This window comes from Oncorhynchus clarkii, chromosome 9 (genome assembly GCF_045791955.1).
Source record: "Oncorhynchus clarkii lewisi isolate Uvic-CL-2024 chromosome 9, UVic_Ocla_1.0, whole genome shotgun sequence".
Lineage (NCBI taxonomy): Eukaryota > Metazoa > Chordata > Actinopteri > Salmoniformes > Salmonidae > Oncorhynchus > Oncorhynchus clarkii.
In genome coordinates this window covers 14,114,872-14,403,229 of record NC_092155.1, presented here as the reverse complement: position 1 = coordinate 14,403,229, position 288,358 = coordinate 14,114,872, and the positions used below count along the sequence as shown (strand labels likewise).

The 288,358-nt window shown below is 43.5% G+C and overlaps 12 protein-coding genes, 1 long non-coding RNA gene and 2 pseudogenes across 23 annotated transcripts in view; 4 read left to right on the top strand and 11 right to left on the bottom strand.

Moving 5' to 3' along the window:
* Positions 1 to 14,963: 14,963 nt before the first annotated feature.
* Positions 14,964 to 21,139, top strand: LOC139415941 (E3 ubiquitin-protein ligase TRIM39-like). 2 transcript variants are annotated; one of them, XM_071164131.1, is made up of 10 exons: positions 14,964 to 14,999; positions 15,039 to 15,199; positions 15,529 to 15,633; positions 15,876 to 16,045; positions 16,243 to 16,341; positions 16,756 to 16,974; positions 17,592 to 17,697; positions 17,982 to 18,008; positions 18,469 to 18,644; positions 19,021 to 21,139. In XM_071164131.1, the coding sequence occupies exons 3-10, from the start codon at positions 15,531 to 15,533 to the stop codon at positions 19,393 to 19,395; spliced, it is 1,275 nt and encodes a 424-aa protein (XP_071020232.1). In that variant the 5' UTR covers positions 14,964 to 14,999; positions 15,039 to 15,199; positions 15,529 to 15,530; the 3' UTR covers positions 19,396 to 21,139. The 2 variants fall into 2 exon arrangements, with proteins under 2 accessions (XP_071020232.1, XP_071020231.1); XM_071164130.1 differs by lacking the exon at positions 14,964 to 14,999 and having other exon boundaries at positions 15,008 to 15,199.
* A 16,043-nt stretch (positions 21,140 to 37,182) lies between these two features.
* On the bottom strand, positions 37,183 to 59,126 carry LOC139415928 (FACT complex subunit SPT16-like). Of its 2 annotated transcripts, XM_071164108.1 has the most exons (25): positions 58,702 to 59,126; positions 57,705 to 57,797; positions 55,873 to 56,043; positions 55,503 to 55,655; positions 55,129 to 55,275; positions 54,734 to 54,885; positions 50,660 to 50,832; positions 50,456 to 50,546; positions 48,852 to 48,925; positions 48,594 to 48,706; positions 48,212 to 48,277; positions 47,886 to 47,984; positions 47,644 to 47,759; positions 47,104 to 47,257; positions 46,860 to 46,987; positions 46,429 to 46,691; positions 43,013 to 43,131; positions 42,623 to 42,676; positions 42,346 to 42,530; positions 41,968 to 42,043; positions 40,062 to 40,231; positions 38,650 to 38,779; positions 38,431 to 38,560; positions 38,261 to 38,335; positions 37,183 to 38,014 (listed from the first exon to the last, which is right to left on the bottom strand). In XM_071164108.1, the coding sequence occupies exons 1-25, from the start codon at positions 58,765 to 58,767 to the stop codon at positions 37,908 to 37,910; spliced, it is 3,105 nt and encodes a 1,034-aa protein (XP_071020209.1). In that variant the 5' UTR covers positions 58,768 to 59,126; the 3' UTR covers positions 37,183 to 37,907. The 2 variants fall into 2 exon arrangements, with proteins under 2 accessions (XP_071020209.1, XP_071020210.1); XM_071164109.1 differs by lacking the exon at positions 58,702 to 59,126 and having other exon boundaries at positions 57,630 to 57,753.
* Positions 59,127 to 59,932: 806 nt separating this feature from the next.
* LOC139415931 (TOX high mobility group box family member 4 b) lies at positions 59,933 to 70,878 on the bottom strand. 4 transcript variants are annotated; one of them, XM_071164114.1, is made up of 9 exons: positions 70,781 to 70,878; positions 68,903 to 68,971; positions 68,289 to 68,585; positions 67,843 to 68,103; positions 65,632 to 65,958; positions 64,049 to 64,129; positions 63,072 to 63,719; positions 62,814 to 62,968; positions 59,933 to 62,638 (listed from the first exon to the last, which is right to left on the bottom strand). In XM_071164114.1, the coding sequence occupies exons 1-9, from the start codon at positions 70,784 to 70,786 to the stop codon at positions 62,581 to 62,583; spliced, it is 1,902 nt and encodes a 633-aa protein (XP_071020215.1). In that variant the 5' UTR covers positions 70,787 to 70,878; the 3' UTR covers positions 59,933 to 62,580. The 4 variants fall into 4 exon arrangements, with proteins under 4 accessions (XP_071020215.1, XP_071020216.1, XP_071020212.1 ...); XM_071164115.1 differs by having other exon boundaries at positions 65,632 to 65,955; XM_071164111.1 differs by lacking the exon at positions 70,781 to 70,878 and adding an exon at positions 69,332 to 69,991.
* Positions 70,879 to 71,106: 228 nt separating this feature from the next.
* LOC139415927 (solute carrier family 12 member 6-like) lies at positions 71,107 to 98,101 on the bottom strand. Of its 4 annotated transcripts, XM_071164105.1 has the most exons (27): positions 97,888 to 98,051; positions 96,230 to 96,272; positions 95,437 to 95,664; positions 88,599 to 88,693; positions 88,361 to 88,489; positions 87,771 to 87,917; positions 87,173 to 87,227; positions 85,482 to 85,612; positions 84,950 to 85,191; positions 84,482 to 84,600; positions 83,994 to 84,173; positions 83,751 to 83,915; positions 83,363 to 83,461; positions 82,931 to 82,988; positions 82,381 to 82,555; positions 82,162 to 82,280; positions 81,950 to 82,048; positions 81,005 to 81,124; positions 80,487 to 80,591; positions 80,220 to 80,388; positions 79,755 to 79,950; positions 79,341 to 79,510; positions 79,110 to 79,241; positions 78,617 to 78,742; positions 74,794 to 75,065; positions 74,470 to 74,603; positions 71,107 to 74,268 (listed from the first exon to the last, which is right to left on the bottom strand). In XM_071164105.1, exons 3-27 carry the CDS (start codon positions 95,654 to 95,656, stop codon positions 74,177 to 74,179), a joined length of 3,549 nt encoding a protein of 1,182 aa, XP_071020206.1. In that variant the 5' UTR covers positions 95,657 to 95,664; positions 96,230 to 96,272; positions 97,888 to 98,051; the 3' UTR covers positions 71,107 to 74,176. The 4 variants fall into 4 exon arrangements, with proteins under 4 accessions (XP_071020206.1, XP_071020207.1, XP_071020205.1 ...); XM_071164106.1 differs by lacking the exon at positions 97,888 to 98,051 and adding an exon at positions 98,059 to 98,101 and having other exon boundaries at positions 78,635 to 78,742; positions 95,437 to 96,272; XM_071164104.1 differs by lacking the exon at positions 96,230 to 96,272 and having other exon boundaries at positions 97,888 to 98,096.
* A 21,010-nt stretch (positions 98,102 to 119,111) lies between these two features.
* LOC139415937 (lysophospholipid acyltransferase LPCAT4-like) lies at positions 119,112 to 132,023 on the bottom strand. The gene is made up of 13 exons (XM_071164124.1): positions 131,527 to 132,023; positions 129,227 to 129,593; positions 126,608 to 126,720; positions 125,941 to 126,001; positions 125,571 to 125,629; positions 124,487 to 124,521; positions 122,469 to 122,523; positions 122,272 to 122,354; positions 121,967 to 122,092; positions 121,414 to 121,567; positions 121,152 to 121,244; positions 120,187 to 120,322; positions 119,112 to 119,938 (listed from the first exon to the last, which is right to left on the bottom strand). The coding sequence occupies exons 1-13, from the start codon at positions 131,614 to 131,616 to the stop codon at positions 119,721 to 119,723; spliced, it is 1,590 nt and encodes a 529-aa protein (XP_071020225.1). The 5' UTR covers positions 131,617 to 132,023; the 3' UTR covers positions 119,112 to 119,720.
* Positions 132,024 to 142,089: 10,066 nt separating this feature from the next.
* Positions 142,090 to 143,420, bottom strand: LOC139415948 (uncharacterized). The gene is made up of 2 exons (XR_011635042.1): positions 142,613 to 143,420; positions 142,090 to 142,483 (listed from the first exon to the last, which is right to left on the bottom strand). It is a non-coding gene; the product is annotated as an uncharacterized lncRNA (long non-coding RNA).
* Positions 143,421 to 145,458: 2,038 nt separating this feature from the next.
* LOC139415930 (cylindromatosis (turban tumor syndrome) 3) lies at positions 145,459 to 161,696 on the bottom strand. Its single transcript, XM_071164110.1, has 16 exons — positions 161,626 to 161,696; positions 160,810 to 161,033; positions 159,958 to 160,233; positions 159,388 to 159,771; positions 159,074 to 159,179; positions 158,341 to 158,801; positions 157,970 to 158,135; positions 154,285 to 154,426; positions 153,829 to 153,951; positions 153,514 to 153,605; positions 153,203 to 153,266; positions 152,887 to 153,094; positions 152,697 to 152,805; positions 146,654 to 146,772; positions 146,316 to 146,523; positions 145,459 to 146,062 (listed from the first exon to the last, which is right to left on the bottom strand). Exons 2-16 carry the CDS (start codon positions 160,975 to 160,977, stop codon positions 145,878 to 145,880), a joined length of 2,811 nt encoding a protein of 936 aa, XP_071020211.1. The 5' UTR covers positions 160,978 to 161,033; positions 161,626 to 161,696; the 3' UTR covers positions 145,459 to 145,877.
* A 1,417-nt stretch (positions 161,697 to 163,113) lies between these two features.
* Positions 163,114 to 180,519, bottom strand: LOC139417459 (adenylate cyclase type 2-like; annotated as a pseudogene).
* A 1,370-nt stretch (positions 180,520 to 181,889) lies between these two features.
* LOC139417458 (C-type mannose receptor 2-like) lies at positions 181,890 to 186,290 on the bottom strand. The gene is made up of 4 exons (XM_071166743.1): positions 185,972 to 186,290; positions 183,531 to 183,872; positions 182,774 to 182,874; positions 181,890 to 182,458 (listed from the first exon to the last, which is right to left on the bottom strand). Exons 1-4 carry the CDS (start codon positions 186,288 to 186,290, stop codon positions 182,354 to 182,356), a joined length of 867 nt encoding a protein of 288 aa, XP_071022844.1. The 3' UTR covers positions 181,890 to 182,353.
* A 24,313-nt stretch (positions 186,291 to 210,603) lies between these two features.
* Positions 210,604 to 216,632, top strand: LOC139417457 (fucolectin-like). Its single transcript, XM_071166742.1, has 8 exons — positions 210,604 to 210,692; positions 210,983 to 211,020; positions 211,434 to 211,472; positions 212,932 to 213,202; positions 215,058 to 215,224; positions 215,693 to 215,784; positions 216,085 to 216,205; positions 216,607 to 216,632. The coding sequence occupies exons 2-8, from the start codon at positions 210,987 to 210,989 to the stop codon at positions 216,630 to 216,632; spliced, it is 750 nt and encodes a 249-aa protein (XP_071022843.1). The 5' UTR covers positions 210,604 to 210,692; positions 210,983 to 210,986.
* Positions 216,633 to 221,145: 4,513 nt separating this feature from the next.
* On the top strand, positions 221,146 to 226,596 carry LOC139417455 (fucolectin-like; annotated as a pseudogene).
* Positions 226,597 to 235,474: 8,878 nt separating this feature from the next.
* Positions 235,475 to 251,906, bottom strand: LOC139415925 (KH and NYN domain containing). Of its 3 annotated transcripts, XM_071164102.1 has the most exons (10): positions 251,652 to 251,873; positions 247,275 to 247,369; positions 246,564 to 246,855; positions 246,167 to 246,301; positions 243,532 to 245,687; positions 242,924 to 243,054; positions 242,586 to 242,682; positions 242,051 to 242,158; positions 241,662 to 241,763; positions 235,475 to 238,747 (listed from the first exon to the last, which is right to left on the bottom strand). In XM_071164102.1, the coding sequence occupies exons 3-10, from the start codon at positions 246,828 to 246,830 to the stop codon at positions 238,378 to 238,380; spliced, it is 3,366 nt and encodes a 1,121-aa protein (XP_071020203.1). In that variant the 5' UTR covers positions 246,831 to 246,855; positions 247,275 to 247,369; positions 251,652 to 251,873; the 3' UTR covers positions 235,475 to 238,377. The 3 variants fall into 3 exon arrangements, 2 of the variants coding, with proteins under 2 accessions (XP_071020203.1, XP_071020202.1); XM_071164101.1 differs by lacking the exon at positions 247,275 to 247,369 and having other exon boundaries at positions 251,652 to 251,906; XR_011635041.1 differs by lacking the exon at positions 247,275 to 247,369 and having other exon boundaries at positions 236,164 to 238,747; positions 242,586 to 242,677; positions 251,652 to 251,906.
* Positions 251,907 to 252,917: 1,011 nt separating this feature from the next.
* Positions 252,918 to 270,007, top strand: LOC139415924 (receptor-interacting serine-threonine kinase 3). The gene is made up of 14 exons (XM_071164098.1): positions 252,918 to 253,084; positions 253,792 to 253,982; positions 254,396 to 254,531; positions 254,645 to 254,833; positions 261,742 to 261,890; positions 264,114 to 264,163; positions 264,273 to 264,428; positions 264,574 to 264,656; positions 264,825 to 264,888; positions 265,032 to 265,093; positions 265,885 to 265,924; positions 266,122 to 266,291; positions 266,755 to 266,797; positions 269,193 to 270,007. The coding sequence occupies exons 2-14, from the start codon at positions 253,825 to 253,827 to the stop codon at positions 269,363 to 269,365; spliced, it is 1,473 nt and encodes a 490-aa protein (XP_071020199.1). The 5' UTR covers positions 252,918 to 253,084; positions 253,792 to 253,824; the 3' UTR covers positions 269,366 to 270,007.
* Positions 270,008 to 272,497: 2,490 nt separating this feature from the next.
* Positions 272,498 to 279,431, bottom strand: LOC139417105 (cerebellin-1-like). The gene is made up of 3 exons (XM_071166350.1): positions 279,114 to 279,431; positions 272,909 to 273,028; positions 272,498 to 272,695 (listed from the first exon to the last, which is right to left on the bottom strand). Exons 1-3 carry the CDS (start codon positions 279,429 to 279,431, stop codon positions 272,498 to 272,500), a joined length of 636 nt encoding a protein of 211 aa, XP_071022451.1.
* A 5,933-nt stretch (positions 279,432 to 285,364) lies between these two features.
* Positions 285,365 to 288,358, bottom strand: part of LOC139417104 (E3 ubiquitin-protein ligase TRIM39-like) — an 8,882-nt gene continuing 5,888 nt past the window's right edge. The window contains exons 5-9 of the mRNA XM_071166349.1: positions 287,369 to 287,602; positions 287,073 to 287,220; positions 286,928 to 286,954; positions 286,576 to 286,760; positions 285,365 to 286,400 (exon numbers count right to left, since the gene is read on the bottom strand). Coding sequence (XP_071022450.1) covers positions 285,933 to 286,400; positions 286,576 to 286,760; positions 286,928 to 286,954; positions 287,073 to 287,220; positions 287,369 to 287,602 — 1,062 coding nt within the window. The 3' untranslated portion in view covers positions 285,365 to 285,932. The remainder of the gene's footprint in view (positions 286,401 to 286,575; positions 286,761 to 286,927; positions 286,955 to 287,072; positions 287,221 to 287,368; positions 287,603 to 288,358) is intronic.

Below are 288,358 nucleotides of genomic sequence, written 5' to 3'. Positions count from 1 at the left end.
AACGAGCATTTCCACTCTAAGACTAGAATGATCGAAGTAGGGGCGGCAAATTCCTCTGGTGGTGTTCTTTAAACAAAGTAATTAGGATTTATATCAGCCTAATCGAGGTGTAGATTACATCACATATGCCAGGGTTCGAACTTGTAACATGGCTGCATGGGATTTCTACTAATGTGTCTTATAATGTAATCTACGGGGGATCTCAAATTTCCAGAGTGGGATCTCGCCTACTTTTAGAGTTATGATCAAATTTGTAAGTATTACCAACAAAGTGAATGTGATAAATGTATTCAAAGTGGTCAAGCATACACTGAGTATACCAAACGTTAAGAACACCTTCAGAAGAGCCTGAATTTCGTTGGGGCATGGACTCTGCAACGTGTCGAAAACATCCATTTGGATGCTGACCCAAGTTGACTCCAATGCTTCCCACAGTTGTGTCAAGTTGGCTGGATGTTCTTTGGGTGGAGGACCATTCTTTGTACATACGGAAAACTGTTGAGCATGACACAAACCGGTGCGCCTGGCACCTACTACCATACCCTGTTCAAAGGCACTTACATGTTTTGTCTTGCCCATTCAATCTCTGGATTGCACACACAAACAATCCATGGTGTGCCTCAAGTCTTGAAAATCCTTATTTAACCTGTCTCCTCCCCTTCATCTACTCTGATTTAAGTGACATCAATAAGGGATCATAGCTTTCACCTGGATTTACCTGGTCAGTCTATGTCATGAAAGAGCAGGTGTTTTATGTACTCAGTGTATGTCAGCAATCCTTTCTCCGAAGGACAATTCTATGGATTCAATTTACACATCATCATCTGCACATCTATCACTCTAGTATTAATGCTAAATTGTAATTATATTTACCTCTAGGGCCTATTTATTGCCTACCTACCTACTCTTCTACATTTGCACACACTGTACATAGATTTTTCTATTTTTATTGTGTTATTGACTGTACGTTTGTTTATGTGTAACTCTGTGTTGTTGTTTTTTGTCGCACTGCTTTGCTTTATCTTGGCCAGGTCGCAGTTGTAAATGAGAACTTGTTCTCACCTGGCCTACCTGGTTAAATAAAGGTGCATTTTTTTCAATTAAATGTCATGACCATCCCCATAATCGTGTTTTTTGTGTTGTCCAGGTTTTGTGAGGAATCAACCCAAAACAGTATCATAATCTTGCTTTCCATGTCTCTTTCTCACTTTATCTTGCGCACACACTTTCTCTCTCTCACTCCATCTCTCTCTATCCTCCAACCCTTCTCTCTGACTCCATCTCTCTCTATCCCCCAACCCTTCTCTCTTTCTCTCTCTGACTCCATCTCTCTTTATCCCCAACCCTTCTCTCTTTCTCTCTCTGACTCCATCTCTCTCTATCCCCCAACCATTCTCTTTCTCTATCTGACTCCATCTCTCTCTATCCTCCAACCCTTCTCTCTGACTCCATCTCTCTCTATCCCCCAACCCTTCTCTCTTTCTCTCTCTCTGGCTCCATCTCCAACCCTTCTCTCTCTCTGACTCATCTCTCTTTATCCCCAACTCTTCTCTCTTTCTCTCTCTCTGGCTCCATCTCCAACCCTTCTGTCTCTCTCTCTCTCTCTCTCTCTCTCTCTCTCTCTGACTCATCTCTCTTTATCCCCAACCCTTCTCTTTCTCTCTCTCTGACTCCATCTCTCTTTGTCCCCAACCCTTCTCTCTTTCTCTCTCTGACTCCATCTCTCTCTATCCCCCAACCCTTCTCTCTTTCTCTCTCTCTGGCTCCATCTCCAACCCTTCTCTCTCTCTCTCTGACTCATCTCTCTTTATCCCCAACCCTTCTCTTTCTCTCTCTCTGACTCCATCTCTCTTTATCCCCCAATCCTACTCTCTCGCTTCGCTTTCTCCCTCGCCCCCCCTCTCTCTTTCCGATGTGCTATCATCTCCTGGATCCCGACAAATGACGGAAGGCCGTCAGTGTAAACAAGAATTGGTTCTTAACTGACTTGTCTAGTTTAAAAAATAAATGTAAAAGAGAGACCCACGCTTTCCAGTGTAGCTAGATGGAGGGTCGCTACATCATTGTGGTCATCCCTGGACAGGGAAAAACTCTCACTCTGTGTGAGGTGGAAGGATTAGGCACTTCTAAGCTTTCACTGGCTTCGACAGAAGGTACTCCATTCAGTTTATTTATTTAGTCATTCATTTATTCATTCATTCATTCATTTGTATTTAATGTTTGTTCTACATTTATGTATTAATTTGTTCATGTATTAATGTATTCATTCATGTATTCATTTAATGTTGTTTGTTCTACATTTATGTATTAATTTGTTAATTTATTAATGTATTTATTCATGTATTAATTTAATGTAGTTTGTTCTCCGCAGGCCCCTGTTCTTCCTCCTCCTGTCTTCTAGAGTACATCCTTCTGACTAACAAAACCAGCTGGACTGAAGCACAGAGCTACTGCAAAGAGAGGTACACTGACCTGTCCGCCATAGACAACATGGAGGATATGGAGAGGGTCATAGAGTTAGGGTCCTTGGTATCTTCCACTATCTGGATAGGACTCTATGATGATGTTAATAGCTGGAGATGGTCTCTGGAAGAGTTCTATAGGTTTCTCCACTCAGTCGCTCCCTCTCTAACAACAACATGTCAACCCAACATTGTGTTTGCATCATCGATGATGGAGAATGGAGAGATGAAGCATGTTCTGATTAAATGTTCTTTGTTTGCTATGACGGTAAGACTTTCCTGTAGCCCTTTATTTATACATTCATAAAGCCTTTATAACAGCTACATAAGACATAACATCAGTCTTAGGCAGTCATTCTATATTTTCCATGGTATTTTCAGGTAAGAATAACAGCCATGTTTTCATTGACAGAAGAGAACTGGTCTGAAGCTCAGAGTTACTGAAGAGAGTACCACACAGACCTGGCCAGTGTGAGGAACCAGACTGAGAACCAGGAGATGGTGTCTGAGATGGTGTCTGAGGGTAGTAAAGTGTGGATCGAACTGTTCAGAGACTCCTGGAAGTGGTTGGATGAGAGTGACTCCTCCTTCAGATACTGGTGGCTTTCACAACCCACTAATGATAACAACGATCACCGCTGTGTTTACATTCAAGAGAGGAAATGGAATGATTGGAGATGCCCAGCCTCACTCAGCTACCTCTACGACAGTAAGTATAAAAGTTTAGCAAGCTCTAGAAGGTGGATTCTCTAACTTGAATTGGCTTATAAAAGTATTGCCCGTGCACTTGCCTGTAAATGAAAGGGCTTGGCAGAACCATGTTTTTTTTATCCAAACATTTTCAGACTAAATGTGTTTTTAGTCATTTAAATTGTATGATGTATAATTATTTCATGTTAAAAACAATGACATTACTTCAAAGACTGTCCATTAAAATACATGTTTTGCCTAAAGTCTGTCCTCATCTTGGTTCATTGTCTCCACAGTCCTACAGTGTGACTCCACCTCCTCATACAGTGAAAATCCCAACAGATGTCAGCCAAGGTAAACTAAATTACAGACTCAATCTTTAATGCAAAAAACATGTCCACAATGTAGCATTGACATGACCAATAATAGTAATTAATTCATTTTTATTCACATTCTATCCACAGTACAAGAGAGTGTGACTTCATCTCCTTCAACTGTGAAAACACAAGTCAGGCTCCACCTTTAATGACAAAAATGAGTCAAGAGTTCATTCACCTATTCCAAATGACCCATTCTAAATTTTAATCCACAATGGTAGCATTGTCATGATCAAATTAGAAAAAATGTGTGTGTGTATATATATATATATATACATACACACACACACAGTGGGGCAAAAAAGTATTTAGTCAGCCACCAATTGTGCAAGTTCTCAATCAATCTCGCAAATGGGCCATTTGTAGCCTTAGCATTTGGCTCATTTGGGGCGGCAGGGTAGCCTAGTGGTTAGAGTGTTGGACTAGCAACCGGAAAGTTGCAAGTTCAAGCTGAGCTGACAAGGTACAAATCTGTCATTCTTCCCCTGTAGAGGCAGTTAACCCACTGTCATTGAAAATAAGAATTTGTTCTTAACTGACTTGCCTACTTAATTAAAGGTAAAAAAAATAAATAATAATAACATCACAATTGGCAGAACATAGACTAACATTTGTTTTTTATGTTAATCCAGGTTTTTCTTGATCAGAGATTTAGAGATCCTCTGTCCAACTTTCATCATTCAAACCCTCCTGTTTGATGTATCCATAGTTATGCACATGCACAAAGGGGATTTATTTACAATTATAAACCTGGTTCAAGCCCTGAATGCTGATTGGCTGAAAGCCGTGGTATATCAGACCATATACCACTGCTATAACAAAACATTAATTTTTACTATTTTAATTACGTCGGTAACCAATTTATAATAGCAATAAAGCACCCCCGGGGTTTGCGGTAATATACCACATCTAACTGCTGTATCCAGGCACTTCGCAATGCGTCATGCTTAACCTGTCTGGGAACGGAGTTCCGCTAGCGGTAGCGTCCCACCTGTCAACAGCCAATGAAATTGCAGGGCGCCAAATACAAATCAACAGAAATCTCATAAATCATTTCTCAAACATACAAGTATTAGGCACCATTTTAAAGATAAAATTCTCGTTAATCCAGCCACAATGTCTGATTTCAAAAATGCTTTACAGCAAAAGCTCCACAAACGATTATGTTAGGTCAGAGCCAAGTCACAGAAAAACCCAGCCATTTTTCCAGCCAAAGAGAGGACTCACAAAAAGCACAAATAGAGATAAAATGAATCACTAACCTTTGATGATATTCATCAGATGACACTCATAGGACTTCATGTTACACAATACATGTATGTTTTGTTCGATAAAGTGCATATTTATATCCAAAAATGTGAAATGCGCGTGACTGAGATCGAGGCTGCTGGCAGACCTCTGACTCAATCCCCTCTCATTCAGCCCCCCTTTACAGTAGAAGCCTCAAACAAGGTTCTAAAGACGGTTGACATCTAGTGGAAGCCTTAGGAAGTGCAACATAACCAATATCCCACTGTGTATTCGATAGGGGCTGAGTTCAAAAACTTCAAACCTCAGATTTCCCACTTCCTGTTTGGATTTTTTATCAGGTTTTTGCCTGCCATATGAGTTCTGTTATACTCACAGACATCATTCAAAAACTTTTGGAAACTTCAGAGTGTTTTCTATCCAATACTACTAATAATATGCATATATTAGCATCTGGGACTGAGTAGGAGGCAGTTTACTTTGGGCATGCTTTTCATCCAAAAGTGAAAATGCTGCCCCCTATCCCAAAGAAGTTTTAAGAACAGCCCTTAGCCGTGGTATATTGGCCACATACCAAGGGCGAATTCTCTTTACTCTTGCCACTGTTGTTGAAAATTGCAAGATTATGTTATAATGCTTGTATTGTGAAGTTTATAACTCTTCTCATTTGGTAAAGCAGAAATAAGCCACCACATCACCTATTCGAATTCCTTTATTATGTCCTGTCATAGCTTGGAATAATTATTATTTTGAGGAAACCCTAATTTTGCTTCTAACGTCATTACAAGTTATTATTATATTTCTTCTTAATTGTTTCGATAACGTTATGGAAAAAGTTGCATTGTATAAATATGGCAACTCCTCTCTTGCTTGAAAAAAAATGGGTTTGTTTTCAGGCCTTTTGGGCAGGTTTTGAGTGGTCATTGGGCTAGAATTTTTTTGCTTGACCTGGCAACCCTGCTACAAACTTACACCTGCAGCCATTGAAGCATAATTTTTGCATATTTCATACACAACATTGTAAGTTATAAACTTTTTGATTAAAATAATTTGATACTGTTTTTGGATTCATAATTGTGTTAAATGCAGCAAATAATCTCTGGTTTGGTTTTGCGTGTATTATTCAACAGATAACGTTTGCTGTGTCTGGAGTGGGCTGGCTAGTAACTATTAGTAATGGGAAACGGGCTTTCGGAAGGCTTTTGCGCTTTCATCATTTTGAGCCAGAAAATGGTTCATTGCCCTGGGCTTCATTCACAATGCCAAGTAGGGACATCTGCTGGTCAGCAATAAATAGCAGACGTTTGTTTTCTTCACTGTTTTCATCTGTACTCTGTGGCACAGCAGTAAATCGTTGCCTTTGTATAATCAGTTGTAATACCAGGTTTGTATCTCACATCATGCTTCCCGTTTTTTCCTTCAAGTTTACTATTTTTCAAAAATGCTTAACACAGAAGCTTATACTATACTAAATAAAACAAATTATTTGAACAACAGTACAGAAAGTGTGCTTTCACATAAAACTAAGTTCCAAATAGTGTCTTCAATGGGATTCGACCTCATACCCTCACCTCCCTTAACGCTCCATAGTACCCTACTCAGTGGCGATTTTAGCATGTAAAATCTTGGTGGGACAAAAAATGTACATTTGTGGGATGCATGCCAGCAATGCTACTATAAAACACTACCCTAAACAATGCATGCATTGCACTATAACGGTGACAAACGGTGCCCACAAACTGTTAGGGCCTACATAAAGCTGTCCCAAAAACAGTCCCAACATCTTACCACTCTACACGTGGCTATCAGCGGAGCCTTTTCTGGCAGCAAAAGAGTTCATTCAGCCTCATTTTCTGCCTTTAAAGAAAACATAGCTGATATGGCTGACTTGCTTAATCAAATGTGGTTTCTAATGACAATTGAGTTGTACAAACTATGGCATAAGGTGGCATGATTTCGATTAAGACATTCATGAGCGAGCTAGGACGGACATAGTCAATATACCTATTTGTTTGTACAGCAACAGAATTCAGAACATGGGCCGTTCTTACAGTGTTCTCCCTGTACACAAAGTCAGAACTGTAGGATAATTAAAGGGGGAATATAAGCAGACAATGAAAACTCTTACAATATTCAATGATTACATTTCTCTAAAATAGGTTATAGGCTACATGTGCCCCACCAAGTCAGAATAGTAGGCGAAATTAAGAGTGGTTAATAGATCAAATTATTAGGGTGAGGCACAACATACTGTCTTGTACTAATGTTAACGTTCCTGGTTTATGTATGAAGTTGTTCCTTTCTACATCCTAGGCTTAGATGAAATATTCATATTTCAAAAGGTATTCAAAAGTAATATCTGTGCTGTTGGAAAGCTGATATGTTGTAGATATTAACAACGTTTTTACAGGGTTGTCCTAGGTTAAATGAGCTTTGTGAGCTTTGTAAATGTTTTCATGCTAATCGAGCTAGTGCGAGCTAGTGCGGCTAAGGCTAGGTAGCATTGAAATTATAGCCAGCCAGCCTGCCTGAAGTTTTAGACCTTCAGTTGTTGTTTTTCGTAAAAAAAACGAAAACATGTTTGACGTCAGTACTCCTCGATAATAAGTCACCTTTATGTAACAAGCAGGGCTATTAAAAATATTATAAGACGGCGCCATACACTGTGGCTATGGCCGGGGTGTGCGGCTAAGGAACGTTATCAAGCGAACTAGTAACTCATTTAGCAATCCAGCTATTTAAATACCAGCATTCATTACAACAATATATATATATATGTATATATTCTACATATACTAGCTAAATATAAAATACTCCCTTGGCCTAATCAGACTTACAATATTAGCGACACATAAGCCTAAGTTACTTGCACTGCTGTCTCAGTGTCTAAGCCTCCAACAAAGCTGCATAGCCATAAACATATCCGTCCTCCGTGTTAGCTAGCTGTTCCTTCTCGCCATCTTTAATTGTGGTGTTGTTGCATCAAACTGACTGTACACAGATTTAATGAAAGGAGGAGCTAGGGAAATTGGCTGGTAAAATTAGCATATTAAAGAATGCGTTATGTTAGCATGTGTAGGTGTATATTTAGCAGCTGTAGGTGTTAATTTGATGTGTGCAGGACCACTTGCAGCCATTTATTTAACACATTTGCACGTGCTTATTTGATGAGTGTGGGCGTTAATTTAGCGCGTGAAGACGTTAATTTATCGCGTGCATGCATTAATTTAGCGCCAGCACGCGTTAATTTAGCACCTGCATCTGCTTACTTTACAAACACAACATTAAAAATATTGCGTTTTGACCAGTGCTTTAAGACCCAAACGGCGTTCCGTACTGCTGTACACTAACCAATCTCTGAGTGTTGTTCCTGTGATTCAGCTGTAGGGGGCAGTGTGTTAATGTTTTAATGTCTGTCATGTTTCATTACCAGGTGACTGTGGAGCAGGAGGAGAGTGAGACTCCCTGGAGGCCTGGACCAAAGCTCTGGACTGGGAATGTGACCCTGGACCAGAGTTATAAAACATTACCGTTACACATTAAAGACAAACTGTTTTCTATGATTAAAATTATTGGGCTATCATTACTTTCAATAATTATTTGCCTTCAAATAGCCCTCAATTAGCCTTCAGTAACCATCAATGGCGATCAATGAAGCTGTCCATGCTGTCATAGAAGCCATTGTTGCAAAGATGTAAAGATGTGCCCTCTATCCAACTTTATGGTATTGTTATAGGCCCTAAATAAGGACATGTGATATGGTGAGGAAAACTACTTTTTTGTTCACATGTTCATGAGGAAAATATAGGATATCAAGTTTATATAATCAAGACCCCAAAATGGTTTTATTGTAGCTAATTACATCCTCATTGTTAATATTTAGTAATATTATTATGACTTGGATTGTTTGTTCTGATTAAATGCTTCTTGATATTTTCCAAAGCATTTAATAAAATATGTAGCCCGTAAACAATAGTTGAATGAATTATGGTCAATGTTCGTTTGAACATTAGAATGTGTTTACAATATTTAAAACATTTTTTATAAACATCACAATTTTCCAAAGTATGAATAGAATAACTGTTGTTGATAGAAAGTGAAGACTTGTTGGCCAATCAAGGAGGATCACAAACAAGTACATCTGCTATTCAGTTGCAACTAGCCTCTACATGTATATTTACATTTTGGTCATTTAGCAGACACTCTTATCCAGAGTGACTTATAGTCAGTGCATTCATCTATGGTAGGTAAGACAACCAGGACATCATCCCCTGTTCCTGAAGACAAACCAACTCAGAACAGAGTCAGTAATGGGTCACAGGCACGGCAGGTAGAAGAAAACATAACTAACTGTCCAAGGGCCTGTGGTGTTGTATTATTGATGAACAAGTAGACATGGCCACTGCTAATACCTTCAAACTCTGACATTTATCTTTGGTGGGATTAAAACAACTGATAATGCTTCTTAGCACAGTTACATAACAGGGGAGGTAATCAGCTGCAAGTGTATCCGTGAGGAGGAGGGACACGAGAAAGGCTGAGACGTTGTCTGTCCCAGCGTTTATGATAGACAGACAGGCTAACCCAACCGAGGGCAGGGAGGCAAAGGCCAACGAGAGGAAGCACTGACATTGAGACCCCACTAAATGACCAAAATGTAAATATATATGTAGAGGCTAGTTGCAACTGAATAGTAGATGTACTTGTTTGTGATCCTCTTTGATTGGCCAACAAGTTTTCACTTTCTATCAACAACAGTTATTCTATTCATACTTTGGTAACAACATTTGTTTAAAATATACTGCTGAATGTGAAATTGAAAGGTTTTTGAAAAGTAATTGATTTTGTCACGTCACCCAGTTTCTTGTGATGGTTGTGCACAAAGAGACTTAAACCACATACCCACAATCACATTCACCAGTTATACTTATTCTCAAGGCTACATACAGTTGAAGCCGGAAGTTTACATACACCTTAGCCAAATACATTTAAACTCAGTTTTTCACAATTCCTGACATTTAATCCTAGTAAAAATTACCTGTTTTAGGTAATTTACAATCACCACTTTATTTTAAGAATGTGAAATGTCAGAATAATAGTAGAAAGAATGATTTATTTCAGCTTTTATTTCTTTCATCACATTCCATTGGGTCAGAAGTTTACATACACTCAATTCCATTTAAAACGGAACCCAAACCGCGTGCGCCATCGTGCATAAATGTATTTTGTCCCCCCAAACCAAACGCGATCACGACACGCAGGTTAAAATATCAAAACAAACTCTGAACCAATTATATTAATTTGGGGACAGGTCAAAAACCATTAAACATTTATAGCAATTTAACTAGTTAGCTTGCACTTGCTAGGTAATTTGTCATATTTAGCTAGCTTGCTGTTGCTAGCTAATTTGTCCTGGGATGTAAACACTAAGTTGTTATTTTACCTGAAATGCACAAGGTCCTCTACTCCGCCAGTTAATCCACACATAAAACGGTCAACCAAATCGTTTCTAGTCATCTCTCCTCCTTCCAGGCTTTTTCATCTTTGAACTTATATGGTGATTGTCATCTAAACTTTCATAGCATTACCACGACAACCGGCAAAACAGTTTGTCTTTTAATCACCCACATGGGTATAACCAATGAGGAGATGGCACATGGGTACCTGCTTCTATAAACCAATGAGGAGATGGAGGCAGGACTTGCAGTGCGATCTGAGTCAGAAATATAATTGATTTATATTTTAGCCCTTGGTAACGCAGACGCTCATTGGCGCGCACGAGCAGCGTGGGTGCGATAATTTAATAACATGGATTTCTACATTTATTTTGCAACACTCGCGCACGTGTGTGGTCAGCCTATTACATTCACCAATGCTCTGGTTAACACGAAAACTGCCTAACCAGGTATGCTAGGGAGAGTAAAATGGTCAGAGTGGTCTCATTTGTGTCTGGAAGTAGCAAGCAAGCTAGCCAATGTTAGCTTGGTTGCTTGACTTGCCTCTGCACCAACGTCCAGTGTGAGCTCCGAGAGCGAAACGGTCTGAATTTACCCAGAGGGTTTTTCGTTTTTCATGGAATAGAAACACCATAAAATTCATCTAATTAATTAAGCAAGTACCAGGCAAATGTTTGTAACACCTACTCATTGCAGGATTTTTCTTTATTTTTACTATTTTCTACATTGTAGAATAATAGTGAAGACATCACAACTATGAAATAACACATATGGAATCAGTTAAGAACTCATTTTTATTTACAAGGACAGTCTACTCCTTCCTCCCCTTTTTGGGATTGAATCCCGGTCTTCCGTGTGTCTGGAATATGGAAGACTATCAAATGCTTCTCAAAGATGCCCTCTGGTGGTAAAACTAGCAAAAACTTGCAGTAACAGAAGAAATGGCTGAGAATTAAATGACGCGCCATATAATGCTGAGGCAGCATGGAAGGTGTGTCGCAGTATGACGCAACTTTTAAAGGAGGAATAACTGTACTCGTCTGTTCCCTATCAGATGACCCGCGGGAGAAGTATACATCCTGCTGCATGCTTTAAACGGTGAGTTTTCTCGTCATTTTTAGGATTTCAAAGTGCTGGAAAATGACATACTGTTGGTTTCCTCTCCTTTCAACTTCAATGTGGATAACGCTCCACTGACCTGCAACTTGAGTTTATCGATCTTCAGTCTGATGCGGTGATTGGAAAACTATTCAAAACAATGTCACTGACTAGGTTCTATGCATTCTATGCATTAGGAGTCATGCTCAGAAGATGTTTGTAGTTTGGGTCAACCTATGTATGTGAACAGAAATGTTAATTGATGAAATATAACAAGTCAAGGCACATATAATCTCTTACTGACTCACCTCTCAGCAATCCTGCGCATATCGATGTCAGAAACTATACCTGACTTCACTGCTCTAGTCAATGCCCATCAGAGACTTCACTCCTCACACTGATTGAGTAGTTTAAATGTCATGTTGAGCTCTCTCTCTTTCTTTAGTTTTTGTGCATACCCGCAAGAGTTCTGACCGTGGTGCTGAATGCACAGTGTACTTTTCCCCCTGTGTAGTTCCTTGCATGTTTAATAATGAAAATACCTACCAAAAGGAGAACATGGATGTGGTTAATTTCTGTGCATGTTAAAACAGTTAAATAAGTAGCATATCTGGACGTGATTTACAGTAGATATCAACACAGTCATACACATGATGTATAATCCTGTAATATGATTCTGGCCCGCAATGGCAAAAATATATTCTAATGTGGCCCTCCATGGAAAATAATTGCCCAGGCCAGTCTTATACACTATATTAGGCCCAGCCTTTGGAACTTTGGTTTTCCTAGATATGGCTATTATATTGTGATCACTACATCCTATGGATCTGGATACTGCTTTAAAGCGCATTTCTGCAGCATTAGTAAAGATGTGATCAATACATGTTGATGATTTCATTCCTGTGCTGTTTGTAACTACCCTGGTAGGTTGACTGACAACTTGATCCAGGTTACAGGCACTGGTTACAGTTTGACGTTTTTTATTGAGTGGGCAGCTTGATGAGAGCCAGTCAATATTTAAATCACCCAGAAAATATACTTTTCTGATATCACATACATTATAAAGCATTTCACATATATTATCCAGATACTAACTGTTAGCACTTGGTTGTCTATAGCAGCTTTCCACCAGAATGGGCTTTAGGTGAGGCAGATTAACCTGTAGCTATATTACTTCAACAGTATTTAACATTATATCATCTCTAAGCCTTACAGGAATGTGGTTCTGAATATAGACCGCAACACCGCCTCCGTTGGCATTTCTGTATTTTCGGGAAATGTTATAACCATGTAATGCTACCACTGTAACATCAAAGGTATTATCTCAGTGAGTTTCAGAGATAGTCAGAATATGAATGTCATCTGTTAATAGCAACTTATTGACTTCATGGACCTTGTTTCTGATGTTTATTATATGTTAATATGAGCTATTTTTAGCACCTTTCTGGTTTGCTTGATTGTTTTTAATGCTTTACTGGGAAGCATATTAAAAGTAGACTCGCTCATGTTATTTACATTGGAGCTGATAGTGCAGGGTGAGCTGCACAAAGTGGTCTTCCTACTAGGGCACACCGCTTCAGTGCTAACAGCGTAACTCTGGTTCATAGGCTCATGATTACTGCATACAATAGCTGTAGGATAAACAGAGGTATTCGGTGCAATTAGAGTCACATAAATTAAGTGACTTACATTGTGTTTGCCAATGCCCCTAGGATCATGTACATTTGATGCAGCATTATGACGATTAATTGTCACAATGGTAGGGATTAACTGAGTTGGTCTTACTACACCACCCTCTAGAGAGCCCTGCGGTTGTAGACGGTGCAGTTCCTGTAGCAGGTGGTGATATAGCCCGGCAGGATAATCTCAATGGTGCATCTGTAAAAGTTTGTGAGCGTCTTAGGGGCAAAGCCACATTTCTTCAGCCTCCTGAGGTTGAAGAGGCGTTGTTGCGACTTCTTCACCACACTGTCTGTGTGGGCGGACCATTTCAGATTGTCAGTTGAAGCTTTTCACCTTCTCCACTGCGGCCCTGTCGATGTGGATGGAGGCGTGCTCCCTCTGCTGTCTCCTGAAGTCCACGGTCAGCTCCTTCATTTTGTTGAAGTTGAGGGAGAGGTCCTGGCACCACTCTACCAGGGCCCTCACCTCCTCCCAGTAGGCTGTCTCGTCATTGTTGGTAATCAGGCCTACCACTGTTGTGTCGTCTGCAAACATGATGGAGTTGGATGGAGGTGTACGTGGCCATGCAGTCATGGGTGAACAGTGAGTTCAGGAGGGAGCTGAGCACGCACCCTTGTGGGGCCCCTGTGTTGAGGATATGCTAGTGGATGTGTTGTTGCCTACCTTCACCACCTGGGGGATGCCCGTCAGGAAGTCCAGGACCCAGTTACACAGGGAGTAACCAGGGCCCAGAGCTTAATGATCAGCTTGGAGGGTACTATGGTGTTGAAGGCTGAGCTGTAGTCAATGAACAGCATTCTGACGCAGGTTTCCCTCTTGTCCAGATGGATAGGGCGGTCTGTAATGCAATGGCGATTGCATCATCCGATCTGTTGGGATGGAACAGACACGCTGTTAGATTTTGGTTGTGGCCGTTTTGTTTGTTTGCTTTGGCACCTTTCAACACCCCTCATTATCACATTTATGCATGCAACCACTCATTTACACTACTGATTACTGACTACACACACCATTGTTAATTGTATTTACGTTACTTCAGTAAATAAATATATTTTTGTTATTCCTTATCGCCACATGGTCTCCCTTTTTGTTACGGATTTCGAGCCGGTTCGTGACAATGATGACAGAAGTGAGTGCTACGGGGAGATAGTCATTTAGTTCAGTTACCTTCGCTTTCTTTGGTACAGGAACAATGCTGGACATTTTGAAGCAAGTGGGGACAGAAGACTGGGATAGAGAGAGATTGAATATGTCTGTAAACACTTCAGCCAGCCAGCCAGCTGAGGACGGGGCTAAGGATGCATTCTGGGCCGGCAGCCTTGCGAGAGCTAACATGCTTAAAGGTCTTACTCAGGTCGGCCACTGAGAACGAGAGTTCACAGTCCTCAGGAGCGGCCCGTGTCGGCGGCACTGTCTTATCCTCAAAGTGGGCAAAGGTGTTCATCTTGTCCTAGAGCAAGACGTCTGTGTCCGCGATGTGGCTGGTTTTCCCTTTACAATCCGAAATTGTCTGGAGTCCCTGCCACATACGTGTCGTGTCTGAGCTGTTGAATTGCGACTCCACTTTGTCTCTGTACTGACCTACTGACCTTTTGCCTGTTGTATTACCTTACAGAGGGAATAACTGGACTGTTTGTATTCAATCATACTGTAATTGGAAAAATTGCTTTTGTTTTTTTTATAATAAAAAAACATATACTTTAGTTGAAAGAGCTATTTTTCCAGTAGAAAAGCAATATTCCAATAATATTAATACAGTAATATAGAGACACACAGAGGATGACATTTGTGCCATCTAATGTGGAGACCTGTCTATTGACCTGCCTACTGAAATGTTCCTGTTGGTAAATTACGTGATAAATGAAGTGCTTAGCGAAGGCTTTGAAGACTTTATTTCAATATCCCCACATTTGAGCCCACACTGTGCCTTTAAGAGAGATTTATATTGCACTGAGGGAGAAATGCATGAAGACTTCTATGTGAAGGTGAAAGTGTCCAGCTCCCCTCCTCTTTCTATGTGAAAGTGAAAGTGTCCAGCTCCCCATTTCTTGTAAACGCCACCGTTACAAATAATTCATCTGAGCAGATGAACAGCCAGACCCGTTGGTATAGTCTGCTTTCCATACACTGGGTGATTACACTTCACTGTTCTCCGCTGTCGACAGCAAAACATTCAAGAATTAAGGTAGGAACAGTCCATGTCAAGACAATTTCTGCACTATTATGTAACAACATATTAATACAATCCTATTGGTAGGGTGATTACAATGTTACTGACTGTAAATAGCTCTGGATCAGAGTGTCTGCTAGCTAATAGACTAAAATGTAAATGTACTACAAAGGAAAAAGGGTTAAAGCAATGTACATTGATGCCTAACATTATTAGCCTATATGATCAAATTGTGTGTGTGTGTGTGTGTGTGTGTGTGTGTGTGTGTGTGTGTGTGTGTGTGTGTGTGTGTGTGTGTGTGTGTGTGTGTGTGTGTGTGTGTGTGTGTGTGCGCGCGTGTGTAGATATGGCGTCTCTGAGCATGACAGAAGACCAGTTGCGCTGTTCCATCTGCCTGGATCTCTTCGTCCGCCCTGTCTCCACTCCGTGTGGACACAACTTCTGCAAATGTACGCCATCTTTTATGGATCTTAACTTTGTATTAAGTTTCAAACTGTAAATTGTATCTATTTTTTGTCTGTCACTGATGTACATAAAAATTGTCTCTAAGTGATTAATAAAGTTCCTGTCTGTCTGTCTGTCTGTCTGTCTGTCTGTCTGGTCTGTCTGTCTGTCTGTCTGTCTGTCTGTCTGTCTGTCTGTCTGTCTGTCTGTCTGTCTGTCTGTCTGTCTGTCTGTCTGTCTGTCAAAGCTTGTATCTCTGACTACTGGGATATCAGGGAAGCCATCTGCCCTCTGTGTAAGGAGACGTTCAAGAAACGTCCTGACCTCCACGTCAACACGTTCATTAACGAGATAATCAACCAGTTCAAATCGGCACAGGAGGACATTTCTCCACACACCATTTTGCCATTGAGAGAGGTACGTGGTGTGGGACAGCTGAGTAAAATTGTAAAGCTAGAAGATTTTTGTTCTTGATCATGTGACCTTACTAGGAAAAACTCCAGGCCCTGTTTAGAACTTATAACCAGGACCCAGAGTTTTACCTGGTATGGTCAATTAAACAATTGTCCATCAACATTGTGATTATGGTTGAAATCAACCCATTCCCCCTATAGCCAGAACAGGGGGATGCTACAGATGGAGGAGTGAACAGGAAGATCCAGGCCAGACTGAAGAAGGTGGAGGAGATCAAAAACTCAGTGAAGATCAGCAGAGTGAGTTCTGGATCGTTTTCATAAAGAGTCTTAGAAGTGCTGATATAGGATCAGTTTTGCTTTTTTACAGCATAATGAATATGATTATTATGGACAGGGGAAACCTGATCCTAGATCAGCACCCTGACTCTGAGATGCTTTATGAATACAGGCCCTGATAGGCATCGGACTGTTGTTCTCATCTATGTAGGGTACAGGTCTTCTGCAGTTGTAGTAATTCAATTTAATTATTTTAATCATCATAGCTGCATTTAAAAAAAAATAAACTGATAAATAGTTCTGGCCCACCCAGTCTGAATGGTCTGATTGTGTGCTTTATTCCCTCATAAAGTAACACCTGTGACCCAGATTCCCAATAGGTAATTTCTTTACAGTACATTTATTGGTCTGAATCTATTTCACTTCATTCCACAGGCTAGTTCACAGAAAGACATAGAGGAAAGTGAGCAGGTCTTCACTGAGCTGTTGCGCTCCATTGAGAGGAGCCAGGCTGACGTCGTCGGTGAGATCCAGGAGAAACAGAGAGCTGTGGAGAAACAAGCTGAATGTCTCATCAAGGAGCTGGAACAGGAAGTAGCAGATTTAGAGAGTGGAAATAATAAACAAGGGGAACTCCGTTCCACCCCACAACAGGTAGGTGTGCTACTGCTTCTCTCTGTGGTCGAGTTGAATGTTGTCGACTACAGGGTTATAGTTAGGATTGAGACGGGATGTGGACATGAAGCTAGGGTTATGGTTAGGGTTGAAGCTATGGTTAGGATTAGGCTTAGCGTTGAGACGGGATGTGCACATGAAGCCAGGGTTAGGATCAGTTCTTAGTAAAACTCAACTCAGCTGACTCTATCCAGTATAGCCAGCCACCCCTTTGAGTCAGGTTTTTCTCTCTTCTGCTCTGTGCTGGGTTACTGTTATGCAGTTTACAATTGGCTCATTCATCCCCCTCCTCTCCCCTGTAACTATTCCCCAGGCCGTTGCTGTAAATGAGAACGTGTTCTCAGTTAACTTACCTGGTAAAATAACGGAGAAATAAAAAATGAATAAAATAAAAACTTTGTGACAATGTTTATGCAAATAATGTATAAAATACATTTAGTTGAAGTCTGTCCTTAGTAAAACTCGATCCCAACTGTCCTCTGCTGTATATCTGCTCTGAGATCAGTCCTTAGTAAAACTCGATCCCAACTGTCCTCTGGTGTAGATCTGTTCTGAGAACAGTCCTTAGTAAAACTCGATCCCGTCCTCTGGTGTAGATCTGTTCTGAGACCAGTGCTAGCGGTGGTGGAAAAACCATCTGGGGAATTGTGTCCCAACTGGAGGATACCTTCAGAGAGGAGATGAAGAAAGTCATGGATAAAGGTTACTATTCTTTATTTATCTATAATGATACATTTGATAAAAGTTTACAAATACTGTAGAATCATGACCCACTGGGCACAGATGTCAATTCAACGTCTATTCCACATTTCTTCAACGTAATTTAGTTGAAATGACGTGGAAACAACGTTGATTCAACCAGTGTTTTACACATTTACAGTAATTTTCTATTTGGACCCATTCGATTTTTCTATAATTAAATTAGATTAAATCTTCATCGTGAACAATGACATTTTCAATTGTGAGTTTTTTACATTTTCTTTCAGGGTTGAAATTGCTGAAGACTAATGCAGGTAAAACATGCTACAATTTGCAATCCACATATTCACATGTTAATCTCTCGTTTCTCAACCTTTTAACCCACCATTGAATTATTTACCACACCATTTAATTCCTTATTTTACATTTTACTGTCATTTATCCGTTCTTGTTTTGATCCTAACTATAGCCTGGTCAGGTGACACCACAGGGTGACCCCTGTGTAGAATCAAGACCCCTGTCCCTAATTACAACTAACAGAATGGATGGATGGATTAAATAATGGATGGATGAAAGGATTAATGTATGATGAATGTTTTGATGAATGGATAGATGGATAAATGAATGTATTAATTAATGGATGGATGGCTGAATTAATGAATTAATGCATGGGTGAATGAATGCATCAATTGATGGATGAATGAATGGATGGATGTATTAATTAATTGATGAATGGATGAATGATATATCTGCTTTATTGTTATTTTCCGATAGTGAACGTGATTCTGGACCCCGACACAGCTCATCCTTTCCTTGTTCTGTCTGAGGATGGGAAACAGGCCAGACATGTCAACGATTGGAGGATCCTGCCTTTCAACCTCAAGAGGTTCAATACCAGTATCAGCGTTCTTGGGAGGACAGGGTTCTCCTCCAGGAGATTCTACTTCGAGGTGAGATACAGTACAATAAAGAAGAGCCAAACGGATGTATCGGTTGACTGACATTATCGGTGGATATTTGACTTTTTGGGCTTTTAGATATTTATTTATACCACCATATTAGACTGGACAAAAAAAATCACACTAATCCTTTCAGATCATTGTTTCCAAGGTAAGAAATCAGCCCTCAGAGTATCATTGTAGGGATGTTTCAGTTTTGCGGGTATATTAGAGGGAAGTTGTACTTACTATGACTGTAAGATGTGGTTCTCGTACCTAGCGATGAACACACTAACTGTAAGTCGCTCTGGATCAGAGCATCTGCTGAATGACAAAAATATAACTATAAATGTTTTTTTGTTTTTTTTACTTGAATTTCAACTTAAAGGTGCAGGTCTCTGGGAAGACTGACTGGGGCCTAGGAGTGGCCAGGGAGTCCATCGACAGGAAGGGGAAGGCACTCCCGACCCCTGCAATTGGCTACTGGACCTTGTGGCTGACCAATAGGTATGAGTACAGGGCTGCAGATGATTCTGGCTCCATCCTCCTCTCCCTGAGAGAGAAGCCCCAGAAGGTGGGGGTGTTTGTGGATCACAAGGAAGGGTTGGTGTCTTTTTACGACTCGGAAGCCAAGGTTCATATCTATTCCTTCACTGGGTGCTCCTTCAATGAGAAACTTTTCCCCTTCCTGAACTCTAGTGTCAATGACAATGATGAAAATTCTGCTCCATTTGTCATCCTGCCTGTCAGTCATAGAGGCTGACAGGCTGATTGGTTAGAAATCAAGATGGGATGGGCCACATGTATTTTGATTGGTTCTGGTGTGCTGAGAACTCTGATTCTTGACATAGCCAAGGGAAGTAGGGCTGCCGCAACCCCTGATAAATTGAAATAATTTTGCCAAAATTATATAATGTCTTCTGTCTGAACACTGACTGAATTTGTGCAGCACGTGCGCCAAATATTGAACAGCATGTTGAGTTGTGGCCATAGAGATATTATCCATAGAAGGATTCTCACCTTGCCAATTTTACGGGTAAACTCATGGATAAGCTTAAAATGGCTGCCAGTCCTGACTTAATGGACACTTTCCTTCTATGGATTCTGCTTCTATGGATTGTATTTCTATGGGTTTTCTTTTTCTCCGTTGCCGTCAGTGAATAGCTAAAGGCCTTTTGCAAATGTCTAAGTACAATTGCGGGAAATATGTTAGGAAAGCAAATGCCTACTGCTGAAAAGAGAAGACTAATCTGTCTGTCGGAGCTACCAACTCAGACGAATAGCACTGTTTTTTAAAGTAGACAAGGCCTATCTTGAAACCATCATCGGTAGATTGACAAAGCTAAACATATTCATGCTACCTTCATCACTGGGTGAGTCAATGCCAGTTGAAAGTTGATTTAGAATCCTGCTATAATACGTTTCCTCCTAATGTTGTACAATCTGTCTCGTTTCTTTTTATTAGCCATGGGCCAGGTCAAGACCAGGTCATTTTTAATTCATCTGTTTGACAGTGTCAGAGTAGCCACTCATTTCGTTAATTTGTGTGGTAATATAAAAAAATTATTCTGATGATGTCTCCTGTCATGTAGGCTTAAATGACATAGAATTGCATTAAATGCGTTTATTAAAGGCCACATTGTTTTAAGACAATGCAAAAAAACATCCCCATCTGTGTCCTTCCTAAAAATGCTTCTGCTGAACTGTTTGCCAGTATACAAATGTAATGATATATGCGATATCATAAATGGTATTTTATGATTCTTGAACTCTGCCCCATTTGTCATTCTGCCTGTCAGTCATAGAGGCTGACAGGCTGATTGGTTAAAAATCAAGGTGGAATGGGCCACATGTAATTTGATTGATTCTGGTCTGTTGAGAACTGTAGTTCTTGATGATAGTACTGATTCAATAATAAATCTGCCTATGTGTTGAACTTGGTGTAAACTGTCTGTGATTTAGATAATATGACTAACATGACGAATAACGTTTCAATAACATGACGAATAACATTTCAATAACATGACTATTAACATTTCAATAACATGACGAATAACATTTCAATTACATGACGAATAACATTTCAATAACATGACGAATAACATTTCAATTACATGACGAATAACATTTCAATAACATGACTATTAACATTTCAATAACATGACGAATAACATTTCAATTACATGACGAATAACATTTCAATAACATGAAGAATAACATTTCAATTACATGACGAATAACATTTCAATAACATGATAATAAGATGGCAATAACATGAAGAATGTTGATTTAGTTGATATAGTATATTTAAAAATGTATTAGATGAGTGATTACAGCTATTACAGTGTATTTTCAATCACAAATAGCATGAATTAATTGGTATTAGTTTGTTATAAGCCTAGTGAAGGACTCAGTATGCATTGTTATCCTTGTTAAGAGTCGGAAAAATCTAACAATAAAGCTTTCTTTCCGTGCCGGATTTCCTCTACATTTTCCATGCAAAAAAATACATGAATCTCTCTTCATTCTCTTCATCCACTCATCTCCTCCATCCTTCTCCTCTCTCCTTCTCCTCCTCCCTCCTTCTTCCATCCACCTCAGTCAGAATCAGTCATTTTTCTGCCATCGAAGGGTGACAGAGTCGGATATCCCTCGCTGTCTCAGTTCATCTTGTAGCTAAGAGACACAAGGATCACCACATGATCTGACTATCTAAATGTATGCACGCATGACTGTAAGTCGTTTGGATAAAATCGTATGCTAAACTGCGTATATCAGGAATCATCAACTAGATTCAGCTGCAGGCTTATTGTTTCTGGAGCGGATGGTCATTTTTTTATTATTTATTTTACCTTTATTGGGGTGGAACATACACTACCATTCCAAAGTTTGGGGTCACTTAGAAATGTCCTTGTTTTTGAAAGAAAAGCACATTTTATGTTCATTAAAATTGATCAGAAATACAGTGTAGACATTGTTAATGTTGTAAATTACTATTGTAGCTGGATAAAGCAGATTTTTTATGGAATATCTAGATAGGTATACAGAAGGCCAGCATCCCGGAGTCGCCTCTTCACTGTTGAGGTTTAGACTGGTGTTTTGTGGGTACTATTTCATGAAGCTGCCACTTGAGGACTTGAGGCGTCTGTTTCTCAAACTAGACACTCTAATGTACTTGTCCTCTTGCTCAGTTGTGAACCGGGGCCTTCCACTTCTCTGTCAATTCTGGTTAGAGCCTGTTTGCGCTGTTCTGTGAAGGGAGTAGGACACAGCGTTGTGCCAGATTTTCAGTTTCTTGGCAATTTCTCGCATGGAATAGCCTTCATCTCTCAGAACAAGAATAGCCTGACGATTTTCAGAAGAAAGTTCTTTGTTTCTGGCCATTTTGAGCCTGTAATCAAACCCACAACGGCTGATGCTCCAGATACTCAACTAGTTTAAAGAAGGCCAGTTATATTGCTTCTTTAATCAGGACAAAAGTTTTCAGCTGTGCTAACATAATTGCAAAAGGGTTTTCTAATGATCAATTAGCCTTTTAAAATAATAAACTTGGATTAGTTAACACAACGTGCCATTGGAACACAAGAGTGATGGTAGCTGATAATGGAACTCTTGTCACGCCCTGGTCGAAGTATTTTGTGTTTATCTTCATTTATTTGGTCAGGCCAGGGTGTGGCATGGGTTTTTGTATGTGGTGTGTTGGTATTGGGATTGTAGCTTAGTGGGGTGTTCTAGTTAAGTCTATGGCTGTCTGAAGTGGTTCTCAATCAGAAGCAGGTGTTTATTGTTGTCTCTGATTGGGAACCATATTTAGGCAGCCATATTATTTGAGTGTTTCGTGGGTGATTGTCCTTAGTGTCCTTGTTTCTGTCGCTGTGTTACTTTGCACCAGTATTAGGCTGTTTCGGTTTTCGTGTTACGTTTATTTGTTTGGGATTCGATGGAGCAGTGCGCTGAAGGTTATCGGAGAATGGAGTTGGCGAAGCAAGCACGGCGGCGCGCAAGGAAGCCCGGGAGTCAGCCCCAAAAATGTATTGGGGATTGGGGGGGGGGGGGGCTAACAGAGAGTATGGCTACACCAGGTAGGAGACCTGCACAAACTCCCTGTGCTCCGTGTTATGCTGTGGTGCGCACGGTGTCTCCAGTGCGGGTGGGCTAGAGTGAGCATCGAGCCAAGTGCCATGAAGCCGGCTCTACGCATCTGGTCCCCAGTGCGTCTCCTTGGGCCGGCTTACATGGCACCAGCCTTGCGCTCGGTGTCTCCGGTTCGCCTGCATAGCCCAGTGCGGGCTATTCCACCTCGCCGCACTGGCAGGGCGACCGAGAGCATTCAAAAAGGTGAGGTTGGGCAGGCTCGGTGCTCAAGAGCTCCAGTGCGCCTGCACGGTCCGCTCTATCCAGTACCACCTCCACGCATCAGCCCTCCGGTGGCAGCTCCCCGCACCAGGCTTCCTGTGCGTGTTCTCGGCCCAGTACCACCAGTGCCAGCCACGCATCAGGCCTACAGTGCGCCTCGCCTGTCCAGCGCTGCCAGAGCCTTCCTCCTCTCCAGCGCTGCCGGAGTCTCCTGCCTATCTAGCGCTGCCAGAGCCTTCCTCCTCTACAGCGCTGCCGGAGTCTCCCGCCTGTTCAGCGCAGTCGGAGCCTTGCTCCTCTCCAGCGCTGTCAGAGTCTCCCCCCTGTTTAGGGCTGCCAGAGCCTTCCGCCTCTACAGCGCTGCCGGAGTCTCCCGCCTGTTCAGAACTGCCAGTCTGCATAGAACTGCCAGTCTGCATAGAACTGCCAGTCTGCAAGGAGCTGCCAGTCTGCAAGGAGCTGCCAGTCTGCAAGGAGCTGCCAGTCTGCAAGGAGCTGCCAGTCTGCAAGGAGCTACCAGTCTGCAAGGAGCTGCCAGTCTGCAAGGAGCCGCCAGTCTGCAAGGAGCCGCCAGAGCTGCCAGTCTGCAAAGAGCCGCCAGAGCTGCCAGTCTGCAAGGAGCCGCCAGAGCTGCCAGTCTGCAAGGAGCCGCCAGAGCTGCCAGTCTGCAAGGAGCCGCCAGAGCTGCCAGTCTGTATGGAGCCGCCAGGGCCGCCAGTCAGCATGGAGCCGCCAGTCAGCATGGAGCAGCCAGAGCCGCCAGTCAGCATGGAGCAGCCAGAGCCGCCAGTCAGCATGGAGCAGCCAGAGCCGCCAGTCAGCATGGAGCAGCCAGAGCCGCCAGTCAGCATGGAGCAGCCAGAGCCGCCAGTCAGCATGGAGCAGCCAGAGTCGCCAGTCAGCATGGAGCAGCCAGAGCAGCCAGTCAGCATGGAGCTGCCAGTCAGCCAGGATCTTCCAGATCTGCCAGTCAGCCAGACTCTTCCAGATCTGCCAGTCAGCCAGACTCTTCCAGATCTGCCAGTCAGCCAGACTCTTCCAGATCTGCCAGTCAGCCAGACTCTTCCAGATCTGCCAGTCAGCCAGACTCTTCCAGATCTGCCAGTCAACCAGACTCTTCCAGATCTGCCAGTCAACCAGACTCTTCCAGAACCACCAGCCAGCCAGGATCTGCCGGATCCAACTATCTGCCTGAGCTTCCTCTCAGTCCCGAGCTACCCCTCAGTCCCGAGCTACCCCTCAGTCCCGAGCTGCCCCTCAGTCCCGAGCTGCCCCTCAGTCCCGAGCTGCTCCTCAGTCCAGTGGGTTTCTGGGTGAGGACTACTAGGCCATGGTCGGCGGCGAGGGTGGACTATCCTAGGACGCGAGGAGGAGGGACTAAGACATTGATAGAGTGGGGTCCACGTCCCGCGCCGGAGCCGCCACCACGGACAGACGCCCACCCGGACCCTCCCTATTGTTTTGATGTGCGTCCGGGAGTCCGCACCTTAGGGGGGGGGGGGGTTTATCTTCATTTATTTGGTCAGGCCAGGGTGTGGCATATGTGGTGTGTTGGTATTGGGATTGTAGCTTAGTGGGGTGTTCTAGTTAAGTCTATGGCTGTCTGAAGTGGTTCTCAATCAGAGGCAGGTGTTTATCGTTGTCTCTGATTGGGAACCATATTTAGGCAGCCATATTCTTTGAGTGTTTCGTGGACTGTTTCGGTTTTCGTGTTACGTTTATTTGTTTTTGTATTTGATCGTGTTTACTTTGTCTCATTAAACATGGATCGCAATAGCCACGCTGCATTTTGGTCCGACTCTACTTCACCTATAGAAAACCGTTACACCTCTGTACACCTATGTAGATTTTCCATTTAAAAAATCTGCCATTTCCAGCTCAAATAGTCATTTACAACATTAACAATGTCTACGCTGTATTTCTGATTAATTTGATGTTATTTTAATGGACAACAAATGTGCTTTTCTTTCAAAAACAAGGATATTTTTAAGTGACCCCAAACTTTTGAACAGTAGTATAGACACAAATCATTTGTAGACTGAAAATTCAATGCAAGAAGACCCAACAGATACCATATTTGACAAAAAGAAAAAATTCAAACCTTGCATCACATACACTGAGTATACAAAACATTAAGAACACCTGCTTTTTTTATAGCTATGATCCCTTATTGGGGATTTGTTCAATTGACTTCATTCATTGTAGATGAATGGGAGGAGACAGGTGTTTTTACAGTATGTTATGTCCAACAATTAATAATAAAAGGTTAAACAAATTGCTCAAACCTTGGGGGGCCGACTATAATCATCCAGTTGGGGAACCCTGTTATATATTATTCATATACATTATATATATTATTACCAGGAATAACTCCTAACTAACTAGGGCCCAGAGTTTTTCCTTCAGGTGAGGTAGAATGACTCCCCTTCTTCAAGACCAGCTCGGTGATGTTAGAATCTGTTAGCGCTGTTGTCGAGGTGAATTTCACCTGCACTCCAACACACACACGCACACTTAGTACATCCTCCGTTTTTCAAATCTTTTCATGCTCTCATTATTACTATAATATTTGGGTACACAAACACACATGTCACTCACCTGTGTAGTAGCAGACAAAAGACTGTGTATGAGTGCAGATAATATCGTTCCAGAGTCCATTGTTAGTGATCCATACTTCAACACAACCCACAGACGTTCCTTGGAAATGATTAGGCTCTCCCTCGACCCAGTATCTGAACAAGGAGTCGCTTTGGTCTGACCACTTCCATGAGTCTCTGAACAGGCCGGTCCACACGCTGCTACCATTGGCCACTGTCTGTACCAATCAATCAAATGTATTTTTTTACATCAGCAGTTGTCACAAAGTAACTTCTTTACTGTAACCCGGCCTACAACCCGAAAGAGAAAGCAAAGCGCAAGCGAGATCACAGTGGCCAGGAAGACTCCCAAGTGGTCCTCTGTTCCTTTGTGGCTCAGTTGGTAGAGCATGGTGCTTGTAATGCCAAGACAGTAAGTTCAAATGTTTGTATGCATGCATGACTGTGTTTCTTTGGATAAAACTGTCTGCTAAATGGCATATATTAGGGACGAAACATAGAAGAAAACAATAAACCTGTATCTCCTGGTTCTCAGTCTGGTTCCTCACACTGGCCAGGTCTGTGTGATGCTCTCTACAGTAGTTCTGCACCTCAGACCAATTTTGGCTTTCATTAATCAAACTGAAATAATTGGAGGAATTGGTCCCTCCTGTTGGGAAAGGATATTGGGAACAAACCTCTCTCTCTGTGTGTGTGTGTGTGTGTGTGTGTGTGTGTGTGTGTGTGTGTGTGTGTGTGTGTGTGTGTGTGTGTGTGTGTGTGGGGGGGGGGGAGGTGCTATAGGAGGACAGGCTCATCGGAATGGAATAGTTGGGAGCGGCATCAAACATATATAAACCACCAACCAAACTTTTTGAGTGGGTGAATATAAATTGTAATCTCATTGATCGACATATCTTCAAATATTACCCAATTGTCCACATTAAAATGACTTGGTGTGCCCAGTGGTGTGTGTATCGTCCAAAATAAAGGCATAATAGGTTGATGTAGTAGGTCATTTTTACCATCGTGGCAGATGAAGATTTCCTTGTTTGCGCAACGATCATCGTTCCACCTTCCATTGTCTCTCATCATTGTGCAGCACTGTCCACTGCATTGGTCATCAGGCTTTCCACTGCATTGGTCATCAGGCTGTCCACTGCCTTGGTCATCAGGCTGTCCACTGCCTTGGTCATCAGGCTGTCCACTGCCTTGGTCATCAGGCTGTCCACTGCCTTGGTCATCAGGCTGTCCACTGCCTTGGTCATCAGGCTGTCCATTGCCTTGGTCACCAGGCTGTCCACTGCCTTGGTCATCAGGCTGTCCACTGCCTTGGTCACCAGGCTGACCACTGTCCCAGTTTTTGAACTCAGCCCCTCCCTCACTGTAGTAGTCACTCTCTTCCAGAGACCACCTCCAGCTGTTAGCATCATCATACATCCCTATCCAGACAGTATTATTGTAGTTATTATTAAGTTCAGCAATCTGTTCATATCCTCCATGTTGTCTATGGTGGCCAGGTCAGTGTACTTATCTCTGCAGTATCTCTGTGCTTCAATCCAGGTCTTGGGTCATTAATAAATAAGAATTGGCCGGTGAGGCATGACGACAGTTGGTAGAAACCTGAAAAAGGACACACACAAAATGAAATCTATGCAAGAATCCAGTGCCTCCATTGGAGTTTGATTTCACATGCACGCCCGCACACTATCTGTATGTGTGTGTGTACAGGCTTACCTGAGAGCAGCAGGAGGAACAGCACACACCTCTTCATATCTAACAGTTGAATTCCCTTCCACCAATTCTCTGTGTCAGAAGAACTATTGGCGAGAGATCCTCTCTACATTAGCTGGATCATTTGAAATGAGTGCAGGAGAAACATTTGGAGATACTTATAATGAAGTAACACTTTTTTTTTGTTGTAGTTCCTGGCTCCCCTTACATATCTTGTATGTCTCTTCCTTGTCTTCTTTTCAGTAAAATAGGTCTAATGGTCACATTCTGGGATAGTTCCTTACATGAACACACACACACACACACACACACTATAGAATGTGCATATGGGTTTCACCCAATGTTCCCTCTAAACTGAGCGCTTGCGCTAGTGCGCAGTAGCCCCTAGACCGCCGCCCCGGACTGCCTGCAGAGCACAGAAGAACTATTAGCCCACGGAGAGAAGCGGGAGATTTCCCCGTTAGTTATCACTATCGTTTCCCATTACTGTGGCAATTGTGATCGAATCAACGCAATAGTAACCACTTTCAATGCAACATACCGAGACAAAACAAACTATGCAAGAGATTTTGCTGTAACCAGAATGCGTCAGAGTAGGATTCTATTGAGCACGACTCAGCCCATTATGGTGCGACATAACCAATCAGAGCTGCAGTAGGCCTATATGTAAATAGACCATTGTCATATATGGACCTATTTAATCTCTGTAATAACGGTATGGAGATAATGCATTTTATTTTGTAAAGTGGTTTCTTGCATCAAACACAAACATTTGTGTCTGCTCTTTGTCCAAAGGACAAGTGGATGAACTTGTCTAGTAAAACAAAGGTTAAATAATGAAAAGGTTAATTTCAAGCCCTGCATGTTTTTTTTTCTAATATCTCATGGAATGTAGGCCTACATTGAACACCACACATTGAATGCTACTGTAGGCTGAATGATAGAACAGCAATTTCCATGTTCAAATATTATGGGATGATTTTTCTTCATTGTTTTTTTTTAATGGTAGGCTACTCTGGTGGGCCTACACTATGATCAAATAGCCACAGTAGCCTACTTGACCAATGTTAAAACTAACTTAGTATCAGGAATAAAGGTAAGACCCAAGTGCAGACTGTGTGAAGTAACAATGTTTATTGTAACAGGGGCAGGCAAATGACAGGTCAAGGCAGGCAGGGGTCGATAATCCAGAGCAGTGGCCAAGATACAGGACGGCAGGCAGGCTCAGGGACGGGCAGAGTGGTCAGGATGGCAGGTACAGGGTCAGGACAGGCAAGGGTTAAAAACCAGGAGGACGAGATAAGAGAGACTGGGGAAAAACAGGAGCTGAGACAAAACACTGGTAGGCTTGAACAAACAAGACAAACTGGCACAGAGACAGAAAACACAGGTATAAATAACCAGGGGATAAGTGGGGAAGATGGGCGACACCTGGTGGAGACAAGCACAAGGACAGGTGAAACTGATCAGGGCGTGACACTTAAAGCGGGTACAGCCTCAGTGTTCACAGTAAACGCGTGCTGGAAGTTGCACAGAATTTTCACAACTTTCAAGTTTGCGCTCAGCAGACCTGACATTTTCTCAGTGCTGAATTTGTTTTTGGAGGGAACATTGGTTGCAGCCGCATGCGTTTGCAACATGAATTTCATGTTTTTGTTTGTAAACCAATAAATATAGTATGCAGTGATGATGATGAGACAGTATCGTCTGATGTTGTGAAACTAAGTATGTGGTTGTCTCCTCTAGTTATCTGAAGTCGAACTGTAAGGTGCTCTGGAGAAGAGCATCTGCTAAATGACTAAAATGTCAAATGTAAATATTTTACATACAGATCTCATATTGAATTATTATTATGTATATATTTTGTAATAAATATTGATGTCACAAATGTATCATTTGTACATTTCTTTATTAAAAATGTATTTATTTGTTACATTTGGGTGTTTAAAACCTAGCCATATTACTTATTTATCTGAGAGCGAGGCGTATGTATAGCATTTTGCAAAAAACATGACTATTTGCATCTGAAATGAAACCATCAAGTGATAGATTTGAACCAAATACATGTCTTTCAGTGAACAAACCGATGCCATGATTTGATAGTTTAAAAAATACACCAGTCCCTTTCATAGTTTATTTAAACAAGAAAAGCTCATTTACAAACATTTCTGAAAATGGATATATAGCGTTTTGGAATAAACTTTGAAGTGTGTGAAAGGAAGGCAACTATCCTCTTCGTCCCATTTGGGCTCTCAGGCCACCATGACTCCACAGACGAGGAGGAAGGGGTTAGAGAGCTGGTTTGGTGTGAATAACTGAAGGTGCTTATTTGCGTATTTTCACGTCATCCTTGACGTTACACGCCATTGGGGATGAGCATTACATTTGACATTTAAGTCACTTAGCTGACGCTCTTATCCAGAGCGACTTACAGTCAGTGCATTGATCTTAAGATAGCTGGGTGAGACAACCACATTCCACAGTCGGTAAGACCATTTTTAGTCAAGGCAGAAAAGTCAGTTGGCAAAGACGAGACGAGACTTAGTGCTAAGTGTTATTTCATTGTTTTGCACTCCGTTGTGTCCACTGGCAACGGGGGAAGAGAGAGAACTGGTTTGGTGAGACTAACTGAGGGTACTAATACAGGGGGTGAGCACTCATTGTAACACATTGTAAAGAGAGAGAAAGAAGGTATAGCCTAATCAGATCAAGCAACCAAAAAAGTTTTGGAATTAATTTTTTTTGCTTCACATAAGTGTTTGGGGTGAAGAAAATAAACATGTTGAAAATACATTTTAAAAAATGACAAAATATTTGTAGTGGCCATTAGGACTCAGTTCATAGTATATAAAACATGTAGTGGCCATTAGGACTCAGTTCATAGTATATAAAACATGTAGTGGCCATTAGGACTCAGTTCATAGTATATAAAACATGTAGTGGCCATTAGGACTCAGTTCATAGTATATAAAACATGTAGTGGCCATTAGGACTCAGTTCATAGTATATAAAACATGTAGAGGCCATTAGGACTCAGTTCATAGTATATAAAACATGTAGTGGTCATTATGACTCAGTTCATAGTATATAAAACATGTAGTGGCCATTGGGACTCAGTTCATAGTGTATAAAACTTGTAGAGGCCATTAGGACTCAGTTCATAGTGTATAAAACATGTAGTGGCCATTAGGACTCAATTCATAGTATACAGTGCCTTGCGAAAGTATTCGGCCCCCTTGAACTTTGCGACCTTTTGCCACATTTCAGGCTTCAAACATAAATATATAAAACTGTATTTTTTTGTGAAGAATCAACAACAAGTGGGACACAATCATGAAGTGGAATGACATTTATTGGATATTTCAAACTTTTTTAACAAATCAAAAACTGAAAAATTGGGCGTGCAAAATTATTCAGCCCCCTTAAGTTAATACTTTGTAGCACCACCTTTTGCTGCGATTACAGCTGTAAGTCGCTTGGGGTATGTCTCTATCAGTTTTGCACATCGAGAGACTGACATTTTTTCCCATTCCTCCTTGCAAAACAGCTCGAGCTCAGTGAGGTTGGATGGAGAGCATTTGTGAACAGCAGTTTTCAGTTCTTTCCACAGATTCTCGATTGGATTCAGGTCTGGACTTTGACTTGGCCATTCTAACACCTGGATATGTTTATTTTTGAACCATTCCATTGTAGATTTTGCTTTATGTTTTGGATCATTGTCTTGTTGGAAGACAAATCTCCGTCCCAGTCTCAGGTCTTTTGCAGACTCCATCAGGTTTTCTTCCAGAATGGTCCTGTATTTGGCTCCATCCATCTTCCCATCAATTTTAACCATCTTCCCTGTCCCTGCTGAAGAAAAGCAGGCCCAAACCATGATGCTGCCACCACCATGTTTGACAGTGGGGATGGTGTGTTCAGGGTGATGAGCTGTGTTGCTTTTACGCCAAACATAACGTTTTGCATTGTTGCCAAAAAGTTCAATTTTGGTTTCATCTGAACAGAGCACCTTCTTCCACATGTTTGGTGTGTCTCCCAGGGCAAACTTTAAACAACAATTTTTATGGATATCTTTAAGAAATGGCTTTCTTCTTGCCACTCTTCCATAAAGGCAAGATTTGTGCAATATACGACTGATTGTTGTCCTATGGACAGAGTCTCCCACCTCAGCTGTAGATCTCTGCAGTTCATCCAGAGTGATCATGGGCCTCTTGGCTGCATCTCTGATCAGTCTTCTCCTTGTATGAGCTGAAAGTTTAGAGGGACGGCCAGGTCTTGGTAGATTTGCAGTGGTCTGATACTCCTTCCATTTCACTATTATCGCTTGCACAGTGCTCCTTGGGATGTTTAAAGCTTGGGAAATCTTTTTGTATCCAAATCCGGCTTTAAACTTCTTCACAACAGTATCTCGGACCTGCCTGGTGTGTTCCTTGTTCTTCATGATGCTCTCTGCGCTTTTAACGGACCTCTGAGACTATCACAGTGCAGGTGCATTTATACGGAGACTTGATTACACACAGGTGGATTGTATTTATCCTTATTAGTCATTTAGGTCAACATTGGATCATTCAGAGATCCTCACTGAACTTCTGGAGAGAGTTTGCTGCACTGAAAGTAAAGGGGCTGAATAATTTTGCACGCCCAATTTTTCAGTTTTTGATTTGTTAAAAATGTTTGAAATATCCAATAAATGTCGTTCCACTTCATGATTGTGTCCCACTTGTTGTTGATTCTTCACAAAAAAATACAGTTTTATATCTTTATGTTTGAAGCCTGAAATGTGGCAAAAGGTCGCAAAGTTCAAGGGGGCCAAATACTTTCGCAAGGCACTGTATAAAACATGTAGAGGCCATTAGGACTTATATAAAGGAAAAATCCATATTTTTGTTTGAAAGAAAATGCAAATTCATGTTTTGGTCATTTTTCATGTCTAATAATGTTTTGAAAATAAATAAGATCATATTTTGCTGTGATTGTTACTTTTTCCAAAAGTGACCCCAAATGGTAACGGATGTACACTTGCCAATAAACTGAAGATCTTGTACAACGCTGTGTACGACTCCCTTCACAGAACAGCGCAAACAGGCTCTAATCAAAATAGAAAGAAGACTGGGAGGCCCCGGGGCACAACTGAGCAAGAGGACAAGTACATTAGAGTGTCTTGAGAAACATACGCCTCACAAGTCTTCAACTGGCAGCTTCATTAAATAGTACCTGCAAAACACCAGTCTCAACGTCAACATTGAAGAGGCGGCTCCGGGATGCTGGCCTTTTTAGCTAACACAACGTGCCATTGGAACACAGGAGTGATGGTTGCTGATATTGGACCTCTGTACGCCTATGTAGATATTCCATTAAAAAAATCTGCAGTTTCCAGCTAATAGTCATTTCCAACATTAACAATGTCTACACTGTATTTCTGATCAATTTGATGTTATTTTAATGGACAAAAAAAGAGCTTTTCTTTCAAAAACAAGGACATTTCTAAGTGACCCCAACCTTTTTAAAGGTAGTGTGTGTAAAAATGTATGTTGTGTATGAAACACGTTTATTTCCTTTATTACATTCAAGAAAATTCTATAGCGACAGGACAAATGCTAATATTAACATTTAGATAAGTGCTGATTTAGTGGATATAGTTTGTTGTAAAAGTATATTTTTTTTACATTTAACTAGGCAAGTCAGTTAAGAACAAATTCTTATTTCCAATGACGGCCTACCGGGGAACAGTGGGTTAACTGCCTTGTTCAGGGGAAGAACGACAGATTTTTACCTTGTCAGCTCGGGGATTCAATCCAGTAACCTTTCAGTTACTGGCCCAATTAAATCTGTAAATACAGAATTTACAACGAACGTTGAATCACAAAGAGCATTAACTAATTGGTATATAGTGAAGTACATTGTTATCCTGTATAAGAGTTAGACAAGAATCAAAGAATAAAGCCATCTTTCTGTAGCACGTTTCCTCTATTTGAAAATAAATATGATTCTCTCTTCATCCACCTTTCTTTTCTTCTCCTTATCAACACTTCTTCTTCCATCCATCAAATCAAATCAAATTGATTTATATAGCCCTTCGTACATCAGCTGATATCTCAAAGTGCTGTACAGAGCCCAGCCTAAAACCCCAAACAGCTAGGAAAAACTCCCTAGAAAGGCCAAAACCTAAGAAGAACCCACGAGAGGAACCAGGCTATGAGGGGTGGCCAGTCCTCTTCTGGCTGTGCCGTGTGGAGATTATAACAGAACATGGCCAAGATGTTCAAATGTTCATAAATGACCAGCATGGTCAAATAATAATAATCACAGGCAGAACAGTTGAAACTGGAGCAGCAGCACGGCCAGGTGGACTGGGGATAGCAAGGAGTCATCATGCCATCATGCTAAGGCATGGTCCTAGGGCTCAGGTCCTCCGAGAGAGAGAAAGAAAGAGAGAAAGAGAGAATTAGAGAGAGCATACTTAAATTCACACAGGACAAGACAGGAGAAGTACTCCAGATATAACAAACTGACCCTAGCCACCCGACACATAAACTACTGCAGCATAAAAACTGGAGGCTGAGTTTGTGTCAGTCTTTTTCTTCCATCTCAGATTGACAGACTCTGATATCCCTCGCCCTCTCAGTTCACCTTGTAGCTAAGAGAGGAAGACAACTAGAACAGTCACCTCATGATCTGACCAGGGACATATCTGGGCCCTAGTTTTAGCACGCACACACACACGCGCACACGCACACACACACAGTACTGTAGTTTTAGTGACTCTCACTTCCTTCAAGTGCAGCTCTCTGATGTCAGCTGTCAGCTGTTTTGTTGAAGTGATTTCACCCACATACACACACACACACACTTATCTGAATAACACTGTATACATTATTTAACCACTGCAGCTGATTAGAACCGCCAGCAGTCCAAACTATCAGGAATGATCATTTTAAATTGTGTAAATAATTATTTAAATGGTGAACACACCTTTACCTGCAGCAGCTGTTTGTCACTGCAGTTGTCATCTGTTCATTTCCCAGAATCCAACATGAACACTGTGGTACACCTCTGATGCCCTCCCGAGTTGACTCCTGAACGCCAGAATCTAAGGGAGGAGGAGGAGGGGGGAAGGGGAGGAAGAGGAGGGGGCAGAGGAGGAAGAGGAGTCTCTTTACATTAGTGTCCTTGTTACAGTGTAATTATTCCTGTTATACATGGTATGTATTTAGAGCAACAACCCCCCTAACCACACGTGCTGGGTAAGTACAGTGTAGCAAGAGCACTGTAATGTAACGTGTTGGTGTTACCTGGAGGAGGAGTCACTCTGAACTGACCACTCCCTGTTTCTGAACAAACCAATCCCCACGCTGCTGATGCACCGGGCTAGGCTCTGTACCTCCATGGTACTGAGCCTGGTTCCTCACACTGGCCAGGTCTGTGTAGTACTCTCTGTATGTGTAGTACTCTCTGTCTGTGTAGTACTCTCTGTCTGTGTTGTACTCTCTGTCTGTGTTGTACTCTCTGTCTGTGTTGTACTTTCTGTCTGTGTAGTACTCTCTGTCTGTGTTGTACTCTCTGTCTGTGTTGTACTCTCTGTCTGTGTTGTACTCTCTGTCTGTGTAGTACTCTCTGTCTGTGTTGTACTCTCTGTCGGTGTAGTACTCTCTGTCGGTGTAGTACTCTCTGTCTGTGTAGTACTCTCTGTCTGTGTTGTACTCTCTGTCTGTGTTGTACTCTCTGTCTGTGTTGTACTCTCTGTCTGTGTAGTACTCTCTGTCTGTGTAGTACTCTCTGTCTGTGTTGTACTCTCTGTCTGTGTTGTACTCTCTGTCTGTGTTGTACTCTCTGTCTGTGTAGTACTCTCTGTCTGTGTAGTACTCTCTGTCTGTGTTGTACTCTCTGTCTGTGTTGTACTCTCTGTCTGTGTAGTACTCTCTGTCTGTGTTGTACTCTCTGTCTGTGTTGTACTCTCTGTCGGTGTAGTACTCTCTGTCGGTGTAGTACTCTCTGTCTGTGTAGTACTCTCTGTCTGTGTAGTTCTCTGTCTGTGTAGTACTCTCTGTCTGTGTAGTACTCTCTGCAGCAACTCTGAGCTTCAGACCAACTCGTCAGCTATCTGATAAGAATGTCCGACTCCCTACTTTCTTTCTGCACAACAAATGAACAAACATAAGGTGTGAATCCTAACTTCCACTTAAGTCACATTTTTCGCGTTAAGTCTCCCATTGACATCAATGTATGGCTAAGTAAAGAATTTACTTAAGTGGAAGTTAGGATAAAAGTGGAGAAACATTTATACCTGGGTTTGCATTTTAACTGTGATAATTCAGTGTTATAGTTATGCATTGCTGTCCATGGGAAAACTAATGTACACAAGTACAGAAGGCTACTCACCATCACAACACACAAAGAAGTTCATTCGGAAAACAGTCAGTATCTTCCCACTTCCCTCCACTCAACAACAGTCCACAGTATTGACTTCCTCCAAAATGATTCAGCTGTTGGTCATCCCAGTTAGTAAACTCTGTCTCTCCTTCTCTGTGGAACCAAAGTTATCAACCCTGTGTTTGATGTATTTGATACCATTCCACTGATTCATCTCCAGTCAGTCCTGAGAGGCGCAGTGATCTAATGCACTGCAGCTCAGTGCTAGAGGCGTCACTACAGACCCTTGTTCAATTCCAGGCTGTATCACAACCGGAAGATCACCATGCGCAATGCCAAGTGTCGGCTGGAGTGGTGTAAAGCTCGCAGCCATTGGACTCAGTGGAAACGCGTTCTCTGGAGTGATGACTCACGCTTCACCATCTAGCAGTCCAACGGACAAATCTGAGTTTGGCGCTTCACCATCTAGCAGTCCAACGGACAAATCTGAGTTTGGCGGATTCCAGGAGAACGCTACCTGCCCCAATGCATAGTACCAACTGTAAAGTTTGATGGAGAAATACGTTTGGGGCTGTTTTTCATGGTTCAGGCTAAGCCTCTTAGTTCCATTAAAGGGACATCTTAACACTACAGCATACAATGACATTCTATACGATTCTGTGCTTTCAACTTTGTGGCAACAGTTTGGGGAAGGCCCTTTCGTTTCAGCATGACAATTACCCCCGTGCGCAAAGCGGGATCCATACAGAAATGGTTTGTCGAGATCGGTGTGAAAGAACTTGACTGGCCTGCACAGAGCCCTGACCTCAACTCCATCGAACACCTTAGAGACGAATTGGAACGCCGATTGCGAGCCAGACCTAATTACCCTGACCTTTCTAATGCTCGTGGCTGAATGGAAGCAAGTCCCCTCAGCAACGGTCCAACATCTAGTGGAACACCTTCCCAGAAGAGTAGAGGCTGTTACAGCAACAAAGGGGGAACCAAGTCCATATTAATGCCCATGATTTTTTTGGAACGAGATGTTCGACTGCCAGGTGTCCACATATTTTTGGTCATGTAGTGTACCTTCAGTTACAGCCAAAGTTATTTAATCCCCTCTGTCTGTGGAGCTCATTGTGGCCCAAAGACTTAAAGAGGGTTAGCTAAGAATGAAGGAATTCCTTTAGTTTAGATTTGACTTCCTGGTCCCATTGTTAGTTTCCCCTCATACCACCTGACAATTGTTGTTACTTACCTGGTTATTGGCAGAGATGGTAGCCAGACAACACTCTCCTTCCTCCGGTCCTGTGTTTATTTGTTAGTACTTTCAGTTCATTATTTTACGATGTGAAGCACTTTGTTACTTTCAAATCACTATATACAAATTTTGTATGAGAATAATTTAACAGAAGACTGGTCATGCTAGACCAACACAGAAGTGAACACTGTAGCACAGAGAATGGTTAATCAATCTCATAGTTATTAATAGGCAGCATTGACAGTGACACTCAAATGAATGAAAAAGACAAAATAACCACTATTTCTGAATTTTATTACAAAAACATCAGGATTTTTAATTAACAATTCAACAGTCTACCTATCCAGGATTAACAGAAAGATGGAGGAAAGTGGTGGGGAAATTAGAGACATTGAGGTTCTTGAGCGTCAGTCAGTCTGTACAAACCCCCATAAAAAAGGAATTGGAAAAACGGAATTGATATCTGCTCTGCCCCCCCCCACCCCCACCCCCCCCCCCCCCCCACACACACCGCTCTCAACAAATAAACTATGTCCAAGAAGGACAGAACGGTAGAAAGGAGGAATGGAAGATTATTTGTTTAGACTAAATCTTGTAAAAATGCTTAGCAGAAGATACTGTATCATCACTGCTTACTATATTGGTTTAGAAACAATTTAACAGAAAAACAATAGTTTGCAATTAAAACCCTTTCAAAACACACACACACACACACACCTGGCCCTTGGAAACAGAGGAATGAGTTGCCAAAGGAATGGAGGGAGGAATGAACCGTCTACCGTCAGGTACGATATGCCCATTTAATCACGACACTCACGGCCTAATACAAACGCATGGGTGTGCTACTACCTCTATATACACATCGTATAGCGTGTGTGTGTGTGTGTGAGAGAAAGACAAAGGGAAATGACAGAGCCAAGATGAATTAGAGGAGAGAGGGATTGAATCAACAATGTTTCTGGCAGTGTGTGCGTAGGTGAGACAGTCTAGTGGTGGTGCCATTCAGTGGCGACGTTTCTTCTTGGCGCTGGGAGGCGGGGCTGACGAGCGACCCTTCCGCTTAGCCGACGAGGTCTCCTCCGCGTCCTCATAGTGAGACTCTTTGTCGGCTAGGAGAGGAAGTGCGAGACAGACACTCAATACCAAGACATTTGAAACTGATTTCACATTACAGGAAGAGTGTCAATATCAAAACACACGGGGACAAAGATGTCATAGGTCAGCGAAGAAGTTCCAATTCACATCGGATAACAAAGTAGGATTATTTTCCAGTGTTCCTCTACCATGGAGCAGCAAGCGATGATACCTCTTGCTTCAGGGATGGTAAGCTAGGGGAGAATGTAGAGTAGACTCACCTTTCCTGGCCTCCTCTTCCAACTCATCCCAGTCTTTACCGCTCTCCTCTTCACTGCCCAGCGACGCACTGTAGTCTGAAATACACACGGCCACACACACTACTAAGTCTCTGTGTGTGTGTGTGTGTGTGTGTGTGTGTGTGTGTGTGCGTCTCAACATGACTTCTTACCATTACCGGAGTCCTCACTCTCCGAGTCATAATCTTCATCACTGTCTTCCTCCTCTACCTCACTCTCGTCTGCCGAGGGGTTAAATGTCTCGTCTTCCCCCGACTCAGAGTCATCCTCTGCTCCTTCCCCCTGAGACAGATGGAGAGAGAAATACATTTGTCCAACATCTTCATTTTAACACGGTTTTGTATCTTGCAATAACACACACACACACACACCTCGCTCTCCGGGTCTAAGAAAGACCAGCCCCCCTGTTCAAAGAAGCCCTCTGGATCGTCCACTATAGTCTTCATGATCTTAGTCCAGTTCAGAGACTGGACCCCCTCGGTGTACTTGATATCACAGGAACTGGACAGAGAATGACAGAGAGAGAGAGAGCGGGGGTGGAGAGAGGAGAGCGGGGGACACAGAGGAGAGCGGGGGACACAGAGGAGAACGAGGGACACAGAGGAGAACGAGGGACACAGAGGAGAACGAGGGACACAGAGGAGAACGAGGGACACAGAGGAGAACGAGACAGGTTTTTAAATTATTCATTTCTTTTGAGGAGCAACACTTGGTAAAACTCTACTAAAACACAAACTATTTCAAATCTAATTCCTTTCCCCCAAAAACAAATTCACAGTTAAAAAGGAAGAGGCTAAATCCATAAAGTGATTGGTTGATGGCTATATGACATTTAGCAGACACTTAATCCAGAGCGTTTAACAGATGTGCTTACATTTTCGTATTGGTTGCAGATCTGAAATCAAACCCACGACTTTAGCGTTGCGAGTGCCACACTACCTACTGATCCAGTCGACTTCAGCCCCTCCTTGATGGGGTCCAGTGAGTTGACAGACCGGCTAATATGTTGATTGGTTAAGGTATTTATTAGTTAATTGATGTACTTCAGCCCCTCCTTGATGGGGTCCAGTGAGTGGACTGACTAATTGGTTAATCCGTGTTTTCCGTAGATTCATGGAGTAGCCAGCCAAACAGAAGAAAAGTAGCCAGCCAGGGGAGGGGGTATGTCCTCTGAATTTGAGGGGCAGAACAAGGTCCATTTGTGGTGGCCCCTGGTACATTCTAATGCCTTGATTCCATCCGAAATGCACAGCTAATTTATTAAATAGTTTAACAACTTTACCTCCCAGATTGGTAAGAGGAGTTGTGGCATTCAGTAGAAAGACTACAATTAAAATGACTGAAAATGTATGCATTCAGTGCGTTACTTGTTTTGGATATCGTCTAGGCCAAGACCTTCATGATCAGGACTATTTTATAAGGAAGAGAACCTTTAACATTAAACCTGTACTCTTGAAATTAAAAGTAATATTTAGTTTTACTGCAAAATATGAATTGCCACAATGCTTGTTCTTTAAAATGATGTATGTTATTGGATCTGCTGCTGTCGACACCTAGGATAAAGAAACCAATGTCATTTTGTAATTTGGGTGAACTACCACTAAGAGTTTGGCCTGTCAATCACTGTGGGTGGAATTTTCAGATGAGGGGGCAGGATGTTTGTGAGTCAGAGTTGGTAGGGTTTCAGACCTGTCAATCAATCACTGTGGGTGGGACTTTGAGGAAAGGCAGTAGATTAGTAATCTAGTCAGAAAAACTAGTCTGGGTTAATTGATGTACTTACTTGAGCCACTCCTTGATGGGGTCCAGTGAGTTGACGGGCACGGCGTTGATCATGGTGACCTTCTTGCTGTAGTCCTTGTAGACGATGACCACGTCAAAGTTCTTCAGGTGGAACTGAACACGCTCAAAATGAACCAGCTCGACCTCATCCAGAGTCACCACGAACGGAGGCTGGGGAAGGAGAGAGGGAGAGGACGGGGAAGAGGACGGGGAAGGAGAGAGGGAAGAGGACGGGGAAGGAGAGAGGGAGAGGACGGGGAAGGAGAGAGGGAGAGGACGGGGAAGGAGAGAGGGAGAGGACGGGGAAGGAGAGAGGGAGAGGACGAGGAAGGAGAGAGGGAGGATGGAATGAAAACAGACTGCTGAGAGCATGTCCCTTTTAACCCCTTGAGGATTTTATTATTAGATCTGTATTCAAATACCTGCCTCAAGGCCTAACTTGGTTTAAAACACATGGGAGTAAGCAAGCAGTGCTGCTGGCTATATCAGGGAAGGTGTTGTACTACTACTACTAAACACCAGCGGCAGGAGCAGTAACAGTACTAGCAGCAGGAGCAGTACTAGCAGCAGGAGCAGTACTAGCAGCAGGAGCAGTACTAGCAGCAGGAGCAGTACTAGCAGCAGGAGCAGTACTAGCAGCAGTAACAGTACTAGCAGCAGTAACAGTACTAGCAGCAGTAACAGTACTAGCAGCAGGAGCAGTACTAGCAGCAGGAACAGTACTAGCAGCAGGAGCAGTACTAGCAGCAGGAGCAGTACTAGCAGCAGGAGCAGTACTAGCAGCAGGAGCAGTACTAGCAGCAGGAGCAGTACTAGCAGCAGGAGCAGTACTAGCAGCAGGAGCAGTACTAGCAGCAGTAACAGTACTAGCAGCAGGAGCAGTACTAGCAGCAGGAGCAGTACTAGCAGCAGGAGCAGTACTAGCAGCAGGAGCAGTACTAGCAGCAGGAGCAGTACTAGCAGCAGTAACAGTACTAGCAGCAGGAGCAGTACTAGCAGCAGGAGCAGTACTAGCAGCAGGAACAGTACTAGCAGCAGGAACAGTACTAGCAGCAGGAGCAGTACTAGCAGCAGGAGCAGTACTAGCAGCAGTAACAGTACTAGCAGCAGTAACAGTACTAGCAGCAGGAACAGTACTAGCAGCAGGAACAGTACTAGCAGCAGGAGCAGTACTAGCAGCAGTAACAGTACTAGCAGCAGGAGCAGTACTAGCAGCAGTAACAGTACTAGCAGCAGTAACAGTACTAGCAGCAGTAACAGTACTAGCAGCAGGAACAGTACTAGCAGCAGGAGCAGTACTAGCAGCAGTAACAGTACTAGCAGCAGGAACAGTACTAGCAGCAGGAGCAGTACTAGCAGCAGGAGCAGTACTAGCAGCAGGAGCAGTACTAGCAGCAGGAGCAGTACTAGCAGCAGGAACAGTACTAGCAGCAGGAGCAGTACTAGCAGCAGTAACAGTACTAGCAGCAGGAGCAGTACTAGCAGCAGGAGCAGTACTAGCAGCAGGAGCAGTACTAGCAGCAGGAGCAGTACTAGCAGTAGTAACAGTACTAGCAGCAGTAACAGTACTAGCAGCAGTAACAGTACTAGCAGCAGGAGCAGTACTAGCAGCAGGAGCAGTACTAGCAGCAGGAGCAGTACTAGCAGCAGGAGCAGTACTAGCAGCAGGAGCAGTACTAGCAGCAGGAACAGTACTAGCAGCAGGAACAGTACTAGCAGCAGGAGCAGTACTAGCAGCAGTAACAGTACTAGCAGCAGGAGCGGTAACAGTACTAGCGGCAGGAGCGGTAACAGTACTAGCGGCAGGCGCGGTAACAGTACTAGCGGCAGGAGCGGTAACAGTACTAGCGGCAGGAGCGGTAACAGTACTAGCAGCAGGAGCAGTAACAGTACTAGCAGGCACTCACCCACTCAGTTGTGTTACACAGGGAACTGGAGGTGGGCTGCAGCAGACAGGTACTCCTGTAGGGGGCGCCCTGGAACCTGAACACACACAGTAACTAACTTCAACAGTTTCATACAGTTCATTACTTGAACACCCAACTCTGTGCTGAAAGAAAAGAGCCACCCATCATATGATGCTAAACTCAGCCATCGCTCAGATACACATTAAAACATGAAATGTCCTTGGGAATCAATAGAACATCACTCAGAGGCACAAAAAGTATACAAAATTCAAAGTGGGTGAATGTTTCCTTTAAATACTCACTTTCCCAAAATCACTTAACCCTGTCAATATCCCTCCAATCACTTTCCTCCACCCCCCCCCCCCCCTCCCCTCATACCCGAGGTCTCGGAAGGGCACTTCGAACTCCAGCTCCTCCTTGGTGAGGGTCTCCACCTTCTCGATGAAGTTCTTGAAGGCAGACTTGAGCTTGTGTCTCATCTCCCTCTCCATTTGCTCGGCGTACAGGTCGTCGCGGTCGTGCATGTGCTGGTGCTTGCCCAGGTCTGTGGTGATCTCACCCACCTAAGAGATAAGGTAGGATGAGACAATATGAAGACAATATAATAAGGTAAGATTAAATAAAGTTGTTCTCCTATGTTTTATCTCATATTTACCTCTGTGTAGAACTGCACGTCTGTGTGACGCTTCTTACCAAACATGATGGCGTTCTGATGGAGGACGAGGGGTGGGATTAGTCAAAATGGACACACAAACACATATCTAAACTAAATCAAGACCACTCCCACGTGCCACGGGGGAAAGCATAGACCCAAATACCCACATCTTGATTACCAATGCATAGAAAGTCAGACATCTTGTAATTAGCCTAAGGTCACACACACCTTGAGGTGGAAGTGCAGTCAGACATCTTGTACTTAGCCTAAGGTCACACACACCTTGAGGTGGAAGTGCAGTCAGACATCTTGTACTTAGCCTAAGGTCACACACACCTTGAGGTGGAAGTGCAGTCAGACATCTTGTACTTAGCCTAAGGTCACACACACCTTGAGGTGGAAGTGCAGTACGATGATCATTTCTCCGTCACATGGCTGGAAGAGGGAGTGTTTAATGTTGTTGTAGAGAATGTCCACTTTGTCCCCACGGACGGACGTGAAACGGAAACCTGGACAGACAGACATGTTATTTACCAGGTTCTGTCCTGGACAGACAGACATGTTATTTACCAGGTTCTGTCCTGGACAGACAGACAGTTATTTACCAGGTTCTGTCCTGGACAGACAGACAGACATGTTATTTACCAGGTTCTGTCCTGGACAGACAGACATGTTATTTACCAGGTTCTGTCCTGGACAGACAGACATGTTATTTACCAGGTTCTGTCCTGGACAGACAGACATGTTATTTACCAGGTTCTGTCCTGGACAGACAGACAGACATGTTATTTACCAGGTTCTGTCCTGGACAGACAGACAGACATGTTATTTACCAGGTTCTGTCCTGGACAGACAGACAGACATGTTATTTACCAGGTTCTGTCCTGGACAGACAGACAGACATGTTATTTACCAGGTTCTGTCCTGGACAGACAGACAGACATGTTATTTACCAGGTTCTGTCCTGGACAGACAGACAGACATGTTATTTACCAGGTTCTGTCCTGGACAGACAGACAGACATGTTATTTACCAGGTTCTGTCCTGGACAGACAGACAGACATGTTATTTACCAGGTTCTGTCCTGGACAGACAGACAGACATGTTATTTACCAGGTTCTGTCCTGGACAGACAGACAGACATGTTATTTACCAGGTTCTGTCCTGGACAGACAGACAGACATGTTATTTACCAGGTTCTGTCCTGGACAGACAGACAGACATGTTATTTACCAGGTTCTGTCCTGGACAGACAGACAGACATGTTATTTACCAGGTTCTGTCCTGGACAGACAGACAGACATGTTATTTACCAGGTTCTGTCCTGGACAGACAGACAGACAGACAGACATGTTATTTACCAGGTTCTGTCCTGGACAGACAGACAGACAGACAGACATGTTATTTACCAGGTTCTGTCCTGGACAGACAGACAGACATGTTATTTACCAGGTTCTGTCCTGACAGACAGACAGACATGTTATTTACCAGGTTCTGTCCTGGACAGACAGACAGACATGTTATTTACCAGGTTCTGTCCTGGACAGACAGACAGACATGTTATTTACCAGGTTCTGTCCTGGACAGACAGACAGACAGACAGACATGTTACCAGGTTCTGTCCTGGACAGACAGACAGTGTTATTTACCAGGTTCTGTCCTGGACAGACAGACAGACAGACAGACATGTTATTTACCAGGTTCTGTCCTGGACAGACAGACAGACAGACAGACATGTTATTTACCAGGTTCTGTCCTGGACAGACAGACAGACAGACAGACATGTTATTTACCAGGTTCTGTCCTGGACAGACAGACAGACAGACAGACATGTTATTTACCAGGTTCTGTCCTGGACAGACAGACAGACAGACAGACAGACAGACAGACATGTCCTGGACAGACAGACAGACAGACAGACATGTTATTTACCAGGTTCTGTCCTGGACAGACAGACAGACAGACAGACATTTACCAGGTTCTGTCCTGGACAGACAGACAGACAGACAGACATGTTATTTACCAGGTTCTGTCCTGGACAGACAGACAGACAGACATGTTATTTACCAGGTTCTGTCCTGGACAGACAGACAGACAGACAGACATGTTATTTACCAGGTTCTGTCCTGGACAGACAGACAGACAGACAGACATGTTATTTACCAGGTTCTGTCCTGGACAGACAGACAGACAGACATGTTATTTACCAGGTTCTGTCCTGGACAGACAGACAGACAGACAGACATGTTATTTACCAGGTTCTGTCCTGGACAGACAGACAGACAGACATGTTATTTACCAGGTTCTGTCCTGGACAGACAGACAGACAGACATGTTATTTACCAGGTTCTGTCCTGGACAGACAGACAGACAGACATGTTATTTACCAGGTTCTGTCCTGGACAGACAGACAGACAGACATGTTATTTACCAGGTTCTGTCCTGGACAGACAGACAGACAGACATGTTATTTACCAGGTTCTGTCCTGGACAGACAGACAGACAGACATGTTATTTACCAGGTTCTGTCCTGGACAGACAGACAGACATACATGTTATTTACCAGGTTCTGTCCTGGACAGACAGACAGACATGTTATTTACCAGGTTCTGTCCTGGACAGACAGACAGACAGACATGTTATTTACCAGGTTCTGTCCTGGACAGACAGACAGACAGACATGTTATTTACCAGGTTCTGTCCTGGACAGACAGACAGACATGTTATTTACCAGGTTCTGTCCTGGACAGACAGACAGACATGTTATTTACCAGGTTCTGTCCTGGACAGACAGACAGACATGTTATTTACCAAGTTCTGTCCTGGACAGACAGACAGACATGTTATTTACCAGGTTCTGTCCTGACAGACAGACAGACATGTTATTTACCAGGGTCTGTCCTGGACAGACAGACAGACATGTTATTTACCAGGTTCTGTCCTGACAGACAGACAGACATGTTATTTACCAGGTTCTGTCCTGGACAGACAGACAAGACATGTTATTTACCAGGGTCTGTCCTGGACAGACAAGACATGTTATTTACCAGGTTCTGTCCTGGACAGACAAGACATGTTATTTACCAGGTTCTGTCCTGGACAGACAAGACATGTTATTTACCAGGTTCTGTCCTGGACAGACAAGACATGTTGTTTACCAGGTTCTGTCCTGGACAGACAGACAGACATACATGTTGTTTACCAGGTTCTGTCCTGGACAGACAGACATGTTATTTACCAGGTTCTGTCCTGGACAGACATGTTATTTACAAGGTTCTGTCCTGGACAGACAGACATGTTATCTACCAGGTTCTGTCCTGGACAGACAGACAGACAGACATGTTATTTACCAGGTTCTGTCCTGGACAGACAAGACATGTTATTTACCAGGTTCTGTCCTGGACAGACATACATGTTGTTTACCAGGTTCTGTCCTGGACAGACAGACATGTTATTTACCAGGTTCTGTCCTGGACAGACAGGCATGTTATTTACCAGGTTCGTTGAGGCTGGAGGGACACACTTTTTCCTACTAGACCCCACTTTTTAGAGAAAAATACGTTTACTACGACTGATATGTAGTTGTCTCACCCAGCCATCTTAAGATGGATGCATTACCTGTAAGTCACTCTGGGTAAGAGAGTCAGCTAAATGACAAATGTTGATTGAGAGCACACAGCACTCTTGGTCTTTACAGCAACGCTGTGATCTGCGAAGAACCTCAACCATTCTCTCTTTCCCCTCTGTTCGTTCCTCCATTCCTCTCCTCCTCTCTCAATTCCTTGTTAATGGAACCTTTTCCTCACCGTTGGTATGGGCCTCCAGCGACCCCTGCATCCTCTTCTGGGCGATGTTGGGTCTGATGTAGAGGTCTTTGAGTTTGGGGTTGGAGCGGTTCAGGTTGATGACCAGAGAGTCCTGCTTGACGATGCCCTCCTTCTCCTTCTCCTCAGCCTCCCGGGTCTTATAGCGCTTCTGTACCTCCTTGATGATGCGGAAGGCGTTCTGGAGGTTAGTGGACGGGACTGTTGGGTCGCCAGGCGCCTTGAGGTTCGACGCCCGGTACGTACTGAGGGTGGGGGGGATATGAGCAACGTCAGACACAGCAGCAGGTGGATAAAGATGGATAAAAACACACACACACACACACACACACGGACTATCAGTCTATCTGCTGGATAGTTGACAACAGTGAAACATGCAGTACATGGGCACTCAGACACACATTTCCTCTCACATTTCTTTGACAAAGGTGGCATCAGGGTTGGGGAAAATGTTGCCCTCGTTGCGTCCCAGAGAGCTGCCGGGAACATAGAAGTTTATCCTCAGGTACGTCCAGTCTCCTTCCACCGACGAACTGATGTTCTACACAGACAGAGGGACACAGAAATGTTTTTTTTTTATCCTCAGATAGGTATAGTCTCAAATTCGGTCAAATTGCGATTCGTGTCTGTCTGTGTGTGTGAGTGTGAGAGGTGTACCTTGATGGTAGCGATATGGAAAGGGGTGGCGATACCGAAGACAGGCATAACAACCGTCTCATATTTCTTGTCGATGAAAATCTTCATGTCTCGAATATCTTTCTCTCGAGGCATCTGAGAGCCGTTCTTGTAGGAGACATTGGACTTTCTGGACCTGGAAAAGAGAAGGAAACACTGCATTTAATCATTTAATTCATTGGTGTCGTCACACATTTTTGGATAGACGATCTACATAAACATAGGGAGTGAAATCATGAATTATTTAATCATGCAAATGTATGTTCTAGTTGTTTTCTACGAAAGATAATTTAGACCAACATAATACTAGAAATATCTCATTCTTCCTATAAATACTATAAATATCTCGTAATTCTCTCGTTCTTCCACCTCTCCCCAATCATGTAGATTCTACCACCTCTCCTCCTCCGTTCCATTCCACTCCTTCAACTGTTACCAGCCTCCTCTCATTCTGGTCTCCCATATCCCTCCAATTATTATATCATCATCCCTTCTCCTCCTCTTTTCCCCTCGTTCACTCACTTCTGGATCTGTTGCTCTCCTTTCTGTTCTGTCAGACGTCTCTTGGCCTCCTCGTTCACCTGATCGGCCAGCTCCTTCTGGTGAGCCCGCCTCTTCTCCTCTGCCGTCATCTCGTTCTGCCCAAATAAATAACAGTTTCTCACATTCTGACCAATCAAAAAGACAGCGTTTCAGCTCATACACACAAACTGAGATGGTGTAAGTATAGTGAATGTCTCTCAAGCACATACACACACACCCACCCTAGTCCTGTCCTGGAGTAAAGCTTGTCCACGCGCTCCCTTCCCCAGTAGTTCCTCTGCATCGTCAGCATCTTCCTCATCATCTTCCTCCTCATCGTTCTGTCAAGAAGAAACAAATCGTATTTTTGCTGGGGCTAAACTGGGTAGTTTGGGTCCTGGATACTGATTGGAAACAGTATTTCAGCCGCGTGTATGTCAGACAATATACCATAGGCCTTGTTGCTTAAATATAAACAGAGGACATAGAGCCCTAACTAAACATTTAAAATAGATATGCACCTTTCAGGGTTTGTGAGGGAGAGAGAGACGGCGGACATCTTTCGTACCTTTAGGAAGATTCCAACGTTCTTTATCTTCTTCTTGACCGGAGTGAGAACTGTCGCTGGATCATCCTTAAAGATATACATTATACGTGTTTCTTTACTGCCATCACTGAGCAAATATCACAACCCAAATGTGATTGATAGATAACTAAATATGTTTGACAGTCACTTTGTTAAAAAAATTTAAAAAAAAGAGTGAAATATATCCTACTTTGTTGACCTGTATATTCTATAAACAGGGCACATTTCTTCCTTTCCCCCTCATCCTTCATCCCCCGCACCCCCTCATCCTTCCACCCCCCGCCCCCCCCCCTCATCCTTCCACCCCCCCGCACCCCCTCATCCTTCATCCCCCGCCCCCCCCCTCATCCTTCCTCTCTCCTACCTCATTGATCTGTACGGAGTCTCCTATGAACAGGGCGTATTTCTTCTGCTCCTCCTTCTTCGCCTCCTTATTGACCAGGTCAGCGAACCCCAGGCTGATGCTCAGTACCATGCCTGTAAAACACACAACACACAGTGATGAGTGTCCGCTCTACACACCCTTTAAAAATGGCCTCTGTATGAGACACTCAAAAAACACCATGTCTACAAAGTATCCTACTTATAGTCAGTAAGACACTACAGTGACTTGAGTGCTCACCTTTCTTCAGTTTGTACTGGTTCTTACTGTTCAGGACCAGGGAACCCTCTCTGAACTCTATCCCCATGGCAAATCTACAGCAGGGAGAGGGGACGCACAAAATCAACACATGATACATACTCTATCCTCAATAGGCTTGGGCAGTATACCGTAATATTGGGGTATTTACCAGCCAAATTGGCAGGTGGTTACACAGAGCATTTGGGAGCAGTTTTTATTTTATTTACTTCCCTATACAATACCAAACCCATGTAAAAAAATAAATAAAAAAATGTGTCAGCTCTGGAAGAGAAAATATCTAACCTAGTGGAGAAAGCAGGTACTGTGTTCTGTGATTAATCTTCACTATCATTTCTTTCAGAATGAAATGTGGCTGGTAAAATAAGGGTATTCACCAGCTACTGCGGCTGGTGGACCAAAAGTACATGTCCCACCCCGTTTGAAAATAGCCACGGGATGGTATTTTCCAATACTGCTGAATCTATTTCTTTGAAGTTTTTTAAAATACGTTTGTATATCTTTAAGTAAATACCTGCAGTCAAATGTAAACAAATTGCTGCACAAAACTAGAGACGAATAAGGTTTTTTTTTATGGAACATTTCTGGGATCTTTTATTTCAGCTCACGAAAAATGGGACCAACACAACATCCTGCGTTTATATTTTTGTTTAGGTGTAGATATGATAACCCGGAAGCCAGCCGGACCAATGTGTCGGAGGAAACACTGTACACCTAGCGATCTGGTCGATTGTGCGCCGCCCCATGGGTCTCCCGGTCGCGGCCGGCTGCGACAGAGCCTGGGCTCGAACCCAGAGTCTCTGCGATGCAGTGCCTTAGACCACTGCGCCACCCGGGAGGCCTTGAGTAGCATTTTTGAGTTACTTGTATAAGTGTATTAGCTGGGATGTCTGTCCTGCAAATACTTTAGATAAGAGTCGCAGACTGTATGTACACAAGCTCACAGTAATGTATTGGGTAAACCACCAACATGTCTGCATCACTGTGCCTTTTTCATTTGTATTATTTAAGTAGGCAAGTCAGTTACGAACAAATTCTTATTTACAGTGACGGCCTACCCCGGACGATGCTGGGCCAATTGTGTGCCGCCTTATGGGACTCCCAATGACGTCCGGATGTGATGCAGCCTGGATTCGAACCAGGTACTGCAGTGACGCCTCTTGGACTGAGATTCAGGGTGATCTTGAAGGCCCCACAGCCTACAGCCGACCACACAGCCTACAGCCGACCACACAGCCTACAGCCGACCACACAGCCTACAGCCGACCACACAGCCTACAGCCGACCACACAGCCTACAGCCGACCACACAGCCTACAGCCGACCACACAGCCTACAGCCGCTCGTTAGCATTAAGTTATCATTCTCTATGTGATTTTACATGTACTTGTTAGCATAGCTAACCTTCAGATTAAAGAGGATCAGTGGGGTTTGAAAATAGTGTCCTTTGTGTTCATCGCTGGTATTACAGAATATCCCGGAATGGCACAAGGTCGGTACGAAGGTATGACAATCTGGATTACCGCCCAAGCCTAATAATCAATACAGGAGGCCATGTGTGTGAGAAGGTAAGAGTATGTGTCCGACCCTAGGTTCTTGGTGAATTTGGCCGCCAGGTCGGGCTTCTCCTTCTTGACGTAGTCCAACACGGCATTGTACACGTCGCAGATCTTTATACCTACAGAAAACAAGGTAAGAGGGAAAGAACTTGAAATAAAGTCAGGTTACGTAAATCATGTGTGCTCTACCCCGTAAAACACAAACACCCTGCATCTCCCTTCCATCCCTCACCGTGTTTGAGCTCTTTGAGTAGTTCCTCTTCCACCTGCAGTAGGAAGCTGTAGTTGTCCTGCATCTCCTGTGGGGGGTCCACCATCAGGGTCCGGACCAGGTTGGAGCAGTACGATTTGTAGCGGATCCCCATGGCACAGGTGATGGCCCCAAAGTGCATGTGGTTCTTATCGCTGAAGAGTTAGAGCAGTGTTATAAAAGGTGTTATAACGTCTTATGAGTCTGCAGTGACAGGTACTGTATGTGTGATACAGAAAGAAGTTGGTCTTTATCATCAAAATGGGTCACATTTTGGATTAACCCGTTAATTAAAAAATTAAATTGTTTTGCATGTTAAGGTTGAGCACTGAAACTAGGTTAAAGAAATAGACATCAGTGGGGACGGTCGTTGAAGACGTCGCCATGGAAGTGACACAACGACTAGGTTGAACAACATTTACTTCACCGTACATCGTTGCCATTACACTCAGGACAGGTCCATCAGACTTCCCGCGCAGGCGCACTAACAACAGAGTGATAGCCCCGTAATAACAGAAATATAGGCATCCTTAAAACATGAACTTAACAATCTCCCACTTTTCTTTAGACAAATAAAACAAAATAATGAAAATGTCCCCAGTATTATTTAAGTTCCCCATTACAAATGGGTTGAGTGACAAGGTTTTTATTTGTATTACTCAAGTTGCCACTTTCCATTACTTTAGGAACACAAGACCGGATGCTCCCTTTTAGTCTGACAGTCAGCAGGCTGTTCCTTTGTGGTCGACCAGGAATCACAGTTGTAGCAAAGGTCTGTGAGCCACCCCAGATGAAGTCATCAACATGACAGGTCACATTGTAGTCTTGATCAAGCCAATAGAAGACTGCAGGATCCACTTGACATGTTTCCACCTGTACTCAGCATTGCCGCCTTCACTTTGTTGTACCAGTTGATAGATGCACCTGCCAGGCCATATACACACTTTTTTTGTTTCCAGTGTTCCTTCGCTCTTAGCTTCAGGCGGAGGTCAGATGTCTGTCCCTTGACAGCTCCGTTCCCTGCAAAAATGCAGATTTGATGTCTATGGAATGAAGTTTCCATTTTTTTCTGGCAGATCACCGTCAGCAGCAATCTGAGTGACTGAGGCACATGTCAGTGAGTCATTTGGGAGTTCTTTAGCAGCCAGCTCCTCTAAACCTCTAGCAACTAGACATGATTTTGGCACTATTCCGGTTAAGGGTAAACACCCACCTTGTTGAGACATTTTTGTCCAATGTCTTTGACTTCCTCAAAACACTCAATTTTTCCTCCAATTACTGATCTCATATAGTTTAGCCGAGTCAAATGACACGTTTTTTTTGTTTCAAGTACATCATTTTGAATGTCATTCTGTCTCAATTTTCTATTGGATGAAATCAGATGATCTACAAGTGACAGGTCAGCTGGCCCTGTTGTACCAGAAAGTGTAGCTGGTTCAGAGTACTGCAAGTTGGACCAGTTCTGGTGTTTTCCTTTGGCTTTTCCTGCTCGTCCAATGACTGTTGCTGTGTGTGGAATACCACCTTCTCTGTCCATGTATTTAACAGTCTGTCCAGTTTTCAGACTGGAACAACCACGTTGTCTTAACACATATGTCGATGAACGTTTTTCCTAATTTGAACACATTTGAACACAACTCCATTTCCTGTTTCAGTGTCCGTATCATTGGGATCCGACATCTGGTAGGTTTGTGTCTGTTAATGCATCCTTTTTGTTATTTGCAGTGGGAGGCTGATTCTCAGCAACAGCCCCTACATCTTGTTGATCATTTACTTTCCGCAATCTTGAGTGATGCAACCTGACAATGGTGCCTCCGTGTCTCACAAATATCACCACACCATCTCGGCCAATGACTACTCCCGGTCTTTTCCACTCTTGACAGTCAACTCATTTGTAGTGTACTTTGTTTCCAGTCTCGTATTTCTCATCTGCGGGACATAGCGGTTTACGCAGAGCCCTGTGAATTCTCTGAACACTCTGCTTCAGTGAACGCTTTTCTCACTGCATGTAGTGCTGAAAGGTGCTGTCCCACCCCCATGCACTCACACTGGTCCCTTCTAGTGCTGAAAGGTGCTGTCCCACCCCCATGCACTCACACTGGTCCCTTCTAGTGCTGGTGGCTTGTCAACCAGTACAGAGGGAAGAGTAGGGTTCTGCCCCAACACTAGTTGCTATGGGCTGTAACTATGAACATTGTGCATTGAGTTTTTTGCCATCAAAGTCCAATCTAGGGCTGTTTTCCAGTCACATCCATTGTCTTGCTTCACTTTCAGCATGATCTCTGAGTGTCTGATTAGGTCTCTCCAGAAGTCCATTGCTCCATGGACTGTATGCAACAGTTGCTTTACTTCCATGTTGAATTTCTTTACCATTTCTCTTATTTCATTATTATTGAATTCTCCTCCATTGTCACTGTACAATTTCTGGGGCGGGCCATGCACACTTATCCAGGAGTGAATGAAGTGCTTGACCATTTCACTGGGTTTCTATGTATCCACAAGGCTTCCAGAACTGAAGCGTGTAAAGTGGTGGGTTATGTGACAGTACCACACACTTGGTCCAGGCTCATGTAGTTCTACGGTCACCAGTGGCAAACCAACAGCTGGTTTGGGCTTAGGTTTGCTGTATTTCTGACATGTCTCACAACTGTTAACTATCTGCAGTAGAATGGAAATAATCTCATCATTATTCCCTGAACTGTGGAGTCATTTCTGAAGACTGTCAGCTGTAGCATGTCCAAACTGTTTGTGAAGTTAACAATACTTCATGTTTCTGTGTCCGTCAGAATCTAATTTTTACATGGACTCTGACGTCTGTCTAAAATGTTTACACAATAGTGGGCCGATGTAGTAAGTTCAAGGGTCACTGGTTGTTTAAACATCACTGCCGTGTCATTTTCTATGTCTAGTACAGCCCCTGCCTTCTTGAGGGAAGCTTTGCTTAATAGTAAGGGGATATCTGTAGGGACCACCTCTGTTTCAATGTCTCTTAGTCTGACCAACGTTTACTGGTATCATAAACTCTTGGTAGAATGGATAATTCTCTCATCTTCAAATGTGAAAGCTCCGTTGCTTGGTGTGCCAATCATATTTTGTACTTCTTTCATATTTCGTTCACTGACATCTCTATCAAGCCATTCTGCGCCACACACTGTCCGTGTCCATGCAGTATCACTCACAGCGGAACCTAAGGATTCAACTATAAAGATCTCAAAAGCAGATTAGTTTGAAAACAGTGTAATGGTACACTGCTCTCTCTCTGTGTTTACATGTTCCTCTGTTAGTTTAACGTGTTCATTTGTATGAGGACAGTCTTTAACCCAATGGTAAGTGCTCTGACAAATAGCATATTTTGATCTCTTTTCATATCTGTCCAGTGGATTTGTGCCGGGCAATGGCGCCCTCGTCTGGTTGTCTTGAGAACGTGACTTGTTGGCACCTTTTCTCTGCTGCTCAGTGTAATATTCCGCGTCCCTCACTTGCATTCCATCCGTCTTTCCATCAAAAATCATTTTTAGTGCCGACTTCAATGACGCAAAGGTCAGCACAGTACAAGCAGTCAAAGCCAACTGTTCCCCCTACCATCCAGACAGGCAGTAGTATCTAGCAACTTGAAAGCTGACGCTGCATCTGGGAGAACCATGTCGTACTTGCGCATCCTATTGTACCTCTGTTCCAAATCAATGATGTAGTCCGTCATCGCAACCCGAAATGTCTCTACACTGTCAACGTTTGAATGTGCCTCGTAGGCACGGTCTCTCTTTACACACAGAATCCAGTGCTCTGATCAAAGTTCCCATACCGTCATCATTGCTGTATCTCTTGCTTTTCCCTCTAACATTGCAGTTATTAGCCATCATCTGCTACCAATGTTAACTCAAAATGACAACGACTAGGCTCCAGTTGAACAACGTTTACTTCACATCCGTCGCCATTACACTCAGGTCCATCAACTGAGACTCCTGTGCAGGAGCACTAATAACAGAGTGATAGCACAGTAATAACAGAAATATAGGGATACTTAAAACATGAACATAACAGGAAGCAGCTGTTTACCTGACGACGCTGAACTTGAGGCTGTAGTTGCCCCCACTCTGAATAATGGGGGGGTAACACATCTCGACCGTGGAGGGGTCTGCTCCCCCCAGATACTTCTTCTCCTCGATTGCCTTCTCCACAGACTCAGCCAGCTTACTGTGGCGCACCTTCTGTTAGGGAACAGAGGAGAGAACACATTCAGGAAACAATGCTTTGTTTCTGTCATCTTGGGGACAAAATGAGATGGTTCAAAACTATTTGGACATAGTCTAGATCTTAAATTTGACTGCACCTGTCTGAATGATAACAGTGGCTTTCCAGGATGGCTATATCATATGAATGTGGTTGCTGGGATGTTGCACCCGTCTACAGGCGATGGAGGAGCGGATAATGAGCGTGACTACAAAGCCTACCTCGTCGGCGTCCACGATCTCCATGACGCGCTCCTTGAAGAACTTGGAGTAGACGTCGCTGGTGACGGCTGCAGCCTTCCTCATCAGAGCCAGTTCCCCATCCTCCTTCACGGCCATGGTGTAGGCCACCACCGCACTGATGTCCACCTGGGGGGAGGTGAGAGAGAGATGGAGGCAGGGAGAGCCCATAAGGATTGTGACCTGTTGCAGACCAATAACTAGCTACATGCGAGTCTCTTTTTAATGCAACACTGCCTCCCGCCACAGACCAGCTACCCACCATTCTGCAAATTGATACCACATGGAAACAATGATATTTTATTATCAACCCATCTCACCCCTTCCTCCCTCCCCACATTCCTCCTTCCGCTCACCTTCTCCAGGCCCTCGGCAGTGATCATGTCGTTCCAGCTCTTCATGTACTCGCCGGGGAACTTGTCCTTGCTGAACACACCCACAGTCTTGCCCTCCCTACTGGCCCTGATCGCCTCCACCATCTTCTCAAAGTTAACCTTGTTGCTCTCGTTCTGAGGGAAGGAGGGGGAGAGGAGTGTTAAAGCGTTATCATTCTGCTCAAACACATTGACATGAGTGCATGCACTCACACACACACACTTTCAAACACACGAACGGTCACACCAACTTCTTGTGCCACACACATTAAAGAACTGTCCTGAAATGGGGGAATACACATTGACAGTGAATCAGGGATAGAACATCCCGAGTCTACCAATCAACGCTTACCTTTTCCCTGATGAGCAGTGTGATTGGTGGAACCCCGTTGGCGTTCTCATTGCCCTTGGTTACAGCCACCTGTTTAAGGAACTCCACCTTCTTTTTGCTGGCCAGGAAGATGATCTTAGACTCACAGAACACCATGATGGTGTCTGTCAGCTCATAACCAAACAGCCATGTCTAGAGAGGAAGGATGAGAGGGTATATGAATTACTCCATGCAATATGCTTATGCTGGAGTGTAAACTACCGAGGTTTCTTCAGAACAGAAGCCATAACACATACAGTGCATTCTGACCACCTTCCCCCATTTCCACTTTGTTACATTACAACCTTATTCTAAAATGGATTTACATTTTTTTTAACCCTCAATCAACACAAAGCAAAAACAGTAAAAAACTGAAATACCTTACTTATGTAAATATTCAGACCCTTTGCTATGACTCGAAATTGAACTCAGGTGCATCCTATTTCTATCAATCATCCTTGAGATGTTTCTACAACTTGATTGGATGTGATTTGGAAAGGGACACACCTGTCTATATAAAAAGGTCCCACAGTTGACAGTGCATGTCAGAGCAAAAACTAAGCCATGAGGTCGAAAGAATCGTCTGTAGAGCCCCGACACAGGATTGTGTTGAATCACAGATCTGGGGAAGGGTCCCAAAAATTGTCTGCAGCATTGAAGGTCCCCAAGAACATGCTGGCCTCCATTCTTAAATGGAAGAAGTTTGGAACCACCAAGACTTCCTCGAGCTGGCCGCCCCAGCCAGACTGCGCAATCGGGGGAGAAGGGCCTTGGTGTGGGCGATGACCAAGAACCCGATGGTCACTCTGACAGAGCTCCAGAGTTCCTCTGTGGCGATGGGAGAACCTTCCAGGAGGACAACCATCTCTGCAGCACTCCACCAATCAGGCCTTTATGGTGTTGGCCAGACGGAAGACACGCATCAGTAAAAGGCACATGACAGCCTGCTTGGAGTTTCCCAAAAGGAACCTAAAGGACTCTCAGAACATGTGAAACAATATTCACTGTTCTTATGAAACTAAGATTGAACTCTTTGGCCTGAATGCCAAGCATCATGTCTGGTGGAAACCTGGCACCCTCCACATGGTTAGGCATGGTGGTGGCAGCATCATGCTGTGGGGATGTTTTTCAGCAGCAGGGACTGGGAGACTAGTCAGGATCAAGGGAAAGATGAAGAGAGAAGAGTACAGAGAGATATTTGATGAAGCCCTGAGTGCTCTGGAGCAGGTTCTCAGAATGGGGTGAAGGTTCACCTTCCAACAGGACAACAACCCTATGCACACAGCCAAGACAGGAGTGGAGTGGCTTTGGGACAAGTTTCCGAATGTCCTTGAGTGGCCCAGCTAGAGCTCGGACTTGAACCCGATCAAGACCGTAAAATAGCTGTGCAGCAACGCTCCCCATCCAACCTGATCGAGCTTGAAGATCTGCAGAGAAGAATGGGAGAAACTACCCAAATACAGGAGTGCCAAGCTTGTAGTGTCATACCCAAGAAGACTTGAGCCTGTAATCGCTGCCAAAGGAACTACAACAAAGTACTGAGAAAAGGGTCTAAATAATTATGTAAATATGTTCGGTTATTACATTTGCAAAAATTTCTACACCGGTTTTTGCTTTGTCATTATGGGATAGTGTGTAGATTGATGGGGGAATTTAAAAAATATATTCTTTAGAATAAGACTAATGTAACAAAATGTAGAAAAAGTCAAGGAGTCTGAATACTTTCTGAATGCACTTACACACTTGCACACAATTTTCCCTGATGAGCTCAGTCAGGAATAACTCCTGGATAGGGTTAAGTCCATGAGTTTTACCTGCAGGGCAGTGGATTTGGCATACACTATCTCTTCGTCCACCCCGACGGAGACCACCATGGCATCCACTTTGCCAAACTCATCTTCTCCTTTCTAATAGAGAAAAATAGATACTTGTTGATTAACATAGAAATGTTTCACATTGTTCAAGCTAAGTCAACTAGTGAGCAAAAAGGTACAGTTAGCCAGTCGTGGTCGACACGTTGCTTGTTCTTTTTGAGTGCAGGTGATAAGTATGAATAAATGGAAAGTTAGCTAACCAGTTAAGAACATGTTAGCTAAAGTTGATAACTATATCTATTGCTTTATCTCAATGAAGATTGAGAGAAAGTTGCTAGTGAACTACTGGTTGGCATTCAAATGCAGATGAGATCAATCGTTGTGCCCTCAAAAGAAAAAAGTGCATGCAACAAATCAGTGCCTGCTTGGCGCGATGTAAAGCTAGTTAGCTACAGTAAGCATGCTAGCTTGAAAATGTCAAACTTTGATGTTAGTTATGTGGACAAGCGGCAACTAGCTAGCAATCTCTGGCAAAACATTCCATGGTACTTTCTGACAACGTATTTTGGTGCAACTTCAGAATGAATTAATATTTTGCTGGACTGGCAACGTGCTAAAGTGGTTGTTCCACAAAGTGCCAGATATGGCTGGTTAAGCTAGTTAACTGTATATTAGCATAGCTAACGTTAACAGCCTGACTTGGTGGATACTATACAATACATAAGTGGCCATGTTGTAACTATCATTTTTAGGATGTGTAATGTCTCCTGAATGTATTCAATCTACAAGTGTTTCATAACTACATGTAAGTCTATATAATCAAATTGATCATTGCGGTTTGCGCTTCTGTAGCTACAAAACCAACCACGGCACTCACTCATGCTGAAAACAAAGTCAAAAAACGCACTTTAAAAACGTGGCTCCCCGCCGTGCCAGCATCCAGATTTTACTAGCTTTTACTAGTTTGATATACAAATATTTATATCGTGCTAATTACCTTCCAATTGCCATATAATCGCTTGATTCGGCGGTAGTACGCTTCCTTGTCCAAGTTTACCGCCATATTTTACACCTTCAAACTCCAGCTCCTGGCTTCTCAGAGCAGCACAGGCCGAATGAGTGTGGTTGCTGTTTTCTCGCACTTTCCACGCCTTGAAACCTATATCAAGAGATGTTTCTTTCCTTCTCGATATATGCACGGTGGTTACGTTCAGTTCTCCTCAAGATGTGCCTCTATGGTTGATATATTACCTTTTTTTTTTGTATATATTTTTTGAAATATATATATACACATTAAAATACACCCGTTTTGTTAAAAATCGATACAAATATAAAACGCATAATTTTTCTTCTGATTAAGAATTATGTAACACCTAGCTGTTTTGTTGCCCACACTGGTGCCAAGCATAAACGACTCGAAATAATGAATACCCTTCCCCCCTTCTCTGTTTTCCCCCTCCCTCCCCGTTGTTAGTCTGTCGGGCATGTTGATGTTTGATAGGTCAATTACCACACTCGCCCCTATAATGGCAACCACATTATTTTGATAAAATAGCGCCATGTGTTTATAAAATGCTGGTGGACTAATTTATATGCCACACGTGGTTTGCTTATGTTTTTCTCTTGACCCATGCCTTGATTTCTATCTTTATTGAACGTACATGTTTATTTTTATATCAGTGCATAAAATCGTTTGATGGGGGGGTTCTATTTGGGATATTTCATGCATATTGTTACCAAAGACAGTACTCGTGTGTTGTTACACATAGTGAGTGTATCATTTATTTGTTTTACATTGCTCGACAGCGCCTCCCAAGGTACATCTGAAAACCCGCCTACGTCGGATCGTGGCTGTGACCATGCGCTTTTTTCCCGCCACTGCATATTTTCCCGCCACCTGCAGAATTCGAAATTGCTGACACGTCACGCTGGAAACAAACGTATATTTAAAAAGTTTTTGACATCACTGCAGAAACCTCTTCTCCTTGCCGCTGAAATGGGATGTGCAGGGATGGCTCTTGAAAAAGTGATTTAAAAAATCATTAACTGGATTAGTTCATTTAATTTTCTGCAACGTTACCCCATTTTTTCCCCTTATTTTTCCCTTTTAGGGATATAAACCAAAACACACACAAATCTTACCTAATGATACATAAAGCATTATTTTTCCATAAAACATTTATGATCATTAGTTAAAATTATCTACAAAAAAATAACCTTTTCATTCATTTCCTTTTTTTATATATATACATTAACATGTTAATGTCATTTTTGTTCCACATGCATAATGTAGTGATGACAACTAGTAAGTGATAATTCACAACCCATAATTTCCCTTTTACTAATGCAATACCAAGTAAATCTATGGATGCACGTGGTAAAACCATATCAATATAATTACTATTGAATAGAATTTATATTAAATGAGAATTCCCTTTATTGTTACACTAGTGAATGGGGATGTCCTTTCTCGTAATTGCATTTCAATGGTTAAAATACTAATTTCTTCATTTGCCGTCTTCATAAAGCATCTGAGTAGAAGTGCTGATCTAGGATTAGTTCAGCCTTTTAGATCCAAATTAACACGATCACATATGGGGGACCTGATCCTAAATCAGCATTCCTACTCCGAGACACTAAAACATTTAAAAAATATATATTCTCCCTTTCCTCTCCAGAAACACACCATATATACCTACAAAAGTATGTGGACACCACTTTACAATTACTGGGTTTGGCTATTTCAGCCACACCCAATGCTGACAGCCATGCAATCTCTATAAACAAACATTGGCAGTAGAATGGCCTTACTGAAGAGCTCAGTGACTTTCAACGTGGCACCGTCATAGGATGCCACCTTTCCAAAAAGTCAGTAAGTCAAATTTCTGCCCTGCTAGAGCTGCCCCGGTCAACTGTAAGTGCTGTTATCGTGAAGTGGAAACGTATAGGAGCAACAACGACTCAGCCGCGAAGTGGTAGGCCACACAAGCTCACAGAACGGGACCCCAGAGTGCTGAAGCATGTAACGTGTAAAAATCGTATGTCCTCGGTTGCAACACTCACTACCAAGTCCCAAACAGCCGCTGGAAGCAACGTCAGCACATTACTGTTTGTCGGGAGCTTCATGAAATGGGTTTCCAAGGCAGAGCAGCCGCACACAAGCCTAAGATCACCAAGCGCAATGCCAAGCGTTGACTGGAGTGGTGGAAAGCTTGCCACCATTGCACTCTGGAGCAGTGGAAACACTCTCTGGAATGATGAATCATGCTTCACCTGGCAGTCCGACAGATGAATCTGGGTTTGGCGGATGCCAGGAGGACACTACCTGGCCGAATGCAGTGGCAACTGTAAAGTTTGGTGGATGAGAAATAATGGTCTGGGGCTGTTTTTCATGATTTGGGCTAGGCCCCTTAGTTCCAGTGAAGGGAAATCTTAACACTACAGCATACAATGACGTTCTAGAAGATTCTGTGCTTCCAACTTTGTGGCAACAGTTTGGGGAAGGCCCTTTCCTGTTTCAGAATGACAAGACCCCCGTGCACAAAGCGAGGTCCATACAGAAATGGTTTGTCGAGATCGGTATGTAAGAACATGACTGGCCTGCACAGAGCCCTGACCTCAACCCCAACGAACATCGTTGGGAGGAATTTGAACGACAACTGCAAGCCAGGCCTAATCGCCGAACATCAGCGCTCGACCTCACTAATGCACTTGTGGCTGAATAGAAGCAAGTCCCCGCAGCCATGTTCCCACATTAGCAGCAAGGGGGGGGGGGGTGGCACCACCTCCATATTAATGCACATGATTTTGGAATGAGATGTTCGACGAGCAGGTGTCCACATGCTTTTGGTCATGTAGTGTCAAAATAAAAGCTGGTTTAGTGTTGTTTTGTGCGTTACTTAAATGACTATGTATTTTCTTTCAAATATATTTTTCCTACAGTTTTATTTCACCAACATGATGGTTTTTCAAAAACAAACTGTAATCCTGAATGTTCGTAATATGCATACGTGAAACCTTCCCATTCAATGGCAATCATGTTCAGTGTGGAACAACCGTTCTGATAGAAATACAACATGTAAACAGACATGCTTCTCTGTCATGTTCTAGAGAAAGGAATCATGTCAATTCTATACATGGCCAGTCTATCAGCAACGTTCAGAATTTTTCACACTCCTGAACGCAGCCCAGAGGTTTGTATGTCACGGTGGGATCTGAAACCAGGTCTGCTTGGGAAACCAACGATCTAAACGATTAGACTGAAGGGAATTTCCCACTAGGGCTGAGGGTGAGACTGATTTTAAGTCGCAGGAAACATTGATAACATGGACAACATTGATACCGTGATCTCCGTTTCAACGGAAGTCGGACGAGAGGACGCACACGTGAAATAAACATGCCTTCTCATTGGCTGATGGATAGGAACAGGAGTTTCTGCTGATCACGTGACCTAGCCAAGAAGAATATGGTCATCGTGGCTAAGTTTTTCCTTGTGTCACGTGATCAGGAAAAATAAACTCCTGATCTTACCCTTTATCCAACTCTAACATCCAAGCTATGAAATGCAAGACATCCCAATAGTACCCTGCAGCGTTATATTACTTTTTACCAACATCTTAAAATGATTAAAAACATTTCATATAAAATACTCTCATTATTTAAACTTCATAATTTAACGTCACAGGAGTATTGGTCTTCCACTTGATTCTTCTTAAGAGGACAAAGTCTGCTGTGAATAAAAGCCAAATCTATTCTCCTTTCTCTCCTTCCTCCACCATGTCCATTGTTCAGTCCACACTCCTCTTCTCTCCTTCCTAGTCCTCCCTCTATCATGTCTATATCATGATAATCTTCTCTCACTCCTTCTGTCCATTCCTTACGTGACGGAGGTGGAGTTCTGCCCTCGGATCGCACACCAGGCCATGAAGACATCCCTATAGAGATCGTCAATAGATCAACACCAATTTTTAAAATCACAATTGGGAGCAGAAATTTTGTTTATCGACATTTTCCATTCTTTGGGAAGAACATGATCTATCTTGACTTCCAAGCGTTTCACGTGGTAATGTCAGTGTGTGTGTGTGTGTGTACGTATACATCCGTCCGTACCTGCAGTGTGTGGCCACACACTCGTTGCTGCAGTACTCCCTGTCCCAGTCCTTGTTCTCGACAGCTGGGTTGGTGCAGCCAGCTCTGACACACAGGTTAGGGCTGGAGGCCTGGGTCACAACTGGCCCTGAAGACACATTCAACTCCACCTGCATCTAAGATGGGGGAGGGTTGAGTGGCAAATATCAGATTTATAGAATTATCAGGTATGTTACCAAGCATATATTATGACATCACCATATCTAGGAAGCATCTTACCCCTTCCTCTCCTTCAGCCCCGTCCTCAGCCTCCGTTGAACAGGCCATTACTATGGCAGAGGACTGTACCACCTTCCCCGAGTTCGGATTGAACCCACCCGACGCAGCTAACCCCCCTGCAGCAGTCACGATAATCGGAGAGTCCAAATCTGACGGATGGACCATTTTTATCTGCAGGGGGGGTGGTGCTGTGGCACCACCGGCACCCCCGCCTCTTGGTTTGGCCTGCAGTGGCGGAGGGGCCTGGGCATGTACCATCTGCTGGAGACGGGGGGGCGGAGGGGTGTTCTGCATCTGTTGGAGTGGCGGTGGTTGACGGGACGACAATACCGTACTACTAGACACCACCGTCACCCCTGAGGGAGACTTCTGTTGCTTGATGATGATTTTGGTGACGGTGGGGGGGCTGGGGGCCGGGGCGGGCGGTTTGTGCGCCCCTGTACGGGAACGGGTGGTGACTTGAGGGAGATCTCCACCTGTTAGGATGATGTTGGAGGTGCAGATGTTGGTAATGGTGTTCTCCTCAGGGGCCAGGTGGGGGGTGGAGGAACGAGTGGAGCGGGGATGGGGCGCGACGGGGGTGGGGAGAAGGGCGGGGGAAGGAGGAGAGGGAGGTGACAGAGCAGTGTCCAGAAGCTCTATGGTTGGCTGGGAGAAAGGAGGAGAAAGGAGTTTGAAGTTAGAGGGGTAGAGGTAAAAGTGGACATTTAGTTTACACATTACATTTGATTAATTTAACAGATGCTTTTATCCAGAGCGACTTAAAGGAGCAATTAGGGTTAAGTGCCTTGCTCAACAGTACATCAACAGTTTTTTCACCTAGATGGCTCAGGATTTGAACCAGCGTTTACTGGCCCAATGCTCTAAACCGCTAGGCTACCTGCACCCCGTTGACAAAGACTGGCCATCGTAATAAACCTAAGCACACACACAGTACAACTGAATATCATTCTCTAGGAACACTAGTCTTGTCTCACCTCAGGAAGTTGATCATCTCTGTAGGCTGCCAGAGCCTTGAGATCCCCTGTCTTAGCTGCCTCAGTCTTCCTCTTGTACACCTGAGAAGAATACATACAGGGATATCATGAGAGAATGTGTGAACCTGATGATATTACACTGAACAAAAATAAATGCAACATGCAACAATTTTTAAGATTTTAACTGAGTTACAGTTCAAAAAGTCAATTGAAATAATATAAATAATACCCCGAATACAACCTTACAGTGAAATGCTTACAAGCCCTTAACAACAATGCAGTTAAGAAAAATAAGTGTTAAGTAAAAATAGATGAGTAAATTCTCTTAAATAATCATAATTAAAGCGCAGCAGTAAAATAACAATACCGAGGCTATATACAGTGTGCGGGGGCACAGGTTAGTCGAGGTAATATGTACATGTAGGTAGAGTTAAAATGACTATGCATAGATAATAAACAAAGTAGCAACAGGATAAAAAGGGGATGGGGGGACAATGAGAATAGTCTGGGTAGCCATTTGATTAGATGTTCAGGAGTCTTATGGCTTGGGGTTAGAAGCTGTTAAGCCTTTTGGACCTAGACTTGGCACTCAGGTACCGCTTGCCGTGCGGTAGAAGAGAGAACAGTCTATAACTAGGGTGGCTGGAGTCTGACAATTTTTAAGGCCTTCACGAGGGTAGGAGGGGTGCTTCATTCTGACACCGCCTGGTATAGAGGTCCTGGGTGGCAGGAAGCTTGGCCCCAGCGATGTACTGGGCCGTACACACTACCCTCTGTAGTGCCTTGCGGTCAGAGGCCGAGCAGTTGCCATACCAGGCAGTGATGCAACCAGTCAGGATGCTCTTGATGGAGCAGCTGTAGAACCTTTTGAGGATCTGAGGACCCATGCCAAATCTTTTCAGTCTCCTGAGGGGGAATAAGCTTTGTCGTGAGGACGACGAGCACGCAGATTAGCTTCCCTGAGTGGGTCTGACAGTTTGTGCAGGTGAAGAAGCTGGATGTGGAGGTCCTGGGCTGGCATGGTTACAAGTTGTGTGCGGTTGTGAGGCCGGTTGGACGTACTGCCAAATTCTCGAAAATCACTTTGGAGTCGGCACATAGTAGAGAAAATAACATTAAATTCTCTTGCAACAGCTCTGGTGGACATTCCTGCAGTCAGCTTGCCAATTGCACGCTCCCTCAAAACTTCAGACATCATTGGCATTGTGTTGTGTGACAAAACTGCACATGTTAGACTGGCCTTTTATTGTCCACAGCACAAGGTGCACCTGTGTAATGATCATGCCGTTTAATCAGCTTCTTGATATGCCACACCTGTCAGGTGTATGGATTATAGCATAGAAATGCTCACTAACATGCGTAAACTAATTTGTGCACAAAACTTTAGAGAAATAAGCTTTTTGTCTGTATGGAACAATTCTGGGATATTTTATTTCAGCTCATGAAACCGACACTTTACATGATGCGTTTATATTTTTGTTCAGTATACATTACTCATATCTACATATGTTCTTGTATAGTGAATGTGAACATGTGCGTTTGAATGTCTGCATGCGTGTGTTCGTTTGCACGTGAATGTGTACCTGTTTCTGCTCCTCCCCCAAACTTTCCCACATGGAGGCCACTATCTTGGACACCTCTCCGAAGGTGGCGTTAGGGTTCTGTCCCTTAATGGCTGCCTGTGTGTCCCTGAAGAACAGAGCGTAGGCCGACACTGGCTTCTGGGGCTCGTTGGGATCTTTCCTCCTCTTCCCTTTCTTCCCTCCTCCTCCTCCGACCGCTCCCCCTCTCCGGACGAGGGTAGGAGGGGTGCTGAAGGACGGAGCGGAGGAAGGTATGGGGGAATCGGAGAGAGAGGGATCGAGGGAGATGACGCCGAGAGAGACAGGGGACTCCACCAACACGCTCTGCTGAATTAGAATAGGCGAGATAGATGGGGAGAGAGAGACGAGAAATACAGAGAGAAAACAGAAAAACAGTTTCCCATACATTGATCAAAGTACTTGAATATAGAGTGCATTCAGAGCCCTCCCCCTTTCCACATTTTGTTACGTTACAGCCATATTCTAAAATGGATTAAATAAATAATGTCCTCAACAATATACACACAGTACCCCATAATGACAAAGCGAAAACAGGTTTTTAGAAATGTTTGCAAATTTATTAGAAATAAAAAAACAGAAATACCTTATTTACATAAGTATTCAGATCCTTTTTCTATGAGACTTGGAATTGAGCTCAGGTGCATCCTGTTTCCCTTGATCATCCTTGAGAGGGTTCTACAACTTGATTGGAGTCCACCTGTCGTAAATTCAATTGATTGGACATGATTTAGAAAAGGCACACACCTGTCTATATAAAAAGGTCCCACAGTTGACAGTGCATGTCAGAGCCAAAACCAAGCCATGAGGTCGAAGGAATTGTCTGTAGAGCTCCAAGACAGGATTGTGACGAGGCACAGAACTTGGCAAGGGTACCAACAACATTTCTGTAGCACTGAAGGTCCCCAAGAACACAGTGGCCTCCATCATTCTTAAATGGAAGAAGTATGGAACCACCAAGACTTATTACAGCTGGCCGCCTGGCTAAACTGAGCCGAGGGAGAAGGGCCTTGGTTAGGGAGGTGACCAAGAACCTGATGGTCACTCTGACAGAGCTCCAGACTTCCTCTGTGGAGATGGGAGAACCTTCCAGAAGGACAACCATCTCTGCAGCACTCAACCAATCAGGCCTTTACGGTAGAGTGGCCAGATAGAAACCACTCCTCAGTAAAAGGCACATGACAGCCCGCTTGGAGTTTGCCAAAAGGCACTTGAAGGACTCTGACCATGAGAAACAAGATTGCCTGGTCTGATGAAACTAAGATTGAACGTTTTAGCCTGAATGCCAAGCATCGCGCCTGGAGGAAACCCGGCACCATCCCTACAGCGAAGCATGGTGGTGCCAGCATCATGTCTGGAGGAAACCCGGCACCATCCCTACAGCGAAGCATGGTGGTGGCAGCATCATGCTGTGAATATGTTTTTCAGCGACAGGGAGACTATTCAGGATCAAGGGAAAGATGAACGGAGAAAAGTACAGAAAGTTCCTTGATGAAAACCTGCTTAGGACCTCAGACTGGGGCGAAGGTTCACATTCCAACAGCACAACGACCCTAAGCACACAGCCAAGACAATGCAGGAGTGGCTTTGGGACAAGTCTCTGAATGTCCTCGAGTGACCCAGCCAGAGCCCGGACATGAACTCGATCAAACATCTCTGGAGAGACCTGAAAATAGCTGTGCAGCGACGATCCCCATCCAACCTGACAGAGCTTGAGAAGATCTGCAGAGAAGAATGGAAGAAACTCCCCAAATACAGGTGTGCCAAGCTTGTAGAGTCATACCCAAGAAGACTTGAGGCTGTCATCGCTGCCAAAGGTGCTTCAACAAAGTACTGAGTACCAACCACTATCGAGTACTAACCACTACCACTATCGGTCTGAATACTTACGTAAATATAATATATTTTTTATTTTGAATACTGTTGCTAAATTTCTAAAAACCTGTTTTTGCTGAAATGTCATTATGGGATAGTGTGTGCAGATTGATGAGGAAAAAAAAATATTTGATACATTTTAGAATAAGGCTGTAATGTAACAATGTGGAAAAAGTCAAGGGGTCTGAATACTTTCTAAATGCACTGTAAACACAACATTGAGAATTGCATTACAACAGAAAGACGAACAAACAAGACCGACAGAGACTAATCCACCAATAGACAGACATGACAGAAAGATTGACCAATAGGACTGACCCGTCTGAAGTCGTCCATGTCGTCATCCTGTAGTGAACCAACGGGTGAAGCAGCGGCCGATAGTGGTTGGTCAGGCGACTGCGAGCACGCCAGGATGGCCCCGCCCCCCAGGCTGAGCCCCAGCTGTGCGCTGAACTCTGATTGGTCCATGGTGGTCAGCTGATTGTGGCCCAACAGGCCGTGGCCCATGTCATTCAGCGGGACGTCTATGGTCATTGGGGAGGAGCTGCTGAACTGGGAACCAATGGGGTGTCCCAGATCCTGGAAAGATGTGGGGTTCATAAACAGACAAGGGCTGAGTATTACGAGCTAAATAAAATATTGTAGTCCTCACAGAATTAAATAAAACACTAGAATGGTGATTGGCATTCCGGGCAACGTGACTACAGGACGGCCATATTGGTCAGATAATATTTATTAATTGAAATGATCTCTATGGTTCTCACCATCCCCAGAGCAGACCCCAGCATGGCCCCTCCTCCACCAGGTTGACTGATGACCCCCAGACTAAGATGGTGTTCCAGCCCCTGTGACCCCGAATGTGTGTTGACAAAGGTCATGGCGAAGGACGGGTCGTCTCCCCCCACCACCGCATTCCCGGGGGTGGACAGGCCACCGCGCTCCCCGTCCGAGAGCTCTCCGAAGTGGGCCACTACATCAGACACAGTGAGGGCCTGGTCCGGATCCAGGGAGATGGGGGGGATCTCAAACTCCTCATCGCCCAGGCTGGGGGTGTGGAATGTCTGTTGAGGGGAGGGATAGAATGGAGAGGAATGAGAAGGGGGAGAAGAGAGGGTAAGGGATGGGGGGAGGTGGTAAGGAAGAAAGGGGTGGAGAGGAGACAGTAGAGAGGAAAGAGGGCGGGGAGAAGTATGCCATTGTAAGTATGAAACGATGTCAAGTATGAGACGTCCTCACCTGCTATACTGTATGTTAGTGGTGTGTGAATAACTGCAGATTGTTTGAGGATTTGTAGACAGAGAAACAGGATAGGGGAGAGGAAAAAGAGAGGGAAAGCATGTTTAGAAAAGAGAGTGAAGTGGAAGGTTTGAGTAGCTACCTCAGAGGAGGAGAGGAACGGATGGCTTGCCCCGCTGATGGTCAGGAAGTTGTCACTGCCTCCAGGGAACTGAAACACAGAGCACACACACATGGGTCAAACCATCATCACCACATAACAATGAGCAGCATCATCATCATGTTTATAAAGTCAATGACATCATGCATAGCATCAACAACACCTCATCAAACCTTACAACAACCACACACACAGCTAGGCATACTTTTCACATAGTAAACATCCCAATGACCACAGCTCACCTCGCCATATCAGCCAATACATTACACGTGTGTTGTAGCTACCACATATTCAACCAAGCCCTAATATGCAGTTATAAGACTTCTGAGTGTTTGTGGGGGTCATAGATGTCGCCATAGAGCTCGCGCACGCGCGCAGACACACACACACACAGCTCTTGTTGTCGGTCACCTTATTGTCAAATCCATTGAAAGACCCCGGGTCCAGGAATTCTGGATCTCCGTGTTGCCCAGTCCCATCCATTAGATCAGAGTAAAAATTCAGGTCCATTTTCTAAGGGCGCTTCGTATGACATTCAATCAATGCAATTGGATGAATTGCGGAACAAATCTATAAACGAAAACTACTGTACCACTCACTGACTGTTTTAGTATCACGAAATGTACAAACAATGAAGAATAAATCAAAAATGGCTACAGCCCAGACTTCAGATTTCTGTCATGAAATATGTAGGATTCATAGCGACTTCAAGGTATAAAACGAAGCGGACGTTTGCTATACATATGGCGAAATAATTCTCTCAGTGCACGCCAGAGCTCGGGTCACTCATACCAAAAATAACCCGTCTAGTTACTAGCTAGCGTGGCTATCCTACTATGCTGACGCAAGGCGGTGGTACCGAATCCTGTGCTAGCTATATTTATACACCTAAATTACTACACTAGAACAAACTCAAACTATCTTCACCTCACAAACAAGCATAAGGCTAATATTATACGATATATGGAATCCCGAAAATGACCGTAGTTTGACTTGTCTTGATGCATTTAAGAATTTAGCTCGTCCGGTTCTTTCTCACCGCTGCTCTGCGTTCGAGCAAGGCTGATCAATGGAACCAGAATTGTGGATTTGGAATTGAATCGCCATATTCTTGGGGGCGGGTGTCAGTGTAGGAGGGTGTCTGGGATATCGGAATTTTGCTTACAAACAGTTTATTTCAAAGCGGTTTGTCATCATGTAACAATCGATGTACTTTTTAAAAATGCACATATGGCTCAATTATGACAAATAAACCAATACATTATTGAATTAAATAAACATCTGATATCCAACATGGACTTTCACTCCCTCCCACTTTTCTCAAATGGTTTATCCCAATGGCCTAGTAAAGACCACGCCAAATTAAAGGCTTTAACCGTTTATTCTCTGGACAAAACCTAAAATAAATGTTACAACAACCACTACTAACTGCCTTTCACATCTTTGGAAAATCCCACTGTCAAGAATAACATAGAAAAACAGCAATTGCCACGCGTTAATTTTAGAGACAACTCGAATAGAGTGGCAGAGGAAATTATTTTCCTGTTGTCACCTTCTTGCTGTTTACTAGCAAGCTTTCTCACAAAGATCATATAAGGTAGTTAGTTAATCTCAATCTTCAGGGACTTTTAGAAAACAGAGGTTAAAGCTCTCTACTCAATGCTGACAAACTAGGAAAGAGTTGGCTAATAGCTAGTTAGCTTGCTAGGTCTGAATGATGTCAGGCTTTCTGAGCGTGTATTCATTGTTGTGTGTTTGAAAACCAAATATTGTTGACACTTGCGATCCAACCTGTACAGGGTTGGATATGCCGACCACACAAGTGATTCCCCACTGAAAACTTTCTACTCTCGTTCTTACCTCCATTCTCACCCCGAAATGTGCTCTGTCCCACTTTTCTGAACTTCGCCCGTGATGATTTTTTAGTTTTTCGTCAAAAATCACAACATGGCACCGGCTTCCGGGATAACATGAGGAAGTGACATAATTTCCACGAAGCGACGTGAGCACGTTGACGTAGCGCGGGGCTCAAGTTTCAAATATGCAAATGAGTCAAGTTAAGTGTGTATAATTTTTTTTTTAACTACAATTGATCAATTATGATATTGAGAATTATATTTGTTATTTGAACATGTTCTACTATATCCATGTCAGAATAGACACAGAACATGACAAGTGGTGATATCTTTATTTCAAAATTGGTTTTATTCACATTTTCTCAAGCAACATTTTTTTTAAATTGTTTTATATTCATGTAATTAAAAAAAAAAACGTGGGATTTCATTAGTTTTTATGTACAAGCAAAAACAAATGGTGGAGGAAAAACAATTGAACACAAATAATCCATCCCTGTACAATAAAGTCAATACATTGAGAAGATCGAAGACAAGCATTGTGGAATAAAATACCACCAGCTTGTCTCCCAAATGGCACCCGAATTCCCTACATAGTGCACTACAAAGGAAGTAGAGTGCCATTTGGGAAATAAATGGGCAGTTAGCACAGCTGACGGAACAGCACAGGCATGTACTAATAGGTAGGTAGTGAGGGGGAGGATAACTCGTAAAATGATTTATTTTTATTTTTTAAATCACCTTTTTCCTTCTCTCACACACACAAGCGCGCACGCAAACTTCCAATCCCTCCCTTTCACTGACAGTGCAACGTAAAAAAAAATTAAAACAGCATGCAGGGTAATGGTCTCTTTACAACAGTGGTCCAGTGTGCAACAATAACACACAATTCACAATACTTCAATCCATTCCTTACATCCTTAAAACCTTCCACACCTCTCTCACTCAAGTTTTCCCCTACCAGGCTGGGCAGGCCTGAAATAATTTGGCTTCAATTGACTACTGTTGTGTTTAAAGTGAACCACCCCCTTGATATTGACTTGGTAGGCTTTGATTTGGCACCTCGCCTTGAGAAAACACATCTAGGGGATGTTTACACCTAAACTAGGAGCCATTGCTGTCAACACATATACCTTTTTGCAGTCCTAGTCCTGAACTACATGTCTTACTCACATCTCTCTCTATTCAAGGACAGCCTGGTCCCAGATCAGTCTATGCTTTAACCAACTCCTATGGCTGTATTGTTAGAGGAGTTGGCTATAGCAAATGAGTCATTCTCACAAAACTGTCCCAAAAAAATAGTGTAATTTTTCACATAATATCCTGTTGAATCACTGAGATTAGGATATGTACTTATCTATTTCATAATTATGTTTTTTGAGCAGATATTATGCATTTTAACAACAGTTTCACAAAATTCTCATTACCATAACAGTTTTAAAAGTAAAAAAAAGTCATAAACAAATCAATATTTAGATATTGTTTAAAAATGTCTTCCCTAATGAAAACACCCGAGTTAAACATAACACTGAAAATAAAATTATACAATTACTATAAAATCTTAGTTTTCCCCCCTATTTGAGCTCTTTAGCCATTTCAGTAATGAGAAGGCCAAGTGGGGTAAAGTGGGTGTTTGAGAATAAGAACCTTATTCTGAAGGCATACAAGCTAATAAATTAACAACTTGTGCTCATATAAGGATTACTCCTCTAGATGATGCATCATGGGTGAATAAAACTTTATTAAAAATGTTTTACAGGAAGTTGAATAAGTATTGAGACGTCCACAGACACTGTTTGTACTTAATAAATATTATACTTTAATGTAAACTCCAACTAGAATACCATTTGTATGATTTATGGACAAACTAAAGCAACATATTTGGTGTTTTATTCAAATAGGTTACATTTTTGTAAAGATTATTTTTTAATAGACCAGAGAATTTAATCCAGACGCATTTCGGTAATGAGAATTTGGATGAAAACGTGAAATTTATTTCAAATAAGACACTTTCCCCAAAACTAGACATCTTATTCCTCAGAATGATAGTTGATTTTTTAAGATGTATCATGGTTTTGTAACTCAATTTGGTACAGACATTTTAAAACCGTTTTAATGATAATGACCCAAATACAGATCAGAGACCGGGTATTATAGGCTGGCAGGCTATTATAACGTATCACAAAACCTGGGTACTATTTCAAATGTTTCTTCTTGAGCGTCTGTCTGCTTTGCCTGGTTGGAGACACCAATACCAAACGTTGGGTTTGCATGTTTTGGCACTCTTCTTTTGGTTCCATCAAGCATAGCTCAAGTATTTCAAATGATTTCAAATAGTATATGAACCTAAGTCCATTCTCTGTCTAGCTCTAGCCTACACAATGTACATACATACTGTACATACATAACATACACATTTTCTCACACTCGTACCACACAATCCACTCATCATCAGGTCTGCGTTCCAATAATCCATACTACGTAGAATGCACGGCTTCACTCTAGCATGCTAGACGTGGATTTTGGAAGAGTGCGCCTGTTGTCGTTTTCTATAACTAAACCCTGAGTCACTCAGTGGAACACTCACTGTTTCAGGGTGTTCTAGATTCTATATCAATATTCTAGATTCTATGTAGATATTCTAGGATGTGCTAGATTCTATCTAGATGTTCTACAATGTTCGAGATTCTATATTGATTTTCTAGATTCTATATAGATGTTCTAGAATGATCTCGATTTTATATCGATGCTCTAGATTCTATATGTTCAAGATTCTATATGGTCTGTCTGTCTACTAGATTATGACTTTCATCCATTGGTCCATACACGCTCATACTACACATTGTCCAAAATCGCACCCTATTCCCTATTTAGTGCAAAAGTAGTGCACTATGGGGAACATGGTGCCATTTGGGACATAAACACTGGTCCCTGATCCAACTGCTGTATATTATTGTGCATTATGTGGGAGGCCAGGAGTTTTTCCTGACCATGTGACCTGATCAGGGGGAATACTCAGGGCCCTAGTTATCAGCTATAACCAGGACCAGTTGTCGTCCTGGTCTAGTCACGTGGGCTGGTCCTTTTTGTATTATATGTTGAGATGAATATCTCTCATACAATTAGACACACACAGACACACATTATGAGAACTTTCGCTCAATGTTCACTTGAGGAATCGTGTTGGCTTTTTGTAGCTTGTCTTTAGTGGAATGGGGAAGCCTAGGAATAATGACTGACAGCGGAGAGATGGGAGGGGTTTATCCAAGCTGCAGCCAATGACAGTCCATCTTTGCACTGTCTGACAGAGGGGCCACACCCCCAGGGCTCCTTAGCCCCACCTCCTTTAGCATTCTCTTCCACGTGATTGGCTGCTCTGACATAGCTGGTTTGTGTGAGCAAATCAGGAGTAGATGGTGATGACTTCACTTCCTCCACCCCTGACCAATAGGACGCGTTCCAATCCCTCAGTTAGAACTTCCAGAAATTCCATATCTGACCATCGGTTAAGGACTGGTCTGGAAACGTTTTCTCAATAACAATAAAAAGCATAATACTGTAACTACTACAACTTGGTTCATTTTCAATTCACTCAATTAAGGAGGTGAAAAATAAATTGATTGAAGTGGAATTGAGCCCAACCCTGGTACACAGGAAGAGAAGCACAGTCAACAGTAAGTAGGAAGTGAAGGATACAGTTTTCGTCTCCGGCTGGGTTCCGTGGTGGTCCCGGCATGTTGAGCAGGACCAGCCGAGCATCATGGGATTTGTTGACGATGACCTCGTTGAGCTTGACGGCCGTGTGCATCCGCCGCACGTTGGAGTGGTCCCTGGGAGAGAGACATCATTAATAACAACAACCATCAACAGTCATCCGTTTGTATGTGTCTCCATTCAAGTGTGTGTGTGTGTCCATGCATGTGTGTGTCCATGCGTTCGTGTGTCTCCATGCGTGCATGTGTGTTGTGTGTACATGCGTGCATGTGTGTGTGTCCATGCATGTGTGTGTGTGTGACTTACGGCCTGATACTGAGCATATCTCTGAAGCCCTCTGGCGTACTACAGCCGGAGTGTGTAGCTCTGTACTGCAGGGCTTTCTCCTTAGTCCAGGTCATGTGGACTCGTCTGTTCTCCGAGGCTGACATCCCTCCGTCCCTATCCCTTACTCCGGCTGCTCCTCCTCCCTTTTCGGCATTTCCTGTGGGGCCTCCACCCCCGTCGGTGTCTTCATCGTCGTCAGAACCAATGCTGGTTAGCCGAAGCATGGAGTTACGATCCTTTACCAACTGTGCCTGGGGGAGAGAATGTGTAACACACGTTTAGAAATCCTCCCTCTCCACCTCCTCCCCCCCTCCCTCCCTCCCTCCCTACCTCCTCCCCCCCTCCCTCCCTCCCTCCCTCCCTCTGAGATACACCTACAAAAGACACTTAGTCACTGAGTACAGTGTAGGGCTGGGCGATATATCCAATTGATTAGAATTTTTTTTTAACGTGATGTTCCAAATGCCTTCATCAAGGTTATTTTGTAATGTTTGAGCATTCTGTCTTTTTGATCTCGTCTCCTTCGCTCCTTCTGTGCTGTGTGCCTTCCCACTCACACAGACACCAAGCCCCTCCTTCTGTGCTGTGTGCCTTCCCACTCACACAGACACCAAGCCCCTCCTCCTTCTGTGCTGTGTGCCTTCCCACTCACACAGACACCAAGCCCCTCCTCCTTCTGTGCTGTGTGCCTTCCCACTCACACAGACACCAAGCCCCTCCTCCTTCTGTGCTGTGTGCCTTCCCACTCACACAGACACCAAGCCCCTCCTCATTCTGTGCTGTGTGCCTTCCCACTCACACAGACACCAAGCCCCTCCTCCTTCTGTGCTGTGTGCCTTCCCACTCACACAGACACCAAGCCCCTCCTCCTTCTGTGCTGTGTGCCTTCCCACTCACACAGACACCAAGGCCCTCCTCCTTCTGTGCTGTGTGCCTTCCCACTCACACAGACACCAAGCCCCTCCTCCTTCTGTGCTGTGTGCCTTCCCACTCACACAGACACCAAGCCCCTCCTCCTTCTGTGCTGTGTGCCTTCCCACTCACACAGACACCAAGCCCCTCCTCCTTCTGTGCTGTGTGCCTTCCCACTCGCATAGACACCAAGCCCCCCCTCCTCCTGTGCTGTGTGCCTTCCCACTCACACAGACACCAAGCCCCTCCTCCTTCTGTGCTGTGTGCCTTCCCACTCGCATAGACACCAAGCCCCCCCTCCTTCTGTGCTGTGTGCCTTCCCACTCACACAGACACCAAGCCCCTCCTCCTTCTGTGATGTGTGCCTTCCCACTCGCACAGACACCAAGCCCCCCCTCCTTCTGTGATGTGTGCCTTCCCACTCAGACACCAAGCCCCTCCTTCTATGCTGTGTGCCTTCCCACTTGCAGACACCAAGCCCCTCCTCCTTCTGTGCTGTGTGCCTTCCCACTTGCAGACACCAAGCCCCTCCTCCTTCTGTGCGCCTTCCCACTTGCAGAGACCAATCCCCTCCTCCTTCTGTGAATCTTCCCACTCACAGACACCAAGCCCCTCCTTCTGTGCACCTTCCCACTTGCATACTTCCCACAACAAAACAATCAAAAAGATTACTTATTCCTCTCTGACAACAAGCAGTTTAAACTTGGTCCAACAGAACCAGTCACATGGACACCTAAACACTTAGAGACATTATTTTACTGTAATAGACTTGAAATTTCCAACGATACCCTTTTTATGTCTCAACTCCCAAAATGTAGAACCGAGCAGACCCTACTAAGACGAGAGTATCAATGAACATGATTGTGGAAAATGAATGGTCAGGTTGTCGCGTGCAGCATTGCAGTACCACTTACCGCTAGCAGGATTTTAACCACAGACTGAACTGTGCTAGCTGTCTAGCCTGAGTTTTTAGAAATGTCCACAGACTGAACTGTGCTAGCTGTCTAGCCTGGGTTTTTAGAAATGTCCACAGACTGAACTGTGCTAGCTGTCTAGCCTGGGTTTTAGAAATGTCCACAGACTGAACTGTGCTAGCTGTCTAGCCTGGGTTTTTAGAAATGTCCACAGACTGAACTGTGCTAGCTGTCTAGCCTGGGTTTTTAGAAATGTCCACAGACTGAACTGTGCTAGATGTCTAGCCTGGGTTTTTAGAAATGTCCACAGACTGAACTGTGCTAGCTGTCTAGCCTGGGTTTTTAGAAATGTCCACAGACTGAACTGTGCTAGCTGTCTAGCCTGGGTTTTTAGAAATGTCCACAGACTGAACTGTGCTAGCTGTCTAGCCTGGGTTTTTAGAAATGTCCACAGACTGAACTGTGCTAGCTGTTTTGTCTGGGTTTTAGAAATGTCCACAGACTGAACTGTGCTAGCTGTCTAGCCTGGGTTTTTAGAAATGTCCACAGACTGAACTGTGCTAGCTGTCTAGCCTGGGTTTTTAGAAATGTCCACAGACTGAACTGTGCTAGCTGTCTAGCCTGGGTTTTTAGAAATGTCCACAGACTGAACTGTGCTAGCTGTTTTGTCTGGGTTTTAGAAATGTCCACAGACTGAACTGTGCTAGCTGTCTAGCCTGGGTTTTTAGAAATGTCCACAGACTGAACTGTGCTAGCTGTCTAGCCTGGGTTTTTAGAAATGTCCACAGACTGAACTGTGCTAGCTGTCTAGCCTGGGTTTTTAGAAATGTCCACAGACTGAACTGTGCTAGCTGTTTTGTCTGGGTTTTAGAAATGTGCAATGACCATAAAAAAACACATGTATATAAGGAACTTGTCCTCATTCTGAAAAATAAGCATCTTATCCAGGGAGGCTACTTGACTGAAATATCTAAAAGTGAACAGGCTGTTGTTCAAACAGTTGGAGACAGACTGAAAGGTGCATTCATAACAGTTAGACTGTTCTACCTTGTTAGCAAGCAAGTAGATCCAAGTTGACGAGACTTTAAATATTAAGATCAGCTGGTTACTCACTAGCAAGTGGTTTTGTGCTTGAGAGATGAGACCGGTGTTCATTTTCTAGAATGCTTGATACCGTTAGTGGACGTGCATTGTGCATGGTTACATTTGTAAGAAAATTGGCATTTTCATATACAGATTTAAAAGCCAGATCAGTAAGTATTGTAAAAAAGCAGGTTAAACTATTTTGATAAAATAATTCAATTATGAATGGGTCTTATAGTTGTGGAAGGCTTATATTTAGCCTAGGTATAATTTTACAAACCCAAAATTCATTAGATTATTCCTGACTGTCTGAAATTATGTGTATTGACCTTTAATTGTGAAACAAAGGCTATTTAGAGAAACTGTAAAAAATATTGAGGTATATATTGTGAATCAGCCAGAAGTTTGAGCAAATTGTAGATATGATTTTTTGAACATATCGCCCAACCCTATTATATGGTCATATTCATTAGGGCACACCGTGCCAAAACATTTTGGAACGGAAAACAAAAACGGGTGTTTCTTATAAGACAAGTTTAGGTCATCCCCTCCCTGTTTCAGTCCGCTTTCTCCCGTTCGGTGCCTAATGAATACGACCCTGATACACACTCTCCAACACAGGACAGCTTACGTCTAGCGACATTAGCAATATGTAGGCTGCAGGATAGAGTAGGGCATTACGTCTGAAGTTGACTACGTAGTCTACGAGACAGTTCGGAGTCAATTACTAACTGAGCAGACAGCAAACTTACTTCATCTATACTCCAGCGAACTCGCTAAGGAAAACAACAATAGGCAGATGAGGTGAAGATGAACGCACACACACACTTTTTCTCTCTCTCATTTTCGCACACACACGCACGTATGGAAACAGAACTATGAAACAAACACACTTGTTGAGGCCTCCGCACCTCTTTCTCCCGGTCAGACTTGGACAGCCTCATCTGTCTGAGCATCTGAGACCTCTGCTCCATCATCAGAGTCCTCTCATAGGTGTAGGCTGAGATGTCACTGTTATGCTAGGAGAGGAGATAGTGAGGGGGGAGTGAGGTGGAGAGAGAGGAGGGGGGGAGGTGGTGGAGAGAGAAGAGGGAGGAGATGGAGATAGCAGAGGAGGGAGAGAATAGGGGGGTACAGAGGAGAGGGGAGAGAGCAGGGGGAGAAAGGAGAAGGGAGGGGAGAATAGGGGGGTAGTGAGGAGAGAGGAGAGAACGACAGTTTCTCATGGGTCAAATGAACAAAGCCTAACACATAGCTATTAGCTAGCGGTCAATATTGAAATCAAAAGATATTTCTTGATCATCAGTACACTACGCCATTTTTACATGAACGTTTGAGTAAAGTGCGTGGGCCTCAAGTTATTATTGGGTCTATGCAGAAACCTACCATCTCCACCACTTCAACATCAGCCTCTATGCGGAGGTGGTAGAGGAACGTAGCCAGGTCCTTCTTCATCTGAATAGAGTTATCCTCCATCTGAGCCACCGTGAAGATACGCATCGCACACTTACGCCACACCTGGGGACGGAAACACGACAACGTCGTCAGTTACATGTGTACACAACCTTTCTCTCTACGAGAAGATGATGACATGATATGACTAAATATTTCTCTGACCTTGTGTTGCCTCAGCAGGAAGGGCAGTAGCATGAGCATGCCCCCGTCGTGGACGATCCACCACACGTCAATGTATCCCTCCGCGCACGGCTCACTGTTGCCGGGGAACAGAGAGATGTTCTTGGGCACAAGTAGGGCCAGGTGGGCCGCTGTCGTCACACGCACCGTGTCTGGAGGAAACACACAGAGAGAGGGGGTGCTGTTTATTCAAACCACAACGTCTCAAAGTTAGATGGCAGGTAGTCAAATTCAAAGGGCCAGTTGCAATGTTTGACAAACAGATGGCAGTAATGTTACCATTCAATGATTCCCTCTTGCTACCCCCCCCCCCCCCCCCCCCCTCTCAAGGCTTTTGCCTTGAAGCCTGATGAGAAAGCGCACATGCACACCTCTCCTCTCCTGTCCTGTACTCACTGATAAAGGTCTTCCAGGACTGTGGATCCTCACTCTGCCTCCAGGCCAGGGGCCAGCCCATAACTACAGTGTTGTGCCTCATCCCTCCTAACCCACTGGACTGGATCATGTGGCTGATGCCTTCCCTGGCCTTGTTAGCCACAATACACTGACAGAACCCTTTCACCTTCTCCTTGTCCATCTGGTGCTTCAGAGTCTACAGGAGGGGGGGGGGGTGAATAAAGAGCGAGAGAGAGATGGGAAATAGGGAGAGAGAGGAGGGATAGTGAGAGGGAATGGAGAGAGAGAGATGTTATAACACAATACACCTACAGATCCATCATGTGAGTCTGAAGGAGAAAGACAAAATTAGACGCCTGAAAGAAGGGAGAGGAAGAGGGGCGAAAATCAGAAGAGGTATTTTTTTTTAAACATTTCTAGAGAAATGCACCAAGAGTAGTAGACAGAGAGAAAAGAGAGACCAACCTGTTCTGCAGCCAGTGCCTCTCCGTAGCTGTGGAGATAGTTTCCAGTGATGACGGTCCCTACAATGGTCAGACCTTTACCTGCCTTCAGCTGAGATGCAAAGGTTAGCAGGCGGGGAGACTTGACATAGGCATCCTCATCTAACTTCAATAGAACTAAGAGCTGGGGTCTGGAGGGGAGAGAGAGAGATTGTAAAGGTGTGAGATTGGGTGTATATACATGGGTGGTTGTGCATGAGTCACTTAACGGTATACTGCTATACTTTACCTCCAGTTCTTGGTGTGTGGTGGTCCCTCTTCCAACCTCAAGAGGGCGTAGCGAGCAGCGCTGAGGGACAGACCCCGAATACCATCTCCCCACTCCTTCTCTGCCCTGGAACACACACATGAAGACAACTTAGAGATTCCTACACACACATGAAGACAACTCAGAGATTCATGCACACACACACACACACACACACACACACACACACACACACACACACACACACACACACACACACACACACACACACACACACACACACACACACACACACACACACACACACACACACACACACACACACACACACACACACACACACACACACACACACACACTTTGTATAAATATATTCATCTTCCTTTTGAATTATGAATGTAACACCTCCACAAAATATATAATTGGATTTCTGTGACCTCCATTCACACAAGCCCACACACACACACACACACACCACAAAATCTGAAACACACACACACACAACTGGTTTGTTCCAGTAGGTCCCCATGGAAACCTACCCGTGGTACTCGATGTATTTGTAGATCATGCCAGCAATCACTATAGCAACAATAGCATAGTACCATGACGATATGAACATCAGCGCCAAGCAGATGATCATACCCAGAAATGACAAGGTCCTAGAGAGAGAGGGAGAGAGAGATAAAATAATCCATCATCACACAGGGCTCAACATTAATGCTTCCCCTCTTGTCCGGGACAAGTCAAAATAACATTATGACAAGTTTTTTTTTAGTTTTTATTGTCGGACAAGAAGAATGGACAAGTAAAAAATAATTTAGTACAATAAATCACAAAATCAAAAATGACTCTGATCAGAATGGGATCAATTGTAATATTTTATAGGCTACCAAGGGTGGTCAACCATCCAGCAGGAGAGTCTTAAAGGGCCAGGGTTGGATTTTGAGACAGGCTAGAATATGCAGAGAAGCCAATGGACAGAGTGTAGCCTACATTTCTATCCGATTGTCTATGGCAAAAAGTAACACATTTTATTTTGTATCAAACGTTGATGTGAAAACACTTGTTACAGACCACATAATTTGTGACTAAAAAAGTGGCTAAAAAAGTTCAGACTTGAGAGAAATGGAAAATAATCAATCACACTTGAAAAGCTCTCCATTTATAAAACGTTGATATGTAAATAGAGTATACGGAATGTGTGTGTGTGTGTGGACGTGTTTAATTATACTTGTGGGGACCAGAAGTCTCCACAAGAAGAGTAAACAAACAAAAATTTGACGAGGTCAAATGCTATCTCTAGGGTGTTTAGGGTTAAGGTTAGAATTAGTGTTAGGCTTAAGAGCTAGGGATAGGTTAAGGTTATGGTACAGGTTAAGGAAAATAGGATTTTGAATGGGACTGAATTGTATGTCCACACAAGGTTAGCTGTGCAAGACTGTGTGTGTGTGTGTGTGTGTGTGTGTGTGTGTGTGTGTGTGTACCAGTGGTAGTAGGAGAAGCGTGGTCTCCAGTTGGGAGTTCTCAGCAGCGTCTGCAGAGCACAGGCCAGGTTCACAAACAGATAGCACATCAAGAAGAACCTACAGAGAGAGGGAGATGTGGGACTCAGGCTGCACTGAATCAGCATCCATACACTCAGACAAACAAACAATCACTCACACACACTTTCTCTCTCCAAGAAACACACACTCACATGGAAAGGATGGGTGCAACCAGGTCCAGAGAAGCAATGAGGATTCCCAGCTCAGCTATCAGAGCTGTCAGGAGCAGAGCCCAGGTAGGTTCTCCATTAGCCTTGCCATGACCAAACACCTGGACAGAGAGAACAGAACAGAGCAAGAGAGAGGAGTGAGAGAAGAATGAGAGAGAAAGAAGAGCTATATATACTACAACACTTGTTTATCTATCTCACCCTGAGGAAGGGGATGATGTTGTCCTTGGCGATGGCCTGGAGGAGGCGGGGAGCGCCAGTCAGTGACTGGAGGCCAGCGCCGCACGTCGAAAAGAAGGAGCCAATCACAATGACCCAGGGGGAGGGCCAAGACAAGGTGCCCACTACCAGGTTTCCCTTTACAGAGTCTCCAAACCTTCCGAACAACAGACAGGTCAGTTAGTGTGACTTCAATGAGTCTCAAAACCTTCAGATAGACAGACAGATCAGTTAGTGTGACTTCACTAAGTCTCCAAACCTACAGACAGACAGGTCAGTTAGTGTGACTTCACAGAGTCTCCAAACCTTCAGAAAGAAAGGTCAGTTAGTGTGACTTCACAGAGTCTCCAAACCTTCAGAAAGACAGGTCAGTTAGTGTGACCACAGAATGTGTCCTAAGAAGGCCAAGACACACCAATTTCAATTTACTTCCTAAATTGACTCAATTTAAATGAACTCCACCCTGAAACACACACACACACACACCCACACACACACACACACACAGAGAGAGAGACAACAATATACTAACTTGTCTCTGAGCACCACTCCTTCGATGCAGGCTCCAAACAGCACCACACTGCTCAGGTCTGGCCAGGCCACTCAGGTAAATAACCCACTAGTCACATCACACCTGAACCACAACACGAGTCTGTCCCAATATCAACCCATTACCACACACTAAGCACCATGCAGGTGTGTGTAACTAGAAGGATTCTAATTCTATGACTAGGACCGAGTTTACATGTGACATTTTCAATTAAAAATACAACAGCTTTGTTGTCCTTGGGTGTCTGAAATTGCCCCCTAAACCCTACACACTGCCCTACTTTTGACAAGAGCCCTAGTCAAATGTAGTGCACTATGTAGGGATTAGGGTGTCAATTCGGACGCAAACAGAGTTAATATGGAAGAGATTCTCAATTAAAAATCCGAAAGCTTTATTGTCTACAGTGAAGGATACAGACGAGGGAGGTAGTGAGGATGGCCATAATGGTTCCTATGGGGATGGAGCGCTGAGCGTCTTTCAGGTCCCCAGACCGGTTAGAACCAGCCATTATACCTGGAGGGGGGAGAAGGGGGAGGAATTGTGAGGAGGGAGAGAGAGAAAGAAAGAGCGAGCAAGCGAGACAGAGTTGGTGTATGAATCTATGACAAATTATTTTACAGCTGGATCAGCCTGTCCCAAATCTCTCCCTACAACTCGTCTCTGTTTCCGCAGAGCTGTAAGCACCATGGTGGGAGCTCCACCACTGCACTGCTTCTACCGATTCAGATCTACCAACATCAAGAGGTTCAAGGGGATCGGGAGGTACTGGGATCAGGAGAGACGAAAAGAGGAGGAAATATACCTGTGACTGAGGGGAAGAAGATTCCCACCAATAGCGTGAAGGAGGTGGTGATGTCAGCGAAGACATAGGGCAGCCGATTGGTGGGTGGGTGGACGGGTCTGGGCGAGGGGAGTGACCCTTTCTCCAGGACGTCCCCTTTACTGAGGTAAACACTCCATATGTTCTCTATGGAGAGAATACTAATTATTAGAGAGAAAGATAGCGAGAGAGAGAGAGAGAGAGTGTGAGAGACAGAGAATGTACCTGTGATAACTCCACTGGACAGGCCTGGTATGCCAGGTATCTCAGAGATGTTGCTGAGGTTAAAGTAGTAGTCACAGGAAGCGTTGAGGTCTGGGCCTTCACAGAACTGCAGCCACAGGGTCGTGGTCGCCTCAGAGGAGGGCAGGGAGAGATCAAAGGTTGACGGCACCGTGCCATTTCCTAGAAGAATTGGTTGATTAGTTGATATTGGGGACGATAATGAACAAGCGAGCAAAGAGGTGGAGAATGAGGAATTCTAACAGTGGTCGAATGGCAGGCAGATCTAACACCTTCAAAGCCTTGATTGGCCTGTTAGGCGTGATTGATTAAGGCTTCAGCAAATGAGCCGCAAGTGGGCATGTCCCATAGTGAGATGTCAAACAGAATGGACCGAGAGAGAACATGAGGGTTAACATAAAAATAAAAACATCTCTTTATAATTGACTATGTCATTTTTCCAAATTGAAAGGTAATATTGACGGTTTTACCAGCGAGTGTGAGGTTGGTATCCACAGGTCGGGGTGGTTCTTTGGGCAGGGTGGTCTTGGCACAGGGACTATCATGGAGGATGTGTCCTGACAGGGTACGGTTACCCAGCATACACACCCTGAGAAGGAGGGAGGAGAAGATTAGAGCACGGGATTAGTCAATCACAGAGATGACAGTGAACGGATGGTCAATTAGGGCATCAGTCAAGTTTGAGTGTTTGGCAGTAAGAGTGGTGTGAAAGTCTTGAGAATGGGTCAATACGGGTACGTCTCAATGAGAGTGGTTACAACGTTCTCAGGTTTCTCACTGGTGTTACCGGCGGTGAAAGTGTAAATCAGGCATGCCAATGGAAACACATCAGATTAGTTTTTTGTTTCTTTGCGACTAAAATGCGACCCATAATCAATTCCGATTACACCATGAATCTATCAATCAAACCGCTCTACGATCACAATGGAGGAACTCACGGGAAAGTGGGCGGGCTGAAGGCGGAGACCAGCGCTCCGGTGTAGATGGACAGGATGGAGATGATGACACAGGCCAGGAAGACGGACGCCAGCTTGTTGACATATTTGACGCCGACAAAGACCAGTAATGCCATGAGGAGGAGGAAGATTGATCCGTAGACCCTCATGTTGTTCAACATGGCTGCTCCCTCACCGTCCGGGCTGCCGGAGACAAAGATGGCCGCCCATGGGGCAATGTACATCTGGGGGTAGGAGGAGAGCGAGAGAGGGTAAGATAACATATTGGATTGGTGAGGGTGAGTTGATGCTTGAGTTTCATATGGTGTATATATATATATATATATATATATATATATATATGAAGGTCCATACTGACAAAACTGTGCATGTCATGTGAACACTTATACAGACAACATGAACATGACAATAACCATAATGAACGTCAGAGTAATTTGTTGGCGGTTATAAATGATGGTTATAATGAGGATGACGGTGAGGAAGAGGAGCGGGCAACGAAGGCTCTCCCACCCACCAGCAGGATCTCGATGGCTCCCAGGATGTACATGGCCCCGGCAAATGTGGTGCCCAGGTAGAAGCACAGCCCCACCGCCCCCCCAAACTCTGGCCCCAGAGAACGACTGATCATGAAGTAGGAACCACCCGCTGGAGAGGAGAGAAGAGGGGGAGAGAGAGGGTAGGGGAGGAGAAGTTTGGGAGAGAGAAGGGGAAGGGGTGGGGGGAAGAGAAGTAAAGAGAAGAATGGGTGTTAGTATCATTATGGGTGTTATGGAAGAGGAAAACAGAGAGAAGGAGAAAGAAAGAAAGTAGAATAGTACAGTATTATGATAATGAGAGACAACACACTAAGATTGTACCAATAAGCATAGGTCCCAAATGGCACCCTATTCCCTATGCAGTGCACTACTTTTGACCAGGCCCATAGATGAGGGAGGAGAACAATGGAGGAAATGTAACTTTGCAGATAGAAGCAAAGGTTTTGTCTTGACATAGAGCCCCTTACTGATTCTAACTACAATGTTATCAGATGGAATAGTTCAAATCAACTGAAATTGATTTGCTTCATATTCAAATATCACAAGAATGTTAGAATTGTTCAACGACAACTTTGACATTTGGGATATTTCCGGCGTGAATGTTGTTTCACTCAGAATTAGAATGATTTTATTATGTGTGTATAATTACTCATTCTATGTCTATAGTTTTACTAGTGGTGAATGGTATTTCTGGGTGAGGACACTATGTCTCAATGTGTACAGTCAGAGGCAAATCAGACGTTAGAATGAACTGACGATATTTGAACCCGGGTCAGGTTTAAATATCATTTGAAATCATTTGAAATATTTTATCTTTATGCTGCCTGGCGCAGTGGAAGCAATACAATAGTTGGGAAACTGCCAGACTCCGCCCACCCGGCAGTTACAGGCAGACTAAACCAAAAGCTACAAGTATTTTTAAATACCCAGGTCTGACACATACAGACATCACTGAGACAGAGTTGCAAAATTCAGATCACTTTTCCAAAATTCCTGAAAACCTGGGAATTCTGGAGAAAGTAACCAGCATTTTTAAACCATAACAAACATTAAACATATACTTGGATGACAACAAGACAGAGGGATGGAGGGAGAGGGATGGATGGAGAGATGGATATAGGGATGGAGAGAAAGAGAGCGAGAGATGGATGGATGGAGAGAGGGATGAAGACATGGATGGATGGAGGTAGGGAGAGATGGATGGATGGAGAGGGATGAAGAGATGGAGAGAGGAATGGAGGTAGGGATGGAGAGGGAAGGAGAGGGATGGAGGGATGAAGAGATGGAGAGGGATGAAGAGATGGAGAGGGATGAAGAGATGGAGAGGGATGGAGGGAGGGATGGAGGTAGGGAGAGATGGATGTATGGAGAGAGGGATGAAGAGATGGAGAGGGATGATAGAGGGATGGAGGTAGGGAGAGATGGATGTATGGAGAGAGGGATGAAGAGATGGAGAGGGATGGAGGGAGGGATGGAGGTAGGGAGAGATGGATGTATGGAGAGAGGGATGAAGAGATGGAGAGGGATGATAGAGGGATGGAGGTAGGGAGAGATGGATGTATGGAGAGAGGGATGAAGAGATGGAGAGGGATGGAGAGATGGAGGGATGGAGAGATGGAGAGGGATGAAGGGAGGGATGGAGGTAGGGAGAGATGGATGGAGGGAATACCTGGTACAACTCCATTGGTGGCGATGGCACTCATTGAGATAGCAGTCAGTAAAGTCTGCAGAATGAGAGAGGAGCAGTAGCTGTATCATGCATATATCGATACACATAAAGATACTCACTAATCACGATCTACAGGGCAATGCTCTTAACAGGCCTGTTCCAATTATCTCCTGTTCTCTTTATCTTAAATACTTTCTGGATTATTGTCTGCTAAATCACCAAAATGTAAAAATGTGTGTATGTGTGTCTGCATCTGTCCGTGTGTGTTGCCTCTACTGTGTGTGTGTGTGTGTGTGTGTGTGTGTGTGTGTGTGTGTGTGTGTGTGTGTGTGTGTGTGTGTGTGTGTGTTTGCCAGGAGTAGACGTGTGCTGCAGCTCTGTACCAAAACATGGCAATCTACTAACATAACTTAAGCCCACCTGTTGTAACGGTCATTGTTAATACAGCAAAGGTCAGAGGAAGGTGCGTCTTGTATCCATAAGTGTCCATATATCCATGACCTAGGAAATGTTTGAATCCTTCTCGACAGTAATGTGATTTGTGGATTCAAAACTCTCTGTGTGTGTGTGTGTGTGTGTGTGTGTGTATTATCCTCACGCAGCAGCAGCATATGAAGACGATGCAGAGAGCTTGCAGCACACCGGCAGTTCCCACCACCCAGGTGAGACGCAGGAACAAGATCACCCCGAAGATGTTCTGCAGGCATGGCAGGTACACCCCCATGAACGTACCCATTTGGGGAGACTGGGATAGACACACAGGAGAATAGTGATCATTAATGCACAACGTAACAAAAACATGTTCTGCAGACAGGGCAGGTACAACCCCATGAACGTACCCATCTGCGGAGACTGGGAGACACAAATGGCATTAGATATGAGGGTCCTGTTCATTAGTGAACACCGTAGCAAAGCATTTTCCAAAAAATAAAAACTCCTGATCATATCCATGACGTGCTAGGTGCGATTATATTAGGTCAGACATCTTACATCCCTGGGTCTATTCTCTTCTACAGTACCTGTATGGTGCTGTAAGTCAGTGCAGTAAGGGTGGAGTCGTCAGTAACAAGGGAGTCAAAAGTACAACCTAAAAGCATCATGGGAATCACAGCGCTTAGATATTACTGCCAGGGATCAAAGTACCATGCCAGGCCATGCCGGGAGCAAAGGGGTCAGAGTGGAGTGTACCTTTTGGGCCTTTCTCTTCTCTCCTATGCTCTCTGCCTCCTCGTGCTCCCTGGCCCCCTGGGTCAGGTTGGTGTAGTTGGCCAGACGGTTGAGGAGAGAAGATACCTTCGGCCTAGTGTCCATCTCCTCCTGCAGGAGGGGGAGCAGAGAGAGAAGATAGGAAGAGATGAAGACATGACGAGACACTCATAAAACAGAGTGCATCAAACACTATTTATTGATTGATTGATGCTCTAACCTCAAAGAGAGCCAAGTTTCGGTCATAGAAGTCATCATCGTCCACCCCATGACTGTTGTTGATGTAGACATTGGACATTTTGGCATTGCCATCTCCTACACAAACAGACAGAGACAAATAGAGGGAGGAAGAGAGGAGACAGAAAAGGAGAGAGTGAGAAAGAGGAAGAGGAAGAGAGGAGACAGAAAAGGAGAGAGTGAGAGAGAGAGGGGAGACAGAAGGGAGAATGTGAGAGAGAGAGGAAGAAGGAGAGAAAGAGGGAGGAAGCAGGAGAGAGAGAGAGAAAGAGGGGAGACAGAAAGGAGACAAGGGAGAGAGAGGAAGAAGGAGAGAACAGTTATACCTCTGTCAGCAGGGCCCTGAATCAGCACTCTCAGTTCCCTCTCCTCTACCACCAGGGAGGACACACAAAAACACACACACACACACACACACGCACGTGACAGTCTCAGACATGCATAGTTAAATACAGACATGTCTACAAACACACTGCGTCTTGAAAACACACACACAGGGATGATCCTTGTGACATCCTTGTCTCATTCATTGCTACACATACACACAAACATCTAAACTCAGCAAAAAATAAAAAACATCCCTTTCTCAGGAACCTGTCTTTCAAAGACAATTTGTAAAAATCCCAAAACGTCATTGTAAAGGGTTTAAACACTGTTTCCCATGCTTGTTCATTGAACCATAAACAATTAATGAACATGCACCTGTGGAATGGTCGTTAAGACACTAACAGTTTACCGACAGTAGTCAATTAAGGTCACAGTTATGAAAACTTAGGACACTAAAGAGGCTTTTCTACCGACTCTGGAAAAACACCAAAAGAAAAATGCCCAGGGTCCCTGCTCATCTACGTGAACGTGCCTTAGGCATGCTGCAAGGAGGCATGAGGACTGCAGATGTCTGTACTGTGAGATGCCTAAGACAGCACTACAGGGAGACAGGACAGACAGCTGCTGAAAGAGGCTGGAGTGGGGGCTTGTAGGCCTGTTGTAAGGCAGGTCCTCACCAGACATCAACGGCAACATCGTTGCCTGCGGGCACAAACCCACCATCACTGGACCAGACAGGACTGGCAAAAATATGCTCTTCACTGACGAATCGCGGTTTTGTCTCACCAGGGGTGATGGTCGGAATCGTGTTTATCGTCGAAGGAATGAGCGTTACACCGAGGCCTGTACTCTGGAGCGGGATCAATTTGGAGGTGGAGGGTCCGTCATAGTCTGGGGCGGTGTGTTACAGCATCATCGGACTGAGCTTGTTGTCATTGCAGGCAATCTCAATGCTGTGTGTTACAGGGAAGACATCATCCTCCCTTATGTGGTACCATTCCTGCAGGCGCATCCTGACATGACCCTCCAGCATGACAGTGCCAACAGCCATACTGCTTGTTCTGTGCGGGATTTCCTGTAAGACCGGAATGTCAGTGTTCTGCAATGGCCAGCGAAGAGCCCGGATCTCAATCCCATTGAGCACATCTGGGACCTGTTGGATCGGCGGGAGTGGGCTAGGGCCATTCCCCCCAGAAATGTCCGGGAACATGCAGGTGCCTTAGTGGAAGAATGGGGTAACATCTCACAGCAAGAACTGGCAAATCTGGTGCATTCCATGAGGAGGAGATGCACTACAGTACTTAATGCAGCTGGTGGCCACACCAGATACTGACTGTTACTTTTGATTTTTACCTCCCCCCTTTGTTCAGGGACAAATTATTCAATTTCTGTTAGTTACATGTCTGTGGAACTTGTTCAGTTTATGTCTCAGTTGTTGAATCTTGTTATGTTCACACAAATATTTACACGGTAAGTTTGCTACAAATAAACGCAGTTGACGTTTATTTTTTTGCTGAGTAAACAAATACATTTTAATCAGTTAGCATACGCTCTTATCCAGAGTGTACAAGACATTAGGAAAACTTTCCTAATTTTGAGTTGTTGCTCTACAAGGTGTCGAAAGCGTTCCACAGGAATGCTGGCCCATGTTGACTCCAATGTTTCCCACAGTTGTGCCAAGTTGGCTGGATGTCCTTTGGGTGGTGGACCATTCTTGATAAACACGGGAAACTATTGAGCATGAAAAACCCAGCAGCGTTGCAGTTCTTGACACAAACCAGTGCGCCTGGAACCTACTACTGTTCAAAGGCACTTAAATATCTTGTCTTGCCCATTCACCTTGAATGGCACATATACACAATCCATGTGTCAAAAGTCTTAAGGATTAGAAATCCTTCTTTAATCTGTCTCCTCCCCTTCATCTACACTGAATGAAGTGGATTTAACAAGTGACATCAATAAGGGATCATGGCTTTCACCAGGATTCACCTGGTCAGTCTGTCATGGAAAGAGCAGGTCTCCTAATGTTTTGTACAGCCTATGCGGCAAACACAACCGTCACAGGAAACACAACCGCCACAGCAAGCACATCCTCCCCAGCAATACACAAAGGTAGCCTTATGTGTGTATGACAGGTGAGATAGTGCTCAACTGAGGTGTAGGGGTCTCTCTCCCTCCCTCCAGATAGTGCTCACCTGAGGTGTGTGCGTGCATGTGCGCGTGCGTATCCCTGCATGTGCGTGTGCGTATCCCTGCATGTGCGTGTGTCTGATGGAGCAGAATGTGATATCAGGAGTTAATGTGTGATGTGAATGGATCCAGTCTGTCAAATTCTATTACTGCTTTGTGGGCAAGACCGACTAAAAATAACCATCTCTGCACGCGCTTGACCTTCCTTGAAATAACACAGCTGCCTCACTCTCTCCACTGCTTTTGTCTGTTATGGCTGCTCAGCCAGTACACTGCATCGTCTCAGCAGTGTGTGTGTGTGTGTCTGCTTCGGTAGATCAGCCTGTGCAAGTCAATTCCTAATCGATTTGTTGCGTTTCGTTTCTCCTTTCTTGATATAAATAACCAAAGCGTCACCCTTGGTCTATAAAGTGTTCATGAAATGCTTTTCGCCTGCACACTACCATGGCTCATAGATACAGGCATTCTCTCTCCCAAACAACAGGCATATACACCATATATACACAAAAGTATGTGGACACCCCTTCAAATTTGTGGATTTGGCTACTTTAGCCACACCCATTACTGACAGGTGTATAAAAGAATAACAAATCGAGCACACAACTCCATGTTAATGTCCATGACCTTGGAAATGAGACATTTGACGAGCGGGTGTCCACATACTTTCGGTCATGTAGTGTATATAGACAGACAGGGCATGAATGAGTATTTGGAATTGATGGCTTCAAGCATGAATCCACAAGGTTTTACACAGTGTTTCTGGACTTTAGAGATGCATTGAGGAAATAACACTGGCTTATGTGGACATTAGATCTGATAAGTACAAAGGCTCTTTTCTCCAAGTTACCTGTGGGAAGCAGCTAAAACGAACCAATCCCACTCAGGGTTAGCATAGAAACAGACTGCTGTCAACTTCATCCTAGCCATCAACCAGTGGCTGAAATGGCTATGCCAGTGTGTGTACCCCAGCCCATGTGTGGTCACTGAACCCAGTACAGGGGAATGGTGATGATGTTCAGATCAAAAACATGCTCTCTTGCACAGACAACTTTTAGAAATGGTCTGGAAGTGAAAGACACTAAATGTGCAGGCTTGATATGATTGACATTTCCCATACGACTGTGGTCATGAAGCTAGCGGCTGTGAAAAAGGTGGCCCTTGCAAAGATTCAATGTACAGTTGAAGTCAGAGGTTTACATACACCTTAGCCAAGTACATTGAAACCCAGTTTCACAATTCCTGGCATTTAATCCTAGTACAAACTCCCTGTCATAGGTCAGTTAGGATCACCACTTTATTTTAAGAATGTGAAATGTCAGAATAATAGTAGAGAGAATGATTTATTACAGCTTTTATTTCTTTCATCACATTCTCAGTGGGCCAGAAATACATTCGATTAGTATTTGGTAGTATTGCCTTTAAATTGTTTAACTTGGGTGAAACATTTCGGGTAGCCTTCCACAAGCTTCCCACAATATTGTGGGTGAATTTTGGCCCATTCCTCCTGACAGAGCTGGTGTAACAGAGTCAGGTTTGTAGGCCTCCTTGCTCTCACATGCTTTTTCAGTTCTGCCCACACATTTTCTATGGGATTGAGGTCAGGGCTTTGTGATGGCCACTCCAATACCTTGACTTTGTTGTCCTTAAGCCATTTTGCCACAACTTTGGAAGTATGCTTGGGGTCATTGTCCATTTGGAAGACCCACTTGCGACTAAGCTTTAATTCCCTGGCTGATGTCTTGAGATGTTGCTTCAATATATCCACATAATTTTCCTCCCTCATGATTCCATCTATTTTGTGAAGTGAACAAGTCCCTTCTGCAGCAAAGCACCCCCACAACATGATGCTGCCACCCCTGTGCATCACGGTTGGGATGGTGTTCTTTGGCTTGCAAATCTCCCCCTTTTTCCTCCAAACAATACGATGGTCATTATGGCCAAACAGTTCTATTTTTGTTTTATTAGACCAGAGGACATTTCTCCAAAAAGTACAATCTTTGTCTCCATGTGCAGTTGCAAACCGTAGTCTGGCTTTTTTTTATGGCGGTTTTGGAACAGTGGCTTCTTCCTTGGTGAGCGGCCTTTCAGTTTATGTCGATATAGGAATTGTTTTACTGTGGATATAGATACTTTTGTACCCGTTTTCTCCAGCATCTTCACAAGGTCCTTTGCGGTTGTTCTGTTCTCGCACCAAAGTACGTTCATCTCTAGGAGACAGAACGCATCTCCTTCCTGAGCGGTATGACGGCTGCGTGGTCCCATGGTGTTTATACTTGCGTACTATTGTTTGTACAGATGAACGTGGTACCTTCAGGCATTTGAAAATTGTTTCCAAGGATGAACCAGACTTGTGGAGGTCTACAATTTTTTTCTGAGGTCTGATTTCTTTTGATTTTCCCATGATGTCAAGCAAAGAGGCACCGAGTTTGAAGGTAGGCCTTGAAATACATCCACAGCTACACCTCCAATTGACTCAAATTATGTCAATTAGCCTATCAGAAGCTTCTAAAGCTTTGACATCATTTTCTGGAATTTTCCAAGCTGTTTAAAGGCACAATCAACTTAGCGTATGTAAACTTCTGACCCACTAGAATTATGATACAGTGAATTATAAGTGACATAATCTGTCTGTAAACAATTGTTGGAAAAATTACTTGTGTCATGCACAAAGTAAATGTCCTACCCGACTTGCCAAAACTAAAGTTTGTTAACAAGAAATTTGTGGAGTGGTTGAAAAACATGTTTCAATGACTCCAAGCTAAGTGTACGTAAACTTTCGACATCAACTGTACCTCTCCCACAGAACATTCTAAGGGAAATGAATAACAAAATGTGTCAACTGTTGATAAAATGGCTATGCTTAAACACAGACACAACACATGACATTATCTTCCTGAGCTAAACGGTCTGGGTGTCCCGAATGTCCAGTGGATTTACACTGCTACCAGACTGACTCACCTGTCGAACATGCTCAACAGTGTCAACGCGACATTTAGCCAGAGCCTTTCTCCTCCTTGACTAGGAAGGTCCCACTGGCCAATGACACTAAGGGACAACTTCCTGAGCTTCATTAGGAAGGCCAATGGAAAACTGGACACTCGTGCTGCAGGCTTTGGAGTCTGGTCAGACCTCAAGGAGCTGTACAACCGGACACAAACTGACACACAGACCACAGGAGGTTGGTGGCACCTTAATTGGAGAGGACGGGCTCAATTAACGGGTTCAACGTGTTTGATGCCATTCTAGCCACTATTATGAGCCGTCCTCCCCTCAGCAGCCTCCACTGACGCAGACTGAGACTGTGACTGCCTGTGATGCAGTTGTGTTGTCGTGGAGGCTTCTGTCACCCATGACAACACTCCTCTGTTTTAGACAGATGCAGCAACGGCACCTCTGGACTGGCCTGAGGCTGCTGGGGAAACTTGCTGCTCTGGACTGGCCTGAGGCTGCTGGGGAAACTTGCTGCTCTGGACTGGCCTGAGGCTGCTGGGGAAACTTGCTGCTCTGGACTGTGCTGACGTTTCTGTCTTCCATTCCATGTACCAGAATACTGCCAGTGACGAGGACATTCTCACACTTACTGTTAACGCGAGGCTGTAAGTTCTACTCTCAAAACACAACCTAACACTCTGGTACCCTGCAAACCATGATCCCTTCTGTGTTTTACACCCAGAGTTAAATGTAATGGAGACTGTTGCACATGTTGTTAATGGTTGCCGTTCATACAAAGACATGTACATTGCAAGACATGACTGCCTTGTCGAGCTGTTACCTACTTAGGTGAGAAAGGTGTTCTCACCACCAGCATTTCAAATGTGTGCGTGCATGTCTGCTTCTTTAGTTCAGCCTGTGCCAGTTAATTTCCTGTTTGACTTGTTGTGTTTCTTTTCTCCTTTCTTGATATAAATAACCAAAGCATCACCAATGAGATAACCCAGCTGAGACTATTTCTGGAGCCAGTAATTGCTTATTAACATTGAGACTATTATTGTAACATAGAAGCTGATTCTGTCCAGAAGAATGATTGAGAGTACCCTGCAACTAGAGGGCGACATCACAAACAGTTGAGCAAATAGGCCAACAGTCCAAAACAGGGTAATGTTCATTAGGACATGCAATGGGACACTTTTTGCAATGGAAAACAAAAATGAGGGCTGCTTATTAGACAAGCCCAGACAGTCCATCGCTGTTTGTCTGTTTTTTTTTATGTTTGGTGCCTAATGAATACAACCCATTAATAACCTAAAGTTGTCAACTTGTTGCACACACACACACACACACACACACACGAAGTGATGTGTCACCTTGATCTGTGTTGGTCCTGTCAGGCGTCTCGTTTTCACCAGTTGTGGTGAGCCCTCCCGACCCCTCGCTTAGCGGTTCACTGCGGTTCACACTCTCCCGCGAGCCAAAACGTACGTGGCCGCGGCCGCTGGACCGGGAACTGATGTCCGGCGAGGTGTCTGACAGCCCCGGGAGGTCCTCGGCCTTGGTGGGCGTCACCGTGAACCGTACCGACGCCATTTTTGGGTCTTGGAGGAATGGGGGTCAAGGGTTAGAGGTCAAGGGTCACCAACTACGCTAGCTCGGCTAACCAATACTAGGCTAACCCACGCTATGCTAACCTATGCTAAGCTAACGTTCAAGTGACTGTGCAGAGACACCTACTAGACTTGAATCTGCACTTCCCCATTGAATTGGACTGGTTTTAATGGCACATATGGGATGAATGTCATGAGATATGTGTGCCTTTTTTTCCATTTGATGAATGTGTAATGGTTTAACATAGAGCCTACACTTTAAAATTGTGTCTCTAAGAATATTTTTTTTAACTTCCCCTTCAGCTTTCAAGTCAGGTTATATTTTTAAAAAGAGGGAAGCAAAGTAGCGTTCCCTTTTCACTTCGATTAATATTATTGCATCTCATTGCTTGTTCAGAAACTGGATTAGTATGGTTAGTTCGTACACGCCCAAATGACCTGACAATGAACTGAATAATACTGGCTATCAATATGTACGCCTAGTCTCAAATCTGCCTCTCCTCTCGTATTCCCAAGTTAACATGGGTTTGTTTTTTTCCTCTGTGGTTATATGCACCTCAGTGATAGCTTAGATTTCCTCTATGGATGACAATGAGTGACTAATGATGGATTGATTGGGGGGAACAGGGAAGGGGTAAGAACCAAGACAAAAGGAGAGAAAAAAGGGAGAAGAGCAAAGGAGGATAGCTGCTATTAGAGTTCAATTATGTATGGTAGGTGACAGTATACAAAAGGCATTTGTTTTGATTAATGAGTGATGACATGTAGGTCACTCAGTAACCTAACCTGACCTGACAAAGAGCAGAACAGAACCATGTGCTTTCACAAACACCGCTCAGGGGAGCAAACTGCAAAGTTAACCAGGTGAGAACACTGACTGATAAACAGTCTCCTTGCTCTGACACAATTATGTGAGGTACAAGTACCTGCCAAAATAAAGGAAACACCAACATAAAGTGTCTTCATAGATATACACATGACCCTAAGCATGATGTGACGTTAATTCCTTAATTAACTCAGGAACCACACCTGTGTGGATGCACCTGCTTTGTTTCCCTCATTTAACTAAATTGTTTCCTTTATTCTGGCAGTTACTTGTAGTTCAGTTGAGTAGTTGCGGTTTATAATTTAATTATTATACAAGAGCAGTTCCAACCGGTTGGGCCAGCAGCAGCTAGAGCCGAGCCACATGCGGAGGCACTCATGGCTTTGTGCAGTACTGTATTGTAGACTGCTTACCCGTATGTAAAGATGGGATGGTAGCTTATCAGTTTCGCAACATTTCGAGTTGTACTACTCGTCTTATACTAGACATTTTTAGCTAGAAGAGGGGGTGGCAAATTGTTTGGGCAATCATGTCAGTTCGCGGGGTACACATGAACTGAAGCTTTAAATTATTTTAGTCTCATAGCTAGTTTGAACCTTGATTGCCATCCCATGAATCTATACAAATGGTAGAGACAAGGACCAGCATCTGTAAAACTGGCCAGTATGCGACTGTTGAATTGAACTGCAGCCGTTTAAATTATAATGAACGCTTAGCAACTAGTTGGAGCATATATATGTAAAGCGAAATAAGATTGTGTTCGCGGAGCAAGACTCATCAAATGTCCAGATGAAACATACTGATAACGTTACACCTACGTGCACTTGCTTGAAATATCGTACGACGAGCTAGCTAGTATCGGTTATGCTAACATTAGCTGGCTGGCTAACTAGTAACTACCCTTAACCGTTAAGCCAATTATAATTTCTAGCTAGTTTGAACCAGTCAGGGAAAATTGTCAAATCAATATATTCCAATCCCGCGGTTGAAATATATTTAGAAAAAAATAGTCTGTTTTTAAACTACAACTAGCATGGGTAGCTAGCTATAGCGTTTTTGTTGGCAAAACGATGCGGCATGTCAACAATGTATTAGCATGTCAATCAATGTATGCAAGCATATGTTCCGTTGTAGTAAACAACATTTTCTTTCTGGAATTACACAACATAAAGTGTACGGTAATTTGTGTCAACTTTCAAGTCATGGTATCGAAATAAACTAGACGAACACACTACTACGTTTGTCTTGCTTATCATGAAAGGATCCCCTCAACTCGTTCAGTACATTAGCTACTTGTCGGTATCAGTCGACTGTCGTCTGTTGAATTTACAGTGGTACAGTAGATAGCTGTTAGCCACGCCGCTAACGTGTGACAGAACTCCACGTACCTTGCTCAACCGCTAGAAATTGGCAGAATTCTGCGGCAACTTCACGGAAATATTTCAAACAATATACATAGCGCGTATATAGTACTCTTGTGTCCCTTGTATCCAGCTGCTTGGCTTGCTAGTGGTCCTCAAAATGAATTGAAACCATAGTAGCTCCATGCATGTACTCGCCTCATCCTTTTGTCGGCACTTTGTCCAACAGTCAGAAACGCGTGCCAGCCCCCGCCTCTCAATACCTCTTTCGCTTTCCGTAATTTCGAACTCACGCACGCGGGGTAGGATGAACCAAAAGAGTTGGGAAAGCAAGTGAAACAGTAGCTAGTAGATCTCAATGTACTTTCCACATTTACTTTATTCTCCATCTCCAAGACATCTTCAGAACATATTGACAATAGTACACCTCAATTTGACAGCTCTGAAACCACATTACAGGAGAATCCCAATGTAGAATGTGACGTCCAAAATTATGTCTTCTGAAATAAAGAAATAAAACAAACTTTTAAAATACATTCTAGCAGATCAAACAACCTATATAGGTGCCAGCCTGAGACTTTCACAAGCAGATATCTCAAGCTAGCCCCAAGCAAACATCCTAAACAGATGTCAACAAACAATAGCCATCGGCACCCCTTTGGCCCATGTCTGTCAAATGGAGGAGCGAGCCTCTCAAATCAATTGATAATGTGTGAATCAAAGCCTGATTCACACATACATGACAAAGCTGAGCTGTACTGGTTACATATCACAGCATGCTGGAAAGGACAATGTGAAGAAAAAAAATATCCAAGCCTACAGTTTGGGTCAGCCATATTGCATTAATCAGCCATAAGTTATTGGGAAAGTGTTGTTCCATGCTTCAATCATAGTATGGGTCTAGGCTGCTGGGTCAGGAGGAGGCCGAAGCGTTTCTTCAGGGTCACCCGGTGCCTGGAGAACTTGTCATCAGGCGAAAAGCGGGCAGGATGGGCAGAGCTGGTGGGCTGGCCCAATAGATCCACCTTCTGTTGAGCCACGCCATGGGAGAACGTGAGGAAAGAGGGGTGAGAAGACAACAGATAGTATGAACAAGTAGCCTTGTATAACTTGTCACATAGCTAGGATGTTAGTGTTGGACAGGCCCATTTTCTACATACAAGTTGTAGGGTCAGAAAAATAAGTTGTTTGGATACGTGTACCAATCCTTAGAGAATATTATGAATTGTGTAATTAGTTGACGTGCCATCTAAGCAGGACATAAAAACACTAACGTTAGCTAACTAGCTATTTAAATCAGGATCTAGTTACAATAACACCATATAACGGTCTACACACAACATTCCGTGAAAAATGCATTAAAATACTGAAAATGTAGCCAATGTGTATAGAGCAGACACGATTCTATTCCACATTGAATACTGCTAAACGTTACAGTACAGTAGTTAAATTAAATAAATAAAAAGTAGCTTGCTAAACATACCTTCAATGTGTAAACTCTCTCCCCATTCTCGTTCAAATAGAATTGCAGGAACATCGTGGTAAATAACTTGTGCTTTTTAAGTTATAAACAAATTTACTGCACCGACCAAAGTGGACTTGTTCACTTTTATTTTACAGAAAATATATCTGTAACGTTGCTGCGCTCCACGTGCAACTTTTTCTCATTTGGTAGAAACTAAAAAGCGGATATCCGTAAGCAAAAGGATAGCTCTTCCGCAAAGCAAATCGGGAAAATGAGTTTTATTTGCAGTCCTCATACTTGAAGGTGTTTTCGTATTATAATAGTTTATAAACACAGTCTGTACAACATTATTATAATGTTCTGTTTAAAAAATAGTTTTTTTTTGTCCCCATAATGTTTGATCATCGTAACTATCTGAGTTAGAATCAGAACTCGAAATGTTTATTTTCGAAACAAAATGAACGAAAAATGCAAAATGATCATTTGCGTGTGCGCACAGATTGCAAAACATCGTCCAAAACAAATGCCATAACAGGTGAGTTTATATATATATATATATATATAGCTTCTCAAGTTTTTCTGATGATTAATCAAATTACCCAGTGGGATATTCATGTATTTTCCCTATTATGCTGGCTTTAAATACATCAGATTCGCCAGTCTCTATCATAAGAGGCCTGTCTGTGATAGTTTATGACACTTACAAAGTTAGCTTTATTACATAGTTTACATAGTTGTTTTCGATGCAGCTAGATCAGTGATGTCCGGGTGGAGGGCGACGACTCAGTCCGGGTCTCGTCCAACCGGGGGGACTGGGACGAGGACGAATCAATTTAATGTTACTAGTTAGAATAATAGAATACACAAGGTGCAATTTCGAAATTTGGTTGCGTATTAGCAGTCACTCAATTAGCCCATGTCAGCATTTTTTTTAGATTGGTCAATTATTCAAGCGGCCAGCTATCTAAACTTGTAACCTAGTAAGCATGGTCGAATTACCGACCAGGGTGGGGCCCATTGATCATCAGTTATCATATTAAAAACTGCAATCATTTGCCTCCACCCTATGGCAAAATGTGTAGAATTGCATGAAATTAATTTATAAAATAGCAATACTTCTCCCCGCCCCATGACATCAAAGAGACCATCCCTGAGCTAGACTAGTTGTAATAGTCCTATTTCAGGGAGAGATTGAGACGCTCACTGACACTCACTAAACAGACACTCCCAAAGTTACAGTAAGTTTAGCATGATATCAAATACTGTGTGTTTTGGCAGGTGCAAAAATTCTAGACAGATCCACTTTTGGAAACAACCCCACAACCCACTTCTTTACCCCAGGAGGAAGGAGAAGGAACATCATCTCCCATGGACCTTGGCGATACACAGACAGCATCCATATCAACTCCTCTTCCTCATACAGACCCGGATGAATCAAAGTCTGTAACGGCACAGGGAGCAAACCCAGACTGTGGGGTGGACTCGGAAAGGCCCATGTCTGAGTCAGAGCCACCACCTCAGATACTATATGAATCACACCCTGCTCAGACGGTGTCTATTTCTCCACTTCCTGACATAGACCCTGAGGAATCAGAGTCAGTTCTGAAGCTGGAGACAGCCCCATGCCCTGAGGTGGACCCTGAAAACACAAACTCTGACTCAGTTCCATGTCAGACACAAGAGGAATTCGACTCGGCACAGAAACCATCAGAGCAGCGAGATCCAGTCCCAGGTTTGAGCCTGCTGACTGATCTCTCCTTTCCAACTGTGTCAGAGACAGCACTGTGTCTAGGACCAGAACTAGACCCATATGACATGAGGGGCTCTGAGGATCCCATATCTGCTTCAGAACCACCTCAGATAGACTTGGAACCAGACCCTGAGTTGGTGTCTATGCCCAGGCCTACTCCTCATCTTCACATAGATTCCAGAGAGCTAGAGGCTACGCCGAAGCTAGGGCCAGACCCAAGCCCTGACACAGACTCAGAAAACCCAAGATCTACAACAGAGACACCGCCTGAGCTCCAAGGGGAGCCCGACCCAGCCGAGATACCTTCAGAGCAGCCGGCCACAGCATTGACCTCTATGTCTGAATCTGAGGTTGACCTGGCCTCTCCAGCTGTATCATGTTCAGTGTCATGTGTTGGACAACCAGACTTGTACAATGGGATGCGATCTGAAAATCCCATGCCTGCCTCAGAGCCACTTCAGATAGAGATAGAAAAATGTCCTGATCTGGTCCAGATACAGGCTAATGATCCTCTCCCTCACCTAGACTCCCAGGAATTTGAGCCGGTGCCACCTCATCAATCCGACCCAGCACAGACAGGCCTACAGCCAGAACAGCCAGCCCCAGTCTCACTGACTGTCAAGACTGAGCCCGGTCTCTCTTCTCTGGCTATATTGTATCCAGCAGCATACATCCGACAAGAACCAGGTGTAGAGACTCTGCAGTCTGACTCACAGGGGAGGGACAGAATCCTTGAAAGTTCCCACCTGCGATGTCTGCAACCACAGTCTCAGTCTCTCCCATACTTTCCACCCATACAATCACTACCATATTCACCCATGCGGCCTCAGCAGTCTCCATCCATATCGAATGGCCCTTGTCCGATGATCTGTCACTCAATCCTTATCCCTAGCTGCCCTCCCCTGGATCTCCCATCAGACTTTCCTTCATATCATCCCCAGATGAACCACAACTGCCCTCAACCAGGCCCTAATCACCCCTCAATGACCCCCCAACCAAGGACTAATTTCCTCTCACTGGCCCCCCAGCTACGCCCAAACCACCTCCAACCACCACCGGACCTCCAGCTCGGCCCAGGCTTACCTGGTCATCTCCCTGGGATGGCTGGTTCCATCCCTGGTTCTATCCCCAGCCAGCCCCCACCTCCCCAGGCCTGGTGTCGCAGCGAGGGCTCCTCCTCCCGGGGGATGTTTGAGAACTACAGGTGGTGGCAGAACCTCCGAGACATAGCCAGCAAAATCTACCCCGACAGTGGGCCTGACGCAGAGGCCCTGGCCTGCTTCTTCATGTGAGTTTTGAGGTTGCGTCTGAAATGGCACCCTTTTCCCTATGTAGTGCACTATTTTTCATAGAGCCCTGGATAAAAATGAGTGCACTCTATAGGGCACTTTCCATCCCCCTTTCCCTTAACTATTCTTGTTTAGCTAGTTTTTATGTAGACTCTTGCTCAGTGACTTGGTGCTGTGTATTGTTTTGGTAATACAGTCTTTATTACCACGTAATAACTTAATATAAATAGAAACCTTGAATCTTATTGACCTTTTATTTAAATTTTTGCACTGTCACTATGCAGACTCACACACTCACACACACAGTGTCACTCCAACACACACAAACACTCACACCATCATCTGCTCACTCACACATAATATGCATTTATACTGACTCTACACACACTCTACACTGCTGCTACTCTGTTAATCTTATATCCTGTTGCCTAGTACCCTTACCCCTATACATATCTACCTCCATCTCTCCAGTATTCCTGCACATTGTAAATATGATATTGGAACCGAGCCTGTATATAGTATGCTTACTTGCTACTTGTGTTCTTCATATTTTTATATATTGTGTTCTTGTTCTACCTTGTTATTAATAGTATTACACTGTTATTGATTACTGCATTGTAGGGTTTTGAGTTAGCAGGAAAGACATTTCACTGTACTTGTGCATGTGACATTAAAACTTGAAAACTAATAGTCTCTGAGTAGAGGACCTGCGAGTGAGAGTTGTAGAGGGTTTTGTTACAGTTTTGGCTACATAGTTATTGACCGTGCTAGCCCTAACCCTGTGTGTGTGTGTGTGTGTGTGTGTGTGTGTCTCTCTTCAGTCCAGTGATTCGTTCCCTCTGTCTCAAGTACCCCTCGCTCCTCTTCACCCAGGGCATCGGTATAGCGGTGGGAGAATGGGGGAAGCTCTCTAACTACGACCGTATGGAGTACTATCACTTGGCCCAGAAGTGAGTCCACAGTGTGTGTGTGTGGTGCGTGTGTGCATGTCAGTCAGTCAGTGTGTCTGTGTGTGTCCTCACAAAACACAAGATGTCATTCAACTTTGGCACAGTTTTTAAGACACACAAACAACTTTTGAAAGAAGTGTTAACACTGACATACCATCCAATTATTACCCTCACAGTTTGTACAGTTTAGTAACTCCCATAGCTCTGCACCTAAAGAGCAATCTGGGATTGGTTCATCCATTTTTATACTGATATTGCCATTGATTCCATCCCCCAGATTGCTCCTTTAAATGTTCTTTTCGCGTTAACGTCAACAGAATGTTCTCATAAAAGATGGAATGTTTGATTAGATTATCAAATAAGTGGGTAACTGCATCATTGTGGAATTACATTGAAGGCTACTAACAAAGATACCCTACTGAAGATATAAAGATATGAATCATGTGGAAAGAGTTTATTTATCCATTTAGATTCCATTTAAATTAGTAGTTTCAAGTCTTAATGTCACGTGCACAAGTGCAGTGAAATGTCTTTCTTGCGAGTTCTAAACCCAACAATGCAGTAATCAATATCAATGTAGTACTGAAAATTACACAAGGTAGAACAAAAACACATGAGAAATAAAAAATAAGAACACGAGAAGTATTTAAGCTATACTGAACAAAAATCTAAACACAACATGCAACAATTTCAAAGATTTTACTGTGTTACAATTCATATGAGGAAATCAGTTAATTTAAATAAATGCATCAGGCCCTAATCTATGGATTTCACATGACTGGACAGGGGCTCTGCCATGGGGGACCCTGGGAGGGATCAGGCCCACCCCCTGGGGAGCCAGGCCTAGCCAATCAAAATTAGTTTTTCCCCACAAAAGCGCTTTATTACAGACAGAAATACTCCTCGGTTTCATCAGCTGTCCGGGTGGCTGGTGTCAGACGTGTAATGATCACGCTGTTTAATCAGCCTCTTGATATGCCACACCTGTCAGGTGGATGGATGATCTTGGGAAAGGAGAAATGCTCACCAACAGCGATATAAAATTGTGTGCACAGAATCTGATAGAAATAAGCTTTTTGTGCGTATAGAACATTTCTGGGATCTTTTATTTCAGCTCATGAAACATGGGGCCAACACTTTGCATTTTTTTATTTTTAATTGAACCTTTATTTAACTAGGCAAGTCAGTTAAGAACAATTAATTATTTACAATGAAGGCCTACACCGGCCAAACCCGGACGACGCTGGGCCAATTGTCCTATGGGACTCCCAATCATGGCCTGATGTGATACAGCCTACATGCTGCATTTAGGTTTTTGTTCAGTATATATATATATATATATATATCAGGGTCTGTTCCAAGACCATATTTACAATGTGCAGGGATACTGGAGTAATAGAGGGAGATATGTATAGGGGTAAGGTGACTAGGCATCTGAATATATGATAAACAGTAACAGCAGTGTATATGATGATTGTATGTGAGTCCGTGTGCGTGTGTGTAGAGTCAGTATAAATGTGTGTGAATGTGGTGTGTGTGAGCAAATTGTGTGCGTGTGTGAGCAAATTAAGTGTGTGTGTGTGTGTGTGTGTGTGTGTGTGTGTGTGTGTGTGTGTGTGTGTGTGTGTGTGTGTGTGTGTGTGTGTGTGTGTGTGTGTGTGTGTGTGTGTGTGTGTGTGTAGAGTCCAGTGAGTGTGCAATGAAAAATGTAAATACAAGGGTCAACTCAGATTGTCCATGTAGTCATTTTGTTAGATATTTAGTAGTCTTATGGCTTGGGGATAGAAGCTGTTCAGGAGCCTGTTGGTGTCAGACTTGATGTACTGCTTGCTGTGCAGATGCAGAGAGAACAGTCTATGACTTGAGTGGCTGGAGTCTTTCTTGGCCTCCCTTTCACACCGCCTGATATAGATGTCTTGGATGGCAGGGAGCTCGGCCCCAGTGATGTACTGGGCTGTTTGCACCAGCCTCTGTAGCGCCATGCAATCGAGGGCGGTGCTGTTGCCATACCAAGCAGTGATGCAGCTAGTCAAGATACTATCAGTGGTGCAGCTGTAAAACTTTGAGGAATTGAGGGCCCATGCTAAACCTTTTCAACCTCCTGAGGGGGTAGAAGCGCTGTCACGCCTTCTTCACGACTGTGCGCGTGTGCATGTGGAACAGTTTAAGTCCTTTGTGATTTGGACACAGAGGAACTTGAAGCTCTCGACCCGCTCCACTGCAGCCCAGTCAATGTGGATGGGGGCGTGTTCTACACCCCCTGTTTCCTGTCGTCTGCGATCAGCTCCTCCCTCGATCAGCTCCTCTTTCTCTAGTATCTCTGAATGTAATTAGATTACAAACACTTGTCACATAACTTGTCAAAACATGCTGTTTGTGGCCCTAAATGCCATGGGTGCATCCTAAATGGCACCCTATATCCTACGAACTACAAAAATCTCTGAAACTGGAAACACTTATCTCCCTCACTAGCTTTAAGCACCAACTGTCAGAGCAGCTCACAGATTACTGCACCTGTACATAGCCCACCTATAATTTAGCCCAAACAACTACCTCTTTCCCTACTGTATTTTATTTATTTATTTATTTTGCTCCTTTGCACCCCCATTATTTTTATTTCTACTTTGCACATTCTCCCATTGCAAATCTACCATTCCAGTGTTTTACTTGCTATATTGTATCTACTTTGCCACCATGGCCTTTTTGCCTTTACCTCCCTTATCTCACCTCATTTGCTCACATCGTATATAGACTTGTTTATACTGTATTATTGACTGTATGTTTGTTTTACTCCATGTGTAACTCTGTGTCGTTGTATCTGTCGAACTGCTTTGCTTTATCTTGGCCAGGTCGCAATTGTAAATAAGAACTTGTTCTCAACTTGCCTACCTGGTTAAATAAAGGTGAAATAAAAAATAAATAAAAATAAAGTGGTAGTATATACTATACACTTCTTTTGACCAGAGCCCTATTGGCCCAGTCAAAATTAGAGCACTATGCATGTGAAACATGAGAATGGGACGACCTGGTAATTGATGCTCAGTTTCTGGTTGTTTCTCATAATATTGTACCAATATAGTAGTGCACATACATTTTGATCACGTTAAAGTATGTTGGGGAATAGGGTGTCATTTGAGGTGTCTTGTGTGTGTGCTTGTGTGTGTGTGTGCGCATGCGTGTGTGTGTGTGCATGCGTGTGTGTGTGTGTGTGCTTGATCAACTCTAGATTTGTGGAGCTTGAGGTGGAGGAGGTGACAGCTAAGGAAAGGTCAAAGGTCATACAAAGGTCACCGTCAGGTCAGAGTGGAGCCCAGGCTGAGTTGAAAGGTCAGGATTCCTGCATGCTAACTACCACTGAGAGGTCACAATAGGTCACCAGCAATTTCACAACATTTTCCGGATTGACTAACCATGTCTTAAAGTAATGATGGACTGTCGTTTCTCTTTGCTTATTTGAGCTGTTCTTGCCATAATATGGACTTGGTTTTTTACCAAATAGGGCTATCTTCTGATGGGCTGAAATGCATTAAGAAGGAAATTCCACAAATTAACTTTTAAGAAAGCACACCTGTCAATTGAAATGCATTCCAGGTGACTATCTCATGAAGCTGGTTGAGAGAATGCCAAGAGTGTCCAAAGCTGTCGTCAAGGCAAAGGGTGGCTATTTGAAGAATCTCAAATATAAAATATATTTAGATATGTTTAACCCTTTTTTGTTTAGCATATGTGTTATTTCATAGTTTTGATGTCTTCACTATTATTCTACAATGTAGAACATAAAAAAAATAAGAAAAACCCTTGAATGAGTAGGTGTTCTAAACCATTTAACCGGTAGTGTATAGTTAATTATATATATAGTTAAAGTGATTAACCAAAAAGTGAATCAATCATTTGTATCAACGAATGAAGCCACATGGTGTGGCAACTTTATGATGGTCTCTCTTTCTCTGCCTCTTTCTCTCTCTCTCCCCTCTCTCTCTCTCTCTCTCTCTTTCTCTCCCTCTTTCTCTCCCCTCTCGGCAGGTTACACGGGGAAGAGCAGTGCCACCACGTCAGCCAAAGAGACAGAAACCAAATGCAACACAAGAGTTAACCAAGCCAAAGACAAAACTCAGAGGGCCACTAAGAGTGGCAGTGGTCCTAGAGTGTCCCGTGGTCGCCGACTAGGGAAAGTGGACATCAAGGTATTGACAAAAGTTACTGGAAGCTACACTTGTAGGATATAGAGACTGTCCCAAAAGGACCCAGTCACTCTTGTCAGATGCTTTAGTTGCAGTTAAACTTTATTCATTTGGCATGGCCGTGTAGAATGTTAAACAAAGGCAACAATTTGTCTTCTTTCCTTAAGGTCCTGGAGGAACGTGCCCTCGGGGAGTACACTGCAGCCATGGAGGCCCTCCTTATTGACCCCACCGGTGTCAGGGAGAGGTTAGAGGTCAGAAATCAAGAGGAAGAGGTGGATGAGAAGAAGAATGATGAGGAAGAGGAGGGAGGAGGAGATGGGGAAGGCTCGTTCACAGAGTACCTGAATGAGCTGTGCAGTCAGAAGGAGTTTGTCACTAAGGTAATGAACAGACAAAGGAATTGATGTGATGTCTATTTTTCTTACAATCATAAGCATTTCCTGGTGGATTCTGTCTTTTCAGTCTTATAAATCGTATAGTGTGATGATGGATTTTTAAGGTAACGAACAACAGTTGAGAAAAAATAAGAAACCTGCACACTGCTCTTGCTGGTATCCCTGCTATTTATTAACCTTTACATATCGGCCTCAAGGCCTTCGTCTGAGCTTGTGTGAGTGTTTGTAATTTGCAACCTTATGTAGACATTGCTCCACCCACATCCGTTCAATGCACCGAATGGGGTTGGAGTCAAGGGAAAATAAGCAAGTGTTACCAAATATAACAATGTGCATTTCATAAGTATTCTAATGAAGTGTGTACATAAAACGTATTAAAAAAGTATTATCTAAGGGCGTCTCTTTTGTACCCACATGTACAGACAAACCATTTGATACGAAAGTAGATCTGTTTAAATTCTTTCGCAAAATTAAACTTAAACATGTGTTTTCCCAAAACACTATTTCTGGCATAGAAACCAAACAAAGAACTGTTACCCATTTTAAGACCAAAAGAAAATGGTGTTTTATGGGTAACAACTCATCGATGAATACCTATTGTAGGTTAGTGGAACAAGAAGCCTTGTCAGTATATACGAGACAAACAAACCATATTCAGAAGAACCTCACCAGTACAGAAGAACATGTTTGGTTATCAAACCTGCAGACAAGGGGGGTGCTGTGGTTGTTTTAGAAAGACAGAGACAACTCAGTAATGAACATTTGTGTTGATCCCACACAGGTGTTCCAAAGGGACATTCGCTCTAATCTGGAGCCCGATTAAACAACCTCATCTCACAACTTGAATATGAATACCTTTGCTACAAATGTGCCATATGTCCATGCCTGTACATTTAGCCTAAATTAGGGATTTATCCAGGCAGACCAGTGGTTGCAGGAATAATCCCAATGTTAGAGCCATTGCTGAACTTTGTTGACTCTTTTATCAAATCTCACGTGCAATCATTGCCATCATATGTGAAAGACTCTACAGACTTCATAAACAAGATTTCACCAATAACGGGTTTATCAGAAGACAGTATTTTGGTCACATTAGATGTTGAGAGTCTGTATACCAGTATTCCCCATGTGGGGGGGCTGGCAGCACTAGCTCACTATTTGAGAGACAGAGATTCTAACAAATACCGACCAACAGACTTCATTCTAGAGCTGAATATGTTTTGTATAACTATTTCAGGTTTGATGATGAAAACTACCTCCAAACGAATGGAACATCGGTGGGTTCTACATTCACTCTGAGATATGCAAACCTTTATTTGGGTCTTTTTGAAGAACGTTTTGTTAATAATGAAAATGAAAATCCATTTTTGAATAAAGTCCTGAAGTGGTATTGATATATTGACGACATCTTTTGCATATGGGAAGGAACGGAAGAAGAGCTGTCAGACTTTATGGCACTACTCAATGACATTGACCCCCATCTCAAATTCACTATTGAATGTGACACTAAACGTGGTCATTACCTTGGTATGTGGATTGAGAAATCAAATGGAACCCTGTTTACCACTCAGTACAGAAACGAAACGTACAGAAATACTCTAATACAGAGAGACAGATTCCACCCGGGGCCATTAAAAAGAGGACTTCTAAGAAGCCAGTTTTTCAGACCTTGCTTTATATTCCACTCCACCGAGGACTGTCTAGAAAAAGCAGCGGAGATGTGTATAAGGTTTCTAAGAAGAAGCTACACTCCACAATGTGTGGATGAAGCTCTTCATTTGGCATTGGGGCAAACACGAGATTAACTGCTACAAAAAAAGACCCGCTAAAGCTAAAGAACACTGGAATGTTCACCACCACATATACTTTGAACTCGCGCAAAGTGGGAGATGCTGTCAAGAAACACTGGCATGTTTTATCATCGGACCCAGTTATTCCAGCTGAATTTAAGAACCCACCACTTATTGTATATAGGAGAGGTAGCAATTTACGCGATAAATTGTTCCATGCCAACAGCCAACCACAAAAGAAAACGAGCCAGGCTCTTTTACGCACTCTTCCAAATGGTAGCTATAAATGCAGAGGATGCGCACAGTGCAACAACATGATGAAGTGTGAATATTTCTGCCACCCACACACAGGAAAACGGTTCCAAATAAATGACATTATTATGTGCTCCACCACCCATTTATCTACATTATTAAATGTCCACATGGGCTGTGTTAAGTAGGTAAAACCTCTCGTTCTCTCAAACAGAGAATTAGTGAACATAAAGGTTCAATCAGGAGAAACGACAGGGATTATCCAGTCGCAGTACATTTCAATGACCTAAAACATGACATTTCTAACTTTAGATTTTGTGGCATAGAGAAAGTTAAGATATCAGACAGGGGAGGTGATATAAATAATACTCTGAGAAAAAGAGAATGTTTTAGGATTTCCACCCTCCAGATGTTAATTCCTAAAGGACTTAATGATGAAATGCCTGTATGTCATGTTATAAATGTGAACATGAATTAATGCCTCCACTTCAGATGACTCTGACGTTGTTCCAGTGCTGTACCCGATGATTTATGAAAACGTACTTGTGGTTTACAGACGTGTTTAATACGTTTTCTGTACACACTTTATTAGAATACTTATGAAACACACATGGTTGGTAACACTTGCTCATTTTCCCTCGACTCCAACCCCATTCGATGCATGGAACGGATGTGGGTGGAGCTATATCTACATAAGGGTGCAAATTATAAACACTCACAAAAGTTCCGCCGAAGGCCTTGAGGCCGATTCAGGGGTTAAATGCGGAAGACACATTTCAGTTCAATGCATTCAGTTGTACAACTGACTAGGTTTCCCCCTTTCCGAAACATAAAGCGTAATAAATAACAGTGATACTAGCAAGAGCAGTGTGCGGGTTCCTTATTTCTTCTCATCTTATTCAACTGTTACCAGGCACCTGCATCAAAGATAGCTCAATGTGCAAGTGCCTTTTGAATTTTGAACGAACAACAGTTAAAATAATTGATGTCACTTTTTTTATTTTCTTACACAGATCAGTAGTGGATTTTGTCTCCTAATAGTCTTTTAAATAGTATAATGTGCTGGTTTTATTTTATTTGACAATTTAAAAAACATGTTACACCTGGCAACAGCTACATTTACCAACAACTGTATAAAGGGTATAAACCAGAGGAGGCTGGTGGGATGAGCTTTAGTTTTCCAGACATTGGAATTGAATTCATGGAACTGAATCAAGCATGTGATTTCCATGTGTGACACCGTTCCTTTCCTGCCATACAATGAGCCCGTCCTCCTATAGCTCCTCCCGCTAGCCTCTGATGTAAACACAATAAAATCAATAGACTTGTTTCCAGTGTGGTCCTCCATCCATCGTGGATGATGTTATTGTTTCTTTTTCACACATGATAAGCTACTATTCAAACAACAGTTGAATTCGGTCTTTCCTGTAGGTTGCAGCGGTTGATATGTGGGGTTTTGATACCACCTCCCCTCTGTGTTTCCTGTAGGTTGCAGTGGTTGATATGTGGGGTTTTGATACCACCACCCCTCTGTGTTTCCTGTAGGTTGCAGTGGTTGATATGTGGGGTTTTGATACCACCTCCCCTCTGTGTTTCCTGTAGGTTGCAGTGGTTGATATGTGGGGTTTTGATACCACCTCCCCCTCTGTGTTTCCTGTAGGTTGCAGTGGTTGATATGTGGGGTTTTGAAACCACCTCCCCTCTGTGTTTCCTGTAGGTTGCAGTGGTTGATATGTGGGGTTTTGATACCACCTCCCCTCTGTGTTTCCTGTAGGTTGCAGTGGTTGATATGTGGGGTTTTGATACCACCTCCCCCTCTGTGTTTCCTGCAGGTTGCAGTGGTTGATATGTGGGGTTTTGATACCACCTCCCCTCTGTGTTTCCTGTAGGTTGCAGTGGTTGATATGTGGGGTTTTGATGCCACCGCCCCTCTGTGTTTCCTGTAGGTTGCAGTGGTTGATATGTGGGGTTTTGATACCACCTCCCCTCTGTGTTTCCTGTAGGTTGCAGTGGTTGATATGTGGGGTTTTGATACCACCTCCCCTCTGTGTTTCCTGTAGGTTGCAGTGGTTGATATGTGGGGTTTTGATGCCACCTCCCCTCTGTGTTTCCTGTAGGTTGCAGTGGTTGATATGTGGGGTTTTGATACCACCTCCCCTCTGTGTTTCCTGTAGGTTGCAGTGGTTGATATGTGGGGTTTTGATACCACCTCCCCTCTGTGTTTCCTGTAGGTTGCAGTGGTTGATATGTGGGGTTTTGATACCACCTCCCCCTCTGTGTTTCCTGTAGGTTGCAGTGGTTGATATGTGGGGTTTTGATACCACCTCCCCTCTGTGTTTTCTGTAGGTTGCAGTGGTTGATATGTGGGGTTTTGATACCACCTCCCCTCTGTGTTTCCTGTAGGTTGCAGTGGTTGATATGTGGGGTTTTGATGCCACCACCCCTCTGTGTTTCCTGTAGGTTGCAGTGGTTGATATGTGGGGTTTTGAAACCACCACCCCTCTGTGTTTCCTGCAGGTTGCAGTGGTTGATATGTGGGGTTTTGATACCACCTCCCCTCTGTGTTTCCTGTAGGTTGCAGTGGTTGATATGTGGGGTTTTGATACCACCTCCCCTCTGTGTTTCCTGTAGGTTGCAGTGGTTGATATGTGGGGTTTTGATACCACCTCCCCTCTGTGTTTCCTGTAGGTTGCAGCGGTTGATATGTGGGGTTTTGATACCACCTCCCCTCTGTGTTTCCTGTAGGTTGCAGTGGTTGATATGTGGGGTTTTGATGCCACCTCCCCTCTGTGTTTCCTGTAGGTTGCAGTGGTTGATATGTGGGGTTTTGATGCCACCGCCCCTCTGTGTTTCCTGTAGGTTGCAGTGGTTGATATGTGGGGTTTTGATACCACCTCCCCTCTGTGTTTCCCTCGCAGGTCGGATCAGTGCTGGATTTGCAGTACCTGTCTTCTCTCCTCACCTCAGACCCCGATACCATCGACCTCCTAGCACAGGAGGAGGCACAGGTGTTACAACGTGCTCTATCTCTCAAATAAAAGTCAAACAAAGAAATGCTTTGATGTAGCCTATTTCATTGGTGTGTCTCCTGTCCCTCTCTCCTCACAGGTGGATCAGGAGATGCCAGACGTGCCTGCCAGTGTTACTTGCAGTGACCCAGAGGACTACGCTACCCACACTGTATCTGAAGGCTGTACTGCACAACAACAGGCCCCGTCACTCACAGAACACAGAGAAGCTCTGAGCCCACCTATGACATCATATGAATTACAATTCGAGAGGCACTGCAGGTCTATGTCCACCAGTATTCATCGTAAGAGCCGTTCAACTTCAAACTACGATAACCACAATGTAACTGACCACGGGCCTCCATTGTTCATACAGACCCAGGACGGTTGTACTGTTAGTTACCTCATCCCTCCTACCCCTTCACCGTCTGGAACTTTCCAACTGGCAACCTCACAGAACGGCATGTTTCAGCTTCAAGGTCCCTGCCCTCCTCCTCAACCTGGGAACAACTACTCCCACAATGCACCATTCCCAATGCCCACACCACACCTCCGAGCCTTCCATCTGCCACCTCTACCTGTTAGTCACAAAAATGACAACTACCACAACGCACCACCACCGCAAGGGTTTTTCGTCCTACCGGAAAGCTATTCCCCACTCCCTACCCCTATGGCAGGCCAGGATGCATTTCAGATGTGTCCTCCACAACGTTCCAGGCACTTTGTGTTCAGTGAGGACAGCCCTGAGGGTGGACCCTTCATGTTTATTCCTATGGGAGATTACGTCCCCCACAATGCACCACTTCCGATGATGATGAACTCCCCCTCCCCATTTCCTTTCTCGGAACATCAAATCCTGAGTTATACTCCTAGTAACCAGACTTCCCAACACACACAGTATCATTATCCAAACAATACTATTGCTGTGACTGATGTCTACTATCCCCCAGGAGCTTTGCCTGTAGAAAATGAAAACAATCAGAATCTTTATATAACAACTGGGCCTAATACAGCCTATGAAGCTATATTGTCACATGGTCATAGCTCGTCAATAGAACTACCCGCCGCCATCTTGCCTGTTGTGGGAAGCAGTGGTCAATATAGAACAGGACATTCAGCCTCAAACTTTGTGGTTCAGGAATCAAAAGACCCGCTCTCAATCACTTCAGTCCTTGACCTCCAGGGCGGTCCTCTGCAAGGGGATCTTCTAGCCTCCGAGCCCACCACATCCTCAACCACGTCTGGGGTACTCAACAACCTGCACCGGATTAAGTCCGATCAACAGAACTACAACCAGTCAGGTCAACAAAACTACAACTCCCGGAACGAGGCAAACTTGTCAAACTTGTCTGTCCCCTTAAATACGAGTAAAGATGGGTTAACCTTCACGATCCTGCCTCTGGAAAGAGAGGAAGATGGAGTGATGGAGGGAATGAGTGAAGAAGATGAGGACTCGGGCGACTCCACCGCGGGGCAAGTGGGAGACGTGCCGAAACAGGAGGATCTGGAGGAAAAGAAAGAAGAGGAGGGATGGAGAGAAGAAGAAGGGGGAGGAAGAGAAGGAGTAGTACTATCACCCATCCAGACATATCCTTTCCCCTCCCCTCCTCCTGTCTCTAGTCTAGGCCCGCCTACTCCGATTGCATCCCCCGGCCCTTTCCCTCTGGCGGCTTATCACGGGGGCAGGAGGATGTTGACGGAAAACCCACCATTCCGCCCCCCTAACCTGAGACTCCTAGCCATGGCGGCACTCATCCACTCTGTCTCTTCAACGCCCCCGGAAGGCCAAGGAGACGACAACAAGGACGAGGGTCAACTGAACTGGAAGCCCCAGGATCCTCGCCCCTTTCAGCTGTCTCACCCTGCCCGGGACAGGGACAGGGTCACCCCCCCTTCAGGCCATGGGGATGGGGATACCCCCTGCACCGTACCCATCCAGTCCTTCATCATGGCTGTCTCCTGCTCCACCCCCAGAGGCGACCCCTTCCTGGATGCTCACCTGACAGGCTGGGTTAGGGACACCCCGAACCCGGCAGGTGAGGGAGATCCAGAGCCTCTACCTCTATGGGCTACTGCCTCTCTCTCAGACCCCACAGAGGAGCCTCAAATTGGGGAAGGGAGTCTGGAACACAGGCCTCAGCTGGAGGAAGGTCCTAGACTGGATGTGACTGGGAGAGGAATGGAGGTGGAGGCAGCTGACAAGGGAGGTGAGGAGGAATGGAGGGTGATAGACACTTCGTCATTCGACGGGCCCAACACTGAAACATCTGATAGTTTCAATGCTAAAACGTTAGACTGTGTGAATAGTTCAGCTTCGGATGGCAACAAAGCTGAAGCTTCAGACATGCACATCAGTCCTCAAGCTTCAGACATGCGTATCAGTCCTCAAGCTTCAGACATGCGTATCAGTCCTCAAGCTTCAGACATGCGTATCAGTCCTCAAGCTTCAGACATGCGTATCAGTCCTCAAGCTTCAGACATGCGTATCAGTCCTCAAGCTTCAGACATGCGTATCAGTCCTCAAGCTTCAGACATGCGTATCAGTCCTCAAGCTTCAGACATGCGTATCAGTCCTCAAGCTTCAGACATGCGTATCAGTCCTCAAGCTTCAGACATGTGTATCAGTCCTCAAGCTTCAGACATGTGTATCAGTCCTCAAGCTTCAGACATGTGTATCAGTCCTCAAGCTTCAGACATGAGTATCAGTCCTCAAGCTTCAGACATGCGTGTCAGTTCTCAAGCTTCAGACATGCGTGTCAGTCCTCAAACTTCAGACATGCGTGTCAGTCCTCAAGCTTCAGACATGCGTGTCAGTCCTCAAGCTTCAGACATGCGTATCAGTTCTCAAGCTTCAGGACTGGACCGTGCCAACGTTAAAGCATTAAATAGAATTGATCTTAAGGTGACAAATGTGTCTGAAACAAATCCTCCAGACAATGTCAACACTCAGGCAACTAACAGTGCAATTGTTCAAGCAACAGACACAACCATCACTGAAGCACCTTGCGTTACTAACTCTGGAAGTTCAGCCACTGTCAACGAAAAGCTAACAGACGTGATCACAGCCACCGAAGCCTCTGGTATCACTGAGTCATGTGGTTCAGCTGGTGGCAACAAACCGTCGCCAGACTCTCCTGCTATTGACTGTGTGAAAGAGTTCGCTGACCCCAGTACAGTTCCTATTATCACTCAGGTGGACTCAGACATAGAGAGCTCACCGCCATCCATAAGCAGCAGAGATCCTGGATCAACCCTACTGTCAGACTGTATAAGTGAGACAGTGGAAGAAGCCTATCCTAGAATGGAGGAAACATGGAACCAGCCTATAGAAGGGGTGAACTTGGATGAGTCTATGTCCGATAGTCAGGCTTCCATACCTGGGCTGCTCCACCCTCACTCTGCCTGGGATGAGTCCACTCCACTCCCCCTGTGTCTGGAGGCTACAGGGGTCAACAACGACCAGCTCCAGTCATACATGCCCAGGGACAGCACGAGGGAGACGGCCAACATCTCTACCGCACACACCCTCCTCACCCTGGGGCAGGTTGAGGTGGAACACTCCCTCACCCCAGCGTCTCGTGGAAGTACAGAGGGAGAGACTGTTTTGGGTGGCACCGAGGGACAGATGAAGAGTGATGGAGAGAGAGAAAACGGGGTGGAGACAGGAGAGGAGGCGGAGATGGAGGTGAAAGAGATAAAGCAGCAGAAGAGAGAGACTGAGTCGGAGGTAGAGACTACCCAAACCGGTCAACGGGCAGATGCAGATAGAGGGAATACAGAAAGGAGAGAAAGAGAAGAAGACGAAGAGAGAATGAAGGAGAGGAACGAGATCGTTGGAAGACTTAAAGAGACGTCAAAGGCGAATCCAAGCAGAAACAGCAAGAGGTCAACTAGACATCAGAAACAGAGAGATAGTAGACGGAGGAAGGACACCATGAAAACAGAAGAGGGGAAGAAAGAAATAGAAAATGAAAAGGAGGTAGTAAAGAAAACTGAGAAAATGGAAATGAGGGAAGTAGCAGTTAGAGAAGAAGAAGAGGGGGAAGTAATAGCAACCGAAAACAAGATGGAAGAGAAAACAGAGAAAAAGAAACAGAGACCGTCAAGGAAAGGACGAGAGAGACAAGCTGTGAATAGAGAACAGGCTGAAGAGAAAGAACAGAGGAGTCACAGGGCGGTGCAGACGGAGTTCAAGGCTGATACTTCTCCTAATATTAACACTGATAAAGTGAAGGTGACACTGAAAGAGCCTCAACAGCGTCAAGGCCAGAAAACGGAGGCAGACAGAGAGACGTTGAAACAACGAGACGAGGCAAAGGATAAGACACAAAAGCCAAGTACCATGACAGGACCTATGATAATAGCAAGGAGGAGTAGCAAAGCTGCAGAGAAGGGGAAAGAGTCGTCGAAAACGAAGAAAGAGACAGAGAAAGAGGATGAGGCAAAAAGGACAGAAAAGCTCTGTTTTTTCCCAAGTCCTATGATAACCACAAGAAGGAAGAGCAGAGCAGCAGAGAAGGAGAAGCCCAAACCAGGAAACACAATGAATAAAGTGCCATCTGTAGAGATGGATGAAGAAGAGGGCGAGGGAAAAGAGCAAAGATCTGAAAGGCCCAGAACTCTAACTCCTGTGACAAGAAAGCAAAGAAAAGATGCAGAAGGGAAAAAAGAAGGGAAGCCAAACACAAAGAAAGAGACAGGTGGCGAGACAGAGAAACAAAGGGATGAGGTAGAGGAGAGGACTGAAAACCCCTGTCCCATCATTAGTACTGCGACAAGCCGTATGATCACAACTAGAGGGAACTGGAGAGCTGAAGAGTGTAAGAAAGAACAGAATCCGCACACAGCTCAAAAAGAGGCCTTGGCTACTACCCCTAACATCTACACTGATAAAGAGAGGGAAGAGGGAGGGAGAGAAGAGAGGGAGGACGTACCAACCTCAGGGAAGGTGACGTGGAGAGAGCTCAGTCCTATGACAAGAAGGAAATGGGGAAAGAACGACGTGGAGAGGAAAGACGAGAAGGAGCCGAGCACAGCAAATATGGAGATAGATGGAGAGATGGGGAAAAAGGAGAGAGAGACGATTGAGAAGCCTAGTCTTAGACGTCCTGTGACTAGAGCAAGAAGGAAGGATGTAGAGGTAAAGAAAGAGGATAAACCAAAACCAGCAGAGAAAGAGACAGGAAAACAAGGGAACGAGACAAAGGAGGATAGGACTGAAAAGTCTTCTCCTATTCCAAGTCCCATGGCAAGAACGAGGCATGCTAAAGCCGTAATGGGCAGGAAGGAGCAGAAGGAAGAGTCCGCAAACACTGCAGAGGAGGAGACGGGGAAACAAGGGGACAAGGTGGAAGAGCAAGTGACAGAAAATCTGAAAAGTAAAACTATCGAGGGGGAAGGGACTATCGAGAATGATGCATTCCTAACCAACAGGGGTCTAAACCGTAAAGGAATGAAAAGGAAGGCGGGAGAGAGTGGGGATATGGGAGGGAAGAAGGAAAGACAAGTAGTGGTTCAATCTGAAGGGAGCCATTTAGGATTAAAAAAGCTTAAAACTAAAAACAGGAGAGGACTAACGGAGGAATCCACCTCCTCCTCCAAAGGAAAGATAGAGAAGGTAGAAACCGATGCTAAGATAACAGGAAACAGAGGGACAACAGAAAACAAAATAGAGCTAAAGACCATTCCAGCATCCAGAACCAAACACAGTGAAGGGAAAAGGGAGATAGAAACAGTTCTGTCCCCTGTAACTGAACGGAGGACAGGAAAAACAGAGGGAGGAAAAAGAAATGGAGAGACCATTCATCCTCCCTTCCCAGCCAAGCTCAATAAAGTGGAGGAGGATGAACCAACACAGGCAGAGGGTCACACATCTGACGAGAAGAGAGAGAAAGTGGAACCCAAGAGAAAGCCAGAGATAGACAGAGCGAGAGAGAGATGGAGCCAGAGAGTGGGTAAAAGACAGAGACTGAGTGAGAAGAGAGAGAAAGTGGAACCCGAGAGAAAGCCAGAGATGGACAGAGCGAGAGAGAGATGGAGCCAGAGAGTGGGTAAAAGACAGAGACTGAGTGAGAAGAGAGGGCGGAAGGATGGGAGAAACAAACTTCAAAGGAAAAGGAAGAAGGCCTCTTTAAAATAAGGCTACAATGAAACAAAAGGAGTCCAATGTTTAACATTCAGTTTAATAGATTAAATGTAAAATACAATACAAAATCCTGAGAATAGTAATTTACATAATCATTTGGTTTGTATATTTTGTTCATTAAATCAATACAAATTCACATACCACATCCCATTTCAAGCCATACAAAATAAGACAGACACTCTTAATTTGATTAAAATCGTATTACATTTATAAATAAACACTACCGTGATACTATTTTCCCAGCATCTTGACAGGCAGATCCAGAGAATTGTGTAACAATCATAGCTAGCTATGTAGCTATGACATTGTAAACAAGTCTTAAAAGACCACATATAACCCATCTGAAAGACATACGCACTAGTTCACTATGAGTCGTTCCCTTTGATTTCTTAGAGAACGGCGTGTTAAATTGGCATTACTGTCGATACCGTTGAGCTGCCTTAGGTTTTTCTTCAATTTCACAAAATGGCGTAAGCCCCATTAGAAATATAATTCCTAGAAGGGGATCCCCATTCAAGTCGATGTATAACCGGCAGCCATTTTTGTAAGTAAGCTCACCCATATAGATTAATCTGTAATAACTGCCCAGTCCGTGCTAGGAATTCTATCAGTATGCTTCAGAGTTCCTTCACTCAGTCGTTTTTCTTACTGGGCAGAGGAGAGTCGTTATCAGCCGTTTTGTAAGGCAAGGCCGTTCTGTTGTCGCTAGGCGATCCTGCATTGTTGTTCCCTGCCTTCCCTTTGGTCAGAGGAGAGGATGGTGGTGAGGACTCCACCCCCTCAGGTGTGAAGTACTCGCTGATCAGTTTCTGATAGGTGGGGTGGGTGGTCAGCACACTGAACAGGTCTTCTGTAGAGATACAACCACATAGCATTGCAGTTCCAAGGGACAGTGGGACGAACAACAGGACATGGCTTTCACAATTCATCTTTCCTCGATTCCTTGCATCTGCTCTCCTTGCCTCCTTCTCATTGGAGAAAAAGGTCCTTGGAACTTCTCGAATGCTGTTGAGAAGGAGGCGAGGAGATGGGTTGCGAGGGATCGCAGAAAGACGAATTGAGAAACAGCATTGTTAGTGGATGGGTGCCTGGGCTTACGTTCGGTGGGCGCTCCTCTCAAGGACAGTTCAGTGTACAGTTCCTCTGTGTGGTACTGAGGACTCCCCACTAGCGCCCCCATCAGGTCAGACACGTCCACTGCAGTCAGACTGCCACTACACTCTCTGTCATACAGCTGCAGACAGTTTACACTGGGTTCAAATATATACATTTATGTAAATATATACCATTTATATACTGTCTATGTAAAATATATTAATGTAGTTTATATAAAATATATTAATTTAGTATATAGGTTAAAGCTTCCTCTTTATACCGTAGTAACCGGACATACCGCCTGGGTGCCAGTCTATTTCTCCTCCCTTGCCAACTCCTTATTGAATTGTCATTGCAAACATGTTGGAGTTGACAAGAGCACTAACCGATCTGGGATCCAGGCTACGTATAGTACATACAGTTAGTTATAGGTTCAAACGTATAACTGCATATCGTACATACCAAGTTTAACATGTATACTCTCCACAAACACTGGGGTTCTAAATCTACTCTCCACAAACACTAGGGTTCTAAATCTACTCTCCACAAACACTGGGGTTCTAAATCTACTCTCCACAAACACTGGGGTTCTAAATCTACTCTCCACAAACACTGGGGTTCTAAATCTACTCTCCACAAACACTGGGGTTCTAAATCTACTCTCCACAAACACTGGGGTTCTAAATCTTCTCTCCACAAACACTGGGGTTCTAAATATACTCTCCACAAACTCCAGGGTTCTAAATCTACTAAACACAAACACCAGGGTTCTAAATCTGGGGTTCTAAATCTACTAAACACAAACACCAGGGTTCTAAATCTACTAAACACAAACACTGGGTTCTAAATCTACTCTACACAAACACTGGGGTTCAAAATCTACTCTACAAACACTGGGGTTCTACATCTACTCTACACAAACACTGGGGTTCTAAATCTACTCTACACACACTTAGAGCAGAACTTACAGTGAATGCAGTGTGAAGGAGGGACTTAAATCCCAGAAGCCCAGAGACTGATGTCACACTTAAATAGATCTGCCTGAGGTCCACCTTGTCATCCTGGAACACACACACGTACTGTTAACACATACACAGAGTATGCAAAGTACACAACACCAAGGAATACTTATGGAAATCTACTACTTCAGTACTCGACACAGAAGCACACACACACACACCACACTTGACGCCGGTTGGTGGTGGCCAGTTTAACCTTGGAGTAGTTTACCTTGGAGTAGAGTCCACAGATCTTAGCAGCAGTCTGTCTGTCTGTCAGTCCCAGGAGTGGTGCCAGCTCATCCACACCAGCCCTCCAACCCTGTTCTGACTGACACCTGTCAATTATCTTACTCAGTGCTGCCTCCACCTCGAACTCTCTGAGACTGAGGATGGAGAGAGAGAGAAAGATGACAGGGGCAAGAGAGAGCGAGAGAGAGAGTGATAGATGAGAGGGGCGAGAGAGAGAGAGTGATAGATGAGAGGGGCGAGAGAGAGAGAGAGTGATAGATGAGAGGGGCGAGAGAGAGAGAGAGATGAAAGGGGCGAGAGAGAGAGATGAGGGGCAAGAGAGACAGATGAGAGGAGCGAGAGAGAGAGAGATGAAAGGGGCGAGAGAGAGAGATGAGAGGGGCGAGAAAGAGAGATGAGAGGGGCCCAGCAGCAAAGGGGGGACCAGCTCCATATTAATGCCCATGATATTGGAATGATGAGATGTTTGACAAGCAGGTGTCCACATACTTTTGATCATGTAGTGTACAGACACACACACACATGTCTCTTACCCGTCTTTATGCAGCAGAGAGAGAGTTTCTCTGGCAGGTGGTTCTAGGGGGAGGGAGAGCCCTCCCAGTTTTCTGGTAGGAACACGCCCTTCCATAACATGGTCTGTCGCCGGGATGCCCAGGGTCCTGATAGACACAAGAGGTTACAGATGTTAGAATCATCTACACACATTCAGAAAATACATGCATCCAAAGCAAACAGATAGCCAAGTATACATTATGCAAATACAGAGGCAAAATTGACCACAACATGCCAAACAGTGGGAAACGTCCACAAACTACACACACACGCTGTGTAGACTCACTTGGCCATGAGTTTCTGGACATTGTCTGCATACAGATTAGGGTCATCCTTCTCCTCCTGGGAGGGGGTGTATACTGGCAGGTACTGTAGCCAATAAGAGAACATACATTTTTTACTGACAGGTATTACAGCCAATGAGAAAACAGGAAATTCTTCTTCGGTGAGTGGTCATTCTGATTATGGACAATATGGCCTTACCTCAACAGTAACGTTAGTGTAGAGCTGAGAGCAAGTGTGCCACAATGCCTCAACCCTGGAGGGAAAAACACCCCCACCAATCAGTGAAATATCATATATTGAACACTTGTTTCCAATAATATGTATGTTAAATTGAGATTTGATAATGAAGTTGATAATGAGCTCTGGCGCTCAACGGATGTGGCAGGGCTTGAAAACTATTACGGACGACAAAGGGAAACCCGGACGCGAGCTGCCCCAAATGCCTTTTATGCTCGCTTCGAGGCAAGCAACACTGAAGCATGCACGAGAGCACCAGCTGTTCTGGATGACTGTGTGATAACGCTCTCGGTAGCCGATATGAGCAAGACCCTTAAACAGGTCAACATTCACAAAGCTGCTGGGCCAGACGGATTACCAGGACGTGTACTCAAAGCATGCGCGGACCAACTGACAAGTGTCTTCATTGACATTTTCAACATCTCCCTGACCAAGTCTGTAATACCAACATGTTTCAAGCAGACCACCATAGTCCCTGTGCCCAAGAATGCGAAGGTAACTTGGCTAAATGACTACCGACCCATAGCACTCAAATCTATAGCCATGAATTGATTTGAAAGGCATGGCTCACATCAACACCATTATTCAAGAAACCCTAGACCCACTCCAATTCACATACAGCCCCAACAGATCCACAGATGATGCAATCTCTATTGCACTCCACACTGCCCTTTCCCACCTGGACAAAAGGAACACCTATGTGAGAATGCTATTCATTGACTACAGCTCAGCGTTCAACACCATAGTGCCCACGAAGCTCATCACTAAGCTAATGACCCTGGGACTAAACACACCCCTCTGCACTGGACTTTCTGACGGGCCGCCCTCAGGTGGTAAGGGTAGGCAACAACACGTCTGCCACGCTGATCCTCAACACTGGGACCCCTCAGGAGTGCGTACTTAGTCCCCTCCTGTACTCCATGTTCACCCATGACTGGGTGGCCAAACACGACTCCAACACCATCAGTAAGTTTGCTGACAACACAACAGTGGTAGGGCTGATCACCGACAACGATGATACAGCCTATAGGGAGGTCAGAACTGGCAGTATGGCGCCAGGACAACAACTTCTTCCTCAAAGTGAGCAAGAAAAAGAAGCTGATCGTTGACTACAGGAAAAGATGGGCCGAACAGGACCCCATTAACATAGACAGGGCTGTAGTGGAGCGGGTCGAGAGTTTCAAGTTCCTTGGTGTCCACATCACCAACAAACTATCATGGTCCAAACACACCAAGACGGTTATTAAGAGAACATGACAAAACCTTTTCCCCCTCAGGAGACTGAAAAGATTTGGCATGGGTCCCCAGATCCTCAAAAAGTTATAAAGCTGCACCATCGAGAGCATCCTGATCAGTTGCATCACCGCCTGGTATGGAAACTGCTTGGCATCTGACTGTAAGGCGCTACAGAGGGTAGTGTGTACGGCCCAGTACATCACTGGGGCCAAGCTCCCTGCCATCTAGGACCTATATAATAGGCGGTGTCAGAGGAAAGCCCATAAAATTGTCAGAGACTCCAGTCACCCAAGTCATAGACTGTTTTCTCTGCTACCGCACAGCAAGCGGTACCGGAGCGCCAAGTCTAGGTCCAAAAGTCTCCTTAAAAGCTTCTACCCCCAAGCCATAAGACTGCTGAACAATTAATAATTAACAATTAACACCACCCCTCCCCTCATTTGTTTTGTACAATGCTGCTACTCGCTGTTTATGATCTATGCATAGTCACTTCAGATGACCTCAACTAACCTGTACACTGACTCGGTACCGGTACCTCCTCTATATGGCCTCGTTGTTATTTTATTGTGTTACTTTTTTATTATGTTTTACTTTAGTTCTTGAACGGCACTGTTGGTTATTAAGGGCTTGTAAGTAAACATTTTACGGTAAGGTCAACACTTGTTGTATTCGGCGCATGGGACAAATAAAGATTGATTTGAATGATTATTAGACGTTTTTATTTCATATAGATGGTGTCTTACCAGGTAGTTCCCCTGTGGGTCCAGCGCACAGTATCCTAGAAAGTAAAGCATGTTTTTAAAAAGGCATAGAAATAATAACTCTAGAAGGTGAACTGCCATGTGCAGACAGTATATCACCCATGGGTCTACGTCTGACTGTACAGGCATGCTGTGGGGCCATGAGAGTTCCAACATCCACAAACATTAACTATGATTAGAAACCACATGCTATTTCTTTATACGACAAGGTAGGGTGCTCTCAGTCACAATTCCAATGCGCTCTGGGTTAAAATCCCACAAGCCCAACCTTAGCCATTAGTGGGGGGAAATGCAAAACTGACCCAAGATAAGCATCTAGTGCCAACTTCAAGTTTCAATGTCACATGCACACGTACAGTGCATAGTCTTTCTTTCTTGCTAGCTCTAACCCCAACAATGTAATACTAGAAATAACAACGTAGAACAAAACACAAGATATAAACACAAGTAGCAAGTAAGCATACTATATACAGGGTCAGTTCCAGTACCATATTTACAATGTGCAGGAATACTGGAGAGATGGAGGTAGATATGTATAGGGGTAAAGGTACTATATACAGGGTCAGTTCCAGTACCATATTTACAATGTGCAGGAATACTGGAGAGATGGAGGTAGATATGTATAGGGGTAAAGGTACTATATACAGGGTCAGTTCCAGTACCATATTTACAATGTGCAGGAATAATGGAGAGATGGGGGTAGATATGTATAGGTGTAAAGGTACTATATACAGGGTCAGTTCCAGTACCATATTTACAATGTGCAGGAATACTGGAGAGATGGGGGTAGATATGTATAGGGGTAAAGGTACTAGGCAACAGGATATGATAAACAGAGTAGCAGCAGCGCACATGATGATTGTATGTGAGGGGATGTGTGTAGAGTCAGTACAAATGTATGTGCAACTTCACCCTACACCTTCCGCTGCGTCGGTATGTAAACTACGAGTCACAGTGCTGCTTCCTCCTGACAACATGCACCCCTGGAGCCAGTGCTTCCACCCCTCCGTTCTGACACTCAATTGCTCTGCTGTATCCCAATACTGACGCAGTCCAGTCTACTCACCAGTTTGTTGGGGTAGTGCAGCAGGACAGGTTGGACTGGGACTCCAGCTAGGAAGGCACCTAGGAAGGAGACAGAACAGCAAACCAGTCAGCTCACCCCCCTATGTAAACACAACATACCATCCATTACTTTAGGTGTAGAAGAAGTGACATTCTTTATGATGTTCTCACCAACCCGGGGTTCAAATACTATTTTAAATGATCTCAACTACTTTATCTGGGCTTGATTGAGCTTGACTGGCACAATGGAACCAGTAGAATAGTCACAAAAGTGCAAACCCCGCCCATCTGGCACCCTAGGCAGGCTAAAGCAAAGGCAAAAAGCTTTTGAAAGATTTCAAATATTATCTGAACCCAGGTCTAAATCTCACCAGGTTTGAACTTTATGAGAGTGGTGCCGTTCGTCGTGGTGCCTTCTGGGAACATCAGCATCTGGCCATGAGAGAAAGGGAGACTGTTTGATGAATAGAGACAATGAGAGCGATGGGAATTTAGAAAGCAAGGGAGTTTGTAGAACCAGTTCTATGTTCTCCCATCAGGAAGGTTCATTCGGAGGAGGGACTGATGAATAGAGGTGTGTTAAACCAGTTCTATGTTCTCCCATCAGGAAGGTTCATTCGGAGGAGGGACTGATGAATAGAGGTGTGTTAAACCAGTTCTATGTTCTCCCATCAGGAAGGTTCATTCGGAGGAGGGACTGATGAATAGAGGTGTGTTAAACCAGTTCTATGAAAGCCGTCCCTTCATCAGTAAAGTTCATTGTTGGCCGCCAGTAACATTATTCGAACATGACATACCGGTATTGCAAGTCAACAAAGTTGTAGTGCTATATGACGCAAGACTGATGTAATGAGGTTCATGTGTAACTGGTGGGATGTGAACCAGCGTCTTCTGTCTTAACCATTAGACCAAGAGGAAATCCTTGTAGTCTGCTAGCAACAATTGGGTTTGCATGTCTCAGGCAGGGCTTCTACGTTACACCAGTTCCCCCATGAGCCTAATTTGACCTTTGACCCCTGCCCTCTGATCCCTGCTTACCTGTGGCCAGTAGCCATTGGAGGTGAGCCTCTCTTTGATCTGAACGACAGCCCGTTTCCTGGATTCTGGATTCTTCCTGTTTACCAACACTGACTGGTTAAACTCCAGGAGGGCTGAGAGAGACAAAAGACAAACCATACACACGCCTGTTATAATGTGACATAGCCAAATTGACATGATAATTATATTCATTAGGACACAAACACCACTGAAGTGCTACTGAAGAGAGGAGAGGGAGAGACTTAAAATCTATAGGGAGAGAGAACAGGGAAATGTGAGAGAGGGAGGGAGAGACTAGAGAGAACAGACAGGGAAATGAGAGAGAGAGGGAGAGAGAGACTAGATAGAACAGACAGGGAAATGTGAGAGAGAGAGACTAGAGAGAACAGACAGGGAAATGTGAGAGAGAGAGAGACTAGAGAGAACAGACAGGGAAATGAGAGAGAGAGAGGGAGAGAGAGACTAGATAGAACAGACAGGGAAATGTGAGAGAGAGAGACTAGAGAGAACAGACAGGGAAATGTGAGAGAGAGAGAGACTAGAGAGAACAGACAGGGAATTGTGAGAGAGAGAGAGAGAGACTAGAGAGAACAGACAGGGAAATGTGAGAGAGAGAGGGAGAGAGAGACTAGATAGACAGGGAAATGTGAGAGAGAGAGAGACTAGAGAGAACAGACAGGGAAATGTGAGTGAGAGAGAGACTAGAGAGAACAGACAGGGAATTGTGTGAGTGAGAGAGAGAGACTAGAGAGAACAGACAGGGAATTGTGAGAGAGAGAAACTAGAGAGAACAGACAGGGAAATGTGAGAGAGAGAGAGAGAGAGAGAGACTAGAGAGGGAAATGTGAGAGAGAGAGAGACTAGAGAGAACAGACAGGGAATTGTGAGAGAGAGAGAGAGAGAGACTAGAGAGAACAGACAGGGAATTGTGAGAGAGAGAAACTAGAGAGAACAGACAGGGAAATGTGTGAGAGAGAGAGACTAGAGAGAACAGACAGGGAAATGTGAGAGAGAGAGAGACTAGAGAGAACAGACAGGGAATTGTGAGAGAGAGAGAGAGAGACTAGAGAGAACAGACAGGGAAATGTGAGAGAGAGAGGGAGAGAGAGACTAGATAGACAGGGAAATGTGAGAGAGAGAGAGACTAGAGAGAACAGACAGGGAAATGTGAGTGAGAGAGAGACTAGAGAGAACAGACAGGGAATTGTGTGAGAGAGAGAGACTAGAGAGAACAGACAGGGAATTGTGAGAGAGAGAAACTAGAGAGAACAGACAGGGAAATGTGAGAGAGAGAGAGAGAGAGAGAGAGAGACTAGAGAGGGAAATGTGAGAGAGAGAGAGACTAGAGAGAACAGACAGGGAATTGTGAGAGAGAGAGAGAGACTAGAGAGAACAGACAGGGAATTGTGAGAGAGAGAAACTAGAGAGAACAGACAGGGAAATGTGTGAGAGAGAGAGACTAGAGAGAACAGACAGGGAATTGTGAGAGAGAGAGACTAGAGAGAACAGACAGGGAATTGTGAGAGAGAGAGAGACTAGAGAGAACAGACAGGGAATTGTGAGAGAGAGAAACTAGAGAGAACAGACAGGGAATTGTGAGAGAGAGAAACTAGAGAGAACAGACAGGGAAATGTGAGAGAGGGAGGGAGAGACTAGAGAGAACAGACAGGGAATTGTGAGAGAGAGAGAGAGACTAGAGAGAACAGACAGGGAAATGAGAGAGAGAGAGGGAGAGAGAGACTAGATAGAACAGACAGGGAATTGTGAGAGAGAGAGAGAGACTAGAGAGAACAGACAGGGAAATGAGAGAGAGAGAGAGACTAGAGAGAACAGACAGGGAATTATGTGAGAGAGAGACTAGAGAGAACAGACAGGGAATTGTGTGAGAGAGAGAGAGACTAGAGAGAACAGACAGGGAATTGTGAGAGAGAGAAACTAGAGAGAACAGACAGGGAAATGTGTGAGAGAGAAACTAGAGAGAACAGACAGGGAAATGTGTGAGAGAGAGAGAGACTAGAGAGAACAGACAGGGAATTGTGTGAGAGAGAGAGACTAGAGAGAACAGACAGGGAATTGTGAGAGAGAGAGAGAGAGAGAGAGAGACTAGAGAGAACAGACAGGGAATTGTGAGAGAGAGAAACTAGAGAGAACAGACAGGGAAATGTGAGAGGTGGCGAGGAAGAGGGAGGAGAGGAGGGGATGGAAAAGGTGAAGGAGAAAGATGGAAGGTGGGTAAAGAGAGTGTAGGACAAAGAGACAAGAGACTAAGAGGGGGAAGGTGTGAAAGAAAATGAGAGAAAATACAACTTTAGCACACATTCAGAAGAGAGTCATGAGAGTTGTGTTCAAATATTAATTAGTTCCTTGTGCTGTTGGACTACTAAATGCAAAGTAGACTGTATCGGTATATGTACTTATCTAGTGCAGTTGGGACAATGGTCGTTTGTGAGTGAATATATTAATGTATTAATGATGGACTGACTGGTTTAAATGTGTATGATGTGAAAATGTATGTGATTCTTTTAATGAAGGTGATGCCAAAGAAAAATGTCCATCCTGTCTCTTTAAAAGGGCAACTTTGACCCAGAACCTCTTCCCAGTCTCCCACAAAACACTCACCCCCTATAACGGGAATGCTTTGGTTCTCTGATCTAGACACCACCGTAGGCAGCTGGGTTTCCGTCAGCACCAACATATCCAGGAAGCTACTGTGAGGTGCCACTGCCAACACAGGAGCCTCCTTATGCCCCGCCCTACAACCTTTGACCCGGAACCAGAAGAACCCCAGGAAGAAAAACACTGCCCGGCTAAGGAACCAGATGATGGGGTGTAGTAACCATCTCCTCCACCCAGTCGTTACTGGCCGGGACCGTTCCGCCTCTGAGAGGCCAGCCAATCGGAGCCGGGCAATAGGCCACATGATCAGGAAGCAGAGGACAGCCAGAAAAACTCGTATGGGGACGAGGATGGAGCCCAACACCATGCCCTGTGGATGGGAGGGACAGGGATATGATATATAGAGGATATTATGTTGCATTGGGTAGGTTGAAGTCGGAAGATGACATACACCTTAGCCAAATACATTTAAACTCAGTTTTTCACAATTCCTGACATTTAATCCTAGTAAACGTTCCTTGTTTTAGGTCAGTTAGGATCACCACTTTATTTTAAGAATGTGAAATGTCTGAATAATAGTAGAGAGAATGATTTATTTCAGCTTTTGTTTCTTTTTCAGTTCCGCCCACACATTTTCTATGGGATTGAGGTCAGGGCTTTGTGATGGCCACTCCAATACTTTGAATTTGTTGTCCTTAAGCCATTTTGCAACAACTTTGGAAGTATGCTTGGGGTCATTGTCCATTAATTTCCTGACTGATGTCTCGAGATGTTGCTTCAATACAGCCACATATTTTTCCCGCCTCATGATGCCATCTATTTTGTGAAGTGAACCAGTCCCTCCTGCAGCACCCACACAACATGATGCTGCCACCCCCGTGCTTCACGGTTGGGATGGTGTTCTTCGGCTTGCAAGCCTCCCCCTTTTTCCTCCAAACATAACGATGGTCATTATGGCCATACAGTTCTATTTTTGTTTCATCAGACCAGAGGACATTTCTCCAAAAAGTATGATCTTTGTCCCCATGTGCAGTTGCAAACCGTAGTCTGGTTTTGTTTTTGAAACAGTGGCTTCTTCCTTGCTGTGCGGCCTTTCAGGTTATGTCGATATAGGACTTGTTTTACTGTGGATATAGTTACTTTTGTACCTGTTTCCTCCAGCATCTTCACAAGGTCTTTAGCTGAGGTTCTGGGATTGATTTGCACTTTTCAAACCAAAGTACGTTCATCTCTAGGAGTCAAAACACGTCTCCTTCCTGAGAGGTATGACGGCTGCATGATCCCATGGTGTTTATACGTGCGTACTATTGTTTGTACAGATGAACGTGGTACCTTCAGAAGTTTGGAAATTGCTCCAAAGTATGAACCAGACTTGTGGAGGTCTACAATTTTTTTTTCTGAGGTCTTGGCTGATTTCTTTTGATTTTTCCATGATGTCAAGCAAAGAGGCACTGAGTTAGAAGGTAGGTTTTGAAATACATCCACAGGTACACCTCCAATTGACTCAAATGATGTCAATTAGCCTATCAGAAGCTTCTAAAGCCATGACACCATTTTCCGTAATTTCTCAAGCTGTTTTGAAGGCACAGTACATTTAGAGTATGTAAACTTCTGACCCACTGGTATTGTGATACAGTGAATTATAAGTGAAATAATCTGTCTGTAAACAATTGTTGGAAAAATGACTTGTGTTATGCACAAAGTAGATTTGCCTCTATACTCGAGCATTTTGAATTTGAGATCAAATATTTCACGAGTCGACAGTAGAGAATGTCACCTTTTATTTGTGGGTATTTTCATACATATCTGTTTTATTTGAAGGTGTATAAGTATTTGGACAAATTCCCTTATAGTGTATTAAAGTAGACAAAAGTTTAGTTTTCGGTCCCATATTCATAGCACACAATGACTACATCAAACTTGTTGACTACCAACTTGTTGGAGGCATTTGCATTTTGTTTTGGTTGTTTTCGGATCATGTTGTGCCCAATAGTAATGTAGTGTCATTTTTATTATAAATAAGAATATTATATATTTCTGAACACTTCATTTAATGAACTACATTAAATGTGGACGCTACCATGATTACAGATAATCATTAATCAATCGTGAATAATGATCAGTGTGAAAGTGGTAAAAATATAATGTAGCCTGCCGGGCAGCCGCTAGTGGGCGCTATGTTTGGATAGTTGAGATCCATAACGTCCACTGGCGGCTGACCAGGTGAGAGGTTAGCATGTTTTGGAGGTATGATCGTTGTGCAGCTCTTACCACATTTCCTCAAGCATAATAAGACAACTCACCCTTATTAACTGCGCCCTGGTCAGTTTCAACGTGTGCACAAATGGGTGTTGGGAAGAATAAGTTGCTTGGTGACTGTTCTGCCTCTCCATGGCGACTAGGCAAGCCTTGACAGATCAAACCAGATTTCAAATGAACCCTTTCAGCTTTGTTGAGTGAGTTATTCACTGAATGGTAATACATATGCCGTAGAGTCGAAAGTTAATTCCGCTGCAACTGTTTTGCTTTGCATAAAACCTGATATCTCAAAATGTGTCTAGATACAGAGAGCGAAGGACAGGAGACCGAGTGCGAAAAAGCTGGTTGGATAAAAAATAAATAAAGAGTAGTCCAAAATGAAAACTAGCCAAGTGAAGACGTGAACCCGTACAAAACAAACAAAAAATCCCAAACGTTGATTTATTGTACTACAACACAATGAACGTTATAAGAAAGGTGCGCTAGCGTCCTTGCACATAAAGTAAAAGAATAACAACAACCTGGGTAGTTAGTCCATCCTTTTAACATACCACACCTGTCACGCCCTTCAGAAAGACATGACAAGTGAAAGACTCCGACAACGGGAGGATTCGATTATGCTGAGCCGCGAGACACCGGTCTATGGACTGTGACGTGAACGGGGAAAAGCGGTAAGGGAGGAGTACCCTCTCAAAAAGAACAATAATATGTGCTTCTTGGTCATTTTGTTAACAAGGCAGCATGGTGCATCGTCCAGAAACGTACATATCATTTCCATAAAGTATATTTTTGAATTTTCAAACGACTTTTCATTGGTAAGGCAGATATGGTAATCAATTTAGCACATGCTACTCATTACCCCACATGCTTAATTACATCACTTTTGTTTTAAGCCGACGTCGCCGTGGGCTTTGAACGGGCACCAGGCTCACGCCTAGGAGGCAGCCCGGTTCCAAAACGAATGCGATCAAATTTCACCCGGTGCAAAACACGCCACACCAGGCTCCTGAGACAGATTAATCGAATCCCCTCACTGACATCCAAGCAACCACGGTAGTGGCATCAAGTCGAACCGGTTAAAAGGTCGGTCACAGGTACAACATGTGTAGCCTATTGGCCTACACGCCCAGTCGAACGACAGTCATCTAATTAGGGTGTTAAAGTTAATTTCTTGTGCCAAAAAAACTATTGATCATTTGTTTTACATTTAGCCCATTTAATAAGCTGGCCAGTAAACATGTTTTGAGAAAATAGTCATCCTTGGCTGCATTGCTAAATGAGTATTGTCATAACCTAATACTGGAGAAATGTGTTCGATTAGAATGTCGGGTAAAGAATGGACCATGGACATCTGTCGCAATCTGTGTAACATCATGCTCCATCATCCAATCTCAGTCAACAACATTTAGGCATACATAGCAACATGAGATAGGCCATAGAACAAAGAAACAAACAACAAGTAGGTAAATTGTATGGAGGACCTAATCTGCCACAATTAGAAAAAAATGAATGAATAAATCAAATGTACACACAAATAAATAGACGAATACATTAATAAATAAATACATGCACGTATAAATAGATGGATGCTTGAATTCATCCAAATAATTTAGATAGCATTCATGTATTCATCAATTTATTCTACAAGATTCTGGAGCAACCCACAGCTCCACCCACACCACTGGCAGAACTCGCGTCACCTTGTGTCATAGATCGATGTGGTGGACGGGGCCCTGACACTCTGTAAGATGTTAACAACAGAGGGCTCAAAATCTAAACCAGACCATTTTCGCTGTTCAGCGGCAGGAGGGATTCAGATGCCTCAATGTGCCCCCCTCCTGTGACAATAGGTCTGGCCTTCGAGGTAGTTCCCATGCTGTCCCTGCTAGGAGTGACAGTATTGTGCTGAACCAGTGGTGTCTCTGCCATCTCAGGGAAATCAGAAGGACCTGGTGGCCCGCTTCCCTGATTCTGACAAGAGTCACTGGAATCAGCGGGAGCGGGGAAAGGTGTATAACCAGGGCATCTAGACCAAGTGACCCGGGGGGGAGGGGGGGGGGGGATATATCAAGAACTAGAGGGGGCACTGTGTGTTTCTCTCTGAGGCAAACAGATCCATCTCTGCTTCCCCTCACTATTCGGGGATGCGGTCGCCACTCCCCTTTCTGAGGGCCTTCCCTGGACAGCATGTCCGCTGCAGAGTCCCTGGGAGGTGTACAGCTCGCAGTGAGGCCAGATTCTTCTGTGACCATGGCAGAAGTGTAAGTGCCATCTGGTGGAGGCGGATGGAACCCAGACCCCCCACAGCTACCACTGTGGTGCTGTCTGTCTGTACCAGCCCAGGTTTGTCTCACAGTTGTAGTAGAAGAATTGAGCCAGCTAGTTGGATTACTCTCAACTCCAGCATGATGATGGGGAGTTTGGACCAGCTGGGGCTCCATGTCCCACTGGTCTCCCTCCTCCTCAATACCTGCTCACCAGCCTGTCAAGGAGGCGTCTGTTTGGACCAGTTCCCTCCGATGGACTCTGCCCAGGCGTATCTTGACTGAAAGGCATTTCAGTGATTGCTATCTTGCCACTGCTCAGGTACATTCCTTGGACACAAGTCAGACGACAACTGCAAGTGTAGAAGGCCCAATGGGGTCAAAAAAGAGGCTGCGGAGAGGAGACCCATCGGTCTCTGACACTGAAAAACATTTACCTTCTGGTTTTGGACAAAAACATTGAGGTGAACTACAATTTCTGGACTTTCTCTTCGTCAAAGTGGGCCCTCATTAGAGACGAGTCGATCCGCATGCCCACGAATATTGCAGTTTGTGTGCGGGCCAGGTGGCTTTTTGCATGTTCAACCTGAGGCCTAGCTCTGAGATGTGCTTCAGGAGAGATGCGGTGTCGGCTTCTGCCTGTTCTCGTGAATGAGCACAGGTTAGCCAATCGTCTAGGTAATTTAGTATTAAATCAAATCTAATCAAATGTAATTTGTCAAATGCGCCGAATACAACAGGTGTCGACCTTAGAGTGAAATGTTTACTTACAAGCCCTTAGCCAACAAGCAGTTTTAAGAAAAATAAGTGATAAGAAAGTATTTACAAACAAAATAAAAATAAATAAAACAGAAGTAAAAAAAATGGAAAAATAACAAATAATTAAAGAGCAACAATAAAATGAGGCTATATACAGGGGGTACCGGTACAGAGTCAATGTGCGGGTGCACAGGTTAGTCGAGGTATTTTAGGTAATATGTACAGTTCCAGTCAAAAGTTTGGACACACCTACTCATTCAAGGGTTTTTCTTTATTTTTTACTATTTTCTACATTGTAGAATAAAAGTGAAGACATCAAAACTATGAAAAAGCACATATGGAATCATGTGTTAATCAAATCAAAATATATTTTATTTTGGAGATTCTTCAAAGTAGCTACCCTTCGCCTTGATGACAGCTTTGCACACTCTGGAGCCGGTGTAGTACAAAGCAATCGTAGTCCTGTATTGACACTTTGCCTGTTTGATGGTTCGTCGCAGGGCATATCTGGATTTCTTATAAGCTTCCGGGTTAGAGTCTCGCTCCTTGAAAGCGGCAGCTGTACCCTTTAGGTCAGTGCGAATGTTGCCTGTAATCCATGGCTTCTGGTTGGGGTATGTATGTACGTACAGTCACTGTGGGGACGACGTCATCAATGCACTTGTTGATGAAGCCAGTGACTGATGTGGTGTACTCAGGAGGATAGAGTTATGGTTAGCTTTGCCAAATGGAGGGGCGAGAGAGAGCTTTGTTTGCGTCTCTGTGTGTGGAGAAAAGGTGGTCTAGAGTTTTTTTCCCTCAGGTTGCACATTTAACATGCTGGTGGAAATTTGGTCAAACGGATTTAAGTTTCCATGCATTAAAGTCCCCGGCCACTAGGAGCGCCGCCTCTGGATGAGCATTTTCCTGTTTGCTTATGACCCTATACAGCTCATTGAGTGCGGTCTTAGTGCCAGCATCGGTCTGTGGTGGTATGTAGACAGCTACGAAAAATACTGATGAAAACTATAGGTAGGTAGTGTGGTCTACAGCTTATCATGAGATACTCTACCTCAGACGAGCAAAACTTTGAGACTTCCTTAGATATTGTGCACCAGCTGTTGTTTACAAAAATACATAGACCGCCACCCCTGGTCTTACCAGAGGCTGCTGTTCTACCCTGCCGATACAGTGTAAAACCTGCCAGCTGTATGTTGTTCATGTCATCGTTCAGCTACAACTCATTGAAACACAAGATATTACAGTTTTGAATGTCCCGTTGGTAGTTTAATCTTGCTCGTAGGTCATCGATTATATTTTCCAATGATTGCAGGTCTGCCAATAGAACTGATGGCAGTTCGCTCGCCAACGAATTCTCATAAAGGCAGCCTGACCTCCGCCCCCTTTTTCTCTGTCTTCTCTTCATGCAAATGACAGGGATTTGGGCCTGTTCCCGGGAAAGCAGTATATCCTTCACCTTGAACTCGTTAAAGGAAAAAGCTTCTACCAGTTCGTGGTGAGTAATCACTGTTCTGATGTTTCTGTGCATGTAACTGATTAAATGTAACTCAGTATTTTCAATGTAAGTACGTAACCAAATAGTGGACATTACAGTGTATTTCAATGAGCCAGCTTATTAAAAAGGCAAGGTAAATACAACCGCATGTTAAAGGGGAGGTGGTTAGTGTTTGGTCCAGGCACGCTGACTGTTGCGAAGGTGTAGTGTGACCAGTATCTTCAGGGAGAATCCCACAAGCATCCATCCACTCTGGGAGAGTCCTAAGAAAGAAGGCAGGAGAGAGGGGGGTGAGGAGGAGGGGGGGGGGGGGGGGGGGGGAGGAGACTGAACCACCCACAGGTAGCTAGCTGGTGGCACCTTCATTGGGGAGAATGGGCTCATAGTAATGGCTGGAACGGAGTCTACTTAATCGTATATAGCACATCAAACACATAGTTTGACACCAATCCATTCACTCTACTCCAGTCATTATTATGAGCTGTCCTCCCATCACCAGCCTCCTGTGGAACCACTGTACAATATATTAGGCCAACCATCAAATTTAACAACAAAGTTACACTGCAAAGTGTGTAGTATTTTATTAAATAACTTTTTTGATAGGTGTTTCCCACTTGATAGGCCTCACTCGGTAGACTTGGCCCTCTCGGTAGGCCTTTTGGTCTTTTTAGTCCTTTCACTTTCGGTAGGCGTTTCTCTCTGGGTAGGCATTTCTCCTTCAGTAGGCTTCTTAGTGTCTGCAGGCCTTTCTCTCTGGGTAGGCTTTTCTCTTTCACTGGTAGGCCTTTTAAATTCTGTAAATAAACTCTGCCATTCGCTGTCTGAGTTTTTCAATTGTAGGCCTTTCACTGTCTGTAGGCATTTCCTCTTCACACTTGATAGATGTTTGAATCTCTGTAGATCTTACAGTCTCTGTAGGTGTTTTGTCTTCGCTTTCCGTAGCCGTTTTTGCTCTTGATAGGCCCTTTTGTCTCTAGAGAAATGCTCTCTCTTGCGAGGCGTTTGGTTCTTGCTAGGCGTTTTCAGTATAAAATGCTCTTGGTAGGGGTTTTCACTATTCTATTGGCAGGGGTTTTCAGTATAAAATGCTCTTGGTAGGGGTTTTCACTATTCTATTGGCAGGGGTTTTCAGTATGCTCTTGGTTGGAGTTCTGCTCCTGCCAGGGGTCAATTTCTTGCTAGCCGTTGTGTTCTTGGTAGGTGTTTGCTTTCTGCTTGGCATCATTCTCTTGCTAGACGTTTTACTCCTGGTTGGCATCTCGATAGGCATTATGTACTTAGTAGATGCTGTGCTCTTGTTCTTGATGTTCTAGGTTTCCTGCCAGACAAGCCTCGACACCCAGTGAAATGCAGAAGACACATTTCAGTTGAATGCATTCAGTTGTACAACTGACTAGGTATGCCCCTTTTCACTTTCCATTGGAAACTTGGACATCAGTAGCTGCCTGGTTTATTAGCTCCTCAAATCCCAATATTATCCAATCTGGGAGAATCCTGGTATAGATTAGATCGATAAATAGAGATAATAGAAAAAGATGAGGGAGCAATGCCAGCGTGAGACGAGAGAGAGATGATAGAGAAATAAGAGAAAGCGATGAGAGAAAGATCAGAGAAATAAGAGAGAGAGATAAAGAAGAGAGAGGGTGAAAGATTATTTGAATCTGTGTGTGTAGATGGACAGGTAGGATGACTGACACTAGTGAAGGTGAACAGGTGGTCACGGGTCAGGTGACAGAGGAATGGAGGAGACTGAGGCAGGAATTCCTTTAAACACAAAGTGGTATATTTACTGGGTAGTTTGTCTGTGCTGCATAACAAACAAAACAGAATAATGTATCCAATCAAATGAGAAAGTCAAATCATAACAATCATTCTCATCATTAACATAATTAAGTAATTCAGCAATTCATTTCAATAGGAATTCAATATGAAGCATGATTGAGTCATTTAGGATCTCAATCTATAATTTCAATTAGTTTGATATCAGGATTTTTCAATTTAGCAAATAATAATTATGTTTCATATTTAATCCTTCCAGGTTTGTCTTCTTATGTTCATGTCATTTTGTTACATTTGAACCATTTATCAATGGTGTAATTCTCCCGTGATCTGTTGGTCTGTGATCATTTACCATTTACATAACACAATAGGTTTGAAGCGTGCGCTCCAAACCACGCTCTGCGGAAATAACTATAAACAATAACTGATGCTCTCCCAACAGCATTGAAGGTGCCCAATAACACAGTGGCCTCCATCATTCTTAAATGGAAGAAGTTTGCAACCACAAAGACTCTTCCTAGAGCTGGCCACCTGGCCAAACTGATCAATCAGGTGGAGAAGGGCCTTGTTCAGGGAGGTGACAAAGAACCTTATGATCACTCTGACAGAGCTCCAGAGTACCTCTGGAGAGATGGTAGAACCTTCCAAAAGGACAACCATCTCTACAGCACTCCACCAAGCAGCCTTTTATGGTAGAGTGAAGCCACTCCTCAGTAAAAGGCACATGACAGCCCGCTTGGAGTTTGCCAAAAGGCATCTAAAAGGACTCTCAGACCATGAGAAACAAGATTCTCCGGTCTGATGAAACTAAGATTGAACGTTTTAGCCTGAATGCCAAGCGTCACACCTGGAGGAAACCAGGCACTATACCTACAGTGAAGCATGGTGGTGGCTGTAGAGATGTGTTTCAGCAGCAGGGACTGGGAGACTAGTCAGGATCGAGGGAAAGATGAATGGAGAAAAGTACAGAGAGATCATTGATGATGTCCTGAGCGCTCTGGTGCAGGTTCTCAGACTGGGGCAAAGGTTCACCTTCCAACAGGACAATGACCCTAAGCCCACAGCCAAGACAATGCAGGAGTGGCTCCGGGACAAGTCTCGGAACGTCCTTGAGTGTCCCAGCCAGAGCCCGGACTTGAAACCGATGAAACTTCTCTGGAGAGTCCTGAAAATAGCTGTGTAGTGACGCTCCCCATCCAACCTGACAGAGCTTGAGAGGATCTGCAGAGAAGAATGAGAGAAACTCCCCAAATACAGGTTTGCCAAGCTTGCAGCGTCATACCCAAAAAGACTGGAGGCTGTAGTCGCTGCCAAAGGTGCTTCAACAAAGTACTGAGTAAATGGTCTGAATACTTATGTAAATGTATTATTTCCGTTAGTTTAAAAATAAATACAAATTAGCAAAAATGTCTAAACCTGTTTTCACTTTGTCATTATGGGGTTTGTTTGTAAATTGATGAGGGGGGGAAATGATTTAATCAATTTTAGAATAAGGCTGTAACGTAACAAAATGGGAAAAAGTCAAGGTGTCTGAATACTTGCCAAATGCACTGTACAGTACCACCTTGACATCTGTGATCTGCTTGCCTCAATAAATGAATGCTAGAATATTGGTCGCTAGGATTAGCTATTTGCATCTAGTCTCTTAATAATTGCATAACGGTGAAAGTTAGACACGTGTCCATTATAGTCATACTGAGAGGTGATGCAAGGCTCGCTACCTTGACTAGATTCCTCCAGAGACGTACACAGCCTGTTGCATTTATTCACATATTATTGGAGTCAGATTGATGAACGCAGTTTATCATTATATTGAACATAATGGTTGGATGATTACCATTAACTATAAAATGGTGACTCCTCAGTTAACAATGGGGATTTCCATACACCCTAACAGTGGTGGTGTGTCGCTTTGTTATTGTCTGAATAGCAGATTGCCCCTTTAAGTAAAAATACTTTAAAGTACTACTTCAGTAATTAAGTAATTTTTCAGGCTCTGTACTTTATATTTTTGACAACTTTTACTCGACTACATTCCTAAAGAACATATGCACTTTTTACTCCCATACATTTTCTTTACTGGTGGCGCCACCTTGAGTTAGGAGGTCAGTAGTGGAGGTCAGTAGTGGAGGTCAGTAGTGGAGGTCAGTAGTGGAGGTCAGTAGTGGAGGTCAGTAGTGGTAGTAGCATTAGCTTCTTCCTCCAGTACCGGCATCTCACCACAGCTAGAATCCTAAGAGGGGGGTTAGTGACAGCATTATATTTTGTACAAAACCACTGCACCCCTATCAGTATCAATCAGATTCAACAATATCAATGGCCTAGTCTCAAATGACACCCTATGTCCTATATATATTTATATATATTTATTTAACCAGGTAGGCCAGTTGAGAACAAGTTCTCATTTACAACTGCGACCTGGCCAAGATAAAGCACAGTAGTTATATAGTACACTAATTTAGTACTTATAAATAGTACACTACAATAGGTAGCATAGTGGTCAGAGCGTTGGGCCAGTAACCGAAAGGTTGCTGGATTGAATCCCCGAGCTGACAAGGTAAGAATCTGTCGTTCTGCCCCTGAGCAAGGCAGTTAACCCACTGTTCCCCGGGTGCCGAAGACGTGGAAGTCGTTTATGGCAGCCCCCCTCACCTCTCTGATTCAGAGGAGTTTGGTTAAATGCGGAAGGCACATTGTTGTACAACTGACTAGGTACCCCCCTTTCCCTTATTTCAAGGAGTTGGCCACTATACAAACGCATAGAAATAAATAGAGAAAGAAGCCATTATGGCAAAGATAAGAGACGTTCTCTCTATGGTGTCATTTAATCTGTTCCTTATCGTTACAAGCCTAATTGCTTTACCTGGCCCTGCCAGGGACTGGTGGCGCCATCTAGAGTTAGGTCAGAAGTGCGTTCACTAGATTCTTCTTCCAGTACAGGCATATCATCAAAGGTAGAAGAATACTAGAACAGGTTTAGCAAGTAACAATTATATGTTAAACTTTCCCAAAATTATTCTGGTTTTCCAGGAATTCTGGTTGGAAGATTCCCGGATTCAAGAAGGAATAAGCAAGAAACCTGGTCCTGTGGATTCTGTCTATTGTGCTCATCTGATGGCTTCTACACACACCATGCTGATTGGAGACAGAGAGAAATAAAGAGAGAGTGTGGTGGGGACTCCTAAGATACAGTATTTTTGGAATGGAGGAAATTATTAGAACAAACTCTCACATCTTTCACAGCAAAGAAAGAGTGAGCTAGCGAGGGAGGGAGATGGGAGGGTCACAGCTAGGCATGTCGGCAGTGCTAAATCTGTAACTCGGGAGGTTCCGGAACAAAAAGTGAGCACGAGAGAGAGGGTGGTTGGGGAGTTCTAAAGTACTGGAAGACATATCATCGCATTTGTGTAGTGACATAGAGCAGTACAGACATTTACAGAGGTTGCACACATTGGCCCTCCCCTTCCCACCATTCACTCACTCATTTACTAACAGCCTGATAGTAAGCAGCAGCAGGTCATATACAGTACCAGTCAAAAGTTTGGACACACCAACTCATTCAAGTTTCTTTATTTGGACTATTTTCTACACATTTTGATTTGTTTAATATTCTTCAAAGTAGCCACCCATTGAAAAAACATGACATTAATGATGACAGCAAATAGTGAGGAAAGTCTTACCTGCAGTCTAAATTAGTTTTCATTTATCTGCCATCTACACTCCGTGGATGGGCTACCATCGCCTATCTCTGACCACGTTTTGAAGCAGTATATTCTCTTGGAAATAACCACGTCGTGTGGAGGCAGGGGAACAAATACAAATAGGCGAGATTCATTTGTTTAACAGTGCAAATGCTGCTCAATGATTGGCTGGAATTTCAGTTAGTAATCTCATTATTTTTCTTGTAACCTGTTTTGTTTGTAAAATTGTAAGCTTGACAATTGCAGGTGTAACAAGCATTAGAAAGCCATTGCTAATTTCCATCAATTTAAGACTTGCAATGTGTAACATGCATGAGCAGAAATAGTCATATGTAACCATTGTTGCAAATATCACCTGATGAAATGACATGCCGGGACAAAGTGGACGATTTGGAAGAAATGGCCTGATGATACAATGCAAAACCTACCTTTCCACATTCTTCACCAATGTGGAGAAAACAAGTTTGAAAACAGAGGCGTGTCCAAGGTTTAAAGGGGAAATCTCAATTTCTGAAGAATGTTTTTATTCACTATTCTAGAACAGCGACATTCCCACACATTTGCCAGTGGAGTCATAATTTCTCACTGTAGTAACTATTCTGTCCTGTGCAGTTTTCTACAAAATACATATCCCAAAAATAAATTTGACACCTTCATTTATTTTTTGACCCTTTTATTTGACAAAAAGTTGAAATGAAAAACGTGTTATGGTGACATCTTAATTAAACCTAATGTGGATTTAGTAGGATGGTGGACGTGGTTTGCCCCCTAATATTATCAGTTGTAACGTTTGATCACCTTTGAAAATTGCAATAAAAACCCACGAATGAACAGAAACAAAGTGTAGGGATCAATACAAACCTTGAGGGGTTTGACAAAAACCTAAAAGCCAGAGACTCAGAAGAGATTTCATGTATTCATAATTAATAGTCGAGCATCTTTCAGTGTGCCTGCGCATCTGTCCTCTTCACAACACCATCCCTCCACCCATAATCTCCATTCTCTGCAGAGGACAGAAAAGGCGTGAGTAAGATTTCCAATGTATTCATTACACATGACAAATAAACCTGAAAAACATAAAACACTAAATAAGTGCTAAAACTGGATTTAACAGCATAGCAAAAAATCTCACCACAGGCGGTTCTATGAAAGCGAGCCAATCAGAAGAGTGCGTTGGGAGAAGCCCCATTGATTGACACTTGTAGATAGCCAATGCCGAGCCAAGCAGGTTTCCTACAGAATAGACCAGCCCCTGAAGCCACTGCTGGTTAGAGTTCTCCAACAGCTTGAATGCTGAGAGAAAAGGCAACAGTGAGCAGTGGTAACATGCTGATACAATTTGATTTGACCTATTTTATGTCACATGCGCCAAGTACAACAGTGAAATGCTTACTTACAAGCCCGTAACCAACAGCGCAGTTAAGAAAAATAACAGTTTAACTATTTACAAAAATAAACTGAAGTAAAAAAAATTGAACTTTCAGTGATTGGTTTGTCAATGAAATAATAGCCACAGATCCCTGTATATAGGAGGCCAAATCCCCAGAAGGGAAGTTAGTGGTAATAATAGCATAGTGGGATTAAGAAACATGTGACTCAGAGTTTTGTACTGTTGGATAGTCTTCCAACGCCACTAATCTCTCCCCCATTTCTAACAGCCAGGAAACACTTGACATATCTCCCAGAAGATTGGGACCGAGCGACAATTATTATACTGTAACGAGGGTGTTCAAATGGGGTGGGGTGTAGAACGGCCTTGGGATGAGCGATGTGTACCTAACCTGAGCACAGGAAAGTATTATCCACACGTACCAACTGTAGCAGAACACAGGAGGTCATTGGAGATGTTGGTGGTTAGGGAACAGGGTATGAGTTGGGAGACCAGTAGGGAGTATCTGAAAGGTTCAGTCCTAGACTTATCAGTGAACCACGAAGATAACAGGAGACAGATTCACGGGCAATAGCTATTCTCACGGCAGTCACTTTAGGGACAGTAACTGAAGGAGTTGTAGTAATGGCAAAGGATAATATAGTAACAGCAAAAAGTAAACCATTTTTTGAGATTTTAAAAAACATTGATTATGAAGGGGTTGCCAAACTAGAAATAAAAAATGTGGAAAGGGTGCAATTATTAGCATTAGTGACTCTGGTGTCCCTTATCAAGACCAAACTTTGGGAGGCCAGATGTGGTGCAGTTAATGACACTCTCAAGTGGTCACCGACGGGATTGGTTCAATTTATAAAACAGGAAGTTTGGAAAAGAATACAATTTGAAATAGATAAGGGGGGAATTGCATCAGTAAGACAGAGATGGAAAGGGATTTACCCGTCATTGTAAATGTGTTTATAACCGATCTATAATTGTATTACATAGGTACAATTGAAATGTAAACTAAGCCTTTGTAGATATTTGATATACACAGTTTTATCCAGAGTGCATTTTGGCATATGTATATATTTTTATTTATAGAATTGTTTGTATTGTTTTTGGAGATTGTTAGAGGCATGTTAATCTTGAATATAGGCCAGTAATACTGCTAAGGTTCTGCAGAACAGCACTTTTTTTTAGGAGTTTTGATATTCTTATATTGTTACGGTACTTGTTGATACTGTTTGTAAGTATCCATGTTATGTACAACGTTATGCACTGAATTTGTATTTGAATGTGAAATGAAAATAAAAATTATTTTTCAAAAAAAAAAAAAAATCTGCTTACGATGTTGTATTTGAATGTTAACAATACGTTTATCGACGTCAATTACATTTAAAGGCGCTATCAAGACATGTCCCTAATGTAAACTGGGACTTTTGCTAATAGACTACAAATGTACTGAAGCAGCTGTCTAGCTTGATAGCATGCAATCTTAGTTAGCTACCGTTACTAGCTAGTTTCAGACATCTAGTAAACATTAGAGGTTAAATATTTAAAATGCCAACATTCCTTATCCTTTCAGACACGTTCCAACTACTGTTTAATATGCTTCTATATTACTATTGTGCAGCATTACTAGACAAATAATGGATAATCATCAAATTACAAGTAGTGAACACAACTTGAATGGACGACATATGATGGTCGAAAAAAAGTTTTAAAAAAAAATAACATACGATGGTCGGTCTCATAATGATGACGTTTCATGATTGATGTCGCTATTCACTGCCTTCTTGTGGGCAAACATAGTAGTTGAAAAATAAAACTTCCCCTTCAATGTTAATGGCGCATTACCGCCACCAGCTAGCTAGTCGGGGTGTTGAATGAGGAAATAAAAACATTACGGAAAAGGGGGTTAACGTCATCATATTAAATTAGACACGTCAACTAACAAAACCCATCCCACGTCTTCAAGTCCACTCCAAAATACATCCCTAGCAGGCTCAGTGGCCTGTGATGACCGTACATCACCCACAGGGTTTCTTGCAAGGCCTCGGCTGAGAAATTATGAAAAACCAAAAAGCATTCACAATGATTCCAATTTTCTTTGACATCCTCTTCGCTTGTGTTGTACATTTTATGACCATTGCAATTAATAATACAAAGTCCACCTTTAACATGTTGCATTTCACTATCCCTCGTTTGATAAGAAACCGCCACAGGTCGTGGTGGCTCTACTAAAATAAAACGTGATGATAATAATCATTATTATTTGGAGGGGTGCATATATATGTCCTGTTACACACAAGTGTGTAATGGAAATATTTTGCTTGTATATCCCAACTCTCCCTGAGACACCTGCAGGGAGTGGAGTCACGGCCAGGGTAAACATTGTCCAGCAACCCTGGAGCAATTGAGGTTAAGTGCCTTGCTCAAGGGCATAGCAACAGATTTTTCACCTCGTTGGCTCCCGTATTTGAACCAGAGGCCTATCGGCTATTGGCCCAACACTCTAATCTCAGGACTACCTGGCGCCGATAAGCATTTAGGGCTATTTTTCATACACCAGAATCATATTTTGACAATAACATGTTTCAAACAACATATTTCATTATAATTCTCTTTAATATATTCTCATGGTCATTTTATAAATCTATGTATTACAACATAACCAATATGGAATAAAAAGTGGTGTGTGAAATAAAAATATGCAAATAATTTTGATATATATAATAACATCATTATATTATATCAAATTATGATATTATATACAATTATTCATAATTTTCTTCTCAGATTTCCATTGAACATAAGGATAAAGTAAACAGAAGAGTGAAAAACAGGTTGTTCGTGTTGCAAAGGCACATTTGGGCAGTGGTTGTTGTAGGAGTCTATTTCTGTGTTGCTTGTTGGAGGCACATTGGTGCAATACTGGAACTTGTGCGTGTGTTACTTGAACAGGCACAACAGTGGTTAATGTACAATACTGCATGTCACTCATCCTGAAGGCACATTGGTGTGTGTGTTACTTGTACAGGCTGAGCTCGGGGCTGTGGTAGAGACACATGTAGGAGTCACACAGCAGCCGGCGAGCGGACTCTCTCAAGGAGGCGGGGTCTAGCCTGCCCAGCTCCTCCGCCGATAGGCTGAGGTAGCGGCCCACCTCTGGACACGCCCTCACCTGGGGAATGTTGAAACCGTTCTCCCCGCCTGGCCGTATCCATGGAAACAGAACATGGCAACTATTATGGGATGTCACGATCATATAAATTAAGAGTTTCATGGTTTCGGGGGCTATTTGAGATTTGCAGTACTGCAGATTTGCATTTGCCCTGTAATCAGGGAGTGATTCAGATCTGGAACACCAGGTGAGTAGACTCTCTGGCCAATCAATTGACTAACAGGAAGAAATGAAATTTAGCTGCAGGCTTTAAGGCCCCTTTTTAAAGTTGACATCTCTCACCTTCCCTGTCGGCCATACTGTCAAAGAATAGCCAGTCGTTGGGGCGGGGTCCATGCTTGACGAAGCTCACGTAGTGGCTGGTCTCGATGCACGTCACAGCAAAGAGAGCCAATCGCTGACGAGTTCCATGCAGTGGGCCGGTCCATGGACCCCCAGCCACACCCACCTGACACGGACTGTGGGACTGGCGCTTCTTGTGGATGTGCACCTAATGGAAGGATGGCGGGAGAAAGAGGAAGGGAGACAGAGGATATTGGTCCTGCAGTGTGTAGATGTAAGGGACTTTTGATGGAACTTTGAGAGCTGTACTATAGGTAATAATGGTGTGCTATGGTTACCTGAGTGTTGCAGGTGTGGCAGTACTGTTTGAGACGACCAGGTGTGATGTCCAAGTCGTCATAACACTCTAGACACTCCCATTCTGCTACTGCCTGGCAAATACTGCACTGTCTGAGAGCTAGAGAGAGGGGGGAGGAGAGAGAGACAGCGGGAGGGAGAAATAGAGAGGAAGAGATTGCAATAGGGGGAGGGAGAGAGAGAGAGAGTGAAGAGAAAGAGAGAGAAAGCATTAAATAGGTCATCAACAGGAAACCTGCCCAATAAAATGTCCTCATCTTTTAACATAGCAGGGTTCTTACCAGACGTACACCAAACATTAGGAACACAATCCTAATATTGAATTGTACTCCCTTTACCCTCAGAACAGACTCAATTGGTTGGGGCATAGACTCTGCAAGGTGCTGAAAGCGTTCCACAGGGATGCTGGTCCAAGGTGACTCCAATGCTTTCCACAGTTGTGTCAAGTTGGCTGGATGTCCTTCGGGTGGTGGACCATTCTTGATACACATGGGAAACTGTAATGTGAAAAACTCAGTAGCATTGCCGTTCTTGACACTAACCAGTGTGCCTGGCACCTACTACCATACCCCGTTCAAAGGCACTAAAATATTTTGTCTTTCCCATTCACCCTCAGAGTGGCACACATACACAATCCATGCCTCAATTGTCTCAAGACTTCAAAATCTTTTTTTAACCTGACTCCCTTCATCTACACGGATTGAAGTGGATTTAACATCAATATGTCAATCAATACATCAATATGTCATGGAAAGAACAGGTGTTCTTAAAGTGTTTTGTACACTAAGTGTACATTTTCACATATGAGTTTATATTGTAATGGGAATTTTAATATTGGTTATTAGAAAAGCACAAACTTCTGTGTTCATGCAAGTGACTAATTTAACGAATCCTCACAAAGGGTAATGCGTACGGCCCGGAAGTGGTCAGATGATGCGGATGCTACACTACAGGACTGTTTTGCTAGCAGACTGGAATATTTTCCGGGATTCATCCAATGGCATTGAGGAATACACCACCTCAGTCATCGGCTTCATCAATAAGTGCATTGTTTATGTCGTCCCCACAGTGACTGCACATACATATCCCAACCAGAAGCCATGGATTACAGGCATCATCCACATTGAGCTAAAGGCTAGAGCTGCCGCTTTCAAGGAGCGGTAGCCCAATCTGGACACTTATAAGAAATCCCGCTATGCCCTCAGACGAACCATCAAACAAGCAAAGCGTCTAAACAGGATTAAGATTCAACCCTACTACACCGGCTCTGACGCTCGTCGGATGTGGCAGGGCTTGAAAACTATTAATGATTACAAAGGGAAACCCAGACGCGAGCTGCCCAGTGACGCGAGCCTACCAGATGAGCTAAATGCCTTTTATGCGCGCTTCAAGGCAAGCAACACTGAAGCATGCACGAGAGCACCAGCTGTTCTGGATGATTGAGTGATAACGCTCTCGGTAGCCGATGTGAACAAAACCTTTAAACAGGTCAACATTTACAAAGCCGCTGGGCCAGATGGATTACCAGGACGTGTACTCAAAGCATGCGTGGACCAACTGACAAGTGTCTTCACTGACATTTTTAACCTCTCCCTGACCGAGTCTGTAATACCAACATGTTTCAAGCAGACCACCGGGTCCCTGTACACAAGGAAGCGAAGGTAACCTGCTTAAATGATTACCGCCCTGTGGCACTCACATTGGTAGCCATGAAGTGCTTTGAAAGGCTGGTCATGGCTCACAACAGCATCCTCCCAGACACCCTAGACCCACTCCAATTCGCATACCGCCCCAACAGATCCACAGATGACTCAATCGCACTCCACACTGCCACCTGGACAAAAGGAACGCCTGTGAGAATGCTGTTCATTGACTACAGCTCAGCGTTCAACCCCATAGTGTCCACGAAGTGAGTTAGTTAACGTCACTAGGGTAGGGGGCACTATTTTTACCTCCGGATGAAAAGCGTGCCCAAAGTAAACTGCCTGTTACTCAGGTTCAGAAGCTAGGATATGCATATATAGATTTGGATAGAAAACACTCTAAAGTTTCAAAAACGGTTCAAATAATGTCTGTGAGTATAACAGAACTGATATGGCAGGCGAAAACCTAAGAACAATCCATCCAGGAAGTGGGATTTTTTTATGTTTGTACTTTTCCACTGACTGCCTATACAATATCCCATGACTTAAGACTCAGATTGCACTTCCTATGGCTTCCACTAGAGGTCAACAGTCTTTAGAAATTGTTCAGGCTTGTATTCTGAAAAATGAGAGAGTAAGACCTCTCTGAGTGAGTGGATAGTGGAAAGTCCCCAGACCTGTTTACTGCGCACGACCGGAAGCGCACCTTTCTTGTTTTCCTTTTATATTGACGAAGCTATTGTCCGGTTGAAATATTATTGAATAATATGACTAAAAACAACCTGAGGATTGATTATAAACATCGTTTGACATTTTACTACGAACTTTAATGATACTTTTGGGATTTTTCATCTGCCTGTTGTGACCGCCTTGGAGCCATTGGTTTAGTGCCAACAAAACAGAGGTTTTAGGATATAAAGAGGGACTTTATCAAACAAAACTAACATTTATTGGGTAACTGGGAGTCTTGTGAGTGCAACCATATGAAGATCATCAAAGGTAAGTGATTAATTATCACTATTTCTGACTTTTGTTACTCCTCTACTTGGCTGGTAACTGTTTGTAATGTTTTGTGTGCTGGTCGCTGTGCTGTCCTCAGATAATCGCATGGTATGTTTTCGCCGTAAAGCCTTTTTGAAATCTGACACAACGGTTGGATTAACAAGAAGTTGATCTTTAAGCCAATGTATAACACTTGTATGTTTTTGAGTTTTTATTATGAGCATTTCTGTTTTTGAATTTGGCGCTCTGCAATTTCACCGAATGTTGGCCAGGTGAAATTCCCTAGAGAGGTTAAGGACTCTGGGACTAAACACCTCCCTCTGCAACTGGATCTTGGACTTCCTGACGGGCTGCCCCCAGGTGGTAAGAGTAGGCAACAATACGTCTGCCACACTGATCCCCCTCAGAGGTGTGTACTTAGTCCCTTCCTGTATTCCCTGTTCACCCACGACTGCATGGCCAAACACGACTCGAACACCATCATTACGTTATCTGACGACACAACAGTGGTAGGCCTGATCACTGACAACGATGAGATGGCCTATAGAGAGGTGGTCAGAGATCTGGCAGTGTGGTGCCAGGACAACAACCTCTCCCTTAATGTGAGCAAGACAAATCAGCTGATCGTTGACTACAGGAAAAGATGGGCCGAACAGGCCCCCATTAACATCGACGGGGCTGTATTTTATTTATTTATTTTTATTTCACCTTTATTTAACCAGGTAGGCTAGTTGAGAACAAGTTCTCATTTGCAACTGCGACCTGGCCAAGATAAGGCATAGCAGTGTGAACAGACAACACAGAGTTACACATGGAGTAAACAATTAACAAGTCAATAACACAGTAGAAAAAAGGGGAGTCTATATATACATTGTGTGCAAAAGGCATGAGAAGGTAGGCAAATAATTACAATTATGCAGATTAACACTGGAGTGATAAATGATCAGATGGTTATGTACAGGTAGAGATATTGGTGTGCAAAAGAGCAGAAAAATAAATAAATAAAAACAGTATGGGGATGAGGTAGGTAGGTGAAAATGGGTGGGCTATTTACCAGTAGACTATGTACAGCTGCAGCGATCGGTTAGCTGCTCAGATAGCAGATGTTTGAAGTTGGTGAGGGAGATAAAAGTCTCCAACTTCAGCGATTTTTGCAATTCGTTCCAGTCACAGGCAGCAGAGAACTGGAACGAAAGGCGGCCAAATGAGGTGTTGGCTTTAGGGATGATCAGTGAGATACACCTGCTGGAGCGCGTGCTACGGATGGGTGTTGCCATCGTAACCAGTGAACTGAGATAAGGCGGAGCTTTACCTAGCATGGACTTGTAGATGACCTGGAGCCAGTGGGTCTGGCGACGAATATGTAGCGAGGGCCAGCCGACTAGAGCATACAAGTCGCAGTGGTGGGTGGTATAAGGTGCTTTAGTGACAAAACGGATGGCACTGTGATAAACTGCATCCAGTTTGCTGAGTAGAGTGTTGGAAGCAATTTTGTAGATGACATCGCCAAAGTCGAGGATCGGTAGGATAGTCAGTTTTACTAGGGTAAGTTTGGCGGCGTGAGTGAAGGAGGCTTTGTTGCGGAATAGAAAGCCGACTCTTGATTTGATTTTCGATTGGAGATGTTTGATATGGGTCTGGAAGGAGAGTTTAGAGTCTAGCCAGACACCTAGGTACTTATAGATGTCCACATATTCAAGGTCGGAACCATCCAGGGTGGTGATGCTGGTCAGGCGTGCGGGTGCAGGCAGCGAACGGTTGAAAAGCATGCATTTGGTTTTACTAGCGTTTAAGAGCAGTTGGAGGCCACGGAAGGAGTGCTGTATGGCATTGAAGCTCGTTTGGAGGTTAGATAGCACAGTGTCCAAGGACGGGCCGGAAGTATATAGAATGGTGTCGTCTGCGTAGAGGTGGATCAGGGAATCGCCCGCAGCATGAGAAACATCATTGATATATACAGAGAAAAGAGTCGTAGTGGAGCGGGTCGAGAGTTTCAAGTTCCTTGGTGTCCACATCACCAACTAACTATAAATGGTCCAAACATACCAAGACAGTCGTGAAGAGGGCACGACAACCTTTTCCCCCCTCAGGAGACTGAAAAGATTTGGCATGGGTCCTCAGATCCTCAAAAGGTTCTACAGCTGCACCATCGAGAGCATCCTGACCGTTGCATCACCGCCTGGTATGGCAACTGCTCGGCATCTGACCGTAAGGCGCTACAGAGGGTAGTGCAAACAGCCCAGTACATCACTGGGGCCAAGCTCCCTGCCATCTAGGACCAATATAAAATACAGGCAGTGTCAGAAGGAAGCCCATAAAATTGTCAGACTCCAGTCACCCAAGTTATAGACTGTTTTCTCTGCTACCACACGGCAAGCGGTACCGGAACACCTAGTCTAGGACCAAAAGGCTCCTCAACAGCTTCTACTTCCAAGCCATAAGACTGCTGAACAATTCATGAAATTGCCACCGGACAATTTACATTGACCCTCCCTCTCCCTTTTGTACACTGCTGCTACTCGCTGTTTGCTTGTTACCTATGCATAGTCACTTCACCCCCACCTACATGAACAGATTACCTCAACTAGCCTGTAACCCTGCACACTGACTCAGTACCGGTGCCCCCTGTAATATAGCCTCGTTATTGTTATTCTTATTGTGTTACTTTTTATTATTACTTTTTATTTTTTGCCTACTTGGTAAATATTTTCTTCTTCTTGAACTGCACTGTTGGTTAAGGGCTTGTAAGTTAGCATTTCACGGTAAAGTCTTCACTTGTTGTATTTGGCGTATGTGACAAAGTTTGATTTGACATTGACTCTGTACCGGTACCCCCTGTATATAGCCCCGCTATTGTTATTTACTGCTTCTCTTTAATCATTTGTTATTCTTATCTCTTTTTTTTGTAGGTATTTTCTTAAAGCTGCATTGTTTGTTAAGGGCTTGTAAGTAAGCATTTCACCGTAAGGTCTACACCGGAACCCTCAGTGACAAATATATGTGACAAATAACATTTAATTTGATTTATCAGAATCCGCAATTTGGCAGTACGCCCAGACCTTGTTTTGAGAACGAACAAAAGATCTCTCAGTTTCAAGGTCTCATCTTAGAGAGAAGACTCGTGAGGTGTTGGTCTGTCACATGAATGAAACAAAATAGTAATGATAAATGAATTATGCAAATATAACTTGTCTGTGTATAGTCATATAGAAGACAACTGCTGGGACTGCCCAGGCAGAGCTCCTGATTGACATGTGTACTATGATGCATTGAGTTGGTTGGAACCTCTCCACCGTGCTGACAATAAACAATGATTCATTAAGAATGACTTCCAGTGTCCCTGTGTAAGAATTTCCATGACAATATCTTTGGTTCTTACTGTCATCCAGCAGGTCTGTAATGTCGATGGTGAGTGAAGGCAAGATGGCGTCAAACATCTTGAAGTCCTTCCCAAACCTAGGCATGAGGAGGGGGAGGCAGGAAGGGGCCTGGCGGAGGGGAGAGTCAATCCATCAACACATCAACGTAGAGTTTGTTTGTGTATCTACTATGTCGTCTTGTGTTGTTACCTCAGCAAACTTTAGTCCCGCGTGGAGAAAAGATGTCTCTAACAGAGTCTGAACACTGGCCACCCTCATGAGTACTGCAGGGGAGGAGAGAGGGATGGGACAGAGGGACGGAGACAGAGGGACAGGGGAAGAGGGAGAGAGGGGAACGGATGGAGGGAAGAGCTGGTAGAGGTGACACTCCTGAGGCTGCTGCTTCTGTGTCACTGACCTGAAAGGAACGAGGGGGAGCAGGAGAGAAAGTGTGTATAAGAGAACGAGAGAGAGGGGGGAGGGGGGAGGGAGAGAAAGAGAGGGAGGGGAAGGAGAGAAAGTATACCTGATCTTCAGAAGAGGTTCAACCCGGAGGAGCTGGAAAAGCTTGTTGAGGAACTCTTCTGGGTCTGACAGAAAGAAGACAGACGTGTTTAAAAACACTCACTACCAATGTTCCCTCAAATATCAGCCTGCGCAGAGTGGCACGAAATTCAACTTCACTCAACTTTCTAGAGTTAAATAACACTATCAACATTTCCCCTGAACACAGTCCCTTTCTCTCCCTCTCCATCCTGTTGACACGGGCATAGAGACAGATGGACGGACAGACAGCCAAACACCCTCTCCCACGGACGGACGGACACACACACACACCTTTCTCCTGGTTTGTGAAGCCTGTGTCACTACTCTCAGCCTCCAGTAGTCTTCTCAGGGCCATGGTTTTACTGGCACATACATAGCCAAACCTGAACGATACACACATAGCCAAGTACATTCATAAAAGCTATTCAAATTCACTATATAAATACAAAGTGACACTGATGTACAACAGAACAATTTAAATCACAATATATGCCTATACATAAACATCCATTGTGAAGGAACACACACACACACACACACACACACACACACACACACACACACACACACACACACACACACACACACACACACACACACACACACCTGCGTAGCGGGTTGACTATCTCACAGCGAAGCAGGTCCTGGGCTTGGCTGCAGTGGGGGCCGTCTGAGGGGTTCGAGGGCCACAGCAACACCCAGTCTACTGAACTGCAGCACGAAAACAGACTGAGGGGGAGAGAGAGGGGGAGAGAGAGGGGGGAGGGGGAGAAAATAGTTTAATTAACATGAATGCATCCAGCATTCCTTCTAGTTTAAAAAACAACCTTAGATTCGACATGATAACATTGCCCAATTTTACATTTTTGCACACACAAAAAAGCATTTGATTGCATTATCTAATCCTTAATTCGATTCTATCGGAGTGTTCCGGTTCTAACTGAGGGTTCCGGTTCTAACTGAGGGTTCCGGTTCTCAACATCCTATTACATAACTGAATAACAATTATTGGCTTAATAATATCACAAACAGGACGGAGGGAGAATGCCAGCGTATGGTCACCTGAATAGTGAGGCGTCCAGGTAGCAGGAGTTGAGGTGGCCTTGGATGCCTCTCTTCCAGCCCTGGTACATATCTCTGGCCTCGTCTCCCTGGATTGGAGGGGTGTGCTCCTCTACGCGCTCACTGCCCCACTCGGCAAACGCTGGTGGTTGGATTGGTCATCATGTTACATGGTATGGAGACACACACGCATGCACACACACTCATAGAGACAAAAATGTGTCACACACACACACGCAAACCCTCGGACGGATGTAACTCACCCCTGCTGAGACTACAGCTTCTGGGATGGAGAGAGCAGGAGGCCAAGAAAACAGAGACTCAACGGGGCGGGAAAGGGAACAGAAGGGAGAGAGCCGAGAGGCACCGCAGCTAGCAGAAAGAGGAGGAGGCAGCTAGGACTGTTTCGGTGACCGTCTTACCGCCATACCGGCGGTCACGAGTTGTGACGGCAGTGAAATTTCACGTGACCGTAGTCACGGTAATTAGGCTTCTCCATGCTGTGATGCTGATAATGGTCATTGGTAGCCTACCAAACTTGCTAACTGGTACTCAGCACTCTACTGTCTAATCACTCTGACATCAATGCAAATCTAATCAAACACTTCATGGGAGCCCATGAGCTCAAGTTGCGCAACATTTCTATAAGCTATTAAATTGTGTGAGAAAACAGAGTGATGGCATCTATTAAAAAGAGGAGGATCACATCAGCTTTCTATAGGCCAGGCCAGGTATTCCCAAACTGGGGTACGCACAATGCCGTCTGAGGTACGCCAAATATAAATGTGATTCACATAATATATATATATATATATATATATATATAATATCCCCCCCCCCCACACACATTTTCAAACAGTGCATTTATATTTTCCAACGAGGCTATACATTTGGGTGAGGTTTTTTTCCTCGCCTGAATAGCCTTGTTTCACTGCCAAAAATAAAATTGGTGGTCAAGATACCAATATCTAATATACCGTATCTGTACTGATGGCGCAAAAGCCATGACAGGGAGACATAGTGGAGTGGTAACACGCGTGCAAGCAGTTGCTCCCTACGACACTTGGGTACATGGCAGCATCCACCGAGAGGCTCTTGCTGCCAAGGGAATGCCTGACAGCTTGAAAGACGTTTTGGATACTACAGTGAAAATGGTTCACTTTGTTAAAGCAAGGCCTCTGAACTCTTGTATATTTTCTGCATTATGCAATGATATGGGCAGCGACCATGTAAAGCTTTTACAACATACAGAAAGAAGTGCGCTGGTAATCAAGGGGCAAAGTATTTAAACTTTTTTTGAATTGAGAGACGAGCTTAACGTTATCTTTACTGACCATCATTTTAACTTGTCTGACTGCTTGCATGATGACAAGTTTCCTCACACGACTGCCTATCTGGGTGATGTTTTTTCCCCTCGCCTGAATGATCTGAATCTAGGATTACAGGGACTCTCCGCAACTATATTCAACGTGCGGGACAAAATTGAGGCCATGATTAAGAAGTTGGAGCTCGTTTCTGTCTGCATTAACAAGGACAACACACAGGTCTTTCCATCATTGTATGATTTTTGGGTGTGCAACTGAACTCAAGCTTACGGACAATGTCAAATGTGATGAAGCGAAACACCGGAGTGAGCTGGGTACGCACTTACACAGGTACTTTCCCGAAATGAACGACACAAAGAACTGGATTCGTTATCCCTTTCATGCCCTGCCTCCAGTCCATTTACCGATATCTGAACAAGAGAGCCTCATCGAAATTGCAACAAGCGGTTCTGTGAAAATGGAATTTAATCAGAAGCCACTGCCAGATTTCTGGATTGAGAGAGTTTCTTGCAATGGCAAATTGCGCTATTAAGACACTGATGCCCTTTGCAACCACGTACCTATATGAGAGTGAATTCTCGGCCCTCACAAGCATGAAAACTAAATACAGGCACAGATTATTTGTGGAAAATGATTTAAGACTGAGACTCTCTCCAATACAACCCAACATTTCAGAGTTATGTGCATCCTTTCAAGCACACCCTTCTCATTAACCTGTGGTGAGTAATTCACCATTTTTGATAAACAAATAAGGGTTTATATGCAAGATGGCTAAATAAAGAGCAAAATTATTGATTATTATTATATTACTATTTGTGCCCCGAGATCTTTGAGCTCTTTGTCACTTCCCACGAGCCGGGTTGCGACAAAAACTCACACTCATTCTTATGTTTAATTCATGTACTGTTTAGTGTGTGTGTAGCAGGCTTACAATGATGGCAAAAAACAATATTTGAGAGTGCACTGACCCTGGTGCTAGAGGGGGTACACAGCTGGAGGTTGAATGTTTGAAGGGGTATGGGACTATACAAACTTTGGGAACCACTGGGTTAGGTCTACTATATTTATTTCTAAACTTTCCTAATATTAAGTACATTTCTTCTCTTTGCAACAGTATATATATATATATTAATATATATATATATATATATATATATATATATATATATATATATATATATATATATATATATTAATATATATATATATATATATATACTGTTGCAAAGAGAAGAAATGTATATATATATATACACACACAACAGTATATAACCTACCTGGCTGGCATGAAAAGGAACCACGGGGGAAAGGAACCTCCATTTGCTATTTAAGTGCATAGATGACATGTATTTTTTCCCCCTCTATCCCTGTTTCGAAACATAACACATTTCACACATATGTCATTTAGTATATGTAAAGACATGATTAAATCAAGAATAGTGTGATGAGTGACAATATTAGCCTATCACTTGTGAATGACGCCCAACTTACGGCAAGAAACAATGCCTTTTTTAAAATAATATTTTTATCATAGGCCGCACATCTCATGTAGCCAAGCCCATAAGCCTACATGTTTTGATAAGGTTTGTATCACAATGAAAGTGACCAAATTACTTTTTTTAAAGGAAGCACATTAAATCTGCCTAGAAGGCCAGCATCCCGGAGTCGCCTCTTCACTGTTGACGTTGAGACTGGCGTTTTGCGGGTACTATTTAATGAAGCTGCCAGTTGAGGACTTTTGAGGCGTCTGTTTCCTCTGGGTTGAGAGCTAGGGTATTCACAAGATAAGTAGAGTCTTTGTATAGGGCTGTGCTTGAATAAATACAGGTGGTGTACTTCCTCTCAAGGGGCCACTGACCGAAATAGACCCAATGGTTTCCTCTCTTGGTAACTGTGTGGTTCATGCTCGGTGTGTGTATGAAAATGTCTTAGGTGTGACTATACCTCTTCCGTCCCGTAGGACACTAGGTCCCTTTAGGGTGAGTAACTTCAGGTTCACAGGTGAACGGTTCGTGACGCGCACCCGTGGGTGTAAAACTAAAAACAGTTGCAGAGAGGAGAAACTATACTCTCCCTCTAGTTCCCCTGGTCTTATGCTTCCCCTACCCCGGAGTTGGACGCCCGGTTGAGTGCTTTTTAACAAAAAAATGTTTCTCCCACTCCAGCTGTCGGCTGCCAAGAACTACGCCGGTGCCGCGGCTGGAATCAGCGGGTTGCTGGCATCCGGACTGCGCTGGAAGGGCGGCACCTGTAGGTCATAGACCTGAAGCAGTGGGAACCTAGGCTAGCTCATTCATCTCAAGGGAGTTGCATGAGTCAGGCAAGACAACACACACACACAGATAACACACACAACACACCTATGGAGTTGCAGCGCTCCACCTGATTGACCGGTGTCTCAGGGGCAGGGAATCTGGAATCCCGCCTGCAGTTCCGGAGTTTGACGAACAGCCCCTTGTTGGCAGGGCAACGGAAGTGGCGTTCGCCAAGGTAACTGCCGTCTGTTCCAGCGGTCAGTTCCTGGTCCTGAGAGAGGAAAGTAAGCAGATAAATATGTTACGAACACACACTAGACATTTTTTGAGTTTTTAAGGGTGCCTTAGTTGAAAATGCTTGAATACCGCTGCTTTACAACGTTGTCATACACTGATTGACATGACACAATTACAGAGTTGATGGAATTACAGGGAGTTGATGACACACAGTGACAGTGTTGACAGTGTTACCGTACCAGCTCAATTCCTGACACCAGTTGTGAAACTCCAATGATTCGTCCAATCCAACGAATCACTCCAAAAAGGGGTGGGTCATTCACCTCCACCATGGACCCCACCTCCAACTCAACCTCCAATCCCGCGTCTCCGTTCTCCTCAGCGTCCAATCCGTCACCTCGACCCGGAGAGAGGGGACCGGGCGAACCGTTCAAGAGCTGTGGTTGGTTGGTGGTCGGGGAGGGCAGGGTTTGTGGTTTGATGGTGGGAGGGGTTGGGGGAAGGGGGTGAGTTTTCATGAAAGGTTTGGGGCTGGGGAGGGGTGGAGGTTTTAAGGCCAGTTTGGCTGAGAGGAGTTGGGGGGGCATCAGAGCGATCTTTGGGGTGGAGGCAGGTGAGGATACAGGAGCAGGTGGTTGGGTGGGTTTGAGGACCGGTTTGGGGTTCTGGAGGGGGGGAGTGTGGCGGCGTGACCTTGGTTCTGCGGGGGGGGGGGGGGGGGGGGGGGGGGGGGGGGGGGTCAGTAGAGGTCAACAGTCAAACACAGCACACAATTCAAAGCCCGGTAGGAGGAAAATGAAAGAGAATCAGGGGTAAAGGAAGGGAGGACGTCAGTCATCTAACAGTCATGATTTTCCACAACGTTTTGTTTTCCAATTACACCCTCTCTCATAACTGTCATAATAGTAACTCAACAGTAAACCAAACAGGATCTCTGATCTGCCGTAACATTTGAACCAGGGAGTGACGTACCAGGGGACACCTTGGAGATGGGTAGCAGGCAACCATACAGAGAAGAGGAGATGGAGCACAACTTCTCTCCTTTATATGAGCCATCCCAGTTACCAACCGCATTGTCCTGCGTATAAACAAACTGATTAGCGCAAATATACAGGAAACATTGACTGTTAGATGAAGAATATAGCCTAAACATGTGTGAATGTTATCCACAAAACACTGTATTTTGGGTGTCTTAATACACAATAATGACTATAAAATCTAAAATGTGTATAATCACACCGATTGTATTTTTATATACAGCCGCACCCTCCAGCAGTAATACTGACCAGCAGGATTCCTACGAACACCCCAGTGGAGGTCCGTCCAGGCAGGGCCCCACAGAACCTCACCTCTCCCCCATGGACAGTATCCTCCAGAGGGAAGCACACCCTGTGGCCCACCTGGAAGGGTGGTGGGGAGCTGGGGTTTCGAGCCAGGACTGGGACTGGGGCCAGGCTGGGAGACGATTCGGCCGTTCTAGCAATGATGTTACCAATGGGGGGTTGAGGCTGAGGAGGAAGAGCGTTGTTGTGATGGTCGTCATTGGCACGGGACCAGCGTCGTAGCCTAATCTGATTGGCCGGTAGGAAGAGGGCGGAGGCTTCGGGACAGGTGAAGAGCTGGTGGCCTTTGTAAGAACCATTACTGTTGCCTCTACCCACTGCTGAGTCCTGAGAGAGAGAGAGAGAGAGAGAGAGAAAGCTAGACCCGAGTCATTTGACAATTTTGGTAACTACTGTGTGACAGTGGCTAACTAAAATACAAGTAAAATGATTTTCAAGACAATCATCAAAGAGTGAAAGTTTGTTGTTATTATCTGTTGTCTATAGCTAAAAACACCACGTTAGCAACAATACCTTCAGCTGCACCCCAAACAACACAGCAGTACTTCCTCTGGTCAGCGGTCCTCGATACCTCAGCTCCGCCTCCGCCAACTCTCCTGGTTGGCCCATCTGGACATAGAGGGGGGTGCCTAGGGGCAAGGCAGCCAATCGGTAAAGTTGCTTGGGGTTAATGAGCAAATTGAGGCGGGACTCTGGATCAGATACAGGCTCCAATAGGCCGGTCAGGTCGGTGGGGACTTCTATAAGCAGCTGTTTGTCAATCTTTACCATACAACCATAGTCTAACACCTGAGGGAGAGAGAAAGAAATGAGAGGAGTGTATAACTTGTCAATCTTCAGCTGCTTGACAGTCTTGACATACTGGTATTGTCAAATACCTGATGGAGAGCGAGAGAGAGAAAGAGAGAGCGAGACAGAAGGTGGTGGGGGACAAGGAGAGAGAGGAAGCGCGAGAGAGAGAGAGGGGGGAAGGGAGAGAGAGGGTGGTGGGGGACAAGGAGAGAGAGGAAGCGCGCGAGAGAGAGAGAGAGAGAGAGAGAGGAAGGGAGCGGAAGGGAGAGAGAGGAAGAGAGAGAGAGGAAGAGACAGGGGAAGGGAGAGAGAGAGAAGAAGGGAGGGAGAGACGGAGGGTAGTGGGGGACAAGGAGAGAGAGGGAGGAAGGGAGAGAGAGAGAGCGAGAGAGAGAGAGAGCAAGAGAGTAGGAGAGAGCGAGAGAGGGATGGAGGGTGGTGGGAGACAAGGACAAAGAGAGTGCAGAGAAAGAGGGAGGGAGAGCAGAGAAAGAAAGAGGAAGAGAAGAGAGAATATTCAAACACAAGGAAGAGAGAAGACAGGCGTGATAAAGTATTCATTCCTTTTCTTACCTTTACCCACAGTTGGTCGCCCCTGCTCCTTCCCCCCTCTTGCTCCTGACAGAGGTTCCCGCGTAGCAGTCGGATGGTACCTTCCAACTGGTCCTGAATCTTTAGGTTGGAGACCACCAAGTACATCTTTGGGGGTTGCCGTCTCTTGTGGTCCTGGGCCCCAGACATTGTGCTGTGAGTATGTGTCCTCAGTTGAGTAAACTCACCTATCCATCAGCCCCAATCTGTGTGAATAGAGCAGGTGGGTGTATCTTGTGGCATTGATGGTGCGGTCACTAAATGGCACAACATAGCCTCAAAAAGGTAGATTATAAACTAGTTATAAAACATAACCTGCACATTTTACCATAACCTAATCTCGGACCAGAGCTGAATCTCGCGTGAATGTAGTTACAGGATTTTGGGCGTCTATCAGACGTATGCTTATGGCTAGAAAGGATCCAGTTTTTGTCAGATTAGACTTTCCCCAATAGGTAGGGAGAATTGACGTAGCTGTTAGGGGAATCAAGCTAATTAAGGTTAGGAAAAGGGTTAGGGTTAGCTAAAATGTATATATATACTTTTGACGTAAATTTGACAAAAGCTGGAATCCTTCTAGCCATAACTCTACAACAGCCCACATCGCAATGTTGAACATGTCTGGTAGCTACGGTCACGCTACCTGACGATTCTGACGCGTTACTAAATTAGCTACCAAAACGAGTCATTCTACCTCACAAACCATGACGAATGGGAAACAGGTGCCATATCGGTTAAAACTCGCCTGAAACTAATATATTTACACATTATTTGACAGTTAATAATAACAACACTTACCAATTTCACCAACTTTTAGATCAACCAAAACTTTCATATAACATAACTCACGAAATGTCCCAAAACAGAATGAGGACCAATAACGAGCGAGAAGAGTTTTACATATAAATCGTTCTGGCCAGTCAGAGAGGTCTGTGGGTGTGGCTTAAACAGAGGGGAAATTCCACAGCTCTCAGTTCATGTCGGAAACTGACGTATCGAGAATAAAAAGGTAGGCCTGGTTCTTTGAGCTTCATGACACTTTGAGTACGAACTAATAGGCTACACATTATCATAATCTTACTAAAGTAGTAATGCACTACCAGTATTTAAAGAATTTGATTGCTTAGAAGTAATTACAAAATCTCCCACATCTAAGTTCATTTTTATATGCATTCATTTATAGTCAAGCAAGCTTTTATTATAAGGTAGTTCAGAATAGACAACACATATTAATCTCTTTAATACAAACTCAGTACAAAACAAATAATTGCATTATCATAAGTTATATTGCATTCTCAGGCCAAAGGTGTAGCTATGTGTGAATGTTTCAATACATTTGGCAGAGAAGCCTACTGGCCAGAACCTCCTCATCCATTTCAGTAACATAACACCATTCTGATTATATGCAGCACCACTTATTTCAAACATCCCTTTAAGGGAACCAATCTAGAGTTTCCATATACTCTGTCATTTCCCAAGAAGGCCCTTTCAATGTCATGTATTGCCTTGAACCCACTCTGTGTGTCTGTCATTAGTAATAAGAGGATGTTGTTAAAGGTCTTTGGTTAGGTGTCTGCTATACAAAGATCACACATAGATACATAGAGTAAGTAGTACATGAGTAGAGAGTCATTAAAAACACAATGAATAAATGATCACAAATTATCGCCAACCAAGTATATATATATTTGACAGTCTGGATTGTGGTTTAACGTCTTCAGAAAACAGAAAGGAACCTACTGGAACCAGAAATCAACGCGGGCATTTCTAACACAAAATTGTTTGGTCGGGTGAGTGTTGATGATTGGTTGGAGAGGTCAGAACAGAGGAGCTGATTGGTCAGTCAGTGTTGAATTCACCCTTACCGGAGATGACTCCTCTCTTAGTCACTCCACCTGCAGTGGGATACATATCTCTCTCTCTCTCGCACGCACGCAGGCAGGCAGGCGTGCACACACACACACACACACACACACACACACACACACACACACACACACACACACACACACACACACACACACACACACACACACACACACACACACACACACACACACACACACACACACACACACAGACAGAGTTCCCCCAGATATCATACTGTGGTTTCGACCATGGTTTATCCATTTTAAAGAGAACATTAGAACGTAAGTTGGAATGGGGAGATGGTTACAAAGTTAAGGCTCAATCTCTTTTAGTCTTTTCTTGATTCTGTGCATCCTCAACCTTACTGAAGGAGAAGGTCCCTTCCCTCTGACTTTCTTCTCCAATACATTTTGAGAATCAGGCAAGGAGAGACGACAAGGAATCGTAAAGATGAAATGAGTCAGGCCATATTTCCTTGTCCCACTGGCCAGCCAGCCAGACAGACTCAACGATTCGTAGTTTATAGCTGTTGAAGGAGTGTTGGTTGATGGACTCCAGGTTGTTCTTCAGAGCGATGGCAAACTCTACCATGCTGCGCACATGGCTGTAGGACACATCACAGCCCTACAGAGGGAGACAGAGAACAAGAGAACACTTCCACTCATTGACAAGATTTGATTGGTAAAAACAATGACATGACAAGTTACCTTTCATTCTCTCATCCAATCACATACAAATCCCTGACTATCTCAGGGAAGAGAGTAAGTAAGGGCATATTTTTTTGTAAGTATTTGAATTCGACCCAGTGAGGCAGAACAGAGCTATCTACAGTAAATCACAAAAGTGAGTACACCCCTCACATTTTTGTAAATATTTGAGTATATCTTTTCATGTGACAACACTGAAGAAATTACACTTTGCTGCAATGTAAAGTAGTGAGTGTACAGCTTGTATAACTGTGTAAATTTGCTGTCCCCTCAAAATAACTCAACACACAGCCATTCATGTCTAAACCGCTGGCAACAAAAGTGAGTACACCCCTAAGTGAAAATGTCCAAATTGGCCCAAAGTGTCAATAATTTGTGTGGCCACCATAATTTTCCAGCACTGCCAGTTCACCAGAGCTTCACAGGTTGCCACTGGAGTCCTCTTCCACTCCTCCATGACGACATCACAGAGCTGGTGGATGTTAGAGACCTTGCACTCCTCCACCTTCCATTTGAGGATGCCCCACAGATGCTCAATAGGGTTTAGGTCTGGAGACATGCTTGGCAGTCCGTCACCTTTACCCTCAGCTTCTTTAGCAAGGCAGTGGTTGTCTTGGAGGTGTGTTTGGGGTTGTTATCATGGCACTCCCACCATCATGCTTGACTGTAGGCAAGACACACTTGTTTTTGTACTCCTCACCTGGTTGCCACCACACACGCTTGACACCATCTGAACCAAATGAGTTTATCTTGGTCTCATCAGACCACAGGACATGGTTCCAGTAATCCATGTCCTTAGTCTGCTTGTCTTCAGCAAACTGTTTGCGGGCTTTCTTGTGCATCATCTTTAGAAGAGGCTTCCTTCTGGGATGACAGCCATGCAGACCAATTTGATGCAGTGTACGGCGTATGGTCTGAGCACTGACAGGCTGACCCCCCACCCCTTCAATCTCTGCAGCAATGCTGGCAGCACTCATACGTCTATTTCCCAAAGACAACCTCTGGATATGACGCTGAGCACGTGCACTCAACTTCTTTGGTCGACCATGGCGAGGCCTGTTCTGAGTGGGACCTGTCCAGTTAAACCGCTGTATGGTCTTGGCCATATTTACAAAAATGTGAGGGGTGTACTCACTTTTGTGATATACTGTATATACAACCTTTCGCTCTTCCCCTATAGCAGGATTGGTCAGTCCAGCAGCTGCCATGTAGGTACTGCCATGTAGGTACTGCCATGTAGGTACTGCCATGTAGGTACTGCCATGTAGATACTGCCAATAGTCTTAATCTTCTCCACAGAACAGAACTTTGGCTTAGAGAGAAGCTGCTAGAGACAGAGGGGTTGAGAGAGAAGCTGCTAGAGACTGAGGGGTTGAGAGCGAAGCTGCTAGAGACAGAGGGGGTTGAGAGAGAAGCTGCTAGAGATAGAGGGGTTGAGAGAGAAGCTGCTAGAGACAGAGGGGTTGAGAGGGAAGCTGCTAGAGACAGAGTGGTTGAGAGAGAAGCTGCTAGAGACTGAGGGGTTGAGAGAGAATCTGCTAGAGACAGAGGGGTTGAAAGAGAAGCTGCTAGAGACTGAGGGGTTGAGAGAGAAGCTGCTAGAGACAGAGGGGGTTGAGAGAGAAGCTGCTAGAGACAGAGGGGTTGAGAGAGAAGCTGCTAGAGACAGAGGGGTTGAGAGAGAGGGGGAGGCAGAGAAAGAGAAAGGGTACATTTGGTAACAAACTAATGGTCAGTTCATGGTCAGGTTAGCAGTTGAAGAAAATCTCCAGGCCCTTCTTCCCTTCCGAGTTCCAGACCAAACTCTGAAGTGGGATTCTATTCCCTATAGTTCACTACTTTTGTACCCAGACCCTTTTTATTTAACCTTTATAGGGAATATTTGTACCTCATCAAAGTCTGAGATGATCTCGTTGAGGAAGTGTAGACACTGCAGTCCATCTCGGTTCACTTTGCGCTCGTTGTAGAAGTCCTTAAACTGGGGTACCGAGGCAAACACAACACACACACACATTATATTATATAACACTGACACAACCACATTATATATACACACAAAACACTTCATAATGTCATATCACAACACACACACATTATATACACAACCATGTTATATATACATGGTTTGGTTGGTCATTTGCATGAAGTGGCCCTATCACCGTTACAGTGTTGCTCGGGGCAGTCAGACTGACCCTCTGTCGTCTCCAGACCTGGCTTCCACTACTATTTCAAAGCTTTACAACATTTGCTTTAGCCTGACGGGAGTGCCATGTGGGCATTTGCACTTTTGGGACTTTTGTAATAATTAAATTGCAACAGGCAGCTCAATCGAACTTAAGTATTTTAAATGATTTCAAATTGTACTTGAGTCCGGGTGTCACGTATACGCCCTCTCCGGCCTCGAGGTCATCAGGTTGCTGATTATCCCACACACCTGTCACCATCATCTCATGCACCAGCACCTCATGACACTCACCTGGACTCCATCAACTCTTTGATTATCTTCCCTATATCTGTCTTTCCTCAGGTGTCATTGACTCTCTTTTCATGTCGGTGCGTTGTTTGTGTTTCGTGTTTTTTTGTTTTGTTAATTTATTAAAACACTCACTCCCTGAACTTGCTCCCCGACTCTCAGCGCACTCGTTAGACCACGTCGCACACACACACACACACACACACACACACACACACACACACACACACACACACACACACACACACACACACACACACACACACACACACACACACACACTTTCCTGGTTGTGTATGGCCTTTGCCATGAATTTAGATGCTACATGAAGGGGCAGGACATTCTGCAGTAGTAATTTGTTAACGTTCTCCATCTCATCTCTCTCTGTCCTAAACACTGCTCCAGCAGGAACACACGACAGCCCAGTTCACCTGAAGAACACACACACAGTTTAAAAAAACACACACACGCGGTTTAAACAAACACAATTAAAACACACACACACGGTTTAAACAAACACAATCAAAACACAAACGCATACAGTACAGCTACACACTTGCATGTGCGCGTGCACACACACACACACACACACACACACACACACACACACACACACACACACACACACATGAAAGCAGAAAGGCATGGGTGTGACTGTCAGGCGTGTGCATACTTTTGGTGAAGTCAGGTGCAGGAGAGCAGAGAATTGTTTATTACAGGAGAAAGATTACAGACGGACGCAGCTGCATCAAAAACCTCCAGCCAACAAGGCAACGTGTAAAGCACGCAAAAACAGTCACAAAACATCAATGTTTAACGATTCAAACAAGCTTCGTGAAAATAACACGGAAATAACGAATGCCAGCCTGGCGCGTTACAAAACACGTAACACACAAACAATATCACACAAAGACATGAGGGGGAACAGAAGAATAAATACATGCAGTGTGATTGGGAAATGTTAACCAGGTGTGTAAAACAAGACAAAGCAAATGGATAACTGAAAAGTGGAGCGGCGATGGCTAGAAAGCCGGGGACGTCAACCACCGAACGCCGGAAGTCGTGACAGTGACAAGCACGCATGCACGTATGAACAGACAGGTGTAATAGAAGATGAACAACAAAACTCCAGCCATGATGTTAGGGTCCTTTAGGACTCCAGGCCTGGGGAAATACAACGAAACTCCAGCCATGATGTTAGGGTCCTTTAGGACTCCAGGCCTGGGGAAATACAACACAACTCCAGCCATGATGTTAGGGTCCTTTAGGACTCCAGGCCTGGGGAAATACAACACAACTCCAGCCATGATGTTAGGGTCCTTTAGGACTCCAGGCCTGGGGAAATACAACACAACTCCAGCCATGATCTTAGGGTCCTTTAGGACTCCAGGCCTGGGGAAATACAACACAACTCCAGCCATGATCTTAGGGTCCTTTAGGACTCCAGGCCTGGGGAAATACAACGAAACTCCAGCCATGATGTTAGGGTCCTTTAGGACTCCAGGCCTGGGGAAATACAACACAACTCCAGCCATGATCTTAGGGTCCTTTAGGACTCCAGGCCTGGGGAAATACAACGAAACTCCAGCCATGATGTTAGGGTCCTTTAGGACTCCAGGCCTGGGGAAATACAACACAACTCCAGCCATGATGTTAGGGTCCTTTAGGACTCCAGGCCTGGGGAAATACAACACAACTCCAGCCATGATCTTAGGGTCCTTTAGGACTCCAGGCCTGGGGAAATACAAACACACACTTTGAGCTACCATGCAATTGTCCGTCTTTCCCTTGTTCTCCTCTCCTCTGTGATGTCAGTCTTTTAAAAAACATATTCAAACTCACTTTCCTGAGAGAGAGAGGGAGGGAGAGGGAAGGAGAGAGAGGGTTCCACAAACTGGACACACATGTCTGACTCAACCCTGGTTTGAGTTTCATGCCTTTTGTCTGTCACTCTGTGAGTCCAGATGGTGGAACCCAGACGATAGTATCATTTTATCTCTGTTTGTTCACGCAGCTTAAACAAAGGGCCAAGGAGATAACACCGCCTCAGGCTTCGTTGACTAATGTAATGAGATACTCTGTATGAGGTTACGTGATACTGAAGTGGCTTTGATGAAAGCTGTTGCTAAAGGTGTGTGTTTCTATGTTACTACCTGTTATCCAGTCTTACTTGGTGTCATTGTAGAGCAATGTGTGTGTGTGTGTCTCTCTCTCTATGGCTGCGTTCACACAGACAGCCGAATTCGGATTATTTTTTCCACTAATTGGTCTTTTTGACCAATCAGATCAGCTCTGAAAAAGATCTGATGAGGGGGGAGAAAGAGAGTGATCACCAGTGACTGATATTAGACTAGATATTAAGCACCTTATGACAAACCTGGGTCGTCTTCAGGCCACAACCATGTGTTAGGTTAGCCTACTGAGCTAAAGCCTAGGTATTCCCCCAGGGGGCTAACGAAAGTGTTCATGTTTCAGGTAAGATTATAATTGATGAATTGACTGGTTGATTGCTTGATGGATTGAAGAGGTACTCACAGGGACAGTGTATAGAGAGAGGGAGGTTATGTAGTGGTGTTTTGTCATAGGAGTTGTACGTACGGTTGTATCCAGGTAAAAAGAGCTATAGAGAGAAAAACACAGTGAGTTAAAGTGTGTGTGTGTTTGTTTGTGAATTCCAGTATGTGTGTGCTTGGTAAAATACCAAGTCCATATTATGGCAAGAACAGCTCAAATAAGCAAAGAGAAACAACAGTCTATCATTACCTTAAGACATGAAATTCAGTCAATCCGGAAAATTTCAAGAACTTTGAAAGTTTCTTCAAGTGCAGTCGCAAAAACCATCAAACGCTATGATGAAACTGGCTCTCATGAGGACCGCCACAGGAAAGGAAGACCCAGCATTAATTCTGCTGCAGAGGATGAATTCATTGGAGTTAACAGCACCTCAGATTGCAGCCCGAATCAATGCTTCACAGAGTTCAAGTAACAGACGCATCTCATCATCAACTGTTCAGAGGGGACTGTGTGAATCAGGCCTTCATGGTCGAATTGCTGTAAGAAACCACTACTAAAGGACACCAATAACAAGAGACTTGCTTGGGCCAAGAAACACAAGCATTGGACAATAGCCCGGTGGAAATCTGTCCTTTGGTTTGAACCACCATGTCTTTGTGAGACACAGAGTAGGTGAATGATGATGATCTCCACATGTGTATTTCCCACCGTGAAGCATGGAGGGGGAGGTGTGATGGTGTGGGGGTGCTTTGCTGGTGACACTGTCAGTGATTTATTTAGAATTCAAGGCACACTTAACCAGCATGGCTACTACAGTATTCTGCAGCGATATGCCATCCCATCTGGTTTACGCTTAGTGGGATTATTATTTGTTTTTCAACAAAAACACACCTCCTTCAAGACTGTTGGAAAAGCATTCCTCATGAAGCTGGTTGAGAGATTGCCAAGAGTGTGCAAAGCTGTCATCAAGGCAAAAGGTGGCTACTTTGAAGAATCTTTTTTGGTTCCTACATGATTCCATGTGTTATTTCATAGTTTCGATCTTTTCACTATTATTCTGCAATGTAATAAAATAGTAAAAATAAAGAAAAACCCTTGAATGAGTAGGTGTGTCCAAACTTTTGACTGGTACTGTACATAAACACATCAATACACACAACAACAGGTTCTAAAACATGCACATTGCAGACACCTCTTCCTTCTTCTTAGAGGTCGTCTCTTCCTTATGTGGGTCGACCACCAGGTAGGTTTTCCTCCCCTTTAGCAGAAAGTCCCAGCTCCCCCCGTCAGTGTCCACTTGGTATGCCCCAGCTAAGTGACCCAGTGTCTCCTCTGTGATGTGGACACACCTTGGGTGGGAAACATTGCAGTTAGAATTGTACTGAATAGAACTGACACAACGCCGTATTCTGCATGGTAAACAATCATATCTGTACTACCTAAGAAATTTCTGTCTGAATGATCTGTAACGTTGTGCACACCTGAACACACACTTGCATAAAGCTATCATAACACACACATACCACATGGGTTTTTAACCCAAGTACAGTATGAGACTTAAAAAGCTTATTACACCTTTATAACAGTTCATAAAACAAACACATCAGCTTCCTGGTTCCTTACCCTGGCATGCCCCCAGACTCCATATGATTGGCCAGGGTCACGTCATGTGAACAGACATCGTACTGCCACTTCTGTAGACCAATTACGCCACAGAGAATGTTGCCGGAGTGCACGCCCACTCTCATACTGATCTCCACACCTGTAGCCTCCCGTAGTTTACTACAGAGATATGACAAGGTTAAATTATTTGTAAATTATTTCTGCGTTGCCAGCGAGACAAGTTGATTTATCAGAAACAGAGCCAATAAAATAATTAATAGAGAAAGTAGATTAGTGATTGAGATAAATGATTGATTTATCTACATGATACAGATTTATACTGTATATATCTTTTTACCTTTATTTAACTAGGTAAGTCAGTTAAGAATCAATTCTTATTTTCAATGACAGCCTAGGAACAGTGTGTTAACTGTCTTGTTCAGGAGCAGAACGACATGTTTTTACCTTGTCAGCTCGGGATTTGGCGATACATGGAGGTGATACATGGAGGTGATACATGGAGGTGATAGATGGAGGCGATACATGGAGGTGATACATGGAGGTGATACATGGAGATGATATATGGAGGTGATACATGGAGGTGATACATGGAGGTGATAGATGGAGGCGATACATGGAGGTGATACATGGAGGTGATACATGGAGGTGATAGATGGAGGCGATACATGGAGGTGATACATGGAGGTGATAGATGGAGGCGATACATGGAGGTGATACATGGAGGTGATACATGGAGGTGATAGATGGAGGCGATACATGGAGGTGATACATGGAGGTGATACATGGAGGTGATAGATGGAGGCGATACATGGAGTTGAATGACAGGCAGATACAGATGAAGGAGAGAGCATGGTATGTGAGAGGTGATGAAGAGCAGTGATTGGTTGGTTGGCAGACTGACATGTAAAGCCCCATCTGAACACAGTTCCTAGCATGGGTGGGGATGGTGTTTGGCAGACCGGACACACAGTAGTAACAGTCACCCAGGATCTTGATACGCAAACACTAATTATTTTGGAGAGAGATAGAGAGAGAGATAAGGAGGGTGTAAGGGTGGGAGGGAAATAGAGGGCAGGAGGTAAGGAGGACGTGAGGGAGGGAGAGAAAGAAAGAGAGGGAAGTAGAGAGAGAGAAGGGAGAGGGGGCAGAGAGGGAGAGAGGGAGGGGTGAGAGTGATCCAGAGATTTAGGCAGGGAGGGTGTGAGGGGGAGAAGAGGACGGGAGAGAGAGAGAGATAAAGAAATAGTTAGAGAGTCAGTGATGGAGAGTTTTTACACGGTACCCTGAGTAGTATGTGATGATGTTTGAGTGAGCGTACGCCATCGGGATCTATTCAGCTGTTGTTGAAATGATATGTCACCTTGGCAATGTCATCCAACCTGCTGAAGAGTTTGTTAAGGACTCCCACCAGCTCCTCTGGAGAACAGGTGGCCAGCTTAGTAAACCCCATGATGTCAGAATACAGAATACTACACAGAGCCAAGAAGATACAGTAGGGGAATCAATGTGACTCTGCTCGGTCCTCTGATAGTATTTAGGTGTGCTGGCCAAAGTAACAGATCATTGGGAAGATGAGAGCAACTCCCCAAAAAAGCAGGTTGAAGTTTATTGGGATGAATCTTTCCGCTAAATCTCCAAGCTGCGAAGTCAGAATTGGCTATATCGTAAATAGTTTTTAAAAATTCGATTTTTGGTCTTAATTTAAGGTTAGGATTAGGTATAAGGTTAGCAGTGTGGTTGAGGTTAGGGTTAATGCTAGGGTTACTGTAGGTTTAAAATCAGATTTTATGACTTTGTGGCTAAACAAGATAGTGACCACTCTGCAGAGCTGCCTCCAGGACAAAACTGACCTGACGTCTTTATGTTGACGATATACAGACACATTTCCTGACCTGACGTCTTTATGTTGACGGATGTACAGACACATTTCCTGACCTGACGTCTTTATGTTGACGGATGTACAGACACACTTCCTGACCTGACGTTGTTATGTTGACGGATGTACAGACACATTTCCTGACCTGACGTTGTTATGTTGACGGATGTACAGACACATTTCCTGACCTGACGTCTTTATGTTGACGGATGTACAGACACATTTCCTGACCTGACGTCTTTGTGTTGACGGATGTACAGACACATTTCCTGACCTGACGTCTTTGTGTTGACGGATGTACAGACACACTTCCTGACCTGACGTCTTTGTGTTGACGGATGTACAGACACATTTCCTGACCTGACGTCTTTGTGTTGACGGATGTACAGACACACTTCCTGACCTGACGTCTTTGTGTTGACGGATGTACAGACACATTTCCTGACCTGACGTTGTTATGTTGACGGATGTACAGACACACTTCCTGACCTGACGTTGTTATGTTGACGGATGTACAGACACACTTCCTGACCTGACGTCTTTGTGTTGACGGATGTACAGACACATTTCCTGACCTGACGTTGTTATGTTGACGGATGTACAGACACACTTCCTGACCTGACGTCTTTGTGTTGACGGATGTACAGACACATTTCCTGACCTGACGTTGTTATGTTGACGGATGTACAGACACATTTCCTGACCTGACGTTGTTATGTTGACGGATGTACAGACACACTTCCTGACCTGACGTCTTTGTGTTGACGGATGTACAGACACACTTCCTGACCTGACGTTGTTATGTTGACGGATGTACAGACACACTTCCTGACCTGACGTTGTTATGTTGACGGATGTACAGACACACTTCCTGACCTGACGTCTTTGTGTTGACGGATGTACAGACACACTTCCTGACCTGACGTTGTTATGTTGACGGATGTACAGACACACTTCCTGACCTGACGTCTTTGTGTTGACGGATGTACAGACACATTTCCTGACCTGACGTTGTTATGTTGACGGATGTACAGACACACTTCCTGACCTGACGTCTTTGTGTTGACGGATGTACAGACTGTGGAAGTTCTGTCCTTTGTCTTTATTCTCTGACAGTCATTTGATGATCTCTGTCTTCAGCTCCATGGCGGTGTACCATGGCAACACAGACAGGAGGAGATGCTCCTGTTGTCAGGGGGAGGGGCATGAGGAGGGTTTGTGTGTAACTATCAAACTAAAGGGGAATGATTAATAGGACTATGACTATGCATAGATGACAACAGAGAGTAGCAGTGGTGTAAAGAGGGGGTGGGATGGGGGAGGGGGGCAATATAATTAGTCTGGGTAGCCATTTGACTAGATGTTCAGGAGTCTTATGGCTTGGGGGTAGAAGCTGTTTAGAAGCCTCTTGGACCTAGACATGGCGCTCTGGAACCGCTTGCCGTGTGGTAGCAGAGAGAACAGTCTATGACTAGGGTGGCTGGAGTCTTTGACAATTTTTAGGGCCTTCCTCTGACACCGCCTGGTATAGAGGTCCTGGATGGCAGGAAGCTTGGCCCCAGTGATGTATTTGCACCCTCTGTAGTGGATCATGTTAGTTTGTTGGTGATGTGGACATCAAGGATCTTGAAGCTCTCAACCTGCTTCACTGCAGCCCCGTTGATGAGAATGGGGCGTGCTCGGTCCTCTTTGTCCTGTAGTCCACAATCATCTCCTTTGTCTTGATCACGTTGAGGGAGAGGTTGTTGTCCTGGCACCACATGGCCAGGTCTCTGACCTCCTCCCTATAGGCTCTCATTGTTGTTGGTGATCAGGCCTACCACTGTTGTGTCATCGGCAAATTTAATGATGGTGTTGGAGTCGTGCCTGGCCGTGCAGTCATGAGTGAACAGGGAGTACAGGAGGGGGCTGAGCACACACTCCTGAGGAGCCTCTGTCTTGAGGATCAGCATGGCGGATGTGTTGTTACCTACCCTTACCACCTGGGGCGGCCTGTCAAGAGGTCCAGCATCCAGTTGCAGAGGGAGGTCCCAGGGTCCTTAGCTTAGTGATGAGCTTTGAGGGCCCTATGGTGTTGAAGGCTGAGCTGTAGTCAATGAATGGCATTCTCACATAGGTGTACCTTTTGTCCAGGTGGGAAAGGGCATTGTGGAGTGCAACAGAGACTGCATCATCTGTGGATCTGTTGGGGTGGTATGCAAATTGGAGTGGGTCTAGGGTTTCTGGGATGATGGTGTTGATGTGAGCCATGACCAGCCTTTCAAAGCACTTCATGGCTACAGACGTGAGTGCTACGGATCGGTAGTCATTTAGACAGGTTACATTAGTGTTATTGAGCACAGGCGCTACAGTGGTCTACTTAAAACATGTTGGTATTACAGACTTGGACAGGGAGAGGTTGAAAATGTCAGTGAAGACACTTGCTAGTTGGTCAGCGCATGCCCACAGTACACATCCTGGTAATCTGTCTGGCCCTGCGGCCTTGTGAATGTTGACCTGTGGAAAGGTCTTGCTCACATCGGCTGCGGAGAGCGTGATCACACAGTCTTCCGGTACAGATGGTGCTCTCATGCATGTTTCAGTGTTATTTGACTCAAAGCGAGCATGGAAGTAGTTTAGCTCGTCTGGTAGGCTCGTGTCACTGGGCAGCTCTCGTCTGTGCTTCCCTTTGTAATCTGCAATGGTTTGCAGGCCCTGCCACATCTGACAAGCATCAGAGCCGGTGTAGACTCGATCTTAGTACTGTATTGACCATTTGCCTGTTTGATGGCTCTTCAAAGGGCGTAGCGGGATTTCTTATACGCTTCCGGTTTAGAGTCCCGCTCCTTGGAAGCGGCAGCTCTAGCCTTTAGCTCAGTGCGGATGCTGCCTGTAATCCATGGCTTCTGGTTGGGGTATGTATGTACGGTCACTGTGGGGACGATGTCATCGATGTGGTGTACTCCTCAATGTCATTGGAGGAATCCCGGAACATATTCCAGTCTGTGATAGCAAAACAGTCCTGTAGCTTAGCATCTTCTTCATCTGACCACTTCCGTATTGAGCGAGTCACTGGTACTTCTTGCTTTAATTTTGCTTGTAAACAGGAATCAGGAGGATGGAATTATGGTCAGATTTGCCAAATGGAGGGCTAGGGAGAGCTTTGTATGTGTCTCTGTGTGTGGAGTGTAGGTGGTCCAGAGTTCTTTCCCTCTGGTTGCACATGTGACATGCTGATAGAAATTTGGTAAAACTGATTTAAGTTTCCCTGCATTAAAGTCCCCGGCTACTAGGAGCGCCACCTCTGGGTGAGCATTTTCTTGTTTGCTTATGGCGGGAATACATCTCAATCAATGCTATCTTAGTGCCAGCCACAGACTGTGGTGGTATGCAAACAGCTACAAAGAATATAGATAAAAACTCTCTCGGTACGTAGTGTGGCCTGCAGTTTATCATGAGAAACTCTACCTCAGGCGAGCAATAGCTCGAGACTTCCTTAGATATCATGCACCAGCTGTTGTTTACAAAAATACATAGACCGCTGCCCCTTGTCTTACCAGACGCCGCTGTTCTATCCTGCCGGTACATTGTATAGCCAGCCAGCTGTATGTTGATATTGTCGTTGTTCAGCCACGACTCTGTGAAGCACAAGATGTTACAGTTTTTAATGTCCCGTTGGTAGTTTATTCTTCCCAATAACTTGTCCATTTTATTGTCCAAAGATTTCAAGTTTGCTAGCAGAATTGAGGGGAGTGGGGTTTATTCGATCTCTTTCGACTTGTTCTGAAGACAGCCCACTAATGGTGGTCACCTATGATGATAATGTGTGACACGCTGGTCTCTATGCCCACCATTAAGGCCCAGGCTAGGGACAGGGGCTGCACCATGTACACACACAGAGACATAAACTGGAAGAATGCTACCTGTAGAGGGAGAGAGAAAGGGACAGAGGGGGAGGGGGAGGGAGGGAAAGAGAAATACATTTTTTGATAAAACCATATGAACTGAAATATAATTCATATAAAGATACATTTAATACACAACACTTCAAGCAAGAGAGCTCCTTCATGTTGTAGATCAATTTATCATAAATATGACAAATAAACACACACTAGCGTAATCCAACGACACTATACACACTATACACATTTGAAATAGATATTTAGTGCAGAATTCATTTTTCATATTTATGACAATTTTACATTTCTGCAAATAATTGTATCAAACCACCTAAACACCTAATATGTCCTTCATTGAAATAAAGTAAGAAGATCAAGTGGGGAGACTGGCTAGTGGGAGAAACAGTGGGAAGGGTGGACACATTGATTGAACCCTAGTCTCCATTGGGAAGATTTAAATGGTAATTGTTGGATATTTCTATTGTTTGTTTATTCTTCCTATTTATGTAAATCATCAATTGTATCAAATTAACTCAGCCTTCGCTGTTATTGACACCAAGGTAATGTTTCCATTATTTTCTCTCATTAGATGTCTGGAGGAGACACCAGCTTGGACTGATACTGACCATAGGCTTCTGTGTGCCTATAATCATCCTCCTTCCACCTACAGAGAGCTGTGGTCGAGGGCTAACAGGCTACTGCTTCCCCCCACCGGAGACCAGGGTTTCATCCCTGGATTTAAAATGTCCAAATCATACACACCTTATGAATGCCTTGTGTACATCTCTGTAGCAGCAACACACCCCGGGGTTGTGTTGTTGTCGTGGTTATGGCTGCAAAGGGTTGTTGTGGAGTCCATCACGGCCAGATTAAAGTCGTGATTGTAGGGATTTGTTTTTAATTTCAAGGCGCCATTGTTAAAGTCTGTGATGAGTCTGTGATGAGTTAATCATCGTCAGGACTGGCAGTGCATTTACAGTGCCTTGCAAAACTATTCATCCCCCTTGGCATTTATCCTATTTTGTTGCATTACAACCTGTAATTTAAATGGATTTTTATTTTGATTTCATGTAATGGACAACACAAAATAGTCCAAATTGGTGAAGTGAAATGAAAAAAAGAACATGTTTCAAAAAATGTCAAAATATTCCAAACAGAAAAGTGGTGCGTGCATATGTATTCACCCCCTTTGCTATGAAGCCCCTAAATAAGATCAGGTGCAACCAATTACCTTCAGAAGTCGCACAATTTGTTAAATAAAGTTGACCTGTGTGCAATCTAAGTGTCACATGATCTGTCACATGATCTCAGTATATATACACCGGTTCTGAAAGGCAACACCACTAAGCAAGGGGCACCACCAAGCAAGTGGCACCATGAAGACCAAGGAGATCTCCAAAGTTGTGGAGAAGTACAGATCAGGGTTGGGTTATAAAAAAATATCCAAAACTTTGAACATCCCTCGGAGCACCATTAAATCCATTATTAAAAAATGGAAAGAATATGACACCCCAACAAACCTGCCAAGAGAGGGCCGCCCTCCAAAACTCATGGACCAGGCAAGGAGGGCATGAATCAGAGAGGCAACAAAGAGACCAAAGATAGCCCTGATGGAGATGCAAAGCTCCATTGCAGAGATTGGAGTGTCTGTCCATAGGACCACTTTAAGCCGTACACTCCACAGAGCTGGGATTTATGGAAGTGTAGCCAGAAAAATGCCATTGCTTAAATAAAAAAATAAAAAAACGCGTTTGGTGTTCACCAAAAGCCATGTGGGAGACTCCCAAAACATATGGAAGAAGGTACTCTGGTCAGATGAGACTAAAATGTAGCTTTTTGGCCATCAAGGAAAACACGATGTCTGGTGCAAACCCAACACCTCTCATCACCCCGAGAACATCATCCCCACAGTGAAATGTAGTGGTGGTAGCATCATGCTGTGGGGATTTTTTTTAATCGACAGGGAATGGGAAACTAGTCAGAATTGAAAGAGTGATGCATGGCCATAAATACAAGGAAATTCATGAGGCAAACCTGTTTCAGTCTTCCAGAGATATGAGACTGGTGACGGAGGTTCTGCTAAAGCAACACTCGAGTGGTTTAAGGGGAAATATTTAAATATCTTGGAATGGCCTAGTCAAAGCCCAGACCTCAATCCAATTGAGAATCTGTGGTATGACTCACAGATTGCAGTACACCAGCGGAACCCATCCAACTTGATGGAGCTGGAGCAGTTTTGCCATAACCCAAGATACTTTTTGCTGTAATTGCTGCAAAAGGTGGCTCCACAAAGTATTGACTTTGGGGGGAGGGGGGTGAATAGTAATGCATGCTCAAGTTTGTCTCACAATAAAAAATATTTTGCATCTTCAAAGTGATAGGCATGTTGTGTAAATCAAATGATACAAACTCCACAAAAAAATAATTTTAATTCCAGGTTGTAAGGCAACAAAATAGGAAAAATGCCAAGGGGGATGAATACTTTCGCAAGCAACTGCATCCACATTGAATTTTCACAGTGTCTGGTTTGAATTCGGTGCCATGGTTATCACCAGGGGGTGGCGCTCCAGAGATTCTTTGAAAGGCAATTGGGCCTTGAGTGGTTCTGGGGCTAGCTCCACCCTAGCCACGCCCAACTCTCTGTAGACACGAGGCTCACCGTGTACTGATTGGCTCTTGGAATCTCCGCTGACCTCATCTCTGATGTCATTACTGTGAGTCCTGATACCAAATGTTTTCACTGTGATGTCCTTCCTTAACTTGCTGATGTCACCATCCTCTTCTTCCTCTGCAATCAGACATTCTCTAGAGTCAGCATTGTCTGTTGTGCTGCTGGACAAATCTGTCAGCTCCAGGCTTGTCTCTCTCTCATATCACCTGTCTCCTCTCCCGTCTCCTCCATTGTCTCCTCTGTCTTCCCTGTCTCCACCCCAAGCGAACCCACTACCAGTCCTGTTCATGTCTCCAGTTCTGTTTCCCCCAACCACCAAGTATCCCTAAGGGTTGTCTTGCGTAGTGGTTCAATCCTGCATCTCTGTCCTTGTTGCCAGGGATACTGAAGGACAAAGGAGGGACAGAGTCAGGGCATAGTCCATTCAGGTTCTCTGAGTAACTTTGATATTTTACAATCATGATGTTGTCTTCCTTGGATGACTGACTGTAAATCCATGTGGAAAGGGAGGAACTTCTCTGCCAAAATGGATAGAGATTCAAACTCCAACCCCCCCACATAATCCTCAGTGCTAAATCATGCTAACCATAACTACTAATGCTAACCGGGCCCGAATGCTATAACCACGTCTAATATGCCAACCAGTGCTAACCAGACCATAATGCTATAACATTAACCACTTCTGCTATGCTAACCATTTATGCTTACCAGGAGGATATTTTTCCAATTTGGTGTTTGTCCCATTTTGTGAATTTTTGGTTGGTGTGTGGACCCCAGAACTCACAACCATAAAAGGCAATGTGTTCTATATGTAACGACATTCAGAGGTAGTGACACTATAACTGATTTAAGTATTTTTAGCCAGCCTAAATCTAATTGTATGTTCCTTTTGATGGCATAGAAGGCCCTTCTTGCCTTGTCCCTCAGATTGTTCACAGCTTTGTGGAAGTTACCTGTGGTGCTGATGTTTAGGCTGAGGTCTCTCTCTCTCCCTCTCTCACTCTCTCTTATTCTCTCTCTTTCTCTCTCTCTGTCAAAGACCAATATGTGGATGAGGAGAATTGTAAACAAATGAACAAAAACTACAGTTCAAATAATATGTAACACAAATGACAAAAAAACAAATGACACGAAAAGCCGTTTCCACTTTTCAAATCATATTTTAGGCCTAAATAAACGTTTACATCTGGGTATCTTACCTTGTCTATGTTCCCGTAGTGACACCAGGCTACACTGGGAAGAGAGCATGAACAGATGACTTCCTTTGATACAAAGATCCCGGCTATCAGTTATAAAATATCAACAACTGTTAAAACTGTTAGAAGTTTTTTTTAAAGTAGCTTACCTGTCTTTCAAGTTGTTTTATGTTAGTCTGGCTGACTGGGTCTCTCCCTCTCTCTCCTTTTCCCTTCTTCTTCCACTTTGCTGCTGTCTATGTCGCTCACACATCCATCCCTCATTTGTCTGTCCTCCTTTTTATGACATTTATCTATTTTCCTCCTCTATCTCCTCTAACCTATTGTTCTTTTCCTTTTAAACATATTTATTTCTTTCTTTCTGTTCAATTGAAACCCAACAAATCTGAACTGAAACCATGAACCCTTAAATTCAATCATAATCTAAACATAAATTTATTCCATAGCTGTACGTTTGATATCGCATTCATGATTTAAATCCCCACTCTGTAATTCAAAATGGCAGCCCTGCCTCTTGGTTTCCTAAAAAGCTGAGGGATGACACTAGGGAAATGTAACCACCCTCAAATTTAATTGAACTGTCATTTATAATTAATTCAATTGGTATTTATCATTCATTTAAATGGCTTAAAAATCGCTGTGAAAATCTAGAGTGCGCCTTTAAGCAAATAATTGTGAGTGTGTATGGCTGCCTCTCAAATGGCATCTTAATCCCTGTTTTAGTGCACTACTTTTGACCAGGGCCCATAGGGTTCCGTTTGAAGGTAGTGCACTATACAGGGAATATGGTGTTATTGGGACACAGACAGACTCACCTGGCTGGAACTGAAAGATGATCACACCGCTCGCTGAAGAATTCAAGGGCATATCCGACGACATATACATTTTCACCATTTCAGTCATAAAGATAATATCAATGGGTTTATACATTGAATATCAGGTCCATTAGTGTTTTTTTTGTTGCTTTGTAATAGCTATAATGATGAACAATTTATGAACGATTTACAATATATTCATAAATAGTTCATTGGAATATGGTAGTTATAAAGTGTTACTTCTATATCTTAATCTCACCATTCATCTGGTCCAGCAGACAATCTTTATCTGACCTCTTCTTGAACACAGAAATAATAGTAAGTATAACTAAAGTTTTAAAGTAAGTTTAACTCTTCAAATAATCCAGTGTTATAAATATTTATACAGTTTGTCAACCTCGGTATTAAAAGCAGAAACCATGATCTCCTCACCTCTTTCTTCCTCTCTCTATCTCTCTCTCTTTCTCAATCTCTCTATCAAGAGTCTCTCTCTCTCTGTGTGTGTGTTGCCTATTCTTCAGGAAGGTTCCTGAAATAGTTTGCAGTTCTCTTTTTCCTTACCCAAACTTGACTAACCGGTCCTAGATCATCACAATGAATAGAATGCCTACCACATCATGGGTGCTAAACTCAATCCATGGAGGGCCGAATGTCTGCTGGTTTTTTGTTTTTTCCTTTCAATTTGTGTCCAATTACAACCTAGACAACCAGGTGAGGGGAGATCCTAATTAATCAGTGACATTAATTGATGAATCAATTACAAGGGAAGAGTGAAAACTCTCCATGGAATGAATTTCACAACAGTGTCCTACATCATCAGGAGCTAGGTAATGAAATGTCTTGAATAGAATAGAATTTATTCTGTTTTCTTGCATGTCAGAAACAATTGTATTATCAGGTCAATTCTCCTTAAATGTTACATTTTCTAAATATAGCCAGTCATTGAATGTGTAACAAGGGCAACAGATGCACAAGGTAAACCATGCAGATAAACTGTAGATTATATGACGTCACAGGTGTATCCTAGGAAGAAAAACATACACAGTAAAACCTTATCAATTAAATAATCTTTAATGCTGTAAAACATATTAAAATCCCATAATTATTCAATACATAATCAATCACATAATAAAGCAATCAATCAATCAACTGATCAACAAATTAGATTTAAAATCAACCATTTACATATTCTCCCTGTGGGGACTGTTATGTTAAACCTACCTGAAAAAAAAACGACAGAATAAACACAGAGATGCAACTATTTCCCCTAACCGACAATGTCAATTCAAACTCACTCTTTCATGTTAAGGTACAGTAAGTAGTTGTTTACAGTTAGAAACAACAAGAAAAATAAATAGATTGAATCAATAACAAGAAAGCTGAAACTTTTAGATATTTCTTGGAATTATAGTTTGAACAATAAGTGTGAAAACAATCCAGATGCAATTTGACCGTATTAATATGTAACTGTTGTTGGCTACTGAGTATAAAGAACCACATTCAAATAATATACGTTTTTATTTTAATATATAAAAGTTGGGAGAAACGAAGGGTACTTGAACGACTATATTTAATTTCTACATTGGCTAAAATGAGGTTAAGGTTAAGGTTAAGGGATTGGTTAAGGTTAGGGTTAAGGTCAGGGTTAGGGAGTTGGTTAAGGTTAGGGTTAGGGGGTTGGTTAAGGTCAGGGTTAGAGGGTTGGTTAGGGTTAAGGTCAGGGTTAGGGGGTTAGTTAAGGTTAGGGTTAGGGGGTTGGTTAACGTTAGGGATACGGTAAGGGTTAGTTTTCAGGGTTTTGATTAGTCGGGCTGTCAATGGGATGTTGGTCAGAAAAGTCCCCATAGTCTCTGCTGTAATGGTATTTACAGTTCCAGCTTAATACTCGGTTGAGTTTCTCCTCTTTAATTCTTATTTTCTTCCTCGTGGAAGATCTTTCCAACGGTCTGCTCCTTCCATCTCAGTTTGACGTCATCAGAAATCCCCTTCTCCCTCAGCTCTTTCCTTATCTGGAACACAAACTAGTCTGACTAGTCTACCAACAATGCAGCCAGTACTGGCTAACACTTTACTGTATTCCTCATTCATAAAGCCTTTATAACAGCTACATAAGAAATTATAGCATCAGTCATAGGCGGTAATAAACATTATGAACAATAGCATAATATGTTTTAAATGTACTGTACTTGTATTGGTCGTTATAGATGACAGGTACCACATCTGTAGTCAATGGTATATATTATGGCCAGATACTGCAGTCACACTTTATCACTTGTACTAAACTGGCTCTAATTTTTCAACGAGGCAGAGAAGGTGAAATTCACCTGCTGCAAGATGGCTTCCTGTATGTCAGGATCAGTCAGGTCCATGTCCTGGTCCTTTGGGGTCAGCTTCACTCTCACCACCTGCTGTGTCTTCACTGGAGCTAACAGAGACAGACGGAGACAAAGAGACAGCCACATGTACCTATACAAGACGCAGGCCTAGAATTTCAAAGCAAAGAGCAGAAGGCAGGGCTTTCTCTTATAAAGCAACATTTTTATGGAATGGCCTGCCGATCCATGTCAGAGACGCAGACTCGGTCTAAACCTTTAAGTCTATACTTGACTTGAGTGGGTTGAGTCACTGACATGACCGTCCTGTCTGGTTTTTCTCCCCCTCGGTCTTGTGCGGTGGGGAGATCTTTGTGGGCTATACTCGGCCTTGTCTCAGGGTAGTAGGTTGGTGGTCTGTTGATATCCCTCTGGTGGTGGTGGTGGGGGGGCTGTGCTTTGGTAAAGTAGGTGGGGTTATATCCTGCCTAGTTGATCCTATCTCAGTAACCAGTATCTATCCTGCAATAATCTATGTGCTGGGGGGGCTAGGGTCAGTCTGTCCTATCTGGCGAAATTCTCCTGTTTTATCTGGTGTCCTGGATTAATTTAAGTATGCTCCTACTGATTTCCTCTCCCTTTCTCTCCATTTCCCTCTCATCTCCCAGAGGATCTGAGCCCTAGGACCACACATGGACACAGACACAGATCCTTCTCAGCAGTGTTTGTGTACTGAGGATGAATGTGATAAAAAAGGAGCATAACTCACCACCGTAGCAAATGAAGGGACTGTTTATGTAACACTGCATATCATCCCATCTTCCCAAGTTATTCAACCTTGTCGAGGCACAGTCCTGATTTCCTTTGGAATTGTTGGGCTTTTCCTTTATCCAGTATGTGAATGAGGAGTTACTTCCGCCCGACCACTTCCAGGAGTCTCTGAACAGGCCGATCCACCCTTCATTGGCAGCAGCCACTGTCACTACCTCATGGTTCTGAGTCTGGTTCCTCACACTGGCCAGGTCTGTGTAGTACTTCCTGCAGTAACTCTGCGCCTCGTGCCACGTTTTAGCCTCATTAATGAAATGGAAAGACTCCTTCGAATTTTTCACTGTAATGTAAGTATGACATTAAGTCAGATTGTGTGTTATTCTGATGGAACTACTACAGTATCATATTTCCCCGATCAACAGATATTTGCTGAATATTTTGATATACATGTATTACACACTGCTCAAAAAAATAAAGGGAACACTAAAATAACACATCCTAGATCTGAATGAATTAAATATTCTTATTAAATACTTTTTTCTTTACATAGTTGAATGTGCTGACAACAAAATCACACAAAAATTATCAATGGAAATCAAATTTATCAACCCATGGAGGTCTGGATTTGGAGTCGCACTCAAAATTAAAGTGTAAAACCACACTACTGATCCAACTTTGATGTAATGTCCTTAAAACAAGTCAAAATGAGACTCAGTAGTGTGTGTGGCCTCCACGTGCCTGTATGACCTCCCTACAACGCCTGGGCATGCTCCTGATGAGGTGGCGGATGGTCTCCTGAGGGATCTCCTCCCAGACCTGGACTAAAGCATCCGCCAACTCCTGGACAGTCTGTGGTGCAACGTGGCGTTGGTGGATGGAGCGAGACATGATGTCCCAGATGTGCTCAATTGGATTCAGGTCTGGGGAACAGGCGGGCCAGTCCATAGCATCAATGCCTTCCTCTTGCAGGAACTGCTGACACACTCCAGCCACATGAGGTCTAGCATTGTCTTGCATTAGGAGGAACCCAGGGCCAACCGCACCAGCATATGGTCTCACAAGGGGTCTGGGGATCTCATCTCGGTACCTAATGGCAGTCAGGCTACCTCTGGCGAGCACATGGAGGGCTGTGCGGCCCCCCAAAGAAATGCCACCCCACACCATGACTGACCCACCGCCAAACTGGTCATGCTGGAGGATGTTGCAGGCAGCAGAACGTTCTCCACGGCGTCTCCAGACTGTCACGTCTGTCACATGTGCTCAGTGTGAACCTGCTTTCATCTGTGAAGAGCACAGGGCGCCAGTGGCGAATTTGCCAATCTTGGTGTTCTCTGGCAAATGCCAAACGTCCTGCACGGTGTTGGGCTGTAAGCACAACCCCCACCTGTGGATGTCGGGCCCTCATACCACCCTCATGGAGTCTGTTTCTGACCGTTTGAGCAGACACATGCACATTTGTGGCCTGCTGGAGGTCATTTTGCAGGGCTCTGGCAGTGCTCCTCCTGCTCCTCCTCCAAAGGCAGAGGTAGCGGTCCTGCTCCTCCACGTCTCCTGATGTACTGGCCTGTCTCCTGGTAGCGCCTCCATGCTCTGGACACTACGCTGACAGACACAGCAAACCTTCTTGCCACAGCTCACCCAGGACGTGCCATCCTGGGTGAGCTGCACTACCTGAGCCACTTGTGTGGGTTGTAGACTCCGTCTCATGCTACCACTAGAGTGAAAGCACCGCCAGCATTCAAAAGTGACCAAAACATCAGCCAGGAAGCATAGGAACTGAGAAGTGGTCTGGTCACCACCTGCAGAACCACTCCTTTATTGGGGGTGTCTTGTTAATTGCCTATAGTTTCCACCTGTTGTCTATTCCATTCGCACAATAGCATGTGAAATGTATTGTCAATCAGTGTTGCTTCCTAAGTGGACAGTTTGATTTCACAGAAGTGTGATTGACTTGGAGTTACTTTGTGTTGTTTAAGTGTTCCCTTTATTTTTTTGAGCAGTGTACATTGATTCAGGTGTCGAAAGCATTCAACAGGGATTCTTGCCCATGTTGACTCCAATGCATCCCACAGTTGTGTCAAGTTGGCTGGATGTCCTTTGGGCGGTGGACCATTCTTGATACACATGGGAAACGGTTGAGCAATAATAACCCAGCAGCGTCACAGTTCTTGACACCTGGCACCTACTACCATACCCCGTTCAAAGGCACTTACATTTTTCGTCTTGCCCGTTCACCCTGTGAATGGCACACATACACAATCCATGCCTCAACTGTCTCAAGGCTTTAAACATCCTTCTTTATCCTGTCTCCTCCCCTTCAGCTACAACGATTGACATGGATTTTTACCATTGACATCAATAAGGGATCATATCTTTCACCTGGATTCACCTGGTCAGTCTGTCATGGAAAGAGCCAGTGTTCCTAATAGGGTTACTTACTGCCATTGCAGATGAAGAAATGTTGAACGTTACACGGGGCATCATTCCATTGACCACTGCGTCTCATAAATACACAGTCCTCCTTCCCTCCGGCATTATTGGGTTCGGTCTCTTCCCAGTTGACGTATCCCTGACTGTAATCTCTGTCTGCCAGAGACCACTGCCACTCTCCCTTCTGCAGCCCTATCCAGGCTGATCCATTATAACCACTGTCTACAGTGTTGATCAGTCTGTTCATATCCTCCATGTTTTCTATGGTGGCCAGGTCAGTGTACTTCTCTCTGCAGTATCTCTGTGCTTCAGTCCAGGTCTTATTCATGTTCACAAAGTGATACTCATGAGCAAGGCATGAGGAGAGAGTGTAGAGCCCTGTGGAGAAGTCCATTATCTCATTCATATTTTCACTGTAGTGTCTATGTGAGGAACATTATATACATGTTGGAAGTACTGGTTCAATAACGACCTTTACGAGAAGAGTGGGCTGTTTTTTCCATCGGACCCAAATCCCCGATGCAAATTGAATAAATTTAAAAAATACATTCTACGTCACATCTTGAGACTTTGGTATCAAACTTGACTGTCTTGCAATGTTAGAAGAATAAACAGGCTTGCAATTGAGCTTTGTGCCACGGTGTGCTCTCCATGCAGTGTGACGCTGACAAACAAACAGCTCACTTTTCGACCAGCATACCTGTACATATACAGTGCCTTGCGAAAGTATTCGGCCCCCTTGAACTTTGCGACCTTTTGCCACATTTCAGGCTTCAAACATAAAGATATAAAACTGTATTTTTTTGTGAAGAATCAACAACAAGTGGGACACAATCATGAAGTGGAACAGCATTTATTGGATATTTCAAACTTTTTTAACAAATCAAAAACTGAAAAATTGGGCGTGCAAAGTTATTCAGGCCCCTTAAGTTAATACTTTGTAGCGCCACCTTTTGCTGCGATTACAGCTGTAAGTCGCTTGGGGTATGTCTCTATCAGTTTTGCACATCGAGAGACTGACATTTTTTCCCATTCCTCCTTGCAAAACAGCTCGAGCTCAGTGAGATTGGATGGAGAGCATTTGTGAACAGCAGTTTTCAGTTCTTTCCACAGATTCTCGATTAGATTCAGGTCTGGACTTTGACTTGGCCATTCTAACACCTGGATATGTTTATTTTTGAACCATTCCATTGTAGATTTTGCTTTATGTTTTGGATCATTGTCTTATTGGAAGACAAATCTCCGTCCCAGTCTCAGGTCTTTTGCAGACTCCATCAGGTTTTCTTCCAGAATGGTCCTGTATTTGGCTCCATCCATCTTCCCATCAATTTTAACCATCTTCCCTGTCCCTGCTGTAGAAAAGCAGGCCCAAACCATGATGCTGCCACCACCATGTTTGACAGTGGGGATGGTGTGTTCAGCTGTGTTGCTTTTACGCCAAACATCACGTTTTGCATTGTTGCCAAAAAGTTCAATTTTGGTTTCATCTGACCAGAGCATCTCTGCAGTTCATCCAGAGTGATCATGGGCCTCTTGGCTGCATCTCTGATCAGTCTTCTCCTTGTATGAGCTGAAAGTTTAGAGGGACGGCCAGGTCTTGGTAGATTTGCAGTGGTCTGATACTCCTTCCATTTCAATATTATCGCTTGCACAGTGCTCCTTGGGATGTTTAAAGCTTGGGAAATATTTTTGTATCCAAATCCAGCTTTAAACTTCTTCACAACAGTATCTCGGACCTGCCTGGTGTGTTCCTTGTTCTTCATGATGCTCTCTGCGCTTTTAACGGACCTCTGCGACTATCACAGTGCAGGTGCATTTATACGGAGACTTGATTACACACAGGTGGATTGTATTTATCATCATTAGTCATTTAGGTCAACATTGGATCATTCAGAGATCCTCACTGAACTTCTGGAGAGAGTTTGCTGCACTGAAAGTAAAGGGGCTGAATAATTTTGCACGCCCAATTTTTCAGTTTTTGATTTGTTAAAAAGGTTTGAAATATCCAATAAATGTCGTTCCACTTCATGATTGTGTCCCACTTGTTGTTGATTCTTCACAAAAAAATACAGTTTTATATCTTTATGTTTGAAGCCTGAAATGTGGCAAAAGGTCGCAAAGTTCAAGGGGGCCGAATACTTTCGCAAGGCACTGTAAATGTTTCTACCAAACAAATTATTATATTTTCTAACTACTATAGCCTATAGATATCCATTCCAGCTCAATATGTGAAAATACTTGTAAATGGAAAATTCTGCCAGATAAATGTTGTCAACTAAAATCTAAAATCTGGATTTAAAAACAAAACCTTAATAAAGACACTGACCAGAGAGAAACAGGACCAGCACCTTCTTGTCCATGACATAATAACAGACCTCTTGTACCTACAGACCAAAGGTGAACACATTTAGACATGATTGTTTCATCCTCATCACCCTTAAAATATGATCAATTTCTTGAATTATGTTGTTATCACTTTGTAAAGAAAACCTGCTAGCTTTCCTCTGTACTGGTGAAATGTCCTTACCTGATGTAGTTCTGTGGAGTCTGTTCATCTGAACCTCTCTCTGAATGGAGCACTGTCTAGAATCCCTGTCAGAATAAAGTTGTTGACAGTACACCTATTCATCTCTGTGTTCATCACGTTTTAGTGTGTTAAAGAACACGTCACCATTCTCTGTACCACCAGTTCACAACAGAGATAGTGAAAGGAGTAGTGTTAGCCTTTTGCATGTTAGCCTTTTGCATGTTAGCCTTTTGCATGTTAGCCTTTTGCATTGTTTTGACTGTTCATGTCCCTTCTGAAAACAGCTTCTATCTCAAGGCTGTTTAACAGCCATCACTAACATTTATTGGCTGTTGCCAACATACTGAATCATCTCCAGCCACTTTAATAATGAAAAATGTATGTAATAAATGTATCACCAGCCACTTTAAACATTGCCACTTTATATAATGTTTACATACCCTACATAACTCATCTCATATGTAAATGCTGTACTCTGTACCATTTACTGCATCTTGCCATCTTGTGGTAATAAATGTATCACTAGCCACTTTAAACAATGCCACTTTTATATGTTTACATACCCTACATTACCCATCTCATATGTATATACTGTACTCTATACCTTCTACTGCATCTTGCCTATGCCGTTCGGCCATTGCTCATTTATATATTTTTATGTACATATTCTTATTCATTCCTGGCTCTTGACCGTCGCCTCTCCCAAGTCCGTACAGGAGTTCCAGCGATGGGACAAGACTGTAACTACCAATTGGGGAGGAAAGGGGTAAAAAAATAAAATAAAAGGCAGGATGTAAATTGTGGCTTACGATTAAAGGTTTCCAGTCTAATCCAACCCAAACTCTAAACTTAACCTAACCCTGACCTTAAACTTATTGCCTAAACTTAACCCATAAAATTAGTTGAAGTTGGGGTTTGCCCTAGGCACTGATCGTGAGTAATGGTTAAGGTCACGATTGAGGGAGAGGAAGCTGATCCAAGATCTTTATTGCACCTGGGGGAAACTTCACCAGTTCCATGGTATTGTCTGTCAATATTTAGAGAAACTATTCTTGCTTTAAAAAAAAAAATCTATCTGACATTTTCTTCTTATCTGTTGTGTCACCAGGCTCTACAGTTCTCGATTACGACGGCAAACTACACCTTTTATCTCTTACGCAGTTTAGTTGTGCAAAATAAGCTCACCCTTTTTCTGTGGAGGTCCGGGGTGACATTTCCCCTAGGTACAGATCTAAAGGTTCTACCGCTGCAAAATCGAGAGCATCCGATCTGGTTGCATCACTGCCTGGTACAGCAATTGCTTGGCCTCTGACCGCAAGGCACTACAGAGGGTAGTGCGTACGGCCCAGTACATCACTGGGGCTAAGCTGCCTGCCATCCAAGCCCTCTACACCAGGCGGTGTCAGAGGAAGGCCCTAAAAATGTTCAAAGACCCCATCCACCCCAGTCATTAAATCAAATGTATTTATATAGCCTCAGCCTTATATACATCAGCTGATATATCAAAGTGCTGTACAGAAACCCAGCCTAAAAACCCCAAACAGCAAGCAATGCAGGTGCAAGCAATGCAGTCATAGACTGTTCTCTCTACAGTGGCACCAGAGTGCCAAGTCTAGGACAAAAAGGCTTCGCAACAGTTTTTACCCCCAAGCAATAAGACTCCTGAACAAGTAATCAAATGGCTACCCGGACTATTTGCATTGTGTGCCCCCCAACCCCTCTTTTTCACACTGCTGCTACTCTCCGTGTATCATATATGCATAGTCACTTTAAATATACATTCATGATTTTCATGGGCCTGTATCAAACACCGTCATATGCAAATGATACAGATAAGAGATGGGGTGTAGACAATGGCACTGTGAACTATTTGTGACAGACAGTTTTGCATGGATAGCATGAACATCATAAACAGAACTGGGTGCAAGAGGAGAAGAGAGAGATGAGGTGTTGGGAGAAGTGAGAAGAGAGAGATGAGGTGTTGGGAGAAGAGAGAGAGAGATGAGGTGTTGAGAGAATAGAGAGATGATGTGTTGGGAGAAGAGAGAGAGATGAGGTGTTGAGAGAAGAGAGAGATGAGGTGTTGAGAGAATAGAGAGATGAGGTGTTGGGAGAAGAGAGAAGAGAGAGATGAGGTGTTGGGAGAAGAGAGAAGAGAGAGATGAGGTGTTGGGAGAAGAGAGAAGATAGAGATTAGGTGTTGGGAGAAGAGAGGAAGAGACAACAAAGTAATACAATAAGAACACAAGTCTGAACTACAAGAATTGTCTGTCCTCTTTGTACACAGGTAAGATTTGCTGGTTCAGAAAAATAAGATACACACTGACATAGTGAATAGAACTATGCTGCCCTACCAAGCAAAAAGGCAGTAACTGCTCATTGCGTGGAACTGAGAAAAATTGCTTGTATTTACCCTGGTTTCACAGTAACTTTATGCAGTTACTGCTAACATGACCCCCATTTTCTCCAAAACACAATACAATAGAGGCAGGATACTTGTAGAGGCAGGATACTTGCCCCCCATTCCCTGTATAGTGCACTACTTTTGGACAGAGCCCTATGGGCCCCATGTAATTGTTCAATTTTGTTGATGATGATGATGATTCCACTGCTGGTGGTGATGGTGATGATTCCACTGCTGGTGGTGATGGTGATGATTCCACTGCTGGTGGTTATGGTGATGATTCCACTGCTGGTGGTGATGGTGATGATTCCACTGCTGGTGGTGATGGTGATGATTCCACTGCTGGTGGTGATGGTGATGATTCCACTGCTGGTGATGATGTTGATGATTACACTGCTGGTGATGATATTGATGATTACACTGCTGGTGATGATGATGATGATACCACTGCTAGTGATGATGATGATGATGATTCTACTGCTGGTGGTGATGATTCTGCTGGTGGTGGTGAGGATTCTGTTGGTAGTGATCGTGATGAATCTGTTGAAGGTGATTCTGTTGATGTGATGATTCTGTTGGTGGTGATGGTGATGTTTCTACTGCTGGTGGTGATGGTGATGTTTCTACTGCTGGTGGTGATGGTGATGTTTTTACTGCTGGTGGTGATGATGATGATGATTCTACTGCTGGTTATGATGTTGATGATTCTACTGCTGGTGGTGATGATGATTCTACTGCTGATGGTGATGATGATGTTGATTCTACTGCTGGTGGGGATGATGGTGATTCCACTGCTGGTGGTGATGATGATGATTCTACTGCTGGTGGTGATGATGATGATTCCACTGCTGGTGGTGATGATGATGATTATACTGCTGGTGGTGATGATGATGATTCTACTGCTGGTGGTGATGATGGTGATTCCACTGCTGGTGGTGATGATGATGATTCTACTGCTGGTGGTGATGATGATGATTCCACTGCTGGTGGTGATGATGATGATTATACTGCTGGTGGTGATGATGATGATTCTACTGCTGGTGGTGATGATGATGATTCTACTGCTGGTGGTGATGATGATGATTCTACTGCTGGTGGTGATTATGATGATTCTACTGCTGGTGGTGATGATGATGATTCTACTGCTGGTGGTGATGATGATGATTCCACTGCTGGTGGTGATGGTGATGATTCTACTGCTGGTGGTGATGATGATGATTCTACTGCTGGTGGTGATGATGTTGATGATTCCACTGCTGGTGGTGATGGTGATGATTCTACTGCTGGTGGTGATGGTGATGATTACACTGCTGGTGGTAATGATGATTCTACTGCTGGTGGTGATGATTCTACTGCTGGTGGTGATGATGATGATTCTACTGCTGGTGGTGATGATGATGAATCTACTGCTGGTGGTGATGATGATGATTCTACTGCTGGTGGTGATGATGATGATTCCACTGCTGGTGGTGATGGTGATGATTCTACTGCTGGTGGTGATGATGATGATTCTACTGCTGGTGGTGATGATGTTGATGATTCCACTGCTGGTGGTGATGGTGATGATTCTACTGCTGGTGGTGATGGTGATGATTACACTGCTGGTGGTAATGATGATTCTACTGCTGGTGGTGATGATTCTACTGCTGGTGGTGATGATGATTCTACTGCTGGTGGTGATGATGATGATTCTACTGCTGGTGGTGATGATGATGATTGTACTGCTGGTGGTGATGATGATGATTCTACTGCTGGTGGTGATGATGATGATTCTACTGCTGGTGGTGATGATGATGATTCTACTGCTGGTGGTGATGATGATGATTCTACTGCTGGTGGTGATGTTGATGATTCTACTGCTGGTGGTGATGATGATGATTCTACTGCTGGTGGTGATGATGATTCTACTGCTGGTGGTGATGATGATTGTACTGCTTGTGGGGATGTTGATGATTCTACTGCTGGTGGTGATGATTCTACTGCTGGTGGTGATGATTCTACTGTTGGTGGTGATGATGATGATTCTACTGCTGGTGATGATGATTCTACTGCTGGTGGTGATGATTCTACTGTTGGTGGTGATGATGATGATTCTACTGCTGGTGATGATGATTCTACTGCTGGTGGTGATGATTCTACTGTTGGTGGTGATGATGATGATTCTACTGCTGGTGGTGATGGTGATGATTCTACTGCTGGTGGCGATTTTGATGATTCTACTGCTGGTGATGATGATTCTACTGTTGGTGGTGATGATTCTACTGTTGGTGGTGATGATGATGATTCTACTGCTGGTGATGATGATTCTACTGCTGGTGGTGATGATTCTACTGTTGGTGGTGATGATGATGATTCTACTGCTGGTGGTGATGATGATGATTCTACTGCTGGTGGCGATTTTGATGATTCTACTGCTTGTGGGGATGTTGATGATTCTACTGCTTGTGGTGATGTTGATGATTCTACTGCTGGTGGTGATGATTCTACTGCTGGTGGTGATGATTCTACTGTTGGTGGTGATGATGATGATTCTACTGCTGGTGGTGATGATTCTACTGCTGGTGGTGATGATTCTACTGCTGGTGGTGATGATTCTACTGCTGGTGGTGATGATTCTACTGTTGGTGGTGATGATGATGATTCTACTGCTGGTGGTGATGATGATGATTCTACTGCTGGTGGTGATTTTGATGATTCTACTGCTGGTGGTGATGATGATGATTCTACTGCTGGTGGTGATGATGATGATTCTACTGCTGGTGGTGATGATGATTCTACTGCTGGTGGTGATGATGATGATTCTACTGCTGGTGGTGATGATTCTACTGCTGGTGGTGATGATGATGATACCACTGCTAGTGATGATGATGATGATGATTCTACTGCTGGTGGTGATTTTGATGATTCTACTGCTGGTGGTGATGATTCTACTGCTGGTGGTGATGATTCTACTGCTGGTGGTGATGATTCTACTGCTGGTGGTGATGATTCTACTGCTGGTGGTGATGATTCTACTGCTGGTGGTGATGATGATGATACCACTGCTAGTGATGATGATGATGATTCTACTGCTGGTGGTGATTTTGATGATTCTACTGCTGGTGGTGATGATTCTACTGTTGGTGGTGATGATTCTACTGTTGGTGGTGATGATTCTACTGCTGGTGGTGATGATTCTACTGTTGGTGGTGATTTTGATGATTCTACTGCTGGTGGTGATGATTCTACTGTTGGTGGTGATTTTGATGATTCTACTGCTGGTGGTGATGATTCTACTGCTGGTGGTGATGATTCTACTGTTGGTGGTGATGATTCTACTGTTGGTGGTGATGATTCTACTGCTGGTGGTGATGATTCTACTGTTGGTGGTGATTTTGATGATTCTACTGCTGGTGGTGATGATTCTACTGTTGGTGGTGATTTTGATGATTCTACTGCTGGTGGTGATGATTCTACTGCTGGTGGCGATTTTGATGATTCTACTGCTGGTGGTGATGATGATGATTCCACTGCTGGTGATGATGATGATGATTCTACTGCTGGTGGTGATGATTCTACTGCTGGTGGTGATGATTCTACTGCTGGTGGTGATGATTCTACTGCTGGTGGTGATGATTCTACTGCTGGTGGTGATGATTCTACTGCTGGTGGCGATTTTGATGATTCTACTGCTGGTGGTGATGATGATGATTCCACTGCTGGTGGTGATGATGATGATTCTACTGCTGGTGGTGATGATTCTACTGCTGGTGGTGATGATTCTACTGTTGGTGGTGATGATGATGATTCTACTGCTGGTGGTGATGATTCTACTGCTGGTGGTGATGATTCTACTGCTGGTGGTGATGATGATGATTCTACTGCTGGTGGTGATGATGTTGATGATTCCACTGCTGGTGGTGATGGTGATGATTCTACTGCTGGTGGTGATGGTGATGATTACACTGCTGGTGGTAATGATGATTCTACTGCTGGTGGTGATGATTCTACTGCTGGTGGTGATGATGATTCTACTGCTGGTGGTGATGATGATTCTACTGCTGGTGGTGATGATGATGATTCTACTGCTGGTGGTGATGATGATGATTCTACTGCTGGTGGTGATGATGATGATTCTACTGCTGGTGGTGATGATGATGATTCTACTGCTGGTGGTGATGATGATGATTCTACTGCTGGTGGTGATGATGATTCTACTGCTGGTGGTGATGATGATGATTCTACTGCTGGTGGTGATGATGATGATTCTACTGCTTGTGGGGATGTTGATGATTCTACTGCTGGTGGTGATGTTGATGATTCTACTGTTGGTGGTGATGATGATGATTCTACTGCTGGTGGTGATGATTCTACTGTTGGTGGTGATGATGATGATTCTACTGCTGGTGGCGATTTTGATGATTCTACTGCTGGTGGTGATGATTCTACTGCTGGTGATGATGATTCTACTGTTGGTGGTGATGATTCTACTGTTGGTGGTGATGATGATGATTCTACTGCTGGTGGTGATGATTCTACTGCTGGTGATGATGATGATGATTCTACTGCTGGTGGTGATGATTCTACTGTTGGTGGTGATGATGATGATTCTACTGCTGGTGGTGATGATTCTACTGCTGGTGGCGATTTTGATGATTCTACTGCTGGTGGTGATGTTGATGATTCTACTGCTGGTGGTGATGATGATGATTCTACTGCTGGTGGTGATGATTCTACTGCTGGTGGTGATGATGATGATTCTACTGCTGGTGGTGATGATTCTACTGCTGGTGGTGATGTTGATGATTCTACTGCTGGTGGTGATGTTGATGATTCTACTGTTGGTGGTGATGATGATGATTCTACTGGTGGTGGTGATGATTCTACTGGTGGTGGTGATGATGATGATTCTACTGGTGGTGGTGATGATTCTACTGCTGGTGGTGATGATGATGATTCTACTGCTGGTGATGATGATTCTACTGCTGGTGGTGATGATTCTACTGTTGGTGGTGATGATGATGATTCTACTGCTGGTGGTGATGATGATGATTCTACTGCTGGTGGTGATGGTGATGATTCTACTGCTGGTGGTGATGGTGATGATTCTACTGCTGGTGGTGATGGTGATGATTCTTCTTTTTTAGTGGTGATGGTGATGATTCTACTGCTGCTGGTGATGATGATGATTCTACTATTGGCGGTGATGGTGATGATGATTCTACTGCTGGTGGTGATGGTGATGATTCTACTGCTGGTGGTGATGTTGGTGATTCTACTGCTGGTGGTGATGATTATACTGTTAATGGTGATGATTCTACTGATAATGGTGATGATTCTACTGTTGATGGTGATGATTCTACTGATGGTGGTGATGTTGGTGATTCTACTGCTTATGGTGATGAACACCACCAAAGTACATCCAACCACCAAAGTACATCAAAGTACATCTAAAGTACATCCCAAACATGAAGCACGGGGGTGGCAGCATCATGCTGTGGGGGTGCTTTGCTGCAGGAGGGATTGGTGCACTTCACAAAATAGATTGCATAATGAGAAGTATGTGGAAACATTGAAGCAACATCTCAAGACATCAGTCAGGAAGTTAAAGCTTGGTTGTAAATGGGACTTCCAAATGGACAATGACTCCAAGCATACTTCCAAAGTTGTGGAAAAATGGCTTAAGAACAACAAAGTCAAGGTATTGGAGTGGCCATCACAAAGCCCTGACCTCAATCCCATTGTAAATTTGTTGGCAGAACTGAAAAAGCGTGTGCGATCAAGGAGGCCTACAAACCTGACTCAGTTACACCAGCTCTGTCAGGAGGAAAGGGCCAAAAGGCTACCCAAAACATTTGCCCCAAGTTTGCCCACATTTGCCCACAATTTAAAGGCAATGCTACCAAATACTGATTGAGTTTATGTACACTTTTGACCCATTGGGAATGTGATAAAAGAAATAAAAGCTGAAATAAATAATTCTCTCTACTATTATTCTGACATTTCACATTCTTAAAATAAAGTGGTGTTCCTAACTGAACTAAAACAGGGAATTTTTACTCAGATTAAATGTCAGGAATTGTGAAAAACTGAGTTTAAATGTATTTGGGTGTATGTAAACTTCCGACTTCAACTGTAAATAGAAGCATGTAATATGCGGCTGTTGTGTTCAGTGATATAAGCAAATAAATGCCGGGCGATTCATTTAAGTTTTCATGTATTTAAATGTTTGTATCAACAACATTATTCCTTTCAACATGTATAAGTTAATATGCAGTTTTATTCCTTTCAACATGTATTTGTTTCAAATAATGAACATGGTTTAGTCAAGTATATTATTGCAAGCCTGCATTCTATTGACTTACAAAAGCAGCACCAATGAGTTAGCCAGCCAACTTTGATAAACAACCAAAATAAAGACTGATTTTCAGGTACATTATGTTTTTGGTTTAGACCATGCCCATTTCAAGCTTATCGTTCTACAATATATAGTTATTTTAGAATATTTAGGCATGTTTGTGGCTAACGCATTGATTCTGCTTGGCAGTATACCCAATCTGGTCTTTTCTAAATAGAAGCTTAGCTTTTGGTGTTTTAATTTAATTGTGCAGAAACCATAAAAATGTGTGACATAAATTCTCTACAAATTGATGTACTCCCCTGTTAAAACATCGAGACAGAGTTGGGAAAGAATGTAATTAATGTATGAACATTATATAGAATATGAATAAATGAAATAACCTGAGAAATATCAGTATTCATAAGACCATGATAGACCATAACTACTGTGTTACTGCAGTGTTCTTTCTGTCACACCATGTCCAAGAAAACTAAAATGTACATCTGCCCCCAAATAATAACTTGAACTAAATAATCTCACCCCTAGCGTGGTAACCTGACTCAGTTAGCCAGCTAACGTTGACAAAACACCAGATATAACTATTGATTTTCAGGTTCATTAAGAAATCTAAACTTAGATCTGTGTTTAAGGTTGTTGAGTTAATTACACCATGCCCATTTCAATCTTTCTCTTTCAAAAAATAAATAAAGTTATTTTGAAAATATTTCAGCAAGTTATCCATCTCTTACTATTGTTGTCAACATAGTAGAGGAGTTTGTTTATTTTAATCTATTTATGTCCCCAATAGGGCATAATCTTCCAAGAGTCCATGAAAAACAGAAATTGATTAGAGGACCATATTTTGTCCCCTTGACATGGCTGAGGAGGAGGCATAACCTCTTTGTAATGGCTAGCCTAAATAAGTTCACAAGTAAAATTGTGCTTAACAGATTCAACCACCAAGACCAGGGAGTTTTTCTAATGCCAAGCAAAAATGGGTTAACATTGTTTTAAATGCAGACTGTCGTGGTAATTTCCTGTATTACTAAGTGAAAGGAGAGTTTACAAACCACACACAAGTCAGAGTTATACTTTAAACGTAATCTTTTAATAATATGAGCTTCACCATAGCCCTTTGACTCTCAGATCAATTCAGTGTCTATAAATGAATTCTGAGAGTGTCAACATAATGGCAACTGAGATCTTTTATAGCAAAGATCCACCCCCTAGTCGACATGACAAACCACAGATCTTAGGAACTGTTCACAAAGAAAGACTTTTACATGAGAGAGAGGAGTATCCCATAGCCAGACAGCATTAGCTATAAATTATCGTTCAGTTTGCTCTCTAAGACGATGTTCTACTTCTCGTTCTTGGTACTTCATATTACCAAACAATTATCTCCTCCAATGGCATATATCAATTGTAAATTCTAGATATTCCCATCTTAAATACAACTCCTCCTGGACAAACTCAAGGAGAGTAGTGAGCCTCTAGGTCATATACTATATCAAGATAAGTTTCGACATCAGAGGGGACATACAATGGTTCCAGACACTGCCATACCCCCCCCCCCCCCCCCCCCCAATGGGAAAAGTAGGGAGTGACTGGTGTACAGACATTGTGGAGCCAACTAACTGGTTCCCCATTAATCACGCCATTCCTTCACATGGTTTAACAGATACCCTCACATATGAAGACAATCCTGAACTCTCCCCTCTCTGGGCCCCAAGTGACTCCTCCCACATAAGCATATTTATGAAAGTAGATAAAACATCTTATTTATCAATGGTACCTAACTAATTCTGATTCTGCTACGACAAGACATTGAATATCCCTTTGAGTATGGTTATTAATTACACTTTGAATGGTGTATCAATACACCCAATCACTACAAAGATGCAGGCATCCTTGCTAACTAACTCAGATGCCGGAGATGAAGGAAACCATTCAGGGATTTTATCATGAGGCCAATGGCGACTTTAAAACAGTTACAGAGTTTAATGGCTGTGATAGGAGAAATTTGAGGACGGCTCAACAACATTGTAGTTACTCCACAATATTAACCTAAATGCAGAGTGAAAAGAAGGAAGCCAGTACAGAACATTAATATTCCAGAACATACATCACATTTGCAGGAAGGCACTAAAGTAAAACAGTAAAACATGTGGCAAAGAAATTCACTTTATGTCCTGAATACAAGAGTTATGTTTGGGGCAAATCGAACACAACACATGACTGAGTACCATATGATCAAGCATAGTGGTGGCTAAATCATGTTATGGGTATGCTTGTCATTGGCAAAGGGGGGGGGGGGGGGTAGTGCAAAGCACAGGCAAAATCCTAGAGGAAAACCTGGTTCAGTCTTCTTTCCAACAGATACTAGGAGACAAATTTACCTTTCGGCAGGACGATAACCTAAAACACAAGGCCAAAAATTAACTGGAGTTGCTTACTAATTCAACATTGAATGTTCCTAAGTGGCCTAGTTACAGTTTTGACTTGAAGGGAAATTTCAATCTGGGGGAATTGAAGAAGAGGATTTGAAACAAAGAGTTGGCTTTAGCTAACGTTAGATGCTCAGCTACAGCCGATGCCAGCACCAAGAGGGCAGATGACAAAAACGGTGCCTAGCTAAGTAAGTTATTTTCCCTGCAAGCCACCTAGCTAACTCTAGTTTATCTACTGAAACCCATACTGTGGATTGCTGGCTAACATGTTACAGTGGTGGGAAATCAAAATATGTTTCTGTTTGTTATCTTAGCTAGCTAGCTAAACAACTAACGTAAACTCGAATTTGAATCAGGTTTTTAGTGCGGTGCTAAAGTGATCTTCAGAAGTTAACAGCGGCATTGATAGTCATGATGCTTGCAGTGATAATAGAAAAAATTACTAGGTATCCCCCCTTACCCCATCACTGTCCATTTCTTGATTTTAAACGATGAGAGAAGTGCTACACCTGGTGGAGAGAGATTGTATAACAGAAATAGTTGCTTTATGCGTGCTGTACATTACGACATGACACGTCACGATGTAACGAAGGGTCCGTTTTTTCAACTTTTCGCCAATACTATAGAGCCATTACCATGTCGATCAACTCTTGAATAGAAACGTAGTTCACACCCCAGATTTTGAAGTAAACACAGTCGCTACAGTCCCATTAGTTTTCTTTGCAGCCTTGTTTGAATGTCGCGGTTGCGCACATTTGTACGGAATGGGGTGAGTTTACGTTGCCGGTAGCCATATCCATGACTAAAAATATAAGATATTTTGTGTTTTGATTGTAAAACCTCTTCTATTTTAAATTTTCGATATGGATAGCTACTAAACAGCAAGCTACAACGTTACAACCAGCCACCTAAAGCTAGGTTTATTGCCTGCTAACTTGTTATGTGCCACGCCTAGCATTTTAACTTGTTAGCAAAGCGTTTTACTAGCTACCTATGTAACATAATTGACGAGGGTTGACATTGGATATGATTATGACTTTGGATGCATTTCAATCACAAAATTATAGGCATGACGCAAAACAGGATTCCAAACAGATCCAAACAGATGTAAATCTGTATTGTATTGGATATCCAGCAAGCAGGCTAGCAAAATTTACTAGCAAATAGTTAGGAGAATCAATAGTACAACAATTTACTGTTGTAAATCTATAAAACTGAAGCTAATGGTACTATAAAACATATTTGCCTAGGCATACTTGATAGACATGGCTGTACGTATAGTAGATACTGTCTGCCTATCTACCTAGGCTCATTTGTATTGTCTGGTCACTGCAAAGGGTGAGGGTTATACCCCATTTCTTTCTATTAGGCTAGATATTGTTCTAAATGTATTCTCTGTGCCTATGCACATGAATGTAGGTTCAACTAGTCTACCCTAATGTTGAAGTTATGCTGGCACGGTTCAACTGTTGTTCAAACTGCAGAATAGAGTATCATTTTGTTCATTTGTCTTCCAGACGATATTGTATGGTACCTGGGCATCATCCTGAATTGTATTCTAGATACAGAAACAGAAGGCCTTTACATGTGTCATTGTAGCAGAACTGTATCCCGTGAACTGTATCCCTCTCGAGGGATTAGACATTATGCTCAATTTCAAGCAGATGACTCATCAGGAACTGAATGGCAGTTTGAGCATCACACTCCTCCCACAACATTACCTATTACCTACATATTCCCTGAACTTACTGCATGTTTCTTTGGAATTACAATTTCATAATGACCACCTCTCCCATCATCTGTGATCACCAGTTCTTTTAGCTACAGATTGTTACACCAGGTTACTGGAAGATACAGTATAGGTACTGTTTGGTATAACACAGAATGTTCTACCAACCTTAGTGATGCGGTCTCCATCCTCAATTTGGAGAAACAGTCTCATAAAAGGTCTGTGTCCAGTTGCAGGGGGTCAGTTTGATTTTAGAAAATGCTCCATTATGAAATTAAATACTTTTTTTGCTCCATAAAGTAATCCAACAATATGTGCGCCACCATCGTGATCGAGACAGGTCTCAGTCATCATGACATGCAGCACTTTGGGGTGGACACAAAAAAAAGACAAGATGTCAGCAAACACCTTTGGGTAAATCACATTAGATACAGTTCTCTGCACTTGTCTGTCTCTACACCTGAGACACACTCGGACAGGAATGTACTACACTGTACATAAATGTTTTTTGTATGTTACTTTTACCATATAACATTGTTGTTCATTTCCCAGTTCTCTTGAGCATTAAATAATGTACATTCTCCTGTATTTTAATTTGTTTATTTGTCAATCTGAATGTTTAGCATCTGTTTGATGCTACAGAGCCCTGTACAGCTTACATACATATATTCTGTGAATCCATAAGGGCTGACAAATTTCAAAGAGTGATAGAACACATCCAAACATATATCATATTGGTTCTACATCAAGGCTCTCCAACACTGTTCCTGGAGCTCTACCATCCTGAATGTTTTCACTTCAACGCTAATCTAGCACATCTGATTCTAATAATTATCTGGTTGATAAACTGAACCTAGTTAGTTACAACTGGGGTTGGAGCGAAAACCTACAGGAGGGTAGCTCTCCAGGAACAGGGTTGGAGAACCCTGTCCTACATGTTCTTATGCCAGGATTTCCCAAACTCGGTCCTGGGGACCCCAAGGGGTGCAGGTTTTGGTTTTTGCCAAAAACCAAAACCTGCAGCCCTTGGGGTCCCCAGGGTCAAGTTTGTGAAATGCTGTCTTATGCTGTGCCACACTGGCTGCAATTACACAGGCATCCCAATTCTGATATTCTTTCCACTAAGTGGTCTTAATCACATCAGCTTTTTATCGGAACTAATTGGTCAAAAGACCAATTAGTGAAAACATGATTATAATTGAGCTACCTGTGTAAACGTAGCCATAGTCCTTTATCCGGCTTCGGTACACTGGCAATGGTGGGCTGGGGAAGCTGAGACTGTCACACACTGATCTGTTTCACCTGTCTTTGTGCTTGTCTCCAACCCCCTCCAGGTGACGCCGATCTTCCCCATTATCCCCGGTGTATTTATACCTGTGTTCTCTGTTTGTCTGTTGCCAGTTCATTTTGTTTCGTGAAACCTACCAGCGTTTGTTCCCCTGCTCCTGTCTATTCTTGCTCCTATTTTCTATTCCTTCTCCGGTTTTGACCGTTCTGCCTGCCCTGACCCTGAGCCTGCCTGCCGTTCTATACCTTGTCCCACCTCAATGGATTATTGACCCCTGCCTGCCCTGACCATGAGACCGCCTGCCATTCTGGACCTTTTGCACCCTCTCTGGATTACTGACCTCTGCCTGCCTTTGACCTGCCGTTTGCCTGCTCCTGTACTAGAAATAAACGTTTGTTTCTTCGACACTGTCTGCATTTGGGCCATATCTGAAACCTGATAGTATGAACTGGCCATGACTGACCCAGCAGACTCAGACCAGCTCCACAATGCTGTCTCCCTGCAAGGAGCCACCCATGGAAGACACAAGGAGTTACTTCAAGGTTTTATGGAGGGACTTCATACCCTGACAGAACGAGGCGTTCGATACCTTGTTGGAGCAATTCTGCGGATTCCCCACTGGGCAGCGAGTCACACCCATAATCTCCCAGCCTACCCCAGTGTCCCGAGAACCCTACTTACCACCTCCGGAGCGCTACGCTGCAGATTCCGTAACCTGCCGGGCTTTTCTATCTCAGGGCTCCCCCATTTTCGAGTAAAGGACGAGATTGCAGCCCGGGAACTACCGACGGATCTCGACTCACTCATCGCCTTGACCATTTGGATCAATGGGTAACTACGGGAACGAAGGAAGGAGAGGAGATTCGATTTCACTCGCCAGTCCAAGGATTCCACCTCGCCTCCGAGGTATCCCGGAAGTCTCCGAAGGCTCCTTTGCCGAGAGAACACAAGGCTACCGGAGTTCCCCCGAGAGCCTCCGAAGACTGACGATTCACCTCTTCCTGAGCCCATGCAACTAGGCAGAGCGAGGCTGTCTCCAGCTGAACGGTTTTACAGGCTGTCCACTAAAAGACCAGGCTCACAGGTAGGAGCGAGTACTCTAGTGGGCAATATGGATAACTTTTCCTCTCCCCTTACTCGCAACCCTTTTCATGCCATGTTGCTGTGGGGAACCAGTCGAAATCTCTCCGGGTACTCATCGACTCTGGGGCCGATGAGAGCTTTGTGGATGCAAACCTTGCTTCGAGCTGGATATCCCCACTCAGCCGCTATTCATTCCCATGGACGTTAGAGTACTAGACGGGTGCTCTATAGGCCGGGTCACCCACAATACTATCCATATCAACCTACGTGTGTCAGGGAACCACAGCGAGACGATCCAGTTCCTGCTCATTAAGTCTCCTCAGGTTCCTGTGGTATTGGGGTTCTCCTGGCTCCTCCGACACAATCCCCTCATTGACTGGTCTGCCGGTGCCATCATGGGCTGGAGCCCGTTCTGCCACACCCATCGCCTGTAGTCAGTGCAGCCTGCCCCGAGACGTCTTCCTGGAGGCTCAGTTGCCCAGGATCCTCGTCTTCTCCCGCTCCACCTAAGAACACGTGCTCCATGTTCGACAGGTTCTCCAATGCCTCGTGGAGAACCATCTTTTGTAAAAGCAAAGAAATGCAAATCCCATCTATCCACCATCCACTTTCTGGGTTAAATCATCTCTGCAGGGGGTGTACAGATGGAGCACGGGAATGTGAGAGCAGTGGTGAATTGGCCCCATCCTTTGTCCAGAGTATAGCTCCAATGTTTCCTGGGAATCACCAAATTGTATCGCCGCTTTATCCTGGGCTACAGCACCCTGGCTTCCCCCCTGTCTGCACTCACCTCTCCCAAGGTTCTGTTCACATGGTCCCCAGCTGCTAACCAGGTGTTCCGGGATCTCAAACAACGCTTCACCACAGCTCCCATCTTGATTCATCCTGACCCATCCCACCACTTCATGGTGGAGGCCGATGATTCGGATGTCGGAGTGGGGGCTGTCCTGATCCAGCAGTCTGCCCTGGACCTCAAGTTACATCCCTACGCATTCTTTTCCAACTGCCTCAATGCCACAGAGAGGAATTACGATGTGGAGAATCTTGAGCTTCTCGTGGTGAAGATGGCGTTGGAGGAGTAGAGGCACTGGCTGGAGGGGGTGGAACATCCTTTCATTGTGTGGACTGACCACAAGAACCTGGAATATCTATGCACCGCCAAGCACCTTGATTCCAGGCAAGCTAGGTGTGCCCTACTGTTCACCCGGTTCAACTTCTCCCTCTCATACCGGCCTGGATCCAAGAATGTCAAACTGGATGCGCTGTCACGCCTCTACAGCCCCACGGATACTACCCCGGAACCTGAGACCATCCTTCTCACTTCGTGCCTGGCGACGGCAATCAGATGGGGAATAGGGAATCATGTTCGTGAGGTGCAGCATTCACAGCCGAACCCCAGGTGGGGCCTAGATATCCAAATGTTCATTCCTGGCATGGTCCACTCCTAGGTCCTGGAGTGGGTCAGCGCCTCCAGGCTTGCCTGCCACCCAAGCTCCCGTCGGACCCGGGTTTTTGGTTGCCTACTATGGTTCAGAACAAGACTCCGTGACATGCTCCGGCTGGTCTCCTCCAACCTCTGCCTGTCCCTCACCGTCCCTGTTCTCACATCTCCCTGGACTTTGTCACAGATCTCCCCCTGTCTGATGGCAACACCGCCATCCTGACTGTGGGATATATCATATTTCCAAAGCCTCCCACTTCATTCCTCTCCCCAAGCTACCCTCTGCCAAAGAGACATGCTGCACCAGCTCATGGTCCAGCACGTGTTCCGGATCCATGGACTAACAGTAGACATACACACACGCACGCACGCGCGCACACACACACACACACACACACACACACACACACGCACACACACACACACACACACACATACAAACACACATGGGATGGTGTGCTATGGACCACTGCTAACCAAATAAACCTCACCTTACTTTCCCATTGACTGACTAATACAGGGTTGTATTCATAAGGCAACAATGGAAAGAAAACAGATTTTTATTTATTTTATTTATTTTTTATTTCACCTTTATTTAACCAGGTAGGCAAGTTGAGAACAAGTTCTCATTTACAATTGCGACCTGGCCAAGATAAAGCAAAGCAGTTCGACAGATACAACAACACAGAGTTACACATGGAGTAAAACAAACATACAGTCAATAATAAAGTATAAACAAGTCTATATACAATGTGAGCAAATGAGGTGAGAAGGGAGGTAAATGCAAAAAAGGCCTTGGTGGCAAGGTAAATACAATATAGCAAGTAAAACACTGGAATGGTAGTTTTGCAATGGAAGAATGTGCAAAGTAGAAATAAAAATAATGGGGTGCAAAGGAGCAAAATAAATTAATTAATTAAATACAGTTGGGAAAGAGGTAGTTGATAGGGCTAAATTATAGGTGGGCTATGTACAGGTGCAGTAATCTGTGAGCTGCTCTGACAGTTGGTGCTTAAAGCTAGTGAGGGAGATAAGTGTTTCCAGTTTCAGAGATTTTTGTAGTTCGTTCCAGTCATTGGCAGCAGAGAACTGGAAAGAGAGGCGGCCAAAGAAATAATTGGTTTTGGGGGTGACTAGAGAGATATACCTGCTGGAGCGTGTGCTACAGGTGGGAGATGCTATGGTGACCAGCGAGCTGAGATAAGGGGGGACTTTACCTAGCAGGGTCTTGTAGATGACATGGAGCCAGTGGGTTTGGCGACGAGTATGAAGCGAGGGCCAGCCAACGAGAGCGTACAGGTCGCAATGGTGGGTAGTATATGGGGCTTTGGTGACAAAACGGATTGCACTGTGATAGACTGCATCCAATTTGTTGAGTAGGGTATTGGAGGCTATTTTGTAAATTGCATCGCCAAAGTCGAGGATTGGTAGGATGGTCAGTTTTACAAGGGTATGTTTGGCAGCATGAGTGAAGGATGCTTTGTTGCGAAATAGGAAGCCAATTCTAGATTTAACTTTGGATTGGAGATGTTTGATATGGGTCTGGAAGGAGAGTTTACAGTCTAACCAGACACCTAAGTATTTGTAGTTGTCCACGTATTCTAAGTCAGAGCCGTCCAGAGTAGTGATGTTGGACAGGCGGGTAGGTGCAGGTAGCGATCGGTTGAAGAGCATGCATTTAGTTTTACTTGTATTTAAGAGCAATTGGAGGCCACGGAAGGAGAGTTGTATGGCATTGAAGCTTGCCTGGAGGGTTGTTAACACAGTGTCCAAAGAAGGGCCGGAAGTATACAGAATGGTGTCGTCTGCGTAGAGGTGGATCAGAGACTCACCAGCAGCAAGAGCGACCTCATTGATGTATACAGAGAAGAGAGTTGGTCCAATAATTGAACCCTGTGGCACCCCCATAGACACTGCCAGAGGTCCGGACAACAGACCCTCCGATTTGACACACTGAACTCTATCAGAGAAGTAGTTGGTGAACCAGGCGAGGCAATCATTTGAGAAACCAAGGCTGTTGAGTCTGCCGATGAGGATGTGGTGATTGACAGAGTCGAAAGCCTTGGCCAGATCAATGAATACGGCTGCACAGTAATGTTTCTTATCGATGGCGGTTAAGATATCGTTTAGGACCTTGAGCGTGGCTGAGGTGCACCCATGACCAGCTCTGAAACCAGATTGCATAGCAGAGAAGGTATGGTGAGATTCAAAATGGTCGGTAATCTGTTTGTTGACTTGGCTTTCGAAGACCTTAGAAAGGCATGGTAGGATAGATATAGGTCTGTAGCAGTTTGGGTCAAGAGTGTCCCCCCCTTTGAAGAGGGGGATGACCGCAGCTGCTTTCCAATCTTTGGGAATCTCAGACGACACGAAAGAGAGGTTGAACAGGCTAGTAATAGGGGTGGCAACAATTTCGGCAGATAATTTTAGAAAGAAAGGGTCCAGATTGTCTAGCCCGGCTGATTTGTAGGGGTCCAGATTTTGCAGCTCTTTCAGAACATCAGCTGAATGGATTTGGGAGAAGGAGAAATGGGGAAGGCTTGGGCGAGTTGCTGTTGGGGGTGCAGTGCTGTTGACAGGGGTAGGAGTAGCCAGGTGGAAAGCATGGCCAGCAGTAGAAAAATGCTTATTGAAATGTTCAATTATGGTGGATTTATCAGTGGTGACAGTGTTTCCTATCTTCAGTGCAGTGGGCAGCTGGGAGGAGGTGTTCTTATTCTCCATGGACTTTACAGTGTCCCAGAACTTTTTTGAGTTAGTGTTGCAAGAAGCAAATTTCTGCTTGAAAAAGCTAGCCTTGGCTTTTCTAACTGCCTGTGTATAATGGTTTCTAGCTTCCCTGAACAGCTGCATATCACGGGGGCTGTTCGATGCTAATGCAGAACGCCATAGGATGTTTTTGTGTTGGTTAAGGGCAGTCAGGTCTGGGGAGAACCAAGGGCTATATCTGTTCCTGGTTCTAAATTTCTTGAATGGGGCATGTTTATTTAAGATGGTTAGGAAGGCATTTTTTTTAAATATCCAGGCATCCTCTACTGACGGGATGAGGTCAATATCCTTCCAGGATACCCCGGCCAGGTCGATTAGAAAGGCCTGCTCGCTGAAGTGTTTCAGGGAGCGTTTTACAGTGATGAGAGGAGGTCGTTTGACCGCTGACCCATTACGGATGCAGGCAATGAGGCAGTGATCGCTGAGATCTTGGTTGAAGACAGCAGAGGTGTATTTAGAGGGGAAGTTGGTTAGGATGATATCTATGAGGGTGCCCGTGTTTAAGGCTTTGGGGAGGTACCTGGTAGGTTCATTGATAATTTGTGTGAGATTGAGGGCATCAAGTTTAGATTGTAGGATGGCTGGGGTGTTAAGCATGTTCCAGTTTAGGTCGCCTAGCAGCACGAGCTCTGAAGATAGATGGGGGGCAATCAGTTCACATATGGTGTCCAGAGCACAGCTGGGGGCAGAGGGTGGTCTATAGCAGGCGGCAACAGTGAGAGACTTGTTTTTAGAGAGGTGGATTTTTAAAAGTAGAAGTTCAAATTGTTTGGGTACAGACCTGGATAGTAGGACAGAACTCTGCAGGCTATCTTTGCAGTAGATTGCAACACCGCCCCCTTTGGCAGTTCTATCTTGTCTGAAAATGTTGTAGTTTGGAATTAAAATGTCTGAATTTTTGGTGGTCTTCCTAAGCCAGGATTCAGACACAGCTAGAACATCCGGGTTGGCAGAGTGTGCTAAAGCAGTGAATAGAACAAACTTAGGGAGGAGGCTTCTAATGTTAAGATGCATGAAACCAAGGCTATTACGGTTACAGAAGTCGTCAAAAGAGAGCGCCTGGGGAATAGGAGTGGAGCTAGGCACTGCAGGGCCTGGATTCACCTCTACATCGCCAGAGGAACATAGGAGGAGTAGAATAAGGGTGCGGCTAAAAGCAATAAGAATTGGTCGTCTAGAACGTCTGGAACAGAGAGTAAAAGGAGGTTTCTGGGGGCGATAAAATAGCATCAAGGTATAATGTACAGACAAAGGTAAGGTAGGATGTGAATACAGTGGAGGTAAACCTAGGTATTGAGTGATGAAGAGAGAGATATTGTCTCTAGAAACATCATTGAAACCAGGAGATGTCATTGCATGTGTGGGTGGTGGAACTAATAGGTTGGATAAGGTATAGTGAGCAGGACTAGAGGCTCTACAGTGAAATAAGCCAATAAACACTAACCAGAACAGCAATGGACAAGACATATTGACATTAAGGAGAGGCATGCTTAGTCGAGTGATCAAAAGGGTCCAGTGAGTGGAGAGGTTGGTTGAGGGTCAGATTGAAACTGTGAGTGAAGGACTACCTGATATTATGCATTTTCCAGCATGATGGAGCACCTTGCCATAAGGCAAAAGTGATAACTAAGTGGCCAGGGAAACATAAAAATCCATATTTTGGGTCCATTGCCAGGAAACTCCCCAGACCTTAATCCCATTGAGAACTTGTGGTCAATACTCAAGAGGCAGGTGGACAAACCAAAACCCCACAAATTCTGACAAACTCCAAGCATTGATTATGCAAGAATGGCCTGGCCGAGAAGTTAATTGACAGCATGCCAGGGCGGATTGCAGAGGTCTTGAAAAAGAATGGTCAACACGGCAAATATTGACTCTTTGCATCAACTTCATGTAATTGTCAATAAACACCTTTGACACTTATGAAATGCTTGTAATTATACTTCAGTATTCCATAGTAACATCTGACAAAAATATCTAAAAACACTGAAGCAGCAAACTTTGTGAAAATTAATATTTGTGTCATTATCAAAACTTTTGGTGTTAGTGTGTTTTTATCAACTGTTTGGTGACGTGATTATATTTAATATAGTTGTATCTAAAAAATATAACTTTTTTAAATGTTTAACCATTTAAATTTGTATGAAATTCACCGAGGAGGATGGTCCTCCCCTTCCTCCTCTGAGGAGCATCCACTGTTTCCATCATATTCAAACTGTTTCCACAAGGGATGGAAAAGGCTGAAGTTATGTAACTATTGACACCACAGGGAGAGGATGAGATTATATGGATGACTGCTAAACAAATCCCCCGGGCAACAACACCACACAGACACACACACACACACACATGCAAATACACACGCACACGGGGTGGTGGGCTACAGCTCACTGCTAACTACTAATACACCTCACCTTAACCTCTCCATCTTTGGCTAAATGAGGGTTGTGTTCATAAGGCACCAAACGGAAGAAAACAGATTGAAACAGGAAGTGATCGACTATCTGTTCTTATCCAATCACAAACACACATTTTTGTTTTCAGTTGCAAAAAGTTGATTTTTTTTTTCTGTTGTGTTCCCTAATGAACATGACCCAGGTTTGCATGTTTGCCAGACAGAGAGAGAGAGATAAAAGAGAGTAAGAAGAATCCATCACACACTGAGACGGAGGAGAGGAGCGAGGGATTCAGCAAAGGACAAGATAGCCCTGTCAATACAGGTATGTTAATCTTATATTTGGATATACTGTTTTATTATTCAAAACCTTGGCTATAATAAAGAATGATGATATAAGTCAAGAAATGGGTTATTATCACATTAATGAAAGGTTATTGTTGTTGTGGTATGTGTGACATGGAAATTCTGAATGGACAAGAATAGTACATCCACATCCTATACATGGCAGGTGTTGGATGTCCAGAAATAGATCATATTAACTGATAATTAAAAGGGGGAAATGTTTAATGTTATTAATTCATATTGACTGATGAATATGTTGCTACATCCCAGATCCATGGAGTGGAGTAGGAGAGCTGTCCCTGTCTCTGGTGAGAACTAAATCCCTACAAGGGTTCGGGTCAATTCTATTTCAGTACCTGTCGAATCAGAACGTGAACCGTATTCCAATGAAGTTCAACTCTAAGAGATTCTTATGACATTGTCAGCAGTAAGATTTTAGTTCCATTTCCAAAAAGACAAGGCCTGTAGGTTTCAAATGATGTGTCACTTTCTATTTTCATGTACAGAGCCCAAAACAACCACTCAGAGTTTAACAAATAATTTGAATTTCAGTGTACTTCCTGAATATACAGAAATTGAATCGACCCCAACCCTTCCATCTCTAAGTCAAAGATCTTTAATGATCAGCATTACCCTATAGCACATTAGAGAACTTGTCATATAGTGCATTCACATTGATTAATTATGACTAATCATTCATATGCTTATTGTGGCTTTACAGGGATTTTCCTACTCTTTCTGAGGGTCACTGTGCAAATAGGTAAATGCATTTTTAATAAAGCAGACAGACAGACAGACAGACAGACAGACAGACAGACAGACAGACAGACAGACAGACAGAGACACAAAAACAATCACACAAAAAAGACAGACAGAAAAAACAAACAATCTAAATCAATGAATCAATGAACGAAGTATCAGTATTGGCCACTGTGACAGAAGCAATACATTAAAAAATAATAAATAAAAACATTAATGAATAAGTAAATAAATAAAGTAATCAATGCATGAAATACAAGCATTGGCCGCTGTGACAGAAGCTAGGCCTAGTAATAACTTTCATTCAGTTAATGTCACTAAACCCTAAAACCTCAACTAAGTATCGTAATAAATAATGTGGAAATTGAGCAAGTTGAGCAAGCTGCTTGGAGTAACACTAGATTGTAAACTGTCATGGTCAAAACATATTGATGCAGTAGTAGCTAAGATGGGGAGAAGTCTGTCTATAATAAAGCGATGCTCTGCCTTCTTAACAACACTATCAACAGGGCAGGTCCTACAGGCCCTAGTTTTGTCGCACCTTGACTACTGTTCAGTCGTGTGGTCAGGTGCCACTAAAGAGGACTTAGGAAAATTGCAATTGGCTCAGAACAGGGCAGCACGGCTGGCCCTTGGATGTACACAGAGAGCTAACATTAATAATATGCATGTCAATCTCTCCTGGCTGAAAGTGGAGGAGAGATTGACTTCATCACTACTTTCATTTATGAGAGGTGTTGAATGCACCGAGCTGTCTGTTTGAAGTACTAGCACACACCCATGCATACCCCACAAGACATGCCACAAGAGGTCTCTTCACAGTCCCCAAGTCCAGACAGACTATGGGAGGCACACAGTACTACATAGAGCCATGACGACATGGAACTCTATTCCACATCAAGTAACTGACGCAATCATTAAAATTAGGTTTAAAAAACAGATTAAAAAAACACCTTATGGAACAGCGGGGACTGTGAAGCAACACAAACATTGGCACAGACACACATACAAACGATAACATACGCACAAAACATACACATGGATTTAGTACTGTAGATATGTGGTAGTGGTGGAGTAGGGACCTGAGGGCACACAGTGTGTTGTGAAATCTGTGAATGTATTGTAAGGTTTTAAAATGGTATAAACTGCCTTGATTTTGCTGGACCCCAGGAAGAGTAGCTGCTGTTTTGGCAGCAGCTAATGGGGATCCATAATAAATTACAAATACAAAGTGCCCAATTAAAGGTAACTATCTACATTTAATACAAGTTGGTGCAGGTGTGTGTGTACAGGGGGATGGGGATGTGTATATCTGAGGTGTATTCACTAGGAACCAAACTGGACAAAATGGAGACTGACTAAACTGAACTAACCTGCAAAACGTTTTCAGTTGCAAAACGTATTGCTATGGTGTGCACTAATGAATAAACCTGTGTATTATATCTGTCTCTGTCACTCAGACAACGTGGCATTGAGAGGAGTGGCTGCTCAGTCATCACAGTTTTCGGATCGCAATGCTCACTATGCAATTGATGGGAACAGCAACACAAACTATGGATCCTGCACCCACACTGCACAGGACACCAACCCCTGGTGGAGAGTGGACCTGCTGGATGTGTACAAAGTGACAGCTGTCACCATCACCAACAGGGATGACGTTCCTGAGAGACTTGATGGTGCTGAGATCCGTATCGGTAACTCACTGGAGAACAATGGCATCAACAACCCCAGGTGAGTAGTGAAATCGAACAAACAACATTGTACTCAAATCAAATCGTATTTGTCACATACGACGAACACAACATGTGTAGACCTGACAGAGAAATGCTTACTTACAAGCCCTTAACCAACAGTGCAGATCAAGAATTAGTTATGAAAATATTTACTAAATAAAGTCAAAAACAAAAAGTAACACAGTAGAAATACATAACAATAACGATGCTACATACAAGGGGCCCAGGTTACTCAAGAGGCCCAGGTTTCTCAAGGGGCACAGGTTAGTCGAGGTAATTTATACATGTAAGTAAGGGTAAAGTGACTATGCATAGATGATAAGATGATAAACAGCGAGTAGCAGCAGAGGGTCAATGTAAATAGTCAGGGTGTCCATTTGATTAATTGTTCAGCTGTCTTATAGCTTGGGATAGAAGCTGTTAAGGAGCCTTTTGGACCTAGACTTGGCTCTCCAATACTGCTTGTCGTGCGGTAGCAGAGGGAACAGTCTATGACTTGGGTGACTGGAGTCTGACAATTCTTTGGGGCCTTCTTTCCCCTGACACCTGACACCTGGAATGTAGGTCTTGGATGGCAGGAAGCTTGGCTCCAGTGATGTATTGGGCTGTATACTGAAACTATTTAGATTGGGCCCCCAGATCATAACAAACTTATGATCTGGGGGCCCAATCTAAATAGTTTCAGTCTCCTGAGGGGGAAAAGGTGTTGTCGTAGCCCCTTCACAACTGTCTTGGCGTGTTTCGACCATGATTGTTTGTTGGTGATGTGGACACCAAGGAACTTGAAACTCTTGACCCGCTCCAATTCAGCCCTGTCGATTTAAATGGAGTCCTGTTTGGCCCTACTTCTCCTGTGGTCCACGATCATCTCCTTTGTCTTGCTTACATTGAGGGAGAGGTTGTTGGCCTGGCTACCCTTACTACCTGAGGGCGGCCTGTCAGGAAGTCCAGGATCCAGTTGCAGAGGGAGGTGTTTGGTCCCAGGGTCCTTAGCTTAGTGATGAGCTTTGCGGGCACTACGGTGCTGTAGTCAATGACTAGCATTCTCACATAGGGGTTCCTTTTGTCCAGATGGGAAAGGGCAGTATAATGTTCGATTGAGATTGCGTCATCTGTGGATCTGTTGGGGCGGTATACGAATTGCAGTGGGTCTAGGGTTTCCGGGATGATGGTGTTGATGTGAGACTTGACCAGTCTTTAAAATCACTTCATGGCTACCAACGTGAGTGCTACGGGGCGGTAGTCATTTAGGCAGGTTACCTTCGCATTCTTGGGCACAGGGACTATGGTGGTCTACTTGAAACATGTGGGTATTACAGACTCGGTCAGGGAGAGGTTGAAAATGTTAGTGAAGACACTTGCCAGTTTGTCCTCGCATGCTCTGAGTACACACCCTGGTAATCTGTCTGGTCCAGGGGCCTTGTGAATGTTGACCTTTTTAAAGTTATTGCTTACATCGGCTATGGAGAGCGTGATCACACAGTCGTCCAGAACAGCTGCTGCTCTCATGAATGCTTCAGTGTTGCTTGCCTCGAAGCGAGCATGAAAGGAATTTAGCTCGAACATGAAAGGCATTTAGCTCGTCTGGTAGGCTCCCGTCAATGGGCAGCTCGCAGCTGCGTTTCACTTTGTAGTCCGTAACAGTTTGCAAGCACCGCCACATCTGAAGAACATCAGAGCCGGTAGTTCTGATTGATTGTAAAGTTTATGGGATTCATTAAAAAGAACAGTTATTCATTAAATGTGTATATATTTTCAGTAATACTTTTGTGAAGAAGCATTTGAACTACAGCACCGCACTGTACAATAATCATGTATCTCTCTCTCTCCCCCACCCTCTCTATCTCTTTCAGATGTGATGTCATATCCCACATCCCAGCAGGAAAGACCTACACCTTCCAGTGTAATGCGATGGAGGGTCGCTATGTTGTTGTGGTCATCCCTGGCAGGTCGGGATGGCTCACACTTTGTGAGGTGGAAGTATTTGCCACTGTCAAAACTCCAGAGTCTTCCACAGAAGGTACTTCTTTCCTGGTACATTTATTCATTCTGTCAGAGAAGGTACGTTGAATAATAACTTTAATTAACATACTTATTTTCGTATCGAACTTCGGTTTAGTGGAGATGATACTTTTTCACCCCACAATTCATGTCTTGTTATATTGAATGTTATTTTGTGACTATGTGGGAGACAGTTTCACAATGCAAATTAGTGCAAATCGGTGTACAAAATACCATAAAACCCATTATAATCTGGCAGTGTGACATTTTCTTTCTTCAACAATGTGCTTTAAAAAAATAACACTATCTACGCATTGCTCAGCTTACTAAACTTTAGTAAAACAATCACCTTTTTGTACAGCACATTGTTAAAGAAATATGTTAAATAAAATCATACTGTCAAGACATTCAGTTTTGTGATATTTACGGTATTTTGCACAGATTTGAACTATTCTGCACCATAAAAATATCAGCAAATGTATTTCAGCCCCCAAGTCAAAGAGAACGGTGGTGAGGATGAAGATCCAATCAGATGCTGATCTGACGGACCAGGCAGTCAGTGACCAGCTACTACAGCAGGTAAGAGAGTTGGGAGAGGGAAAGGGGGAAGAAGAGGGAAGGGGAAGGAAGAGGGAAAGGGGGAGGAAGAGGAAAAGGGGGAGGGAGGGAGACAGAGAGACAGACAGAGCGAGAGACAGAGCGAGAGAGAGCGAGAGACAGAGCGAGAGAGAGCGAGAGACAGAGAGCAAGAGACAGAGAGCCAGACAGAGCAACAGACACAGAGACACAGACAGAGAGTGACAGAGAGACAGAAAGAGAGAGTGAGCGAGAGAGAAAATAATCTAACAATTTAACCTAAAAGCTTGATCTTTCATCTAGCTGCATGTAGAGCTCGTGAAGCAGGGGGTGTCAGACTTTCAACTGCGCTGGAGGACTCAGCCAGATGGACAGATTTTCCACCGTGAGGAAGAAGAGAAGGAGGGTGGATCCACACAGACAGGTAACAACAAAGTGCATATTACAGACTGTTGTCCTTATTGCAACAGACAGGCAATGAAGACATTGTGCTTTTATCAGAGTTGGTCTATTCCATTTCAGGAAATGAGATTTTATTTATTTATTGTAATTTCAGTTTTCCTTAATGAGTTTCAATAATGAAAATGCAGAAGTGGAATTTCAATTTGACCTTTATTTAACTAGGCAAGTCAGTTAAGAACAAATTCTTATTTTCAATGACGGCCTAGGAACAGTGGGTTAACTGCCTGTACAGATTTGTACCTTGTCAGCTCTGGGATTTGAACTTGCAACCTTCCAGTTACTAGTCCAACGCTTTAACCACTAGGCTACCCTGCTGCCCCAATTAGTACATGAAAGAGTTTCTGTATGTCATTTCTCTTCCAGGTGTCTGTGGAACTGAAGGGGGCTAGCCTGGTGAGAGACTCCAAGGAGACACAATAGTTTAAGATTGGACTGTATTGATGACAATCAATCTACGTAAAACTTTAATTAAACCCAGTCTCAAATAGCCGCCTGTCCTATTTAATAGCTAGGCGACAACACATTTCAGCAACCAAACGCCTCTTTCAAATAAACTCAGGGTCTAAATCAAATCAAATGTAATGTTATTTGTCACATACACATGGTTAGCAGATGTTAATGCGAGTGTAGCGAAACGCTTGTGCTTCTAGTTCCGACAGTGCAGTAATATCTAACAAGTAATCTAAGTCCCCAACAACTACCTAATACACACAAATCTAAAGGGGTGAATGAGAATATGTACAGTACATGTAAGTATATGGATGAGCGATGGCCGAGCACCATAGGCAATATGTAATACATGATATAAAATACAGTATATACTTGTGATATGAGTAATGTAAGATATGTAAACATTATAACAGTGGCATTATTTAGAATGCATTGTATAAAGTGACTAGTGATAAATGAATTGTTTACCAGGTTACCATGAATTGTTTACCAGGTTTAATGTTTGATTTGTCACATTAAATCATTAAGTAATGACTAAAAAATTATGTCAATCTTCAGCCATTGGCTGCTAACAGTTGAGAACTGCTATGTATAAACTGGCAAGCCCAAAAACACTCAACAACTTCGGAAGTACAAACCCCAAGAAATGGGCAAGAACTGACAAACGCATGTACTCGCTGTTTGTTTGTTACCTATGCATAGTCACTTCGCCCCCACCTACATGTACAGGTTACCTCAACTAGCCTGTACCCCTGCACACTGACTCGGTACCGGTTCCCTGACACCTAAAAGTACTCGTTACATTTTGAATGCTTAGCAGGACAGGAAAATGGTCAAATTCACACACTTATCAAGAGAACATCCCTGGTCATCTACTGCCTCTGATCTGGAGGACTCACTAAACACAAATGCTTTGTTTGTAAAATATGTCTGAGTGTTGGAGTGTGCCCCAGGCTATCTGTAAATAAAAAAAACGGTGCTATCTGGTTTGCTTAATATAAGGAATTTGAAATTATTTATACTTTTACTTTTGATACTAAAGTACATTTTATCAATTACATTTACTTTTGATACGTAAGTATAATTAAAACCAAATACTTTTAGACTTTTACTCAAGTAGTATTTTACTGGGCGACTTTCACTTTTACATGAGTAATTTTCTACGTATCTTTACATTTACTCAAGTATGACAACTGGGTACTTTTTCCACCACTGCAATTGAGTGCAGGAAATGCAGAAATCATAAAAGTTCTGAAATTGGTTTTGGTTGAAGTTGAATTGAACAGTATGAAACAATCAGAGTGGAGAAAGACTAACTGAAATCACTTAGAATGTATGTGTTGCCACCCTGGGATCACTCACTACTCATAAAGCACCCTGGGATCACTCACTACTCATAAAGCACCCTGGAATCGCTCACTACTCATAAAGCACCCTGGGATCACTCACTACTCATAAAGCACCCTGGGATCGCTCACTACTCATAAAGCACCCTGGGATCACTCACTACTCATAAAGCACCCTGGAATCGCTCACTACTCATAAAGCACCCTGGGATCGCTCACTACTCATAAAGCACCCTGGGATCACTCACTACTCATAAAGCACCCTGGGATCGCTCACTACTCATAAAGCACCCTGGGATCACTCACTACTCATAAAGCACCCTGGGATCAGTCACTACTCATAAAGCACCCTGGGATCACTCACTACTCATAAAGCACCCTGGGATCACTCACTACTCATAAAGCACCCTGGGATCACTCACTACTCATAAAGCACCCTGGGATCACTCACTACTCATAAAGCACCCTGGGATCGCTCACTACTCATAAAGCACCCTGGGATCACTCACTACTCATAAAGCACCCTGGGATCACTCACTACTCATGAAGCACCCTGGGATCACTCACTACTCATAAAGCACCCTGGGATCACTCACTACTCATGAAGAACCCTGGGATCGCTCACTACTCATAAAGCACCCTGGGATCACTCACTACTCATAAAGCACCCTGGGATCACTCACTACTCATAAAGCACCCTGGGATCGCTCACTACTCATAAAGCACCCTGGGATCGCTCACTACTCATAAAGCACCCTGGGATCACTCACTACTCATAAAGCTCCCTGGGATCACTCACTACTCATAAAGCACCCTGGGATCACTCACTACTTATAAAGCACCCTGGGATCACTCACTACTCATAAAGCTCCCTGGGATCACTCACTACTCATAAAGCACCCTGGGATCACTCACTACTCATAAAGCACCCTGGGATCACTCACTACTCATAAAGCACCCTGGGATCACTCACTACTCATAAAGCACCCTGGGATCACTCACTACTCATAAAGCACCCTGGGATCACTCACTACTCATAAAGCACCCTGGGATCACTCACTACTCATAAAGCACCCTGGGATCACTCACTACTCATAAAGCACCCTGGGATCACTCACTACTCATAAAGCACCCTGGGATCACTCACTACTCATAAAGCAAATGTAGAACTTTTATTATTAAAAAACTTAAAAATACCGTCAAATACCGTCATACTGTCCTGTGATATAATATTTTGGCCATATCGCCCATCTGATTTAAATGTCTGTATAAACAACATTATTCCTTTCAACATATATGAATGAGTTCATATGCAGTTTGGTTCCTATTTGTTTCAAGTAATGAACATGGTTTAGTCAAGTATATTATTGCAAGTCTGCAATCTTTTGACTGATCAAAAGTCATATAAGGGGTATACTACAAAGCATCACCAATGAGTTAGCCTGCCAACTTTGATAGAAAACTAAATAATGACTGATTTTCAGGTGCACTAAGAAAGCTAAACATCAATATGTTTTGAGTTGTTGAGTCAATTAGACCATACCCGTTCCATGATTATCTTTCAAAAAATAAAAAGTGATTTCTGAATATTTAGGCTTGTCAGTGGCTAACTCTGCTTGGCAGTATACCCAATCTGGTCATTTCTAAATAGAAGCTTAGCTTTAGGTGTTTTCATTTAATTTTGCAGTAACCATACAAATGTGACAGAAATTCTCTAGAACTGGATGTACTCCCCTGTTAAAACATTGAGAAAGAGTTGGCAAAGAACGTAAGTAAATGTATTAACAGTTTATAGAATATGAATTAACGCAATAACCTTAGAAACATCAGTGTTTTGACTGCTCTTTGAATGCACCTCCGACTACAATGGATATTCTCTCACTCATAAGGGCCCGGGTAGACCATAACCACTGTATTACAACGGATATTAACTCACTCATAAGGGCCCGGGTAGACCATAACTACTGTATTACAACTGATATTCATTCATTCATTCATAAGGGCCAGGGGAGACCTTCTGTTTTACGATGGATATTCACTCATTGATAAGGGCCAGGTTAGGCAATAACTTTTATAACCATTTCCTGGAAAACTAAAATGTACATCTGCCACTAAATAATGAGTGTAACTAAATAATCTCACCCCTAGTGTTTTTATCCTGACGCAATCAGTTAGCAAGCTAACTTTGATAAAACACCAGAAATAACTATTGATTTTCTGCTTCATTAACCTCTACATTGCCGGTGGGTCCCCCATGGGACGGTTGAGCTAACGTAGGCTAATGTGATTAGCATGAGGTTGTAAGTAACAAGAACATTTCCCAGGACATAGACATATCTGATATTGGCAGGAAGCTTAAATTCTTGTTAATCTAACTGCACTGTCCAATTTACAGTAGCCATTACAGTGAAAGAATACCATGCTATTGTTTGAGGAGAGTGCACAGTTATGAACTTACATTTTTAATAAACCAATTAGGTACATCTGGACAGTCTCCAATAATGCAATGGTTCATTGGATCAGTCTACAACGTTGCACATACACTGCTGCCATCTATTGGCCAAAATCTAAATTGTGTCTGTGCTGGAATAAGACATTATGGCCATTCTCTTGCATTTAAAAGATGATGGTACAAAATAAAACGCATGGTTTTTACTTTGAATTATCTTTTACCAGATCTATTGTGTTATATTCTCCTATATTAATTTCACATTTCCACAAACTTCAAAGTGTTTCCTTTCAAATGGTATCAAAAATATACATATCCTTGCTTCAGGACCTGAGCTACAGGCAGTTAGATCACCTAAAATGATCTATGTCATTTTAGGTGAACATTGAAAAAAGGGGCAGATTCTTAATTAATTAATTAATTTAATTCACTTTTTTTGCGAGTTACTTACAACATGCCTATTGCAAGCTTATCTTACAAAAAATATTTAGGCAAGTTATCCAACTCTGACTATTATTGTCAACATTGCAGAGGAGTTAGTTTGTTTGTATATTTCTCTTTTAGTCCCCAATGGGGAATAATCTTCCAAGAGTCCATGACATAGAAAATATAGTATTATAAGAAATTGATCAGGGTACCATCTTTTGTCCACTTGATATGGCTGGGGAGGAGGCGGGTAAGCTAGACAGTCAGGAACTATCATCTTTTCGTTAGACATACACTACCGTTCAAAAGTTTGGGGTCACTTAGAAATGTCATTGTTTTTGAAAGAAAAGCACAAAAAAAAGTTAATTAAAATAACATCAAATTGATCAGAAATACAGTGTAGACATTGTTAATGTTGTAAATTACTATTGTAGCTGGAATTAGCAGATTTTTATGGAATATCTGCATAGGCGTACAGAGGCCTATTATCTGCATCCATCACTCCTGTGTTCCAATGGCACGTTGTGTTAGCTAATCCAAGTTGATCATTTTAAAAGGCTAATTGATCATTTAGAAAAGCCTTTTGCAATTATGTTAGCACAGCTGAAAACTGTTGTTCTGATTAAAGAAGCAATAAAATTGGCCTTCTTTAGACTAGTTGAGTATCTGGAGCGTCAGCATTTGTGGGTTCGATTACAGGCTCAAAATGGCCAGAAACAAAGAACTTTCTTCTGAAACTCATCAGCCTATTCTTGTTCTGAGAAATTAAGGCTATTCCATGCGATAATTTATGTTGTAGTTGGCCTTTGCAAGGGAATTTTGTATTGTGTTTTGAGAATCTGCAGAGAGAAGAATGAGGTGGCTGTGTCATTATTGTTGTAGTCTTGACTTTATACCTTTTTTTACCTTTATTTAACTAGGCAAGTCAGTTAAGAACAAATTCTTATTTTCAATGACAGCCTAGGAACAGTGGGTTAATGAACTACCTTGTTCAGGGGCAGAACGACTGATTTTTACCTCGTCAGCTCAGGTATTCAATCTTGCAACCTTTCGGTTACTAGTCCAACGCTCTAACCACTAGGCTACCTGCCACCCCTTGCTGGTTTCTGTCCTGCAATCTTATTGTCCTCCATAACCAGAAGGAGCCTCTTCCCCCAAAATGCCCCTGCTTTGGGGTATTTTTCAGCAGGGCACAGTGGAATGACTCCAGATAACCTGAGTTTTAGAAGTCAGAAGAGAAAAGGGGTAGATTAAGTTGATTGCATGGTCTGGAAGGTACTCTGTGGTCCTCAGGCTACTTTTAACCACCTGTAACCTCATAACACAAACCATACCCTATTCATGTTTATACTATGCTTACTGTAAATGTATCTATGCTTACTGTAAATTTAACTACCTCAGCCGTCAGCTTGTAAATATTTTGGCCGACTTACCTTCACTTTGTGCAGAGCTAGGGGTTGGAAGTGCATGTTGGTGGAATCAGATTATGTACCACCTACAACAATACAGTTTAAGCATCAGTGTATAAAGAGTTTTCTTTGTTCTGCTGTATTATTGACTGTATGTTTATTTACTCCATGTGTAACTCTGTTGTATGTGTAATGAACTGCTTTGCTTTATCTTGGCCAGGTCGCAGTTGTAAATGAGAACTTGTTCTCAACTAGCCTACCTGGTTAAATAAAGGTGAAATAAATAAAAAATCCCACTAATTGTATTGATTTATGTTACATTGGCTAGCTAAGCATTCCATAAATCAGATATGATTGGCTGAGCCGTTTTACTGTGTTCGTCCAGCAGAATGTTGTCAGGTTTGATGTCTCTGGAAAAGGACACTCTCTCACACACACACACACACACACACACTCTTGAGGTGGTAGGTTATGGACATGTGAGACCCCAGCACTAAAACACTCCAGGGAGACAAAATAGTTTTAGATTCAACTGAATTTATAATAAATGTAGTTCATTATATCTATTTTGAATTTCTGTTTATATAAATGTTTTTCTTTCTTGCTGGTAGAAAGCATATATAACTTCATAAATTATTATGGATGTTTATGTTTATCTGTCTGGTTCTGTCTTTAAGTGTATATCACAAAGTAGAGGTTTAGTACAAATAAATTAACTTCAAAGTTTAATATGCATTATGTGTACATTTGAATAATAGATTAATTGATTGTAATGATTTAAAGTGAGATGTATTCTGAGTAAAAGCACTGATGTTAAATAAACCACAGTTTACATATTTCACCTCAGGTAGTAGATGAGGTTCTATGGATGACTGCTAACCAAATCCCCCCGGGAAACACCACACACATACAAACATACACACACACGGGATGGTGTGCTACGGACCACTGCTAACCAAATCCCCCCGGGCAACACCACACATGCACACACACACATAAGCACGCACGCACACACACACACACACACACATACAAACATACACACACATGGGATGGTGTGCTACGGACCACTGCTAACCAAATCCCCCCGGGAAACACCACACATGCACACACACACATAAGCACGCACGCACACACACAGACACACACACACACGGGATGGTGTGCTATGGACCACTGCTAACCAAATAAACCTCACTTTACCTTCCCATTGTTTGGCTAATACAGGGTTGTATTCATAAGGCACCAAATGAAAGAAACCAGATTGAAACAGTGAGTGAGTTACTACCTGATCTTATCCAATAACAAACACTTTTTTTTAATCCCCTTGCATAAAGTTGCTAAATTTTTTCTGCTGTGTGTCCTAATGAACATGACCCAGGTTTGAATGTTGTCCGGACAGAGGGAATAATAAGAGAACGAGAAGAAGAAGATCCATCACACACACTGTGTCACGACTTCCGCCAAAGTCGGCTCCTCTCCTTGTTCGGGTGGCTTTCGGGGATCGACGTCACCGGCTTTCTAGCCATCCCCGCTCCATTTTTCATATATCCATTTGTGTGTAATTGTTTCATATTATGTGGTGTTAGTTTGTGCGCTTTACTTTTATGTTCCATTTTTTGAGCGTGTTTGATTTATGGAGTGCTCTCGTTTTTGGAACTATAATAAAAGTGCGCCTGTTCATTATACTTTGCTCTCCTGCACCTGACTTCGCCTCCAATACACCATTGACACACTGAGAGGAGCGAAGAAGTCACCGGAGGACAAGATAGACCTGTCAGTACAGGTATCTTTATTTATGTTTGGATATACTGTTTTATTGTTCAAAACCTTGGCTAATAATATAAAAAGAATGATGATATAAGTAAATAAATAGATTATTATCACATTATTTAAAGGTTATTGTTGTGGTGGTATGTGTGACATGGAAATGCTGAAAGGACAAGAATAGTACATCCACATCCTATACATGGCAGGTGTTGGATGTCCAGAAATAGATCATATTAAAAGATAATTAAAAGGGGGTAATGTTTAATATTATTAATTCATATTGAATGATGAATATGTTGCTACATCCCAGATCCATGGAGTGGAGTAGGAGAGCTGTCCCTGTCTCTGGTGAGAACTAAATCCCTACAAGGGTTCGGGTCAATTCTATTTCAGTTCCTGTCAAATCAGAACACCACATTCCAATTAACCTGTTAAACTCTAAGAGATTCTTATGACATTGTCAGCAGGAAGATTTTAGTTCCATTTGCAAAAAGACAAGTCCTGTAGCTTTCAAATGAACCAATCAGAATTGAAAAGATCATTCAAATGTCAGTGTACTTCCTGAATTGACTAAAATGGAAATTGAGTTGACCCCAACCCTTTCATCTAAAAGTCAGAGATCTTTAATGATCAGCATTACCCTATAGCATGTTACACAATTTGTCATATAATGTTAAAGTGTATTCACAATATTATTCTCTATGACAAATTCATAATATTATTCATTCATAATATTGTTGTTTTACAGGGATCTTCCTACTCTTTTGGAGGGTCACCATGCAGATAGGTAAATGCATTTTTAATAAAGCAGACAGACAGACAAAAACAAACAAACCAAATCAACTAATCAATGAATTAAGTATCAGTATTGGCCACTGTGACAGAACCTAGGCCTAATAATACATTTAGTTCAGTTAATGTCACAATTAACGGTAACTAATTACATTTGATAATGTTGGTGCAGGCAGGTGTGTGTGCAGGGGGTATTTCTATATATTTGAGGTGTTTTCACTAGGAACCAAATGGAACAAAATGGCCGACACAGGGAGGGACTAATCTGAACTGACCTGTCAAACGTTTTCAGTTGCAAAATGTATGGCTACGGTTTGCATGAATAAACCTGTGTATTATATCTGTCTCTGTCACTCAAACAGACAACGTGGCATTGAGAGGAGTGGCTGCTCAGTCTTCCCTTTTTAATTGGGATTATAGTCCAAGTAAACTCATCGATGGAAACCGCAACTCTAACTATAACTATGGTGGATCCTGCAGCAGCACTGCATTTAACACCAACCCCTGGTGGAGAGTGGACCTGCTGGATGTGTACAGAGTGACAGCTGTCACCATCACCAACAGAGGAGACTGCTGTCCTGAGAGACTTGATGGTGCTGAGATCCGCATCGGTAACTCACTGGAGAACAACGACATCAACAACCCCAGGTGACACATACTGTAGACATTTGTAGATATTCATTTATTCTCTTGTCGGTGTTCAGATATGGTCTTCATTCTTCTGGGGCTGTTCTGTGTCTGTATTACAACGGCATCAACAACTCCAGGTGACAAATAGACATCAGTACATTTTTATGTCCAGTCTTGAAGGAGATTGGATACATTGGTCTTGATCCATGCTTCTGTAGCTATTCAGCGGTTATATATTTAACAGAATGACTGTATTCTCTATGGTACATTGTAGAGTCCTCATTCCCCCTCTATCCCTCTCTCTATCTTTCAGATGTGATGTCATCTCCCACATCCCAGCAGGAGAGACCAACACCTTCCAGTGTAATGAGATGACCGGTCGCTATGTTGTTGTTGTGATCCCTGGACAGAACAAGATTCTCACTCTGTGTGAGGTGGAAGTATATGGCACTCCTGCAGGTAATCATCTGTAACTGTCATCACTCTTCACATTCATCATCAAGTAACATTTACGTTACACTTATATATCAGAACATCAATGTTCTGGAAGTATAAGTAATGTGCTTGCTAACAGGAACATCACTCTAGATTTCTGTCATATTCTTATTAGTGTGACTTGCTTCTGCAGTCACACTTCTAATGTTGTATTTATACCTTGTATAGAGATTGTAATAATAACTGAATTCTTGAACTCTTATTTCAGACCCTACTACCCCCCCCCCCCCCCCCCCCCCCCCCCCCATCTTCTAAACATGTCAAAGTCATTTCTGTATTAAAACATTTTTCTCTGTCCCTGTAGTTAATGTCGCTTTGAAAGGAGTGGCCAGCCGGTCATCACTGAATGGGGATGGCCAGGCTCACAATGCCATTGATGAGAACAGAATCAAACTATCACCTAGGATCCTGCACCCACACTGAACAGGAGACCAACCCCTGGTGGAGAGTGGACCTGCTGGATCTGTACAGAGTGACAGCTGTCAACATCACCAACAGAGGAGATGTTGTTCCTGAGAGGCTTGATGGTGCTGAGATTCGTATCGGTAACTCACTGGAGAACAACGGCATCAGCAACCCCAGGTGAGTAGTGAAATAGAATAAATAACATTGTACTGTAATACAATAGTCATGTATGTTGCTCTCTGTAAAATAGTAATGTCTCTTGCTCTCTTCCCCACCCCCTCTCTCTCCCCAACCCCCTCTCCATCTCTCTCACCCCTCCACTCTGTCCCCCCACCCAACCTCTAAAATAATGTAATTTGCTCTATCCACCATCCCCTTCTCTCTCTCCCTCTCTTCCCCTTACCCCCCTTCTCTCTATTCCCACACCCCCCTCCTTCACTCTCTGTTCACCCATCCTCCCCACCCCTTATCTCACCCCTCCTTCACTCACCCCCCACCCCCCTTCTCTCATCCCCCGCAACTCTCTCAACTCTCTCTAATTTTTCTGTTAAGGATTGTTTTTATTAGAGGCATTCTGATACAAAAGAAATGTGTGTAAATGATAACACATTAGTGCAGGAAATTGATTAAAATACTGGAATTAAAGAATGAACTATGCAAATGTGTGCATTAAGGAAATAGATGCATGGGTTACAGTTCAAGTCGGAAGTTTACATACACTTAGGTTGGAGTCATTAACTTGCTATTCAACCACTCAGCAAGTGTCTTGTTAACAAACTATAGTTTTGGCAAGTTGGTTAGGACATCAACTTTGTACATGACACAAGTAATTTTTCCAACAAATGTTTACAGACAGATTATTTCACTTATAATTCACTGTATCACAATTCCAGTGGGTCAGATGTTTACATAAACTAAGTTGACTGCCTTTAAACAGCTTGGAAAATTCCAGAAAATTATGTCATGGCTTTAGAAGCTTCTGATAGGCTAATTGACATCATTTGAGTCAATTGGAGGTGTACCTGTGGATGTATTTCAAGGTCAACCCTCAAACTCAGTGCCTCTTTGCTTGACATCATGGGAAAATCAAAAGAAATCAGCCAAGACCTCATAAAGAAAATTATAGACCTCTACGATTCTGGTTAATCCTTGGGAGCCATTTCCAAACGCCTGAAGGTACCACATTCATCTGTACAAACAATAGTACGCAAGTATAAACACTATGGGACCATGCAGCTGTCATACCGCTCAGGAAGGAAACGCTTTCTGTCTCCTAGAGAAATGTACTTTGGTGCGAAAAGTGCGAATCAATCCCAGAACAACAGCAAAGGACCTAGTGAAGATGCTGGAGGTACAAAAGTATCTATGTCCACATTAAATGAGTCCTATATCGACATAACCTGAAAGGCCGCTCAGCAAGGAAGAAGCCACTGCTCCAAAACCGCCATAAAAAAGCCAGACTACTTTTTGCAACTGCACATGGGGACAAAGATCCTACTTTTTGGAGAAATGTCCCCTGGTCTGATGAAACAAAAATATAACTGTTTGGCCATAATGACCATCACTATGTTTGGTGGAAAAAGGGGGAGGCTTGCAAGCTGAAGAACGCCAACACCACCGTCTCCCGACCCCTCCTGTCTCAGCCTCCAGTGTTTATGCTGCAGTAGTGATTCTAGTGAATCACCAGATGATTCTACTGGCGATGGTGATTCTACTGCTGGTGGTGATGGTGGTGATTCTACTGCTGGTGATGACAATTAGTGATGGGCACTGGTATGGAATATCCTTGTCAGTTGTATGTTTTTCAAACTGATATGTGTAGGTTTGAATTAATTACATTGCAACTGTGTGGACTTCACTTTCACGGCTTTGTGAAGCTCAGACAACTGCTTGCTGATTGCCTGATGGACCAGTTGTGAATGCTCTAAGCTTCCCAACCAGTCAGAATATGATGGGAAGCCAGTTGAAGGCCCATCAGCAGGCAGTTATCTTTGTTAAGTGGAGTCACTGTGAGGGTTCTGTGCCAGCGGGAACAGTCATGTATGCTATTTTACATAATAGTGTAGCTCACAAGCAAGGATAAACCGATATCACAATATGACTTTCTCATATCGATGTCAAACCATATCATTATCGATATTGGTACTAAGCCACTAATGATGAGGATGACTACAATGACAATTCGAGTATCATGTATTCACCTTTGGTCTGTAGGTACAAGAGGTCTGTCATATTCATTACTGATTTGACTGTCTCTGTTGTGAACTGGTGGTACAGAGAATGGTGACGTGTTCTTTAACACACTAAAACGTGATGAACACAGAGATGAATAGGTGTACTGTCAACAACTTTATTCTGACAGGGATTCTAGACAGTGCTCCATTCAGAGAGAGGTTCAGATGAACAGACTCCACAGAACTACATCAGGTAAGGACATTTCACCAGTACAGAGGAAAGCTAGCAGGTTTTCTTTACAAAAGTGATAACAACATAATTCATAAAATGTATCATATTTTAAGGGTGATGAGGATGAAACAATCATGTCTAAATGTGTTCACCTTTGGTCTGTAGGTACAAGAGGTCTGTTATTATGTCATGGACAAGAAGGTGCTGGTCTTGTTTCTCTCTGGTCAGTGTCTTTATTAAGGTTTTGTTTTTAAATCCAGATTTTAGATTTTAGTTGACAACATTTATCTGGCAGAATTTTCCATTTACAAGTATTTTCACATATTGAGCTGGAATGGATATCTATAGGCTACAGTAGTTTTAGAAAATATCATCATTTGTTTGGTAGAAACATTTATATGGAGAGGTATGCTGGTCGAAAAGTTACCAGCTTTTTATGCTTGCGTCACACTGCATGGAGAGCACCGTGGCAGAAAGCACAATTGCAAGCTTCATTTTCATTGAACATTGTAAGATCGTCAAGTGAGTTCCAAGATGCGAGGCGTAGTCTTCGAGTATTTATCAAATTCGCATCGGGGACAGGGCCGTGCACAGACGTTTGCGCAGCGTTAAAGTGTGCGACTGAACAACCCGGGTCACTCCCAACGCTAACTGTTAAACCACTGCTACTGCAGGTTTAATTGTCCTCACTGGGTGAACCAACGTTCTTCACATAGACACTACAGTGAAAATATGAATGAGATAATGGACTTCTCCACAGGGCTCTACACTCTCTCCTCATGCCTTGCTCATGAGTATCACTTTGTGAACATGGGCAAGAACTGGACTGAAGCACAAGCCTACTGCAGAGAGAAGTACACTGACCTGGTCATCATAGACAACATGGAGGATATGAACAGACTGATCAACACTGTAGACAGTGGTTCTAATGGATCAGCCTGGATAGGGTTGTATAATGGTGTTAACAGCTGGAGGTGGTCTCTAGAAGATATGGACTACTATGGAGAGACTGAGTTTAGGAACTGGGACAGTTCAGATGGTTGCCTGATCACCACTGTGTAGCGACAGGAGAGTATGGGACGTGGTGGGATGACCGTTGCATCATAAAATACTACTCGATCAGCTACGACGGTGAGAAAATGTTACTCTTTGTGTTTACAGCTCTGTTTGTACAATCAGAACATTTTAAAAATAGGAAATTACATCATAACTTAACAAATACTCTAACATGCATATGCAGTGACACCATATAAACATTATTGAAAACAAGTATAGATTTCTTGAGAAATATTCACCTTGACATCAAGAATGCATTCAATAATTGCAGGAAAGACAACCAACATTTCTGAGAGGTTAATCTTGTCAAATGAAGGTATGACATGGGATGAAGGGCAGAGCTACTGCAGACATCACTACACAGACATGGCCAGTGTGAGGAACCTGGCTGAGAGCAGGAAGATAGGGAACATGGTACCGAAGGGAAACTGGCGTGGGTCGGCCTGTTCAGAGACTGGAGCTGGTCGGACCAGAGTAACTCTTCATTCAGATTCTGGCGTTCAGGAGCACCCAATAATCGCTACGGGAACTGTGTGTCGGTGATTGGTAAATCAGGCAAATGGGCAGACTACACATGTGAGACGACACTTCCCTTTTGCTGCTACAGTGGTGAGTTACATGACACAGTGTGTGTGTCACTGGCATAGCGCTGTTTCTCTGAACCCCCCCCCCCCAAAAAAAAACTCTAATGCGTCAGCCACTCACAAAGTATAGTCTACTGATCGCTGTCCATGGTTCTGAAATTGTGACGCCCACACGGCTGCCTATCGATAGGCTATTAAATTATGTGGTGCTAGTGCTAGTAAATCAAATCAAAATCAAATCAAATCAAATTTATTTATATAGCCCTTCGCACATCAGCTGATATCTCAAAGTGCTGTACAGAAACCCAGCCTAAAACCCCAAACAGCAAGCAATGCAGGTGTAGAAGCACGGTGGCTAGGAAAAACTCCCTAGAAAGGCCAAAACCTAGGAAGAAACCTAGAGAGGAACCAGGCTATGTGGGGTGGCCAGTCCTCTTCTGGCTGTGCCGGGTGGAGATTATAACAGAACATGGCCAAGATGTTCAAATGTTCATAAATGACCAGCATGGTCGAATAATAATAAGGCAGAACAGTTTAAACTGGAGCAGCAGCACGGTCAGGTGGACTGGGGACAGCAAGGAGTCATCATGTCAGGTATTCCTGGGGCATGGTCCTAGGGCTCAGGTCCTCCGAGAGAGAGAAAGAAAGAGAGAATTAGAGAGAGCATATGTGGGATGGCCAGTCCTCTTCTGGCTGTGCCGGGTGGAGATTATAACAGAACATGGCCAAGATGTTCAAATGTTCATAAATGACCAGCATGGTTGAATAATAATAAGGCAGAACAGTTTAAACTGGAGCAGCAGCACGGCCAGGTGGACTGGGGACAGCAAGGAGTCATCATGTCAGGTAGTCCTGGGGCATGGTCCTAGTAGTTGGTGTGGATGGGTGGGCGTATAATACTAATGTCAAGCAAATAAGATTGAGTGTTCGAATCTCATCAGACAACTTTAGCATTTAATTTAATTTAGCGACATACTACTTTTTAACTACCCTGCAACAACTTAGCATGTTAGCTAACCCTTTAACCTTTTAACCTAACCCGAACTTCAACTTTTAGCCTAGCTAACGTTAGCAACCAAGCTAATGTTAGGCCCAACAAATTGTAATTCGTAACATATCATACATTTTTCTATCTTGTACGAGTTGCATTTTGTAACATTGTACAAATTGTAATTCGTAACATATCATATGGAATGGATGATCCACAAATTAATACATACCATACGAAATGTAACATATCACACTAATTAGTGTCCCAGATTTACATTTACTGTGTTACGTTTACCCCTGAGTCCAGGTTGGTATTAGCCTATAGCTTTGCTTTAATGGATACATGTTTATTTTTATTTAATTTTCTCATGTTAAGATTAATGTTTGTTTCACAAAGCTGTAGCTCTACGGTGGCGCAATATTGCTATTTTGAATGTTGCTTGGCGTATTGGAAAATTCAAGCATTGCAGATTGTAAAATACATTTTCAATGAAACAGTATACCAATCATTAACCAATCTATTTTTTTAATAAACATCTGTCCTGTAGGCCTACAGCCATCCTTAGCTCTCTTCTCGCTCTCTCGCAGCTTGGATAGAAAGTTTGTGCTGCATAAAACTAAATAATACAATCAGTCCACAATCAAAACAATAGTTTACTACGGATTGTTTCATCATGCAGATAGGTTAGACAGCATTATCTATAGCTACTGTAATTTCCCCTTTGACTTTACAAAAAATGTATCAACCCCTACAAAATGTAAATGAATTATAATCCAGATAATAATTCACATTTCCTGTTGCTGCAAGATTATTTTCCTGCTGTAGCAAACTTGCTCAAATTAAGATCCTACATCTGTCTCTGTTAGTCTTAGTGAAGAAGACACAGCAGGTGGTGAGCGTGAAGCTGACCCCAAAGGACCAGAACATGGACCTGACTGATCCTGACGTACAGGAAGCCATCTTGCAGCAGGTGAATCTCACCTTCTCTTCCTCTTTTGAGAGATTAGAGCCACTTTAGTACAAGTGATAAAGGGTTACTGCAGTATCTGGCCATATATATACAATTGACTACACATTTACCTGTCATCTATAACGACCATCACAACTACATCTTGGCACTCCGGAACCGCTTGCCGCGTGGTAGCAGAGAGTTCAAGTAACACACACATCTCAACATCAACTGTTCATAGGAGACTGCGTGAATCAGGCCTTCATGGTTGAATTGCTGCAAAGAAACCACTACTAAAGGACACCAAAAATAAGAAGACTTGCTTGGGCCAAGAAACACGACCAGTGGACATTAGACCAGTGGAAATCTGTCCTTTGGTCTGATGAGAGATTTTGGGTTCCAACCGCCGTGGCTTTGTTTACACGCAGAGCAGGTAAACGGATGATCTCAGTATGTTTGGTTCTGACCGTGAAGCATGAGGGAAGGAGGTGTGATGGTCCTTTGCTGGTGACCCAGTCTGTGATTTATTTAGGAATCAAGGCTGACTTGACAAGCATGGCTACCACATTATTCTGCAGCGATACACCATTGCATCTGGTTTGTGCATAGTGTGACCAAAAACACACCTCCAGGCTATGTAAGGGCTATTTGACCAAGAAGGAGAGTGATGGTGCTATATCAGATGACCTGGCCTCCACAATCAGCCGACCTCAACCCAATTGAGATGGTTTGGGATGAGATGGACCGCGGAGTGAATGAAATGCAGCCAACAAATGCTCAGCATATGTGGGAACTACTTCAAGACTGTTGGAAAAATATTCTTCATGAAACTGGTTGAGAGAATGCCAAGAGTGTGCAAAGCTGTCATTAAGGCACAGGGTGTCTACTTAAATTATAAAATATATTTTGATTTGTGTAACACTTTTTTGGTTACTACATGATTCCATATGTGTTATTTCATAGTTTTCATGTCTTCACTATTATTCTGCAATGTAGAAAATAGTAAAAATAAAGAAATCCTTGAATGAGTAGGTGTGTTTAAACTACTGGTACTGTACATATCCTGTTCTTTATACGCAGTAGCCAACAACAGTTAAATATTATTGATACATTATAATGGCAAATTGCTTCTGGATTGTTTTCACACTTATTGTTCAAACAATAATTCCAAGATATGTCTAAATGTTTCAGCTTTCTTGTTATTGGTTCAATGGTTTTTTTCTTTTTTTTCTCAGTTTCTAAGTGTAAACTATCATAACATGAAAAGTGTGTGTTTCTATTTACATTCTGGGTTAAAGTGGAAATGGATGCATCTCTATGTTTACTCAAGTAGGTTTAATGGGCACAGTCGCCATAGGGAGAAAATGAGTAACTTCATGATTTATGTAATTTATCGATTAATTATGTAATTGATTGGTTTATTGTAATAATATTCATAATGTAGTAATAATGTAGAGCATTAGTGATGTCAGACACTGATGTTGGGCGTTTAGACCTGGCTTGCAGTCGGCGTTCCAATTCATCCCAAAGTTGTTCGATAGGGTTGAGGTCAGGGCCCTGTGCAGGCCAGTCAAGTTCTTAAACACCGATCTTGACAAACCATTTCTATATGGACCTCGCTTTGTGCACGCGGGTCATTCTGAAACCGAAATGGGCCTTCCCCAAACTGTTGCCACAAAGTTGGAAGCACAGAATCGTCTAGAATGTCATTGTATGCTGTAGCGTTAAGATTTCCCTTCACTGGAACTAAGGGGCCTGGCCATTATTCCTCCTCCACCAAATGTTACAGTTGGCACTATGCATTGGGGCAGGTAGCCTTCTCCTGGCATCCGCCAAACCCAGATTTGTCCGCTTGTGTGGCCTACCACTTCACAGCTGTTGCTCCTAGATGTTTCTACTTCACAATAACATACAAAGAATTGAAGGAACAGTTTAAAGAGTAACACAATTACACTATATAAACCCAGCAAAAAAAGAAACTCCCACTGTCAACTGCATGTCCTTGCTACTTCAGCCTGGCAAATAGACCTATTTAATGCTCAGCTCACCTTAATGGTTCGCTCCAACATGAACACTGAGGCTGTACTCTCTTTAAGTTAAGTGGTCAAGTAGGCTACTGTGGCGAATTGATCATAATGTAGGCCTACCAAAAACAATGGAGACCAAGCATCCAATAAGATTTTAACATGGAAATGGCTGTTCTACCGTTCAGCCTACAGAAGCAGCAAATGTGTGGTGTTCAATGTAGACCTACATACCATGAGACTTTTGGGGGGAAAAAAACACGCAGGGCTTGAAATTAACCTGTTTATCCACTTGTCCTTCAGACAAGGTGACTGATGCAAGAAACCACTTTACAAAAGAAAATGCATTATTATTTCCATACCATTATTACAGAGAATCAAATAAATTATGCTACCCTCTGCCTATTGGCTCCTTAGGTTATTGAAGCCTGTCTCAAAATACAATACTGCCCCTTTAAGACAAAAAAAAAGCTCTTTACCTGACTCACTTTTCAAAGATGTCTAGAAATGCACACAATTTGTGCTCTTTTATGAAGCAATCAATTCCAAATTGCTGAATTCAAATGATCTATAACTGGGCTAATAGCTCACTAACTAGCAAAGGATATGTACAAATGTGCCAACGTTGCTACGCGTAGCTCTCGCTTTGACCTCAAAACAAGTACATCTACTCACGACCGCTCATGCTGTTAAAACAGCCAGGTTCAAAGTGAACGGCACAGATCCATATATGGCAACGGTCTATTTGCATTTAGGCCTACTGCAGCTCTGATTGGTTATGTGTTATGTGACTGGTTTGTGTAGAGTACGGGGCTGCGTCGTGCATGTCAATGCAATAGAATCCTACTCCGATGCATTTTGCCAAAATCTCTTGCATAGTTTATGTTTTGTTATTTTGTAGTGAAAGTGGCTAATATTGCATTGATTTGATCACAATTCCCACAGTAAAGGGAAACGTTGATAGTGTTAACTAACTGGGAAAACTCTAGAAAGTTGAGAGGTTAAATTTTCAGTCTGAAATGTTTGATTTGAAGTTGAGCATCAGCAACTTTATATTATCATACTGTAATATTATGTTTAATAAATAAAAGCAAAGTACATTGAATTTAGCAACACTAGTCATCACATCCACAAAATACAACAGTGGCCTAAAGCATTAAAATAATAGGGTACAAACTATTTTTGCAGTAATATCCTTAGGCAGGGGCATAACTTGGTGGGGGGGGGGTCCTCTCATTTTTGGGGGCATCTAAAGCTAAGGCACTGCATCTCAGTGCAAGAGGTGTCACTGGTTCAAATCCAGGTTATATCACATCTGGCTGTGATTGGGAGTCCCATAGGGTGTAGTCCGGGTTTGGCTGGAGTTTGCCGTCTGTAAATATTAATTTGTTCTTAACGGACTTGCCTAGTTAAAAAAAAAAGGTCTAATAGTGATGTAGAGCTCTTTTTACTTGCACACAGTATAGCTGGGTCACCCGGTCCTGCCCCTAGGGTCCACCATCCGGCTGCACCCCAAACCAACACACTCCACTCAGCTTTAGGAAACATTCATTATAGGTTTCAGCTATGTTAGCCCAAGGCCAGAGTGACAACCAACATTACGGCAGACCCCCAGGGCCAGGACTGAGCAGCCTAGCAGCTAGGGTTGACTTAAGTAGGTATCTCCCCTGACGTGGGCATGTTTTCAATACAGACTCCTTTTGTCATACAGTATTCCATATAAGGCATCCAGACCTTATGAAAGTTGCACAGTATACCCTTAATATTTTAATAAATCCAATCTAGTGATACATAACTTGACATTTCTTCCATCCATTTTGGGAGGATAACCAACCTTCCAATGAATGGCAAAGCATTTCTTAACCACTATAAATGCTAGGTTACACAGTTTCTTCTGACAATAGTCTCCAGTATCAACATTTCCAAGCAAACAAAAACAAGGGGAAGGGAGAATCTGTTGACATCCTGAGATAAAAGAACATAGTCATTGACAGAATTCAGCCAGCCTTCACAAGACCACAACATAAGCAAATATGTCCCCTTTTGTGTCTTACACCTCCAGCAGAATAAATACATTTCTGAGTGCATGATATTCAGTTTCATTGGCATATAGTATGTTCCACGGATGGTCTTAAAGTGCAGTAATTTCTGTCTGAAATGAAATGAACGTGACTGAGCATTCTAACATATCTGTATCCAGTCATCATCATCAATAGCGTCTCTAAGGCCTCCTCACATTGTTGTTTTACATGTTTTGTGTCATTGGGAAAAGCCTCTATCAACACTTGATACAGTTTGGAAATCAACCTTAAAGGCTTGTCAGACTGTCTTAAAATAGTTCTAATCTTTGAAGCGTCTTGCATGTCCAGTGTATGCTGCACAGAGAAAATGAAGTCATGTATCTGCAATAAATCACCTCAGCTCCCTCACGGACTGGTCTTCCCTGGCTACCTGACCCTGATTGAGACCCTTGTCACCATCTGATCCCGCTCAGATGAGGCATGACAAAGAATTACATTGGGGTACCTTTATACATTATATATATACCAGGAATAGAATCAATGGTTAAACAATTGAAATTACCCTTATTCCCAGATCCCAGACTAGCCGACTCATCAACTCAAGATGGAACTGTATTTATTCACTGATTGTTAAATAATACTGCAAAATTCACCTGAGATCTCTAGACTAGTCTTCCATGGCTGTCTAACACTGCAGGGACACCTGCCACCAACTGATCATGCTAAGACATGATGAGCATAGTATTGTGTACTGACTGTGCACCATGACAGTGCAGCCTGTAGAGCTGTTTATACTGTGTCAGTGTGAAAAGTAGGGAATTAGCTAGGGAAACTGACAGATCAATAACGTTACATTGCTGTACTGACTAATAAAAACAAACAATGTGCTGAAAAAACATCACAATATCTGTCGTCAATCATTTGGCCGCTGATTTCATCGGTTGGTTCAAGTCTACTGTGATTTAGGCAAAAGAAAAGCTAGCTAGCTAACATTAGCCAACTTTTGGCTAGCTCTGCTAACTAATGGTACAATGGTACATAGTTTAATGTACTTCTGTTGAAACGGGACATAACAAAAGCTACAAAACATTTCCAAACAAACAACAGCTGTTAGATACTGCTACCAGACAGATAGCTAGAGGCTAGCTAGAGCTGAACTGGCTGTGGGAGATACTAGCGAGCTAACAAGCCACTAGCAGTTCATTCACTTCAGTCAAGAGATGATGAAACACTAGCTAATGTAACATGCCAGTTACACTACTAGCTGCACTGAGAATATTATTTTTTCTGTCAAACAGCAGTTACCTTCACAGCTAGATCAGTCAACTAAGGAGTAGCCAGTTTCTGTTCTGCTTGTTTTTACAACTCTTAGAAAAAGTGCAACACAGACAGAAGCTGCCTCTGTTCATCTCTCCTGTGCTGGTCCTATATGCTAGCCTTTCAGAAGATTTGTTTTCATACATGCTGTCTGTATGCTCTATGTTGTCTGTGCAGACCGAAATCCAGCTAGCTGAAACCAGAAAACAGCCTACCCGACAGCTGTGAGGCTTTTGCATGGCCGTAAAGCATACTGGAACCACGTTTTGTATCACACTGCAATGATAAAACAGTGCAATTATAAAAAACCCAGTGAAAGTTGCGCCCCTGTCCATAAGATTAATATGGTCCGATTTTTGGTCCTGTTTTCAAACTTAATTCGATAGAAATAGATTAAGAAACAATGTTAGCCCCGTCGGTCTATGAACTGAGACTTATCAATCAAACATTGAAATAAAATACATTAATACATCTTCTTCTCTGGAACACACACACACACACACACACACACACACACACACACACACACACACACACACACACACACACACACACACACACACACACACACACACACACACACACACACACACACACACACAAAAACACTACTCTCAGTCTACACTCTCCTGCTCCAGTATAAAGTGTGACAGTGAATTGATGTCAGTCACTGTAGGATTACACTGCAGCACCAGAGTAACCATGCTATCCTGTCCTGGGAACACCTGGGATAGGCTCTCCCTAAGCCTGGAGGTCTCTTCTGCACTCCTCTTCACTCCCAGCCCCAGACCAAGGCCCATCCCTGGGCCACCGCGTCCAGCCCTAGCGTGCCCATTCCCCCTGGCCTGGCTGGGCTCTGGCTCCACAACGACCCCTGGTGTCCAGTCACGGAACTGAAGGACCTCTGTCTGGGCCCTTGGAACTCGGGGAGAGTGGAAGGAGGATGCCACGCCTGCATATGAGTGACTGCCTGGGACAGGAGGCCTGAGAGAAGAGAAGAGAGAGATAGAGAGGGATGTATAGCTGTTAAAGGAAGATCGTGTTTCCTGATTTGGCATTGTTTTAGATGTGGTTTATTGAGAAATTCTAGCGGCCATGACTTAAACTTCTTCGGAATCGGTACGGGACAGTTGAGCTAACGTATTCTTTCCCAGGACATAGACCTATCTGATATTGCCAGAAAGCTTAAATTCTTGTTAATCTAATCTAACAATTTACAGTAGCTATTACAGTGAAAGAATACCAGGCTATTGTTTGAGGAGAGTGCAGTCTTGAACATGAAAAGTTATTAATAAACAAATTAGGCACATTTGGGCAGTTTTGATACAAAACATAAATGCAATGGTTCGTTGGATCAGTATAAAACTTTGCACATACCCTTCTGCCATCTAGTGGCGAAAATATAAATTGCAACTGGGCTGGAATAATACACTAAAGCCTTTCTCTTGCATTTAAAAGATGATGGTACAAAAAATCTTTGTATTATCTTTAACCTGATCTATTGTGTTATATTCTCCTACATTCCTTTCAAATTTCCACAACCTTCAAAGGTGTTTCCTTTCAAATGGTACCAAGAAAATGCATATCCTTGCTTCAGGGCCTGAGTTACAGGCAGTTAGATTTGGGTATGTCATTTTAGGTGAACATTTTTAAAAAAAGGGGCGGATCCTTATTAATTAAAATGTGAGTTAGTTTTGGGGTGTGGTTTGATGTGGGTGTCTCTTGTGTGTATTTGCAGGTGGGAAGAGTTTGCAAAATTGTTCAGCCAATTCAGCCAGCTGGTGTGTGACCGTGGAAAAGTTGGTTTGACCTTCAAATAACACAATGTGAATGGGACAATATTTTCATGATACACATGTTTTAGTTGCCTCATTAAATGCTTTCAATATTTGTAAATGAATTTCTCCAACTGTGACTCGTTTCAAGAAGCTAGGCGTATGTTGCACATCACTACTTCACAGGAGAGGCATTTGAACGTTTTATTTATATTTTTTATCAAAATACATTTTCTGGCAGAAATGCCGTCTGGAACAGGTGAACTTTAAAGTGCCTTAATAACAAACTTGTATGGCATCTGCAAATACAATTGTTAAATTACGAGCCTAGTTGGTTTAGCCACGGAAGAATACAGGAATTCTCCCGCTAGCCATGATTGGCTGAGATAATGGATGGGCTGGACATGTCAAGAGAAGATTTTGGATTGGTCTGCCATGTAGCATGCTTCTGTCTATAACATGCACTGCTCAGTATGTGTGGATAATCCTTTCTACCACAGATTTTTTTGAAAGATATCATGAAGAACTGAAAAAGTGTTGCATTGCTGCCCTGAAGTTAATAGTGCCATCGGCAAAGATCAGTGGTAAAAAGTATTGGTGGACTATAGTCTGGAGGATTATATATCTCATGTATCTCATGTTGACTCTGAAAATTAATCAGACGATGACGGAATTCCTGATTTAGATAAAAACATTTGAATTGAACCAGACATTGTAGACTTCTCCCATCACTGTCAACAGAAGAAACGGTGATCAATAGTGTTGTTGAAATGGAATAATTTGACCGAGTTTAGAAATCAGTGGAATGCCCGGTGGAAGCCAAGAGATGATTGCCAAATACGAAAAGAGTCAAAAAGAGAACACAGGAGGCTGTTGTATAAAACAGCTGTCTCTGGATTACATCTTCTAACTAAGGGCAACCATGGCATCCATGACAGAGGGAGAAACGTTCATTCATGTATACAGGTAAGAGTCTAGCTACATTTTCAGATATTATATGGTTCTAATGTTTTTAGTCAGAAAGTCCTTTTCATTTAAAGCGTACTATTAGCCAACTAACATTAGCTAGCTGTCTCGCTCGCTAGCATTACGTGTATGATCTGTGTAGTAATATTTTTTTGTATCTCAGAAATACATTTGCATTGCTAGTTATAGCCTAATGTCAACAGGCTATCATTGAACATAATTGGTTAGCTTTAGCTAGCTGCCAGCAGATTCATGCATAGATCATGGTAATACGAGTTGGGATTATGGTTCATTATTTAGTTAGCTACATGTCTAAACAAAAGACTCCACTATGCAAGTAACCATCTCACAGTACCATTTACACCTTCTGTATCCTGCGCATTTAACAAAAAAATAGTGTTTACCATAGAGGGTAATGTGAAGAACAACATGACCTGCACCAAAATCAGATTAGGATATAGGCCAAGGACTAGATAAAGCATATTTTTTGCTACCACTTTCACCACTTTTAGTCTTGATCTTTGGTTGTTTACTACACTGTAAATCCTTAGAGATGGGTGGGGCTAAGGCTTAAGAGGGTGTGAACGATGCTGAATGGGTGTAGGCAAAGAAGAGCTCTCCAGTAGGTGTACCAAAAACATCTACAGGCCATTTTCTCAAAAGTGGCAGGGATATGGAATGTCAAACCAAATTGACCACGGGCATTTATGATCAAGTCGCATGCAGCTTTGCTCCGAACTGATGATTACTTGGATGCTGCAAGCTGTGGGCAGGATTGAAATAAACCCAACCCATGGAAAACTGTTACGGTACCTTTCATTCTGTTAAGGTACCCTTTGTTCTGTTACGGTACCCTTCAGTCTGTGACATACCATTTTTTCCTCTCATCTCGCAAATCTACATTTTGGTCAAGACTGACTTTATGACCAAAATTATTCTATTTACACATTGTAGTACATTTTAATACTAGAATGTTTCTGACTAATATAGATGTCAAATACACACATTTCAAAAAGAGAAGTTGCTTTTTAGGAGCAGTTGCTCTTTAATATGGGAGAAATGAACAGAGTAAGAAAGTATCATGAAGGGTGTGTGTGTGTGTGTGCATGTATGGGTTTGTGTGTGTATGAGTGTATGGCTCGATGTGTGTTTGTTACCTGTGCTGGGAGTGTAGGAAGTCATCTAGGTGGGGTCCCCCTCGGCCCAGCGGATCATCCGGTACCATAAAGTGATCCCCCACAAACGTGTATTGGAGGAGTCTGGGTAATGAACAGAAACTGAGGTTACGGCGGATATGAGACCAATTTGACTGGATACATTTCAAATCAAAGGGGTGTTGGTTCATACACAAGGTTTACCTTAGTGGTCAAATCCACTAAGGTAGTGACAATGATATTGTTGCACTCTAACGATAGGCAAAAATCTATCCAAAATCTATTTATGAAAATGTTTCTGACAATTCCTAACATACTAAATTACAAATCATATTCCGTGCCCATTGTATCTTCTCCATCTCATTCATTCTTTCTTTCTTTCATTCTTTCACCTTTTCTTGATGATTTCGCACCATACTTGAGACTCATCCAGCAGGTCTCTGAGGTTGTCGTTTGTCACGATCACTCCATCGGTCTTCTGGGCCAGCTGCAGCAGGAACCTGCAGAGAAGAGAGGGATGAAGGAAAAGAGGGATGAAGGAGGAAAAGAGGGATGAAGGAAGAGGGATGAAGGAAGAGTGTAAAGGGGAGGTCTTTTCATCCGTTTAGAGAATATTAACAAGCCTTCTACTGTAAATGTATAATTGTAAAAAACTGAAATAACGTTCATTAGTCACTTACTGCAGCTGTCTGTTGAATGTGAATGTTTTTATTTTTTTAATAAGTTGTTTATACACTGTTTTTGGCTGTTTATAAGTAGACCTTAAAGTTAATAAGCAGTTTATAAGCAGATAAAGTTTATAAGCTTTTCAAAGGTAGATATTTTCTGATAAAGTTTGTAAGCGGTTTACAAACAAGATATATATTTAGTATAAGAGCAGTTTACAAGCAGATCTATTGTATGACAGAGGAGAGCGACAAGAACAACCTGTCGTCGTATGAGTTGATCCTCTTCCCTTGGACTTCTCTGGAGGGGGTGTAGGAGAGCAGACCCAGGTTCTGGAGCTCACTAAGGTAGTGCTGCTCTGAAAATAACACAGACACACCAACCTCTCCTTTATGAATGTAGTACACACAGTCACACACATTTACCACCATTAATCAATGACTTAGGGGGCTAAACAGGGTTGGGGGTCTATTCTAAAGAAAAATACATATACATTCTTCCTGAAGTAACTTAATTGAAAACTGAATTGATACAACCGATGACATGAAAGAGCTAGGTGGATGTGAAGCCTGGATTTCCAGACAGACGTATAGTGTTACCTTTGCCCCGGTGGTCTCTCTTCTGCCTCCACTGGGGCAGGAAGGTACTGATTCTGCGATGCCCGCGGTTCCAGAAGTGTTGCACCGCCAGGGCGATGCCTCGGCACGAAAAGAAATGGCCCAGCCCGTGACTATAGAGAAGGAGTGGGATAAAACCTAATTAAATACTGTAAAATACTGATACTTTGTATAGTTAAGTATGTGCTTTGAATCATGTAAACTATAGCTAGCTGTCAGTTAGAGCATAGCATTACCACTAAAACAGCTGTGGATTCAAGTACTGCAGGGGCCATACAGGTATGTATGCTGCTGTTCTTTCTACACTGCTTTCAATGAAAGCGTTAACATAAATAACTACATTAATGATCGCATGAATAACTGCAACATTTTGCCTGCTATTCTTGTCTGCGGTTACATTTTCTACATATTTATTTTATCCCTTCATCCGCTCACTTCTCTTGTTCTCACATTCCCTCGCACTCACCTCTCTTGTTCTCACATTCCCTCGTACTCACCTCTCTTGTTCTCACATTCCCTCGTACTCACCTCTCTTGTTCTCACATTCCCTCGTACTCACTTCTCTTGTTCTCACATTCCCTCATACTCACCTCATCGCAACGTTGCTGCCGTCGATAATGACCATCCTGAGTCCCGGGTCTCCTGGTTGGTCGGTCAGCTTGAGGTCAAATGGAGTCTGGAGGCCTTCCATGAAGCGCTGTTGCCCTGTCACCACAGCCCCTGCTGCCATGGTCGGGAGACCTCGTCTATCAACAGCCACCGCTGTTAGGGCTGGGAGATCCCTTCCCTCTACTGCTAGGGGAAAGAGACCACGTTTCTCCTTCGCTCTGGTTGTTGAGGAGTTATTCATGGTAAGGGTGGGGGGTAAGGTGGTCTGGGGTGGCTGGGTGGGAGGGTAAACAAGTTGATGGGGAAATAAGAGAGGGTAGGTGGGTTGTGGGAGTAATGTGTTGGGGTAGGTGGGTTGTGGGAGTAATGTGTTGGGGTAGGTGGGTTGTGGGGATAGTGTGTTGGGGTAGGTGGGTTGTGGGGGTAGTGTGTTGGGGTAAGTGGGCTGAGGCGGCCCTGTGACTAAAGGGGGGCTGGCTCGATGAGGGGTGTGTGTCTGTGTGGGATTCTTCTGGTGACTGTGAATCGGGAACGGAATCTGGTTTGTCATGGCATTCCATTGAGCCAGATCTGGTTCAACCTTAACTGTACCATCGCCGATTTGGTTCGGCACGGTCACTCCTACCTCATTGGTCTTCCTTTCACTCTTTCCTTTCACACTCTTTCTTTCTTCTCCTCTCTTCTCAGTAGCAGTGGACTGCGGTGCTGGTGCCTCCATCTCTCTACCTCTCTCCTCCTTCCTGTCTCCTGCTCTGTCCTTTCTCTGTAGCTCTGAGACAGCCTCATCCACCTCTCTTGGTTCGTCTCGTACCTGGTCCTGGGATGCAGCTTCTGTCTCTCTGGCTCCCTCCCTCTGTAGCTCCAGGAGTAGCTGGCGTGTGGACAGTTCAGGTAACATACTGTACACTTCTGCTACCTTCTCCTCTGTGTATCCACAACTGGCTGCGGCCCTCTTCACAACTCCCAGGACAAAATCCTCCTCGTTCCCCCCTTCACCTCCCTCCATGCCGCCCTCGCCCCTCTCCCTGCCTTCCTTCAGTGAATCTTCAGACAGGTTAGCGGTAGACCCTCCACTCTCCCTGCCTTTTCTCCCCTCCTCTCTACTCCCCGCCCCTTCTTCCACACCTCCCTCCAGCTCCACTCCCATCCCTCCATCTATACTGCTTCTCTTTCCTCTCACTCCTTTAGCTTCCCTCTCCTCTACCTCTGTGTGCTCCATCTCCACTGGGTGGTTCATGGCCAGACCGGTCCGGTCATGTTCTTGCTGGACCAGGTCCAGAATCTGGGAGACTTCTCTGGGTCCGGTCCGGGCCAGGACCCTCATTACCACATCTTCTGCATAGCCCATAGCCGTGAAGAACTTCAGCAAGAGCCCAAACTCCTCCCTACTCCCTACTGACAACATCTCCCCCTCTCCTTCCTCCCCCTGTTCTTCATCCTCTACCTCCTGTTGGGAACATCCTTGCCCCTCCTCCTCGGTTTGATGGAAAGAGTGGAAGATGGGAAGTCGAGGTGCTGCGTCTTTCTCTATCGCTCTCTGTGACCAATCTTTGCCCATCTCTCTTTCTTGTACATGTAAGCTAGTGAACGTCTTTTGTTGAGAAAGCTGCCCAATATTCCGTAGACCAGGGTCTTGGTTGTGGGTGGAATTTACAGGAGGTTTTCTCCTTGATGTGGAAATCCCCTGAATTCCCTCTATGTCCATAGCCTCTCCAGCTCTGGTCCCTACTCTGGTATCCATAAGTTTTAGTATCTCCAAGCCTGACTGGTTGTCCCATCGTCTCTGGCTATCAGTGTCCATTAGACCCGCTCTGTCTCTAGACCCCCCAAGACTGAGGTTCGAGCCCCCAGGACCGGGGTTGGATCCCAGCCCAGACTCCCTCACCAGATCCAGTAGAGTCTCCTTCACCACCCCTGGTAGCACCAGCAGATCCAGAGTGTGCCTGTCCTCCCATCTCTCCATCAGGGATTTGAAGGCCCGACGGGAATCCAGGGTCTCGCCTGATCCTCTGTCGCCAGGCTCGGTTCTTCGTCCCTGGGTGACCTCGTAGTTCTTCACCAGGTCTGTGATGAGGGAATAGGCCCTGACCACTGGTTCTGCCAGTCCTGAGATGAGTAGGAAGCCTGGGGAACCCACCTGGAGGAAAGGAAATGGGAAGAAATTTAGATAATCTTAACTTTAGCCCTATTCTTGCCATCTCTCTAAAGAGACTTAGGGGCTCCCGAGTTACGCAGAGGTCCAAGGCACTGCATCTCAGTGCTAGAGGCGCCAATACAGACCCTGGTTAGATTGCAGGCTGTTTCACAACCGGCCGTGATTGGGAGTCCCATAGGGAGGCGCACAATTGGCCCAGCATTGTCCTGGTTAAGGTTTGGTCGGGGTAGGCCGTCTTTGTAAATAAGAATTGGTTCTTAACTGACTTGCCTAGCTAAATAAAAAATCGAATAAATAAAGACTCAAACCCACAACCTCCATCTCCTCTAATGTGCATTTCCTTCCTTTACATCATCCATCTGATCAACTTTGTGTGTGTGTTCCTGAGTGCCTATGTGTGTGTTTGTGTGTGTGTGTGTGCAGCCTGTATGTGTGTGTGTTGTCTATTTGTCTATTCTTACCAGTATGTAAGCAGAGGTGTTTCTGATCAGGCACTCCATGAACAGCCCTCGGGCTCCACAGAACACACAGTGAAGGACACCTGGATATGGAACCTCCTGCTGGGCCTCCTGGTTCACAACTCCCTTCACAAACAACTGGAGGAGAGAGAATGAGAGAGAGGAGGAAGTGGGGAGAGAGAAAGATGTAATACTATATTATGTTACAACATAGAGTAAGTTTTGGAGTTTTCCCTGGTCAGATGACGTGATCAGAAAAAACGCATGGCCCAAGTTGAGACACATATAGGAAATGACCATCTTGCATTAATGCAAAACACATAACCTCAACCTCAAAACAAGTTAACATAACATTAAAAACATGGAGTTAAAAACAACAACAATAAGCGCCATTTCTTACTTTGGCAGCCACCGCGTCCTTCCTCACTCCTTTTAGTTTGAGCCAGATCTGTCCATCATGGGGTAACACAGCATCCTCCTCTCTACCGATCGTAAAGGACACCCCAAATATCCTCTCCACTGAGGGATGGAAGGACCACAGGGCACCGCGTAGCACTCCGGAACACGCAAATTCATCCTCCACCTGCTCCTCTCCTCTTCCATTATCACTCCATCCTTCTCTCACTCTTACAGACATTGGAGAGAGATGGCTTAGGGCAGACGCCATGGGACTGGGTAGATGTCAAAACTCACTGAGATGGTGGGAGACAGAGAAGGAAAGAGAGGGGGAGGGAGAGAGAGAATGAGAGACAATACACATGGAATTTTTGACATGCAAATAAAGCATTTTGATACTGAATTTGAAAATTGAGAGAGAAGACACCGAGAGAGTGAACCTGTTTATTTAATATAAAATATGAATAACTTAATATATTTATTATTATTATTTTCTAGATTATGTGTGTAATTAGAAACACAAGCATTTCGCTGTGAAACATCTACAAATCTGTGTCTGTGTAACAATAAACTTTGATTTGCCCATGTCAGCCAATGACAACCATATCAGCATAGATCTATAGGTCAACGAGATGAGATTTGGAAGGATGGCCTCGCAAGACTCATCTAGGTAATTAAGCAGTATTCATAGCCCAAGTGGGACTTTGGTATTTACCACATACGACTGGGAAAACCCCACTTGAACGCCCCTCCAACTGGTAATTTACAGTGATGTTCCGTTATTCAGGGCAGGTGGCCCCACCTGTTTAGCTAAAAAAAAATATATATATATATATTTACATATATGTACAATATATCGGGGAACATATGGGAATCGGCTGATATTAGCTAACAATGCCAACATCGGCACCGACCCGATGTCTAATTTAACGGCGATGTGTAAAACCCATGTCAAAGTTGACGTGCATACCTATATAACGTAGGTACATACCTATATAACGTAGGTACATACCTATATAACGTAGGTACATACCTATATAACGTAGGTACATGAAGTAATGACGCCACGTAAAATGTTTCTCTGCACTTAGAACACAGCATTCCTAACCTAGCCCACAATGTCTGCTGTGTGGCTCGAGCAGTCAACTTGTCGAGCAGTCATTTGAAAGAGTAATAAAATTCAAAGGCGAAATCCATTAATGCCAAGATAATGAAATTCATTGCCCTTGACAATCAACCGTTCTCTGTCGTGGGTGATGTTGCCTTTCGCAGACTGGTCGAGCACCAAGTGCGCTATTTTTCAGACGTTGCCCTACCGGAGTTACACAGTAATAGTGTCAGTGCTATTAGCTTCACGACTGACATTTGGACCATCGATATCAGCCCCATGAGCATGCTGAGTCCGACAGCACAGTGGGTCGTCGAGGATTTCGTACTGAGGAAAGTCATATTGTATGCTCATGAATGTGCTGGTTGTCATACCACTGCTGCCATTTCAATCGCATTTGAGAACATGTTTGAAACTTGGAAACATGAACACACTAGCTGACAAACAACTGACTTGAGAAATAAGCTCATCAACTGTGCCTGCAGCAGATGTGATACCCTCTGTGATGGCATTGAAAAGCCTGCTCAACAAAACTGCTGACACAGGCTGTGAACAAGCGATTCGGTGGCATTCTTTCTTTACTGTGTTGCCACCATGCTCGATGCTATGTACAAGGACTGCTACTTTGATAAAGACAAGAAACAGAGTTAAAGTGAAATGTTACATACACAGCTGGACAAGATGGAAATGGACACAGTGACAGTGGGCACCGAGGAAGAGGCCACGGACAGACAGAGCTGAAACTTTACTGCTTGACACGTATGATGAAATCCTAGTTGAGAATGAAACGACTGAACAAATGAACAATAAAATAGCACAGCAAGTAAGTGAAAGAAATAGGTTTTGATTATGATCTACTGGTAATGGGGACATATATAAATGCCAACAAAATAACATTTTGGTCAATGTGGTGGGTGTGTAACCTTTATTTAACTAGGCAAGTCAGTTAAGAACAAATTATTATTTACAATGATGACCTACCCCGTCCAACACTGGAACAATTGTGCGCTGCCCTATGGGACTCCCAATGACGGCCGGATGTGATAAAGCCTGGATTTGAACCAGTGACTGTAGTGACACCTCTTGCACTGAGATGCAGTGCCTTAGACCGCTGTGTCCATGTGTGTGTGTTAACTATTTAACCAGAATGCTTAAAAGGCCGCTAACATTGTTTATATATCGGTTATCGCTATCGCTATCGTTTTTTTGGCAAGGAAAATATCACATATCAGTATCGGCCAAAAACATCATATCGGTGCATCACTAATATATATATACAGTAACAGTCAAAAGTTTAGACACAGCTACTCATTCCAGAGTTTCTTTATTTTTTGTATTTTCTACATTGTAGAATTATAGTGAAGACACTAAAACTACGAAATAACGCATGTAGTAAGCAAAAAAAAGGGTTAAACAAATCTAAATATATTTTATATTTGAGAATCTTCAAAGTAGCCACCCTTTACCTTGATGACAGCTTTGCACACTCTTGGCATTTTCTCAACCAGCTTCATGAGGTAGTCACCTGAAATGCATTTCAATTAACAGGTCTGCCTTGTTAAAAGTTAATTTGTGGAATTTCTTCTCTTAATGCGTTTGAGCATCAGTTGTGTTGTAACAAGGTAGGGGTGGTATACAGAAGATAGCCCCTATTTGGTAAAAGACCAAGTCCATATTATGGCAAGAACAGCTCAAATAAGCAGAGAAACTACAGTCCATGATTACTTTAATACAGTCAATTTCGAAAACTTCAAGAACTTTGAAAGTTTCTTCAAGTGCAGTCGCAAAAACCATCAAGCACTATGATGAAACTGGCTCTCATGAGGACCGCCACAGGAAAGGAAGACCCAGAGTTACCTCTGCCGCAGAGGATATGTTCATTAGAGTTAAATGCAACTCAGATTGCAGCCCAAATAAATGCTTCATAGAGTTTAAGTAAGAGGCATATCTCAACATCAACTGTTCAGAGAAGACTGCGTGAATCAGGCCTTCATGGTCGAACTGCTGCAAAGTAATCACTATTAAAGGACACCAATAAGAATAAGAGACTTTCTTGGTTCAAGAAACACGAGCAATGGACATTAGACCGGTGGAAATCTGTCCTTTGGTCTGAGTTGTCCAAATTTGATATTTTTTGGTTCCAACCACCGTGTCTTTGTGAGACGCAGAGTAGGTGAACGGCTGATTGCCGCATGTGTGGTTCCCACCATGAAGCATGGAGGAGGAGGTGTGATGGTGCTTTGCTGGTGACACTGTCAGCGATTTATTTTTAATTCAAGGCACACTTAGCCAGCATGGCTACTACAGCATTCTGTAGCGATACGCCATCCCATCTGGTTTGTGCTTAGTGGGGCTATCATTTGTTTTTCAACAGGACAATGACCCAACACACCTCCAGGCTGTGTAAGGGCTAATTTACCAAGAAGGAGAGTGCTGCATCAGAGAGTGGAGTGCTGCATGGAGTGCTGCATCAGATGACCTGGCCTCCACAATCACCCAACCTCAACCAAATTCAGATGGTTTGAAATGAGTTGGACCTCAGAGTGAAGGAAAAGCAGGCAACAAGTGCTCAGCATATGTAGGAACTCCTTCAAGACGGTTGGAAAAGCATTCCAGGTGAAACTAGTTGAGAGAATGCCAAGAGTGTGCAAAGCTGTCATCAAGGCAAAGGGTTGAAGAATCTAAAATTTGAAGAATCTAAAATCTGAAATATATTTGACTTATTTAACACTTTAACACATCCTACCATACCCTTGTCTGTAAATTATGCCTTGAATCTATTCTACCACGCCCATAAATCTGCTCCTTTTATTCTCTGTCCCCAACACACTACACGACCAGTTCTTATAGCCTTTAGCCCTACCCTTATCCTACTCCTCCTCTGTTCATCTGGTGATGTAGAGGTTAACCCAGGCCCTGTAGCCCCCAGTTCCACTCCTATTCCCCAGGCGCTATCATTTGTTGACTTCTGTAACCGTAAAAGCCTTGGTTTCATGCATGTTAAAATCAGAAGCCTCCTCCCTAAGTTTGTTTTATTCACTGCTTTAGCACACTCCACCAATCCTGATGTCCTAGCTGTGTCTGAATCCTGTCTTAGGAAGGCCACCAAAATTTTGAAATTTTCCATCCCCAACAACAACATTTTCCACCAAGATAGAACTGCCAAAGGGGGTGGAGTTGCAATCTACTGCAGAGACATCCTGCAGAGTTCTGTCATGCTATCCAGGTCTGTGCACAAACAGTTTGAGCTTCTACTTTTAAAAATCCACCTTTCCAGAAATTGTGTTCAAGTGCTTTTGAAGTCGGAACAATTCATCAACCAATAAGATTTTATTTTATTTATTTACGTTGCTAATAATACTCTTTGCTAGCTTGCTTAACATTAACAATATGGTCTAGCTAAATTATCCATATTGATTATCCATATCGTAGTTGTCAAAAACGAATTTGTTGTCATCTTTTGGTTGTAAAGGTCAAAGGTCTGTGGTGATACGTCACAACTCGGGCAAAACAATTTTGTTTCCCACATGTAACTCTGACTTGGAGGATCTTTGACTTGAAACTTTTTTGAAGTCACTTACTAAGGAAATTACCTCGATAACAGCATTTCGGCAGTTAAATACAACAACAAAACATTATTTTAAACAGCAGTCTATTAACAGTTTATGAAAACTATCATTTGTTTACGTCCATGAAAATGTATTTTTAGTTTATCTTTGACCCAGCTTGTTGTTGGCCATTAGCCAATCGCCGTTTCTCAAAGAGTTTAAACCACGTGAATGCATCCAATTGTTATTTATACCTTAAATAATAAGGCCTACCACCACTTGGTTATGAACACAGAATTATAACAGGTACTAACACACTCTCTAAACACAGCATCGTCCACAACAACAGCTATAATAGTTTAATTAATTTACAAAGTTAATTGTAGGCTATATTTAAATAATATTATGAACAAACTCAACAAAATAATTATCTAACCTCATTCATCCTTTTCCCGAAGTTGCTTCTCTCAGTTTCGATTTCTAGTATTTGAATAACTTGGTTTTGCCTTCTGCAATCATATAACAATGCAGTCCAAAGTTCACAAGTACCGTGACACAAAAAAACGACGTGAACGAGCGATAGCAAAGGTTGGTAATATTATACAAGAAAGTTTGTGAATTGAGCGACTGAGTTAGGCTACTGTAGAAAGTATTGTCTGAAGTTATGTGGGCTTCAAAACAGACACTATACAGACACAACAACATAAAGGCTGGAGTATCTGCGACAAAGGTAATCATGTAGGCAGATTAACACGCACGATTTAAATTGGTTATTATCGGTAATATCACTGACAGTTGCCTTTTAATACTTTATTAAATATCTTTGGTGCTTTCGAATAATGTGTTATAAACCTACATAAATATCAGATTCAAAGTGACTGAACACACTTGTACATAACAACAACATGCTATCGTAAAATCCCTAGCTCTGTGAAAGAACATAAGTGCGCAGATACACCAGGCTGTACGATAAAAAGAAACAAGAATTAACGGTCGTCACTAGTTACCACATCCACAAAGTCACAGACCCTGCCTATTTCTACAATTTATCTCCTTACATTTTTACTTAAAAAACCTTACCTTTACTCTAACCGTAACCACACTGGTAACCGGATGCCTAACCATAACGTCAAATTAAGACCAAAAAGCAGATTTTAGTTTTCATTGATTTTTACGATATAGTCCATTTTGACTTTGAAGCTGTGCTATCTAGCGGAAACCAAAATAAACCCAGCGATCAGGGAAATTCCATTTACGTCACGTGCAACATAAAAACTTCCCTTTCTATAGATAGGTGGTACAGCTGTAAACTAAAATTAACATCGTCTTGTAATTAATTGCAACAATCTAGTATTCAGTCAATAATAATGGTTGTCAGCTGAAGTAGCCTAAATCCATATCAATACACAATTGGGACATAATCATAATATGCCTAAAATAGGTTATGTAGTGGAATTTAAAACAATTATTAAAAAAAATAAACATTATTTTCAAAACACGCCGCATTAGGACATTTTTCTAAAATTGCTCGTTATAATAAAAACGTCATTGTCAATGATTCGAAGAAACGGCTATTTAGTTTACGAAAACATTTTACAAATGTCACCAATCTTCACCTTCACTCTATTTCGCAGCCAGGTGAGGCGCCCCTGCTCTGTCACTCAATCGGTGCGTCATCCCTCTGATTCTGCCAATTCTTGATGGGAAGTGAAAGAAGTTTATGAGAAGACCGCCATTAGAAAAGATATCTCGCAGAAAATGAACTGACATATTTTTAACACAACGGGTTTGATCATTTTCGCTGCTATTTCATTGCAAAATAGTGTTTTAATAACACCTGTTGTTATAAAGAGCATGAAAACCACAAAGGTAAGCATGGTTCTGTTCGGTTCTGTGATTTTTTTCTTATTTTTATTGAATGGTAAATTACAATTGAGGAAGTTAAAAGAGTACGAAGGAAAATACCAATATAGTTGAGAGATTGAGTCTTTACTCTCTCTCTCGCTCTCTTTCAATTAAATTAATTTCAAAGGGCTTCATCGGCATGGGAAACATAATGTTTACAGTGCCACAGCAAGTTAAATAGATAATAAACAAAGTGAAATAAACAATCCAAAATTAACAGTAAACATTACACTCACAAAAGTTTCAAAGTAATAAAGACATTTTCAATGTTATATTAGTGTTATAACGATGTGCAAATAGTTAAAGTACGAAAGGGAAAATAAATAAACATAAATATGGGTTGTATTTACAATAGTGTTTGTTCTTCACTGGTTGCCCATTTCTTGTGGCAACAGGTCACAAATCTTGCTGCTGTGATGGCACACTTTCACCCAGTAGATATGGGAGTTGATCGGAATTGGATTGTTTTTTTTTCTCTCTCGCTCTCCCTCCTTTGTCTTTTTTCTATTTCTGTCTTGAGGGTATTCTTTATGGTGGTATGTTCTTCTCACTTTGGCACAGTAGCTACAGTAAATTAGTTACTTTGTGCAGTATTGTAGCCTACATTCTGTACATTCTTTTGTAAATCATCACACATGCTGTAACAATCCATTGTTTCATTTGTGGTTTAGTTGCAGTATTTCTCCTTGGCCTCCTGGTGAAAGATGGAACTGTCCAGTTGTCCGGCTCCGTTGCTGATTGGTGATGACAGCCTGCAGAAATGGTGTGTGATTGGCTCAGGAGGGTTTGGACAGATCCACAAGGCCAGACATGTAGAGTGGGGGTTGGACGTGGCCATCAAGTTGTTGCATTATGATGACGGGTAAGTATGGTCTATTTCACAACTTTGTACAAAAGTACTTTCTTGAGTTGAGTGCATATTCATATTGTAGCGACCATTGTTAACCCAACACCTATTGATCTCATCAAGGGGTTCGGATCTCTTGGGGTAACGACAGTCGTTTGACCCGGGTTCGAGTACTGACCCAGGCAAACTCCACATTTTCCTCAATAACATGTTGCCTATGTCTCTGTCAATTATTTTGTCCCTCCACTCACACACCTCTACTCACCTACAAATCACACACACACACACACACACACACACACACACACACACACACACACACACACACACACACACACACACACACACACACACACACACACACACACACACACACACACACACACCTACCTCTATCTACCCATCACACACACACACATACACACCAGCTCCAGCTCATCTCTGCTCAGAGAGGCAGACCTCATGCGCCAGGGGGGGAGCTCATATGTCCTCAGGATCCTAGGGGTGTACCAGGGACGGCCCCCAAGCTCCGGCCCCTCCACCCACCTAGGGCTGGTCATGGAGGTAAATAATACCTACTGTGAATAAGTCTGACTTAGTGACTCATGCACGGGTGTAATTAGTAGCATATACAATGTGTGTGTATTTATTCTCCTTTATTTGTAATATTTCTACAGTTTATGGAGAGGGGGTCCCTGGCGACCCTCCAGGAACGTCTCTCCGGCCCCCCACCCTGGCCCCTGTCCTTCCGCCTGGCCCACCAGGTGGCTCTGGGCATGAACTTTCTCCACCACCTCGATCCGCCCCTGCTGCACCTGGATCTCAAGCCCAGTAACGTGCTGCTGGATGACAGCCTCCATGCCAAGGCAAGTCCCAGGCTTCTTGGTTTGATACAGTACCAGGCAAAAGTTTGGACACACCTATACATTCAAGGGTTTATCTTTATTTTTGACTATTTTCTACATTGTAGAATAGTAGTGAAGACATCAAAACTATGAAATAACACATATGGAATCATGTAATACCCAAAAAAGTGTTAAACAAATCTAAATATATTTTATATTTGAGGTTCTTCAAAGTAGCCACCCTTTGCTTTGATGACAGCTTTGCACACTTTTGGCATTCTCTCAACCAGCTTCATTAGGTAATCACCTGGAATGCTTTTACAACAGTATTGAAGGTGTTTCCACATATGCTGAGCATTTGTTGGCTGCTTTTGCATTACTCTGTGGTCCAAGTCATCCCAAACCATCTTGTAACGGCTCTCGTCGAAAGGAGTGGACCAAAGCGCAGCATGGAAAGTTTTCATGATTTTTATTATTTTATTTATTATTTTTATTACTCAAACAAAATAACAAAGCAAAAACGAAAGCGCACAGTTCTGTCAGATATAGACACTAAACAGAAAACAAGACCGCACAAAACCCAAAAGGAAAAGGACAACTTATATATGATCCCCAATCAGAGACGATGATAGACAACTGCCTCTGATTGGGAACCACACTCGGCAAAAAACAAAGAAATAGAAAACCTAGACTTTCCCACCCGAGTCACACCCTGACCTAACCAAACATAGAGAATAATAAGGATCTCTAAGGTCAGGGCGTGACAGTACCCTCCCCATCGCTGGAGGCTCCGGAATGGGAACCGTCGCTGGAGGCTCCGGACTGGGGACTGTCGCCGGAGGCTCTGGACTGCGAATCATCACTGCAGGCTTAGTCCCATGGATCATCACTGCAGGCTCCGGGAGCTGGCGCAGGATAGCTTGGGCCGAAGAGACCAGACCAGGAACGCTGAGCCGGCACAATCCGTCCTGGCTGAATGCCCACTCTAGCACGGCAACTGCGGGGAGCTGGTACAGAGCGCACCGGGCTGTGAATGCGCACTGGAGACACAGTGCTCATCACCCCATAACACTTTGCCTGACCGGTCACATGCCCCCCACTGTAAGCACGGGGAGTTGGCTCAGGTCTAAACCCTGACTCCGCCAATCTCCCCGTGTGCCCCCCCCAAAATGTTTTTGGAGCTGCCTCTCTGGCTTCCGTTGTTGTCTCAACTTTTCGTAGCGTCGCTGTTCCTCCCTCTCTACCTCTGCCTGCTTCCATGGCAGGGTCTTGTCCCAGACTTTCCCACCCGAGTCACACCCTGACTTAACCAAACATAGAGAATAATAAGGATCTCTAAGGTCACGGTGTGACACATCTCAATTTGGTTGAGGTCGGGTGATTGTGGGGGCCAGGTCATCTGATGCAGCACTCCGTCACTCTCTTTCTTGGTCAAATAACCCTTCCAAATCAAATCCAATTTTAAATAGTCACATGCGCTGAATACAACCGGTCTGTAGACCTTACAGTGAAATGCTTACTTACAAGTCCTTAACTAACAATGCAGTTTTAAGAAAAATAAGTGTTTGAAAAGTATTTCCTAAAATAAACTGAAGTAAAAAACTAAGAGATAGAAAAACAACAAACATTATGTACCAAATAAGTTTCAAATAACACAAAAAAACACACACACTAGCACAATTGGTGCCATTATTTGTATTATTATTTAACCTTCATTTAACTAGGCAAGTCAGTTAAGAACACATTCTTATGTACAATGACTGCCTACCAAAAGGCCTCCTGCAGGGATGGGTGCTGGGATTAAAAATACAAATAAATACAAATATAGGACAAAACACCCATCACGAACACTATATAAAGAGAGACCTAAGACAATAACATCACATGACAACTCAGCATGGTAGCAACACAACATGACAACAACATGGTAGCAACACAACATGGCAGCAGCACAAAACAGGGTACGAACATTACTGGGCACAGACAACAGCACAAAGGGCAAGAAGGTAGAGACAGCAATACATCACGCCAAGCAGCCACAACTGTCAGTAAGAATGTCCATGATTGAGTCTTTGAATGAAGAGATTGAGATTAAACTGTCCAGTTTGAATGTTTGTTGTAGCTCATTCCAGTTGCTAGCTGCAGCGAACTGAAAAGACGATTGACCCAGGGATTTGTGTGTTTTGGGGACCTTTAGCAGAATGTGACTGGCAGAATGGGTGTTGTATGTGGAGGATGAGGGCTGCAGTAGATATCTCAGATAGGGGGGAGTGAGACCTAAGAGGGTTTTATAAATAAGCATCAACCAGTGGGGTCTTGCAACGGGTATACAGAGATGACCAGTTTACAGAGGAGTATAGAGTGCAGTGATGTGTCCTATATGGAGCATTGGAGGCAAAACTGATGGCCGAATGGTAAAGAACATCTAGCCGCTCAAGTGCACCCTTACCTGCCGATCTATAAATTATGTCCCAGTAATCTAGCATGGGTAGGATGGTCATCTGAATCAGGGTTAGTTTGGGAGCTGGGTTGAAAGAGGAGCAATTACGATAGAGGAAACCAAGTCTAGACTTAACTTTAGTCTGCAGCTTTGATATGTGCTGAGAGAAGGACAGCGCACCGTCTAGCCATACTCCTAAGTACTTGTATACCTTAAGCTCTAAACCCTCAGAGGTTGTAATAACACCTGTAGGAAGAGGGGCATTCTTCTTACCAAACCACATGAACTTTGTTTTGGAGGTGTTCAGAACAAGGTTAAGGGCAGAGAAAGCTTGTTGGACACTAAGAAAGCCTTGTTGTAGAGCATTTAACACAAAATCCAGGGAGGGGCCAGCTGAGTATCATCTGTATCATAAATTGATGAGAGACCTTCCTACTGCCTGAACTATGTTGTTGATGTAAATTGAGAAGAGCGTGGGGCCTAGGATTGAGCCTAGGCAGTGGCTGAGACAGTATATTTTCTGACTTTATACACTGCACTCTTTGAGAGAGGTAGTTCGCAAACCAGGCTAAAGACCCCTCAGAGACACCAATACTCCTTAGCCAGCCTACAAGAATGGAAGGGTCTACCGTATCAAAAGCTTTGGCCAAGTCAATAAAAATAGCAGCACAATATTGCTTAGAATCAAGGGCAATGGTGACGTCATTGAGGACCTTTAAGGTTGCAGTGACACATCCATAATCTAAGCGGAAACCAGATTGCATACCCGAGAGAATACTATAGACATCAAGAAAGCTAGCCAGTTAATTTTTGACAAGTTTTTCCAACACTTTTGATAAACAGGGCAAAATAGAAATAGGCCTGTAACAGTTAGGATCAGCTTGATCTCCCCCTTTAAATAAAGGACGAACTGTGGCTGCCTTCCAAGCAATGGGAACCTCCCCAGAGAGGAGAGACGGGTTAAAAATGTCAGAGAGAGGCTTGGTGTCACGGACATTGTCGTGGAAATGACCGGACCAAGGTGCAGCGTGGTAAGCGTAGATTTTCCTTTATTTATATAAATGTTGCCAACAAAACAAGAAACAAAGAAACGACCATGAAGCTTACTAGGGCTATAGTGCCACTAACAAAGTAAATTACCCACAAAGTACAAAGGAAAAAAGGCTGCCTAAGTATGATTCCAATCAGAGACAACGTCCCTGATTGAGAACCATACCCGGCCAAAACATAGAAACAGAAAACATAGAAATAAAGAAACTAGAATGCCCACCCTAGTCACACCCTGGCCTACCCAAAATAGAGAATAAAAGCCTCTCTATGGCCAGGGCGTGACACTTGGCGGTTATAGGGGCAGCAACCTTAAAGAAGAAAGGGTCTAAACCATCTGATCCAGATGTTTTTTGGGGGGTCAAGTTTAAGTGGGAATTCAGTGAGTATGCGTGTGCCGAGCCTTCCGCCAAATGCAATTCTTTACTTTTTATTTATGTATTTTACATTTTTGTATAATTTTTCATTTTAATTTAATTTAAATGTTTTACTTTTTACCCCTTTTTCTCCACAATTTTGTGATATCCAATTGGTAGTTACAGTCTTGTCTCATCGCTGCAACTCCCGTACGGACTCGGGAGAGGCGAAGGTCGAGAGCCATGCTTCCTCCGAAACACGACCCAGCCAAGCCGCTGTGCTTCTTGACGCAATCCCAACTTAACCCGGAAGCCAGCCATACCAATGTGTTGGAGGAAACACCATACACCTGGCGACCATATCAGCGTGTATGCGCCCGGTCCGCCACAGGAGTCCAAATGCAATTCTTGAGGTGGAGTAACTCAGCAAGATCATGATCGAACCAGGGGCTGAACCTGTTTTTAATTCAAATTTTCCTTATGGGGACGTGTTTGTTAATAATATCACTGAAAATATCAAAAAAGAAGGTCCAAGCTTCTTCAACAGAGGGGATCAAGCTGATTCCAATTTACAGAGGCCAGGTCATAAAGGAAGCGTCTATGACAAATCAGGACAAGCTGTTTCACTGAGCAGCCATTATGAACACAGGCTGTAAAACAGTGATCACTACGGTCATTACGGAAAACATCAGACTGATACCTGTAAGGATTATTTGTGAGGATAACATCGAGGAGAGTAGCCTTTTCTGGGTGTTTGGAGTCATACCTTGTGGGACTGGTGATAATCTGATAAAGAGTTAGGGAGTCCTATTGCTTTAGGACTTGGTCAGGTGGTTTGTCCCAGTCCCATGTCCCAGTTTAGGTCACCTAGCAGGACAAATTCAGACTTAGTGTAAGGAGCCAGGAGAGCGTTTTGGGCAGATAGGGTACAGGCCGGTGCTGATGGAGGATGATAGCACCCAGTCAACGAAAAGCTATTTGAAAGTTGAATGCTTAAAACCAGCAAATAAAATTGTTTGGGGACAGACTTGGTGGAGACAACAGAGCACTGAAGGTGATCCTTGGGAAAGATTGCCACTCCCCCACCTTTGGAAGATCTGTCTTGCTGAAAAGGTTATAACCAGAAAGGTTAACATCAGTATTCAGAACACTCTTCCTTTTTTTTAACCTTTATTTAACTAGGCAAGTCAGTTAAGTTAATTCTTATTTTCAATGACGGCCTAAATCGGGGGCAGAACGACAGAATTGTACCTTGTCAGCTCGGGGATTTGAACTTGCAACCTTTCAGCTGCTAGTCCAACGCTCTAACCACTAGGCTACCCTGCCGCTCCTTAACTAACACATTTTAGGAAATTAGCTTCTAGTGTTAACATGCAGAAAACTCAAGCTTTTACGAGAGCAGAAATTCTTGAAACACTAATCAGTCAGAATTGGTGCTAGAAACAGTAGATGGGCCAAGGTGTACGTGCACATTTCCAGATTTCATCAACAGTAATACAATCAAGGTACGACAGAGGACAGGGAGAGCTCTGCAGTGCTGATTTATGACATCTGAATGTGCATTAGATGGTAACAAAATCATATTATACAGCCAGTGACAGCCATGCTGGTTAAGTGTGCCTTGAATTCTAAATAAATCACTGACAGTGTGACCAGCAAGCACCCCCACACCATCACACCTCCTCCATGATTCACGGTGGGAACCACACATGTGGAGATCTTCCGTTTACCTACTCTGCGTCTCAAAAAGACAGCGGTTGGAACCAAAAATCTCAAATTTGGACTCGTCAGACCAAAAGACAGATTTCCACCAGTCTCATGTCCATTGCTCGTGTTTCTTGGTCCAAGCAAGTCTCTTCTTCTTATTGGTGTCCTTTAGTAGTGGTTTCTTCACAGCAACCATGAAGGCTTGATTCACGCAGTCTCCTCTGAACATTTGATGTTGAGGTGTGTCTGTTACTTGAACTCTGTGAAGCATTTATTTGGGATGCAATCTGAGGTGCAGTTAATTGCCGATTTGCAACAGAGGTAACTCTGGGTCTTCCTTTCCTGTGGCGGTCCTCATTAGACCCAGTTTCATCATAGTGCTTGACGGTTTTTACGACTGCACTTGAATAAACTTTCAAAGTTCTTTAGATTTTTAGAATTCACTGACCTTCATGTTTTAAATTAATGATGGACTGTCATTTCTCTTTACTTATTTGGGCTCCCAAGTAGCGCAGCTGTGTAAGGCTCTGCATCTCAGTGCTAGAGGCGTCACTACAGACCCTGGTTCGATTCCAGGCTGTATCACAACCAGCCTTGATTGGGAGTCCCATAGGGCGGTGCACAATTGGCCCAGCATCGCCCGGGTTAGGGGTAGACCGTCGGGGTAGACCGTCATTGTAAATAAAAATCTGTTCTTAACTGACTTGCCTAGTTAAATGAATAGGGCTATCTTCTATATACTGACCTTACCTTGTCGCAACACAACTGATTGGCTCAAAGGAAATTCCACAAATGAACTTTTAACAAGGCACACCTGTTAATTGCAATGCATTCCAGATGACGACCTCATGAAGCTTGTTGAGAGAATGCCAAGAGTGTGCAAAGCTGGTTTCAAGCTGGTGGCTACTTTGAAGAATCTCAAATATAAAATATATTTTGATTTAATTAACACTTTTTTGATTTCTACATGATTCCATATGTTTTATTTCATAGTTTTCATGTATATGAAAACTATTTCACATGTATAATACATACTTGTACATCTGTGAAATAGGACAAATGTAAGCACACACCAAAGAATAATTATTACACTTGTGTTGTTGAATGTTGATCCCAACTCCCGAGTCTGTCTCCTGATTCTATTCTGTCAGCATTCACTTGGTCATTCTGAAAGTTTTTCTCGTAATGCCTGAAATGCAGACGGGAAAACCAGAACCGCTTCAATTTGAGCCAGATTGACAGCGCTCTGACCCAATGAGAATGGGGGGCACCAAGAGAGGCCAATCATATTCAGGGACGGCTGGTGCAGAGATATGTGCCCCCCATGCCCCTCCCTTGGCAATTTCACCAATGATTGTGACATTATTCTTTCTCTCCAGCTGACAGATTTCGGCCTAGCCAGGGTTTACCACAGCATTTCTAAAGCGAACAGGAAGGACACTGGAGAGGATGGCGGTACATTAAGTTACATGCCACCAGAGGCTTTTGACATGACATACAAGCCCACCCACGCCTCGGATATCTACAGGTAAGTATACACCATTGATACAATTGACATTTCACTGTTTCTCAAGGCATCTTTCAGAATAATAAAACAGTTTACAGCAGGTATAAAACGTGCAGCGAAATGCTTGTGAACTGAATGGATACATATAGTGCCTACAGAATGTTTTCACACTCAGATTTTTTTCCACATTATGTTGTGTTACAGCCTTAAAATGGACTACATTGAGATTTTGTGTCACTGGCCTACACACAATGTGGAATTCTAAATGTTTATAAAAAATTCATAAAAAATGAAAAGCTGTAGTGTCTTAAGTCAAGAAGTATTCAACCCCTTTGTTATGGCAAGCCTAAATAAGTTCAGGAGTAAAAATGTTCTTACAGTCATATAAGTCATACACTGTGAGTGAGTGTTTTAAAATAATTTTTGAATGACTACCTCATCTGTTAATTCCACTTTGGATGGTGTATGAACACACCCAGTCACTACAAAGTTACAGGCATCCTTCCTAACTCGGAGAGGAAGGGATTTCACCATGAGGCCAATGGTGATTTATAAAACAGGTACAGAGTTTAATGGGAAAGGGGGATACCTAGTCAGTTGCACAACTGAAAGCATTCAACCAAAATGTGTCTTTCGCATTTAACCCAACCCCTCTGAATCAGAGAGGTGCGGGGGGCTGCCTTAATCAACATCCATGTTATAGGTGCACAGGGAGCAGTTGTTGTGGTTAACTGCATTGCGCAAGGGCAGAACGACAGTATTTTCCACCTTGCCAGCTCTGAATTCAAACAAGCAACCACCATGCTACCTGCCGCTCTTCAATTGCTGTGATAAGAGAACTGAGGAGGGGTCAAAAACATTGTAGTTACTCCACAATACTAACCTAACTGACCATGTGAAAAGAAGGAAGCCTAGTTATACTGCAATAAATGTGGAAAAGCAATTCACTTTTTGCCCTGAATACAAGTGTTATGTTTGTGGTGTTAAGTTCTAAATAAACAGATTAAAACTCACACATTCTTAATAAAGCTCAAACCAAGTTTATCCAAGCACTGGGTCAGTCTTATACAGCTGCATAAGACAAAGACATATTTCCACCAGTGGTATTATGTATACCCCAATTTGGGTGGAGTCTCCTTCTTCTGTCTAAACATTACATATTTATTGCAAGGCAGGAAGTTAAGTAATGCGGGCAATAAACTGTTCCTTCTCCCTTAATATGACCTCTCCATGCTTTCCATGCTTATCAGTGCCTGTAAACATGTGATGGCCTTTTTTTTTTTACTCAGTACATTCCAAGCTGAATTGCATCCACTATATACATTCTGCCTACATATAACCATTAACTTCTGGTGTAGAAACCAGACTATGGCACTCAATATTCCAATAAGATACCTGATAATTAACAATATTTCAAGTTTAGAGTCAGAACTCATCAGGGGCAAATACAATACAACACATTACTGAATACCACTCTCCATATTTTCAAGCATAGTGGTGGCTGCATCATGTTATGGGTATGCTTGTAATCGTTAAGGACTGGCGAGTTTCAGGATAAAAAAAAAACTGAAATTGCGCTAAGCACAGGCAAAATCCTATAGGAAAACCTGTTTCAGCCTGCTTCCACCAGACACTGGGAGATGAATTCATCTTTCAGCAGGACAATAACCTAAAACACAGGCCACAACAAAGGCCAAATATACACTGGAGTTGCTTACCAAGAAGACATTGAATGTTCCTGAGTGGCCGAGTTACAGTTTTGACTTAAATCTGCGTGAAAATCTATGGCAAGACCTGAAAATAGCTGTCTCGCAATGATCAACAACCAATTTGACACAGCTTGAAGAATTTTGAAATTAATAATGGGCAAATGTTACACAGTCCAAATGTGTGGAAAGCTCTTCGAGACTTACCCAGAAATACTCACAGTTATAATCGCTGCCAAAGGTGATTCTAAAATGTATTGACTCAGGGTCTTGAATACTTATCTAATCAAGATATTTTTGTTTTGAAAATTAGTATTATTGTTGTTATTCCATTTTTTTTTACAAAGGTTAAGATTGTTTCTTCCAAGTTGACATTACAGAGTATTTTGTGTAGATCGTTGACAAGAAATTACAATTGAATCATTTTAATCCCACTTTGAAACTCAACAAGATGTGGAAAAGACTTTCTGATGCCACTGTAGTAAGAGAAAGATACGCTACATGGCTATCATGATGATTATTGTTCTCTTTCTAACAGCTATGGCATACTACTGTGGTCCATTATCACGGGAAAAGAGCCATATCCTAGTGAGTGACTAGTCCTAACACACAAACCTAAATACATTTGCCCATCAAAGATATACCCACTTCCCTCTAATTCACAACCCTCCCTCTCCTCCTCCTCCCCTCCCCCTAGACGCCCGGTCCAGTTTGGTGCGGTTCCGGATCCCCCAGGGGGATAGACCCTCTCTGGATGCATTGGACAGGGACCAGGTCGAAGGGCTGGGGGAACTGGTGGACCTCATGGAGAGATGCTGGGATACAAAGCCCACCCTGAGACCCACATTCCTGGGTAAGACAAGAGCCTGGAGGGGAGTGGATATGTTACAAATCAAATTTGTGCAATATGTTATGATTTTTTTTGTGCTCATGATTCCGAAGTACATCTTTAACCCATATTTTCTTGTGACCCATGGCTCTATTTTTTTGGTGTTCAGACTGCCTTGCTGTGACAGAGAAGATGTACGAGAAACACAAACAAGGGATAAATGATGCCGTCCATCAAGTGCAGAAAAAACTGGTACTGAATATGACCCTGTCATTCAAAGCTTTCAGTACCGTAACAGTACTAGTCAACTTTATTAAACAACTATGTCTACCTCGCATTCTAACTCCGACCTCTGTTTGTTTGTCTGTCTGTCTGGCTGTCTCTCACTCTCTCTCTCTCTCTCTCTCTCTCTCTCTCCAGGACTCAGAGAGTGAGCAGAGTATTACATCCTCTGTTGCTGCCCTTCATATCTCACAGCCATCAGGTACAACCCTTTATAACTCAATACATTTTCCAAACATCTTAAATTACCACTGCAGTTATCATTCATTCATTAATTTGTTTGCGCGTTCATCTGTTCATTCATCCATTCATCCATCCATTAATTTATTCATTCACCTTTCACAGGAATTCAAAAACACAAAGTGAAAATTTCTGATCGTGTGAAGAGTGAACCTCCCCCAACACAGGTATGCGATGTATGGTAAAGTTGGCGTTTAACACTGGTCGGTTTTGAATTTTCCTCAGTAATGGTTATGGTTAGGATTGGGGGAGGGGACGCTGATCCTAAATCAGTACCTAGGGGAAACTTCCCCCGTGGAACCAGGTATGGGTCTAAAGTGAATAATTTGATATATTTTGCACCAGATGCTCAAATAGGAAAATGGAAAATTTCTGATAAATATAAATAAAAAAATATTATACAACATTATTCAGAACCTATTTTCTTTTTCCTATATTCAAGGAAAAACATCTTGTGTATGAGAAAACAGAGTGGCCTACACAGAGTAACATGAGTCTGCATTCTTGTGTAACATGTAAAATAACAGTTGTGACATGGTGGTGTTATGGGTATTGTTAGATTCTAAATAGAGTAGAAAACACATGGATGCTTAGTAAAGCTCAAACCAAGTTTATTCACCCACTGGGTCACACAGCTGCATTAGACCAAGACATATTCACACAAGCACTGGTATTTAAACCTCCTAACATCACTGAACAGCCAATACATCTCTGTTGCTAGACAGAACTTTAGTGAGATCTGTTCTTCCTCACTTTATCTGACCTGACCTCAGCCCAAATTCCTCACTCCTCCCCAACTCATGGCTGTCCTGTTGACTTGTACCAGACTGTGGCCATTTTCCTTTCCATAGGATCCCTGACGTCAAACAATAACATTTTCAAGTTTCGAAGTCAGAACACATCAGTATAATCGACCAAGGTAAAAAAACTTGACTTCCTGTTCTTGTGTTTGCTACAGGAAACGGCTGGGAGATTGACCTCGAAACAGAAATATAAAGGTATACACAAGGAAGTTGTCGCGGGTAACCAACAAGAGGTTGTCATGGGAGGGTTTCTGGTAACCAATGAGGGATTGTCGTGGGTGGTTGCTTAGTAACCAATGAGGTTGAAATGAGAAACATTACTGGCCCCTAATGTTTGAATCCAAAATGTATTATCCTTTCACAAGATTCTTTTTTTTTCTTCTCCCTCATAGAGTATCCATCCCTTCAGCACACAGTCCAGCCAATGAGATGGCCAGATGCAGATCAGGTCACTTCTTCAACCAATCAGAAACCAAATATGTTTCCCCCTGTATTCAATCATGACTGCAAAACAACAGCTTCCCGCTCTGCATCTAATCAAAGTTCAGCGGTCAATTTTCAGGTACAGAGTCATGTTTCTGTATGGAAACGTGTTCCCAAAATAACCGTTATATAATAATAGAACAGTGAAGTGAGTACTCTGCTGAATCATTGAAACCAAAGAAACCAATGTCATGTCTAAAGCTCAGGTCATAGGTTACAGTGTGACCAAGTTCTAAACTTTAGACATAGGAGTTAGTTACCACACCCATTCTCAGAGATACCTAACTCTACTGAGCTAGGAAAATCAGCTTGCACCTCCTTTGTGGAACAATCTTCGAAATGTTCTTACATTTGATGAATGTGTTTGTTTTTTATGACCCTGTTTTTCTTTCTGTTTACATTTTGTATTTACATTTTGATGTGTGTATTTTCTATACTTGATGTAATTCAGGGCTCATCTGTAAAGAGACCTTGGTCTCAGTATGACTCACTGATAAAATAAATAAAAATGATAATATTTACTCTCTAATTTCTCCTTTCAGCGCCTGTGTTCCACTCCAGTTACCACATCCAGTTATCCCACAGGTATTACTTTCAGTCTATTTACTTGCTATGTGTCTATTGGTTAAAGGTATAGTCCACCCAAGTTACATATCGGTCTCCTTACCCTGGAAGCAGTGACTTCAGTACCTCCAGAAAGTATTCAGACCCCTTGACTTTTTCCACATTTTGTTACGTTACAGCCTTATTCTAAAATGGATTAAATAATTAAACAATCCTCAACAATCTACAAACAATACCCCATAATAACAAAGCAAAAACTGATTTTTAGACATTTTAGCAAATGTATTAAAAATAATAAACAGAAATACCTTATTTACATAAGTATTCAGACCTTTTGCTATGAGACTCGAAATTGAACTCCGGTGCATCCTGTTTCCGTTGATTATCCTTGAGATGTTTCTAAAACTTGATTGGAGTCCACCTGTGGTAATTTAAATTGATTGGTCTATATTTGGAAAGGCACACACCTGTCTATATAAGGTCCCACAGTTAACAGTGCATGTCAGAGCAAAAACCAAGCCACGAGGTCGAAGGAATTGTCTGTAGAGCTCCAAGACAGGATTGTCTTAAGGCACAGATCTGGGGAAGGGTACCAAAACATTTCTGCAGCATTGAAGGTCCCCAAGAACTCAGTGGCCTCCATCATTCTTAAATGGAAGAAGTTTGGAACCACCAAGGCTCTTCCTAGAACTGGCCACCCGGCCAAACTGAGCAATCGGTGGAGAAGGGCCTTGGTCAGGAAGGTGACCAAGAACCCTTTTGGCCATTCTGACAGAGCTCTAGAGTTCCTCTGTGGAAACTTCCAGAAGGACAACCATCTCTGCAGCACTCCACCAATAAAGCCTTTATGGTAGAGTGGCCAGATGGAAGCCACTCCTCAGTAAAAGGCACATGACAGCCCGCTTTGAGTTTGCCAAAAGACTCTCAGACTAAAGACTCTCAGACTATGAGAAACAAGATTCTCTGGTTTGATGAAACCAAGATTGAACTCTGGTCTGAATGCCACGTGTCATACCTGGAGGAAACCTGGCCCCATCCCTACGGTGAAGCATGGTGGTGGTAGCATCATGCTGTGGGGATGTTTTTCAGCGCAGGGACTGGGATGCTAGTCAGAATTGAGGGAAAGATGAATGAAGCAAAGTACAGAGAGATCCTTGATGACAACCTGCTCCAGAGCGCTCAGGATCTCAGACTGGGGTGAAGGTTCACCTTCCAACAGGACAACGATCCTAAGCACACAGTCAAGAAAACTCAGAAGTGGTTTTGAGACAAGTCTCTGGATGTCCTTGAGTGGCCCAACCAGAGCCCGGACTTGAACCCGGTCGAACATTTCTGGAGAGACCATTAAAATTAATGTGCAGTAACGCTCCCCATACAACCTGACAGAGCTTGGGAGGATCTCCAGATAGGAATGGGAGAAACCCCCCCAATACAGGTGTGCCAAGCTTGTAGCAGCATACCCAAGAAAACTTGATGCTGTAATCGCTGCCAAAGGTGCTTCAACAAAGTACTGAGTAAAGGGTCTGAATATTTATGTAAATGTGATATTTCAGTTATTTATTTGTAATAAAAATGCTAACATTTCTAAAAACCTCTTTTTGCTTTGTCATTATGGGGTATTGTGTGTAGATTGAGGAGGGGAAAAAACTATTGAATACATTTTTGAATAAGGCTGTAACGCAACGAAATTCAAAACAAGTCAAGGGGTCTGAATTGTTTCTGAAGGCACTGCATGGACAACGTATGACAGGAATCCATGCTTTGGTTTAGTTTCCACGTGGTAATATTTTAGCATTTGTGGCACAAATATCGTTCAAGTCATGAGACCGATATTAGCATTTTCTGCGCATCATGTTCAAATCATCAATAAGTTACTTTTTTGAGCTTCACTATCAATTTAGAATCTGTCGAATGATTTGGACATGATGCCAGAAAAATGCTAATATCGGTACCATGACTTGAATTGGATTTGTGACACAAATGCTAAAACGTTAGTATGTGGAAACAGTGCCAGGGAAACTAAACCAAAGCATGGATTGCTGTCATATCTTGTCCATAGCCTGCTTGCAAGGTAAGGAAATCAATACGCCATTTTGTAATTTGGGTGAACCATCCCTTTAAGAGGTGTTTAAAATTATCTGTGGCTTTTTCCCAAGTCTTTCCATGCTGCTAAGTGTCAGAAGGAAGAATTTCCTCTTCTTGGAGACATTTTGAAAAGGAAGAAATTAGTGACAATTGAGATAGAGCTGGGTGAATATCAAAAGTATTTCCTTTATTACTTGCCTCCTAAGCACGCATTGGAGGAGAAGGTCTGAGGGGAGGGACATGGGACCTTCTTCTCCAATGCTTGTTGTGGATGACGTGAGGAACCAAGGACAGACTATTAATATACACCCATAACCCCTTTCTCATCCAGGGGGATTCTCCATCAACATGAGCAATGTGGAAGGACTGCAGTTTGGTGACAATAACAACATGTTCATCAGGTCGCCACAACTCAGTAAACGCCACAGAAACCCCACAGCCCCATCTAGAGTTAACTTCACACCAGTGAAGCTAAGGAACCCTAAAGCTCCAGAACCATGGTGAAGTCGCCAACACTCCCAGCCCTATGCCCGTGGACGAATCCCTGCCAGAGACCGAGGTTCACTCTTTGTCTCTCATCTTAACCTGTCAGCCCCTCTGTTTATAGTCTGTCTGTAATAAAAACACAAAATATTGAGATTCATTCTCCTTAAAAAAAAAAGAAACCATAAATGATAATTATCTTTTTTTATTACTTTTTTTTTATTACTTTTTTGTAACATTTTGAATGATGAAATCCTGTGCAGCTAGAAAGCATGGATTGATCCATCTTTGTCCTTTTTATTCTGTTAAATTTGCCCACGAGGGACTGGTCTGCACTGACATCCTAAAGAGACTATCTTTAATATCTTTGCATTAAAAAAAGTTCTCAATTTGTTGAGCTTCAGGAAAGTCAATAAAAAGCTCAGATTTACAGAATGACCATCAGTGTTTTCATCTGTCTTACCACTAGAACAAGTCTATTTTTCCCTTTTATAATCTTTATTGTGTTTTTGTAACCCCTATCCAGAGACAATAGAATTTATGAATAGATTGGCATTCCAATTACATTGATATGAAGTATGTATGGTTCATACAGTTGAAGTCAGAAGTTTACATACATTTTGGTTGTTGTCATTAAAACTTGTTTTTCAACCACTCCACAAATTTCTTGTTAACAAACTATAGTTTTGGCAAGTTGGTTAGGGCATCTACTTTGTGCATGTCACAAGTAAGTTTTCCAACAATTGTTTACAGACAGATTATTTCACTTATAATTCACTTTTTCACAATTCCAGTGGGTCAGAAGTTTACATACACTAAGTTGACTGTGCCTTTAAACAGCTTGGAAAATTCCCAAAATGATGTCATGGTTTTAGAAGCTTCTGATAGGCTAATTAACATAATTTGAGTGAATTAGAGTTGTACCTGTGGGTGTATTTCAAGGCCTACCTTCAAACTCAGTGTCTCTTTGCTTGACAGAAAAGTATCTATATCCACAGTAAAACGAGTCCTATATCGACATAACCTGAAAGGCCGCTCAGCAAGGAAGAAGCCACTGCTCCAAAACCGCCATAAAAAAGCCAGACTACGGTTTGCATCTGCACATGGGGACAAAGATCATACTTTTTGGAGATATATCCTCTGGTCTGATGAAACAAAAATAGAACTGTTTGGCCATAATGACCATTGTTATGTTTGGAGGAAAAAGGGGGAGGCTTGCAAGCCAAAGAATACCATCCCAACTGTGAAGCACGGGGGTGGCAGCATCATTTTGTGGGGGTGCTTTGCTGCAGGAGGGCCTGATACACTTCACAAAATGGATGGTATCATGAGGTAGGAAAATTACGATGAAATATTGAAGCAACATCTCAAGACATCAGTCAGGAAGTTAAAGCTTGGTTACAAATGAGTTTTCCAAATGGTCAATGACCCCAAGCATACATCCAAAGTTGTGACAAAATGGCTTAAGGACAACAAGTCAAGGTATTGGAGTGGCCATCACAAAGTCCTGACCTCTATGCTATAGAACATTTGTGGGCAGAACTGAAAAAGCGTGTGCGAGCCAAGGAGGTCTACAAACCTGACTCAGTTACACCAGCTCTGTCAGGAGGAATGGGCCAAAATTCACAAAACTTATTGTGGGAAGCTTGTGGAAGGCTACCCAAAACATTTAATGGCAATGCTACCAAATACCAATTGAGTGTATGTAAACTGCTGACCCACTGGGAATGTGATGAAAGAAATAAAAGCTGAAATAAATCATTCTCTCTGCTATTATTCTGACATTTCACATTCTTAAAAGAAAGTGGTGATCCTAACTGACCTAAGACAGGGAATTTTTACTAGGATTAAATTTCAGGAATTGTGAAAAACTGAGTTTAAATGTATTTGGATAAGGTGTATGTAAACTTCCGACTTCAACTGTATATCAGTACATATTAAGCTTATAATCTTATATTAACACTTCTATAAACACACACATCTTTAAAGAATAAACCAACACCCCCTCCTATATATTCTTACATGCCTCCTCTCGGTATTCAAGCAGCGAGAGAAATTGGTTGTGACAGTGTACGGTATGAAACCCATAGGCAACACACACACACACACACACACACCTCGCCAAAAATACCATCTGCCGCCGGATTCACCAGGGTGAACTGCAGGAGTCCTTACCCAGACTCCTCCACTCGAAGCGTTGAAGGTGTCCGCACTATTTACAGCACAAACACATGCACAGCTTTGGAGAAGGTGGAAGTAATCCCTTTCAATACTGATTCAGGGTTAGATTTGATGTAATCTCCCAAACAGTTGAGGTTATCATAGGGAGCATAGAATCTGATCCTAGATCTGTGGTAAGGTCAACTTCTATTATACAGTTACAGTGTCACCCTTATGATTACATTTGTGATCTGGGCCTGCATTCATAAAGTATATCAGAGTAGGGGGGTGGGGTGGTTCGATGCCAGCTGCCCATCATAGGGCTACCTGTCATCATCATCTTGCTCCAAGTAGCATTCCTCAGCGACGAGGCCATACCCCAAAACTATACAATAAAATGCCAGATTACATTCTGTCTCTGTTGTTCATTCAGTTAAGCCTGTCCTTGATTGATCTTTACCTACAAAGATTCCATTGTCTTTTATTACCTTTAGAACAATTATTATTTCTATGTAATTATTATTATTATGTCATTATTAGCATTTCATGCATCAAAGGAAGTTGAATACGATCCACAATACATAACTACACAAGCATGACACCTACTGTACGATCTACAGTATCATTCATATGCTGGAGCAGTGTATAGAAAAAAGTCTAATGCAAAATGGTACCATTCAGGATTTTGTGATAAAAACTCCTCCTCCTTTGTGATACAAACTCCTGCTTTGTAATACAAAACTCCTCCCCCTTTGTGATACAAACTCCTCCTTTGTAATACAAACTCCTCCTCCTTTGTTATACAAACTCCTCCTCAGTCTGTCTTGTCCTCTATCTCTTTCACACCCTATCCTCTCTCTCTCTCTATATATATATCTCTCACGTCCTCTCTATCTATCCCATCACTCACTTGCTTACCCATCTCTTATTCTCTCACTCCTATCTCCCCACATTCCTCCCCCTCATCTCTCCCTCCCCTTCCCCCCTCCCTTCTTACAAAGGAAACACCAGAAACCCAGAGAAGGTGGAGTATTTCCATCCCCCCATCAGGTTCCCTCTCTCCAGTTTGAGATAAGCCTTATCTCCTCTCTCCATGGTGACCAAGCCAGCGTTGGTGGCTGCTTCCCTGGTCACGTCTTGGTCCCCGGCAAAGGCTGAGATGATCGGATGTCCATTTAAAACCAGACTCACCTGAAAGAAAGGGATAGAGGGAGGGGGAGGGGAAAGGGAGGTGGAGGGGTAGAGGGAGAGAGAGCGATATAGAATAGAGAGAGATAGAGGGGGCAGGAGAGAAGGAACAAGATTAATCATGGTCTTTCAAATTACCTTACCTTCCTATGCACACCCTGACATTGTTTTGTGTAGGGCATCAACTTTGTATTTGTGTCCTCGTGTTTGTCTCACCTGAATGGTCTGTCGGTTATAGACCTTGACCACGTTGAAACAGAAACTATAGACTCCTGTTCTAGGCGCCACGAAGATGCTCCGTGCTGGATCAAAATGGCTGCCCACATTCACAAGGATCTGAGAGAGAGAAAGGGAAAGAGAGAGACGGAGAGGGGTGGGGGGAGAAGAAGCAAAGGAGAGAAAGAGAGAGACGGAGAGGGGTGGGGGAGAAGAAGTAAAGGAGAGAGAGACAGAGAGGGGTGGGGGGAGAAGATGTAAAGGAGAGAGAGACAGAGAGGGGTGGGGGGAGAAGATGTAAAGGAGAGAGAGACAGAGAGTAGTGGGGGGAGAATATGTAAAGAAGAGAGAGACAGAGAGGGGTGGGGGAGAAGAAGTAAAGGAGAGAAAGAGAGAGACGGAGAGGGGCGGGGGGAGAAGATGTAAAGAAGAGAGAGACGTAGAGGGGTGGGGGGAGAAGATGTAAAGGAGAGAGAGACGTAGAGGGGTGGGGGGAGAAGATGTAAAGAAGAGAGAGACATAGAGGGGTGGGGGAGAAGATGTAAAGAAGAGAAAGAGCGAGACGGAGAGGGGTGGGGGGAGAAAAGAAGAGAGAGACGTATAGGGGTGGGGGGAGAAGATGTAAAGAAGAGAGAGACGTAGAGGGGTGGGGGAGAAGAAGTAAAGGAGAGAAAGAGAGAGACGGAGAGGGGTGGGGGAGAAGATGTAAAGAAGAGAGAGACCGAGAGGGGTGGGGGGAGAAGATGTAAAGGATAGAGAGACAGAGAGGGGTGGGGGGAGAAGATGTAAAGAAAAGAGAGACGGAGAGGGGTGGGGGAGAAGATGTAAAGAAGAGGGGTGGAGAGACGGAGAGGGGTGGGGGAGAAGAAGAAAGAAGAGACAGAGAGGGGTGGGGGGAGAAGATGTAAAGAAGTAAAGAAGAGAGAGACGGAGAGGGGTGGGGGGAGAAGATGTAAAGAAGAGAGAGACAGAGAGGGGTGGGGGGAGAAGATGTAAAGAAGAGAGAGACGGAGAGGGGTGGGGGGAGAAGATGTAAAGGAGAGAAAGAAAGAGACGGAGAGGGGTGGGGGAGAAGAAGTTAAGAAGAGAGAGACAGAGAGGGGTGGGGGGAGAAGATGTAAAGAAGAGAGAGACGGAGAGGGGTGGGGGGAGAAGAAGTAAAGGAGAGAGAGAGAGAGTGGGGTGGGGGAGAAGATGTAAAGAAGAGAGAGACGTAGAGGGGTGGGGGGAGAAGATGTAAAGGAGAGAAAGAGAGAGACGGAGAGGGGTGGGGGGAGAAGATGTAAAGAAGAGAGAGACAGAGAGGGGTGGGGGGAGAAGATGTAAAGAAGAGAGAGACAGAGAGGGGTGGGGGGAGAAGATGTAAAGAAGAGAGAGACAGAGAGGGGTGGGGGGAGAAGATGTAAAGAAGAGAGAGACAGAGAGGGGTGGGGGGAGAAGATGTAAAGAAGAGAGAGACAGAGAGGGGTGGGGGGAGAAGACAGTAAAGAAGAGAGAGACAGAGAGGGGTGGGGGGAGAAGATGTAAAGAAGAGAGAGACAGAGAGGGGTGGGGGGAGAAGATGTAAAGAAGAGAGAGACAGAGAGGGGTGGGGGAGAAGATGTAAAGAAGAGAGAGACAGAGAGAAGGTGGGAGAGACAGAGAGGGGTGGGGGGAGAAGAAGTAAAGAAGAGAGAGACGGAGAGGGGTGGGGGGAGAAGAAGTAAAGAAGAGAGAGACGGAGAGGGGTGGGGGAGAAGATGTAAAGAAGAGAGAGACGGAGAGAAGAAGTAAAGAAGAGAGAGACGGAGAGGGGTGGGGGAGAAGATGTAAAGGATAGAGAGACAGAGAGGGGTGGGGGAGAAGATGTAAAGGAGAGAAAGAGAGAGACGGAGAGGGGTGGGGGGAGAAGATGTAAAGAAGAGAGAGACAGAGAGGGGTGGGGGGAGAAAATGTAAAGAAGAGAGAGACAGAGAGGGGTGGGGGGAGAATATGTAAAGAAGAGAGAGACGGAGAGGGGTGGGGGGAGAAGATGTAAAGAAGAGAGAGACAGAGAGGGGTGGGGGGAGAAGAAGTAAAGAAGAGAGAGACAGAGAGGGGTGGGGGGAGAAGATGTAAAGAAGAGAGAGACAGAGAGGGGAGGGGGAGAAGAAGTAAAGAAGAGAGAGACAGAGAGGGGTGGGGGGAGAAGATGTAAAGAAGAGAGAGACAGAGAGGGGTGGGGGGAGAAGATGTAAAGAAGAGAGAGACAGAGAGGGGTGGGGGGAGAAGAAGTAAAGAAGAGAGAGACAGAGAGGGGTGGGGGAGAAGATGTAAAGGAGAGAAAGAGAGAGACGGAGAGGGGTGGGGGAGAAGATGTAAAGAAGAGAGAGACAGAGAGGGGTGGGGGGAGAAGATGTAAAGGAGAGAAAGAGAGAGACAGGAGAGGGGTGGGGGAGAAGATGTAAAGAAGATAGAGACAGAGAGGGGTGGGGGGAGAAGATGTAAAGAAGCGAGAGACAGAGAGGGGTGGGGGGAGAAGATGTAAAGAAGAGAGAGACGGAGAGGGGTGGGGGGAGAAGATGTAAAGGAGAGAGAGACAGAGAGGGGTGGGGGAGAGAGACGGAGAGGGGTGGGGGGAGTGGGGGGAGAAGATGTAAGAGAGAGACAGAGAGGGGTGGGGGGAGAAGATGTAAAGGATAGAGAGACAGAGAGGGGTGGGGGGAGAAGATGTAAAGAAGAGAGAGACAGAGAGGGGTGGGGGGAGAAGATGTAAAGAAGAGAGAAACGGAGAGGGTGGGGGGAGAAGATGTAAAGGAGAGAGAGACAGAGAGGGGTGGGGGAAGATGTAAAGAAGAAGATGGGGCGGGAGGAGAAGATAAAGAGAGAGACAGAGAGGGGTGGGGGGAGAAGATGTAAAGGCGGAGGGGTGGGGGGAGAAGATGTAAAGAAGAGAGAGACAGAGAGGGGTGGGGGGAGAAGATGTAAAGAAGAGAGAGACAGAGAGGGGAGACGGAGGGGGAGAAGATGTAAAGAAGAGAGAGACGGAGAGGGGTGGGGGGAGAAGATGTAAAGAAGAGAGAGACAGAGAGGGGTGGGGGGAGAAAATGTAAAGAAGAGAGAGACAGAGAGGGGTGGGGGGAGAATATGTAAAGAAGAGAGAGACGGAGAGGGGTGGGGGGAGAAGATGGGGGGAGAAGATAAAGAAGAGAGAGACAGAGAGGGGTGGGGGGAGAAGAAGTAAAGAAGAGAGAGACAGAGAGGGGTGGGGGGAGAAGATGTAAAGAAGAGAGAGACAGAGAGGGGAGGGGGAGAAGAAGTAAAGAAGAGAGAGACAGAGAGGGGTGGGGGGAGAAGATGTAAAGAAGAGAGAGACAGAGAGGGGTGGGGGGAGAAGATGTAAAGAAGAGAGAGACAGAGAGGGGTGGGGGGAGAAGAAGTAAAGAAGAGAGAGACAGAGAGGGGTGGGGGAGAAGAAGAAAGAGAGAGAGGGGTGGGGGAGAAGATGTAGAGAGACAGAGAGGGGTGGGGGGAGAAGAAGTAAAGAAGAGACAGAGAGGGGTGGGGGAGAAGATGTAAAGAAGAGAGAGACGGAGAGGGGTGGGGGGAGAAGATGTAAAGAAGAGACAGAGAGAGACAGACGGAGAGGGGTGGGGGGAGAAGAATGTAAAGAAGAGAGAGACAGAGAGAGACAGAGAGGGGTGGGGGAGAAGAAGTAAAGAAGAGAGAGAGAGGAGAGGGGTGGGGGAGAGAGATGTAAAGAAGAGAGAGACAGAGAGGGGTGGGGGGAGAAGAAGTAAAGGAGAGAGAGACAGAGAGGGGTGGGGGAGAAGATGTAAAGAAGAGAGAGACGGAGAGGGGTGGGGGGAGAAGATGTAAAGAAGAGAGAGACAGAGAGGGGTGGGGGAGAAGATGTAAAGAAGAAGAGAGAGACGGAGAGGGGCGGGGGGAGAAGATGTAAAGAAGAAGAGAGAGACAGAGAGGGGTGGGGGGAGAAAATGTAAAGAAGAGAGAGACAGAGAGGGGTGGGGGGGAGAATATGTAAAGAAGAGAGAGACGGAGAGGGGTGGGGGGAGAAGATGTAAAGAAGAGAGAGACAGAGAGGGGTGGGGGGAGAAGAAGTAGAAGATGTAAAGAGGGGTGGGGGGAGAAGAGAGACAGAGAGGGGTGGGGGGAGAAGAAGTGTAAAGAAGAGAGAGACAGAGAGGGGTGGGGGGAGAAGATGTAAAGAAGAGAGAGACAGAGAGGGGTGGGGGGAGAAGAAGTAAAGAAGAGAGAGACAGAGAGGGGTGGGGGGAGAAGATGTAAAGAAGAGAGAGACAGAGAGGGGTGGGGGGAGAAGATGTAAAGAAGAGAGAGACAGAGAGGGGTGGGGGGAGAAGAAGTAAAGAAGAGAGAGACAGAGAGGGGTGGGGGAGAAGAAGTAAAGAAGAGAGAGACGGAGAGGGGTGGGGGAGAAGATGTAAAGAAGAGAGAGACAGAGAGGGGTGGGGGGAGAAGAAGTAAAGGAGAGAGAGACAGAGAGGGGTGGGGGAGAAGATGTAAAGAAGAGAGAGACGGAGAGGGGTGGGGGGAGAAAATGTAAAGAAGAGAGAGACAGAGAGGGGTGGGGGGAGAGTATGTAAAGAAGAGAGAGACGGAGAGGGGTGGGGGGAGAAGATGTAAAGAAGAGAGAGACAGAGAGGGGTGGGGGGAGAAGAAGTAAAGAAGAGAGAGACAGAGAGGGGTGGGGGGAGAAGATGTAAAGAAGAGAGAGACAGAGAGGGGAGGGGGAGAAGAAGTAAAGAAGAGAGAGACAGAGAGGGGTGGGGGGAGAAGATGTAAAGAAGAGAGAGACAGAGAGGGTGGGGGGAGAAGAAGTAAAGGAGAGAGAGACGGAGAGGGGTGGGGGGAGAAGATGTAAAGAAGAGAGAGACAGAGAGGGGTGGGGGGAGAAAATGTAAAGAAGAGAGAGACAGAGAGGGGTGGGGGGAGAATATGTAAAGAAGAGAGAGACGGAGAGGGGTGGGGGGAGAAGATGTAAAGAAGAGAGAGACAGAGAGGGGTGGGGGGAGAAGAAGTAAAGAAGAGAGAGACAGAGAGGGGTGGGGGGAGAAGATGTAAAGAAGAGAGAGACAGAGAGGGGAGGGGGAGAAGAAGTAAAGAAGAGAGAGACAGAGAGGGGTGGGGGGAGAAGATGTAAAGAAGAGAGAGACAGAGAGGGGTGGGGGGAGAAGAAGTAAAGAAGAGAGAGACAGAGAGGGGTGGGGGGAGAAGAAGTAAAGAAGAGAGAGACAGAGAGGGGTGGGGGAGAAGATGTAAAGAAGAGAGAGACAGAGGGGTGGGGGGAGAAGATGTGGGGGAGAAGAAGTAAAGGGGTGGGGGAAGAGAGAGACGGAGAGGGGTGGGGGAGAAGATGTAAAGGATAGAGAAGAGAGAGACAGAGAGGGGTGGGTGGAGAGAAAGGAGACAGAGAGGGGTGGGGGAGAAAGAGAGAGAGACAGAGAGGGGTGGGGGAGAAGATGTAAAGAAGAGAGAGACAGGAGAGGGGTGGGGGGAGAAGAAGAGAGAGACAGAGAGGGGTGGGGGAGAAGAAGTAAAGAAGAGAGAGACAGAGAGGGGTGGGGGAGGGTAAAGAAGAGAGAGACAGAGAGGGGTGGGGGGAGAAGATGTAAAGAGAGAGAGAAGAGAGAGACGGAGAGGGGTGGGGGGAGAAGAAGAGAGAGAGACAGAGAGGGGTGGGGGGAGAAGATGTAAAGAAGAGAGAAACGGAGAGGGGTGGGGGGAGAAGATGTAAAGGAGAGAGAGACAGAGAGGGGTGGGGGGAGAAGATGTAAAGAAGAGAGAGAGAGAGGGGCGGGGGGAGAAGATGTAAAGAAGAGAGAGACGGAGAGGGGCGGGGGGAGAAGATGTAAAGAAGAGAGAGACAGAGAGGGGTGGGGGAGAAGATGTAAAGAAGAGAGAGACGGAGAGGGGCGGGGGGAGAAGATGTAAAGGAGAGAGAGACGGAGAGGGGCGGGGGGAGAAGACGTAAAGGAGAGAGAGACAGAAAGGGGTGGGGGGAGAAGATGTAAAGGAGAGAGAGACAGAAGTAAAGAGGGAGCAGGCGGAGTTAGAGAGAAAGAGAGAGATGGTGAATCAGTTGGTGTAGCAGTTTACCTTACTCTCTCATTGACGTACAGTTGGTGGTGAAATTTGTCGCTCACTTTTGGCCAGTATAGGTATTCAGTATCCTGGATGTTAATGTTTTATTGTCACACTCACTAACCTGGTCAAAATATATGGTCATAGTACGGTTGCTCATCTCTGAGGGTTCGTGGTTGGTGTTCCTGACAGCGGAGAATGCCACTCGACCAGTCCCCGACCGCACCGACATCCCCAGAGCGTTACCCGAAGGTTCCGATGAGGGGGTGGAGTCACAAACCACCAGGCACTTCCCCTCCAACACGATTGGCTCAGTGTCATTCTGAGCCCTGGCCCTCGGGGGACCAAATTGGAGGAACAGAATTAGTCCAAGGAACAAGGTGGGGCTTACGGACATTATGGGGCGGGGCAAAGATGAACAAGGAAGAGGAAGGCAGTGCATATTGTCTGAAATGGTTGTGAACTCTTGGGTGTTCTGGGGATGTTAGTTTATCTGTTTTGACAATTGAAAATGTCAGTTTCCACACACAGTTTCAGTAAAAAAAAACTATCCTTTGTGAAGATATGACAAATTCCAGTAAACCAATGTCTGTCTTTGCAGTCTTCTTGTCTCAACCACACAGTAATCCGCTAAATCATAGTTTAAATCCTTCCAGAATCTGTGAGAAGGTTGAAACTCAGAGGGTCAATTGATCCAAACCCACTAAATCTGAATAGTGGATGGTAGATGCCCGATCCCTTGGAACCCACCTTTGGGCTGTGGCTTTGATCCAGCCCCTCTTGCAGCCAAATTTGTCCAGGTCCCCAACCTGTGTTACCAGATTAGTAACACATGTCTGAGTGTTCCAAATGAACAGGTGTGCATCTCTCTCTGTCCCTCTGTCAGTTGGGAGCTGTGGAGTCAGGTGGTCAGGTGGTCCTCCCCAACCTTGACCCTGTAGTAGATAAATACAGTGGGGAGAACAAGTATTTGATACACTGCCGATTTTGCAGGTTTTCCTACTTACAAAGCATGTAGAGGTCTGTCATTTTTATCATAGGTACACTTCAACTGTGAGAGACGGAATCTAAAACAAAAATCCAGAAAATCACATTGTATAATTTCTAAGTAATTCGTTTGCATTTTATTGCATGACATAAGTATTTGGTCACCTACCAACCAGTAAGAATGCCAGCTCTCATAGACCTGTTAGTTTTTCTTTAAGAAGCCCTCATCTTCTCCACTCATTACCTGTATTAACTGCACTTGTTTGAACTCGTTACCTGTATAAAAGACACCTGTCCACACACTCAATCAAACAGACTCCAACCTCTCCACAATGGCCAAGACCAGAGAGCTGAGTAAGGACATCAGAGAAAAAATTGTAGACCTGCACAAGGCTGGGATGGGCTACAGGACAATAGGCAAGCAGCTTGGTGAGAAGGTAACAACTGTTGCCACAATTATTAGAAAATGGAAGAAGTTCAAGATGAAGGTCCCCCTGCGCATGTCCAGGCCCGACTGAAGTTTGCCAATTACCATCTGGATGATCCAGAGGAGGAATGGGAGAAGGTCATGTGGTCTGATGAGACAAAAATAGAGCTTTTTGGTCTAAACTCCACTCGCTGTGTTTGGAGGAAGAAGAAGGATGAGTACAACCCCAAGAACACCATACCAACCGTGAAGCATGGAGGTGGAAACATCATTCTTTGGGGATGCTTTTCTGCAAACGGGACAGGATGACTGTGTAACAGTATAACTTTAGACCGTCCCCTCGCACATACCCGGGCGCGAACCAGGGACCCTCTGCACACATCAACAACAGTCACCCCTCAAAGCATCGTTGCCCATCGCTCCACAAAAGCCGCGGCCCTTGCAGAGCAAGGGGAACTACTACTTCAAGGTCTCAGAGCAAGTGACGTCATCGGTTGAAACGCTATTTAGTGCGAACACCACTAACTAGCTAGCCATTTCACATCCGTTACACTCACCCCCCTTTTGACCTCCTCCTTTTCCGCAGCAACCAGTGATCCGGGTCAACAGCATCAATGTAACAGTATAACTTCAGACCGTCCCCTCGCACATACCTGGGCGCGAACCAGGGACCCTCTGCACACATCAACAACAGTCACCCCTCGAAGCATCGTTACCCACCGCTCCACAAAAGCTGCGGCCCTTGCAGAGCAAGGGGAACTACTACTTCAAGGTCTCAGAGCAAGTGACGCTATTTAGCGTGAACACCGCTAACTAGCTAGCCATTTCACATCCGTTACAACTGCACCGTATTGAGGGGAGGATGGATGGGGCCATGTATCGCAAGATCTTGGCCAACAACTTCCTTCCCTCAGTATGAGCATTGAAGATGGGTCGTGGCTGGGTCTTCCAGCATGACAACGACCCAAAACACACAGCCAGGGCAACTAAGGAGTGGCTCTGTAAGAAGCATCTCAAGGTCCTGGAGTGGCCTAGCCAGTCTCCAGACCTGAACCCAATAGAAAATCTTTGGAGGGAGCTGAAAGTCCTATTGCCCAGCGACAGCCCGAAACCTGAAGGATCTGGAAAAGGTCTGTATGGAGGAGAGGGCCAAAATCCCTGCTGCAGTGTGTGCAAACCTGGTCAAGAACTACAGGAAACGTATGATCTCTGTAATTGCAAACAAAGGTTTCTGTACCAAATATTAAGTTCTGCTTTTCTGATGTATCAAATACTTATGTCATGCAATAAAATGCAAATTAATTACTTAAAAATCATACACTACGATTTTCTGGATTTTCTGGATTTTAAAGATTCCGCCTCTCACAGTTGAAGTGTACCTATGATAAAAATTACAGACCTCTACATGCTTTGTAAGTAGGAAAACCTGCAAAATCGGCAGTGTATCAAATACTTGTTCTCCCCACTGTATATGCACTTGTTGTAGACATCTAATACATCATGAACAAGAGTATCCTATATTATTCAACAGCTGGGTTTAATCCTTGATGCTGATTGGTTAATCCACATTCTAGCCACATTCTAGCCACAAGCTACCACAGTCTAAATCTATGATGTTAAAATGCCTATTTACTCTTTTCCATCTCACAGCACAATCCATCAGCCCAGTCAGAGAAGTTATAAACTTGATCTCCCCTATGATAAGCATCTAGACATTATCTCCCATTTCTGTTAGACTAACATTTAGTTTTCAACAGTGCAGATTTGTATCAACCTTGCTTTCTGTCTCTCCGACATATGTAAAATTGTTTCAATTTTAAACTTCAATCTCCAGCTGTCCCATAGTAATGAACGTGAGTTGGGATGAGACAGACAGGCAGGCAGCTTTTCTCAGCATGTCGATGGCATCATTTTGACATCATTTTTATGGATACAGTGCATTCGGAAAGTATTCAGACCCCTTGACCACATTTTGTTACGTTACAGCCTTATTCTAAAATGTATTAAATTATTTCCCCCCCCTCATCAATCCACATACACTACCCAGTAATGAAAAAGCAAAAACAGTTGGTTTTTTTTGCAAAAAAAATGAATAAACAGAAATATCACATTTACATAAGTATTCAGACCCTTTACTCAGTACTTTGTTTAAGCATCGTTGGCAGTGAATGCAGCCTCAAGTCTTCTTGTGTATGACGCTACAAGCTTGGTACACCTGTATTTGGGGAGTTTCTTCCATTCTTCTCTGCAGATCCTCTCAAGCTCTATCATGTTGGATGGGGAGCATCGCTGCACAGCTATTTTCAGATCTCTCCAGAGATGTTTGATCGGGTTCAAATCCGGGCTCTGGCTGGGCCACTGAAAAACATTCAGAGACTTGTCCCGAAGCCACTCCTGCATTGTCTTGGCTGTGAAAGGAATCTTCGCCCCAGTCTGTGGTCCTGAGAACTCTAGAGCAGGTATTCATCAAGAATCTCTCTGTACTTTGCTCCATTCATCTGTCCCTCGATCCTGACTAGTCTCCCAGTTCCTGCCGCTGAAAAACATCCCCAAAGCATGATGCTACCACCATGCTTTACCATAGAGATGCTATTGGCCAGGTGATGAGCGGTGCCTGGTTTCCTCCAGACGTGACACTTGGCATTCAGGCCAAAGAGTTCAATCTTGGTTTCATCAGACCAGATAATCTTGTTTCTCATGGTCTTAGCATCCTTTAGCTGCCATTTGGCAAACTTTTACTGAGGAGTGGCTTCTGTCTGGCCACTCTACCATAAAGGCCTGATTGGTGGAGTGCTGCAGAGATGGCTGTCCTTCTGAAAGGTTCTCCCATTTCCACAGAGGAACTCTGGAGCTATGTCAGAGTGACCATTGGGTTCTTAGTCACCTCCCTGTCCAAGGCCCTTCTCCCCCGATTGCTCAGTTTAGCTGGGTGGCCAGCTCTAGGAAGAGTCATGGTGCTTCCAATCTTCTTCCATTTAATAATAATGGAGGCAACTGTGTTCTTGGGGACTTTCAATGCAAAAGACAGGTCTTTGTACCCAGATCTGTGCCAGAACACAATCCTGTTTCGGTAGCTCTACAGATCAATTCCATCAACCTCATGGCTTGGTTTTTGCTCTCACATGCACTGTCAACTGTGGGACCTTATATAACCAGGTGTGTGCCTTTCCAAATCATGTCCAATCAATTGCACTTCCCACAGGTGGACTCCAATCAAGTTTTATAAACATCTCATGGATGATCTTTGGAAACAGGATGCACCTGAGCTCAATTTTGAGTCTTATAGCAAAGGGTCTGAATTCTTATGTTAACCTTTTTGGGATAGGGGGCAGCATTTTCACTTTTGGATGAATAGTGTGCCCAGAGTGAACTGCCTCCTACTCTGTCCCAGATGCTAATATATGCATATTATTAGTAGTATTGGATAGAAACTCTGAAGTTTCTAAAACTGTTTGAATGATGTCTGTGAGTTTAACAGAACTCATATGTCAGGCAAAAACCGGAGAAAAATCCAACCAGGAAGTGGGAAATCTGAGGTTTGTAGTTTTTCAACTCAGCCCCCATTGAAGGTCCTTGGATTCAATAAAAAAAATTCCTGATCAATCTACACACAATACCCCATAATGACGAAGCAAAAACGTTCTTTCTGTTATTAGGTATTTCATTTTTTTTTATTATACATTTCCAAAATTACAAAAAAAACAGTTTTTGCTTCGTCATTATGGGGTATTGTGTGTAGATTGATCAGGAAAAAAATGTATTGAATCCATTTTAGAATAAGGCTGTGACTTATCAAAACGTGAAAAAATTGAAGCCGGTGTTTGGACGATGCAGAGTATTGGCATGGTTTGCCGACCCTCAACTCGTCTCGGGCCTAACCCGTGCCAACATATCCTCCAAACACCGACTTCTCTGGCGTTATCACTTAAATAACCCTTCAGAAGAGAGATTGACAATGAACACTGATTTACAGAGGAAGATAGTCTATAGTCTTAGAATCATAGTATTCTAAACTAACCCTGGAAGCAGGCCGAAATGAAATGCATTGATGGAATTTATAGTTTGATGTCAGGGTTAAGTAATGATATTAAAGCAGCTTCTAAGGAGTCTACTGTACAGGTTGTATAGATGGAGATATAAGTGAGGGATGCGGAGGAGAGAAGGAGGAGGTTGAAGAAGAAATGAGCTAATGGATTGGCTTGAAGAGATAGAGAGGGAGGGGTGGGGGTGGCTGAGGCTATCGAAGCCATCTGGACACAGGAAGAGGGGAGGCAAGGAGGAGGAGAGGGAAGAAGAGGAGGAGAGAGGGAGGAGAGGAGGGGGGAGGAAAGGAATGCATCATCACTACTGAGCAACCATCTGTGGGATACACACTCCCGTCACATACACACATGCGCTCACACACACACACACACACAGTATAGTGCCGCACACACAATTGTGCGTGTATTCAAGCATGTAGGCAATTCCATATATTCATGTATATATGAAATTGTGCCAAACTGCATCCACTGGTCTATATTAGTGATGTCCTTGGAATTTAATGGATTGTAAAGATAATATCTGGGTGACTTTATCTGACTCCACCTTAGAAGTACATTGTTTAAAAACGTACAAATGTACAATCCTAGAGAAGGCTACTTGCACCTTGGGGAAAAGTCTCTTTATTCACAAAGTGAGTTTATTACAGAAAGATGTTAATCAAACAGAGCAGTAAAGTGACATAAATATGCTATTATGATCATAACAATAATGTCTTCAAAAACATTTCCCCCACATTACCAATTTTGATCAAATTAAGGATACAACATTGGGAATTAAAACTTTACAACAGTTGAAATCTAATTCTTAAATCTTACCTTTGCAATAAATTGTATTTCTGTGTTTTCATGTAGCAACGAGGAAGTTACTCCTTTTTCTGTTTACTCCTTTTTCTGTTACTCCTTTTTCTGTTCCTTTTTCTGTTTCTTTTCTCTCACTTTTCCCTCCCTGTCTAGCATTCTCTCACTCTCACATGCTCTCTACACCCCACCCTCTCGCTCTCTCACACCTCTCTGTCTCTCTCCCTCCTTTCCTCACTCTCGTTTCCCTCTCTCTAACCCTGCCCTCTTTCTCTCATTCACATCTCTCTCTCCCTCCTTTCCCTCTTTCTAACCCTGCTCTCTTTCTCTCTCAGGTAACCCCTGTGTTCAAACAGACATTTAATCGTATCACATACACGAGCATCACATACAACGTCTGTTTGCTTTTGCCCGCAACCGCCTACCTGTTCTACACTCCTCCCTTTTCTCTCTATCCTCTCATTTCTTTCTTTCTCCTCAAAATGCAGAAAGCTAGTAAGAAAACAATCTCAAGGTGATTTTTAGTTACACATGTTTTGCATTAAGCTATGAAATACAAGAATCAATTCTACCAAATCTGGATACAAAATCATAATTTAACTTTTATGCTTTTGTCATTGGTTCTGTCCATCAACACAGGTAGCATTTTTCATAAGTATCTCTCAAAGTCACTTGTCAGATAACAGCCTCAGAAGTGTTGCGAAACAGAGCCAACAGATGATTGACGGCTCCTCCCAGCCAACGCCAGAGCCGCAGGCGGGATCTTAGACCTCACAACTTCCTGTATAGGCCCCGCCTCCCCTTCCACAGAACAGATAACCAATGGGGCGGTGTTCTTCCCGTCGTCATGGAGACAGGGGTTAAAATACGGATACAGTGTCTCTGTGAAGCCGCATCCCCTGTAACTATAAATATGAGCCTTCGCCTCCATATTGTAAAAGGAGACCAATCCCTCCTCGAAATCCACAAACACCCCAACCTTCCGCGGCCTCTTTCTCAGGTGAAGGGGGACAGATGGCCCGGCACATGCGCTAAGATGGCTGCCTTTCCTCCGGCACACAGCCCAGTAGCCTTGGTCCGGCCTCACCGTGACACTCCCCTTCCTGTTGACAGACTCTTTAGCCACGCCCACATCCCAGTCTGTCTTGTCGCCCACCTGAAGAGCAGGGGTAGACAGACAGCAGTTAAATTTAAAATGTTTCTTCTCCCTGCACTGTAATGTTGAGAGGGAGAGTCATGCCTATTCTCATATAATGTTCATAGTATTTTTGGTTGCGCCAAAGCTCACGTTGGTTAGTTTAGATTAGTTTGCTTTTTAAATCATCACCTACCTGGACTACCCAGTAGTGCCTCCCGGTGGCAAAGCCTTGCTTTCCCAGCACACAGACGCAGGAGTCAAACCTCCGAGGGTCAGCAGGAAGGGAGTGGTTCTGCTGGTATCCCAGACTCACCTGCTTCCCATCGGAGGACAGGACGAGCCACGAGGCGGCTGTGACTGGATCCAGAGTGACGTCCACTGTGGAAGGTCAAAGTTATTATACGTAAGTTATGTAAGTTAAATGTAAGATATGTATGTTTTGAAATATGACATTTCAATGGTATGTACTTGAGTCATAATCTTATTTACACAATAATGTATCAATTGATTAATTGATTCATTTACACACACAAGCATTGACTCACCTGCATATTGCTGGGTTCTCCTCAGCTCTGGAATAAGAATGAATAAGTGTTAACAATAAAAATTCAATAAAAACCTTGTTGCAACATTAGTGAATATAGCATGTAATATATGCTTAATATATTTTACAGCAGTAAAAATACTAACCCTCTTCACATAATCTCTTTTCGAAGTCTCTGCAGGTGTCCACAAGCTGAGACATAGCAGCCCTCACAGTGTCCACACATAGATCGGAGTATACACTGATCTCAGACCAGTCCTTGGTGGGTGGAGGAGTGGAGAGAGAGGGAAAACTCTACAAAAGAGTATAACATTCAATTAAAATTAATTAAATTAGATTCAAATGTATTTATCCCCTCAGAGTGGAAATTAAGAAAGGCAGGGTCATTGTACAACATCACATGTTATATCAATGTGTCAGTATTAAGATAAATGACATTGACCTGTAGGAAGTGGAGATGGTCCTCTGTGTGTGAGAGCTGCTCCAGCTCAGTGCTTCTTCTCTGTAGTTCAATGATTTCCCGCTCCAGCTCAATGATGAGCCCTTCAGCGCGCCTCTCTGCTGCTTTCTGCTTCTCCTCAATCACCTCGATGAGCTCAGCCTGGCTTCTCTCGATGGAGCACACCAGTTTGCTAAAGACTAGTACACTACCCTCAATCTCTTTTTCAGCACTTATCTACAAGACCAAACAAAGGAAAAAATTATTGAATATTAAAGACAATGGTTGTGAATGAATTGTCTTGCTAATGTATATTCATAAAAAACAAACATATTGATTAAATAAAACTGCAGAGGACCCAGAGTTGACCCCTGGAGTACACCACATAGATGAAAACAATAAACAGTCAGGATGCTTATCATAAGAACTCAATCTACTGACAAAGTGTCCGATCCTTAAGAGGTTTTAAAGGTGCTACATGTAGAATGTTTCACCCATGTGGAAGCTAGGTGACTTGCAACAACTCTTCAGCTGGATATAAACAAATCTTCCACCTCCCCTGCATTCAATTTCCCCGCAACAAAGTGGAGAGGTTAGTGCTATCCGATATCCCAAGGTATCCCGGATAGCATGAACCATGGTGGAGACTACTTTAATTTCAAACAAGCATAAAAACAATATTTTGGGTTATGGAAAATATATTTCACAGTGATTTAGATCCTATAGTGATTGCCTACATTATTTAGTCCTTGTGTTCCCACCTAAACTGAAATTGAGTGAAGAGTGCCAAATTATAGCAACCAGGAAATGACAGAGTGATTTCTACATTGGCCGCTTGCCCCAGTCTTCCATTGTTCGTTGTACTTGTGGTGGAGATGACTACACCTTTTAGTGACGCCGATGTAAGAGAGGGAGGGTGAAATTTTCCCATCTTGAGAACAGAAGCAAGTCTGGCATTTTGTTGTCAAATAGAGAGTGTATATTTTAGAATTT

Excerpts from the sequence above, each read along its gene's own strand:
- LOC139415941 (XM_071164131.1), top strand. The coding sequence starts at position 15,531 with ATGGCGTCTCTGAGCATGACAGAAGACCAGTTGCGCTGTTCCATCTGC. Across the intron at positions 16,046-16,242 it reads CCATTTTGCCATTGAGAGAG|CCAGAACAGGGGGATGCTAC; the intron begins GTACGTGGTGTG and ends TTCCCCCTATAG. Across the intron at positions 17,698-17,981 it reads GAAGAAAGTCATGGATAAAG|GGTTGAAATTGCTGAAGACT; the intron begins GTTACTATTCTT and ends ATTTTCTTTCAG.
- LOC139417458 (XM_071166743.1), bottom strand. The coding sequence starts at position 186,290 with ATGAATAAGACCTGGACTGAAGCACAGAGATACTGCAGAGAGAAGTAC. Across the intron at positions 183,873-185,971 it reads TTTCTTCATCTGCAATGGCA|TGAAAAATTCGAAGGAGTCT; the intron begins GTAAGTAACCCT and ends CTTACATTACAG. Across the intron at positions 182,459-182,773 it reads AGGAAGCCATCTTGCAGCAG|ATAAGGAAAGAGCTGAGGGA; the intron begins GTGAATTTCACC and ends TTTGTGTTCCAG.
- LOC139415928 (XM_071164108.1), bottom strand. The coding sequence starts at position 58,767 with ATGGCGGTAAACTTGGACAAGGAAGCGTACTACCGCCGAATCAAGCGA. Across the intron at positions 43,132-46,428 it reads GCTGGAGGCCCATACCAACG|GTTTCCGTTTCACGTCCGTC; the intron begins GTGAGGAAAAGG and ends CTGTCTGTCCAG. Across the intron at positions 38,561-38,649 it reads TCTTAGACCCGGAGAGCGAG|GGGGAAGGAGCAGAGGATGA; the intron begins GTGTGTGTGTGT and ends CATCTGTCTCAG.
- LOC139415937 (XM_071164124.1), bottom strand. The coding sequence starts at position 131,616 with ATGGAGAGGCAGAACAGTCACCAAGCAACTTATTCTTCCCAACACCCA. Across the intron at positions 126,002-126,607 it reads CCAATGGCTACTGGCCACAG|ATGCTGATGTTCCCAGAAGG; the intron begins GTAAGCAGGGAT and ends TCTCATGGCCAG. Across the intron at positions 121,568-121,966 it reads TCTCTGCTGCATAAAGACGG|TCTCAGAGAGTTCGAGGTGG; the intron begins GTAAGAGACATG and ends CTCCATCCTCAG.
- LOC139415927 (XM_071164104.1), bottom strand. The coding sequence starts at position 95,656 with ATGGCGTCGGTACGGTTCACGGTGACGCCCACCAAGGCCGAGGACCTC. Across the intron at positions 84,174-84,481 it reads TACCAACCTCACACTCGCTG|GAAATGGCACGGTGCCGTCA; the intron begins GTAAAACCGTCA and ends CAATTCTTCTAG. Across the intron at positions 82,989-83,362 it reads CCTCACTACCTCCCTCGTCT|ACCTGAGCAGTGTGGTGCTG; the intron begins GTATCCTTCACT and ends TGGCCTGGCCAG.
- LOC139417457 (XM_071166742.1), top strand. The coding sequence starts at position 210,987 with ATGGAGTGGAGTAGGAGAGCTGTCCCTGTCTCTG. Across the intron at positions 211,021-211,433 it reads GAGAGCTGTCCCTGTCTCTG|GGATTTTCCTACTCTTTCTG; the intron begins GTGAGAACTAAA and ends GTGGCTTTACAG. Across the intron at positions 215,785-216,084 it reads GTGACCAGCTACTACAGCAG|CTGCATGTAGAGCTCGTGAA; the intron begins GTAAGAGAGTTG and ends TCTTTCATCTAG.
- LOC139417105 (XM_071166350.1), bottom strand. The coding sequence starts at position 279,431 with ATGCACTGCCTTCCTCTTCCTTGTTCATCTTTGCCCCGCCCCATAATG. Across the intron at positions 273,029-279,113 it reads TGACCATATATTTTGACCAG|ATCCTTGTGAATGTGGGCAG; the intron begins GTTAGTGAGTGT and ends TCTCTCTCTCAG. Across the intron at positions 272,696-272,908 it reads ATAACCGACAGACCATTCAG|GTGAGTCTGGTTTTAAATGG; the intron begins GTGAGACAAACA and ends CCTTTCTTTCAG.
- LOC139415930 (XM_071164110.1), bottom strand. The coding sequence starts at position 160,977 with ATGTCTGGGGCCCAGGACCACAAGAGACGGCAACCCCCAAAGATGTAC. Across the intron at positions 153,095-153,202 it reads GAACCTCTTCTGAAGATCAG|GTCAGTGACACAGAAGCAGC; the intron begins GTATACTTTCTC and ends CGTTCCTTTCAG. Across the intron at positions 146,063-146,315 it reads CAGTATGGCCGACAGGGAAG|GCGGGGAGAACGGTTTCAAC; the intron begins GTGAGAGATGTC and ends GGATACGGCCAG.
- LOC139415924 (XM_071164098.1), top strand. The coding sequence starts at position 253,825 with ATGGAACTGTCCAGTTGTCCGGCTCCGTTGCTGATTGGTGATGACAGC. Across the intron at positions 254,532-254,644 it reads ACCTAGGGCTGGTCATGGAG|TTTATGGAGAGGGGGTCCCT; the intron begins GTAAATAATACC and ends ATATTTCTACAG. Across the intron at positions 265,925-266,121 it reads CTCGAAACAGAAATATAAAG|AGTATCCATCCCTTCAGCAC; the intron begins GTATACACAAGG and ends TCTCCCTCATAG.
- LOC139415931 (XM_071164111.1), bottom strand. The coding sequence starts at position 69,430 with ATGGACCTGAATTTTTACTCTGATCTAATGGATGGGACTGGGCAACAC. Across the intron at positions 64,130-65,631 it reads TGGGGGAGGAGCAGAAACAG|GTGTACAAGAGGAAGACTGA; the intron begins GTACACATTCAC and ends TATTCTTCTCAG. Across the intron at positions 62,639-62,813 it reads TGTGTGGCCACACACTGCAG|GGATGTCTTCATGGCCTGGT; the intron begins GTACGGACGGAT and ends CGATCTCTATAG.
- LOC139415925 (XM_071164101.1), bottom strand. The coding sequence starts at position 246,830 with ATGGCGTCTGCCCTAAGCCATCTCTCTCCAATGTCTGTAAGAGTGAGA. Across the intron at positions 245,688-246,166 it reads ACACCTCTGCTTACATACTG|GTGGGTTCCCCAGGCTTCCT; the intron begins GTAAGAATAGAC and ends CCTTTCCTCCAG. Across the intron at positions 242,683-242,923 it reads GAGAGACCACCGGGGCAAAG|AGCAGCACTACCTTAGTGAG; the intron begins GTAACACTATAC and ends TGTTATTTTCAG.